Source organism: Paroedura picta, chromosome 6 (assembly GCF_049243985.1).
Source record: "Paroedura picta isolate Pp20150507F chromosome 6, Ppicta_v3.0, whole genome shotgun sequence".
Classification (NCBI taxonomy): Eukaryota; Metazoa; Chordata; class Lepidosauria; order Squamata; family Gekkonidae; genus Paroedura; species Paroedura picta.
In genome coordinates, this window is record NC_135374.1 from 128,224,094 (window position 1) to 128,512,451 (window position 288,358).

General features: G+C 47.0%; 2 protein-coding genes and 1 long non-coding RNA gene across 7 annotated transcripts in view; 2 read left to right on the plus strand and 1 right to left on the minus strand.

Moving 5' to 3' along the window:
* Positions 1–2,800: 2,800 nt before the first annotated feature.
* On the minus strand, positions 2,801–150,789 carry DIAPH3 (diaphanous related formin 3). 2 transcript variants are annotated; one of them, XM_077344123.1, is made up of 28 exons: positions 150,616–150,789; positions 143,987–144,019; positions 136,862–137,035; positions 135,961–136,065; positions 133,533–133,663; positions 128,868–128,942; positions 128,699–128,768; positions 123,967–124,103; positions 123,436–123,541; positions 117,776–117,886; positions 116,915–117,033; positions 116,331–116,447; positions 114,052–114,170; positions 110,619–110,683; positions 109,734–109,838; positions 107,166–107,486; positions 105,299–105,413; positions 103,897–103,986; positions 102,289–102,383; positions 100,909–101,010; positions 95,446–95,685; positions 92,382–92,511; positions 90,444–90,569; positions 86,242–86,405; positions 72,300–72,432; positions 65,062–65,157; positions 64,215–64,274; positions 2,801–6,601 (listed from the first exon to the last, which is right to left on the minus strand). In XM_077344123.1, the coding sequence occupies exons 1-28, from the start codon at positions 150,745–150,747 to the stop codon at positions 6,351–6,353; spliced, it is 3,522 nt and encodes a 1,173-aa protein (XP_077200238.1). In that variant the 5' UTR covers positions 150,748–150,789; the 3' UTR covers positions 2,801–6,350. The 2 variants fall into 2 exon arrangements, with proteins under 2 accessions (XP_077200238.1, XP_077200239.1); XM_077344124.1 differs by lacking the exons at positions 143,987–144,019; positions 150,616–150,789 and having other exon boundaries at positions 135,961–136,061; positions 136,862–137,036.
* A 633-nt stretch (positions 150,790–151,422) lies between these two features.
* On the plus strand, positions 151,423–169,982 carry LOC143840813 (uncharacterized). 2 transcript variants are annotated; one of them, XR_013232435.1, is made up of 3 exons: positions 151,423–151,932; positions 152,029–152,152; positions 168,563–169,982. It is a non-coding gene; the product is annotated as an uncharacterized LOC143840813 (long non-coding RNA). The 2 variants fall into 2 exon arrangements; XR_013232434.1 differs by lacking the exon at positions 168,563–169,982 and adding an exon at positions 158,537–158,755.
* A 7,829-nt stretch (positions 169,983–177,811) lies between these two features.
* Positions 177,812–288,358, plus strand: part of TDRD3 (tudor domain containing 3) — a 139,347-nt gene continuing 28,800 nt past the window's right edge. For all 3 annotated transcript variants that reach the window (XM_077344125.1, XM_077344126.1, XM_077344127.1), the window contains exons 1-12: positions 177,812–177,996; positions 225,524–225,608; positions 234,104–234,169; positions 244,410–244,570; positions 246,640–246,781; positions 253,393–253,464; positions 254,534–254,683; positions 255,462–255,599; positions 268,123–268,279; positions 273,876–274,001; positions 282,842–283,671; positions 286,170–286,295. In XM_077344125.1, the coding sequence (XP_077200240.1) occupies positions 177,956–177,996; positions 225,524–225,608; positions 234,104–234,169; positions 244,410–244,570; positions 246,640–246,781; positions 253,393–253,464; positions 254,534–254,683; positions 255,462–255,599; positions 268,123–268,279; positions 273,876–274,001; positions 282,842–283,671; positions 286,170–286,295 (2,094 nt within the window). In that variant the 5' untranslated portion in view covers positions 177,812–177,955. The remainder of the gene's footprint in view (positions 177,997–225,523; positions 225,609–234,103; positions 234,170–244,409; positions 244,571–246,639; positions 246,782–253,392; positions 253,465–254,533; positions 254,684–255,461; positions 255,600–268,122; positions 268,280–273,875; positions 274,002–282,841; positions 283,672–286,169; positions 286,296–288,358) is intronic.

Consider the following 288,358-nt stretch of genomic DNA (forward strand, 5'->3'; position numbering starts at 1 on the left):
AAGTAGGCCAGAATATCTAGTTGCAGCGCACGGGCTGGATTTGGCGGGCCAAGCATCCCCGATCATGGCAAATCCAGGTTAGGCACATCAAAGGGGAGAGGGCTGCACACATCCTTGGCCATGCAAGGTGAGGCTGGGCCAGGTCTGTCTTTTTGGTGGCCGTGCAGCTTGGCCAGACACCTCCTACTCAGGGCTGGCTGAGGCCTTTTTCCAAATCCCCTGCCCACTTTATACCAGAGGAGACTGGTTATTATCCACACCCTTCTGTATAACCCAAGTGGAAAATAATTAGCCCATGACCTAGAAAACAGTAAAACTGGGCATCAGACTTGTTACTTACTCTTCAGGCAGGCACAAGACAACAGGCAAGCACCCAGAAACTGCACAAAATGGACCATACTGTGCAAAATGATGTTCTCAGAAGAAAAAAAAAGATGAGCAAAATATATTTTAAAAGCCTCAAGAATTGGAAGCATTAGTTTTAGACCCAACCAGCAATGGCTTATTACAACAAAACTTTGGAAAGAAAGGATGAGAGAGATCCATCATGGCTATAAGGGTTATGGATCTTTCCCATGTTTCCCCCGTCTCTAGCTGTTCCTTCCCATCCGGGGCAGGGGCTGCATTGACTAATAACTGGAGGCTGCACTGAGGAAGGAATGAAATTGGGGGACATTTGTCATAACACCTTCACGTCTTTGAACAGCCCGGATTTCTTGGTTTTCACTGATATGAACTCAAAGCTTCCTTTAGGGAATCAGATGGTACATTCAAACCCAGCATGAGCAAAAAGATTTGGAACCTTGTTTAATTTAATTGGGTCTCATCCCTCTCCCCTTTTATCTCTTTTGAGCAGCCCGAAAAAAAACAATGCCACTAGATCTTCTCGTCTGCTTTCATGCACACCTGTGGCCAGCCCAAGTTCGGATCACCCGCCATCCTTTCCTTCGTGACCTTTAGAGATGCCAGAGGAAGCAATTTCCCCCGAGTCACTTCATCCTGCCCAAGATGCAATTTCAAGTCCCCCACGTGAAATCTGGCAGCCCATTTATCAGCGAGGCCTTCCTAGCATTGTTCCCAAGCCTTTAACGTTCTTTCCCATCTGATGTAACACATTCATAAATGGGGAAAGCTTTCCTTTCATAATGTATTTTATTGTGACATTTGCAGTAGGATAAACCTGTTTATTCCCCCCCCCCTCCCTCGTCTAAACTATTTTTGGAATGAAATGTTTTATCTGCACTAGTGGAGATTCCTGTTTTCGTAATTCTTAGGGCAAGCAGATCATTTCAGAGGGGAGCTGTGTCGCTCTGCATCTGGCTTTGAGTTCAACAGCATCTTAGAGATGGCTTCCCCAACAGCAGTTTCTTGATGACCCCAGAAGGGTTTCGCTGACTGGGTGAAATATATATATATTTTATTGGGTGAGATGTCAACTTGCCCCTCCCCCCTCAATGGCCAATGATGGGCCTGCAAGGGGTGGAGAGGGGCACTGGTCATAAAAATCCATGCCGGCTGAGGCTCATCACATGTGGTGGCAACTGGAGTCCAGAGAGGTAAGTATTCTCATTTGCACTTAACTGCATTGGGTGGGTGGCAGGGGGCAAGGGAGGGGTCGATGCCTGCCTCAGCTCTGTTCCCAGCCCAGCAGAATAGGCACAGTGACATGTGACTTCCGGGGGCATGGCAGGGAGATCTGGCCTGCTGACATCACTTCCAGGGTCTCCTTGAAGCCAGAAGAATGTTTCAGGAGTTTCTCAACAGTAAAACAGATGAGAAAGGCTGCCTTAGAGACTAGCAAAATTTTCAGGGTGTAAGATTTCATGCATCAGAGCTCCCTTCGTCAAATGCCACAAGAAGATTTTCAGGGAATAAGCTTCGACTCACAAAAGCTTATATCCTCTGAATATCTTGTTGGTCTCTAAGGTGCTACTGGCCTCAAATCCTTTGCAAATATATTATATACTTACTTTGTTCAAGGTATTATTGTCTTGAATACACATTATTCCCCTTCTACTAGTGGAAAACCCAACCCATTAACGTTTCTCCCTGAACATTTTTTTCCAGTTGATTATACAAAATATGTACTTTCTGGAAAAAATATTAGGCCCTTCGTGTTTTCCACCCTTACTATAAGGACATTGTATGTAGCCAAAGTCAATTACAAAGCATCATTAAAACAGTAGAACAGAAATGCAAATAAAACAATATTTCTCCAGTATTACATACATAAAGGTCAACATGGGCTACTGAGTCACAGTAAGGAAAAATTTTTTTGATGTGTCAAGGTGGCGACTCCTGTGCAAGTGCTTTGGCTTGAATCTTCCTGGCAGCCAAAGCAAAAAGTGGCACCCTGCATGGAGCAGAGGGGAATTTGCCCCTGGGCGTGGAGGACAGGAGGCAAGCCACAACGTCCTCCACTAGGATGAGTTCACACATACACAAAGGCCTTGGCATGTGGGTATTCGGGAATATCGCCTGAAACGTATGGCTGATGGCATCATTTCAAAACTGCCCTTACTGAATGCGCAAAACTTGTGTCTACAGGAAATCAAGATGGCCGACAAGTTCACCTCGTAATGCACATTGAGGCATCAGCAACAGAAAGGGGATGGAAGAAACCCCTGAGAGTATAATTTCCAGTGAAAAGATGACCTCTTTTTTCAAAAGAATAAAAATACAGAGAAGCAAAAGTCACCAGAGTTGCTTTCGAAAGCAAAGCGACACAGTGGGTTAATCCAAGAGCGCGATAAACATTGGCTTAAGCAGAGGGAACCTGGATCAGGAAGACAAAGCCTGCTACTGTTTGAAAATGTTTAATTCAATTACTTTAACAGGATAAATCCAAATTAAAAGAATTGTGTTGATTAAAAAAGCCATTGGGGGAGCAAAATATCTCTCACATTTATAGCTTACGCACACATCTAGTTCGTTAATTGTTTTTAGCTTGGCGACAGTAAGTGAAGAAAGTTATTTTGCAGCTGGTAAAAACAAATTTGTTTCTGTACTCCATTATCCATAAAAATTACACAATTAGATATGGCTGTTAGAACTAGGAAACATTACAATAGCTGAAGTTCATAAAAGCAAGATATTAAAACATTATAGAAGGGTTCTGTGCTTCTCCCAATGGTTACGTCTTACTTTGACAATATTGATCAGAAAGTCCTGCTGCAATCTTAGGAGAAATGGTAGCGAACCGACTTCCTCTGGCACAAACTGTTCTCTCCTTGCTTTTTAAGGACAAATGAGATTATAGGAAAGGTATAAGTGCAACCCTGAGTTGGGGTATTCCTGGTAAGGAAGAAAAGGCGCAATTTCCCCAGAAGGATCGGAGGCCTGAAGCTGCAGGGAGAAGCCCTCTCCCCTCAGAAGCACGCCTTTGTATAAAAACGATTTAATATTTTAGGTAAGAAATTCTGCCTTCCATCTGAATGCAAAGATACCGGAGACTTCTGTGAAGAACAGATCTTCCAACACAGCACAGCTGCAAGTTGGTGCTTCTTCAAGGGACAGAAGTCAGAAAGACTGAGGCCCTGATCTGCCCAAATACAACAAGCCTGAATGCTTAACTCTTGGTTGCTGTTAGATGAATACTGTGCCAAAGATGATATCTGTTGGTTGGGTTATAGCTATTTCCATAAATGTAAGAGTCACAAGGTGGGATCACACGGTCATAGACGTGAACTCTCTCCCATCCTTATCCATGGGTCCTCTATTTGTAAAACAGACTGGGGGGGGGGTGGAACTGGCTGTCCAAGTTGGAATAGGGCCAATCAGAGTGCAGCCAGCAACACTGGCTGCACCCTGATTGGCCCTGCCCCTACAGCTCCCACCCTCCCTCTCTGGATGCTAGCCATGTTCCTCTCAGACGCACCAGAGACAGAGACACACAGAGCCCTGCCGATCCAACACAAGCCCTCATTCCCTCAGAGAGAGACGAAGAGAGAGCTGTCCCAAGCTGCTGACCCTCCTAAGAAGGAGCCTAATTACCTGCTATGGCTCCTGCTGCCAGAGAGAGGCACAGAGAGAGCCGCCCCTGCTGCAACTGAGAGAGAGACAGAGAGAGCTGCTCCAAACTGCACACCAGTCCTGCTTCCCTCCTAAGAACGAGCTCTGATTACCTGCTAGGCCTCTTGCTGAGGCACACCGATATGCAGCAACAGGGAGAGGGAGAGAGACACATACAGAGAGAGATCTGCACCTTCCGGTGTCCCCTGGGTCCTTGCACACATTGCATTCCTGCTGGCAATGGCTTTCTCGCTAGTCTTCAATAAAAAAAGAAATTATTTTTGACATTATTGTTTCAACTGATTAGGTTACATAAGCAGGGCCCTCTCCTCCTCTTTCTCTGGTAGGTTCTTAATAAACAACACCTGACGCAGTGCTATTTATCTTGGTTTTCTCACCTCTGCTCAGCTGTCCTGTATGCCACTTGCAGGGCAAGAGGAAGTTTTGAGTCTATTGTAAAATGCATCATTGAACTTTCTGCAGGGAGTGGAGACTACAGTGTGGCCAGGTGGAGGCGGAAGACAGGAATGCAGATTTCATTCTAGCATGTTCAGCCGATAACTGAGTATTTCCGTGTTCCTTTTCCAAATCATAAGAAAAAAGGCCAGGAAGACATTTGACCCTTAAAGAATGTGCATACTTCTAGAAAGACATCTTTCCAGTCTTCTGGAGAAATCATCAAATTGAACCTATAAGTGGCACATATTAAAATTCAATAATCATTAATTCCAGAGGGACAGCTGCATTTGCCTGTTACTGCTCAAGCAGGCATGGACCTTTTTAATGCTAGTATATGCTTTCACAGAAGGAATCCTTGGAGGAACATTCCAATGAGGAACCTGAAAGTAGAAATTCACTACATAAAATGTTTCTCAGTATTTTGCTTTTATTTGTTCTCCAATAAGGTAGTGCACATTTTGAACAATTGGACCTGCACATTACCACAAAGTTTGCAGCCAGCCAAAAATTTCCACCCGCCCAACGGGGAAGGAGATTATCACTTATTGTGCCCTCTAACAACTGACTGCCAATGTCTCCCCCAAGCTATTCCTCAGAGGGGCGGGGGGGGGAGGTCTCATCTCCCATGAACATGGGCAGGAGAAGGGAACTAGCGTTTCCATGGATGGAATCTTTCAACATAAACTGTAGAAGTAACCAGAGCCATGGTAAAAAAAAATTAGGTTACGGATCCATTTGTCCAAATAATCTGCAAATATGGTACGAGTGGAATCTTATAGACGACAGTCCTACAAAATTGAAAGCAACATAATATTCTGTCTGTGATTAGCCTTAGCAGTGTGTGGCTAATAAATGAATTGCTATACATATACATCCACAGCCAAATAATTTTGAATCCACATGATAAGTTTACCGGACTCAAGGCACTGAGTGAGTTAGTCAATTCAAGTAATATTTTTCAGTGAAATTTCTATGTGCAAATAATTTAAGATCAGTCAAAGTATAACTGACTTGCTTTGGTATATGTTTGTGCTAAGAATACACAACAGCAAAACTGCTTTATATTACAAGTTTAAGCAGATGTTATACGTTAGATATATATTTGGTAATATAGGAGTAATTTCAGTATAGATATGTCCATTGGACAAGCAATTCTAATATACCTATAAAAGACATTCATTAAAGTACTGCATTGTATTGCACATTTTGTTAAAATTTCAAACTGTCAGCAACATACATAAAAATACACATATTTTGTGCCGGATTTCAAAAATCCGGGAAAGGCATAAAATTGCTTTATAAAGTACAGCACATAGTGAAGGAATCATGCTGGCTCCTTCAGTTCTGAGAACCAACAAAATGTATCTCTTTTCATTTAGATCATGGTTGAATTGCCTCCCATCCAGTAGCCCAGCCACATTACAGTTACACAAGGAACAATTTTATAGTTGGGCACACGACATGATGAATTTGTGCTTTGCTGAAAGTATAATACCAAATATACAACGCGTGTGCCTCATGAAAGGGCCCGTACAGTCTAAATATGTAACAGAAAATAATGTCTTATTCATGTTGGGTGATTCAAGCATTCAAAGGAAGCACCTGGTAAAGTCTTTAAAAGATGGTCTCATCTCAGAATCCAGGTGGAGAACAGGTATTTGAAAACTCCCCAGATATCTATATCTATCTAGCATATCAAGAAAGGCTCTTCCGACCTATCTTTCTGCCGGGATGCTTGCTTTCCATGGGCAGAGATTTTTGACACAGACAACCATTCCACCTGCATGTTGAAGAGCCATGGACTGGGGGGACCTGACCCACATTGCTCCTTTTCCCAAGTGCTTGAAAGAATTATTGGAGCATTTTCCTGGTGAAATCATTTACAGTGCTCGCAACCGGGCAAGCAGAGCTTCCACTTCAGGAAGTGCTTCTCGTCTGGAAGAACATCCAGAACGCTCCACTTCCTTCTCTCTGCTGCTTCCGCCATGACTGCTTTCCTTCTTCCCAATGGCCTTCCTCTTTTCTGAAGGTGAACTGGCTTCCGTCTCATGGTTATGCTCCTTGGCCAATCGATTCCTTGCCACCGGAGCGTTCATATTGTGGTGTGAATGTAACTTTTCTACCTGATGTTCTGTATGGAGGAAAATAGACAAGTTGTTAGCACTGTCTTCTGAGCCAGGCCCCTGATCCAACAGCAGAATTCTGCACGTCAAAGAAAAGAATGGAGAGGAAGATTGTGTGTTTATTGAGGCTTAAAAATGAAGAGGAACGAGAGATTGAAATGCCGCATTAAAAACTTGAAAAAGCAAACAGCGATACAAGAAACAAAGGCTTCTTGGTACATGGAACTAGCTGCATAGTCCTTGGCTCACATTTCTAAAAGCTGCAGCTGCAGAGTCCTAAAGCCAGCATTTCCTGCCAGCGGCTGAACCCCCACGACATCTAGCAACACTCATCCTACAGAATGGAATGAAGGGAAAAGGCAACAGTGAACACTGATTTCTTTTTCTTCATGTGACAGTTTCAGCCACAGGAGAATGGCAGTCTGTGACTAATAAAGATCTGTTTGATTGAAATCAGAACGGGGGAAAGATTTGAATTTGCTCACTCATGAAAGAGAGAAAAGTTGGTCCCACATTCACAGCACACAATTTGTGGCTAGTTGGTGACCCCCTCCCCCCAAAATAAACACCCTTGATAAGGATAACGTAGGGTATTCCTATGTTCAACAGGTGGGCCAGAAGAACATAAAAAGCCTTTTCAAATAGGTTTCACCTCAAAGTACTGTAAACCAGCATCAATTGAAATGGCAGCCATTTTGGCAAAGGGAACCCTGCAGGGCTTGGCCAATATCATTCAGGGTCATTCATGGCAATGCAAGGATCAAAACCTGGATTTTCACAATTGGTCACTGTTTATCAATCAAGACTTACCTCATAGGATGGGTCTATATATATATATATATATATATATATATATATATATATATATATATATATATATATATATATATATATATATATATATATATATATATATATATATATATATATATATATATATATATATATATATATATATATATATATACACACATACACACACACACACACACACACATACACCATACACACACATTCTGGATCCTGGTCTTGAATTGACTCTATAATTCTGGTAGTTACTACGTGAAACTGGATATTTTGGTAGCATAGAATATATCTTACTAAGTAGCTTTAGACAGGAAGAAATCTTAGGGTGGATTCAAGCAACTGGTACTTTAAAGAACGGTGTGGTACCTTTGCCTTCTGAAATCCAAGCACATTTAAGCCCTTTTCAACATGTGAAAACACAAATTAGTTCACCAACACCAATTAAATGGGTTTTTCCAATTCACTTCATCTGGAGGGAAGGTCCAATTCAAAATGATGTATATTGGGTGAGACTGTGCTGCTATTTTTGTTCCTTCCGTGTTTGAGCTCTTTGAAATAAGAACAAGTATTGCTATATAATTATCTAACAAGACCTGTAACCGTATTTTAGGCTGTTGGGGCTACTTAGCAATTAAAATAATGGTAAAGGCACTTCCTGCTGGAGGTCTAAATTCAATATTGGTTTCAATGGGTAATGCTATGACCACAGATATTGAGAAATATCTGAAGCATTTTTCAGGCTTTAAGAAACTCAAGAAGTGAGTTTTTCAAGTATTTAAAAGGGTGCCATATGGATTGTTCTCTCTTGCCCCAGAGGGACGGACAAGAACCAATGGGATGAAATTAATTCAAAATAAATTCCATCTAAACATCCGGAAGGAGTTCCTGACAGTCAGAGCAGTTTCTCAGTGGAACAGGCTTCCTCGGGAGGTGGTGGGTTCTCCACTTTTGGAAATTTTTAAACAGGCTAGATAGCCATGTGATAGAGAGACTGATTCTGTGAAGGCAAAGTGGTGGCAGGTTACAGTAGATTAGCAATTGGGATGTGAGTGTCCTGCATAGTGCAGGGGGTTGGACTAGATGACCCAGGAGGTCCCTTCCCACTCTGATTCTAGGATTCTAAGTGGCATGATAGTGCCGAATATTGTTGATAAGGATAACTATGTACATTCCCATGCCCATCATTGGCCATTTTGGGAGAGGTGGGTGGGTCAACATGACCATATATGGTCATATTATCCATGAAATGTTTATCAATTTTTTAAAATGTATATATATATATAGAAAATTAATTAAGTCTCATCCATTCAGGAAACCCTACCAGGGCTGTCAAGAAACCCCAGGGTCTCACAGAACCCTGGTTGAGAATGCCTGTTCTAAGAAACGGCTTACTGTCCTTTCCAGGATTTCAGCTGGGGAAGGAGCAACAGAAACCATCTGCTATTTACCCACCAAATAAACAGATTCAATTAAAAATGAAGAGTCTCAAGCAATTCAATTCAATTTTAAAAAATCAAAAATAACTCTTCCATCATCCCGGCTTTGAGCGATCGCTCAAATGAGCTCAAACTTTTTTTAAAAAGGCATATTCAATATTCATGTAACCTTGAACAGGGCTTGAAAATGGCTTCAGCAAACTTGACATGACATTTAGAGTTTTTTGGTTATTCACTGAAAGATGTTCCATCATCCCAATAGTAATGACTTTGGAGCCCAGGCAGTCACTCATGACAGTGTGTTTTATGTGAGTGCTGAAAATCCCTACCGAAAACAGCTTGTACATTAAAAGGCTGCTGCTGAAGATATTTACTGCACTGTCATTTCCTGACCAGGGGCTCACAATGATGGATGAGTTTTTTATACAGTTTCCTGGGCAATCTCAACGCATTTTAGAAGCATTATCACCTTTTGGCTGCTGGGAAGAAAATAAATACCCCCTTCTCTCTTCTCCGACATCAGAGGGACAATTGTTGCAAAAAAAAAAAAAAGGTTTTTTCCTAGTAACAGGGAAACAATTTTCACTTAACTGCATTTATTGTATGAGGAAATAGCACGGTGACCGAATAATCTCAATTAGACGCACAGGGTGGCGAGGGGCGGCCCTGCACTTTCTGCAGGAAGGGAGGAATAAAAACCTAACCAAACCAGATAACATGCCCAGTCTGAATTTACGTACGAAAGCCAATGCATGCAACTCACAATGAATGACATTTCTGAAGAGTCATGTTGCTCTGAAACAGGACAGCTGTATTAGAGGTAAATTTAGTCTTCCTAAAGCTAACAACTGCAGCCTTTCCCCAGACAAGTGTTTTCTCGCTCTCTGTCTCTCTCTGGCATGAAGAATTACTAAGCAGATTTTTGACACAAGGGCATTTTAACCCAACTATACCAGCAGCCTGACAGCAGTACCCAAATATATAACCCTCTCGCTACACAGGAAGGCTTCGATGTTCACAGAATGGCTTGAACCCTATGACGGAACGGAGACCTGTTTGTCTGCTCCAGCGGTGCAGTTTTTTAAGAAACCAAAAAGGGGATAGAATCCATCATGGGTATTCTGATATTACACTCTTGAGAAGATGAGAGTAATGAGTCCTTATATTGCATGAGGAGGACTGCTCCCTACAGCAGCTGACACAAGGGAGATAGAAATGCCCTTAAGGAAGACAGAAGAAAACCCCAATGAGTACAGAAGAGATTCTGAGACTGCAGAGAGGGCTTGTAATTTCTTGAGGAGCCCAATTTCAAAGCTTTATTCAATGGGACCTGTGAGTCGCCTGCAAGCTTTAGACTTCATTAAGCTATGAATGGAGTAGTCCATAGTAGTATGTCCTGCTCTTTCAACGATTAAAACTAAATATAACCGTTTTTGCAAATATGCAAGGCCAGTTGGGGTGATACAGTGACCTCATGCAAATGGCAGATTGTGAGGATCCTGCTTGGCTTCTTGGCCCACCAGGTGCACCAAACCTGCCTCTGATGCAGAATCATCCCATGTGGCACAAATAGGATCCATATATGGGAGTGCAATACTGTTAATGGTATTACATCACCAAGTCAGTATGGAGGGGGGCAGGAAGTGGGACCGCAGTCCTGGAGCAGCCTTACTCAACTTGTTTTTTTGTTGAGAAATCCCTGAAATATTCTTCGGGCTTCGAGAAACCCCCAAACTGGTGCAAGCATGCAGAATACGGTTGGGAAGCATAGCTGGGTAGATGCCCACCGGGGACCCCTTCCTACCCCTTCCAGGCATATCTCTGGCCATTTGGGCGGGGGGAGGTCAACATGACCATGGATGATCTTACCACACGTTATACCATCAAGAAACCCCATGATTTCACAAAGCCCTGGTTGAGAAAGCCAGGGTTAAAGTATCAGCCTAGGATCTGGGAGACCAGGTTTGAATCCCCCACTCTGCCATGAGAGCTAGATAGGTGATCTGGTCACGGTCCACAGGCAAACCTACTTATCTGGGTATGTTGTGAGGATAAAATGGAGAACAGGAGAGTGATGTTAGCCTCTTTCAGCCCTCATAGTGGGGGAAAGGCATGATATAAAAGAAGTCAGCAAACAACTGTCCCAAATCAGATAGGAAAGGCTGCTGGCACACAGAGTGCACGAGGAAACAAACTCAGTGGCTCGGGTCCTGTCACCGTGTTCCTCTCGCGTGGTCCCTGGGGTGGCTGTATTCTGCTGCGGTGCTTGCTTCCTTGGCTGCTTGCAGGCCTGCTTGGGAGGAGGCTTCTTGAAAAACCCTCCAGGGCTGCAGTGGAAAACAGCCTCTGCAAGGGCCGCAGAGACACACAAGGGGAATGATGTCCCAGGATCCAAGCCTGGAGCTATGGCTGGTGTGTCATTCAAACCATCCCACAGAAGAGGACTGAGAGGATCTGACCCATGAGAATCGTTTTTGAAACTTCATCTCGGCTTATAACTTTCAAATTTAGATTCCGATGGATACCTGTTGGTCTGAAGCAACAGAACACAGTTGGAGTTCAGCGGTTTGAGTTGAAGACCAACCAGCTTTCGTGTGCCCATGCACACAAAAGCTTATGCCCAGAATCAAACTTTGTTGGTTGTCCACGAGCCACTGGACTCAAGCTTTAAAATGTGTTATGGTGCACTGATTTCAACTGCCATGCCTATCTGTGCAAGGTGTCTCGGAAAGTCAGCTAATGACTCAAAAGGCATTTAGGGTTTTCTGTTTGTTTTCAGCGGATTCTGGTTTCTAACAAGAACATTTCAATAACTACAGACAGGCTCGAGTGACTGTTTGGAAGACAGTAGTGCCCCCCAAGCTTCACTAAATGGCCAACGGAGTGTAAAGGTCTGGTTCTTTCCGAACTCCCTCTGAATTTAAAGAGAGGCTTGCTACTGTATGGATAACACTGATGGTGCGAAGGATCAGGCCCCTTTTGGCTCTGGGAAAGCGCCGTATCTTCGACTCTGCTCACAGAACATTGAAAAAGAAATTATTTCAAGAACCACAGATTCATTGGACTACAAAGCCATCTGCCTGGTACAGTCTAATGCGGACCTCAGATTGATGCTCTCATGTTGTTTCCCAGTTGGAGGCAAATGGAGTATTTTGCTTAGCAGCTCTGACTCAGTTATATTTCTGCCAGACCCCTCAAAAGCTGAAAGAGATGCGTGCTGTTTTAACTGGTACTTTGTGAGGTCGGTGGAGGTGAGTGTGTTAAGGAGAAGCCTGACTAGCCCAGGGTCACCCAGCAGGCTTCATGCAGGAGTAGGGAGTAAACCCCAGTTCTCCAGATTAGAGTCTGCCGCTCTTCGCAACGACACCATGCCAGCATGCACACTGGCCCCATTTCTCTTGAGTAGGATGAGGTTGTCTTCCATTAAAGGTAAAGGTATCCCCTGTGCAAGCACCGGGTCATGTCTGACCCTTGGGGTGACGCCCTCCAGCGTTTTCATGGCAGACTCAATACAGGGTGGTTTGCCAGTGCCTTCCCCAGTCATGACCGTTTACCCCCCAGCAAGCAAGCTGGGTACTCATTTTACCAACCTTGGAAGGATGGAAGGCTGAGTCAACCTTGAGCCGGCTGCTGGGATCGAACTCCCAGCCTCATGGGCAGAGCTTTCAGACTGCATGACTGCTGCATTACCACTCTGCGCCACAAGAGGCTCTTGTCTTCCATTACTCTCACTCAAACTTACCCTACACAGCTGAAACACACTCTTCTGAGACCCTCAGAGTAGTGGTCCCCAACCTTTTTATCACTGGGGACCGGTCAATGCTTGACAATTTTACTGAGGCCCGGGGGAGGGGTAGTCTTTTGCCGAGGGACGTCGCTGCCGGTGCCTGAGCCCCTGCTCCACTTGCTTTCCTGCTGGTGCCCCTGACTTCCCGTTGCCCGCTGGGGGGCGCTGCCAGCAGTAGCTGTGCAGCGCCCGCCAAGGGGGAGCCCCAGCCATGGCAGCCACTGGAAAGCACCAAAGGTGAGCCAGTGGCAGAGTGGCAGAGCAGCCCCTGAGGGAGCAGCCAGGGAGGACAAGGAGGAGCTGCGGCCCGGTACCGACTGATCCACGGACCGGCACCGGTCCCCGGACCGGGGGTTGGGGACCACTACCTCAGAGGACATGAAAAAATGCACATCATTTGCTTTCCGCTTTTGTTAGCATTAATAAAAATAGTAGGACCAAATGAATCTTAAGTGGAAAACATGAAGTCCATCTCCTAAGCTACAGAAAGGTTTCCAGTAGAGAAGAATGGAAGAATCCTAGGATATGCTTTGTGCTTGAGGAAAATAACAGGCCTTTAAATCAGAAGTCCTAGCCTTGTGTCACATGTGGTCTCAGTAGCAAACTTGGATTTGCTGCCCCATAAATTGAAATAATCTTTAGGCCAAGTAAATATGTTGTTGTTGTTAGGTGCGAAGTCGTGTCCGACCCATCGCGACCCCATGGACAATGATCCTCCAGGCCTTCCTGTCCTCTACCATTCCCTGGAGTCCATTTAAGTTTGCACCTACTGCTTCAGTGACTCCATCCAGCCACCTCATTCTCTGTTGTCCCCTTCTTCTTTTGCCCTCGATCGCTCCCAGCATTAGGCTCTTCTCCAGGGAGTCCTTCCTTCTCATGAGGTGGCCAAAGTATTTGAGTTTCATCTTCAGGATCTGGCCTTCTAAAGAGCAGGCAGGGCTGATCTCATCTAGGACTGGCCGGTTTGTTCGCCTTGCAGTCCAAGGGACTCGCAAGGGTCTTCTCCAGCACCAGAGTTCAAAAAGTAGATATACCAATGGCTTTAGAAACATGGAGATTACTTGTTATTTAAAAGCCCTATTTCTGTATGTTTTATACATATTTTATGCCAATAAAAGGAGACCGACCGACTGACTGATAAAACATGCGAGATCAAGGATGCATCCTCTGTTTGGGTCTGGGAAAGGTATTTTTATTTGAGAATCTAATTTTTAGTGTTGAGTTGCAACAGTGACATTTCCTACATTGTCAAGTTGGTGTCAGCCACTGAGAGCCCCTCTTGCTCCCTGTGTCTCATTCAAAAATATCTTTTAATGTTTTTTTTATTTTTTTTTCTGCCTCTTCAATTTTGATTGCTGGAAATTGTGCTTGAAAGCCAGGTTCACTGCATAACTCAGAGCTGATTCACATTACCTTTCCCCCCTGACGGATATAATTACTCATGTCAAAAAGAGAGTGCTGAATGCAATCTGTGAGGTGAGCTCTTCCCTAGGCATGTGCATCAGGAGGGAGATGAAAGTGATCGCTTCCCCCCAAGCAGACAAAGACCTATTATGCACGGCCGCCACTACAGCGGGTGGGGGTCTGAAGGAAGATGCGGAGGAGGAAGCTGCACGGCAAGCCGTGTACAAACAGCATGGCGGCAACGCCCAAGCAGCCAGGGGCAATGGCCGAAGAGATGGCAACGCAGAGCAAACGGGATGGGAGCATAGTGCGGGGCTTTCCGGCCCCTGCCGGAAGCGCCTCACAGCCGGGCTGCCGAGGGTGCACGCATGCGCAGATGATGCGTAGGGCGGGTTTGCTCGGTGCGTCCAGGCCACTGGAAACGGAAGGGGGGCGAGCCAGCTGACGCAGAGGGCAAGGGAGGGCACAGCGGCCCACAGCAGTTGAGGGGCCAGAGACTGCAGGATGGAGCGCAGGGCAGCCGCGGTGGCAGCCGCCCTCCCCGATTATGCATGCTCTCTCTCCGGCGCTGCGTCTGGTTGCGCCCTGGCCTGGCGGCAGGCTTCGCTTTCTTCCGGGTTTCCCTAACATGGGTTTTTCGGCAGCCTGCGTCAAACCCGCGCTCGGCCTCTGCCGGGGGTGTGCATTATTGGCGATCTACGCCACTGTCATTCCAGCTCTGAGGCGGACCTTCCTCTACGTGCATAATGGGTCATAGAGAGAAACAGGTACTTCTGATGATTTGCACATTACTATTTACTTGTGTTTCCCACATTTTGATCTTAAGAAAGATGATTGTTTAAACCAGGGTTTAGTCAACCTGTGGTCCTCCAGATGTCCATGGACGACAATTCCCATGAACGTTTGCTGGCAGGGGCTCATGGGAATTGTAGTCCATGAACATCTGGAGGACCACAGGTTGACTACCGCTGCTTTAGACCACCTACATTCTTGTTGTGGTATCCAGATGATCGATCAGCTTTCATGTTAAGATCCACACAATGTAAGATGACAAGTTTTGGAACGGTAGTGAATTCCTAACATTGAAATCTTGCTCATCAGGGTTCAGCCTTACTGAATCTGGCACCTGGCATGTACAGGCATCTCCCAAGTCCTCAAAATGACATTCATGACAACTGTCCTGACCGGGATGGGCCAGGCTAGCCCGATCTCATCAGATCTCAGAATCTAAGCAGGCTTGGCCCTGATTAGTACTTGAATGGGAGGCCACCAGGGAAGTCCAGGGTCACTATACTGAGGCAGGCAATGGCAAGCCACTTACTCTGACTTGAATGCCCAAGACTAGCCCAATCTTGTCAGATCTCAAAAGTTAAGCAGAACCAGTCCTGTTAGTCCTTTGGATAGGAGACCATCATGGAAGTCCAGGGTCACCATGCAGAGCCAGGCAACAGCCAACCGCCTGTTTTCCTCTTGCCCTGAAAACTGTATTGGGTCACCAGGCATCGGCTGCCACTTGACAGGACTCCCCATCAGCACCACCACCACCACAATTACAACTGACCATGAACTCTGATGTCGAAATCTATGCTGTCTGTAGATCACTTGGGTCCAAAGGCCGCCGTCATTTCCTGGTAACTCAACTATATTTGATTCTCATAATTGCTCTGAGACCTCCTTGCTTTCTGTTGAGCCAATTTAGACCCTTGGTTTACTGAGGGAAATTCAAAGGATAACACAATATGAAAACTAGTGAAGAAAAAGTCACGATTGATGTAAATGAACACAAGACTCTGCTGAATCTGCAATTAATCTTCCAGTGCAACTTCTAAATATGACTAAAGGCCTTTTCGTATAAAAGCACCTATATCTATGAGTTACATAGTGCTATTTTAGCAACCCAGTCTCAAAATGACAAGAGCAGAATAATTGTAGTTTATAACACCCTAAAATCTTATGATGTGGACCAATGTGAAAGCACCTGGTATGATCACAATAGTAGCCCCTCCCCACCCCTACCTGTAATGGCTTTAGGGCCATTAATTTTCTTCTTTGCTCTCTGTGGGATGACAGGTTTAATCTCAATTAATTAAATATGTTCTTTTATGATGCTGCAATATTAATTTCACCTCAAAAAAACTCAATGTACGCTTTTGATGGCTCCCTCCTCTAGGCAGTTGATCTTTCAAGGAAGGTCAGCATAAGATAGTTGTAGCAACTGAAAGGATTTAATAATACACATTGAGTGATAGAAGATGCAAAAGGTATAATTTCCACCACCATGTCCTACATGGAACGAAGGGGACAATACAGCCAATTAGCAATGTGCCTTCGGAGAAAAAGAAAAGACACAGACCACACAGCGACACGCTCACATTAACTCAATTGTAAACGCTACGCACTTCAGTTTTGTATCAGAAAATAGGCACATTGTTCAATCTAGAATAGGGGTTCTTAACAGGGGGTCTGTGAACTTGGATGGCACAAAAAAAAAAGAAGAACATCTTTGTTTTCACTAGCCTCTAACTAGAATTTAGCATTCCCTTCAGTTATGAATGCAGGCAATAAACCACAGTCGTGTTAGCGGTACACGTGACCAGTTGCCGCAGACCTCTCAAAACATCGCTTACACATTCAACACTATTTTGAAATTACAGTCATTATTAGACCCGCCACTCATAGAATCATAGACTAAAATCATAGAACAGGGGTAGTCAAACTGCGGCCCCCCAGATGTCCATGGACTACAATTCTGGGAATTGTAGTCCATGGACATCTGGAGGGCCGCAGTTTGACTACCCCTGTCATAGAATAATACAGTTGGAAGGGACTTCATGGGTCCAAAAGCAAAGCAAAGTCCTTCGGGGCATCCAATCCACAACCCCAATCCTTCAAGCCTCGATTCCCTCAGAAATCCCCACCCTCCTGCAGGCCCTACCGGCCTTCCTTCGGCCGCCATACCTACAAGGCCTCCCTCAGTCTGTCCTCCGCAAAGGCACAACTCTGCACAAAACCATCATCCTAGGTGAAAGCAAAATACTAAACCAACCCGTAATCCATCCTCACGGACACAGAAGGACGCCTCTCGCTCTAGACAACCTTTCCGACTGTTCGCTGAACAAGGGAACAACCTTGTTTTGGGAGACAGGCTCTCCTGGTTTAGCGCTGTGTGGCGCTCCATCACACCTGACGCTTGGGTGTTCGATATCGTTGAAAATGGTTACTGTTTAAAGTTTCATGACTTGGCCCCCTTGTGCAATGGAGCTCAAGGGGTCAATAATTAAGTTCCCAGGGCTGGGCCCAGCACCTGACACTCTCATTCAAAAAGGAGTGGTCTCCCTTTCGGACCTCACTGTTTCCCCACTTGAGTTTTACTCAAAATGTTTTCTAGTTAATAAAGTTGATGCCGGCTCTTTCAGTTCCTTGAGGTCTCATGCAATATAAGAAAGTGGATTTTAAAGAACTTAAGAGAATTTAAGCTGTTTTTCTTTGGCAACACACCTGCTTTCCAAATGGCTTCTGCTTCCATTTCTTTCCCAGAGCTGAAGCGCAATGAAGTTTTTACTCAAATCTTCTGTTACCAACCCCTCAACTCCAATTTAGCAAGATCCCTTTAATCGTTTTCATTCTACTGGAAACAGGACCCTTAAGAAGGTGCAGCTTTAGAAGGACATTTCTGTCAAGTTCATCAGACCTCAGAAGCTAAACAGGGCTGGCCTAGGTTAGTATTTGGATGGGAGACCTCCAAGGAAAACTAGGAGCATGACACGAAGGCAAGCAATGGCAAACTATCTTCGAACATCTGTTGCTTGTCTGCTGGGCAATCCTACAATTGCAGGGTCCCCCTGGGTATACTAAACACGCATTGTACAAAAAAGAAACAGATGTGAGATATTTCACTTAAAACTGCGCCGACTATTTTGGGTACCACACACAACACGCTCAAGTGCTGCTAAGGACAAATGTATAAGATCTGCTGCAGGTACAATGCACAACGAGCAGAAGTGGTTTCCTCAGAAACCTCCCTCTGCCCTGCTCAACATTTGGGTTCAAGTCCTCCCTCTGAAATGAAGCTAATCAGCTAAGTGATTTTGAACTAGTCACTTGCTAGTTTTTCAGCCTGCCAACCAGATAGCATAAATATGAGAGGGGGGGGGGGAAGGTAAAGATCACCATGTCAAAGATGTCCTGAGTTCCTTGGAGCGATGGCCAAGTTTAAAGATAATTAGAATGATAACACTAAGAGGAACTAAGGAGAGCTCCAAGATGTTATCTTCACATTTGGGTCAGTGGGCAATGAAGTGGCAAATTAAGTTCCATGGCAGCGACTAAAAAGGAAATGAAACTGTCAAAAATTCAATGGCAAAAGGAATTGAAAATAAAATGAAAGTATCAGGATGCCTTGTAGAAATCTGCATTGTATCTGCATTTGGCATACTATTCTGGTTGTTCCACTACAAACTATTGAAGAAGAAGAAGGAGGAGGAGGAGGAGTTGGTTCTTATATGCTGCTTTTCTCAACCTGAAGGAGTCTCAAAGCGACTTACATTCGCCTTCCCTTTCCTCTCCCCACAACAGACACCCTGTGAGGTGGGTGAGGCTGAAAGAGCCCTGATATCACTGCTCCGTCAGAACAGTTTTATCAGTGCCGTGGCAAGCCCAAGGTCACCCATGTGGGGGAGTGCAGAATCGAACCCGGCATGCCGCACTCCTAACCACTACACCAATGTTGTCTGCACTCCTAACCACTACACCAAACTGAAGAAAAAGACAACCAGGGGTTGGAGAACATTCCCAATGAAGAAAGGCTAAACGAGACATTATTTTGAAAAAGAGAGATGGGGGGAGGGGTAATCATAGAAGTTTACAGAATTAGTCATAGTATGGAGAATCAGAACTTTTTCTGCATGCTGTGAAAATATGCCACGAAAAGAAGATGGTTCGAGTGGAATAAAGCAGCACAAAAAAGAAGAACCTATCCTAGGCTAAACCTCCCCATACCTTTGAGCCAAAGGCTGAGATACTTATTTTATAAAATAATAGGCTATATAGATGATCGAAAGATTTGATACTCATTACATATTAGATGGAAAGATAGTAGAACAATGGAATTTGATCACTGTATGTACTTAAAATAGAAATAGGAGGAAACAACCACTGAAGAAAATGCTACATTGAAAATTGTACAAATCTAGAGTTCGTTTTTTTTTCTTTGATTATTATTAAAGAAAAGGAGAGGAAATACAATATATGCATTTATTGTATATTATATAACTGTTTGTTATAGCCTAGGATAGGTTCTTCTGGGTATAGTGGTTAGGAGTACGGACTTCTAATCTGGTGAGCCGCGTTTGATTCCGCGCTCCCCCACATGCAGCCGGCTGGGTGACCTTGGGCTCGCCACAGCACTGATAAAACTGTTCTGCAGTGATATCAGGACTCTCTCAGCCTCACCCACCTCACAGGGTGTCTGTTGTGGGGAGAGGAAAGGGAAGGTGAATGTAAGCCGCTTTTTTTTTTTTTTTGGTTTGCCATCTCTTTTAACATACATATTCAGTTCCCATCACATATTATTCCTAATCTAGAAGTTTTTACCATTTTTCTTAGCCAAGTGATTGTTAATACACATGAGAGTATGATCTGTTATAAGAATACATTCTGTTATTATCTTAAATGATATTAGGTCAGTCTCCTTCATAAATTGGCCCTGACCCACGAGTTACTACTGCCGTCTTGTTAATGCCTATGAAGTATGGTTTGTCATCCTCTTTTAGCATACATATTGACATACATATTCGATTCCCATCGCATATTAATCCTGATCTAGGAGTTATTATCATCTTTCTTAGCAAAGTAGTTGTTGATACATATGAGAGTATAATCTGTTATAAGGATATATTCTATTATTGTCTTAGATGATATAAAGTCAGTTCCCTTCATATATTAGTCCTGTCCTAAAAGTTACTGCTGCTGTCTTTCCCACAGGAAGCCAGGAGAGTACTCCAACCCATCCTTCAGGTGGTCGCAGAAAATGAAATTGTGTTTTTTTCCATAGTAGAGTGTTTCTGATTGTCCTTCTGTCAGGGCCAAAGAAATCTCTTACTTGATTCTTGCTTGCGGTCGCCTTTGAGTAGGTTCTGAATACTTTATCAATCTGGATCTCTTCCTCTGGTCGCACAGGAATATCTCCTGATAGCTTCCTGGTTACTGTCGCTTTTGAATAGACTCTTTTTATTTTGCTGATCCAAATCATTTCCTGCTCTGAATAGACTTCCAGGTTTTCGGTGCTTTCCTTCCTTGAATCTGTTTTCCCAGGTTCTTCAAAGGTACTTTGGGTTTTTACATCTCTGGCTCTCTCTCCCTCCAGTTGATTAACTTCCAGACATTGAAGTTTCATTTGATTTATTGTTAGCTGAGCTACGTCATCAGCTGGTCTCTCCGGACCATGGGCTCCGTCCAAAAGCTCCCCCTTAGTCCCACGGATTTCCTTTTCCAGCTTATTGACTGCTTTCAGTATCTTTGAGTTTCCTTCGCATGGAAAAGCTGTGCCTTAGTTAATTCTTCCATAGTTCTAGGCAGTCACAAACTATAAACAGAAAGTCTCGTGAGGTCTGGCGGGAGCACGAGCAATCCCAAATTATCAGTTTGTCGATCTCCGTATCAAGTCAAATTCCCCCACTGAACTTTCACCAACAAATCTTCAAAGCTCTCTCTTTGTTTGGTTAGTGGGTATAATTAGCTGGGAGTCTCTCACTCGACGAAAGAGGGAATTCACTTGTGAATTGGTTGAGGGGGGGGGGGAGGGAAGAGCTTGTGGGAGAAGAAAGAGAAAAGCCAGAAAGCTTTCAATCCTTACTGTTGTAAACTTCAGCTTCTGTCAACGCTCCTGTCAATCTGGTAAAAGATGGTCTGGGAAGAATGTGAGGTCAGCTGGTCGTTTCAAGCTTGTAAAGTTGTTTGCGACAAGGGCGCCATCGTGACCTTGAGCACACGCCGCTATTAATCCGGGGAGTTCGGTCCCCCTACCTCCCCACGGATCTGTAGGACCCTCAGGATGCCGTTCCCGGTTCCTGGGGCGACCGGCGAGCAGATTTGCGTATCTGCTCAGGTCAGCCAGGTGCAGAAGCTCCTAACCCTCGGCATGGCTTAAGAGCTGAACAGAAGTCCAGCTTTTTATGGCGCCATCTTCAGTCGACCAATGTAAGCCACTTTGAGACTCCTTTGGGGAGAGAATGCAGCATATAAGAACAATGGGTCGAAGCCCGGGGTGGTGATACCATTGTCAAGGGATGTAAAGTGCTGAAATGGATAGGGGGATGGCCGTTTTGGAGGAAATGTGGCTCAGCCGTAGAACATCGTCTTGGCACGAAGAAGGCTCCAGTTCAGTCTCTGACACCATCAGATCAAGGATCAGGCAGTAGCTGATGGGAAATACTTCTAAGCTACTTCCATTCATTCTGAGTAAACCATGCTGACCTTACGAGACCAAAGGTCTAATTCAATATGTCTGTATGAAAAAGCATCTGGGGCACCTCAATCCCCCAGGTTGTACACCCCACCCTCAAAGCATTTTAAAATCCTTTAAATGACAGAAGTGTCCACAGGTGAGATCTCTTTGTTTGGCCCATATACGGTTTAAAAGGTGATTGGCCAAATTTAAAGCGTAGATCCATTGTCTATCAAGCCATGTTGATTAAACAGAACCGTTACATTCTGAAACTATGTTACATGTCTTGTCAAGCTTGACTTCTTTCTCTATAATGCTAGTAAAGGTCTTATGGATGTATGTGGGTAGGCAGGTATGAAGGTAGGTAGTTCAGAGGCTTCTGAATATGGGGGGGGGGGGGAATAGGAGGCAGCTTTGGCCTGTACTGTCCCCTGCTTGTGGGTTTCCAGAGCATCTGTATGGTCACTGTGGGAAACAGGATATTAGACAAGGTGACAACCAGTCCCTTCTTCTGTATATCTAAATTTAACCCTTTGTTACTCTTTTCTGTTTCGGATGTTAAAGCAAACATTTAAATTGGGTCCCCTTGCATGGGCAATAAGAAGGCTAAGAGCTATGTGGGAGAGCCCAGTCCAGGATTGGGGGGGGGACGATTGGCCCCTTGCCCCCGGACTGACCAGCGGAGGGTCCAATCAGCTGGCGCAAAGCACCAGCCGATTGGGCCCTCCGCTGGTCAACCCGCCTCCCTTTGGCTGCCAGCCGCCATTTCGCGTCTGGCCGCTGAGAAGGCAGTTAGGCAGCGGTCCACCCTATCCTGCCATGCAGCACAAGGAGCAGGGGGCCGGCTGCAGCCCGCGTACCAGATCCTTCGCCTTCCACCCCAAACCTACTTACCCCCCACACACCTCCCCACCACACTTTGCCACTGCCGCTTTGCTCCCACCCTCCACCGCCGCTTTCCCGCCCTGCCTTCGCCCCCGCGCACTCTTCACGGCCACTCCCCCATGCTCACTCACCTACGCTGCCGCTTTCCCACCCCGCCTTCTCCACCCCGCGCAATCTGCAAACACCCCATCCTCCCTCACCTCCGTTGCCGCTGGCCCACCCAGCCTTCTCCACCCACCGTGATCTTCAAAGCCCCCCATCGCCCCTTGCCACCGCCAGTGCTTGCCTGCCCCGCCTTCTCCACCCCCCTCAGTTTTCTCAGACCCCCCATCCCTGCTCACCTCTAACGCCACAGGCCTGCCCCGCCTTCACCCCCCGCGCTCTTCCCAGCCCCCCAGCCCCCCTCGCTGCCGCTTTCCGGAACCTACCCACCACTCTTTCCCACCCATCGTTACTGGCCCCTCCCCCCAATGGAACCTTCCCCCCTCCTCTCATCCCTGGCCCGGCACCTTTCACTGCATCTACCTACCTCCCGTCCTGCCTTCCTTCCTCCCAGCATTCCCTTGCTCCTCCCTCCCTTCCTCCTTCCTTCCTCAATTTCTCTCTCTCCTATCTGGCTCTTTCTCTCCCTCCCTCCCTCCCTTTCTTTTCTTTCTCTCTCTTCTGCCCCTCCATCCACCCACCCCGCTAGCTCCCACTGTATTTTGGTTAAAGCGGGTTTAATATCTAGTAAGCACCATAAAAAAGCAGTAACTGATGTGTGTAAAATGCCATCAAGTGGGAGCCAACCCATCGCCACCCCACAGGGTTCCAGATCAGTGATTAAGCAGAGGTAGTTTCCCATTACATTCCTCAGCAGAGTTTTCCTTGGTAGTCTCCCTTCAGAGTACCAACCCTGCTTAGCTTCTAAGAGTTGACTAGGCTCTTATCCCATGCTGCCTTCTCTCCCAGGAGGTAATAAAAGTATCTTAACCATTCTCTAATTTTCCAGCAAATTACAGCCTCCTCTTTTCAACAGTTAATATGATCATGTTCTGGGAACAAAAATCTTGCTCACCATGAACCATTAGCCACAGTCTCATTTCACATATGTGTTTTTTAAAAATTCAACGTGTCAGACTTGCAATTCTAAAAGCCTCTTTAGGTGCACACAAAGGCTTTATGCATGCATGTTGTATTTGAACCCCCCACCCCACCCCACCCCTTTCAAGCAGTTCAAGGCTGTTCCTGAGTGCAAAACCTTTTAAACTGGGACTAAGAAAAAAAATCCTTACGATTCCAAACAATCCTTTAAAAGGATAACCTTAAGGGGGGCTATGAATTAGTTGTTGGATTTATCTTGCATGCAGTCTTCTATGCTGCCATCTTCTATATGTATAGAAAGAAGGACCATACTTTCCATAATGTCATTTTTACACTGTTGGATTTTGCTCCCTGATATGACCTTTTCCTTAGATAACCAATGCACGTTTAATTTACCTTTCTCATTCCAAAGGTGAAATGAGAGATGGTTCAAGGAAGAGATGCAGTCAAAGTTAAAGCCCTACATGACTTGGAACTGGAGTAGCTGAAGAACCATATTCTTCCATATGTTCTTGTCTGGGAATTAAAATCCCGGGGAGAGACGCTTGTGACTGTCCCCTCGATCACCCATTGCATGGGTGCACAAGAGGGCCTTCTCAATGGCAGCTCCACAATCAGAACAACCTACCCCGGAAGGTGCGATCCAGGAGACAGTTTTATTCAAGACTTCATGTGGTTAAGTTTTCTAGCAGCCCTGAATTTGGATTTTAGATATTGGATTTCATGTTTTTAACATATTTAATATTATGAACTGTATCTATCTAAGCAAGAATGGTGACTAATAAATATATTTAAAATAAATAATTAAAAAAGCGTAACGATATAGCTGTTGAATACTGTAAGTTCTTAATAGTTCTAACTGATGAGGGGAAAAACCCTCTCTCTCTCTCTCTCTCTCTTGTCCATGTTGTCGAAGTTGGGGAAGAATGTGTTTGGCAGGAACCTGGGGAGATTCATCAGGAGAGCTTTAAACTAAAGCCACAAGGGGAAGGAGACGATCAACATAGGGAGTGTATGGAAGGAGAACGATCGGGGGCAGCCCAACTGGCAAGGCCAGCTCATAGGGAACCAAAAGTAAAAGGATTCAGATGTCTTTATACTAATGCCCAAAGCATGGGCAGTAAGAAGGAAGAGCTGGAGCTTCTCATGCTGATGGAAAGGTATGATCTAGTAGGCATCACAGAAACTTGGTGGAATGATTCTCATGACTGGAATGTAATAGTGGATGGATATGAACTGTTCAGAAAAAACAGAATAGATCGAAGAGGTGGAGGAGTTGCACTGTATGTGAGGAAAGGGTTTACCTGTCAGGAAATTCTAGTGAAGAAGAATATATCTACATAGGTAAGCATCTGGGTGAAAATAAGTGAGGGGAAAACAAACAGTGTGGTGGTTGGTGTCTGCTACCGACCGCCTTACCAACGAGAGGATGTGGATGCTTCACTTTGTGAGCAGCTTGGGAAAATATCCAAGCGGCAGGACCTTGTCATCATGGGTGACTTCAATTTCCCAGATGTGTGCTGGGAAACAAATTCTGCGAAGCGTCCTCAGTCATGCAACTTTCTGACCTGCCTGGCTGACAATTTCATTTATCAAATGGTAGATGAACCCACAAGAGGTTCAGCCATACTGGACTTAATACTGACCAACAGGCAAGAGTTGGTGGATGGGGTGAAGGAGGTGGGGACCCTAGGGAGAATTGACCATGTCCTCATAGAATTCCTTTTGAGATTGGGGGGGGGGGGCAAGGAAGCTTGTAGCCAGACGCGGATGTTGGATTTTCGTGGGGCAAACTTTAATAAACTCATGATGAGTGTCATACCATGAACGAAAATGCTGGAAGGGAAAGGAGCATATGATGGGTGGGCACTACTCAAACAAGAGCTATTGCATGCTCAATCCATGACTATCCCACAAAGACGAAAACACTGCAGGAGCTCTAAGAAGCCTATTTGGATGAACAAAGAACTTCAAGAGGAACTAAGAAAGAAAAGGAAAATGTTCAGGAAATGGAGGGAAGGACAGAGCTCTAAAGAAGAGTACCTACAGGTTACTAGGCACTGTAGGTCATTCATCAGAAAGGCCAAAGCTGAGAGTGAGCTACGATTGGCCAGGGAAGCCCATTGTAACAAGAAAAGCTTTTTCAGTTATGTGAGGAGCAAACGTAAAGTAAAGGAGGCAATAGGCCCACTGTTGAGTGCAGATGGACAAACTCTAACGAAGGATGCAGAGAAAGCACTGGATGATTTCAAATCCCCTGGACCGGATGAAATCCACCCGAGAGTGCTCAAAGAACTTTCCGGAGAACTTGCAGAACCCTTGTCCATCATCTTCGGGACCTCTTTAAGGACTGGAGATGTCCCAGAGGACTGGAAGAGAGCAAATGTTATTACGATCTTCAAAAAAGGGAGGAAGGATGACCCGGGAAACTAAAGACCAATGAGTCTGACCTCTGTTGTGGGGAAGATAATGGAGCAGATATTAAAGGGAGCAGATTGCAAACATCTGGAAGACAATTTGGTGATCCAAGGAAGTCAGCATGGATTTGTCTCCAACAGATCCTGTCAGACCAACCTGTTTTCCTTTTTTTGACCAAGTAACAGGTTTGCTGGATCGTGGAAATTCGGTTGATATCGTTTACTTGGATTTTAGTAAAGCTTTTGATAAGGTTCCCCATGATGTTCTGATGGATAAACTGAAGGACAGCAATTTGGATTTTCAGATAATTACTTGCCCATATCCACCCAGGAAGGGTAGGCTACAAAAACAAAGTTTATTATTTATTTATTGGAATACTGCAGTTGCTTCTAATAAGCGGCACCATCTGCAATTCTACAAACTCTAGGAAGTCAGACTTTGCTTGTTAGATAAAACTTTAGTGAAGGTCAGAGCTTTTTAACAAAAATGAAATTAGCTGAATAAAAATGCCCCTTATCTGAAAGAAAATTACTGTTCTAGCATAGGCAAGCAATTAAAAAGATAGGCACCACTACTTTCTTTAGTAATTTGTATGTGTGTATCTTTTTTTCCTTAAATCTCTCATTCTGTTCTTCAGCCAAACAGGAGAGGCACAAGTTTTCTTTTCAAAAAAAAAAGTAAACCTTATTTTAAATTATATAAGGGGCTTTGAACACTATATACAGGTGATTTTTCCATCTGTGATTAAAAGTCAATTCTGTTTTAATTGCCTTTAGGCTAATTGTCTTCTTTCTACTCAGATAAACTGTCCTTCTCAAGGATTCTAATTGCTTTTACAGCGACATGAAGAAATAACAGTTGCAAAAAATAAATAAATAAAAACCCAAGGCATCCGACCTGTCATTTGTCTAGAGCAGGGGCAGTCAAACTGCGGCCCTCCAGATGTCCATGGACTACAATTCCCATGAGCCCCTGCCAGCGAATGCTGGCAGGGGCTCATGGGAATTGTAGTCCATGGACATCTGGAGGGCCGCAGTTTGACTACCCCTGCTCTAGAGCCATGCTCAGCTTCAAGAAGTATTTACGTATTTGGTCGATTGTATATAGAATTCCATATTTACTATTACTCCTGCTAGAATAGGAAATTGCACTCAGGTGTCTTGTGTGTGTGTGTGTGTGTGTGTGTGTTTAAAGAACCCTGCCATTGGACGTAATTAGGGTCTTAAAATGTCAGGAATTATTTCTTGGAGACGGCGATGTATTCCTTCCTGACGCAACTTCTTCACGTTTCCTTTCCTTAAGACATGAAAGCGGGTGGGGAGCCCAGCTGTCTGCCATGTAGGCTTGCAACCGGTTCATTCATATTTATAATCCGCCTGTGCTGCTGATGTAATCACTTCAGACCTCACCATTATTTCAAACCAATCCATAAGGGGGGGGGGGAGAGCACAGGCTGCTGACAGGAGTTAATGTGGGTTTTAGTTTGCTTACAATTGCTTTCTAATCTAGTAAATGGCTGTGAAAATTGATGCAGTGTTCCAAGTGCCTTTATACACTACTACAGATGCAGATAAAGAGTTGTGCTGCAATAATCTCTGTAATACTAAATTGAATTTGACAAACTTCCCCATCCTCCCCCCCCCCCCACACACACACACACACACCGGGGTTTAATGTAAACAGGTGAAGCCTGCTGAATTTACATTGACTTTAACTGAAAGCACTCCACATTGATTGCGGCAAAGACTGGAAAATAATGCAACCAACGTTGTACAGTCTTAAAGAGCAAACGCTAAACGTAATATCATCCCTAGTACCTTTAGGAGGGGGAATTCCCTTAAAGGGAGGAACTCCCAAGGATATTATACACCCACTTCTTAAAAAGCAAGACCAAAACTAATTCACTGCAGTTATCCTGAAACAAGCCAAGAAATGTTGGTGCCTGAAGCAGAAAATCCAAATTGTGTGCTTCCCTTCAGTCATTAAATTGAAAAGTACCCCAACATTTAACATTCAAGAGGGATCTCCTACCCCTACTGGATGAAAAGGGCTGGCTTCAAGTAATAGTACCATCATTTTTTTACATGATGGTAAGCGAGTTACAGAAATCTATTTTGGAGGTGATCGTTGCATGGATCACTGTGGCCAAGTGTTCGGGAGACAGGTAGGGCGCTAATAGTCAAGCCTGGCGAAGACGGGAAAACGCCTGGCCAGCTACTCTCTTGACCTGCGTCTCCAAAGTCAGGGAGGCGTCAATGGTCACACCCAAATTCCTGGCCTGGGACGCGATGACAAGTTGCGCCCCTGCCAGGGTGGGTAGGCGCGCTTCCTGACCCTGCCCCCTGCCTCCCAGCCACAGGACCTCCGTCTTGGAGGGGTTGAGTCTCAGGCGACTCTGCTTGAACCATTTCGTCACTGCTTCCAAACATCTGGCAAATAGTTCCGGGGGGGAGTCCGGGTGGCTGTCCATGAGGAGATAGAGCTGGGTGTCATCAGCATACTGGTGACAATCCAGCCCAAAGCTCCGCACCAGAGGGGCATGAAGATGTTAAACAGTGTGGGGGAGAGGACCACGCCCTGAAGGACCCCACAAGGGAGTCTATAGGAGCGCAAGAACTCATCCCCCTCTGGGTCCGGTTCTGGAGAAAGGAGCGTATCCAGCACAAGACTGTGCTCCGTATGCCTGTGCCAGCGAGGTGGTGGATCAGCAGTTCATGATCCACGATGTCAAAAGCAGCCGGTAGGTCTAGAAGAACTAGCACTGCCTACCCGCCTCTATCCAGCTGGCAACGGAGGCCATCCAACAGGGCGACCAACACCGTTTCTACCCCGTGGCCAGGACGGAAGCCAGACTGATATGGATCGAGCGCCAAAGTTTCCTCCAAGAAAGCCAGGAGCTGGTCAGCCGCGGCCCTTTCAACGCCAAATGCGACACTGGATGGTAGCTGGTAGGGTCCCGCAGGTCAAGCGTTGATTTTTTTCAGGAGAGGTTGAACCACTGCCCCTTCAGCTGCTCAGGGAACTCCCCAGAATCCAGGGAGAGGTTGATGATGTCCCTGAGTTGGCCTCCTATCCTCTGGCCGCCTCCCTTGAAGAGCCGAGATGGACAGGGGTCAGTGGGGCAAGTGGTCGTCCTAACCGACCCTATCAACTTGTCCACTTCGGATATAGAGAGCCGCCTGAAGCCATCAAACGTCACCTCCAAAGGCGGCCAACAGGCCTCCAGTTCATTTACTGTATTAACTGTGGCGGGAAGGTTGCAGCGGAGTGCGGAGATTTTATCCGCAAAATAGCTTGCTAATTCCTCACAGCCGAGTTCCAATTGACTACTATTTTGGTGCCCCCCAAGGGCGGTGAGGGAGCGAACTACCATAAATAATTGGGCTGGGTGACAGCAAGGATGTGTGTGAATATTTCTGCAAGCCACTATATGTGTGGTCTTCAAGCCTCCATTTCATGGTCTGACGGAGCGCACTATGCACACCACTTGAATAAAACTTTATCAGTCTTAAAGGGGCCACTGGACTCAAACTTTGTCCCACAACGTCAAACCAGCATAGCTACCTACTTGAACCTTCTCTCTCACCAAACGCTTTATCACATAACTTCCACACACATTAGGAATGAATGGCCCGTAACCAGATGCTTACATATCATACAAAATAAGGGCAATTCTGTACATTAAAAAAAATGGCATAACGCTAAAAAATAATCACAGAATCCTAGAGTTGGAAGGGGCCATAGAGGCCATCTAGTCCAACCCCCTGCTCTACGCAGGATCAGCCCAGAGCATCCTAAAGCAATGTGCCTCTGGCCGTTCCTCTGCACTAAGCAAGAAGAAACCAAAACACCTTTTTTTGTAGACAAATGACTAGTTTTGAAGTGATTCCTAATCTTTTTCTTTCTATGTATCAGGAATATCAATCTTGTTAAGGGACTGGGGGCTCCTGCCCAGTCTCTGCTTTCTCATCTGCCAATACTCCAGCAGTATTTAACTAGGACCTGCACTGTTCATACTGCAAGGGATACACAAAAGGTTTCTAACTCGCTACAAATACTGGTCTGACATTCGAAGCAACAAGGACTTCTCAATTAGAGTGCAATCTTGGAACCTTCTTGATTCCTGAGGTATAATTAAGAAGAGTTGGTTCTTAGATGCCGCTTTTTCTCTCCCAGAAGGAATCTCAAAGTGGCTCACAATTTCCTTCCCTTTCCTCTCCCCACAACAGACTCCCTGTGAGGGAGGGGAGGCTGAGAGAGCCCTGAGATTACTGAAGAAGAGTTGGTTCTTAGATGCCGCTTTCTCTACCTGAAGGAGTCTCAGAGTGGTTTACATTCGCTTTCCCTTTCCTCTCCCCACAACAGACCCCCTGTGAGGTGGGTGAGGCTGAGGGAGCCCTGATATTCCTGCTTGGTCAGAACAGCTTTATCAGTGCTGTGACTAGCCCAAGGTCACCCAGCTGACTGCATGTGAGGGAGTGAGGAATCGAACCCAGCTCACCAGAATAGAAGCCACTGCTCCTAACCACTACGCCAAGCCCTGTCTACTCTTTTTCATATACACAGCTCTGTTTTCCTAAGATGGACAATTCCTAAACCAATAGTGAGATTGGGGAAAGGGCTTACTCAATACCCCACCAGTATATTTTGGCTCTAGGAATAGAGGGTGATTGATTGGAAATCAGTAATATCTGTTTGGATTCTAACTCAGCTTTAATTTCCTTGCTCATTTCTTCCTTCTGCCACAGGATAACTGCATTACCCATTTCCCTTTTGGTCATATTCTAGGAAACTGAATTAGACTAGAATTTAGGCCAAGCTGCTCAACAAAGCATCCCAAAGTTCCTTGAAAACTTTTCAGTGAGTGTTAATGCCAGGGGTAGATTTTTCTTTTTCTTTAAAAACAGGCTTTCCTGTTTAGATAGCATGATACAATATTCCTTGTGAACAATCACAATCAAGGTAAAAAAAAAAAAAAAAGTAAAAGTAATTGTTCCCTTCTGCGTGAGGCCAGCTGTAGAATGCCACAACCAAAGCCAGTCTGCTGACTTCGGCAGCAGTGGGCTTTCCTGCCTCCTAACTCTGTCTGAAGAGGGAAGGGCCAAAGGATGGGGCAGCTTTTATTTAGAAGCGAAGGTCTGTGTGCAAGTATGGTGTAGTGGTTAACGGCGGCAGCTTCTAATCTGGACAGCTGGTTTGATTCCCCACTCCTCCTCCGCATGCAGCCAACTGGCTAGTCACACTCTTGATAGTGCTGTTCTCACAGAGTAATTCTGTCAGAGCTTTCTGAGCCCCACCCTCTCTCATTGGGCTCCTGTTGTGGGGGGAGGAAGGGAAGGCTACTGTAAATTGCTTTGAAACTCCGATGAGTAAGGAAAAGCAGGGTCCAAAAACCAAATCTTCTGCTGTGTGTGTGCGTGTGCGTTTCCAATCTGCAGAGCCAATCAGAACTCTCCTGGCCAATCCAAGAACTCTGCTGGGCACAACCCACGCCTGACTCCACACATTTCCTGAAAATGCTGGGTGGGCAACCAAAAAGGCATCTGTTGGTGCCCTGGTGTTCAAGTACTATGTGTTGGGGACTCCTAGGTGTAAACTGCACGGAGCTTTTATTCCAACCCCAGATCGATTCAGTCCCTGCCCTCTACACGGAATGCGATTTCCGTTTGGATTTTGGGCGATTTAAATTTTCCTTCTGCAGCAAGAAGGATTGATCCGGAGTGACCATACCTTTATTGTGCGATATCTTAGAGTGCTTTTAATGCACAGTATCCGGATTGGGAAAGAAAGCTCCGTGGTAGAGAACCTCTGATAGGCTACACCTGGGCATGTGACACGCTTGCCTTAAAGGAGAAGCCCCTAATTTCCCTCAACTTCTGTCGGTCCTGGATTTTTCCTCCCTCCTCTGCCTTTTTCGATCCTCTCCCCCCCACCCCCCAAAGAAAAGAAAGAGGCTCCCTGCCTGGCTCCCCCCCCTTCAAGAAAAGAAAGAAAGAGGCTTGCCACGTGCAGAAGACTTTCCTGTTTCAATGGGGAGGGGGGGGGAGAGGAAGACCCGAGTTCAAAGCGATCTGAATTCAACAGGATTGACAATGAAATAAAGAAAGTAAGTGCAGACTCTGCCCTAGTTTATGGGAAGATTACTTGTAGGTCCTTTGAAAGGAAGTGGTACTAGTGGTACATGAATAGAAAGTAATGACATCTTTTCTGGAAACAAAAAGGTTTACCTAAAACATTTCAAACAGTGTTAAAAATAACATGCTAAACAATATTCCAAACATGTATTAATCTAAAAAATATATACCCAACCCTATTTAAATATTCTTGGTATGAATGTTAACAAGGTCACGAATACAACAAAACGAGCATTTTAAATACATCTGAAGTCTAATATGCATGAGTAAACACACCAAAAGCTTACTGATTCCAGAAGTTAAAGCAAATGTTTATTGCTGAACGTAACAACCATATGTTTAATATGTTAAACTCCAACTAAACAGAAGCAACCCACAATTCAAATGTGTTTAATCAATCTAATATGGAAAGCATCTTTAGCTATCCCATAGCAAAGCCAAGAATGACATGTACCCCATAGATATTTTGAAAAAGTTGGCAGGATTATCTGTGCCACAATGTCTTATCACTACATATTGTCCTCATAAAGGGAGTTATTTATCATCATCAGTTACAACATGCAAATATGGTATGTATATTGATGCAAAACCAGAACGGCTCAAACTGGCATGCAGTTGCAGTTTCCCAGCCACATTTTTCCTAATGAATTGCCCCTGTTGTTCTGCATCTCTCTGATTACAGTCAACAGCTTTCATTAGTCATTGCAAATAAGGCCACCTTATCCCTATGGCAAATAATTAGAATTTCATGTTCTAATCATGCAAGAAACTTCTGCACTTGCAGAAGAGGTCCTTTGACATCACTCAGCTCTTGATTTTGCCCGGAACAACATGGGGGAGGGGGGATTCAGCAGCACTTAGAAACATAGGACCATCGTTTTAGGAGACATAGAATCCTTGCCAGTCACAAGATCCTGCCAAGCAAAGGATCACATTCCTTCGATTTGAAATTTCTAAACCGATTGCCTCAGTGGTAAAACTAAGTGGACAAGAATGGGAGCACTGCTTTGTGATTCAAAAGGTAGTCACTTAAATTTCTAGAAGTACTGCTTGGAAATAAACAGTATCTATAAGACAAACACCAATGAGTTTAGGAAAACAGCGTTTGAATTGCACAGCTTTGGAATCAGCCACAGCTTCTAGAAACTAAGGAGTGTTGACCCAAGAAATCCTCTTTTCCATTCTATGACGGAGGGGTGCATAGGTAGCTCCTGACATTTACTGAAGTGCAAATGAAATTGCCAGCTTTCCAAGTGGCTTTTGGGGAATCTATTGTAGTATCTAGAAAAAGCTTGAAAATTGAAATATTTGCGGGTGGTGATTATCTCCATACTCTAAAAGTGTCGCTTGCAGATTTCTCTACTACAATCTGCTGCTAAGAACGAGCAGACTGCTTGTTTCTGCCCTCCCTCACATGATGAAGTGTTTTCAGCTGAGCAGCCCCCTTTTCTTTCGGGGGTTTTTCTCCGGCTGTCCCACATAGTCATTTGAATGCGTGTCAGGCAACGGAGGGGAGAGACAATTCCTTCCTTGGTTCTTGCTTTATCATGGCACGTGAAAGACTGATAGTAAATCAAAACTAACACACTTTTATTCCACTTTGAGGGGAAATGGTCAGGTAGGAATTAGGTTTAAGGTACTTATAAGGTGAACGGGAATGAGGTAATTATGTATACAAATAAACTCCAGATAAATTGTCATGAACAAATAGCTGTTTTTGTTATTCAGACAGGTACCGTATTTGCTGGTGTATAAGACGACCCCCCCCCCCAACATTTCCTCTCAAAATGTAGAGTTTGTCACCATTGTACGGCCGCAGCGCAACCGCAGCACCTCTGGCCCGCCCCTGCGTCTCCCTGTGATCGGCACTCGTGCACAAGTGCGCAAGTGAGAGCTCTGTGTAGACAAGGGGCGAGCCGGAGCACCGCTGCTTCCCGTCGAGCAGAACGGGCCGGTCACGCCGAAAAGGCTGGCCCCCCTGTCTTGCTGATGATGCTCGCCGCAGCCATGCTAATGACCCGCCACAGCCATGCTAATGACCCGCCACGGCCACGCTGGATACCGCGCGACACTGGATGGCATGTAGAATGAGGTGGGCGGGCATCGGGAGGCCACTATGGGCAGCTATGTCTAGCCCAACTGAAGGGCACCCGGCGTATAGGACGACCCCCCCACTTGGAGGCATGTTTTTCAGGGGGGAAAAGTAGTCTTATACGCCAGCAAATACGGTATTTCAAACTTGAGAGTAATTTCATAGCAGTCTCTGCTTACATAAAGAAACACAAGCTTCTTGGTCTCACAGACCCTAAAGTTGGTAAAGGAGGAACATTCACACAAGTTCCCGTTTCCTTCCTTATCCTCTAGCTAGGGATCCCTCACACTGTCTAGGAGCAATTTCCCTCAGTCTTGGTAGGGATGGGCTACACATCCCACTTTCCTAACTTCTTGATCCTCCCACAATCTGCTTTGTTATTTCACAGTTAACTCCCAACAAACACTCTCTACTGAAGAATCCCATTTGAACTCTCAGACACTCAAGGATCTCAGACTAGGTTACAGCATTAACTATTTACTGTCTGTCACAGATGGAAACTCTTCCTGTAGATCCTGTGAGAACCTCCTGTGGCGCAGAGTGGTAAAGCAGCAGACATGCAGTCTGAAAGCTCTGCCCATGAGGCTGGGAGTTCAATCCCAGCAACCGGCTCAAGGTCGACTCAGCCTTCCATCCTTCCGAGGTCGGTCAAATGAGTCCCCAGCTTGCTGGGAGGTAAACGGTCATGACTGGGGAAGGCACTGGCAAACCACCCCGTACTGAGTCTGCCATGAAAACGCTGGAGGGCGTCACCCCAAGGGTCAGGCATGACCCCGTGCTTGCACAGGGGATACTTTAACCTTTACCTAATGAACTGAAAATGCACACAATATTTGTAAGAACCAATGCATCCTTTTACATCTCATAAGTTCCGAGTTTGAACCTGAAATATTAAATTTTACCTTGTCTTTGAATGGGAGACCACAAAAAAGGTCAATGGCTGTTACACAGAGGCAGGCAATAGGCAAGCCACCTCTGCTTGTCTCTTGCCTTGTAAACTCAACGGGACTGCCATAAATCGGGTACAATATGACAGCACTTTTCATCACTCCAAAAATTCTGATCAGCACACCCATGCTATTTTCCTTATTGTCAGGGTCCGAGGGGTCCGCTCCTTTTCCGTGGTCCGCCACGATGTCAGCATTCGGGAGTGAGGGTAGGAACAGCCCTTAGGTCCAGGGTAGACGTCTCAGAACGGAGTCAACCGGGAATCCCGGTGTTCCTTGCACTACCCCGAACCCCACCTCCTCACTGACGCTGACCTGTCCCATTAAGTAGCTTTCCTCCCCGTCATCCCCTTAAAGAGCCCTCTTCGGCGTCTTGCCTCAGCTGCCTCGCTCTTGGGCGGTTCCTCGCCCGGCCGCGACCGCCCCGTGCTTCTTTGCGCTCCTCTGAAGGTAAGTACTGTTCCTCTCTTGGGATGCCTGCTGCTGAAGACTGTCTCTGGCTTGTCTCTGTAGTCTTAGGTTGAGCCCCAGGTGACCCACTTCTCGGTGGTGGGTCCCCGGGTAGGAGCGGGGAAGACGGGGAAACCCCGACACTTATAGTAGCCCTATGAGAGGTATGGTTGGCCCAAACTTTATAGCTAAGGAGAAATTTTAACCCCATCAAAATCTGACACACCAATGACTACACCACACTCCAATGGTAGGTGTGTAACATGTCATGCAGAGGATCAGAAAAGCTCCTTTTCTTAAGAATTCAGTCCGAGCATTAATAGAGAAATAATTTTAAGCATAAATGCAAGTTAGGTACTAGATGGGCTATGACAGTTACCAGATACGCATACATTGTAATCTTATGGTACCAGCCATACATTTATCTCATCTCCTTAGAATAAAACAGGTGTCTCTTCTTAGGCCAATATTATCAAATGCCAGACCCAGAAATAAAAATTATACATGGCTGAACTTGTAATTAAACACGATCAGTCATTACCAACATATAGATTTCAAACAGTCTGGTTTAGTTTTTAATTTGAAAAGTTATCTACTACATTTTTCCCTTTACAGAACTCAGGGCAACTGACAGTTATAATAGAGCCCTGGAGCTCTTTTGCAGCTTCTGACTGGATAATTGTAAATTGCATATCTGGCTTATTATGTCTACACATGCATTCACTTACAAAGAATAATAGATACTAACTTCAAACTTTATCTACCCTCATTTGGAAAGGAAGCTGGGCACAGTAGCTACGACAAACCAAGGGCAAATTATGCATCAATGAATGGTCCCCCATCAAAGACGTGTTGGTGAAAAGGGTCATCAAGTTACATCTGTTGGGTTTTCTAGGCAAGAGACGTTCAGAGGCTGCTTGCCATTGCCTGCCTCTGCACAGCAACCCTGGACTTCCTCAGTGGCCTTCCTTCCAATCAGGGCCACCCTTAGCTCAGCTTCCAAGATACAACCAACATCAGGCTTGTCTGGACTATTCAGGTTAAGACCATCAACAAAAGATTCCTGGATATAGCAAGCTGATGTCCCACAGAGAAAACTGTGAGAATCTTCTGCATGATCTCTGTGGTGGAAACGTTTTGTAAGGAGAACTTACTGGTCTGTATAGCCTGGAGATGACATCTTCGAGTATTTAAAGGCCTGCCATGTAGAGGATGGAGAAGAGTTGTTCTCTCTTGCTCCAGAGTAACGGACCAGAACCAATGGGATGAAAGTCATTCAAAAGAAATTCCGTCTAAACATCTGGAGGAAGTTCCTAACAGAACGGTTTCTCAGTTGAACAGGCTTCCTCGGGAGGTGGTGGGTTCTCAATCTTTGGACATTTTAAAGCTGAGGCTGGATAGCCATCTGACGGAGAGGCTGATTCTGTGAAGGCTCAAGGGGGTGGCAGGTTTGCGTGGACGAGCGATAGGGTTGTGAGAGTCCTGCATAGTGCAGGGGGTTGGACTGGATGACCCAGGAGATCCCTTTCAATCCTATTATTCTGTGATTCTACGATCTGCAGGAGCCTCTTATCTGCAGACTAAGATGAGACACAAGCCTCCCCCCTCCTACCATGACTGTTAAGAATCCGCCCAACCCCTGGGTCTCAGTACGAGTTGAGCTAAGGCTCTTTGTAGTCCCACCTTCCTTTAATGTTATTGTTATTGTTAATTTGTTAATGTTATTGTTGTTACCACCTTACTGTTACCAGAATGATGTTACCTGTACCATTTTGTTGTTTCATGTAAACTGTCCTGAGCCTTCAGGGAGGGCGGTATATAAATACAAGAAATACAATAAATAAATAAAGTTTAATAATTTGATGAAAATGTGGCTTGTTTCTTCCCCCAAGGGGCAGCTGCTCTGGATGGAACCATGGGCAAACGTGGCCACTCAAAGGACTTTTTGTTTACCTTAAGGCCAACCAACTCCCCCCGCCCCTTTCTGATAATGGAACAATAAGAGGGTTTTTTTTAAAGACATAAGGCTGATTCTGTGAAGGCTCAAGGGGGTGGCAGGTTACAGCAGATGAGCGATTGGGATGTGAGTGTCCTGCATAGTGCAGCGGGTTGGACTAGATGACCCAGGAGGTCCCTTCCAACTCTAGGATTCTAAGTTCTCATCTCCCTTCTTGGGATCATATAAGCCATGTCAAATCAACATAGTTAAAAGTGACAAGTTTGTAATGCTTACAAATCCAGATGTCATTATGAACATTTAGAAGAGATTAATATTAGGTGGCACCCAGACTGCACTCTTATATTAAGAAAACATCCGTACAAAGGCTAAATTGTGCTCCTCACTAAACAGCAAGCCAAAAAGAACACACAGTTCACATAATGGACATCCAGGAGAAATGTGCTGGGACGTGGGGAATGCTAAGTCATATAACAGAATTAGAGATCAATGTATTCATCCTGGATCGACCCTTTCAGAGCTGACCTGGGGGAGCAAAGGGCTACTTGAGTATTTGAAACCACACTGATTGTTCCCAACAAGGCCCCTTGCAGGAAATGGCAACTCCCCAATGACGTATCATCCATGAAATTTAAATTCCAATTTTATTAGAGCACATATTAGCGGCAGCACCTGAAACGATAGTTAGAGATAGCTACGATGGGACGTACTATTTTTACAGCAAGACTCCGTTGACTGCTCACACTCAATTTGAATTTGTTCAGGATGTTATAAAACCAACTAGTGTAAAAGGAGGATGCAATAAATGTGACCTTTACTGGAAATAAATCTTAATCTGTTACTGCTAGGTGGAGAAAGCTTCACTGGAGGCCTGGTCTTACATGCCGGAAAAGTATTCCCTCCGCTAAGTATTCATTTTACGGAAATGACATTTAAACATTGGCCTGAAAAAGAGGAAAAGTCTAAAGAGTCATTGCCATTGCATGTCTCTCATGCTCCTTTAATGCAAACCATGATGCATTATCATCCTGTCTTTGCTCCCTTCTTTGTACGCATGCTCTTAGGCACCCACATCCCGCTACAGAATGAGCAGTAAGCAAGAGGAAGATCAACCACATCTGCATCAGATTGGCAAATGCTCTCTGGACCATGCAGAGGGCCCTAACCCCGGGAATGCAGCTGCAGGAACCAAGCACCTTGCTCTAGGCCAGTGGCCAGCTTGCTCTAGGCCAGCTGGCGCCCCTGACTTTCCGCCACTCACTGGGGGGCACTCCCAGCAGCAGCTGCGCAGTGCCACACCAAGGGGGAGCCCCAGCCATGGCGGCCGCTGGAGAGCACCAAAGGTGAGCCGGCGGCAGAGTGGCAGGGCAGGCCCCAAGGCAGCAGCCGGGGAGGAGGACGAGGAGCCGCCGCAGCCTGGTACCGACTGATCCATGGACTGGGACCGGTCCCCGGACCAAGTGTTGGGGACCACTGCTCTAGGCCACTGGGCAGCTGTTCCCAGGAGAGCGACATTGAGCAATGCTGCTGAACCTCAGTGCCATCTCAGCAGGTAGCCAGGGAAAGGTGTTCCAGGTAGTAACAACGCAGAAGAAAAGTGATGCAAAGGGCTAGAAGAGTTTTGCCTGTTGACACCAGACTGGCTTTTCAGTTTCACAAAGTTATTGCAAGCATACAACCCACAGACTACTCAAGAACGAAAGAGAGTGGCACTTTCTCATCTCTGCCTTTTTCCCCTTCAACAGCCAGATGTACACCAGCATCCTATTATATTCTCCATTAATATCTTCAGCCAGTGCTGTGTAGATCAGGTGTCTCCCAAGATGCCATAACCAAGAATTTATCACCGGTCGACCAAAAGCCAAGTTCCTAGGGTGTGCTTTCTTCTATTTTTGGTCTTCTCTCTTTCATGTTAGACTCGGTCCTTCTCAAACTGAAGCAAAGTGCTGGTCTTTTGAGCAAAGAACAACTTAATTGATGGATTCTCTTGTCACATGAAGAACGTCAAAAAGTACATGGAAGATTCAAGTTAAAGTACTTAATATTCTAATAAATTTCAATATCTTTGTTCAGCAGAATATCCTAAAATACTTTGTTAAATCTTAATCTTAGTGTTAAATCACTAAGATTAATATACAGTTCAAATAAAAATCCTTTCTATATAGCTATGATATTCCAACCTACAACTAAGAAAATACTGACAAAACAGCCATATTTTATAATCTTTTTTCTAAATGGGCAGATATATGAACAGGGCACTTAAAAGAACCTTCCTAAGGGGAATTCTCAGTATTTCAGTCCCCAGGCCCATGTTGTAGCCATAATGCAGCAAAGTCAGTCACTAAACAGAGGAGGTTTCTTTCATTTAGATAACTATCACTTCTCTTTAAATAGCACATACTTTTCTTTCATTTCTTGGATGCTAAGCTATTTCTAACTGAAATTTAAATGTCTTCTAAAGCAGTGGTCCCTAACCCCCGGTCCGGGGACCGGTTCCGGTCTGTGGATCATTCGGTACTGGGCCGCAGCTCCTCCTCGTTCTCCTCCCCAGCTGGGGGGCTGCCCTGCCACTCTGCCGCCGGCTCACCTTTGGTGGTCTCCAGCGGCCGCCATGGCTGGGGCTCCCTCTCAGCATGGCACTGCGCAGCTGCTGCTGGCAGCACCCCCCAGCGGGAAGCGGGAAGTCAGGGGCACCCTCAGGAAAGCAAGTGGAGCAGGGGCTCAGGCGGTGGCAGCGATGTCCCTCGGCAAAAGACTACCCCCCCCCCCCGGGCCTCAGTAAAACTGTCAAGCATTGACCAGTCCCCAGTGATAAAAGATTGGGGACCACTGTTCTAAAGTACTCATACTTGCATATTCATTTATATATAATAATGCAAAAAAGCAAGTGAAAGATATGTATATTTTCCCCCTTTTACCCCCATTAACAGTGTATTGCTTATGATGTACCAGTGAGAAAAGCAGAAGTACAGGCAAATCTCCCTGGACTGTTAAAGCACTCATCACTGAAAAGGCTTTCATAAACTTTGGGTAACCACTGGGGAAAATTTAGGAGGGAGGGAGGGAGGGAGGGAGGGAGGGAGGGAGGGAGGGAGGGAGAGAGAGAGAGAGAGAGAGAGAGAGAGAGAGAGAGAGAGAGAGAGAGAGAGAGAGAGAGAGAGAGACTCTTTTCTGTGCCACAGCCATTTAGAAATAATAAGAGACCCTGGTTTATCTTGAAGCAAAGGTATAAAGGCAGCCCCAACCATCTGAATCCATTTGTTTCCCGCTGCTCCTTAGAAAATTTTGTATCTTAAATATCTGAAACCAGTTTCTTGAAGTGAAGAATTTAATGAACAAAAGGAGAAAACGTTCTGCGACATGGCCGTGAAGCATAAATGGTTGTCCTTGTGTGTGTGCATCCGACTTTGGGCTGATCCTGCGTTGAGCAGGAGGTTGGACTCGATGGCCCCTTCCAACTCCATGATTCTATGACTTACGGCAACCCCAGTAAGGGGCTGTCAAGGCAAGTGAGCAGCAGAGGTGGTCTGCAGAGTTTTCCACAGTGGTCTTCCTTCCGAGAACCAACCAACCCTGTTTAACGAAAGATCTGACGAAACTGATCTAGCATATACCGCCTGCCTTCCCTTCTGCCCTTGAACCTAAATAAAAACCAAGGTAATTTTTGGAATGCAAATACTACTTAAAGCATTTTGCCAAGTTAATCTTCCACAAAAGGTAGTCCCATTCCATATAAAGTACGTAAAGGCTGTGAGATCAGTTGAAATAACTTACAACCATTAGAAAGGAAGATGAATGCAAAGAAAGATTGGCCAGATGTTATAAACTGAATGCAGATTCGGTAGAAGAAAGTATCTAAACTGTGCTTCGAGATGTCTCTCCAGCATTTATCTCCTTGCCCACTAGTAATTTGGATATTAAATACCATAGGAGAAGTGGAATCTATCAGTTCCGCAGGGCCTGCAAAATGGAGCTCTTCTGGTTGAGGCCGGGACCAGGAACAATGGAGGCGAACGCTCTGCTATCTTGCGATTTCCTTACTTATGATGATGACTGACTGGGGATAGGGGAGGAATGAATCATAGAGTTGGAAGGGGCCATACAGGCCATCTAGTCCAACCCCCTGCTCAACGCAGGATTAGCCCTAAGCATCCTAAAGCATCCAAGAAAAGTGTGCATCCAACCTTTGCTTGAAGACTGCCAGTGAGGGAGAGCTCACCACCTCCTTAGGCAGCCTATTCCACTGCTGAACTACTCTGACTGTGAAAAATTCTTTCCTGATATCTAGCCTATATCGTTGTACTCATAGTTTAAACCCATTACTGCACGTTCTTTCCAACAGCATGTTGCTGGAGGGAAGAATGGGATTATGCTGCTTCTTGTGTTTTATGTTATTAGGGGGGGTTGATTAGTCTGATTGGAGTTTTTATTCTGTTTTACATGACCCACCATGAAGAGTGGCGGGATATAAATTGAAATAATAAATATTTTATCTTCATAAGTCTGCTTTTTATATCTCTCCTTCATAATACACAAATCGCTTATCTAGCATGTCAAACAAAACAAAAAAAGTACAAAAGTTGTTCTTTGGCTATATAACCTGTTTCTAAGCTACAACAATCAAATAGCAAAAGTTGTTCAATGACTGAACTTCCATTCTTGGTGGTTCTGAGGCAGGACAGACTTTGCCGTCTGCGCTGGGGCCTCCTGTCGCACAGTCAGGTAACATCAATGTCTAACAGGCTTTCACTTCACTTCCCAGGCTGTGCTTGGAGCTTGAAACAAGTTCTCTAGAAACTTAACTTACAAGTGATAGCAGGAATGCAAACAGACTAGTCCTACTGCCCAACATCTGGGCTTTCAAGGACAGGAAACCGGGGAAACGTGGATAGTTTATGCTTGAGATGGGCACCAAGTCCATACCTATCGTGTTCTAATCTGTATCCAAACCAGGGCAATTTCATTTAATTCCTATAAGGCAGGCTCTCTCAACCAGGGTATTCATGACACCCTGGGGTTTCTTGACGGCCCTGGAAGGGTTTCCTGAAGGGGTAGGAATTAATTTTTAATATATATATTTTAAATTTGTTAAACATTTACCAGGTGACATGGTCATGTCGACCTGCCCCCCCCCCAAATGGATAATGATGGGCCTAGAGAGGGTGAGAAGGGGAGGGGCCCTGGGGGGGGTGTACAGCTGTACTTCCTGACCCTATTCTGCACAATTGCACCACTTCTGGGGTTTCCTGAACCCTGAAGAATGTTTCAGGGGTTTCTCAGCAGTATAAAGGTTAGAAGATTGCTATAAGGCCTTTCTCTTGTTCAATTTTATTGTTTACTGCTCCATAGCATTTGTCATTACACTTTCTGCTTGGATTCCTCCTTCCTCCCCCCCCCCAATTGTTTTTTCCCAATGGTAATCCCCAAGCGGAAAAGAAAAAGTAACAACTATTGTTGACATGTCTGCAGAGAAGCATGTATAAACAGAAAAATATGTTAATGTGCAGTTGTCTATATACCATATGTTCAAATGATGATAAGGCAGTAAAATAAAGTCCTCAATCCACTGGATTATATAAGGTAGGCATTTCTCTCTCCAGTATCTGTAAACTGCGTTCCGCAGTATAAATAAAAGGCTAAGGGGTGTGGGGGTGGGCTTAGTCTAGGATTGGGAAGGCCAACAATTGGCCCCTTGGCCCAGGACTGACAAGCGGAGGGGCCAATCAGAAGGCGCAAAGCGCCTTCTGATTGGCCCCTTGGCTTGTCAGTCTGGGGCCAAGGGGCCAATCCGGAGGTGCGCGAAGCCAGGGGCCAAGGGGCCAATCCGATTGGCCCTCACCAGGACAGACCAGAGTTCCATCCAGTCAGGAGGCGCAAAGCACCTCACGACCCGCCCACCCAGCCCAGCCTTGGGCAATCTGGAGACATGGCTGCCAGTCTGCTCCTGACCACCGCAGGGAGAGGAGGTCAGTGGGGCTGCCAAGGGGGATGAGAACAGAGGCTGTGCCAGCCCTTTTCGCCCCAAGGCTGCCCTAACTGTCATGTCCAACTGCAAATGGCCTCAGAACCCTGACAGAGCTGGCCGGAGGCTGCAGAGTGCGCTCCCTCCCCTCCCTCCCTTCAGGCCTGCTGCGAAGGAGCCTCTGACAGGCCCTGACTGAGGGGAGGGAGGCGTTTCCAAGAGCAATGCAGGGGAGCCTGAGGGCATTCCTTTTGAGGGGGGGGGACTTTCCCCTTCTGCCAAACAGATGCCTGACAGGGAGGCCACAGAAAAGCCCCTTCTCAATTAAAATATTGCTGTATCGGCCAAGATGCTGGAGGGAAGAAACAGCCAAGCAACTGCAGATTTCAGACCTACCACACAGGGTTGTTGTGCAGGTAAAACTGGAAGCTGTTGCAGAGGTTCTTTTGCCTCCTATTTCATCTGTACAACAACCCTGTGCAGTAGGCCTCAAGTGATTCAACTTCACAACAACCTGCGTGAGAGACCTTAAATGTTTCTTCTCCACAACCCTGTCCAAACTCCAAAGGAGCCCCTTCTGCCCGGGCAGCTGATCTTTATACTCTGCAGATGAGCTGTAATTCCAGGAGCCCTCCAGGCCCCACCTGGAGGTTGGCTACCCCTGGGTTGGAGATATTCTTGGAGGTTTGGAGGAGGACCTTAAAATCATACAATGCCTGAGAGTCCGGCCTCCAAAGTAGCTGTTTTTGCCTGCAGAGCTGATCATTATAATCTAGACATGAGCAGCAATCTAGAGAGGATGGTAGAAGCTCACAGTCTGTCGTTGAGGTGGGGTGGTTGTGGGTGTGTCCTTCCTGGGCTGTGGGCTTTGGCCAGCCCTTAGAAGGGCAGACATCACCAGCCAAGCAACCAAGTGGATTCTGGAGCCATGTGCATTCCTTTTGAAGGGGTGCAAAAGTGTGTAATGCCCCCACAGCTACCTAGCATCCCCCGACATAGTTTAGGTCAAGAAAACATTGCAGAGAGGATGTAAGGTTGCCAGATTGGTGTAGATTCATCTTCTGGAATTCCACACTACCTAGGTGTGCATAAACCTAAGGTCAAGACTGCTGTGCACAGAGGGACCTCCTCTTCCAAGTGAGGCTCTCTACCCCACCACCCTCACGGAGAGTCTGCTATGGGGAGAGGAAGGGAAGGCAATTGGAAAAGGCTTTGAGACACCTGAAGCCTGCTGGGTCACTGCGGCCTATTCCCAGTTCTCTCAGACTCTCACATCCCTCACAGGTTGTCTATTGTGGGGAGACAAAGGGAAAAGGTGTTTGTAAACCACTTCCGAGACTCCTTTGGGTAGTAAACAGCACGGTACAAAAATCCAGCTCTTCTTTTAAGGAGCAGCCGTGAAAGAAGCATTTGTCCACATAATATTTTATCAACAGTAAAAAAAGTGGCGACAGAAGAAGCAGGGTAGACACCTGTGTACTGTGCCTACCCCATGTGTATTAGGGCAGAGGGGCATTTCGGTGAATGTGGCCTAATTCACACAAGAAGGGAAATGACGCAGAACTGGGAGGAATTGGTTCCCATGTAATTTCACCCTAAGAAGAGTCTCCAGTCTGATTTCCCCTTCACATATCTGAGGACATGGCTCTGGAAAGCTCATCTGTAACCACTATGCCACAATTCCCAAAGGTCAGTCCTGTCCCACACTCAACGAACATTCCAAGCCACAGGTTCTTGACACCCATCTCTCCACACCCATGCCCTGATTTGCCACCACGCCACCACAACCTCCCACACAACACACACATTCAACCCCATGCCCTTACAGACTGGACAACTCCTCCCCTTCTTCTTCCCACCACCAAGCTCTAGCGCCCTATTCTTGGATACAACAGGCTTTGCTTCTAGTTCTAATATAAGTCTTTTAATAACACTATGGGGACCGGGGTTCATTTCCCCTGATAGTTTAAAAGTATAGTAACATCCTCAAAGTTCTATAGATATTCTAATGCGAAATTGATATTACTCCTTTCTATAAGACTGAATAACAGGACACACCCAAAGCATTAAACAGATGCATCTTATAAATTAAAATTCCAGCAATTAGGCACTTTACTTAGTAGCCTTTACCTATATATCTGAGCTGTCCTGTCCCCTCACCACTATGATCTATTGACCTTCCCTCCCGCCGCCGCCACCAATAATATCTGATGTCGAAGGGCAGACTGACAGTGAAAGGAAATATAGCAAAAATTATGGCAAACCACAGAAGCATTTGCTGGATGGATCCAGAGGGAAGAGCTTGGCGGGGAAATTAGAACAAGGGTGCATGCAGAGAAGCAAAGGGGCTGGAACGTCTAGTGAAGTCCCCACCACACTGCTGCTTTGGCTCTCCTTTCAATGATGTGTGATTCCATTCTAATAGTCTGTATCCATAGCAAACCCAACGCAGTAGAAAACAGCAGGAGTCACTGCTGAGACATCTTCAGTCTTTAAGATGCTCCTGGATTCTTGCTTTTTCTACAGCAACAGATAGCCTCACACTATTACTCATCTTGATCTATCTCCAATGCATAAGGGAGTAAAAACATTATATTTGAAATGAAGCCGACAGACATTATGCAGACGGACAGTATACACACACGTTACTTTCTCAGATCAAAGAAGCTTTAAATATTACATTCAGATGTCATGAAAATTTCACCACTTTGCAATATGCATGTGACAAATCTGGCTACGGTGCACAAAAACTTGTACTTCTTAGTCTTTAAGGTGTCCTGTGGGTCTCACTATCTCACATCAGGTACACAAAGTCCCCTCTAAAGCTCTGCACATGTAATTAGAAAGAAATAATTATGGGGACAGCAGATTTAAGCGAGGCACTTCATTTTAAATCTACACATATATTGCACGGCCAAACTACATGATATTCCTTAAATTGTGCCCTTAACAGACGATAAGACAGCTAGTACATATTCACAAGCACTGCATTTTTCATGTGCCACTTGTTGGGGAACATGGCAGCTTCAGGGACTCTAGACATCCATTCCTCTTGGATATGTGGCAAATGTATCAAGTGTTATCAATTCAGAGAAACTGGACCACTTCAGAATCAGAGGTACAAAGAATCAGCATGGGCTGGCAGGCAAATATTCTTCCTTGCAACTCAAAAACCATCAAGAGAAAGCAAACCACAGTGACTTGCCCAATTTCAGGGGCCTGCCAGGGTGTCCTGGGGCCCTCTTTTCAGCCCTGTTCACAACAAAGAAGAGCACCGCATGTCTGACCTCCCCCCTCCCCTCTCCTGAAAATTACCCCTCTAGGGAGGAGGGTCCAAAAGAATCTTTCTCCATATCTTGCTGGCATTGCACAGGTGGAACACGTTTGAACAGGGAACTGCTCCGTCATGCTGCTTCAGCATTCTCAAACACTACAGGACCACATGAGCCCAGAACATCCCCAGCAGTGATACTGGGAGAGGAGGAATCAGCTGGAGGATTATGGATCTCTTGCTGACTAGTTGGAAGGGTTTCTATATCAGAGTGCTTTACATATACTGTGTGTGTGTGTGTGTACGTATTTATATACCTCTCTGTCTCTCTGTATCTGTACACTGCTGTCTGGACCTCTCTTTCTAGATACCAGAACATCCTTTTGTTCATTAACAGTTCCTAAGTGCACAGAGCCAGGTGTATAATAAAACAACTGCCAGAAATAGAGGACAGAGTGATAAATGATTCTCTATATTCACATGACTGGTTGCCGGTCAGGCAGGCTACTCACCATATGAACTGCCTTGCAATTCTTGGGGCCATTCCGCACGACTTAAATGTAGCAGAATTCTTACCTTTGGTAAACGCTACTAATTCAACATTCCGCATGATGTCGTACACAATCTGCAACACTCCCGCAAAAATCGGTAAAAGTGGATTCCCCCTAAAAAAACCGCTACACTTCTGAGCACAAGCTGCAACACAAGCACAAGCAAAAGACGTGTGCGTTCTCAATGTAGCGGTAGAAAGAATGTCCCTCCCCCGTTCTCGGCCCCGAACTTCCGGAGAAGTGATCGCCATTTTTTCCCCTTAGACCGGGGAAAGCAGCGAACGAGCGAGGCTTCTCCGGCTAAAGTTCCTCCACAGAAGTGCTCAAGAGTAAAACAAAGCTCCCTACTGCAAGTGTCTTTAAAGTTCCCAAGCACAATAGAGCCCCCTGCTCTGCACTGCCTGTAATTTCGGCCACAAATCGCGCCCATGGGGGGGAGTTGTTTTTTTACTTGAAGAGCGTGTAAACAATTAAGCGCCAACTCCTACGCCAGCAAAAAAGGTCTTTCTGAGACAATGAATGAACACATATTAGTTGCTACGAATGAACACATATTTGTTTCTACTGGTGTTTTCGGCTTTTTAAATAACAGTTCTTAAAGGGAAAGGGGCTTTTCGAGAGCAAAAACACAACAGTTCATTGGCTGTTCTGTTTGATTGACGGCCAGGGGCGGGAAGAAGCGTGGAAAAATATTGCTTCCTTTGTTGCGATTCCAGCGAGACCGGAAACATGTGGGGAATGAATACAACGCTACTGGGACTTCTATATTCCACTAGAAATTCCACTATTAAATATAGCGTTTCTGCATACTGCAAACATTCAGCAAAATTGGTCCTTGTGCGGAAAGCCCCTTGTATTTTCAGGCAGTTTATTTTTTCCCTATTATTTAGCTGGTATGCATATTTGTCACAGACCTAGGGAGAAGATTCTCCTAAGTCGTTTATGAAGTCCTTGGGCAGCATCCAGTCATTAAGCTCCGACCCCCAGGCACACATGCAGCCTGAAGCCTGTACCTAAAAGTACGTAAAGACCCTGAAACGAGGGGAAACATTTGCACGTGCGGTCGCTGGATGGAATTAACCGTGCCCCAAACTTGAAGATCAAGGATCGAAAAAGGAACCCTCAAAGGCTTAACTACTGCAAAGGTAGGGCTGAGACAGAACACTATCGAGAGGCAGCAGTCGTCATGAACAGGGTCGCAGAATGTACCGGTCTGATGACGGGCTAATCCCCTAGGGCCAATTGTCCTAGCGATCTCCATGTCTCCTAGTGCTGTCAAAGCGATCTCCATATAATCAGATCTCTGACAACAGAATTTAAACAGATCCGCTGCTCTCCAGCATCGGCTGCCTGCTTGTCAAGTCCGGCTGCATCCCTGGCCACGTGGCAGCACCACGGGCAGCGTGAAACGTTATTCAGAGCTGAGCATCCCGTTGCCTTCCCTGTCGATGCTTTTGGGGCTACTCAGCAGTGGTCAGCCGGCAGCTCTACTGTCTACTCGGTAAATGGGCTAACTCAAGGAAGGCACAGAAGATCGCAACAAATGGCTCCGATTAGCATTCACCCGGCTCCTGCAGGAGAGTTCCATTGCTATGGCAACTGGAGTTGCCCAGGCGACACAGGGCTTCAGCTGTGCGCCACACAATCACCGCTAAACAGAAGGGCCCTGATTTTGGCCCAAGCATCTGCCCACTGGCGCTTCAGGATGGTTGCTTCATTTTTGCAAGATTAATTAAGAAATTGTCTCATTATTTCCCAAACGCCCGGCATTTTGCAGCACAGCTAACTAAAATATATATATGTATATTTGAAATGGCTCTATTTTGCCTTTCCTTTATGTGACAATTAAGACACACAGACACACACCGCTGGAACGCAGCCAGAAAGCCAAACAGGAGTTTCTTCCAAATATGCTAATTTTCTTTTTTACAGGTGGCTAATGTTTTTATAGGAAACGGCGAAGAAGGGGGTAAAAAGGTTTGCCCTGAAGCAACACAGCTTGCTCACCAGTAGCTTCTAAACGGGTGGGCTGTAGCAGGCTGGGGGGACCAAGATAATAGAACATAATCCGATTAACCCAGGACATATAAATGATTGATTGGAAATTAATTTGGGTTTAGTGAAAATAGTTTAAGCAGAAACAAAGGGGGTAAAACGATTTGCACCTGATTAGCCTCCTGCCCCTGATCCATCAAGTAACCTCGTCAATGAAACGCAACTTGTGTTTCGCTGCTGTTGCTCTCTGGACACCAGGCTACTAAGGAAATCTTATGCTTCAAGCAGCTTCTATAGGCCACGACTCCTCAAGGTGGCGCCTGGTTCCAGTTCCAGGTGGGACTTTTGTCCACCATGGCTTTGGACTGACCACTGGAGATCTGATGGGCTGTGAGGTTTTACAGTCGCTTGGACCACACAGCAGAAAGCTCTTCACTGCATGACTGAAGAGAACTTGGATGTGTGTGCAAGAAAATACTTTAAAGAACTAGGGGAAAAGCCTGTTGTACCCAGGAATATAAAAGGTGCTAACACACATGCCTGCCCTGTGGCTCTCCTGGGTGCTTGACCCTGGATCTTGAGATCTAGCATGTTGGAGGTGATTAAACAGTAGGAGACTCTAATCTCAAGAGCCCAGATTGATCCCCCACTCCTCCTCCATGTGCAACCAGCTGGGTTGCCAACCTCTAGGTGGGGGCCTGGAGATCTTCAGGAATAACAACTGATCTCCAAGCACCAGTTCTTCTGGAGAAGACAGCTGGGAGGGAAGGAGGGAGGGAGAGTAGAGGCCACGCTGGGTCCCATGGGGCTGGTGGGCAACCTCTACTCCTTCTCCCACCCACCTCCACCCAGACTCTTGGGACCCCACCTCCAAGTGTCAAGGAACATTCCTAACCCAGGGGTCACCAACCTCCAGGTGCAGCCTGCAGACCTCCTGGGAGTTCATCTGCAGACTATAGAGATCAGCTTCCAAGGGGGAAATTGCTGTTTTGTAGGGAGAATTTTGCTATGTCTCCAGACAATAGAGATCAGTCTCCCTGGAGAAAAAGGGATGCTTGGGAGGGGGGCGGGACTCTGCAGCTTTGTGCCTCACAGAGGTCTAGGGATGCCAGCTTCCAGGAGGGAGCTGGACATCCCCCAGAAGGACAGCTCTTCATCAGACTGCAGAGGTCAGTTTCCCTGGAGAAAAGTGCTGCTGGAGAGGGGGGACTGTGGCCTTGTGCCCAACAGAGGTTCAGGGATGCCAGCCTCCTGGCGGGAGCGGGGAGTCCCCCAGGACAGCTCTTCAGGAGGACAGTTCCTCAGGAGAAAAGGGCTGCTTGGTGGGGGGGGGGGGCTCTGTGGCCTTGTGCTCCACAGGTTCCGGGAAGCCAGACCCTAGGGGCGATCCCCCAGAAAGACAGCTCTTCAGACTGTAAAGATAAGTTCCCCTGGAGAAAAGGGCTGCCTGGGAGGGGGACTGCAGCCTTGTGCTCCACAGAGGTCCAGGGATGCCAGCCTCCAGTGGGGACCTGGGCAACCCCCAGAAGGACTGCTCTTTATCAGACCGCAGAGGTCAGTTCCCTGCCCCCAAGAAAAGGGCTGCTTGGGATGGGGGGGGGGCTACGGCCATGTGCCCCACAAAGGTCCAGGAATGCCAGCCTCCAAGGAGGACATGGGCATCCCCCAGAATGACAACTCTTCATCAGACTGCAGAGATCAGTTCCCCTGGAGAAATGGGCTGGTTGAGAGCAGCTCACTGAGGCAGGCTGTGCTTCCTCCCCCTGCCCCCCCTCCCAGCCTTCCAGGGCCGAGCTGGGTACATCTCTTCTGCCACTGCTGCTGTTGCTTCTCCTCTCCGTCCATGCGGCCGGCTCAGCTTCCTCCCAGCATGTTCCAACAGCAGCAAAAAGTTGGGGCCGGTGATCTGATTCCTTATCCGCCCTTCCTGGCCTCTTTTAGGGCTGGCCAGATTCCATTGCTACCAGTGCTGCCTCGTCTTGGACCAGTTCCCTCCCAATAGGGGCTCAGCTACAGGGGAGGGCCATTCCTAGCCAAGGGCCAATCAGGTAGCGAGTGACCCGTCGTTTCCGAAAATATATGGTTTACTGATATGTTCATTTTTAAAGGCAACTTGTTAGATTCAGCTTCTGCCTGAACTTTTGAAGAGTTGCTTTTTGAGTTAGAATCATAGAGTTGGAAGGGGCCATACAGGCCATCTAGTCCAACCCCCTGCTCAACGCAGGATCAGCCCTAAGCATCCTAAAGCATCCAAGAAAAGTGTGTATCCAACCTTTGCTTGAAGACTACCAGTGAGGGGGAGCTCACCACCTCCTTAGGCAGCCTATTCTACGGCTGAACTACTCTGACTGTGAAAAACTTTTTCCTGATATCTAGCCTATATCGTTGTACTTGTAGTTTAAACCCATTACTGCGTGTCCTTCCCTCTGCAGTCAATGGAAACAGCATCCTGCCCTCCTCCAAGTGACAACCTTTCAAATACTTAAAGAGGGCTATCATGTCCCCTCTCAACCTCCTTTTCTCCAGGATGAACATTCCCAAGTCCCTCAACCGATCTTCATAGGGCTTGGTCCCTTGGCCCCAGATCATCCTCGTTGCTCTCCTCTGTAAAGTTGATTAAAGTCACTGAAGAGTTACGCTTTACAATTGCCCCCCCTTGTGACAGCCATTTGCAATTGGCTCCACCTCTTATAACAGCGATTTGGTGGCTGCACGCACCATACAGTCAGAATTCCAATATGCCTTCACGGTCAAAAAGGTTGGGGACCCTTGCTATAGACAATAAAACTAGGATATAAAACCACAGCTTAAAGGTCAGACTGCAATTTCCAAGTGATCTCCTCTAGGACAGCGACAGTGATGGTGAAACAGAGCTGAACATGGAGACAAAGAAGCCAGGAAAAGCAAATGAAGGATGCTCAAGCACATGCTTAGCAACAGTCTTTTCAGACGGTCACTCTTTACATTATGAAGCTGCAAAGTTTACCAGAAACAAACAAGTTATTTGTAAGATGTATCATACAATAGTCATCAAGACACACTATATACATTTTACAAATTCACTTTAGAGGGCCAGCATACCTGTCATCCTTTTCAAGCTATTGGCTTTAATTAAATCACTTGCATATTTCTATTTGTGACAATTCTAGGTGTTCTACCACGGCAGCTTCTAGCAGTCCTAGTAGGTAATCTTCTGCGTTCTTTCTAAAGGCTTTAAGTCTTAACAGTTTATAGATGTCTTTTACCATGGCCAGCCAATTCTGCTTTTTTGTGTTTCTCTACGTTGGCATAAACTAATCTTAATGTCATGTAGCTGTTAGGCCAGCCTTTCTCAACTTTTTTAGCATTGAGAAACTCCTGAAATATACTTCAGGTTTTGTGAAACCTCAGAAGAGGCATAATCGTGCAGAATATGGTTGGGAAGCAGAGCTGTGTATACACCTATCTGGGGCCCCTCCCCTTTCACAATCTCCAGGCCCATCATTGGCCATTTTGGGAGCGGTAGTTGGGACTATGTGACCATATATGGTAACATATCACTGATAAATGTCTAGGTGACCCTGGAGGTTCCCTCCAACTCTATGATTCGATGAAACACCAGTTCTCATCAGCAGAACAATGGAAAATCTAACCTCAGAGCTGCTGCTGAGTGAAACTGAACTGCAGCCACGCCAGGGCTCTTCATCTTTTCCAGATGCAGAACCAGCCTTTCCCCCCAGGTGATGGAGGGGTGACGCTGAAGTGCATTCAGGTGGCTGGATGAAAAGCATCTCAAATTATGACCTCGCCAGAAGCCTGAGCACCTGAAGACGAAAGGAGCGGAGGACAGATACCACAAGCGGAGCGACAGCAGGGTTTTGGAAATGAAGAAAATGCAGAGGCCACTCCTCTCTGCACAAAACTCTGCCTTGCCATCTCTGGCACAGAACACCCTGACCACTCCGAAGAGTCATTCAAGAGCAGGGAGCGCGGCTTCCCATCCCAGTCAATTTGACAGCTTCCGCAACATCAAATTAATCACTTGGCACATGTCTGACATCTCAAAATATAAAGTCCTTGCAGTACAATCCTGAGCAGGTCTACTCTGACTCCTACTTAGGCCTATTTTTTAAAATTATTTATTTATTTGTATTTATTCCCGCCACTCTGGCTCATGGCGGTTTACAGTAAAAGCAAAATACAGTACAATAAAATGACAATGAATCTCAAGAATATCTTGATGGCGAGAAAAATCTTTAAAAAAAAACCCACCCCTCCCCTGATCAATCCCCAATGGACTCCATTATCCTTTGGTGGGGTTTACTCCTACAGAAGGGTTCTTAGGATTGCACGGCTGGTCTTCTTCAAGTCAAACTGGAAATACATCCAAAGTGAAAGAAAAGAGAGAACAATGCCTCAGCCTATTGTACTTATTGCTCAGAGGTGGGAAAAGATCAAAATAGAAAAAAAGAAAGAAATATTTTTGCTGCAAAGGAGAGACAACATCTTATTTGGACAGAAGGTGCCATACAGTTAAAATAAAGCTAGCAGGGTATATCAAGATATGAAGTTAAACTTTGTAAACTTGAGAGTGCTGAACTATTCAACAGTATGTTATTATACACAGTAAACAAGGCAAAGGTATCCCCTGTGCAAGCACCGGGTCATGTCTGACCCTTGGGGTGACGCCCTCCAGCATTTTCATGGCAGACTCAATATGGGGTGGTTTGCCAGTGCCTTCCCCAATCATTACCATTTACCCCCCAGCAAGCTGGGTACTCATTTTACCGACCTCAGAAGGATGGAAGGCTGAGTCAACCATGAGCCGGCTGTGGGGATTGAACTCCCAGCCTCATGGGCAGAGCTTTCAGACTGCATGTCTGCTGCCTTACCATTCTGTGCTACAAGAGGCTCTATTATACACAGTAAAGCATGTTAATTACAGACCTTTGAAAATATGTCCATGTCTACAGTTGTCTGTACAGGAATTATTACTTGACGTGTTACATAAATGCCTTCATGCTACATATTCCTCTCTTAAGACCAAAAATCCCCCCCAAACTTGGAGCATTTTCAGTATGTTTTTTTTTTTCAGAAGAAGAAATGCCCCTCCCCACTTTCTACCTCCCCCCACCATTTTAGTCCCTTGGCCTTAAAATGGGACCGGAATGAGCGGGGTGAAGACCACTGGGCCATCCAATTTCGTCAAGTACCGTGACCATTCTGGCACGCAAAGCCAAGTAAACCTGCCACAGAAGGTGCTGACAAAATGAGGCAGGAGGGGAGAGGAGGACATTAGATGAGGTTACAAAATGTTCTAGATTAAGTCCCCAAATGTGGTCACGGGAGATTATTTATATGAGATATAATCCACCCAGAGTGCCTAAAGACAGGGCGGAGTCTAAATCTCAGAGTAAATTAAATAAATAAATAAAATTTCCTGCCCCAACTAGCTTGTCTTGTTCAGGTCATTAAACCCCAGTACAAATGCCAAATCTTACACTGATTATGAAGCTCCTTAAGGAACTTGTAATGAGAGCTCTTTCGCGCATTATGTAGCAATAAGCTCAGAGGTGCTATCGAGATTACACTCAGAGCAACAGTCAGCAACAGGCTCTGACTCGCGTTCCCATATCACACATGTTCCTGAGAACCTGTTCGTATTCACATACAATATTTTTGCGTGGGTGCCTAAAACAAATGTGACAAGGCAGTGAAGCAGCAACCCAAGAATATTCTTCTGAGAGTTTTCCGAATTTGGACTCAGTGCTCACTTTGCAACATGGCTGGGCAAGCAGGCATGCTTTCAGAGAGAATGCAAACATTTCAACTAGAAGAAAAAACATTTGAAGCACCTGTACCTTAATATATACAAGAAACTACTGTAACTGTGTAAGCCATGACAACAATTTTCTAAACAAATTTAGGATGAACAGCAGGGAAAAAAACCTGTCCTAGTTTTAAGACAGATCTATCTATTGAAACAATCTGAACAGCCCTTTGTCGGGAATACTTTTAGAGCAACCAGTAAATTAGAACTGGACATTGTGACCCCCATGCATTTTGGACAACTTTCCACTCAGATTATTCAGTTACAATACTTGCAGGCTAAAAACAATTGCTCAGCTCAGCATTCATAATATATCCCATTCGGCATTCATCTAATGGTGAGAAATTTAGCAGGCAGCCATCTTGGATATAGTAACGCCAGCTAAGTTTCTGTTTCTCACAAGTTGGTGTGCAATGCCGGCGGAGTCTTCTCTGTCTCTTAACAAGGCACCCTGGGCATACTTTGCAGTTCAGCGGTAAAAGAGTCCACTAGTTGTTTGGAGAAGCATTTAGCTATAATGTTGTAGATCTTGCCCCTAGCTTTGGACTCCACTGGGCAAAGTTCAAAGCCTTTCCCCAGCGTAGGGAGGTTTCCTGAAGCCTAAGTGGCTCATCCATTACAGTAAGAGTCACTCAAGCTGCAGGAAGGATGGTTGGAGGATGTTTAGATTTACTTCATTAACAGATGAACAGTGGATTTTCTGGCCCTTTCCGCACGACTTAAATGTAGCAGAAGTCTTACTTTTGGTAAACGCTATTAAATCGACATTCCGCACGACGTCGTACACCATCTGCAACACTCCCGCAAAAATCGCTTAGTTGTAGCACTTTTCAGGAAATCGGGAAAAGTGGATTCCCCCTGAGAAAACCGCTACACTTCTGAGCAGAAGCTGCAACACATCAGCAAAAGACGTGTGCGTTCTCAATGTAGCGGTAGAAAGAATGTCCCTCCCCCGCTCTCGGCCCCGAACTTCCGGAGAAGTGATCGCCATTTTCCCCCCCTTAGACGGAGGAAAGCAACAAACGAGCGAAGCTTCTCCAGCTAAAGTCCCTCCACAGAAGTGATTAAGAGTAAAACAAAGCTCCCTACTGCAAGTGTCTTTAAAGTTCCCAAGCACAATACAGCCCCCTGCTCGACACTGCCCGTAATTTTGGCCACAAATTGAGCCCATGGGGGGGGGGGGTTTACTTGAGGATCGTGTAAACGATTAAGCGCCAGCTCCAATGTCAGCAGAAAAGGTCTTTTTGAAACAATGATTGAACAAATATTCGTTGCGACTGGTGTGTTTGTGTTTTTCAAACACAGTTCTTAAAGGGAAAGGGGCTTTTCGGAAGCACAAACACAACAATCCATTGGCTGTTCTGTTGGATTGACGGCCAGGGGCGGGAAGAAGCGTGGAAAAATATCACTTCCTTTGTTGAGATTCCAGTGAGACCGTAAACATGTGGGGAATGAATACAACACTACTGGGACTTCAATATTCCACTAGAATTAAACGTATGCGGAATGACGAACTTTCACTATTAAATATAGCATTTCTGCATACTGCAAACATTCAGTAAAATTGGTCCTTGTGCGGAAAGCCCCTCTGTGTATTTACCAACACCTTATTTCAGTGGGCAAATACTTCCAGGTGTGGCAAATAAACACACATACACACCACCACCACCACCTTTATTTAAGATCTAACAAAGTTCCCATGGGTTGCTTAAGAACTAATCATTCTAACTAAGAATTACCAGTGAGACCTTTACAGAGACCTTCAACTCTTAAAGAAGACCAGTACACAGAAAGCACAGTTTGGTGTAGTGGTTAGGAGTGCGGACTTCTAATCTGGCATGCCAGGTTCGATTCTGCGCTCCCCCACATGCAACCAGCTGGGTGACATTGGGCTCGCCACAGCACTGATAAAACTGTTCTGACCGAGCAGTGATATCAGGGCTCTCTCAGCCTCACCCATCTCACAGGGTGTCTGTTGTGGGGAGAGGAATGAGAAGGTGACTGTAAGCCGCTTTGAGCCTCCTTCGGGTAGGGAAAAGCGGCATATAAGAACCAACTCTTCTTCTTTTCTTCAGACAAACCTCTGCATTTCTGGTGGGTCTGGCCTCAGAGGGAGGTGGCATGAGTATTGGTGCTCTGGACTTGAAGGTGCCCATGGAGGCAGCAGAGCAGGAGACATAGCAATGTGTTCCAAAGGAGTAGCACCCTATGTTGCCAGGACACATACCAATGGAGACCATGCTGGAGAGTGGCCTCTAGGAAAAGGGGTGCATGAGGTAGAATGTCCACTGACCTCACTAATAGTCTTCAGAACCAGTTCTTTCAAAGCTGCCTCTTTCGATTCCAAATGAGTTGGATCCATCAATGCCAAAGGTTGGCTCTTGTGCTTAGATTTCAATCTGTGTTTCTTTGGCAGTGGTTCTGATGAGGACCCGGCTGGAGCCCATTCTGGTGCCATAGAACATCAACAGTTCGTATCTCACCTTGGAACCAACTGAACTGAAATCACCAAATATGGCTTGGTTTGGGGGCTGAAAAAACACAATATCTTATTGCGGCAGGTGTTTAGCTGCTGGGTTAACAGTGGACAAAGCCTTGTATAAGGTGGCCTTAAGGTGAGAGGCATGCTCTGCACTGGCCTTTGAGGTAAATTGCTGGCCGATATTACATACCACTACATTACGGTTTCCCCCAAGGCACATTACACAGACAGAGTCCTTGTCTGTATGAGTCATCTTTGTCTAGCAAGAGGAACACTTTTTGAATAAAGTTGTCCTATTTTATTTTTTGATAAAAGACAGGAGTTAACTAGGCACATTCTTTTCAAGATGGCGGCAAAGGGAGAGCTGAGGGAGAGTGGCTTTTCCTGGAACATGTGACCATTAGGCAGGAAAAGCAGGTTCTGGATGGGAGGGAGCCCTCCTGCTCAGTTACTAAGCTAGCCAGAAATCTTCTAGCAGCTGGCCGGTGCTCGTGCACAGTCCCACGTGTGCCTACACAGAAAAACAACTGCTTCTGAAGGTTACCCACTCAAATGTATGGCGTGCATTCCTATCAGCAAGAACCACACTCTGAAATTAATCATCCTGCTTCAAGTCCTCATCAGAAGGATCCCTAAACAAAGTGATGTCATTTTAAACACAAACTCTCTGAAATAAGTATGGAAGTATGAAAACATATATACAATTTGGACCATTTCCTCTGTGGGACAAAGGTACAAGTCTACAAAACAGATTTCTTTCCCCCCACATCCCTAGTCAAAAGACAACAACAACTGGTGGCAAGAGAAGGGTCATGTGTGTGTGTGAAATGTCAGGAGTCAGCACTTCTCAAGGCAAGAGACTCCGGAAGTGGTTTGCCATTGCCTGCCACTGCACCCTGGACTCCCTTGGTAGTCCTCTATCGGGGCCCACTCTGACGAGCTTCGTAGATCTGAAGAAATCAGGCTGGCCTGGGACAACCAGGGCAGGGCAGGGCAGGGCAGGGCAGGGAGGGGTCATAAGTGCAAATGAAATAGGCTTACAAACAACAACATACTAACATGACTATCCAAGTCTGAATATTCAACTCTGTTTCTCCAAATGTTCCCTTCAGTTCTACTAAAGAAACCAGTTTCTTCCTCCATTTGGAATGCAGATGTTTAGCACCCCCTCTTCGTTAAGTGGAAACTAATCCCTATAGGCATCTTGTAGTGTCTCAATAACATTTGGGTCTAGCTACACTGGAGCATTTGTGATGCTGACAGGAGAGACTGTCACTTGGTCCAGAGCAAGTCAGCAAAAATCCATGATTGTTCCAACACAGACCTTTCCTGCCCAACCAGACATCACCCAAACAAAGTGCTATAAATGTGTTTAAATTCATACCTTACTTGGATTCTCCCTTGAGTAATTATTTGGCTATCTTCCTGCTATAATTAATAATGAAAATGAACTAGCTCAACTGGTTACAAATGTTGATTGCATCTGCAGACTGTCCCTCTTCATTTCTATTCTATGAACACTTTGCTAAAAGAAAAGATTTCCCTGGACACGTGAAGTCAAGTCAGTCAAAAGTAGCACCTCAGGGACAGGGACCCCCAGAGCAGTATGACAAAAAGTGACACGGCAGACCACTTTGCTTGAAATGGAGGCCTCATTCTCGGCCGAAGTAACTGAAGCAAGCCCCTGATGCTGCGGCACCATTGCTAGGGCTAAGCTTGTTCCCCATCTGTCTGACCCAGGGCAACCATGGTCTCTGCTACCCCTCCTCTGGTAAAGAAAACAGATGTCCATTCCTACCACCATCTCATAAAACTAGGCTGCGAGAGTTTAGCTCAATCATTTCTCGTTGCAGCAAACCAGTAGAGTACAACATGACAGTCTGAACCACAGAATCACAGAGTTGGAAGGGGCCATACAGGCCATCTAGTCCAACCCCCTGCTCAACGCAGGATCAGCCCTAAGCATCCTAAAGTCTGAGTCCAGTCTTTATTGTAACAAGACCCTCTTGGGTTCCAAACAAGGTAATGTTCTGGGAATCAGTATAAATCCAGGAAATAAGATCCCTCAAAGTGAAGAAGGCTGTTAACCACTCATGACACAACCTTGCTGATCCAATGTTGAAGGGGCCAAAAGAAGTACATTGAAGCCCAGTTTTAAACTCCTGCCAGAAGGAATATGCTGGTGAACAGCTACACAGGTGGGCCAGTTTGTTTCTGAATTCAATTCAAGGTGCTAGTTATGACCTTTCAGGCCCTCCACAACCTGGGACCCACACATTTGAAGGGAGATCTCTTTCCCCATGGCCCTGTGCACCAACCAAGGACATTAGGCAGCCATCTGTTGGGCAGCTACTTAGGGTTGCTGCCCAACAGCTTGGAGTCTGGGCCTTTTCCATTGTGGCTCCGGCTCTGTGCGACAGCCTCTCTGAAGCGGCAAAGGCCTCTTCCCCTCCTTGGAGATCTCCAGGAGATGCTGCCAGGCCTGCTCATTGGCCAGACCTTTTGAGAAGGTTTGAATGGCAGGGATTGAAGGTCGAGAGGGGCAGAGGAGAGATCCGGTGTTTGCAATTTTATTTTTGGTTTTAACTGAAACTGTTATTAACTGTTATTGTGAGTTGCCTTGAACAACAAGGAAAGGCACGATATGTTTTAATAAATAATACATTCCTAAATAAAATAAATGAATCTTGCATCTGTAACATTTAAACCACAAATTAAGAGGCTAAAAAAGCATCCCGCTGACAGCTGAACAGTCGTTTTTGTACAAACGTCCAGCGGTGGCGCCTCGGTTGCGGTTCTTGCCTTACCTAATGTAGCGCCTAAGCGATTAGAGACACGAACATTGTATGGTTTTAATTGAAGTTTATTTGCAAATAAAATATCATTCCACCTAATCAGAGGGGGAAAGGTGCGCCTCAAACAAGCAAGCACCTAGAATGCGCCACCTTAAAGAGGCCACTGCTGCCACGCATGGAAGAAAGGGAAATGGGGTTAACTCAGTGGAGAGTAATTGGCTGTGTCCCGTTTTCAGTCATTGCCTAGCCAACAGAAAAGCCGCTCCACTTAGAGCAGGGTGTAAGCCTGGAGACTGATTAGTTAGGAAGCGATTGCTAAAGTAAGAGCACTATCGGTCCCAGGAGCGTTCTCTCTCCACCGATTCCTCTGCCCTGAGAGACTCTGCTAGAAATCCCTTAATGCACTATGCCCTTCATTTAATTTTGCTACTAGACATTTGAGAACGTTTAAGAATGCTACTTTTCAAACAGTTGCTTGATGGATTACACTAGCGATCCCCAGCCTGTGGGCTGTGGACCACATGTGGTCCTTCGACTAATTGGAGGTGGGTCGCAAAGGACGCCTTCTCCCCCCCGGCTCTTTACTTCATCCCCTCCCCCCCGGCCCTTTACAACACACTTTGGGTGTCCTTGTCTCCCATCACTCCCAGATGGGACTATCTCGTTGCAGAGAAACAAGCTCAGGGTTCCCATTGATTCGTCATTGTCATGAGTTAAAATTTCCATGAAAATAAAATGTTCCTTATGTTCATTGTTGTGGCGTGTCTGTATCTTATTTTGAAGGTATGTTTAAACATGACCATAGCGACCAGAGAGCGTTAGGGCAGTGGCTGAGAGTAGAGGAGTAAACCACCCCCCCCCCACACACAGGGCCTCAGTAAAATTGTCAAGCGTTGAGTGGTCCCCGGTGATAAAAAGGTTGGGGACCACTGGATTACACTGGATTATATATTCATTCATTCATTCATTCATTCATTCATTCATTCATTCATTCATTCCCTCCATGCCAGGAGCAGGCAGAGGTTTCCACCTACAGCACAGCTGGGCAACGGGGTGTTCGAGACGAGGCCTCGGCTCTCTTTATTTAACGCCGAACAACCCGAAATGCTGCTCCGGATTATTATGCCACTTAAGTCCTCTTTATGCTAGCTATAAATATTTGATATGCCTATTAAGGCTCATGACAAAACTCTATCAGCTTAAAGGCGACACAATTAGTTTGGAGTTGATCTCACACGGTTCGCATCAGAGGCACTGTGAAGGTTACCATAAAAGCAATATTAACATGACATTGTTTCCCAGCTTTTTTCCCCCTTTTCCTGGCTGCACAATTACAATTACTGCTCATATATTATTCTGTGTTTATGTACCCAAATAATTTTTTTTAAAAGTGATGGCAATTAATATGCTTATCAACCAGCATCCCAACAGCTCAGGAGAAGAGGTCTGTACATTTACACAACATACCACACTGCTTCTTATGTGCAAGCTCCAGTTAAACATTACTTTAGCTTCCTTGTTTTATTGTGGGATTCATTTTTTCTTTTGACTTAAATTCATTACCTGTTCTGTTTTAAAAGCATCGGCTCATTGTGCCCAGGAACTAAACAGTGGAACATGGACACCCCCTGGTGTCAGGAGTCGAGAAAACGGCTCTCATTACGAAAGCAGGAAACCATATTTTGGGGAAACAGCACTCTTCTACCAGTATGGGCCTCTATCCACACCTTTCATGTTCCCTCACCCTATTTTTTTCAGTGCTACTGAGAGAGTTAATCGGCCATGGCCAACAAACTACAAAAGTCTGTGTACTAATTGTATTGTTCATTAATAAATGTAATGTAAACTGCCCTGAGCCTTTGGGGAAGGTAGTAAGTAAGTAAGTAAGTAAGTAAGTAATAAGTAAGTAAACAAACAAACAAAATATTCTTGTTGCAAGGTATACTGCATTGTCTACGTAGCCAGATTTACACAGACCTTTCAATTTCTGTAGTCACTGGGCAGGCACTGACAAATGGGGGCTAGGAGAGGAGGGGGAGTTAGATAGTTTGGTATTACTTTTATTTATTTATTATTATATTTCTATCCCACCACCTCTAGAAAGATGAAAGTGATCTACTTCAATCAAACCAACAGGCAAGCTGCTGAATCTGGCCACTGTGACACTCTGACCGTTAAGGGACTGCGAAGAACCAGAACCCAAGGTCAGCCCAGGGGTCACAGCTCCTCCTCCTGATCCCCCCCTTCCACATGGCTCCCCTACCTTTCCAAGCAACCTCCTCCTCTGCGTTCCCTTTTCCCTCCTTTTCACCTCTGACATTCCCATTCTTATCCCTGAGGCTCCATACTCCACCCCTTCTCTGAGCACGGTTCCTCTTAACCCCTTCCTTGCCTTGCCTGCCCCACCCGAGGTCTTTTAGGGCTGGCCAGACTCCATTGCTACCAGTGCTGCCTCGTCTTGGACCAGCCGTTGACTTACTGCTGCCCCCCCCCCCCCCGTGCCCTCACCTGCTAGGACAATCATACTGCTGCTGCGATGCTTAGTATGCTGACTCTCCTCTGCAGCCACAAATGTATGGACTTAGATGCCAGAAGGTGTCCACAAGCTATCTATCGCTGCCACCCAGACAGTGAAATGGAACAGATAACTGACAGAGACATCTTTGCCTTTTAGGGAACTTTTGGAAGAAGCCATCCAACAGCTATTCTCAGTGGAATGCAGGATTAAAGGCTACATTTTGAGGATGGCTGAACAATTCCAGACCACACGACCAAAAAGTAATGCATAAAACAAGTCCACCTTTAACCTGTTCATAAACAGCAGAAGTCGATGATGTATAACCTTAGAGATCTTTTTTTTTTTTTTTTTTTTGCTAATCAATCCAAGTATCCATCAATGGCTTACTCCAAATGTCTGACAGAAGCAGTTTTGGTTCATATTTCTTCTAGAATGCTATTTCAGCATTCCTGACACTATGGCTTGGCTCTTAGGATGGTGTAGGATATTTTCTGCCAGGGAGCACGCGCCCCCTTCCCACTAAAATCTGCATTTGCGAAAGATCAATAACTTTCAATGGGGCCTGATGCTAATGGAAAACTCAGCAGAAAGGGAGACGTGAACCACTGCACGTGGAACTCCTTCCTAATCAATGGTTAAGTGTTCATCAAACCAGCTAAGGAAGGAGAAGGAAATATTGCCTGGACTTTGATCTTATTCGTGTTTCTTAGCACTTCTTTCCGGCTGCTGGGGAGGCCATCCTCCAAGGCAGAGCTCGCTTCCTCGGCTGAAAGCACGTCCAAATGCGGAAAGGCTCCTTCAAAAACGCTGGCCTTGTGCAAGTGGAAGCCCTAGCAGCAGCAGAGGCAAATGCCGAGGAGACAGCCTTAAACACTGTCGTAAGATCCCAGGTGTAGCAGTTTACAATAACAACACCTTTACTGGTGTCGGTTACGCTCTGCTCTAGCCATCTGCTTTCACGTTATCGAGTGTTACTGTGCCAAATGCGTGAAATGGGGGCTCCCGTTTCTCTATAGTTTAGCCTTAACTATCAGACACATCGTTTAGCTTTTTGTGAATTAAAACACAGCACTGAATAAGAGTGTAGCATTTTGCAATTAAGTTAAAAGTATTGCTAGTTTAATGCAGAGCTTCATTTTTGTGTCAAGAGCGAACTTCTTCCGGACACGGGATTTCATTCATCAAAAGTTCGTTTTAGGGACAGTGAAAGGGCAGGAAGGGGGTAAAGAGCAAAAGAAAAGGCCTTCGGATGCAAACAGGGCTCAGCTCTCTGACAAGTCAGTTTCAGCGCTTTATTACAATATTCCAAACGCCTCAAAAGGAGGGAGGATCACAGAAGTCTTACGGAGGTACATATCAAGCGGAATTAGAAATAAGAGCAATTTATGAATTACCATGGTTACAAGCTTTCAGAACAGGCCTCTGGTAGGATGGGCTCAGATTCTGTATCGTATCTGTGGGTAAGAAGATAAACATACATGCCGTTAACTTTTATACACAAGTATATTTCCAAGAGATCATTCAAGATTAAATATCTGGAAGGAGAACTGCATTTACTATATGGTCACGGTATTTCTTGTTGAACAGGTACTATAAGGCAGCCTTTTTGAATCTTTTGACCCTAAAATATGTTTCAGGCTTCAAGTGACCCCAAAATTGATGCCAGCTGGCCATGCCTCCCTGCTGCAGCCCTGGAAAAGGGCCTGACTCACTTCCCCTGCCTTTAAGGGTGGCACTACTGTTGAAATTCCTAGCAACCCGCATAATGGCCACTGCAGGGACCATTCATATCTATACAGCACTGCTTCTAGTATTTGGGACAGTTCAGATTTTTTCCCTACAAACCTGAGCATTAGATCTGACTTGCAGAAAGATCTATCTTGTCAATTCCTAGCTACAGTTTCTGGATTTAAGTATCCACAGGTAGGGAAGGGTCCGTGGCTCAGGGGTAGAGTCCCAGGTTCAGCCCCCAGCCTCTCAGGGTAAAGGAACTGGTAATGGGTGATATGGAAGACCCCTGTCTGAGATCCTGGACAACAATTTATTATTTTATTTATTTATTTATTATATTTATTATAGATTATATTATATGACCAATCTACATAGATACTGAATCTGATTGGAATGATGGTCGGATTCAGTGTAAGCCGGCTTTGTGTTCACAGAATCTTGTTGAGAATTATTTTCATCCCTGTGCCATAACTCTATGCAAAGCAAGCGCTATTGTGGGAAGATATTTACCTTTAGGCCGGGTTGTCCTTTTCCTCCTATCTCGGAAAGCAGCGCCTGACTGCAAGGCCTCCAATAAGCTATCCATCACTCCTGTCTCCTCGCCCTCTGCAGAAAAGCAAATACAGGGGATTCCTTCAGCTCTCGGGGTTACCATAGCAATGCCAAAATATTTACAAGGCTAGAAAAAAAGGTTCTGGCATTTAAAAGCCAGCAATTCCAAATTCAGATAAGTCCGTAACTCAATCTTAAACCATATCTCTAAGAAGGCATTCCTTTTAGTGTTGCAATGGTGTCTAGAAAGTCAAACAAAGCTCGTTCTATTCATGTCATACTGCTGCACCCGAAGGTGAGACAGAACAGTGACTTTAAAGGTAAAGCAAGGCCATTCAGTTCTCCCTCTCTCTGAATCCTGCAAGAAGTTCTGATCATCGTGAGCCTCACGTCACTTGCAGAAGCACTTACATTTAGGGACCACATCTTCAGGGGTCACGATCTGCACTAAGCACATTGGGTTGGGTCGAGCCAGCTCTCCAGATGGTAGAAAATTTATTTTTCCACCATCTGGAGAAATGGGTGGAGAAATGAATAGGGTGGAGTTATCTCCTTTTATCATCAGAAAAGGTTATCTAGGAGCTCATAGAATCTCGATGGGCAAACACCCAGTGGAATAGGGCAGGGGTAATCAACCTGTGGTCCTCCAGATGTCCATGGACTACAATTCCCATGAGCCCCTGCCAGCAAATGCTGGCAGGGGCTCATGGGAATTGTAGTCCATGGACATCAGGAGGACCACAGGTTGACTACCCCTGGAATAGGGGATATAATACAAACAGTTGGGTGAGATTGAGCAGAAATCCTACCAGGATCCACCCCTTAAGTTTTGAGATCCTGCTTGCTTGAATGAACCACACCCCCACTCCCAATTTCAATATGGTGCCCCCAGTGCCTACTCATGGAGACAGATTTGCCGCTGACCAATTGAATTATTTATTAAGACGCCTCAACCAAAGCCTGGTACAGGGAGAGCGGAAGACATCTTAGAGCCTGTTGATGCTGACTTTCAAACCAGATTGCTGTTCTATTTGTTTTAACTGAATTTGAAAAATTTTTAAATCCAAATTAATTGTATTAATTATTTGTATGTTGAGTAAAATGTTGTACTGCACCCTGAGCTGGCTTGCTGGGAGGGTGGTTGAAAAATCAAATAAATAAAAATTTTAAACCATTATATTTCAAAAGAACAAAATCCTGCATTCCACATCAAAATAGTCATATGATAATTAGATTCAATACAGCCCACGTTGCCATTAAGCTAGCCAGAATAATTTTTAAATTCTCCAGAGCTTCTTAAAGCAATTATGACCACATGCTACACCAATACAATATAACTGTATTATAATTTATTTTTCTCATGCATACTAGGAGTTAAAACAAACATATGGTTTTCCCAAGAGTTATTGTTTTTTTTTGTTAACTTTCAAAGGTTTTGCTCAGAGATACCCCCAAAGCATCCATAAATTATGATAACCATCATTCTGACTGTTCACCACAAAATCCCTGTCGTGCCCAAGGGATAAGCCTTCTGAATAATAAATAAGTACCCCTTTGGTATGTAAAATGGCTTCAATTATGGATTGAGACAGAAACTTGAACTTGATTTTTCCTCCTGCAGGTTAGAGGCAGAAGTTATTTTTCTATGATGCCCCTTGGCTGAGGATTATACAGTTAATACACACCCAGGCTTTCTAAAGTTAATCAAAATACTTTGTTTCAGATCAGTTGGTTCAACAATCAGTGCCACTTCCTTTGTGGTACATTTTCTGCTTGGAGCTACCTTTACACCTGCACATTTTGGGTGAACCACAAATGACAAGTTAAAGACTTGGAGCAGGGGGTGCCTGAACTGTGGCGCTCCAGAGGTCCATGGACTACAATTCCCACGAGCCCCTGAGAGCTACAGTTTTGCTACCCTTGGCTTAAAGACACAACGTTATTTTCTCTGGGAAGCCCTACAACAGCAAAATAGAAATTGCCGCACCCACTTGGGGCACTCTTTGGGATATTTCAGCGTGTTCCTGAATCACAGCCAGGTCACTCATATTTAGAATTTTGATAACTGCAATTACGCATGGCATGCCTTGTTCTAAGGACAGCCTGAGTTGAAGCACTACTATGTTCTACCGAAGTCAGCATGAGAATCACCCTGCCCACAACAGTGCCGGTCTGAGAAGGGAGCAAAACAAGGCAGTACTTTAACACAGGGGTAGTCAAGCTGTGGTCCTCCAGATGTTCATGGACTACAATTCCCAGGAGCCCCTGCCAGCAAACGCTGGCAGGGGCTCCTGGGAATTGTAGTCCATGAACATCTGGAGGACCACAGCTTGACTACCTTGCTTTAACAGGCTTGACGATAGAATCTATCATCTTTTTTTTTGCCAGTCAGTACCTGCACCAATGCTGACATGACCCCAAGTAATTTTGATCATTGATACTTTGGAAAATGGCTACTGGTCAAGCCTCTCTACTTAATAAGAGGCAATTTTACGTGCCTGACATGTTGGTGAGCTTTTATCTCATGTGTGCAAGGAGTTCAACCTCATCAAAAAAGGAAATTTTTAGTGGGGAATTTATTTATTTATTAATTTATTATATTTATATACCGCCCTCCCCGGGGGGCGGTTTACATAAGAACCAACAACAATACATAAAACAATCTATAAACATGTGAATAACTTTACAGTAATAACTAATGGTTGTAACCGTATAACAATGTAACAGTATAAATAATATAGACAATGCTTCCTCTTCTCATGGAGAGCTGGTGAGTCGATATAAAGTTAGATGGTGCCTTATGGAACTGAAAGGCTGAGCACACGCACACACCTAACTAGAGAAAAAGGACAGTTAAATAGTTCAGCCATTAAACTTTAAAGGGTATGAAGAAATTCTTCCCACACCAGCCAACAGAGAATATGGTACTGAGGGGAGAATGATTCATATTACTATGATCTTCTAATGATGAGAACAAAAGCTGACTGGATATAAATTTCCTTTTCTTCCTGTAGTGATAGGAAATCATTCTACATAGTGGTCCATCCAAGAGAAGATCTAATCCTTTTCTAGACTCCACTAAAAACGAGGGGCCTCAGTGCCTGAGCACTCTTTTAAGACCCTGCCCTTCCCTTACCCCAAAGCAGATTCAGGTGGGTCCAGAGTATCTATGGTCTAATGCAGGTGTTCTCAACCAGGGCTTTGTGAAGCCATTGGGTTTCACAAGGGCTCTGGAACGGTTTCCCAAATTGGTGGCAGTTGATTCATTTTTGATATATTTTTTAAATTTGTTAACCGTTTTTTTTATTTTTCACATTTATATACCGCCCTCCCCGAAGGCTCAGGGCCGTTTACATAGAACTGAGAACTATACAAGAAACCATACATATAAATAACAATAACATTAATATTATTAACTGATAATAATAGGGTAACGGTGTAACACCTTAAAACTGCCCGCGGTGCCGCGGACTAAATAAAACAGTAAGGGCATGTGGGGAGGAGTTAGGGCGGGACCTGTCCGGGATAAAAACTCGGAGAGGGCCAATCAGGAGCCGCAAAGTGGCTCCTGATTGGGCCCCTCCGACTGCCACTCACGGGCCAAGTGGTCAATAGGGAGGCGCGCAAAGCGCGCCTCCCTTTTGGCCACTTGGCCCGTCTCCAGGACAGCCCGCCGCTAACTCAACACTCCACCCGAACCGCCATCCTTGCCGAATGACGGCCGGGAAGGAGCCTTGCCCCACGGCCATGAGCTCTAGGGAAAAAACTTCCCCTCTGCCCACCGCATGTCCTGGCCCCGACAACAAAGCTACAGCTGCAAACTAAGCCCTTCGCGCCCCCACCCCGACCGTCCATGGCCACCTGCCACAGCCCCCGTCCTTCCCACCCTGCTCAACAACACACATCCCCGCCCGCTGACGACCACGCACTTCAATGTCCACCGCCTAACCCGGCAGCCCCCACCCCCGCCTTGACCTGTCCGTCCCTGACCGGCCCAGCCTCCGCCCTTCCCACACGGATCCCCAAAGTCCTTCCCTGTCACGCAATTCCCACTCACATGCCCCACTTACACATCCTGGCTTTGCTGCCTCGCCCCGGTCTTCACTGCTGCCGCGGCCACGCCACACCTTCCGAGCCCGCTTCCCCGCTTCACTCCTTCCCCCAGACTTCGCTGCCGACAACCCCCCCATCCAACATGGCGCCGCTGCCAAAGACGACGCCAGTGAGCCGATCTCTGGCCCGCGCTGCGCCGACGCCTCCAGCGACGCCCAAAAATGGCGGTGCTCAACAGGAGCCCGCTGCACCGCTGCTCCGCCTTCGCCGCAACGCCGAGCCCTCGCTGGCCGCCCACAGCCGCTTGCCTTCTCGCTGGCCACCTCGCCTCCTCAACGCCGCCGCTCCCTGCCACTCGGTGAGTCTGAATCCCCGAAACGCGCCCCCACAGCCGCGGCCACCACCACACCAGCCCATGCCATCACAAAACCGCCCGCTACCATGTACTCCCACACCTAGCGCCTGCTGCATTTACACCACAGCTGGCTTAATTCCTAGTTAAACAATAATAATACAAACAGGTCCAGAAATCTTGATGGATTTTGGGGGGGGGGGGGTTAATGGGTGATATGACCATGTATGGTCATGTTGATGTGCCCCCCCCCAAATGGCCAATGATAGTCCTGGATGGGCTGAGAAGGGGAGGGGCCATGGGTGGGTGTGTATACAGCCATGCTTCCTAACCATATTCTGCATGATTGCACCACTTCTTGGGTTTCTTGAATCCTGAAGAATGTTTCTGGGATTTCTTAATGGTAAAAAAGCTAAGGCTGGTCTAAAGTCTTTGCAAAGAGTAGACTCATAAACAGAGAGGAGCCTTACAAATATCTTGTAGAGGGGCCTTCTCCAAATATGCAGCCTGACTGGGGAGGGCCAAGATAACCTAAGGAGGAGTAGGCCAAAGGTACATTCTCACTAAACCAGCAAGATACGACGCAAGAGGACACTCCTAAGCGCTTTATCAACAGCTTAGGAAAAATAAAAGGTGGGTTTGTATGCGGTATAATGGGCTTGGGACGCTCTATATAGAGCTTGAGTGCCCTATGAGCCTCTGAAGAGCATCGCTTTCTCTCCCTCACAATAGCACAAGAACTAAAGAAAGGGAGCGTGAGCCCTTGAACTCTATGGATTTACAAGTGATCGGGAATACGAAAGGGGTTGCTAGAAAAATGCAGAAGTCTCTCTGCTGAGAGAGCTTCTAACTGGCACACTGAACTGGGAAATAACTGTAATGACAAGAATGTCTTTGGAGTGATTATGTGGGGGGAGGCTGTGCTCAAGAGGGAACAGGTAGCCAAGATCGGCCTTGAAGGGCTACATTTAGGCTCCAGAACAGAACTCTTTTTGTGGGGCAAGATATGATGTTCAGAGGAGCTACCAATTCAGCAACCTCCTTTGAGAGCCAGAGAACCCCCAAGGCCTATTTATTCTAGATGTCAGGACAGACACGAGGACTTCATAAGGTGGGGCGCCCTCCACCCGCTATGGCAGGGCAGGGGGACACCTGCCATGGACTCCGTAGGTTGGGGCCGGGCAGGCCGAAAGGCCTGGCGCTGGCAATTATGCACAGCGCTGGCCCGCCCCTGCCCCTGCAGGTGCCCGCAGTATCCAGGAAGCTGCAGAGGTTCCTGCGTTTCCATAACGTGGGCCTTCTGTGGCCCTGGGCCGGGCCATGCCCACACTGGGGGTGGGGGCTTGCATAATTGGGGATTTTCCCCGATGCCCTGCTGCCACCAGTGCGGGCATTCTAGCCCGTGCATAATGAGTCAATAAAAAGCGACCTAACCTACCCCACAAGCCTGTTGTAAGGATAAAATGCAATAGAAGAAAATGATGCAAGCTGCTTTGGATCCTCACTGGGGAGAAAGCTGGGGTATAAAGGAAGTAAATAAATAAGTAAGAAGCCCTTCCACTGCAGATGGGGGTAGATGTCCCTGTGGCTGCCAGGGCTGTCTTCCAAATCGCTTTCAGACAGAATGCCCTTTCACGTCTCTCACCTTTGGTGTAAACAGATTACTGGCTTGCTAATGCCATGTCCTTCACACAAAGTAGGCACAGTATGTGGCCCTCAGAAAATGTCACTTTTACCTCACACTGTATCTTGAAATGCAGCTTACTGAGCCCTGATGGCAACAGTAAAGAGACATGGGCTCACGCATCTTTCCCTACAAGGAAAGCTTCCAGAAACCTCCTCAGCTGCCAACACCTGGTATTTTATTTTATTTATTTATCATACTTCTATACCGCCCTCCCCGGATGCTCAGGTATGAAACACTCAAGTATCTTGAGTAACAACTCCAATGGAAGGTGCTCTTCCCTGAGACAGACAAGTCTGTTGCCTTTTTGTGAGAGCAAAATGGAGGTGAGAAGAACAATATTCGCCACCCAGAGTTTCTCAAAGGAGAAGCAGGATATAAACCTAATAAATAAACAGGAGCTTGGGGTGGTGAGCCTTTTTCTTCTCCCCTCCTCTGTTTTATCCTCACAAGTTCTGCTGGGAGAGAATGGTGAGGCTGAAATAATTCTGGGAATTTCACAGCACAACGGGGATCTGTACCAGGGTCTCCCAGATCCTATTCTAACATGTCATCCACTACTCCATGCTGTCATTGTGGTGTATTCTGGAAGATGTGATTCAGAGGAGAAGATTTGGAGCTCAAGGTCTCTACAAGATAGCAGAAGGATTTTATTAGTGGGATTCAAAGCATAGCGTGAGCAATGGACTTGTATCACTCAGCAGCACCACAGTGCCATGATAGCAAGCAAGAGGCAAAATACAGCACAGCAGGTGAGTCTTTTAGTAGTGGCGAGGGAAAGGACTGGAACAGAAGAATCACCTTCCCCAGCAAATTAAAGTTGCACAGTTGGGAATAAGCAAAAGTGCCAATTCAAAAATCCAAGTTAGAGAAATTTTAACAGGAACGTGTGAAGCACATTCCCCACCCTCCCTGCCGCTCTGATAGCAGGGGTGGGAATAATAAGAACTTCCGCCATGTTGGGATTGTTTTAAAGTCTTTTAATGGGTATTTTAATGGGGATAGGACTGTTGTGACCCACCACGAGCCTACGGGGAGTGGCGGGAAATAAATCTAATCAATAATAACAATAACAATAATAAGTACCTTGGTTTCTTTCCACATTACCTGTATTCATTTCTAGGTGTTTTGTCTTCTGTTGCCTTTCTAGCTTCTCTTTTTCTGCTTTTTCCTTCGCAATTTTAGCACGTCGCTGCTTTTCTTCGGCTTCTCTTCTCTTCGTATTCTCCTTTGCGGCTTGCTAACAAATGCACATTAAGTTCAATAAGCATCATAATATTTATGTAAGCCTAAAAAAACTACAGGTATAACAAACTGACATAGGGAAATAACTTGAATTTATTACCTGGTATACAAAGCTATGCTTTGTGAATTCTAAACACCTGGTATTTGAGGTGTTTTGAGTATTGCACACATGTCAGTTTAGCTGTGTGCATGGCATAAAAACCATCACTCCGTGACTTCCTCATCAGCTGTCAAAGAAGAGCGATGCCAACTCTTCAGCTGACTGTTTCAGGTGGGTAGCTGTGTTAGTCTGAAGCAACAGAACAAAGTTTGAGTCCAGGCAGGCACCTTTAAGACCAACCAAGTTTTATTCTGGGTAGAAGCTTATGTGTGCATGCACACTTCTTCAGAAACACTGAAATGTAATTCACCAACCATTACACATTTATTTGTTTATTTTATTACATTTGTATACCACCCTCCCCTGAGGATCAGGGTGGTTTACACGGAACATGAAATAACTGTACATCAAAATCACATTTACATATAGAAACAAATAACAACTATGGGAATGAGAATAGTAACAATGATACAACAATTTAACTGAATGATAATCAAACAGGGCCATGGTTGTCCAATCAGATGCATGGGATTCCTGGGAGGGAGGTTCAGGGGGCCCAGTAGGTGTTGTTGGTTCCAGTCAACCTCAGCCAAGTGCCTGGCAGAGGAGCTCCCTTTTGTTTTAATTCTATTACAGCCCTGATCTCTTCCGAGATCTCACTCCACCAGGTGAGGCCCGGGACAGAGAAGGCTCTGGCCCTGGTTGAGGTCAAGCGGGCTTCTTTGGGGCCAGGGATCACTAACTAGTTTGAAGTGCCGGAGTGTAAAGCTCTTTGAGGGGTATAGAGGCAGAAAGGTGGTCCCTCAGGCAAACTGGGCCCTGACCGCATATGGCCTTAAAGGTGACTACCAGAACTTTCAATCTGACCTGGAATTTGACTGAGAGCCACTGCGGTTGTTGTAGGATGGACTGGATGTGAGACTTCCATGGTGTTGCTGTGAGGATCTTGGCCGCTGCATTTTGGACCAGCTGTAGTTTCTGGATCAAGGCTAAGGGCAGGCCTGCATAGAGCGACTTGCAGAAGTCCAGTCTGGAGGTGACTGTTGCTTGGATCACTGTGGCCAAGTAGGGCACTAGTAGTTCAGCTTGGTGAAGGTGGCAGAGTGCCAGCCATGTTACTCTCATGACCTGAGCCTCCATTGAGAAGGAAGCATCCAGGATCACACCTAGGTTCCTCGCGGAGTGAGCCCCTGAGAGCTGCACACCATCCAGGTTGGGCATGCGTGCTTCCTTGCATGGACCTTTCCTGCCTGACTACAGGACCCCTATCTTTAAAGGGCTGAGCTTCAGATGACTCTGCTTGAGCCATTTTGTCACTGCTTCCAGGCAGCTGGCTAATGGACATGCAAGTCAGCTGGGGACTCTGGGGGAGAGTCAGGGCACTCATCCATCAGGAGGTGTCATCTGGAAATTGATGACATCCCAGCCCAAACCTCTACACCAGTCGGGCAAGAGGGTGCATGAAGATATTAAATAGGATTGGAGAGGACCACTCTTCATGGGACTCTGCATAAGAGTTGTCGACAGTTTGATGATCTCTCTCTTATTGCTAATCTCTGTCCGTGACCCTGGGGGAAGCAGATCAGCCATTGAAGGGCTGTCCCTTGTATTCTGGAGTCGGCGAGGCAGCAAGCTAGGAGCTCGTGGTCGACTGGGTCAAATGCTGCTGAGAGATCGAAACACTGGCTTACCTGAAGGTTCCTTCACTTTAGTGGACCGAAGTCCTCCACACTGCTCCTTGCAGAGTAATTCAAATTAGCAAGCCTTCTGGGATCGTGGTAGGCTGACCCCTCCAGGCCTGGAATAGCCAAGCTCCAACCAATAATGTTCTTATCCAACTAACTTGAATCATTTAACTTCTTTAATTGTTGAAAAGGTAAAGGAGCCACTTGTGGCGCAGAGTGGTAAGCAACAGAAATGCTGTCTGAAGCTGTCCGTCCATGAGGTTGGGAGTTCGATCCCAGCAGCCGGCTCGAGGTTGACTCAGCCTTCCCTCCTTCCGAGGTCGGTAAAATGAGTACCCAGCTTGCTCGGGGGTAAACGGTAATGACTGGGGAAGGCACTGGCAAACCACCCCGTATTGAGTCTGCCATGAAAACACCAGAGGGCGTCACCCCAAGGGTCAGACATGACTCGGTGCTTGCACAGGGGATACCTTTACCTTTAATTATTGAACTTAAACATGAACAGCAATATTAACATGAAAACCCGAAGGGGAAAAAAACCATGAAAACCAACTTTTCATAACATATCTGCTTTTCACCAGTTTTGCAACACAACCTATTGAGGAGGATAAATATATTGGAGGACTTCGCCCCACTGAAGAGAAGAAACTTTCCGGTAGGCCAATGTTTCGTTCTCCTTCATTGGGGGAAGTCCTCCACACTGGTTATGTAACCAAGCTAAATAGGGTGGGCTTATGTATATACGTCTTACAGATTCAACCTGCCACCTGTTTCAAGACTCGTCTGCCAAAGGTTACCAATTCCTCCTCCTGAGCCTCAATTTTGTAATGCCTCACAAAAGTAGTAAAGGAGGACCATTTAGCTGGCCTACAAATCTCCTCACTCGAGGCTCTGGTTCTAAAGGCTGCCGAGGTGGCTGCGGCTCTGGTTGAGTGCGCCGTGATATTCTTTGGACAACTCAACCCTTGTGAATCATAAGCCTGCTTGAGACACAGTCTTATCCAATTGCTCACTGTAGACTTGATACCTTATTACCTATGTTTGTTGTGCCGTAAGCCACAAATAAGGCCTCCGTTAATCTAAAGGCCTGAGTCCTTTTGATATAACATCTCAGTGCCCTTCTGACATCTAATTTGTGCCAATTCTTTTCTGTCTCCCCTGAAGGGTTTGGAATGAATGACGGAATTGGTTCAAATGAAAACCTGAATTGACTTTTGGCACAAAGGAAGGATCTGTACGTAACAAAACAGACCGTTTACGGAAAATACACAGATCTTTGGCAATTGATAGGGCACCCAGTTCAGACACCCTTCTTGCTGTTGTAACCGCAATCAAAAAGGCCACTTTCCAAGACAAGTACTTTAATTCTATCAATTTTAGGGGTTCAAATGGATGTCTCGTAAACGCCTGAAGCACTCTTGAGAGGTTCCATGTCAGAAACCTGTTGGACAGGTGTGGCTAATTGAGCCGCCCCTTTGAGATATTTTCTGATCAGTTTATTGTTTGCAAGGCCTTTTAGACCTTTGAACTCCAACACCGCAGCTAAGGCTGACACCTGACGACTCAGCATATTAGCCTTAACCCTTTATTTCTACCATCACGTATGAACGCCAAGATATCTTTATAAGACGGCTTCATAGGGTCCAAATTGCAGTTCCGTGCCCATTTTTTAAAAGCCAGCCAGGTATAATTATATATTCTCCTGGTTGCTGGACGCCTAGCATGAAACATTACATCCGCAATCTCTTTGGCCATGCCAGAATCTACTAGCGCTTCCCTACCAAATTCCATGCCGTCATTTTTAACCACTGAGGATTTGGGTGCCAAAGTGGGATCCAGAGTCACTGGCAAGGTCCATGGGTTCTCTACTGATAGTTGTATTAAGTCCAAGATCCACGGTCTCCTCGGCCACCAGGGTGACAATAGTATTACAGTTGCCCAATCCTCTCTGATTTTGTTCAACACTTTGTTCAACAGTCGAGTTGGGGGAAACACATAGAGAAGTCCCTTCGGCCGGTTCTGGAGAAGAGCATCTATGCCTTCTGACTCTTTTTCTGGAAACCTGGACATGAATCTGTTCACTTTCTTGTTTTTTTGCTATGCCAAACAGATCCATTATTGGATTTCCAAAGCAAAGGATGATCTGCTGGAACACTTGATTGTTGATTGACCACTCTGTCAGATCCACATCCATGCGGCTCAGCCAATCCGCCATCACATTCTGGGTGCCTTGAAGATGCTGGGCATTCACTCCTTGGACATGGCTTTCTGCCCACCGGCATACCATCACCGGCTTCTTGTGTAACATCAACGCTCTTGTGCCCCCTTGTCGGTTCACATGTTCCTTGGCTGTCACGTTGTCTATTTTGATTAGGACATACTGGTCCTGGAGTAGATCCTGAAAAGCTACCAGCGCCAATCTGATGGCCCTTAACTCCAACAGATTTATGCTGTAGGTGGACTCTGTTTTTGTCCACTTTCCCTGGACCATCTGGTTTCTGCAGTGTGCTCCCCAACCTCTGAGGCTCGCAACTGTGGTCACAATGATTGGCACTGGCTGGATAAATTTCACTCCCTTGGTCAGGTTTGCCTTCGAGCGCCACCAGTTTAAATCCTTTTTCAGTCTCTCTGAGATGAAGATCACTTTGTGTCTTTTCTTGATGATCTGACGTTGAAATGGCAGTAATGTCCATTGTAGTGGTCTGAGGTGTAACCTTGCCCAGGGAACTGTTTCTATGGTTGCTATCAAGAGGCCTAGCAGTTGTGCCAAGAGCATCAAGTCCACTTTTTTTCTCTTGCAAACCTTTGAGACCATATCCTTCACCTTCCTCACCCTGTCTGAAGTCAGGAATACTCTGGCTTGTTTGGTGTTGATCAGAGTGCATAAGTGAATCAGCTCTCTGGATGGTGTCAGATTGCTTTTCTGAAAGTTGATCAAGAACCCATGTTCTTGAAGTGTGCGTACTGTAACCTCTACACTCTTCTGGGTTTCCCTGAGGCTCTCCCCCCTCAGCAAAATGTCGTCCAAATACAGATAAATGTGAACAGCTCTTTGTCGAAGAACTGCAACCAAAGTCACCATAACCTTGGTAATAACTCTTGGAGAGGAAGAGAGGCCAAAGGGTAATGCCTTGTATTGGTAGTGCTTGTTCCTGAAGGCAAATCTGAGGAATTGTCTGGAAGTTTGATGTATTGGAATGTGTAGGTAGGCTTCTTTCACGTCTAAAGAAGCCATGAAGTAGTTGACCTGAAGTGCCTGTAGAATGGAACAAAGGGACTCCATTCTGAACTTCTGTTTTCTGACAAATAGGTTTAGTTCCTTTAAGTTCATTATTGCCCTCCATTCTCCTGACTTCTTGGGCACAATGAACTGTATAGAATATATGCCCTTGCCCCTCTGAGACGTTGGAAATTCCTCTATCGCCCCAATGTCCAGTAAATGTTGAATAGCTTCCTGCACTAAAGCTTTCATTTCCTCTTTCGGTATAGGGGATGACACAAATTTGTGGGGAGGTGTCCGAACAAACTGTATCTCGTAGCCGTGCTCCACAACTGACAGGACCCACTTGTCCGAAGTGGACTGCTGCCATGCAGGAAGAAAATTCTGGAGACCGCCTCCTATTCTGGCGTCATGCTGTAGATTTTTTGGATGCTGTATTTCCATCCCTTTGTTTGTTGGATTGATACTGGGGTCTCTGGTATCTAGACTGGTATGGGAAGGAACGTCTTCCTCTGAAACTATCTCTCTGGGTACTTTGAGACTTGTACGAACGAAAGGACTGATAGGATTTCTTTTTAAATGCCTTATCCTTCTGAGAAGTCGATGGCATCTCTTTTTTCTTCTCTTTAGTCTCTACTAAGACTTTGTCTAGTGCACCTTCCCCCAAAAGAAGTCTGCCTGAAAACTTTTCCGTTGCCAGATTAGATTTTGATAGGGTATCCACTTTCCAGTGTTTAAGCCAGAGATTACACCTGGCTACTATATTGGACCCCTGTGCCCTGGCTGAGAACTGCAATGCATCTTGTGAGGCATCTGCAGCAAACTGGCAGGCTCTTTTGATTTTTAATAGAGCCCTTCATAACCTTAGGGGGTCTGGCTCTGGATCTTGCAACAAGTCATCAGTCCAGACTACTGCTGCTCTGGCAAAATTAGAAAGAACTGCATCTGATAGCTAAGGAGTCGGCTTCATGAGCTTTCTTTAACACAGTCTCATTTTTTCTGTCTACAGGATTCTTTAGGATGTTATCTCCATCTTTGGTTAGTACTGCTCCTGATAACATAGCCACTACAGGAGCATTGACCAGTGGTATTTTTAGATCCTGCATGGTTTCATCTGGAAGCATAGAAAATCTTTTGGCTACAGAATGCAAGGATATCCCACTACCAGGAATTGCCCATTCAGAGCTCATGACATCTAAAAAGTCATCAGGAAATGGGCATACTGTCAGCTTATTGGGGGCTTCTTGAAACCTCTTGCATCCAAGTTAGCTGATCTCCTGGTTTTTCCTGAAGCAGAACTGGTCATAGTCTCCTCCTCATAATTGAGACTTTTAGTGACCTTTTTCAAAAGTCTTTGAAAATGTTCTGCTTGAAAAAGTCTGGAGGAGACTTCTTTGCAGTCAAAATCTGTCCCTGACCATTCCCTATCTTCCTTGTCTGAAGCCACTGTAACTGATGTAGCTGCTGACCGAAGATCCTCCCTTTCTGCTTCTGAATGTTGAAAGGTATGTCTGTCCCTTGTGTGAACTCTCTTTGGTCTCCTGCTAGAGGAAGAGGCTGCTCTCCTAGATTTTGAAGAGGATCTTTTTCTCTTTCTGGATCCCCTGCTCCCTCTAGTGGAAGAGGAATCCGTATCTTTACTTGGGAATGGGGAGGAACTGAACTCCCTCTCTCTATTTTGGGAGGGTGGGAGGGACAGCTGGGAGCACGTGGAGAGAGCTGCTGGGGAGAGCTGCTGCTGCTGACCAGGTGAGGCTATTGTGGTGCTGAGTGAGGTGATTGCTGGGAGGATTAAAAAGGGCTGCTCCTCGCCAGAGGCGTGAGCTAAAGGGCGAGAGACAAAGGGATTGGCCTGTGGCTCTTAGCCTGGGATTCTTGGAGGAAAGGATTAGGGCCTTGGAAGAGATTATTATTATTCTGACAGAAATTAAGAAAGGGGAGGAGTTCATAGACAGGAGCTGTGCAACTCTGAATAAAGAAGATACAACCAGTCCTGAAGAGGATAAGGAGATTGACCTCATTACGGAGCCTCTGCAGACAGTTCGGAAGAAGACTCAACGGCGTAGAGTGAGACGGTTCTCGGGGCCTTTGGAGCTACAGAATAGATTTCAGGCCCTTGCAGAGGAGGTACAAGTGTCAACGAGGGAAGGGGTCACAAAACAAAGTCTAAGACAAAGTGAAGAGGCCACGGGGATAGAAGAAAATGGGGTTGAGAAAAAAAAAGGAGAGTACTGGTAATTGGAGACTCCCTACTAAGAGGAATGGATCGTCATGTGGCTGGGCCCAACCTCCTAACCCGAGAGGTGCGTTGCTTGCCAGGGGCGAAAATTAAAGACATTTCAAACGGCTGCCCAAACTCCTCAAATCTATGGATTGCTATCCATTTGTGATGCTCCATGTGGGAATGAAAGACATGTCCATGAATACAATTGCTTCTATTTAAAAAGCCTATCAAGATCTAGGGAGGACGCTCAAGCAAATGGGGGCACAAGTGGTATTTTCTTCAATGTTGCCTGTCAAGGGAAGAGGAATGCGCCAGGAGAGGAAGATAATGGAGCTGAACCAGTGGCTGCGTAGTTGGTAACGGCAGGAGGAATTTGGTTTCTGGGACCATGAGATACGCTTTCTTGAAGACCTATTAGCACCTGCTGGACTGTGCATGTGTATTATGTGTGGAATGATTCTCATGACTGGAATGTAATAGTGGATGGATATGAACTGTTCAGAAAAAACAGAATAGATCGAAGAGGTGGAGGAGTGGCACTGTATGTGAGGAAAGGGTTTACCTGTCAGGAAATTCTAGTGAAGGAGAATATATCTACATTGGAAATCATCTGGGTGAAAATAAGCGAGGGGAAAACAAACAGTGTAGTGGTTGGTGTCTGTTATCGACTGCCTGACCAACGAGAGGATGTGGATACTGCACATTGTGAACAGCTTGGGAAAATATCCAAGCGGCAGGACCTTGTAATCATGGGTGACTTAAATTTCCCAGATGTGTGCTGGAAAACAAACTCTGCGAAGCATCCTCAGTCATGCAACTTTCTGACCTGCCTGACTGACAATTTCATTTGTCAAATGGTAGATGAACCCACAAGAGGTTCAGCCATGCTGGATTTAATACTGACTAACAGGCAAGAGTTGGTGGATGGGGTGAAGGAGGTGGGGACCCTAGGGGGAAGTGACCAAGTTCTCATAGAATTCCATTTGAGATGGGGGGGGGGGGCAAGGAAGTTTGTAGCCAGACACGGATGTTGGATTTTCGAAGGGCAAACTTTAATAAACTCAGAGACATGATGAGTGTCATACCATGGACGAGATTGCTGGAAGGGAAGGGAGCATGTGGTGGGCACTATTCATCAAACAAACTATTGCATGCTCAATCCATGACTATCCCAGAAAGACGTAAACACTGCAGGAGCTCTAAGAAGCCTATTTGGATGAACAGAGAACTTCAAGAGGAACTAAGAAAGAAAAGGGAAATGTTCAGGAAATGGAGGGAAGGACAGAGCTCTAAAGAAGAGTACCTACAGGTTACTAGGCAATGTAGATCAATCATCAGAAAGGCCAAAGGTGAGAGTGAGCTAAGATTGGCCAGGGAAGCCCACTGTAACAAGAAAAGATTTGTCAGTTATGTGAGGAGCAAACGTAAAGTAAAGGAGGCAATAGGCCCACTGTTGAGTGCAGATGGACAAACTCCAACGGAGGATGCAGAGAAAGCAGAAAGGCTCAGCGCCTATTTTACATCTTTTTTTCCCCACAGGTCAAAGAGTTTAGGCACATCTAGAGATGGCAGTAGCCAAGGGATAGTGTCTGGGTGGCAGGTTGACATGGACAGAGAGAGGTTGTCGAGAGGCATTTAGCTGCACTGGATGAGTTCAAATCCCCTGGGCAGGATGAAATGCACCCAGGAGCGCTCAAAGAACTTTCTGGAGAACTTGCAGAACCCTTGTCCATGATCTTCGGGACCGCTTTAAGGACTGGAGAGGTCCCGGACGACTGGAAGAGAGCAAACGTTATTCCAATCTTCAAAAAAGGAAGGATGGCCTGGGAAACTACAGACCAGTGAGTCTGACCTCTGCTGTGGGTAAGAAAACATCTGGAGGACAATTTGGTGATCCAAGGAAGTCAGCATGGATTTGTCTCCAACAGGTTCTGTCAGACCAACCTGGTTTCCTTTTTTGACCAAGTAACAGGTTTGCTAGATCCTGGAATTTCGGTTGATGTTGTTTACTTAGATTTTAGTAAAGCTTTTGATAAGGTTCCCCATGATGTTCTGATGGATAAATTGAAGGACTGCATCTGGACTTTCAGATAGTTAGGTAGATAGGGAATTGGTTACCGAATCGCACTCAAAGAGTTGTTGTCAATGATGTTTCATCAGACTGGAAGGAGGTGAGTAGCGGGGTACCTCAGGGCTCAGGGCTCTTTCTGGTACTTTTTAACATATTAATTAATGATCTAGATGAGGGGGTGGAGGGACTACTCATCAAGTTTGCAGATGACACCAAATTGGGAAGCCTAGCAAATACTCCGGAAGATAGAGACAGAGTTCAACGAGATCTGAACACAATGGAAAAATGGGCAAAGCAGAACAAGATGCAATTTAATAAAGGTAAGTGTAAAGTTTTGCATCTGGGTCAGAAAAATGAAAAATATGCCTACTGGTTGGGGGATACACTTCTAGGTAACACTGGGGTACTTATGGATTGTAAGCTAAACATGAGCAGGCAGTGTGATGCAGCGGTAAAAAAGGCAAATGCCATTTTGGGCTGTATCAACAGGGGCATTACATCAAAATCACAAGATGTCATAGTCCCATTGTATTCGGCACTGGTCCCTAACCCGCGGGCCGCAGCCTGGGGCCGGGCCGCGAAGGCCATGGGTCCGGGCTGCGGCTCCCTCTCCCCGCAGTAAAAAACTTCCCAGGCCGCAAGCTTGCGGCCCGGGAAGCTTCTTACAGCGGGATAGGGGGGAGAGGGAATCAGGGCTGCGGCCAGGCCGCGCATGCGCTACCGAAATCGCGCATGTGCGGCACTTTTGCGCATGCGTGAAAGTGCCGTGCATGTGCGGTTGTGGCCGCGCATGTATGCATTTGCGCGGGCGCGCATGCATGGCATGTGCAGACGGGCAGTTGCCCTGCCGGTCCCCAGCCTCAAAAAGGTTGGGGACCACTGGTATACGGCACTGGTCAGACCATACCTGGAGTACAGTGTACAGTTCTGGAGGCTTCAGTTCAAGAAGGACGTAGATAAAATTGAAAGGGTACAGAGGAGAGCGGTGAGGATGATCTGGGGCCAAGGGACCAAGATAGGTTGAGGGAAATGGAATGTTCAGCCTGGGGAAAAGGAGGTTGAGAGGGGACATGACAGCCGTCTTTAAGTATGTGAAAGGTTGTCACTTGGAGGAGAGCAGGATGCAGTTCCCGTTGGCTGCAGAGGAGAGGACGCGCAGTAATGGGTTTAAACTACAAGTACAACGATATAGGCTAGATAGCAGGAAAAGATTTTTCACAGTCAGAGTAGTTCAGCAGTGGAATAGGCTGCCTAAGGAGGTGGTGAGCCCCCCCTCACTGGAAGTCTTCAAGCAATGGTTGGATGCACACTTTTCTTGGATGCTTTAGGATGCTCTGGGCTGATCCTGCGTTGAGCAGGGGGTTGGACTAGATGCCTGTATGCCCCTTCCAACTCTATGATTCTGTGACTTTTCTTGCACCCTGGCTGCAATCTGGGCTTGTGGAGGAGCAGCTAATGACAGTGGAATCCACAAAGTCTGCCATTGTTCTCTCCCCCCTCCCCCCACTCTGCCAGTGAGGGTGCTAAAATGGCAGGGGGAAACAGCGTGCTGGTGATATCTGCAGTCACCATATTTTCTGCTCTATCAAGGGAGGTTTGTAGAAAGAGGGGCCCCACTGCCCCAACTCCCAGCCCAGCCACACTTCCTGTTACAAACACATTACAAGCCTGCTCTTGTAATCTCTCAGTGCTGGTCCCGGGTACAGCTGTATTCTACCTGGGGGCGTCGCATCTTTCAGGCAAAGGAGACACAGTTGCCTCCTACCGGGTGATTTCTTCCCCTCCCCGCTCAGCCAGAACGGGGGTGAGGGAATTCTCCGCCTGCAAGCCTGAAGCTGGAGCTGGCAAAGATGAAAGCTGCTTCCCTAAATTCAGCATAGACGACCGTTTCTGGGCATTTGCAGCCTCTTTCACCTCCAATTAATTTGATCCTGTTTTCCTCTTAGTGTAAGTATTTTGCATATTCTGTTTGCTTTTTGTTTTGCAGATCAAGGAGCTCAGCTTCTAAGATCCTGCTCGGAGATTGCAGGGCAACAGGACTGGAGGCGTCCAGCCTACCACGATCCCAGAAGGCTTGCTAATTTGCATTACCCTGCAAGGCGCAGTAGGAGGTGTGACCTAACCGGTGTGAAGGACTTCCCCTACTGAAGGAGAACTAGTAGTACCAGCAGCACCAACCTGCCTCAGTCCAGCTGGCAATAGAGGTCATCCATCACAGCAACTAGCACTGTCTGTACCCCACTGGCCATGCTGGAAACCTGACTGAGATGGGTCTAGGCCTAAATCTTCTTCCAGGAATGCCAAAATTTGGTCTGCGACAGCCCTTTCCACCATTTTCTCCAGAAAAGCTACGTGCGAGATAGGTCGATAGTTGTCGAGCTCTCATGGGTCCAGAAATGTTTTTTTTCAGTAACGGGAATACTTTTTTTCTTTTAGTCCCTCCAGGAACTCTCCCGTTGTGAGAAAAAGGTTCATCATTTCCCGGAGGGAGCTCTTATTCTTACATCTCGTGTTTTTAGAAGCAACAGTGGGCACGGATCTAGTGGGCATGTGGTTGGTCTCGCTGCCTGTAAGCATCCTGTCTACTTCAGAAGAAGAAGAAGAAGAGTTGGTTCTTATATGCCGCTTTTCCCTACCCGAAGGAGGCTCAAAGCGGCTTACAGTCGCCTTCCCATTCCTCTCCCCACAACAGACACCCTGTGAGGGAAGGGAGGCTGAGAGAGCCCTGAGATTACTGAAAAAGAAGAAGAGTTGGTTCTTATATGCCGCTTTTCCCTACCCGAAGGAGGCTCAAAGCGGCTTCCATTCGCCTTCCCTTCCTTTCCCCACAACAGACACCCTGTGAGGTGGGTGAGGCTGAGAGAGCCCTGATATCACTGCCCGGTCAGAACAGTTTTATCAGTGCCGTGGCAAGCCCAAGGTCACCCAGCTGGTTGCATGTGGGGGAGCGCAGAATCGAACCCGGCATGCCAGATTAGAAGTCCGCACTCCTAACCACTACACCAAACTGGCTCTTCAGTCAGCATGAGTCCTGAAGTTACTCAGTGTTCTCTCCAAAAATTGCCAAGGGGCCAAAAGTTCATTTTCTGTGTCTATGGTTGCAGGGAGGTTGCAGCGAAGTGTCGAGATTTTGTCTGCAAAATTATTCGCAAATGCCTCACAACTGATATACAATTGGTGATTATTTTGTTGTTCTTCCTCTAGGGCAGTGAGCAACAGAACTATCCTAAAAAATTGTGCTTGGAATGAGTTAACAGACGTGATGATACTCGAGTAGAAGTTAGAGAGGTGATGGGAGGCATTGGGTCCTGTAGAGCATTCAGGAATCTAATTGGATCCATAAGTCTCTACGGGACAGCTAAAATTTCCTCAGCACCAAATGAGGAAGGGGTGGTAGCGTTAACCGAGCCTTCAGAGCATAGTGGTCTGATCATGGCATGGCACTTGCCGTGACCCAGATCCACGTTCAATCCCATGCCGAAAATAAGATCCAGGATGTGGTCTGCTTGATGAGTAGGACAAACAACAAACTGTGAGATTCCTAATGTCACCATGGCTGATACCAAGTCCAGCCCATTCCTAGAGGATGGCAGCTCAACATGGACATTAAATTCCCCCCAGAACTAATAATCTAGGGAACTGTAGTGTCCAGGCCACTACCACTAGTAGGGCTGGCTAGGTGTGCAGTATACCAGCCAGATGCCCACACTCTCGATTGATTCTGTGATTGATGGCATGGGAAGATCCCTGAAGGAAAAATCCTCTTGGATTAGGATTGCCACCCCCTCTCCCCTCTGAGATTGATGGAGGATGGAAAACCTGGCAGGGACTAGTTCTTTAAGGACAACTGTTTCGCCCTCCCTGACCCAGGTTTCAGTCACGCACACCAAGTCCACTCTGCAAAGTAAGTTTACAGGGTACTGGTTTTGTTGTTTATGGACCTGGCATTGCACAGCATTAGTATCACAAGCGGGTTGTTCACCTTTGCCTCCACACAGGTAGAGGGTGAGGAGGGTATTGCCAGGAAGAACCAATTAAGATTCAAAATGCATAAGTAACTGAGCATTAAATATAGCTAAGACTGGATGAAGGCGATTTGTAAGATCTATGAATGGCAGCAAATTAACATACAGCATGGATTACAACAAATGCAAGAAATGAGTGATGCTAGGATATATAGCAAGTTCTCCCCCACCGAACATATATAGTCAAGTAAAACTTATCCAGATCTAAGCCCCAGTGTATCTTATTTTCTGAAATGAATTTATTTCACCATTTTTGATAGATTGTCAAGACCAATTGCCCACCTACCTACCTCCTCTGGGGGCTACAGGGATAGCATTAACCCTTTACTTCCCTGTCACTGCAGCTCCCATCCATGTTCCCCTTCTCTCACAGTGCTTTGGGTTCAGCTTTAGACTCATATACCAATGCACTACCATTCTTAAGAAAACAATGCTATTAAAACTGAACTAGGAAAAAATAAGCATGCATAGTACTTTACCATGAATGCTGTCCTGAAATTGTTCACATCAGTTAGAAATTCTTCCACTGAAACCTTCTTCATATCAATGGCATAATATCCCATAACATCCCGATAGAGTTTTTCCATGGTATCATGCATCCTAGATAGCTTCTGGAATTGTTCCTTCGCTTGACTTGCAAAGGTGTGTGAAGTTAGTTAAGGTTATGAAAGTCATATAATCTTAGAACATTAACAGAGACTAACCCTTTAAGCAGCCTTCTTATACTTATAAGGCAGGGGTAGTCAACCTGTGGTCCTCCAGCCGCAAATGCTGGCATGGTCTCATGGGAATTGTAGTCCATGAACATCTGGAGGACCACAGGTTAACTACCCCTGATATAAGAGATAGGAAACCAAACACAACCATGACATCATGTGTTTTCTCTGACTAATGCATTAGTGAGAGCCTAGCCAGCATTTTTCAGATGGTTTTGCCGGTTCTTCCTAAATTGCTAAGGAATTAACAGTTTCCTTTAGCCAACTGAAGACCTATTTGAGTGCTTTATTGGGACCTTTAACGTCGTCAGAAATGAACTGCAAAATCATTTTTAGACCAACTACCCAAAGTAGCTTGGTCTACAAAACTGACATTGTCAAGCAAATCAGTTTTTTAGACAAATGTGCTAATCACTTCTTTCAAATACAATGTTTCTCCTTCCTGCAACAGCTGCTTTAACTACTTTCATTTCCTAATGCACACAGAGTTGGACTTTGGTGTTTACATTCACTATTTCTATATAAATAAAACATGTGTATGTATGCAGGGTATTCAAATACTATACAAGAATTTCTACTACAATTTTTAGTTTTATTTGCCCAGATGTGTAATAGCATGAAAGTTGATAGTGTGGATTGTAAAAACCAAAGCCACTGACATCATCATTACTTGCAAATACTTGACATTCAACATTAGTTTAATTGAGAAATTAGATTCTGAAAGAAGCAAATAGGAGAGAGAGAGAAATTGAAGGAAGGAAGGAAGGAAGGAAGGAAGGAAGGAAGGAAGGAAGGAAGGAAGGAAGGAAGGAAGGAAGGAAGGAAGGAAGGAAGGAAGGACAAAGGGAATGCTGGCAGGAAGAAAGGCAGGGAGGTGGCATGAAAGGGGACGGGGCAGGGGTGGGAGGAAGAGTGGGGGGGAAGGTGCCGTTGGGGGAGGGCCCAGTAGCAATCGGTGGGTAAGGTTGGGGGGGGTTGAGAAGGGTGGGTGGGTAAGCGGGGATGGGGGGGTGGCTTGGAAGATCGCATGGGGTGAGAAGGCGGTGCTGGGAAGTGGTGGCAGAGGTGAGCGGGGATGGGGGGCAGCTGGGAAGATTGCATGTGGGGGGAAAGGAGGGAAGGCGAAGGTCCCCCATCCCCATCCCGGACCCAGCCCTCCCACACAGGCCTTAGCTTTTTATTTTTACTGCTCCCTTCTAGAAAAAGAAGGCTAAGAAACCTAAGTGTAAGTAAAGAATGCGATCAACCATTGTGCGCATTTACCATTTTGAATATAGTATTCAGAGCTTAAGTAATTCCAGATGATTTTAATAATGTTACCTATATTATGATCCCAGAGCAAAAACAAAAGAGATTTTCATTATTGCTAAGGCATCCAATTTTTAACTTGTTATTTCCAGGTCAATTTCCGCTCTCAAACTTTACATTCTTCCCATCATGGCTGCATCAATGAACGGAGTGTTCAAATCTCTAGTTTCTTCTAAGCCACTTAACTATTAAACAATCCCACAAGAACCTCACTGCATTGAGAGTCACGTGAACCACTGACACGCAGCAAACTACAAGAAGCTCTCTCTCAAATGAGAGGTTGCCTGCCAAAGCACACGCACCGTATTCATATCTGTGTTTTAAAATAAACGGGACGCTAATAGATTTATTAGAAAGCTTTGGGTTGTGATGTGTAGCAGCGGGATAGAATAGCCGTGTCGTCTATGGAGCATGATTGCGCACAGGATGAAAAAAGTGCCCTCCCAGAGCCCTGTCCTCGTTGACTTGGCTTTCCTGCCGACTGCTTTTTATGAGCTGCACGTCTTTCAAGACATCCGTCCCCTTCCGCCTCGCCTTTCAAAGGAAGTGCCAGAACCGGCTCCAGACTCTTCACACTGGGCCGGATTCCCTAACCTTTGCATCAAGTCTCCTTTGCTCTGCAATTCATCGCAGCCCCCGTTTTCCTGGAAGTCGGCTTCCTCCATTAGCAACCACCCCGCTATTAGCAGGCACCACCCATGAATGCCTCCGTTCCTCAACGATTCTCTGCCTACAGGGACAATTAACAGGAGGCAGCCAACTAGTGTACGTTAACAGTGTTTAAAGATCAAGACGTCTGTGGAAGGAGATGCAGTGGATTATCCTCATATGGCGGAATCATTTAGTGACATTCCCGATGCTCTGCAAATAAGAGGGGATTCTGCTGGCACGTAACACCAAGCGCTGTCTGCACAGCATCTCCTCAAGGCCTATGCAACATGGCACTACTCCCAGTTGGAAGATTAAGAGGAACCCAGTTTTTATACTATGTTCCCATGGAAGGAAAAAGATGCTCCGTTTAGAACCTTCCGGTTCCCTTTTCTAATGCAGCAGGCCGACTGCTAATTCCCACTCATTGCAGCACACGTGGCATCGGCCTTACCAGAAACTGCTCGAAGCCCAAAGGGCAGAAATACACATGGAACTGGGCACTGATATCAATGGGATTCGACTGGAATCTCTCTGCACTGGATCGTGTCTGAGGTGCCAGTCAACTATATGGTGTGTCTGTGTGGAGACGACTCTGGCCACCCTAACAGAAGATCTCAAGAAGAAGCTGGATCCAGGCAGGCTGGCACGGCTGCTCCTGTTAGATCCGACAGTGGCCTTCAACAAAGTCGACCATGAACTCCTGGCCCACTGCCTAGCTCAGTGGCCCCAACCTTTTTATCACTGGAGGCTGGTCAACGCTTGACAATTTTACTGAGGCCCGGGGGGGGGGGGGGTAGCCTTTTGACAAGGAACATTGCCACCGCCTGAGCCCCTACTCCACTTGCTTTCCTGCTGGCATCCCTGACTTCCCACCGCCCGTTGGGGGGGGGGGCGCTGCCAGGAGCAGCTGCACACTGCCACGCCGAGGGCTAGCCATGGCAGCTGCCGGAGAGCACCAAGGGTGAGCCGGTGGCAGAGTAGCCCCCAAGGCAGCAGCTGGGGAGGAGGACGAGGAGGAGCTGCGACCCAGTACCGACGGATACACGGACCAGTACCGGTCCCCAACCGCGGGTCGGGGACCACTGCCCTAGCTGACACAGGGGTTAGAGACACAGCCTTGAAATGGCTAGAGTCCTTTCTTTAGTCAGGGACAGAGGGTGGCAGTAGGGAGAACTGTGTTCCAACGTAGGGCTATTAATTGTGGGGTCCCACAGGGAGCCATACTTTCCCTGATTCTATTTAATAATCTATTTTCACTCCCTGGCCCAGCTGATTCAGGGGTTTGGGCTGGACCGTTGCCAATATGCTGATAACACCCAGCTAGGTCTGTTAATGGACGACTATGCAGCTACACCTCCAGACAATATTAACCATTTTCTGCTTTCTCTAGCAAACTACAGGGCAGATAGAGAACTATTTCAGACCATAGCATGTGGGTTTGAAATTGTTCTGTAGCTGGAGAAGGAAAACCGAGCTGGAATCAGCAGTTGTGACACAAAGCAGTCACTGGAAGAGACAATGGATTCCACATACACACACATCCAACATCTAACGGAATCAACTGCAGTGAGGAGGAGAAGAAGGTCTCTGAAACATATGGAGTAGTTCATCGGCAGATTCTTTGTTTTGATGCCTGACTTCAGCGGCAAAACAATTTGAAGGATTTTGCTAAGAGAAGGTCTTTGATTTCTTAACCATTTCCCACCTGACTGGAAATGGCGATCTTCCACCAGCCGGCATTTCCAAACATTTCACGGAATTCTGCTTATATGTTCAATCAGAAAATGACAGTGTTACAGGAGATAGCGTACAGCTAATTTTAGATAAGACATTATAGGAAATCCCCCCCCCATTAAGCCATATTAGATTTAGTCATTTAAGGTGGAAGATTAAAATTGTCAAAAGTGCTTGCCATACACTGAACACAGATTATGCAAATACATCTGGAAATATTAAGAAAACCTAAAACAAAGCGACACATAGAATACTGAGCTGTCAAAAGGATATGGACATCTTTGTCACAAATTTGTCATGAATATTCTCGGGAGGGGGAAAGGTCTCCAAATCCTTCTCGAGTTGCCTAAGCTGCCTTTCCATCTGCTTTAAGCTCTTCTCCAAGCTTTCTGCTGAAACTAAACACAGCAGGAGTTACCTGAAACTTTCACAGCAAGTGGAGAGTGTCGCTGTGCACAGAAAGGATTGACTAAGCTTGTGCTCTAAAAAGCCTTTTATTAGGTAAAGCACTTTTATAGGCACCAGAACCCTGACTCTAGAAGTAGATTGCGACTTCTAGCACAAGCTGTGACTAGATAATGAGTGTAGCGCAAGGTTTTGGAAGGGAGTATCGTCCAGGCAACGGTGACAAAGCATGCACATGGAGTTCACACAACGAAAATATTTCTGGACATAATTAATGCAAACGGGTTAAGGAGGCAGGAAATAGTCTTCAACTCTGCATCTCCAAAAGGCATCAAGAAGTCTTCCATATTGATAATTTTTAAAGTGGCTGAAACAGTTCAAAAAAGTAAAAGTTTCCACCCAGAGCAAATCAATCTAGAGCAGGGGTAGTCAACCTGTGGTTCGCTGGCAGGAGCTCATGGGAATTGTAGTCCATGGACATCACAGGTTGATTACCCCTGATTTAGAGGAGACAAGCATGCCAAGAGGGATGGAAAATGAGCCATGAGAAGAAAGTGACCCCATATGAACCAATAAGCTCCAGCCAAGAGGACAAGAGGAACACATTTAACAGTCACTGAGTCTCAATGCTGCACGGCACAGAGCATCAGATCTGGGGAACACTGAATTTGTCAATGAAGATGTACTAGAGGGAGGGGGGGTTATGTAAAACTCTGAAGGGTTCATAAGGAGCTGTGCAGATCAGGCTCTTATTCCCCACCCCAAAAAAGTTGAATGTGGAGAGTGTTTGTTTTGCAGATTTGCTAGTTGCTGCTCAGCCCGGGGGGAGGGGGGGTCTTGCAGTGACTTACAACACTTGGACAACATTGCATCACAACCCTTAAGCAGCATTGCGATAAATCAATTCAAAACAAAAATCAGATATTAAGACACATAACTCAGCATCATCCCACTTGCAAACCAGGCCAGAAGATCTGGATAACTCCTAAAGGCATACCTGAACCACTCGGCCCTGAGAGCCCTGCAAAAAGAGGCAATGTCCTGCCGGGCACAGGGGTTGTCAGAGAATGCATTCAACAGAACAGGAGCCATAACTGAGAAGATGCACCCTTAGTTCTGTTGCTCTTTCAGCAGGCCAATGGGATCACGCCGTTTCTAGTAAGGTCTATAAACCAGGATTCCTTCTGCCCAAAGCATGTTTGGCAACAGACCAGGCATGACCACCCCAAGACTCTAGAGCAGGGGTAGTCAAACTGCGGCCCTCCAGATGTCCATGGACCACAATTCCCAGCGAATGCTGGCAGGGGCTTCTGGGAACTGTAGTCCATGGACATCTGGAGGGCCGCAGTTTGACTACCCCTGCTCTAGAACAACCTCCGAGAACAGGTTGGGGGCTCCAACTGCCCTTGGCTCTCCAGCAAAGCTGCAAAAGCAGAGCTATTGCAAATAGCTTTGGGGCAGTCTGAGTCTAGGCAGAGGGGAAACCCCTGCTGGTGGGGGGTGTTTCTATCAAACGGTTTATGTCTACCACCATAAAGGCTGTCGGCTCTAGGTTGGGAGCTCTGCACTGATTTGGAGGGCGGATCATGGAAGGATCATGCTGTAGAGTCCACCAACCAAGACAGCTATTTTCTCCAATGGAACTCCTCTTCATTGTCTGCAGATTAAATGGAGCATCGGAAGAGCTCCAGGTGCCGCTAGGTTAGCAACCCTAGCTGTTACCCACCACGTGTGTGAGATGCCTGAGAGAAAGGCGGGCATTTAAATAGCTCAAATAAAAAAAATAAGCCCATTGGAATACAAACCTCTGCTTGCTTTATCTACATGTTGCAAATCTTCAACAAACCTCAGGACAGCAGGGTATTTTTCTTCACATGTTTCAACCAGAAAATGAAGCAATGTAGTTTTCTGATCAATGGATTTAGTGTCCTTTAGCTTGAAAGAAAAGAAAAGAAAATAATCAGAAGCTTCAGTAGATTTTAACACATCTACTGATATGACAGAGAAAGGGGGCTATGGCAGAGAAAGCTTTCGTGGCCCTGGTTGAGGTCCAACGTGCTTCTTTGGGGCTAGGGACCCTCACCCAGTTGGTGGTAGCACAGTGTAGAGCTCTTTTGGGGTATAGGCAGGGAGGTAGCCTCTCTGGTAGACTGGGCCCAGACCATATATGGCCTTTAAGGTTATTACCAAAACCTTAAGACTGATCCAGAATTCAACCGGATATTGCTATCCTCTGACTGCAACCCCGGAGAAAGCAGATCAGCCATGTGAAGGCTGTCCCCTGTATCCTGATGTCGGTGAGATGCCTCACTGTGTCAAATGCTGCTGACAGATCTAATAGTACAAGCAGCGCCGACCCGCCTTGCTCCAGCTGGCAGAGGAGGTTGTCCATCAGGGCGACTAGCAACTAGCGCTTCTACCCCATGGCCAGGCCAGAAACCTCCAGGTGGGGCCGGGAGAGCGCCTGGGATTACAGCTCACCTGCAGAGTATAAAGATCAGATCCCCAGGCAGAAAGGGCTACTTTGGACAGGGTTGTGATAGAGAAGACACACTTAAGGCCTCCCACACAGGTTGTTGTTGAACTGACTTGAGGCCTACCACACAGGGTTGTTGTACAGATGAAACAGGAGACAAAAGAACCAATTTCGTCTCCAGAATAACGCTGTGCAGTGGCCTCAATTCTGCAGTGAGTTGCAAAGAAGAAAGACACATGGCTTGGCTGTGTCTAACCCCCGGCCAGAGCAGTATTTTAAGTGAGAAGGGGCTTTTCTGTGGCCTCCCTGTCAGCCCACTGTTTGGCAGAAGGGGAAAGTTTCCCACCCACAAAAGGAATGCTCACAGACTCCCCTGCGTTGCTCTCTGAAGGAGAATGCCTCCCTCCCCTCAGCCAGGGCCTGTCAGAGGCTCCTTCGCAGCAGGCCTGAAGGGAGGGAGGGGAGGGGGAGCACTCTCCAGCCTCCTGCCAGCTCTGTCAGGGTTTTCAGTCAATTTGCAGTTGGACATGGCAGTTAGGGCAGCCTTGGGGCGAAAAGGGCAGGTGCGGCCTGTCCTAGCCTCCGTTCTCACTCCCCTTGGCAGCCCTGCTGACCTCCTCTCCCTGCGGTGGTCAGGAGCAGACTGGCTGCGATTTGCCTCTGGCTGGGCTGACTGGATGGAACTTTGGTGCGTCCTGGTGAGGGTCCAATCGGAAGGCGCTTCACGCCTTCCGATTGGCCCCTCCGCTTGTCAGTCCGGGGCCAAGAGGCCAATTGTTGCCCCCCCCCCATCCCGGACTGAGCCCACCCCAACACCCCTTACTGTTTTATTAAGAGGGAACAGATTCTTTGATTCTAAATGCAACATTCCGTCAGTTGAATGGTTAATAGTTTTTTGGGTTTTCTTAATCAATCTATGTTACTACATGGCAGAATGCAAAGGTAGTCTAATATGGATGAGGCACTACTTAAATGCACTATCAACTGATGGCTAATATCAAGGATTGCCCAAATCTGCACACCCAGGAAGCCAGTGGATAACATTACCCTGCGCACGTAGCTCTGCTTGAGGGTATTCCGCATGAAACACCTGGAGCCGATTGGCCCTTGAGCATCTGTGCCCGGGATTTCTAATATAATGCCCTTTTCAGATTTCTGACATCCTATAGTACACTGAACGCATGAATCAGCCTTATGAGTCAGACCTTCAGTGCATCAAAGTCAGTACTGAGTACTCAGACTGAAAGCAGCTCTTCAAAGTCAGATCCTTTAGCTGGAGATGCCAGGAACTGAATTGGGGCTTCCGGAATGCCAAGCAGGGGCTCTACCACTGACCTGCTGACACTTCCGCGTTGCTTTTCTGAGAACTCTAAATACAGCGTAAATCCCATACAAATAGTATCATGCACCTTGAAGCTCAGTGTAAAAAGCAGATTATAAATATAGTAGAATAATAAATAAGCGTAGTCAGAAATTGGCTGCAATCATGCAGTTTTAATCCACTTTAGCAACTGTCTACAACGGGATAGTTAAAAATTTATGTTGAGATTTTAACACTGCCATTCTCCAGAGGGCTCAAGGTGGCTTTTTAAAATGTTTTTGCCATTTCACCCAGTAAAATCCAGTTGCAAAGTGCAGAGAGAGCGAGCATTGTTCAGCATGTGTGAAAGCGCCTTAAGCGTGACTTTTTGACAAGTAGCTACTCGGGTCATTTGCTTGAGCGAGAAGAAATGTGGCGCTGGATCCAATTCATTCACACCATAGATCAGTGGTCCCCAACCTTTTTCAGGCTGGGGACCGGCGGCAGCAGGGAGGCCGATTGCCCGGCCGCACATGCCGCGTACACATGGGCGAAAAGGCGCACATGTGCGGCCCAAAAATGTGCATGTACGTATGTGCACAAGTGCCACGCATGCACATTTTCGGCCCTGCTTCCCCCTCCCCCCCTCGCACAGTAAGAAGCTTGCTGGGAAGTTTCTTACTGCGGGGGGGGGGGGGGCAGGGAGAGGGAGCCGCGGCCCAGTGGTTGGGGACCACCGCCATAGATGATTCCAGTGCAGCCTCCGCCACCCTTTGTGACAGCCTACTTATTCTGGCTGCTTAACTTAAAAGATACAAACAGAAGCTTTAAAATGGAATATATAAGGATCTCAAAACAGCGTATACTGTTCACCTGATACAAAGTGTTTACTTTGCTGAGCTCCATGGCAAATTAATGGCTTTTCTCAGTGAGAGGGAAAGAATGAATAGATCGTGTTGCTCATATTGTTGGGGAGGTTAAGAGTCGAACGGGAATGAGTAATTTAAATAGCGTGGTGACTAAAAAAGAAAGAACCAACAGTGGCTGCAAATGAAGTATCCTACAGCTTAACCGAGATACAAAGACGACTCACTTTGCATAAGGAGCTGAGGTCAAACCCGAAGGTCTGTGCATTCCGTGATCCGGCATTCATGTAGTTCCCCATGAGCAGCACCAGTTCCAGGAGGTGGCAGAAGCTTTTGCTCCTCCTTAGCTCTTCGCAGGCAGCACTGACAGCCACGATGTCCGGCCTGATGTTGCTCACCTGCTCCTCAAACTGAAGCTTAAAGAGAATCGCACTCAGGCGGGGCTGCAGCCGCTTCACACCGCTCATCTGACCATGGGGGGGGGGGGGAGAGGAAAAAAAGGTCTCGTCAAACTTGGGGGGTTTTGCCATCAAGTTGCAACTGATGATCATTATTTATTTATTTATTTATTTTTATTTCCTTGGATTCTTATACTGCCCATCCTTTGCAGCTCTGGGCAGTTTACATGCAATACTACATAAATTTACATGGAACATTATAACAATCCATAACATTATATAATTTTCAATAGAACATCACAATCTAACAGTAACCATTACAACACAACAAGAATAACAACAATGCTGGGGAGATCAAATTGTTCAGTCATGGCAGGGTGTCTGAGGGGGGAACCAGCAGGTGTTCCGAGTCGGTCGGCCTCAAGCGAACGCCTGGTGGAGGAGCTCCCTCTTGCAGGCCCTGCGGAACTGGGGGAGTTCAGGCAGGGCTCTGATTTCCCAGGGAGCTCCTTCCACCAGGTGGGGGCCTGGACCGAGAAGGCTCTGGCCCTTGTTGAGGCCCGACGCCCTTCTCTGGGGCCAGGGATCCGCAGCCAGTTGGAGGTGGTGGAGCGTAAGACTCTTTTGGGGGTATAGGCAGGGAGGCGGTCTCTCAAGTACACTGGGCCCAAACCGCGTATGGCCTTAAAGGTGATTACCAAAACCTTAAAACTGAATCCAGAATTCAACTGGGAGCCAGCCAAGTTGTTTGAATACCGGCCAGATGTGGGATCTCCATGAAGTTTTAGTGAGAATCCTGGCCACAGCATTCTGCACCAGTTGTAGTTTCCAGATCAAGGATAACGGTAGGCCTGCATAGAGCGACTTGCAAAAGTTCAATCTAGAGGTGACTGTCGCATTGATCACTGTTGCTAGATGCTCTGGGTCCAGGTAGGGCACAAGTAGCTTGACTTAGCAGAGATGGTAAAATGCCAGCCACGCTACCTTTGTGACTTGGGCTTCCATTGTAAGGGAAGCATGCAGGATCATGTCCAGCTTCCTGGCAGAGTGCATTGCTGAGAGCTTCACACTGTCCAGGGTGGGCAGATGCGTTTCCATGGTCCCTTCCTACCCAACCTCTATCTTTGCAGGGTTGAGCTTCAGACGATTTTGCTTGATCCATTTTTTCACTGCTTCCATATATCTGGCTAAGGGTTCTGGGGGAGAGTCAGGGCCGTCATCCATTAGGAGGAAGAACTGGTGTCATCTGCATATTGGAGGCAACCCAGCCCAAACCTCCGCACCAGCTGAGCCAGAGGGCGCATAAAGATGTTAAATAAGATAGGAGGGAGGACTGCTCCTTGTGGGACTCCACATGTGAGCTGGTGCCGGTTAGATACTCTCTCTCCTATCACTAACCTCTGTCCATGACCCCGGAGGAAGGAAATCAGCCATTTAAGGACTGTTCCCCATATCCCGGCGTCGGCTAGGCGGTGAGCTAGGAACTCAGGATCTACTGCAGTGGTCCCCAACCCCCGGTCCGGTGACTGGTCCCGGTCCGTGGATCAGTCGGTATCGGTCCGCGACTCCTCCTTGTCCTCCTCCCTAGCTGCTGCCTCGGGGGCTGCCCTGCCACTCTGCTGCTGGCTCACCTTTGGTGCACTCCGGCAGCCGCCATGGCTGGGGCACCCCCTCGGCATGGCAGTGCGCAGCTGCTGCTGGCAGCGCCCCCCAGTGGGCGGTGGGAAGTCAGGGGAGCTAGCGGGAAAGCAAGCGAAGCAGGGGCTCAAGTGGTGGTGACGTCCCTCGGCAAAAGACTGCCCCTTCCCAGGCCTCACTAAAATTGTCAAGTGTTGACTGGTCCCTGGTGATAAAAAGGTTGGGGACCACTGATCTACTGTGTCAAACGCTGCTGACAGGTCTAATAGTATGAGCAGCGCTGCCCCGCCTCGGTTTAGCTGGCGTGGGAAGTTGTCCGTCAGGGTGACTAGCGCTGTCTCTAACCCATGTCCAGGCCGGAAGCCCGACTGAAATGGGTCAAGGGATGAAGTTTCCTCCAGGGATGCTGATATTTGGTCTGCAGCAGTCCTTTCAACCAACTTGCCCAGAAATGCTAGATGCGAAACAGGGCGATAATTGTCAGGGTCTTGCAGAACCAGAGATGGTTTTTTGAGCAACGGGCATACCACTCCCTCTTTTAATCCTTCCCGGAATTCTCCTGTTAAGACGGAGAGGTTGATTATTTCTCGGAGGGGGGCTCCTATTCTTAAGTCTATTATTTTTAGGAGCCACGATGGACATGGGTCTAGTGGGCAAATGGTTGGCCTCGTTGTTGCTAGCATCCTGTCCACTTCATTTATCGAGAGTCGTCTGAAGTGACTCATTGTTCTCTCCAAAAACACAGCCAAGGGGCCTCCAGTTCACTTACTGTGTCCAAATTTGTTACCCGTCATTCCCAAGCAGACTCATGGTGGGTAACAATATTTAAAACCCCATTAAAATGGACAAAAGTAACAAAACAATAGAACCAGCAGACCACAACATGGTGGAAAACCCCTATCTCTAGAGGGAGGAGAAAGGAGAGGCAAGAAATAATAGTTCCAGTTTGACATCAGGGGGCCACATTGATCTTCACTCACTGCCCCATTGATCTTCCCTCAACCGTAGACCTAGCAGAAGAGCTTTACAGATACTGCGGAACACAGAAAATGAATGCCCCGACCCCACTCCAGGCTAAAGGGACTCTCCTGTCTGTTACTTGGGGCTTCCTACAGCTGGCAAACCCATGTAGTCAGTTCCCCTAACAAACTGGCTATATCATAGAATCATAGAATAATAGAGTTGGAAGAAGCCTCATTAGTCATCTAGTCCAACCCCCTGCACTATGCAGGACACTCACATCCCAATCGCTCAGCTACTGTAACCTGCCACCCCTTTGCCTTCACAGAATAAACCTCTCTGTCAGATGACTATCTAGCCTCTGTTTAAAAATATCCAAAGATGGAGAACCCACCACCTCCCGAGGAAGCCTGTTCCACTGAGAAACCGCTCTAACTGTCAGGAACTTCTTCCGGATGTTTAGATGGAATTTCTTTTGAATTAATTTCATCCCATTTGTTCTGGTTTGTCCCTCTTGGGCAAGAGAGAACAATTCTGCTCGATCCTCTATATGGCACCCTTTTAAATACTTGAAGACAGTTATCAGATCCCCTCTCAGTTGTCTCCTCTCTAGGCTAAATAGACCAAGCTCCCCCATACGTTTCTTCATACGTCTTGGTCTCCAAACCCCTCATCATCTTTGTTGCCCTCCTCTGGACACATTCTAGTTTGTCAACATCTCTCTTCAATTGGGATGACCAGAACTGAACACAGTACTCCAAGTGAGGCCAAGCAGAGTAAAGCGGAACCATCACCTCCTGTGATCTGGATACGATACTCCGTTGGATACAGCCCAAAATACCATTTGCCTTTTAAGCTACTGAGTCTTACTGTTGACTCATGTTCAATGTATGGTCTACTAAGACTCCTAGATCCTTTTCGCACATGCTACTGCCGAGACAAGTCTCCCCCATCTTATATTGGTGTACTTCATTTTTCCTACCTAAATGCAGAACTTTACATTTGTCCCTATTGAACTTCATTTTATTCAGTTTAGCCCACTTCTCGAGCCTATCAAGATCATCCTGCATTCTGTTGCTGTCTTCAGTTGTGTTTGCCACCCCTCCCAGTCTAGTATCGTCTGCAAATTTAATAAATATCCCCTCTAAACCCTCATCCAAATCATTTATAAATATGTTGAACAACAGAGGCCCCAGGACAGATGCTTGGGGAACTCCACTTGTCACTCTTTTCTAAGAAGATGCTGAACCATTCATCTCACCGACATCAGGATACAGGGGACAGCCCTCACATGGCTGATCTGCTTTCTCCGGGGTTGCAGTCAGAGGATAGCAATAGGAGCAAGAGTATGTAACCTATACCAGCTCACATATCATCTCTCCAGTCCTATTTAACATCTTCATGCACTGTCCTGCTCAGCTGGTGTGGAGGTTTGGGCTGGGATGCCATCAATACGCAAATGACAGCCAGCTGTTCCTCCTGATGGATGGCCACCCTGATCCCCCCCCCCCCCCGAATCCGTAGCCTGGAAGCGGTGATGAGGTAGCTCAAGCAGAGTTGACTGAAACTCAACCTTTCAAAGATGGAAGTCCTGTGGCTGAGCAGGAAGGGTCCCAGAACATCCAGCCACAGTGATCCAGGCAACGGTTACCTCTAGACTAGACTTCTGCAACTTTTTCTATGCAGGCCTTCCCTTAACCTTGATCCGGAAACTGCAACTGGTCCAGAATGCCGTGGCCAGGATTCTCACAGGCACATCTGGCTAGCGCGCCAACAACTCCACTGGCTCCCGGTTGAATTCTGGATCAGTCTTAAGGTTTTGGTAATAACCTTAAAGGCCATATATGGTCTGGGCCCAGTCTAACTGAGAGACTACCTCCCTGCCTATACCCCAAAAGAGCTCTACACTGTGCTACCACCAACTGGGTGAAGGTCCCTAGCCCCAAAGAAGCACACTGGACCTCAACCAGGGCCGCAAGAACTGTCTCTGTCATAGCCCCCCACAGTCTATACGTACAACTACATAAATGTTTTCTCTTTCCCACGATTGAAAATTCCAAAAGCACATGGTCACTGCTACCAAGTGTGCCCACTACTTCCACCTCATTTACCAGTTCTTCCCTATTGATGAGAATTAAATCTAAAATACCTCAATGTTCTTCTGTCGGTTGGGGGCCTTTCTGGATTTGTCTTGTGAAATTTCTACCAGCTGGCCCAATAGTGTGAGTCTTCAAAGATGGCTTCAGAGGGTAACTGCACTGGTCTATAGTAGAACTGGTTGTATTTGAATCTAGCAGTATCTAAGATACCAACTAGATTCTCACCTTTTGAGACTCCAAGCAGACTTGATTATAGCTCTTCTGCAAACCTAACTGTTCAGTCTCTACTACAAACCAGCTGTGACAGATCACAAACCTTTCAAATGATCTGTTAAAGGGGGGTGGGAAGAGGAGAGCAAAACCCAGCACCTTTCTAGGTCACCAAATCCCCTTTCAAATTAGAAGGCAGCTATGATCGGGGATATCCTGCCTATGGATAAAAGATTCTGAGATCTACCTTCTGCCATGAAAGGAATTATTCATTTCTGACTACCTTTCCTAGATGGGGAAGAAAACTCAAAACCTCTTTGGGATTTAACCGAGCGAAGCAGAAGTAGCCACAACACAGATCTAAGTCAACTGCAGCACTACTCACCACAACTGCAAACTGCTCCGGCTCTGACAAGTTATCATAGTCACTCTTCCACTTGGGCAATTCACCCAGTTGTTTTTGTTCAGGAAGATACTTAATTAAATTCTGCATGAAATAAAAATACAAAATAAATGAATGCTTCAGAGAGCCTTCGCTCGATCAGTGTGCCAAGGATTTCCTACGGAAACTCACAACAGAGAGAAGGCACTGAGGATACACCAGCAAGCCTAGCAAAGAGCAGACAAAACCCTACATGCTGATCTGTATTACTGAACACTAAGCATCGGCACATGTTCTGGAGGCCACAAAAATGCATCAAAGTCCTAAGACTGACATGGGGATGAGCTCTATGCACAAACGAAAGAAGTCTTTAAGAAGAACATTCACCATCAAACCCCATATGGGTTTCAGCCTGGAGAAAAGGAGGTTGAGAGGGGACATGATAGCCCTCTTTAAGTATTTGAAAGGTTGTCACTTGGAGGAGGGCAGGATGCTGTTTCTGCTGGCTGCAGAGGAGAGGACACGCAGTAATGGGTTTAAACTACAAGTACAACGATATAGGCTAGATATCAGGAAAAAAACTTTCACAGTCAGAGTAGTTCAGCAGTGGAATAGGCTGCCTAAGGAGGTGGTGAGCTCCCCCTCACTGGCAGTCTTCAAGCAAAGGTTGGATACACACTTTTCTTGGATGCTTTAGGATGCTTTGGGCTGATCCTGCGTTGCGCAGGGGGGTGGGCTAGATGGCCTGTATGGCCCCTTCCAACTCTATGGTTCTATGATTCTAAGACAGCAGTCACCAATCTACATATGCTTGGCAGAATCAGAACCCTGAATCAGTGAGCAGGAACCCTTTGCTCCTGGATTCTGGCTCTTTTCTACAGCTTTTAGTTTCAGTAATACCACATTCATTTGTGTTGTCTGCCCCCAGAAACTGGGTGCTGGCAGGCACAGGCATATGAAAAATCCATGTCATACAGACCAAATATGTGCTTGGAAGACAGAAGAAGAGTTGGTTCTTATATGCCACTTTTCTCTACCCAAAGGATGCTCAAAGCGGCTTACAGTCGCCTTCCCATTCCTCTCCCCACAACAGACACCCTGTGGGGTGGGTGAGGCTGAGAGAGCCCTGATATCACTGCCCGGTCAGAACAGTTTTATCAGTGCCATGGAGAGCCCAAGGTCACCCAGCTGGCTGCATGTGGGGGAGCGCAGAATCGAACCCGGCATGTCAGATTAGAAGTCCGCACTCCTAGCCACTACCCCAAACTAGCTCTGGATCAAAGATTTACTGCAAATACAATTGACAATTATGATGCCTGCTGGGGAACCTGCAGGATCCATAGATTTCTTTGTCATACAAGCACGTTTGGCACTTCACAATACCTGGAGCATGGACTCGGAGAGTTGGATTTCATCTACTTCCAGGATCATCGTTTTGATGTCTTCATAAGGCACCCGGAAAGAACCGAGAAAAATAGCTAAAGAAAAATATCACCATGTGAAACTGGAGAAGAGTTATGACTTTGTTTTTGCGGCACTAAAAAGAGCACAAAATATCCCAGCAGCAGTCCTTGCCCAAATCCACAGAAAGCGTTACACAGCCCTACCTGCACAGAAGCTTAGGCCTGTCCCCAGCCTCAACAAGGTGGTAAAAACTAGCTGGGCTAGAGGAAGAAGACAGAGAAGGTGACGGGAATGTTCAGGCCAAATGCCGTCTATCTGATATGTAGATGAGGCACAGCAGAAGTGTCTATTTACAATACTTCCTCTCTACAGCCTTCTCCTCCAGTAGTACATGCTTATCCACCCAAGAGCAGGACCAGCATATTATGGAAGTCTAAAAATGCTGGCTGTCTGAAGATCGAACTGACTACTGTCAGAGACCAACAAAAATACTACCAGGAGAGCTTAGGAAAGGGAGCACACCGAAGCAAGAAAGGGAAAGAAAAACAGTGGTATGGTTCACTAAATCCTCATTCAGGATAGCAGATAGTGAAGAGAGCCATGAAGGAAAGGGAAACACTCACACACACACACACACACACACATTTGGAAGGATCTGCTGATATGTAGTTGTATTTTTGTTTTAGTGTGTGCATTTTTAAGTTACATTTTTACTTCCCAAACCTTGAGGCAATGCTGAAAGTCTGAAGGGTGGCCTCACAGCTCCTCTTAATCCTCTACTGCAGTGGCCCCCAACCTTTTTATCACTGGGGACCGGTCAACGCTTGACAATTTTACTGAGGCCCGGGGGGGAGGGGTAGTCTTTTGCCGAGGGACGTTGCCAGTGCCTGAGCTCCTGCTCCACTTGCTTTCCTGCCAGCACCCCTGACTTCCCGCTGCCTGCTGGGGGGGCGTTGCCAGCAGCAGCTGCACAGTGGCACACCAAGGGGGAGCCCCAGCCATGGCGGCTGCCGAAGAGCACCAAAGGTGAGCCGGCTGCAGAGTGGCAGGGCAGCCCCCGACGCAGCAGCTGGGGAGGAGGACGAGGAGGAGCCACGGCCCGGTACCGACTGATCAACGGATCGGGACCAGTCCCTGGACTGGGCGTTGGGGTTCACTGCTCTAGTGTTCACAGAAATTAATTACTTGTGCAGTATTATATGACTGACACAGCCTGGTTCTTCCGCCAGGCATATGGTTGAGGCCAACTAGGTTCCTCGCTCCCAGGGAGAAAGAGACTGACCCATTCTGAACGGGGAATGGGTTCAAATTTTATTGTCTGCCGTCGTGTTATACTATATCATTGTTCTAATATGTTTTAATGGGTTATTTTAGGGGATTTTACAATATTTTGTTGATGTTGTAAACCGCCGTAAGACATTGGAGAGCGGTGGCATATAAATAAATTAATTAACTAACTAATTAATTGGTGGAGGGCAACATTCTTTTAAAGAAACACTGACCATTGTTCAAAGGCAAAAGTTGTGCTCTGATTATTGGAAACAAAAGTACAATAAAATATTTCCACATGCAGGACAATTTACTTACAAAGGTTTTGGGCAGTTTTTGGATCCAGAATTTTGAGTTCTTTGATGCGTTTTTTAATACATTTCTCTTCAAGATCTTCATCTTTCTTTACTGTTAAGGAAAGTTTTCTTTTTTAAAAAACGGATTGATGACAGACCTCATGCAATTGTTCACTAAAAGGTAAGCAGGAAAGGGGCTGTTGAAGATATGCTTGGCCTGCAGAAGGACCGAGGCTCAACCCCCCCATCATCTCCTGCCAAAAGGATTCGGAGGGATCCTTTGGACTCCGCCTGAAAGCCTGGAGATCTGCAGCCAGTCTGAGCAGGCCCCGTTGGCCTTGAGGGGCCCATTGTCTGATTCAGTCCAAGGCAGCTTCATGAGTTCAGAATACGGTTGTGCACTTCAGCTTAGTTCAGCCGCATGGGTGATCACCGAAGCCTGAAATGGCACGCGGGAGGCCAGTGGCTAAGAGGGGGGGGGGGTGGCACGCGAGCCAGTAGCTGCACGCAGGTGCAGAACTCAACTGCAAAAGCAGTAGGTAACTGGAGACCACCATTTTGTCTAGCAAGGTTAAGGTTTCACTACATCCGCTTCTGCTGCTCTAAGTCGACCTATTTCATTCCGAGTTGTTTGTTGACTGTCATAAATCATTCATTCATACCTGCTGGAGGTTAATTTCCTTCGAGTCCAAAAACTGAGGAGCCAGACTCATTTTTACCCGCCCATATCATCTTAGCTCTGTGCTTCAAGGAACCTGGGGTCGCAGCTGAAGAAATCCTGAGTCCTTGCATGCTGTCCTGAGGCCTCCTTCCAATTCCATTCATTCTATTAGCAATGTTTCCATGCCACACATTTCTAAAGCAGCTCTAAGGCAGGCCAAAGCCTGATCCAACTCATTTTCCACAGCAGCACACGGCTAAGAATGACCAGTGCTTCACTGACACGGAAGCACTTCCTTCCCAAACCATACGTTGATCAGCGAGCGCCAACCGGTTGGTAATCCCAGGCACCAAAGCGGCCCATCGGTTCTCCAGCTGGCCGGTTGAGCCCTGACCCGAGGCCCCTGGAATGACGGCCACCTGAGGTCAGGGCCCTGGTGAAGCTAGCACAGTCTCACAGGGCCTGCCAAGCCTAGGGTTGAGGCCAAGGCGGTTTAACACCATACGAGTCTCCCTCCTCTCCTTCCTCTGCTGCCACGCACTACCAGTTCTGGAAGATGTCTGGGGAGGTGGGGGAGGCTTTGTTGGTTGCAGCTAATTAACTATTAATATAAGCATTTTTATCCTGTTTTAATTGTATTGATTCTTTTAGCCTATTGTTGTGAACCACTCAAGCCTGATTGCAGAGAGGAACAGTATACAGACTGACTTGATAATGATGATAATGATGATGATGAGAGCTTTAACATAGAAAAATTGCACACCTCTCTTCTGACAACAAAATGTGAGCTCCAGTTTGTTGAGCAGATCAGCAGATTCATATTTGCGATCATTTGCTGTTAACCAAAAACAGTTCTCGCTCATGTCGTGCGGTATAATCTGCAAATAATATTAATGAATTACACAGATGTTTATAAAACTCTTGCCTATAAAAACTGAATTGTTATTGATTATCTTATTAACAAGCTTCCTGTTACAAAAAAAGCCTGCTATTGCCTCATTAATACACAAATAAACATAGTTGCTTTACACTCTTGGTTTATCAGAATCAGTACCCATCTACTCAAACCAGCAGGGGCTCCCCACCACCTTTGGCAGAGGTCTTTCACATAACTTCCTACTTGGTCCTCTTAACTGGAGAGGCCAGGGACTGAACCCAGAGCCCGCATGCCAAGCAGGGGCTCTTCTATGGAGACACAGCCCCTCTGCAATTTTGCTTGAAAGATACTCTGCAGTGACCAACATTTGGAGCAGCAAGCTTTCCAAATGACAGTGGGGGTGGGGAAAGAATAACCAGGTCCAGTTTGGGTGGGATGCTAGGCCCCCTCCTCCAGTTTGACTTGAGCCAGCTCCTGTGGAGGACTCCTTCCTTCATCTTTTAATCCCCAGGGGTGAGGCAAATCAGGAGGTGGTGAGGAAACTGTCTGCGTCTCTATTAGGCCAACATGGAAGACAAACCACCAAAACCTCCGCCTCCGGCTACTGAGAATAATCCTGACAATCCACTCCTAAGTATTTTTGCTTATTGTGAGAACATGGGGGGGGGGGGGGGACTCCAGCAGCCAGAGCAACCGTGCAGGAAAATATTGAAGCCTAGAAAAAGGGCATAGAAGCAGCATCTGTCCACTTAGACGGGTGGGGTGCACTTCCCCCCCCCCTCTCTCTGACACACACAAATACATCACTTATGGGTACCCTTGATGGGATGCAAAGGCAGGCAAAAATCTTTACGTAAACCAGCCATTCAGCCCCTGTTGCAGTGGGCACGGGTGGGTTCACAAGCGACCTCCGCACTGGGAGCAGAGCTGAGCAAGGCTGAATCCTTCAGGTTCGAGCCAGGCGCCTTCACTGTTCCCCCCGTTCCCACCTCTATGCATGAGCCGAGAGTGCTCTACCAAGCGGTCATGTGCCAGTCCCTCACCTGGACTAATATCCCTCCCCAGGGAACAGTCTGAAGGAACATCGCTGGCAGGGCAATGTTCCATGAGACGCAGCGCCCACCTGGCCTTTTTCATCAGGACTAAATTAGCTGCCCAGAATGGGAGGCACATGGGCAAACAAGGCTATCAGACTGTCAGTGATTGAGGCCATTTGCTTAGCAACAGTTGTTTTTTTTTTAAAGCTTAATTTGGGCAATCCAAAAAGGAACTAAGGGACATTCTGAGTCAATGAGCAATCATATTCTTAATGAAAAGCTTTAAAAAAATTAACTGTTAAATTTCGGAACACCCAACTACAGTTGAACTTGAATGGGACAAAAGGATGCATTCAGTGCTAAGGAGGTGCTGACAGGAAACAATCGACTCTATGGGAATGGGGAAACCTGGCCATGAGGGGGAGGCCCAGTGACTCGGCAGTAGCACCCAGCAGGGACTCCACTGACAGCCTCCTGCAGCTCAGCAGTGCTTGTGCTCCTGCATAGCGCCAGCCTAGTAACCACCAGGGGTCTGTGGCCTCATAACATCTTCCAGAGAGGAAATTGAGATCCCAGCGTCACTTGCCACTCTCTCTGCTCACGAGCATTTACTTCACTTGCCGCCTGCAGTTTAGTCAGTGCCAAGGGCCCAGAATTATTTCCTTTAGATTTATACAGAAAGCTTTGTGTCAGCGGTTCCCCCACTCTCGGATTACCTTTGACCAGTTGAGCCTTTTCATAGTGACCTCGGGTTTAAACTGCTTTTTTGGTTTCAGTCCAAATGGCAGCACGTGAGAACTCTGCCCTCCCGGTGGTGGGGGGGGAGGAGGAACGGCACCCCCCAAAGGAGGCGGTTTTCCTGCACCTGGAGTAAAGGACAGGGGCAATGGGGGAGGTGGGGGTGGGGGTGGAGGGGGCACAGTGCCAGGAAGAGGTGTTGAAGACTGCACTGAGTGACCCAGGGTATCAGCTGAACCTTCTTGTCCTTCCAAGGTAGGCAGGAGACAGGATTCTAGACCTCCGGTGGTAGAGCCATTCTGGAAAGAAACCAAATGTTCAGATTTTATTAACGCAACCAAAAAAAGAAGAGCAAATCTGACATCTGCAATAATAGAACAAAGTTTGAGTCGAGTGGCATTTTTAAGACAAACCTAGTTTCATTCTGTGTACAAACTTCCTTGTTCATGAACCCATCATCAGGTACACATTGTCTTATATCAGCTTAAACCTAGCATTAAACTTGGTCTTAAAGGTGCCACTGGACTCAAACGTTTTTCTATTTCATCATGCCTACTCATATGAATCTATCTGTGTGAATAAATCACACTAACAGGTCTACACAACTGTTTTGAAAAATTTCTCAACATCATACAGAAACATGCAAGTACCAGCAAAAAAATTGCATGCTGATAGACTGATTTAGGACCTCAGACAGTTGACACGTCTGCTACAGCATTTACTGCCATTAAATATCCAATGTTGTTTTGCACAACTGTGATATTATCACAGACAAGAATGTTAAAAGCCTCTCCAGCTACATGTTGATTTGGCCATCATGGCTGGACACGCATGCCAGACACCACATGAGATACTTTCACAAAGCGTAGGATGATAAATTTATAAACACAAATACAGAAGCAGCCACAATTGAGTCTATGAGACAGTAATACTTTTATATATCTAAGATAATCAGGTTCATGAAAGGAAGATTTGTAAATTTTAAATAATACATGTTGAATAGCTACTGAACTCACAAAATTAAATGTTTCTTTGAAGTAACACTAAGTTACCTATTATCTAGTTACATCTCATCAAAATCATGTCAACTAGCAGAGAAGCCCGTTATATCTCTGAATCCAAAGGGTTCTAGGCCACCCCCCCACCTGCCCCGGGCAAGCCAGCTAAGGCCTTGGATACCCTGGAGAGGCCTTGGCGGGCCTTTTTGGGGCGGGGGGGGGAATACTGGGGGACAGTCCGCTCCTCCCACCGGCCTGGCAGCAATACCAAGGCCTGGCAAGGCCGCGGCTTGAGCTGTTTGGGGCGGCAGGAGCACTGGCAGGGGCTCCCTCCCCCCATCCGCCCACAGTCCCAGGCCCACCGGCCCTCCCTCCCAGCTCCTGCTTACCAGGTTAGAACATCTTCCAAATGGAAGAAGTTGGAGGGGGATGCGACCAGGGGCAGGGCATCCTTCGTGATTGACCGCTCGTTGGACAGATGGCCAATCAGGAATGGAGGAGCCAGGACTGCCAACCTGATTGGTGGTTAGGTGGTGAGTCCCAGCTCCTCCCAGCACCCCTTGCCGGCTTTATTTATGGTTACAGATAAGAGATGTGGATCTGCTCTCAGTTACCTAGCTGTGGCACATCACAATGAATTTCTTCATGTTTCACTAGAAACGCAGAAGAACAATCTACAATTGTCTAATGCACTTTAGTTGACTATCTGAAATCAGGTAAACAGCCATATATCATAAGCCTTATAAAAACATGAAAAAATATAATTTTTGCTTTACATCACAAAAACGAATGAATAGAGGCACTATTCATAATACTTGTTTATAGGAGGCTTTAATGGCTTTCTAACAGCACTTTAAACTTTGAAATTGGCCACTCAGTTCTCAAGGTTTACCTCAAATTGTAAAAGGTAGGAAAAATTGGCTTTGGCCATCTTTATGACATCTTAAAATCTTAAGCCAAATATCGGAATATTTTATTGTCTCAAAACATGATGCATAGATGTACACCTTTCAGAAAAAATAGAGAAGTTTTGCCCCTTACCTGAAGAATTATCTAAACTAGCGATCCCCAACCTGTGGGCTTCGGACCACATGTGGTCCTTCGACTAATTGGAGGTGGGCCCCGAAGGACGCCTCCCCCCCCCCCCCGGCCCTTTACAACACACTTCGGGTGTCCTTGTCTCCCATCACTCCCAGATGGGAACTATCTCGTTTCAGAGAAACAAGCTCAGGGTTCCCATTGATTGGTCATTGTCATGAGTTAAAATTTCCATGAAAATAAAATGTTCCTTATGTTCATTGTTGTGGCGCGTCTGTATCTTATTTTGAAGGGATGTTTAAACATTACCATAGCGATCAGAGAGCGTTAGGGCAGTGGTTGAGAGTAGAGGAATAAACTACCCCCCCCACCGGGCCTCAGTAAAAGGCGTTGAGTGGTCCCCGGTGATAAAAAGGCTGGGGACCACTGATCTAAACCCAACCCAAAGGTCAGCACGCTCTCCAAGGGGCTTTAGGATGGTATTGTTAACTAAAAAAATTCTCCCTTTACCTGGCATTTATAAGCTCTTAGTTCAGCCTCAAACCGACCCATTTTTTCTTCAGCTTTCTGAAGCTGTGACTTTGTATCTTGATGAGCTACAAATTCATTTTCAAACTAGAAGAAAAGCAAGCATACAAACATCAAACACTGCTATGCATCCTTGTTTTTTTTTAATCAAAGGTGGCAGCATAAATCCTAATTGCTTGTTTCACTGCTCAAACATTTAATTTCTTAAAAGTTATAAGAACACCATTGTGCAATCAAGCATTACTACAGCAACACAAAATTCAGGAAAAATATGACCAAAGGGAATTAAAGTTGTAATAATAGACAATGAGGCTAAATAAGAATATTTTTATAATAAAGTAAGTACCAGTGTATTTTTTAAAAATAAAGCTGGGGATGCCCAATGTGAAGCCGTGCACCAGAACAGGTCTAGACAAGGTGTGGCCTACGGTGTTCGTTGACAGAGCCAATTTGCTTTACGGCTGCGGATCCATCAAGCTGAGCCATGGGACCACGAGTGCAGTCCGTGCTGCCAGTTTGGCACAAAAATGCAGATCACACAGAATGGTTTGAATCACACAAAGGGGGAACAATTAAAATAAGATTCTGTGAAATATGATGGGTATCTGCCAAAGGGAGCTTTGACTTTTGAAAGCTCATAACTCGAAAACTTCCAATGAAGATAGATTCAGGTGGGCAGCTGTGTTGGTCTGAAGCAGGAGAACAAAGTTTAAGTCTAGCAGCACTTTAAAGTTCAGGTTTTCTCATATGTGAGCTTTTGTATGCATGCACATACATGCATGCATGCGCACGCAAGCTGACACCTTGCATATTACAGAAAGCTACATATTTTTAAAGTTACACCAGTAAACTACTCAGATTGCTTACCTTTTTTGAGAAGTCCAAAGCCCTTTCTTCAAGTTCTTCAATTTTCTGCTGATCTATACAAACAGCTAGAAGAAACAGAATTTTCAAAAGCATGGCTGAGTTAAGATGGAAGCCAACCAATCTCCAGTCACATCACATAAAGCTGATTCCACAAGAGATGCGCCAGAGGCCTAACTGTGGCTCCATTTCCACTTTTCCTTCTCTCCTTATGCCAGGAATCCCAACAGAGAGCAATGGCCCCAACTGATACTTTTCCTGCCAGGTGTAGTATTTGCCCAACAGGACCTCTCATTGGCCAGTGGAGATCAGCTGGTTCATGCAGCTGCTGCCACAATGCAAGGTGAGCCACCCCAAGAAAGACTGCCATAGGGAACAATGGAGGTGAATAACACAGGAATCCTGAAAAAACCCAGATGCAAATATTAAGAAGAAGAAGAAGAGTTGGTACTTATATGCCGCTTTTCCCTACCCGAAGGAGGCTCAAAGCGGCTTACAGTCGCCTTCCCATTCCTCTCCCCACAACAGACACCCTGTGGGGTGAGTGAGGCTGAGAGAGCCCTGATATCACTGCCCGGTCAGAACAGTTTTATCAGTGCCGTGGCGAGCCCAAGGTCACCCAGCTGGTTGCATGTGGGGGAGTGCAGAATCGAACCCGGCATGCCAGATTAGAAGTCCGCACTCCTAACCACTACACCAAACTGGCTCTCTTAAGCTGGTAGCTGGAACCCAGATAATCATGAAAGCTGGTATTTTTTAGTTCCCTAATATCCAATTCAAAAGAAAACATTTTTGCTCTTTCCTTTTTTGAGGCGAGAAATTACAATAACTTATGTTCCTACCTACCAGGATTTCTCTTACTGTGCAGACATGCAGGGTCTCTCTCACCAGCCGTTCAGTACTGTTACTGGTAATGCCACAGGTTACAAAATGGCTGGGCTCATGAGATGAGCTTATGTAAAGGTCAGCTTTTTTGCTGTGACAATGACAACCAGAGTTACATCTGCATGCATGCCACAAATGTGTTTCTGTTAGATTCAAATGGCATACCTTGCTATATGCTTACTGATTAACTGAAAAGCTTTTATAATAATTGTAATTTGTCTTGAGAATCTCCTTTGTTTATATACCATGACATATGTCATAGTGTAACTAAAATTACAAAGAACCTTAGAGTTAGGTTGTGTAGTAGCAATAATTAGAACATCTAGTTATTAAACTTGGAGTTCTGAAAAAATGAGTCTCGCTCCTTAATTTCTACAGCTGGAGCAATTGCATCAAGGCCTGACATTCTTGATGAGATGAGCTCAGTAAAGTTAAACAGCCAAAAAGGCAAAGGTGGTTTTCTAATGAGACAAATGGCTTTGCAAGCAGCAGAGCATGATGAGAAGAATGTGATGGACACAGGAGGGAATTTTTGTGCTGGGTTATTAGCCGGGCTGACCGACAAGTGGATATTAGATTTTGATAACTGGGTAAACAAGAAAGAGTCGGGTCACTTCTCCCAAGGAAGGGAGGAGCTGCCTTTCATCAAAGAAGAACAAAAAGCACCAAAGAGCTTTGAATTGCCTAAAACTAAGACTGCTTTCTGGGTTTTTTTTACCACTGTTGTATATTTATGGATTTCTAATGAACAGACATATGCCATTTTTATACGTGTATTTTTATATGGTTGTGAATAGAGATTCACCTGTGATATCCTATAACTTGTATAAATTAAATACTCTTAAAATTGTATGTATTCCTTACTGGGTCAGTGTTGAACCCCTAAATTAGGGCCCAGATTCTCAAAAGCTCAGTATCAAAGCAGTATTTGGTTTCACTGATAAAAGCACAAAGCTCTTGGTGGAGTTGATCTTCTCAAATCAAGAGCATTTGATGGAAAGAATGCAAAATGTTTCCTTGTATGACAAAGTGGGCAATCAGTTTTTTTCTGGAGGGCTAAACACACAGACCTGGCCTGACATTACCTCTTAGCCAAATTATTCAGTGATTTGCTGCCTCCAAACATGGAGATTTACTTTAATCCACTGATGAACCCCTTTTCCACAAACCTGTCTAATCTCTTTTAAAGTTGTATATAGTTGATGCAATCTAGTAACGGTGAATTTCACAAGTAATTAAATTTAATAGCATTCATTGCCAGAGTGTGCGGTGATAGCTACAAGCATAGATAGCTTTCAAGGGGGTTCTGTGACAGATTCATAAAGTAGAAACCCAGCTTTGTACTTAACTGTATATCTCCCATTAGTGTCTGTGGGACTGTTAATTCATGAAATGCTAATGAATTTATTCAGTTAGTAGATCAGACAGGAGATTGGGGTGGGGGAGAGAACTGAGATTCGTAGGGTCATTTTCAAAATACCAGTAAACCGCTCCTGTGGAGAGGTATAAATAAAGCGCTAAGGGGTAAAGGGGAAGAGAGAGGGCTGGCCGAATCCAAGATAAAAACTTGGAGGGCCCAATCAGGAGCCACGAAGAAGAAGAAGAAGAGTTGGTTCTTATATGCTGCTTTTCTCTACCCGAAGGAGGCTCAAAGGGGCTTACAGTCGCCTTCCTATTCCTCTCCCCACAACAGACACCCTGTGGGGTGGGTGAGGCTGAGAGAGCCCTGCTATCACTGCCTGGTCAGAACAGTTTTATCAGTGCCGTGGCGAGCCCAAGGTCACCCAGCTGGCTGCATGTGGGGGAGTGCAGAATCGAACCCGGCATGCCAGATTAGAAGTCCGCACTCCTAACCACTACACCAAACTGGCTCTCGAAGCGAAGCGGTTCCTGATTGGGCCCTCTGAGTGACACTCGAGGGCCAATTGGCTGGTTGGCCCGTCCTCGGCTGGGCCAGCCGGGGAGTGGCCGCGCCAAGGAAGCCGCCTTCCCTGCGGATAAGTCCTCCAGCTGGCTTACCCTGGCTTACCCTCACCTTCGGGAAAGGAGCAGGGATGCCATGTCAAAGACACTGCGTCCCTGTTCCTTTCCTGCCCGGGGTCCTTCACGCGGGGAAAAGGAGACGAGGCAGCCCTGCTCCTTTCCCCCCGAACAGGCAGCTGGCTTGCGCTGGGAGGGGGGCCGTGGGAAAGGAGCCTCCAGCCACGGGACCGCCATGCCCCGGGAAGCCTTCGCCCGGCAAAGGCTTCACTGGGGAGGAGGCCTAGCGCCCATTTTATTTTAAAATAAAATAGGCTTTCCCCCTAGTTAATTCATATTACACTACCTATAATTCTAAGGTGTCTTTCAGAACCTTGGCAATCACTTGCATCATACAGGGAGACAGAAGCAGCTGTGGTTTGTTTTTGCATACAAAACTGATGATAAACACAGGACTGCTACTGTGCAGTATAGCCAATAGCCCCCAGGGTTCAACTGCAGTAAAGGTACTCAGGTAAAAGGCAACAGAAAGATGCAGAAGTCTGGATGATGAAAGGAAAAGAAAACCTACCCATCAGATGGCTGAAGTCTACATCCAGTCTTTTGCGATAACTAAAATCTGGATCTAGGCCACTTCGATGGAGAACTATCTGTGAAATGCACTCTTCAATTAATTTGAAATACAGGGGTCTACAGACACAAAGGAGAAACATAATTTATATATAGGCAGATCAAGGTGAGTAGTCTTGCTAGTCGGTCAACAGCAGTAGAAAAGAGCAGGAATGCAGCAGCCCCTTAAAGATGAGCAATGTTTGTGCCAGCGTGTGAGCTTCCATGAGTCACTACACATTTCTTCTGAACAAGTGAGCAGTGATTTATGAAAACTCACATCCTGCCACAAATTTTTGTTTGTCTTTAAGGTGTTACTAGACTCTGGCATCATGTAAGGATTTACGAGATAATAGTTCAGAACTAACTGCCATCTTTATCCGGCAAGTTATTTTCGTATGGTACACGATGAGTTCATACGAGACTGAATCAAATGCTTCACGCACTTTTAGGAAACTGTCCCGCCCCACCTGTACTTTGGAGGCTCTGCCTCATTCGCCCACTGTCTTCCCAAGCTCCAGAGCTCACAAGAGGTCTCACATTTGGGAGCTGAGAGGTTTTGGCATCCCTTTCCTCTACACCAGGGGTAGTCAACCTGTGGTCCTCCAGATGTCCATGGACTACAATTCCCATGAGCAAATGCTGGCAGGGGCTCATGGGAATTGTAGTCCATGAACATCTGGAGGACCACAGGTTGACTACCCCTGCTCTACACCACACAGGGTGCCTTGCCTCAACTTCTGAGTTGTGGGGAGCACTGTCGCTTCACATACTGGGGCAGTCTTGTGTTTCAGGAAACTCCTTGTCCAGGCAGAAACAGAACAGAAAACTCTAACACAAAACTGATACGTCTGGTCTTGGCATTATCCTTTCTCACATGGGCACACATGCTGATACTAGCCAAGATTTGATTAACCACCATTTGAAACCTGCTTCCACGCATGGTTAAGACTAAACCTTTGCTAGTGCTGACAACACCATCAGCTATTGGGGGGGGGGGGGGGATTCACACAGTGTAACCGTGCAGTACTGTGGCCAGTTTCCAGTTGCTTGATTGCTCTACTCAGCTTTGCTCAGCTTTTTTTACCATTGAGAACTCCAACAAATATTATTCAGATTTCAAGAAACCCTGGTTGTGGTATGACCATGCAGAATCTGGATGGGAAGCAGAGCTGTGCACACACCCACTCAGAGCCCCTCCAGGCCCATCACTGGCCATTTTGAAAGGGGGGGTGACATGGCCATATATGGTCATATCACCCAATACATTTTCAACAAACCTAAAATACATATTAAAAACTGCGTGTGGCTCCCGGGCAGGCATGGGCTAAGTGCTGGAGGGTGGGCAGGCAGCTAGGAGGCTTGGGGATGCATCGCCAAGGGGCCCTCTTCCCTACCCCCCCCTTGTGGTAGCCAGACACTCTCCCCCACACTGGCCAGGCCAGAGATCTCAGTCCGCACAGCCTCTCCAAGCACACGGCTCGTAGGCAGGTGTGAGCTACATGCTGGAGGGTGGGCAGGAGGCTTCAGGGCATGGTGCCCAGAGGGCCCCCTTCGTCTCCCCTCATGGCGACCAGCCCCCAGAGGGCTGCAAGGCTGGCAATCCTCCACCCCACCCTGCCTCCCTCCCCATAAGCTTGCTTGTGCTGGCTGGCCAACCTCCTGGAGGCTGGCCAGGGCCCAGCCGAGCTGTGCAGCCGCTCCCAGCATGCAGCTTAGAGGCGGGCGCAGGCCACATGTTAAACGGAATCTAAACCGGCATTGGCAAAGCTTCAGGGATAGCATTGGCGGGGCCCTCCTGTTCCCTGCACCCCCTCACAGGTGGCAGCATTGCCACCACTGACAGCAGTCCCAACCCCCCCCCCCATCACCCGCTCACTGGCAGCCTCACCGCCCATGGTCAGGCCAGTAGAGTGGGGAGGCAGTTCTTCCTGGTGGAAGTAGTTGGAGGGCGATGCAGCCGGGGGCAGGACAGCCCACCTGATTGGTCGTTCATTGGACAGATGTCCGATCAGTTAGGTGATGAGTCTCTAGCCCTCCCACTACGTAAGACATGTTTTATATATGTTACCGATTGCAAATTAATTAATTCCCACCCATTTGGGAAACCCTTCCAGCGCCCTCAGGAAACCTCAGGGTTGAGACAAACTGTGGCTCTATAAATATCCATGGACTACAATTCCCATGAGCCCCTGCCAGCACACGCAGTCGACTGTGGGAGTTACTACCAGGTTCCCTTACCGTACATTATAATCATTTCGAATCAGCAAAAGATGCTGGAGTATTGACAGAAAGTAGCCTTCCGCCTTCGTATCCTTAACTGTGTTCCACACCATGTTGTAAGCGTCATTTGGTTCAGTAATCAAGTTAAGGGAGAAAACTGAAATTCTTAAATTAAGCAAAAGCAAATTCAAATCTTTAGTACCTGATGCCATGGAGGTATTTTAGAGCAAGTTAATGACAGTCACTACAACTCACATAACTGGCCAAAATTGCCCTCTTTTTTTCAGAAACGAAGAGAACAATGGGACAGGCCCAAACAGAGTCCCAAATTGAGTAGTTAGATGATAGCAGACTTCTACTGTCAGAGGATGTCTTACTCATCAGAGACTCCGTTTGGATCTAGGCCATATACACCCCATTAACTTTCATTTTGGTTTTAATGGAAAGACCAGCATGCCCTCTATTTTCAATGACATGAGGAAAGAATCACTTGAGGCAGGAAGTGCAGCAGCATTTCAGAATCATAGAGATGCGGCCCCCCCTATTTATGCTTCAGATTCTGGACCAAATTTTTTGGTCAATGTCTTCTTTCACAAGGATATTCTAGCTCTCCTCGGATATCATCTAAACGATGCGAGAATTCAATCATGTCTTCCTCTTTGTGTTCAACAAACACTTTGAGCTGGATATCTAAAGCATCATTCTTTATGCATTTCAATTGCTAGAGTGAAAGGAAAAAACAAACAGAAAAACAATTAACTGAATACTGAAATGTGGTGTTTTGATCAAAGAGATATTCAAATACACAAAAGACTATTTTCAAACCACAGAAGAGTTGGACTACATAACATAAAGGTGGTTCTTAAATTGTTCTTTATTTCATTTTTAGCTACATGTTTCCATTCTTTATTAAATCATTTTGAATCAGCATGTTTGGTGTAGTGGTTAGAAATGCGGACTTCTAATCTGGCGAGCTGGGTTCGATTCTGCACTCCCCCACAAGCAGCCAGCTGGGTGACCTTGGGCTCTCCATGGCACTGATAAAACTGTTCTGAGCAGTGATATCAGGGCTCTCTCAGCCACACCCACCCCACAGGGTGTCTGTTGTGGGGAGAGGAATGGGAAGGCGACTGGAAGCCGCTTTGAGCCTCCTTCGGGTAGGGAAAAGCGGTATATAAGAACCAACTCTTCTTCTTCTTCAGTAATCTCTGGGCTCTCTCAGCCTCACCCACCCCGCAGGGTGCCTGTTGTGGGGAGAGGAAAGGGAAGGCGACTGGAAGCCGCTTTGGGCCTCCTTCGGATAGAGAAAAGCGGCATATAAGAACCAACTCTTCTCCTTCTAAATTTACATTGTCTTTTTCTTTATAAATAATTCTACACTGGGCTTTATACAACTTCCTGTCATCTTACATACGTCTTCCAATTTAAATATTAATGCACATGCATCGCACAGGGCAACTTACAGATAATCGTTCTCTCAATCCACAGCGCATAAATTCATTTCTAATGTGAAGTCTGAAGTCCAAATCCTCAGGTGATGTAACAAGGGCATTGATGAACTGCATGCAGGCTACCTGCAAAACATTGAACCAGCAGCATTTAGCTTTCAGTATTTACTTGTGCGGGAGTCATATTTAAATGTGTTTTAATTCAAACCTTGACAATTTTTTCTTCAGCTCTAGCTTAGCCACACTCATCTATAACAAACACAATATTTTCGTTGTCGTATGAGCTACTTCAAGCAAATCTCTGCAGAGAGGGCAGAGGCATTTCCCGGGAGTCATTTCAGAACAAATTTTTACATCATCCTTTAACTGCAGAAGTATAAAAAAGGGCTACTAGGATCTTGGTGTCAACTGTTCCAGCCACAAGTTCTATGCACAGGGAGATCCTGCATTGAGTTTCATATCGTAGAATTCCCCATCAGCTGTATGAAAGTGTATGAAACCACCTGGAATTTTCCCTCTGCTGTTTGTGTGAGACCAGAGTCTCCTCACTTGAATATTTCTGAACCCACTGCCCTAGTTCAGGTCCTGATATTCTGTCCCTTATGTGCATAGCATGCACGAGTTTAGAAGTAATGCTTTGATAACAGAAAACAGCAAGAGTCCTGTAACACCTTAAAGATGAACTACATTTGTGGCAGGGTATGAGCTTTTGTGAGTCACTGCTCAATTATTTCTTATATATTGTGAAACATTTCATGAATAGGTAGTTCAATAGTTAAAATTATTTATTATTATTGAAATTCTATACCACCCCTCCCCATAATAGACTCAGAGCAGTTTACATTAGTAAAGCCACATATACAATATATCCTTAACACTATTTTGCTCCCTTATATATTTGGGAAACAGCCTCCCGGGAGGAGACTGTCCGGGGCCCTGTCCGTCCCGGTCCACCCTGATTGGCCCTCCCCCTCCAGCTCCCTCCCTCCCTCCTTGCCTGCTAGAAGCCTTTTGGCTGCGCCCTCTATTGTCGTCCACAAGGAGACAGGCAGCAAACAGGCCTTTGCGGCCCGCAGGTATGCTCCTGCTGGGAGGGAGCGGGGGGGAGGGGAGTTTGCAGCCTCCCTGCGGGCCGCAAAGCCCTGTCACTGGTGCCGCCACTGGGGAGGGGGCTTTCCGCTCCCGGGAGCCTGCTTTACAGGCCAACGGGAGCCGCAGCCACCCTCTCACGCCCTCCTGCCTGCCGCCCCTTTCAAAGCCCATTTTTTAAATGGGCTTTGATACTAGTAATAATAATAAAAGACAGTATCAATCCCTTTCTTCCTTTGGTATTTGCAGTGTAGAGGGAAATGGCAATGGGGTTTGTGAAGTCTTCACCACCACCAGGTCGACAATGTTTTTAGGTTCTTGGTGATTAAGTCTTAGAATGTAAATGTTATTAATAAAGTATATGTATGTATGTATTTTTAATATGTTTCAAACTGCCGCTAGCCCTTTGGGAGAGAGGCTGTTTCAAAATCTAATAATAATGCCAGATAAATGTATATTGCACTTCGGACTGAGATGTGTAATTCTGGCAGGGTTAGAGACACAGAGATGCCCTGACCTTGGCTAGGATGAGCTTTTGACAACTTCAAGGGCTTCTCCAGTGTCCCCAAAGCCTTTTCCGTCTACCTTCCGAATCACCCTGTTCATAGTTCTTCCCGCAGGGAGGAGGCTGCAGCCATTTCCAGGCAGTCCACATTGGGCATAAATAGCAGGCAGCAAAAAAGATGAAGAAGAGGTGCAGCACGGCTTCAGACAGGCACCTGCCGTTTCTCCCAGGCATCTATTAAGTTCACAAGCAAGTAACGGCATTTTCCTAGGGTTTCAAAAAGGAAAATCTCCAGGAGGTCATTTCAAAAATAAGGGTGGGCAGGCTTCACTCAAGCTTCAACTCCAGCTTGAACTCAAACCCTGCCACTTGGGACCTGCTAGGGAGGTCAGCTCTGTCGAGCCATCAGATGCTCGCAGGGCCAGGTGGCCTGGGTTGGGTCAGTTTCCCAGGCAGACCCCTCCCTGGTTAGGGACACCAGAGATAAGGAGACCTGGGTTGCTGCTTGAAACTGGGGTATGTCCTGTGGTGCCACTGGTCATTGAGGGAACGCAGTCAGCGGACTACTGGGAGGCTCCTATCCCCTGCCATGCCAACACTCCCAATAAATGGTTGAATAAAGCTGTGACCTTGATTTGCCAACTTAAAAAGATGTTTATGATCTTCTTTGAGCCAACTGCTCTCCTGCAAGTCAATGCTACTTTTTAAATTCTGTTTTGCCATTTGGTTTTGCAAACTAAAGTAAATTGGAGACAGTGTAAAAATGATTGCAGGTGTGTCCAGAAAAGTGTGTCACTGGCCTCATCAGTAGAGTTGCCAACCTCCAGGTAGCAACTGTAGATCTCCCACTATTACAATAAAATCAGAGTCCAGTAGCACCTTTAAGACCCGCAAAGATTTATTCAAGGCGTAAGCTTTCGAGGGCAAGCACTCTTCCTCAGACTAAGAACTCCCTACATGACAGTGGGAATATACAGCAAAAATTAATTCTGTTAAATTAGCAAACTATGTCACACATCCAAATAGAGCCATATGATAATTCTTAGCCAAAACAGCCAGTCAGTGCCCTGGAATTCAGTTGTAGTTTACAAAAACATAGGAGAAATGAAACTGTCTATATCAGTGATCAAAGGCTCCTGCTGCTGGCCCCATCTGTCTCCATACAAGTTGAAACATTCCTGCAGGGGAATTGCTGACAACTATCTCCTCCCAAGACCAGGGAGTTAAACTCAAAATACCACTGCATGACCATCACCTTACAGTCACCTTATCACAAATAAAATAAATTGTGAGGAATATGGATACACAAGTTAAACAAGGTTAGCATGAATATTGAGATAAAAAAACTTATGTCGCTGTTGAGTCCAGGGCACGTCATAGTTTTGAGTGTTGCAATAACTTGCATTTCTCCAATCTCCCTTTCTAGCCTGTTCTTGACGTTCCTTCGCAATAAAACAGCTACTTTCAGGTCCGTTACTGAATGCCCTGGAAGGTTGAAGCGTTCCCCCCTACAGCAGTGGTCCCCAACCTTTTTATCACTGGGGACCAGTCAACACTTGCCAATATTACTGAGGCCCGGGGGGGGGGGGTAGTCTTTTGCCGTAATAAATCATCTGCTACAGCTTCAAGGAAAAAAAACTGCTTTCCTTTTGGGAACTCTCCTGCTGTGCTATGCTATGGCAGACACGCACACATCAAGAGCTCTCTAAGTGGGTTGTTGTTTTTCTCCTAAAGCATGCGAAGAACTGAAGCACTTGAACTTTCAAGTCCAAGACAAATATCAGATCCATTTATCTGTAGGGGCAAAATAGACGAGGCAGTCTCCTTGGAGAAGGAAATATTTACAAACGTAAGTGGGAGAGCATGGAAGGGCTAGCCTTAATTACCAAACCCTGTTGGATGGAGAAAACAGAGTTGCTTACCGGTTCCGGTAACTGTTGTTCATTGACGTCTTGTGTGCAGGCACACAATGGGACTGCGCACGCGCAGGCCTGCTGCTCGGAACTTCCCTAGATAAAGTCTCCAAAGAGGGCGCTCCGCACCGCTACCACGCATGCGCCGGGTTTCCCGCGCACCGATCATGAGGACACGGGGCGGAGCGCCCACCCTCCTCAGTTCTCTGCCGCTGCTCTTCGGAACGAATCCGATAAACTCTCAGACTCAGCAGGGCAGGCGGGAGGGAATGTGTGCCTGCACACAAGGCATCCATGAGGACTTGGTATTGCATGTCAAAAATCCTCCCAGGAGGCTTCGCATTGAGCTTCCGAGAAGTATGGAGTTCTCAACCTGGTCAAGCCCCTAAACTGCTAACCCCCTGCTTCACACTAGGAGCCTCAAAAGTGCCAGCGTTTCCCAGATACAGCATTTACTTCTGCTCTGCCACCCTCTGTTTAAGGGCCTAGTTCAGGGGTAGTCAAACTGCAGCCCTCCAGATGTCCATGGACTACAATTCCCAGGAGCCCCCTGCCAGAGAATGCTGGCAGGGGGCTCCTGGGAATTGTAGTCCATGGACATCTGGAGGGCCGCAGTTTGACTACCCCTGGCCTAGTTCAACCTTTCTCAACTTTTTATCATTGAGAAACCCTGAAACGCTCCTCAAGCCTCCAGAGACCACAGAAGTGGCAGGATCAGGCAGAACATACCATATATACTTGAATATAAGCTGAGGCACCTAATTTTACCACAAAAAACTGGGAAAAATTGACTCAAGCCGTGGGTGGGAAATGCAGCAGCTACTGGTAAATTTACATTAATTGAGGCATCAGTAGGTTAAATGTTTCAAAGAAACACAGTAAACTAGCTCTGTAGGTGCAACAGAGGGTCAACAAGAACAATATGGTATCAACAATACCTTTAAAAGTGCAAAAACCTTAGCTCAAGGAAAAGGAAAAAAAGATCAGAGTCCCTCGGTCAAAGCTGCCAGAGTAAACTCAGATTGTAATACATTTGGCAGAATGATTTGCAACCATTGGCTGGCTGGCATTCCACAGCCACAGCAGGCTGTTATTTCAATTACCGTATATACCCGCGTATAAGCCACAATTGGCTTCTTCAGGGTGAAAAAATGTGCTGAAAAACTTGGCTTATACGCGAGTATATGCGGTAGTTGGGAAGCACAGCTGTGTACATGCCCACACAGAGGCCCTCCCCTTCCTTCCCCCCCCAGGCCTATCACTGGCCATTTTGGGAGGGAGGAGTTAATCAATATGACTATATGGTCATATCACCCGATAAAGGTTTAACAAATTTTTAAAACATATTTAAAATTAATTCCCACCCATTCAGGAAACCCTTCCAGGGGGTGTCATGAAACCCTGGTTGAGAAAGCCTGGCCTGGTGAGTCAATTTAGAGCCTTATTTTACATTAAAAATGTATACTAGGCTGAATTAAACCAACACTGAAGTCAAGCAATGATTCTGCCACAAATCTGATTAGCCTTTATGGTGCTCCTGAACACCTGCTGTTTCCTACTGCTACAGAAAGCCTAACATGGCCATCTGGATCTCAGTACTGTTTTATCAATACAGGCTTAGATCTTACAGCTGTGTTCTGCCTGTACTTTATTCCTGCCACTAGCACTTCTGTTTGCGCAGGACCACTGGATTTCAATGCAGACAAAGCAAAAGGTCCAAGCCCTTAGAAAAAAACATACAGTATTTGCTGGTGTATAAGACTACTTTTCCCCCCTGAAAAACATGCCTCCAAGTGGGGGGGGGGGTCGTCCTATACGCCGGGTGCACTTCAGTTGGGATAGACAGAGCTGCCCATAGTGGTCCATAGTACTGTAATGTAATGTAACAAACTCTATATTTTGAGTGGAAATGTTGGGAGGGTCGTCTTATACGCCGGCAAATACGGTAAATTGCTATCATAGCTGAAGTGAACTGGTATCAGCATATGAAGGTTTTAGCATAACAGGACAGTCCTTTTCCAGCAGCATAATGGCATCTGTGCTTCTCTGCCAAGCCACCTATGTTTGGAACCAAGCAGATCCCACTGTTGACTCCTTCTCATGCAAGTCCAATGAAAAGTGCTACATTTGTTCGACATGAAAGTGCCACAAAGAACGCGATCATTTACTTGCAAGTGGACTGAATTCCCTTGAAGGCCTTCCACAATGGGACAGAATCTGTCAATGCTTCTTTCTTCTGTGGCTGCAGCCAAAGCTTCCAAAATTTTTTCAAGGCTGTCATTAAAAAAAAAAAAAGAAAAAAAAGAGGGGGGTGGAGAGTGACACAAATTGTTTTAACAGACAATGGGTGCAGGAAGCTTTTTGGCAAGCTCTTTCAAAAACCAGCCTATATTCACAAACTGCTAGGCTGCAGTTGCCTTGACACAAAGAATGCGATTCTGAATCTGGCAACCAGCTAATATGGATGTTTTTCGTACAGTCCATGTTGTTCTCATCGTTCCACAGATGTTTGCAAAACAGATCTGTTGCCTGTGGAAAACCCATCCTTTTCAGAACCAGAGCTTCAAAAGCAGAGCTAGCCTCACAGTTTGGATATATGACTTTTTTCAGACACACAGCTATGCCTGGTTACAACTCATGCTGCAGAAGTATTCTTTTTAATGTTTGTGAATGGGCTAGCAGTACAGTACTGTACTTACATGTTTTCCTCGCCAACAATGCATATTGCAGAAAGAAGCTTAACCACATCAGTCATCATACTGGTTCGTTTGGGATCAATGGCCTTCACCAGTAGCAGAAGACTTCTCTGCTCCCCCATTATTCTTTCCAAACCATACTGAAGAGGAAAAAAAGAAATTGTTTAGTGGGAAGCAGGAGTTTCAGTCAATCAAAATGCAGTTTGAGCACGTCCAGGCCTGTGAGGCCTACTGATCTGCTAACTTTCATAGAATCAGAGAGTTGGAAGGGGCCATACAGGACATCTAGTCCAACCCCCTGCTCAACGCAGGATCAGCCCAAAGCATCCTAAAGCATTTAACTTTCTGTAAAGCAAAGCTACACTCTTCTGAGAGGCTGCACACAGCAACAGCAATGCAATGAACGCAATGACAGCACTATCACAAAAGCAGTTCACAAACCACATGTGCAAAGTTATCAGCCGCTGACCAAGATGGCCACAAGCAGTGTCTTTCTTTCCTCTGCTGGATTGTTTCCTATCAAACATCCATCCACACCCACAACTGACAACGTTCATCAGACATGTTTCATCCTCCGCTAAGTAAATCAGCAATTACTGGAAGGCATACCCCAAATGTTTTGGCCATTTCAATCCTGGCAAGTAGCAACTCGGACAACTAGCGTTTCTGGGGAAGGTAGTGGAATGGGCCGCAATGGACCAGCTCCTAGCGTTCTTGGAATAAATTTCGGCACTTGACCCATATCAGTCTGGCTTTCGCCCTGGCCACAGGGTGGAGACGGTGCTGGTCGCCTCGCTGGATGATCTACAGCGCCAGCTGGATCAAGCCAGACCTGCTGTGCTTGTTCCATTAGATCTGTCGACCGCGTTTGACACGGACGACCCTAAACTGCTGGCCTACCGCCTCGCCTGGATGGGGATAAGGGGCACAGCTCTTAGCTGGATACGCTTCTTCCTCCATAATTGGACTCAGAGGGTGGAATTTGGGGAGCAGTTATCAGGCCCTTATTGGCTCCCTTTTGGGGTCCCTCAGGGCTCGGTACTCTCCCCCACGTTATTTAAAATCTTTATGCGCCCTCTAGCCCGGCTGGTAAGGAGCTTTGGGTTGGGTTTCCATCAGTACTCTGATGACACCCAGCTCTATCTCCTAATAGATGGCCGCCTAGACTCCCCCCCCCCAGATCCATTTGCCAGATGTTTGAAAGCGGTCCCTGAATGGCTCGAGCAAGTCATCTGAAACTCAACCCCACCAAGACAGAGGTCCTGTGGTTGGGTCATAGGGGATCAGGAGAGGAAGCATGTTTACCCTCCCTGGCAGGGACGCAACTTAAGATCGTGCCCCAAGCCAGGAATTAGGGGGTGGCCATTGATGGCTCCTTAACACTCGAGGCTCATGTCAAGAAAGTAACCAGCCAGGCTTTTTCCACCTTTGCCAAGCTCGGCTACTAGCGCCCTGTAATCCTAACATCTGGCCACGGTGATCCATGCGACAGTCACCTCCAGAATAGATCTCTGTAACTTGCTCTACGCTGGCCTGCCCTTATGCTTGATCCAGAAGCTTCATCTGGTGCAGAATGCAGCTGCTAGGGTCCTCACAGGTACATCTTTGGAGGGCCCATATCCAGCCTGTGCTGAGGCAGCTGCGTTGGATGCCAGTTATTTTCCAGATCCGGTTCAAGGTTTTGGTTTTGACCTTTAAGGCTTTACACAGTTTGGGCCCGGTGTATCTGAGGGAACGCCTGTTGCCCTATGCCCCCTGCAGGGTCTTACGCTCTGCGAGTATAAATCTATTGGCTGTTCCCGGCCCCAGAGAAGCGCACCTGGCCTCGATCAAGGCCAGGGCCTTTTCAGTCCTGGTCCAAATCTGGTGGAATGAGCTCCCGGAGGAGCTGCAGACTCTGTGGGAGCTTTCAGCGTTCCATAGGGCCTGTAAAACGGAGCTCTCCCTCCAGGTCATTGGATGGGGCTGAGCCGCGCAAGGACAATCTGGCCCCCCTTATAGCAGCAGAACCAAAGACTAATTAGCACCCTCTTCCGCACCCACTTAGGATGGGGTATTGAGGGGTGGTTTATTTAGTTAAAGCTAAAGTTTCTTTGCCGCATATTAACTTTGTGTCTTTAATTGTGCGTACTGTTGTTTTGTGGGTTTTAAAGTATAGTTTTACTGGGGTTTTTATCTGCCATAACTTGAGGCTCCGCAGAGAGGAGAGTAACAAATTTAAATAATAATAATAACAACAACAACATTGCATTTCTTTCTATTTAATTGGCTTTGGCTTCAAATACATGTACATGTTCCACGAAGATGGGAAGAGTGGGGTTTAAAACTTCAGGAAAGTTAGACAATATTTTTTCCTTACTCCCTCTCCACTATGTTTACCAATGAAACCCTGTCTTTTTCATATAATAGGAATAAATTGAAACAAAGTAAAAATAAGTTATAAAGCATTCTTGAGTAGAAGGCAGAGAATGTGTACATCCTTACAATTTCTTACTTCTTATACCCTGGTCTGTGACCATATAAATAAATGAAATGAATATGTGCATTTCTTTAAAAATATTGTTTGTTTAAAGCCATAGAGGCTAATTTTCTAAACTGCTCAAAACCCGAATCTCTTATTTATGGCTAATGCTCTTCACATTCCAGTCGAGTCCCCCAAGCGCAGTTAAGATAGGACAGCAATTTCACAGCAGAAAAAGACAAAGGATAAATACAACATGGACATGCAGAATAGATCATGTAAACAAACGAAAGAACATGTGACTACAGGATCTTGGTGATATTAACTGTATGATCGAGAACAGCCTCCATGTCTGGATAAAGAATACTTCATTTTGTTCACTAGTGTTAATTATTTCTATTTTCATATTTTTTGTGCATTTCCCAAGACAGAGCTGTGCTCGGGATTCTTTACGGCTGCTGTACCTCCAATAGTTGGCATATCTAATTATTCTTTTTGGTATTTTTACATCTTGGATTGGCCGAATGCATAATCATGACTGCCAAGCTTATTTGGGAATCAGAGTTAAACAGTGACTTTTGGTTCAAGTGTTTGACAATTGGTGTACTGAATAATTGTTAGGGACACTGATATACTAGCTTTATTAGTTTGCTTTTCTTGTATTGTTAGTCTTTTTATGGAGACACTGATTGGTTCAAGGTCAGCCAAGCAGTGGGACAAGGGTAATCTTATCACCCTTTCTTTTTACCCTTTATGCAGAAGTAATTATGCAGAAGCTTAATCTGGAAGAATCTACAATCAGGAGTCAAAACTGGAGGTAATAACATCAATAATCTCCGCTATGCAGATGATACAACACTCCTTGCTGAATCAGAGCGTGATCTGAAGACCCTGATAAAGAGACTCAAAGAAGAAAGTGAAAAGATAGGACTATACCTAAATATCAAAAAGACCAAGATCATGACAACTACTGGCAGTAGCACTAAAGTCACGATTGACAACGAGAACATTGAATTTATTGATGATTTCATCTTTCTTGGCTCTATGATCAATCAAAGTAACGGGATTCAGCCGTGAAATCAAAGGGCAAATAATACTGGGCCGGAACGGAATGTTAGGCATGAACCTTAATACAAAGTGCCAGCTAGTCAACACCATTGGTCTTCCCCATAACAATCTATGGATGTGAAAGCTGGACCCTGAAGAAGGTAGATGCTTTTCAATTATGGTGTTGGAGACGAATGCTGCGAATACCATGGACAGCCAAAGTTACCAACAAGATAGTTTTAGAGAGGAGCAAACCAACTATGTCATTAGAAGGGAAGATATTACGGCTAAAGTGCACTTACTTTGATCATGCAATCAAACTCGCTAGAAAAATCATTAATGCTCGGCATAAACGTAAAGGTAAAGGTATCCCCCTGTGCAAGCACCGAGTCATGGCAGGCTCAATACGGGGTGGTTTGCCAGTGCCTTCCCCAGTCATTACCGTTTACCCCACAGCAAGCTGGGTACTCATTTTACTAACCTCGGAAGGATGGAAGGCTGAGTCAACCTTGAGCCGGCTGCTGGGATTGAACTCCCAGCCTCATGGTCAGAGCTTCAGATAGCATGTTGCTGCCTTACCACTCTGCGCCACAAGAGGCTCTAATGCCCGGCATGGTCAGTGGCAAGGAAACGTGGTTGGCCAAAGGATCTGCTGGCTTGACAGAATCAAACCTGATACAGGGATGACCATGAACCAACTAAAAGAACCAGTCAGAGACAGGGGCTCAAGACGAAGAATTGCCAAGGTTCAGACACAACTGAACGGCTGACATTATCATCACCGTTAGTTTTTATTATATTATTGATGTCTATTATTATTAACATGTCTTGGATCCTAAACAGGTTACAGAAAAGCAGGATTTAAGTAAATTGCCATGTTTTCTAGGATACAACACACATTCATTACAGGTAGTTCTTGGACGTAAGACACATATATGACAGAAATGTGATGCAGATAATATTAGCAGAATAATTTCTCTGGTCATTAATAATGATGCATAATTTGATCATGTATGGCAGTAATTCACACCATTTGAGCTACAAAAATACAACAGATTTGGCCAAGTGCTAACTAAATCAGCCATTCTATATTCGCGTACATCCATGGATGTGTCACTGCAATTCCTAGAGATGTTTACTCAAAAGTAATTTCATTAATTTTGCTTTAGTTACTTAAAAGTAGACAGAACGGCAACTTTAATCACTAACATAAATTAAATTACTGACCTTGTTATTCATAAAAGCTTTCATGCACTGCACAATCTTATGCTGTACTTTCTTCAAAATATTATCCTGTCTGAATGAAATAAATAAAAGACGTGAAATAAATGTAAAACGTAAATGCAAGTTATTGCTCTCATATAGAAGTTAGAAGACTTTCCACAGAAATACATACTGTTTAGCTTCAACTAGCCTTTCCAAGACATCTAATAATAATCCAAGTCCTTCATCACCGAAATTCTCAACCCAACTGCAATGAAACAAAGGTAAGAAACAATATACATTAGCAAACTATTACAAGAAAAAGTTAGAAGTGTGCATGTGGGAGATACTCTGTATATCTAGATCCGTATATACTTGCATATAAGCGAGTTTTCCAGCACAGTTTTTAGCACTTAAAAGACTTCCTCGGCTTATATGTGGGCAATGGATTAACAGTCTGCCCCCAGCCAGCCAATCGCAGCATTGCATTTGCTACCTGAGTTCTTTGCAAGTGATCTAGTTGCCTCCAGTTAACCTTTGTCTTCTGCAAAGATCTTAAAAACTAAGCTCTTTGCAAGTGAGCTAATTGCTCCCAGATAACCATTGCATTCTGCAAATATCTTGAAATATCTTGAAAGCTTACTCTGGCAGCTTGTCAATGACCGTTTATGCACTGGAGGTTTCATGCTGGGCTGCAGGCTGGAGTTTTAGTCGTGGCAGGTTGCCCCACCTCTTCCTGCACCCACATGGGGGAGCGTTTGGCCCAGTGCACCTCATCTGCTCCCGATTTGTGCTCCTGCATGAGAGCTGGGGCAGTGAAGTGACCAGTGCATAAACGGTCAATGGTTTGACTGAGGGATTCTGATATTTTTCCCCCTTCTTTTCTTAATCACTCCTTCCAAACTATTCTTTTGGTTTCTGTGGGTGGGGTGGGTTTTGGGGTGCTTTGGGACTTACTGTTTTTTCAGTGTTTGTTTTATCTGAGGGGCAACATTGTTTGCGTTTTCTTCTTGGGGTTGTGTTTCTTTTAAAAGGTGATTTTTACAATTCTTTCTTTCAGCTTTGTTTTACAGTTCTTTATTTCAGTTTTTTGTTCTGGGGTGCACTGTAGCCCCCAGTTTGGTAGCTGTTTTACTTCTTGTAGTAGGTTGCCAACTTTGGGTACTATTGTTCTGCTCTGGTTTGCTGGCCTGGGGGAGGGGGCACTGTTTGGTTCTCCTGCCAAAGCTGTTCTCACAGAGCAGTTCTGTCAGTGCTCTCTCAGGGTGTCTGGGATCAAGAGAGGAAGGGAAGGCAATTGTAAGCCGCTTTGAGACTCCTTTGGTTAGTGAAAAGCGGGGTACAAAAACCAGCAGCTATTCATCCTCTTGACTTTTCTGTATTTGTTGGGAGGGAGGCTGGATGGGAAGGCCTGTGATGATTAAGCATGGATTAAGCGCTTAGGCCACCCTGTAAATTTACCAGTAGCCTGCTGCATTTCCCACCCTCGGCTTATATGCAAGTCAATAAATTTGCCAAGATCATATGGTAAAATTAAGTGCCTCGGCTTATGTGCAAGGATATACAGGAATGCTTAATGTTCCTTACAATAATTTAACAGAGCAAACTTAAACCCATTTTCCTGGGAAGAAGCCCCATTATATAGACCCAAGTAGGATTCTACGTAGACCTTCTTAGGATTGTTTTCAAATTCGTTTTCTCAAAAATATCATGAATGTCACCATATTGTTCTCCATACAGGTTTAAACTTTGTATTTTACTTTTACTCTTGAGTATTGGGTATTTACAAACTTTCAGTTTTAAAAGTAAGTTATCAAAACTGTAAATATTTGAAAAGTTCTTCTAAAGAACAACTAGGTCAATGATCTGTGTGTACACCTATAAATACATTTATAGTTCATTTGAGATTTCTAAATTGATTCCTCTCTGCCAATTAACTTTATCAGGAGTGTCTTCAGAATTTTAAAATGTTTTGTACATCAGATCTTCCTCAGAGAAAGTTGTCAACTGGTTAAATATACTATCATTGTTGAAAGAGATGTCACTTGAACATCTGGAAGGAAAGGAACATAAAACCAATACTCTTCTGCACAAATTAATTTCACATATCTGCACAGCAACAACTGTGCCTAGTTTAATTAAAAATCACCCCCAATAAATCAGATGTGAACTCAAAATCAGAATGCATTTTACAAATTCATCTTGTCCCCTACCAGAATATTAATTACAGTAAAATGCAAGCAATTATGAGCTGTGTTGCTTTCACCATTCTAAATAATTTGATATCATCCGTATTTGCTCACCCCCAATTCCAGATCATTCAGGACCAAATTAAATGGCACCATCCCTACTGCCAGTACTTCTGGGACCCCACAGCTCAACGTTTTCCAATGCAAATACAGTGACACATGAAGCTGCCTTCTACTGAATCAGAGCCTTGGTCAATCAAGGTCAAAATTGTCCACTCATACTGGCAAGCAGCTCTCCAGAGTCTCAAGTGGAAGTCTTTCATATCACCTCCTGCCTGACCCTTTTACCTGGAGAAGCCAGGGATTGAACCTGGAACCGACAGCATGCCAAACCGATGCTCTACCACTGTCCCGTATTCCATGATTTCTTGTTGTTGTTAGGTGCGAAGACCTGTCCGACCCATCACGACCCCATGGACAATGATCCGCCATTCCCCGGAATGGACTCCTCTACCATTCCCCGGAGTCCATTTAAGTTCGCACCGCCTGTTTCAGTGTCTCCATCCAGAAACCTCATCCTCTGTCGTCCCCTTCTTCTTTTGCCCTCAATCACTCCCAGCATTAGGCTCACTCCAGGGAGTCCTTCCTTCTCATGAGGTGGCCAAAGTATTTGAGTTTCATCTTCAGGATCTGGCCTTCTAAGGAGCAGTCAGGGCTGATCTCCTCTAGGACTGACCGGTTTGTTTGCCTTGCAGTCCAAGGGACTCGCAAGAGTCTTCTCCAGCACCAGAGTTCAAAAGCCTTAATTCTTTGACGTTCAGACTTCCTTATGGTCCAACTTTCACAGCCATACATTGCAACCGGGAAGACCATAGCCTTGACTATAGGCACTTTTGTTGGCAGGGCGATGTCTCTCCTTTTTAGGATGCTGTCTAGATTTGCCATAGCTTTCCTCCCCAGGAGCAAGCGTCTTTTAATTTCTTTGCTGCAGTCCCCATCTGCAGTGATCTTGGAGCCCAGGAAAATAAAATCTGTCACTACCTCCATTTCTTCCCCATCTATTTGCCAGGATTTGAGAGGGCCGGATGCCATGATCTTCATTTTCTTGATGTTGAGTTTCAAGCCAACTTTTGCACTCTCCTCCTTCACCTGCATCAACAGGCTCCTTAGTTCCTCTTCACTTTCTGCCATTAGAGTGGTATCATCTGCATATATGAGGTTGCTGATATTTCTCTTAATCCCTCAAGCCTTTAACTGAACTTCTACCCCATTCCTGTTGCGCACTATTATCCTGGCCTATTTTCTCACTTCCTGAGGCTTCTACAGGATATTTTCATTACTTGCTTTTATTTGGTCTATGTCTATGATCGTTTAATGCTGCTGACTATGTCAATCAACTACCGGTTTTAACTTTTATAACTGGATGCTTTTGCGACTGGAGAGAGGAAAGACAATTCTGGGAAGTCTGTTATGTTAATGCATTGTTTTATGTTTATATACAAGGCCACAGAAGGCCGGCAGAAGGCCACAAAGCCCACCCCCGCCATCCCAAGCCTTCTGCCGGGCCCTGGGGCAGCCTCACCTGTCCCTGGGCCCGGCAGAAGGCTGCGAAGTCCCCTTTCAGGCCAGCTACCTTGCTCTGTCCCTGCCTTCCCTCCCAGCATTCCCCTTGTCCTTCCCTTCCTCCCAGCATTCCCCTTGTCCTTCCCTTTCTTCCTTCCTCCCTCTCTCCCATCTGCCTTTCTCGCTATCTGTTTCTCTCCCTCTTCTTCTGCCTCTATCTTCCTCCCTTTCTTTCTGTCTTTCTCTCTGTCTCTCTCTCTTTCTCCCTTTCCTCCTTCCTTTCCTCCTTCCCTCCACCCACCCACCATGCTAGGGCCTGCTGTATTTTGGCCACAGTGGGCTTAATATCTAGTCTTCTAAATAAATAAAATATATAATCCTCAGAAAACCGAACACACACACATACTCACTGGCGTAGCTCTAATTTCTAACCCATCTTTGACCTTGGCCCAAGGGGGTTTACAAGGTTGTACTGGAAATGCATGATTGGTTCAGAGTCACATAAGAAATGTTTGTGGCTGATTGGATTTCAGCCTCCGTCCCACTCCAACACCACAGCCACTACACCACACTGCTGGCACTAAACACAGAGATTCCCTCTTAAATAATCGACTCCCGTTTTGCAAAGAATGATGCTCCCAGCACTGTGCACAATGGATGATATGGATGCAAACATCCCAGAAGAAAAAGTTTATGAAACCCGCAAACTCTTCAACTTGCACATTTGTACGTAGACATCTCCATATAACACACTACGGCTCATTTTAAACCTGTTGATTTAATTGAAGCCTAATTTTAGTGCAAGAGACCTTTTGGTAACATTGTAATGATATGGAGATTAATTTAGTACCAAATGAATGAGCAACACAGATAAAAGACACCGGCAGCATAATAATTCACATTTCAAAACAAAACCTCTTTAAGCAGCCATAAAAACGTTCAAAATACAATCAATCATCTTTTTTTATCACTGTAACTATCCTCCTGCTTAGATTTTCTTAAAGACATTTGAAAGCAGGTGATTGTATTTGTACCACATCTATTTGAGGAGCAAATGGAAATTCGCTGCATTGTTTTAAAAACCAAGTTTGAAATTGTTCCATTACCTGACAGGGTTACTGGTCAATGACACACGAAGCGATTCTAAAAGACCAACAATCCTGTCATCGGCTACTCCAGATTTTAGTTCACCAATGAAATCCTGCGGAGTGATCTGTTTACTGCTCTTGAGACTTCCCTGAAAAAGTAACATTGGACTTGCTGTGAAAGTTGCTTCTCATTATTTTCAAATAAACATGGCTAAATCAGTAAAGATGCAAAATAAGCACATGCACGTGTCATCCAGCTGACTTTATTTCACACAGGAACAATTCACAAGGTTCTCAGTCCAGTGTTACTTATAGAACAAAAGAGAACAAACACTGTTCTAGAAGCAGACCTATGGCACAAGGTAATAGGAAAGCTGCATCAAGCGGATCCAGACGCTGCAACAAAGTACAACACACAGGAGCTCACACAAGAACTATTGCGGGGCTTGTGAGGACTCCACCTCCACAATTACGCATTTATGAATCACAGGCATGAATGAATGAGCTGCCACTCAACAAGAACCTATCGTGTCTACATTCTGATGCACTAACACATGTTGAGAAGCCAAAATAAAATGTCATAGAACATGACTTTTCGGTCCTGGCCCCCACCTGGTGGAAGGAGCTCCCTGAGGTGATCAGAGCCCTGCCCGAACTCCCCCAGTTCCGCAGGGCCTGAAAACGGAGCTCCTCCGTCAGGCGTTCGTTTGAGGCCGACCATCTGCTGGGGCCCCCGTCAGACGCCCTTCCATGACTGAACAAATTTGATCTCCCGAGTGTTGTTGCTATTTATATTGTGTTATAAATTGTTACTTGGTTGTTGTGATGTTGTATTGAAACTTGTATGTTACAGATTAGATCAGGGGTAGTCAAACTGCGGCCCTCCAGATGTCCACGGACTACAATTTCCAGGAGCCCCCTGCCAGCAAACGCTGGCAGGGGGCTCCTGGGAATTATAGTCCATGGACATCTGGAGGGCTGCAGTTTGACTACCCCTGGATTAGATTATTATAATGTTCCATGTAAAATTACATAATGTTCCATGTAAACCACCAAGAGCTGTAAAGATTAGGCGGTATAAAAATTCAAATAAATAAATAAAATAAATAAATAAATGACAAAACCTGTCACACATCAGGAAATTATTTCTCTAAAGACAAAATAGGTTTGATTTAAAAGCAGTTCAATATTTATCTTGAATACGGTTTAAATTTTGAGTTAGCCAAGATCTTCCTTGAAACATAAACCAGCTGACACTGAAATCTGAAAGTACACTTGAAATCCTATGCTCTTTAAATGAGTCCCTCTCTAACATACTGGGATTCCTATCCATTGCAGGCTATAGTAGGAGAGAAGAGAGGGCGAAATCATGCCTCCATGCCCAGCTTCTTTTCACATCCCTTTTGCCAGGTCTGCTCCTGACAAACTGCCCATCAGCTCGTCACTACTCAATTCTGCTTGTCATACCAAACCGGATAGGCTTGCTTTTGACAGCCAAATTCTCTGTTTAATTGTTTTCAATTCTGGCATGAATCGTCGTTGAGCAAAATGTATTTGGTCTGCTGGAGAGAAACATGCATTTTGCTATCTCCATAGCAATAATCATATCCTCTGCTGAAGCAGAGATGCCTTATGCAGAGCTATTTGTTGGGATCGGGATGCCATGTAGGGCAGTGGTCCCCAACCTTTTTATCCCCGGGGACCACTCAATGCCTTTTACTGAGGCCCGGTGGGGGGGGGGGTAGTTTACTCCTCTACTCTCAACCACTGCCCTAACGCTCTCTGATCGATATGGTAATGTTTAAACATCCCTTCACAATAAGATACAGACACGCCACAACAATGAACATAAGGAACATTTTATTTTCATGGAAATTTTAACTCATGACAATGACAAATCAATGGGAACCCTGAGCTTGTTTCTCTGCAACGAGATGGTCCCATCTGGGAGTGATGGGAGACAAGGACACCCAAAGTGTGTTGTAAAAGGCCGGGGGGGGGGGGATGAAGTAAAGGGGCGGGGGGGAGGGGTCCTTCGCGGCTCACCTCCAATTAGTCGAAGGACCACATGTGGTCTGCGGCCCAAAGGCTGGGGATCGCTAATGTAGGGGAAGGGGGATTGGAATCAACCGCTCTGAGAGCAGCAGCCCGCAGCCTTTCCCGGTCACTCTGGTTCTTTCAGTGCTCAGAGGCCCTGCGTTTAGTTCAAGGGCCAGAGCAACACTGCATTTTCACGTCGCTGAGCTACAATCAGGCCACTGCCCAATTCAGCAAGAACACAAGCGTATTTCTTGGGTTCCCTTCACGTGTGCAGACAGCAGCACAGGAGTCATTTCTACATGGCACATCCTCACAATGCTTTGGGGGCACACTTGGGAATAATCTAGCTCCCAAAGATGCAGCAGCTGGATCCTTTCCAGAGAAAACGAAGGGGAACGGCACTTACCGCTTTAGAAGCAGTACTGATATATTGCATCACCATCTCCTTTTTGGTGTTGAAGTCCTTCTCTCTCAGGGGAGTCTTTCGATCTTCATTTAAATTCATATCTTCCTAAGAAAAAAAGGAAAGCCAAGTTAGCAGAGCTCAGAAATGTCATCCCCTGGTCTAATTAAGAATTAAGCTACTTCCCATTTTACGCCACTTCAAAGCCATCAATAGCAAGATGATGTCTTATTTCTTCAAATGGCATCCTTTTATTTTTCACCATGGCCTTTAACTAGAACATTTAGCACAAAACCACCGTCAGTGTTGTTGTAGAACAACTAATTCAAGGGAACAAAACACTGGACCTACCAGAATGTTTAGGTCACACCTCCTCTCATTCCAGGCAGGGCTATGCACATTTTTTTGTATGCCTTTCCCAGACTCTTGTTTGACCCCTTGAACAAGAAAGGTGGGGGGAATCCAGGTCAAGCAGACATAATGCCTGAAACTGGCAGAAGGGGGTTATATGCGACCTGGGTCCCACTTAGTTGTGGAACCTCTTCGTTGCTTATGCCCCCCGCAGGGCTGTTTGCTGTGTGGGTATGAACCTCCTTGGTTGTCCCGGGCCCCCTGGACATCCGCCTGGCCTTAACCAGGGATTGGGAGATTTGAATTCTCTTTAGGAAGTGATCGCCATCTGTTTAATTGTGATAAGGAGGGTATGGAATTCACTGCATTCTATCTTGAACCGCTGCGAGAACGTCGGAGAGCGGCAGTATAAAAATTGAAAATAAAAATACATAAATAAACATTTCACTGGCATGATGTCACAGCGAGGGAACCATGAAAACTGAGACTCAGCTTCATCCTACTGATTCAGACAGCATTGCAGCAACACATAACATCCAACCCCATCCTTTACCATCATTTTTTCAAAAAGCGCTAAAATCTCTCTATCAGACAATGGAGTAGGGCTGAGGTCTTCTCCATCTGCACTTAGGGGCCAATCACTGGTTGAGGGATGAGACTGCTTCATATGTGGTAGTGGAAGTCTGTCTTTTTTGCCTGGAATTCGTATGCTAGCAAATCGGTCCATCTGTTAAAAGCAAAACAAAACACAATAATCACATTTCAGAAATGTATGTTATTCACATCAACAGAACACTTGTATTATTTTAATCTATAAGCATGTTAACCAGAACAAGTGGCTATTTACAGAACTACAAAAATTATGACAGTATGGTTCAGCCATACTAGACTTAATACTGACCAACAAGCAAGAGTTGGTGGATGAGGTGAAGGAGGTGGGGACCCTAGGGGGAAGTGACCACGTACTCACAGAATTCCTTTTGAGATAGGGAGGCAAGGAAGCTTGTAGCCAGACGCGGATGTTGGATTTTTGTAGGGCAAACTTTAATAAACTCAGAGACATGATGAGTGTCATACCATGGACGAGAATGCTGGAAGGGAAGGGAGCATGTGAAGGGTGAGCGCTACTCAAACAAGAGCTATTGCATACTCAATCAATGACTATCCCAGAAAGACGAAAACACTGCAGGAGCTCTAAGAAGCCTATTTGGATGAACAGAGAACTTCAAGAGGAACTATGAAAGAAAAGGGAAATGTTCAGGAAATGGAGAGTAGGACAGAGCTCTAAAGAAGAGTACCAACAGGTTACTAGACACTGTAGATAAATCATCAGAAAGGCCAAAGCTGAGAGTGAGCTAAGATTGGCCAGGGAAGCCCACTGTAACAAGAAAAGATTTTTCAATTATGTGAGGAGTAAACATAAAGTAAAGGAGGCAATAGGCCCACTGTTGGGTGCAGATAGACAATCTCTAACCGAGGATACAGAGAAAGCAGAAAGGATCAGTGACTATTTTACATCTGTTTTTTCCCACAGGTCAAAGGGTTTAGGCACATCTAGAGATGGCAGTAGCCAAGGGATAGTGTCTGGGTGGCAGGTTAACATGGACAGAGAAGTTGTCGAGAGGCATTTAGCTGCACTGGATGAGTTCAAATCCCCTGGCCCAGATGAAATGCACCCAAGAGTACTCAAAGAACTTGCCGGGGAACATACAGAACCCTTGTCCATCATCTTCGGGACCTCTTTAAGGACTGGAGATGTCTCGGGAGATTGGAAGAGAGCAAATGTTATTCCGACCTTCAAAAAAGGGAGGAAGGATGACCCGGAAAACTACAGACCATTGAGTCTGACCTCTGTTGTGGGGAAGATAAAGGAGCAGATATTAAAGGGAGCAATCTGCAAACATCTGCAGGACAATTTGGTGATCCAAGGAAGTCGGCATGGATTTGTCTCCAACAGGTCCTGTCAGACCAACCTTGTTTCCTTTTTCGACCAAGTGACAGGTTTGCTGGCTCGTGGAAATTCGGTTGATGTCGTTTACTTGGATTTTAGTAAAGCTTTTGATAAGGTTCCCCATGATGTTCTGATGGATAAATTGAAGGACTGCAATCTGGATTTTCAGATAGTTAGGTGGATAGGAAATTGTTGTCAATGGTGTTTCATCAGACTGGAGGAGGGTGAGTAGCGGGGTACCTCAGGGCTCAGTCCGGTACTTTTTAACATATTTATTAATGATCTAGATGAGGGGGTGGAGGGACTACTCATCAAGTTTGCAGATGACACCAAATTGGGAGGACTGGCAAATACTCTGGAAGATAGTGACAGAGTTCCATGAGATCTGAACACAATGGAAAAATGGGCAAATGAGAACAAGATGCAATTTAATAAAGACAAGTGTAAAGTTCGGCATCTGGGTCAGAAAAATGAAAAGCATGCCTACTGGATGGGGGATACGCTTCTAGGTAACACTGTGTGTGAACGAGACCTTGGGGTACTTGTGGACTGTAAGCTAAACATGAGCAGGCAGTGTGATGCAGCGGTAAAAAAGGCAAATGCCATTTTGGGCTGTATCAACAGAGGCATAACATCAAAATCACAAGATGTCATAGTCCCATTGTATATGGCACTGGTCAGATCACACCTGGAGTACTGTGTGCAGTTCTGGAGGCCTCACTTCAAGAAGGACGTAGATAAAATTGAAAGGGTACAGAGGAGAGCGAGGAAGATGATCTGGGGCCAAGGGACCAAGCCCTATGAAGATAGGTTGAGGGACTTGGGAATGTTCAGCCTGGAGAAAAGGAGGTTGAGATGGGACATGACAGCCCTCTTTAAGTATTTGAAAGGTTGTCACTTGGAGGAGGGCAGGGTGCTGTTTCTGTTGGCTGCAGAGGAGAGGACATGCAGTGATGGGTTTAAACTACAAGTACAACTCCTTTAGCCATCAGTTCTTCAACTCTTCCATAGAAGCCAAAGGGTCACTTTCTACCTGCATAGATGGTATTATTTCACATTACACTGTCCCAGATGATTTACTAGCAGAATTAGGAAAAAAACAAAGACCTAAGAGAATGGGTTTTCTCCCAGGACGCAAAAATCGACAGATCTTTAATTGTGCAGTCCAGGTGTGCTCCATGGTTTAAGACCTTTAAAAAAGATCACAGCAGAGTCCCGTATCTGGGTAATATAAATGTGAGCAAGCTAAGAGTAGCGTTTTCAGCTCTGAGATTTCAGACAATGCCCTCTTCTGTTCTGACAGGGAGATATGCTCAAATTCCTCTGTTACAACGTCTCTGTATTTGTGGGAACCCGGTAGTTGAAGATTTGCCACACTATCTACTGGAATGCCCACTGTATACAGTTCCAAGGAGGAAGTTTTTAAATAAAATCATTCCAGGGGCATTTTCTTCAGCTCATGATAGATAGATTAGGGTATTTGCTCTCCTGTACGGACCCATTTGTGTCACAAAGGGTTGCCACCTTTGCTTTGGCCGCAAGAAAGATTCAAGCTGGCCTTGCAGCAAATACTGCGGGCTAATGAGCAGAAGGTATGGGTTAATGTATGTAATTTTTACTCTGTGTTTGTTTTTAACAATTGTATTGTATCTGACCTTGCAATGGCCTATGGCCTAGTGCAATAAAGTTTGACTTGACTACAAGTACGATGATATAGGCTAGATATCGGGGGGGGGGGGGAATTCACAGTCAGAGTAGTTCAGCAGTGGAATAGGCTGCCTAAGGAGGTGGTGAGCTCCCCCTCACTGGCAGTCTTCAAGCAAAGGTTGGATGCACACTTTTCTTGGATGCTTTAGGATGCTTTGAGCTGCTTTTGTATTGTAAGTTGAGGCTGCTTTTGTGCACAGTGGCGCTTCTGTGCACTGAACTGAAACAGCTTCCTCTGCTTTTTTAACTGCAAACAAAGCGGGAGTGAGCAAGCGAGCGGAAGGCAGAGCAAGGAGTAGCGTTCCCTGCGCGCCAAGCTTTCAGGCCCCAGCACCGGGCTGGCCGCGTTTGCTCTCTTCCTGAATGGGGGCGGCTTAAAAACACCAGAAACCGCGAAAGGGAAGGGGAGCAGAGGCTGGCACCTCCCCCCCCCCCCAGCATCCTCCTCCTTCTCCACTGGCTCACCCGGCCGACCCTTCGGGAGCTCTCTCTCTCTCTCTCTCTCCTGCTTCAGAGTCTTATGTGGGAGGGAAGGCCTGTCGCTGCTGCGGCAAGGTCGGGCATGCACGCAGGCCCAGCGATTTCCGAGCCAGGAGTTCACAAGACAGCAGCAGCGTTGATGAGCCCAGTGGGAGGGGGGGGGGCGCCGCCACCACCTCAGCGTCCCTTAATTCTGGTCACCTTAAACTATGGGCACTGGGAGGCCACTATGGGCAACTATATCTATCCCAACTGAAGTGCACCCGGTGTATAGGACGACCCCCCCCTTGGACGCATATTTTTCAGGGGGGGAAAGTCATCTTATACGCCGGCAAATTCGGTAATGCAAATGAGCGCTTAGCCTCAGAAGGTGTTGAACTTTAAGGAGCCACAGAAGTCAATGGTGCTGTAAAAGCTGGCAGTTTTCTTCAATGTTGTAGTAAATTCTTCTAAAACAAAAACTTAAACTGAGCATTACAGTACCCCTTTTTAGCAGAACACACACATGATATGTACAAGCTCAAATACCACACAGACATGTATTTTTTGCTGTACATAAGCTAGATTTGGCCCCATTTCACCATGTGTGGAAGATTTCTTTTAGCAGAACATGCACTTGCTAGAGATTGTTTGCACTTGCTCTAAAAATTATATTTTCTGGCACTTAAGGATTTGACAGGGCAACCAAATCAAACGAATCATCTCATTAATTTAGATACAATTGAAGATAATATACAGTGGAGATGGTCTCATTCTTCATCATTTAATGAGTTATTTGTCTTATGGTAACACTAGAATCTAAGCCCATTTTATATAGAAATAAAATGGGCGCTAGAAGGGCTCTCTCTTGCCTCCCCCGCAACTCGTGAAGAGTTGTGTGTGGGCATGAAGAAGGGCATTGGCATAGGTGTTGGCGCAGTGGGGCTGGGGTGGCACTGACCTGTGCGAAGAGAGCTGGGAAGAAAGTAGCGAGAAGGAGGCGAGGAGGGAGATCGAGCGGCCATTTCGCACAGCGCAGGCGATGAAGGCCAGGTGGACGCTGGGCATGGGGGGGCGGCGGCTTCTCCATGGGCACGGCGAGGTCTGTGGGCGCTCGGCAGCAGGCTCGCAGGCTCTGGCTGTCGAGTTCTTTTGGGAAGGGCAGTCCTTAGAGTGGGGCGGGGCATCGTGGGCCAGCGGCGATGTGAGCGGCAGAAGGGCGATCTCGTTGGGCGTGGCTGCGGGCGGCGGCAACAGCAAGTGGCGCGCAGGCTTGCGCTGGGCTCCGGAGCGGCAGCGGCGACGCAGGAGTCCATGTCGAGTGAGCAGAGCGGCAGTCATTTGGCAGGCAGGGAGTCCCCGGAATCCGCGCTTCGCGCGACTGCCGGGGGTTCCCTGGGGCGGAAAGGGGGGTTGCCTCAGGCGGCGGTCTGACGCTGCGCGAGGCGCTTCGCGGCTCCCGCAGCGTCAGACCGGCAAGGAGGGAACCCCCAGCAGCCGCGCTTCGCGCGACTGCTGGGGGTTCCCTCGGGCGGCGGGCTGACGCTGCGGGAGGCGCTTCGCGCCTCCCGCAGCGTCAGACCGGGAGAAACTGCGAGCCGCGCTGCGCGCGGCTCGCAGTTGCTCAGCCTGGGAATCGGAGAGACCAATCGGCAGGCGCTTCGCGCCTGCCGATTGGTCCCTCCGATTGTCTGTCGTGAGGAAGGGTCCAACCCGGACCCTTCCTCATCACGGACAAAGCCCACCTCTAGGGGGCTTAACGAATTATATAGTCCGTGGCGCCTGTGGCGCCACGGGCTGTTTAAAGATAGTTAACATAAGACACAGTCCAGGAATTCTTACTGTTAGAGGAAACACTGCAGTGGAATTGGCTATTACTGGAGGCCAGCAGATGGTTTCCGCAGGCTAGCGTTCCCAGCCACAACTTGTGGGCAGAGTATGACAGCTTTTATTAGGATTTTCTTCAGTGGAAAGATCTGTGCATTCCAATCAGCAGTTGACAGAGATGAATTGTCTTGCTTTTATATTTCAAGTCAAATAAAGTGGGAATTTCCAGGTAGTATATGAAACATTGTTCTGTAGGATCAACTTGTAATCTAATTCAGTTTGACAAGCCTACTTTTGCCACTGTTGCTTGTCAGTGAGTAGAATCATAGAATCATAGAGTTGGAAGGGGCCATACAGGCCATCTAGTCCAACCCCCTGCTGAACGCAGGATCAGCCCAAAGCATTCTAAAGCGTCCAAGAAAAGTGTGTATCCAGCCTTTGCTTGAAGACTGCCAGAGTACCTAGCTTATTCCCCCTCAGCAGTATTTTGTTGTTTAAAAACTCTTTCTTTTCAATTATACTACGAGTGAAAAAAATGTACAATTTGTTCTTTAAAAACTAATTCTCCCCTCCCAAAAAATATTCAGAACAAACAGATGGTTTCAGTGTTGCATTAAGCACACACTCTGCCCATGCAAAAGTCCATGGATCCCCCCAGCACCCATTTTGAGAAACCTTGAACCAGAAAAATTACTGCAGCAATCTTCCCCAGGAGGCACAGCAGCACAGGGCACCTTTCCCATCAGTAATAACGGCATTAAGACAACAAAATTTGAGTCCAATGGCATCTTTAAGACCAACAAAGATTTATTCAAGGCACTAGCCTCCGAGCCCTCTGCAGGGAAAATGCAGCAGGCCCTAGCGGCAGGGAGGGGTGGGGAGTCTACAGAAGCGGCATGGAGTTGTTGGCGAGCATGGTCAGGTCGCGGGCAGGTGGTGATGTACCTGCTAGTTGGTGGCGGGCAGGAGGTCAGAGGAGATGGCATGAGTCCGTGTGCGGGCCAGCACGAGGCTGTGGGGATGTAGGCGGGCAGGGGCGTGTTGGTGGCAGTTTCCGGAATGGCATGGCCGCGGCCAGCAACAGCATCTTCTGGTGAGCGGGTGCAGTGCTGGTGGTGGCGGAAGGCGGCTGGTGCCAGAGCCACACCACCCATCCATCTGCGCAGCAGGCAGCCTGGCCCAAGGCAGCCGGGTCCAGCTGGGGGCGCAAGCCCTGGAAGTGCTGTCCTCACCATTCAGGAACCATCTGGCGGCAAGACTGGGCAAGCAGCTTGCGCACGGTTCGCAGAGGCAGGCCCTCTAGGAGCCAGCTCAATACGGATGCACAGGCCAGACCGTGGGTTCCTGTCCCGGACAGCACCGCCCCAATGGCACTTGCTCAAATATTAGAGGAACCTGTGGTAAGGATGAGCTTTCATATGCATGCACATTTCCTCAGACTAAGGAATAAATCTTTCTTGGTCTTAAAGGTGCCATTGGACTCAAATTCTGTTGTGTGGCTTCAGACCAACATGGCTACCCACTTGGATCTTAGTGGCATTGAGAGTCACTGATCACTGGTATACTCACTTTATTTCCATTAAGAGCCACATTTGCACAACAGATGACAACATTGTTTTCCAAAACTATTCTCCCCCCCCCCCCATGATGCTGCTGTTATAGAAGCCAGGGCAAATAGGAGGAGGAGGAGGAGGAGGAGGAGGAGTAATAATAATAATGATCGAATGATCTTACCACATCATCTGTCAGCGTCTTAATGTGCAAGTGCTGTAAAAGAAACAGCCCATTATTATCTCACATGAAATAGCCTTGAAGATCCACTGGTAAACTGACATACTTTCAAAGCTGTACTGCAGTTTTCGCTCTTTCCCCTGCTGGTTTTCTTGGAAATGAGACATTCAAGTGAACGTCTAGAAGTCAACTACGGTACTTGCAAATAAAATTAGAGTTAACCAGCATGATCTCCAGTTGGCCCTAAAGGTCTCAACTGAGGGCAGCCAAAGTCCAGTGATCTACCACTAAGCTCAAGGCTAAAATTAAATCTCAGGAGCTCATCCAGTTTCAAAGTTTACTCCATCCTATTATAAGATGTTGCATTGGGCAAAGACACAGAGGTTACTGTATATACTCATATAAGCCGAGCTTTCCTGTACAGTTTTTAGCACTAAAAGGCCCTCTTCAGGCCCCTGCTCCCAGCCAGCCAATCGTAGCATTGCTTTTTGAAGCTGAGCTTTTTGCAAGTGTGCTAGTTGCTCCCAGCCAACCATTGCCTTCTGCAAAGATCTTGAAAACTGGCAGCTTGTAGGACATCAATGGTTTGACTGAGGTTTGACTCCCCCCCCCCTTCTTTTCCTAATGACTTCTTCCAAACTATTCTTTTGGTTTCTGTGGGTAGGGTGGGTTTTGAGGGTGCTTTGGGATTTACTGTTTCTTTTTCTTTCTACTTTTATCTGAGGGGCAGCAGTGTTTTCCCTTTCTTCTTGGGGTTGTGTTTCTTTTAAAACTTCACTTTTAAAGTTCATTTTTAAAGTTCTTTCTTTCAGTTTTCAGTTTTACAGTTGTTTATTTCAGTGTTTTGTTCTGGGGGGGCACTGTAGCCTCCAGTTTGGTAGCTGTTGTATTTGTTCTACTAGGTTGCCAACTTTGGGTACTATTGTTCTGTTCTAGTTTGCTGGCCTGGGGGCACTGTTTGGTTCTCCTGCGAGAGCTGTTCTTACAGAGTAGTTCTGTCTGTGCTCTCTCAGGGTGTTTGGTATCAAGTGAGAAAGGGAAGGCAAAAACCAGCAGCTATTCATCCTCTTGACTTTTCGGGGGGGGGGGGGCTGTATGGGAAAGCCTGTGATGATGAAGCATGGATTAAGCGCTTAGACCACCCTGTAAATTTACCAGTAGCCCACTGCATTTCCCACCCTTGGCTTATACGCGAGTCAATAAGTTTGCCCAGATTTTGTGGTGAAATTAGATGCCTCAGCTTATATGCGAGTATATATGGTATGTGATTGGCAAATATATTTATGGTCAGTGTCACTACAGAGCCAAAAGTATTCTGATACCCTAATGCGGGAGTATACAGAATTTCATTCCCTTTTACTCTGGATTCAACTTGAGGTGCTTGAGATGAACTAAAAAAAAAGTGGGCCACAATTCCTAATCCAAAAACGTGCATGAAATCCAAAACATTATACATGAGCAAAATGGCTAAAATTTTCATTCATCAACTATACAGCTCCACTACAAATAGGGAATACCTGTTCGGTTCAACCTATAATACCTATGCTGTGACTTGAAAAGAAGTTATGATGGAAGCATATAGTCTCTTGTTGTGCACTGTTATCATGCAACCCAGGAGTCTTGCTTTTAAGAAGTCACCAACACATGGTCTCAGCTGCTCACCTTTAAGCCCTCCTAAGCCACATGGAGCCATCTCATCTAATTCTAAATTTATTTAACAGCTGTAAGAAAATACGCATCTCATTCTCATGCCAGATGCAGAAGCCACAAGTGGCCACTGCTTGTAGCCTGTGTGCTGTGAGATGCCTCCTTACCCGCTAGGTAGGAAGCAGGTGCCTTGGGTCAAATCCAGTGCTGAATTTAAGAAGTTAATATGACCCTTGACTTAAACAAAAATCCCAACTTGGTGTTTTTAAAACTGTTTAAAAAACAACACCAGAGAACGAAGCGCTGATACAAAGGTGTCATTCAAGCCACGTAGCACATGAAATATATTGTGCTTCTGTCCAAAGTGGAAGACGGTTTTTTACAACATCTGCTTCAGTAATCATTCCTCTAACAATGGCTAATTAGGTTTTTAGTAGTATAATTAAACACACGCATAATTAACAGCTGAGGATTTTCCAGACAATCCAAGTTGATAGTAGTTAACATGGAAATTCAACCTCACTAGATAGCAGTGTTGTCTTTCCCCCCCACACCCGCCAAAAACAGTGAAATTAAGGGTAAAGTTAGGCAAAACATTTAGATATCTGGGACTGGACGCCAAAGGGGCATATTTAACTGGCAAATAGCAGCCACTAAGGGATCTCTAAACCAGGGGTAGTCAACTTGTGGTCCTCCAGATGTTCAGGGACTACAATTCCCAAGAGACCCAGCCAGCAAATGCTGGCAGGGGCTCATGGGAATTGTAGTCCATGGACATCTGGAGGACCACAGGTTGACTACCCCTGCTCTAAACCATCACTCTCCCCCTCTCCACCATTTTCTCAACTTTAAATAGCCCCCTGGAGTCATTTACCTCATTGGGGGTACAACATATATTTTTATGTTTCTCCCACACAAGACATCAGTTCTGGGAAGAAATATCATCCAAGACACGGCACAGGAGAAATCACCTATGTTGTGAACCGCCCTGAGCCGCAAGAGAGGGCAGTATAAAAATGTAATTACCGTATTTGCTGGCGTATAAGACGACTGGGCGTATAAGACGACCCCCCCCAACATTTCCACTCAAAATATAGAGTTTGTTACATTACATTACAGTATTATGGGCCATTGTGGGCAGCTCTGTCTATCCCAACTGAAGTGCACCCGGCGTATAGGACGACCCCCCCACTTGGAGGCATGTTTTTCAGGGGGGAAAAGTAGTCTTATACACCAGCAAATACTGTAATTAATAAATAAACTATTGTCCTAATGCCAAAACGCCAATACAAAGGGAGGGAGTGTCAAAAACTACTCCTTTTCCCTCCAAAATACAAAGCTTTGGTGAGATTCTTACTTTATAGAAGAATCCCTGACAAGAAAGACAAATTGAAAGATTATTCTCAAATACGCAAAACAGGGAGGGGATAAAAATCTTCATTTCAGCAAGACTATTCCCCAGGAAAATAAACAGCCTTATACACCACTATGCTGTCCGCCAGTAAGATGGGTTTTTCAGATGGAATGAAATGGTCAAAATTAATAAAGTGAAGCTTAAATGTTATCATTCAGCAAATTCAAAGAAATTAAAACTATATATACTGGAACAACACTTTTCTATAAAAAGTGAATTATGTACTGATAACATTCTTTAAATTTAAAAACAAACCCAAAGGATCTGAGCAGTGTTCACACAATAAACTTCTGTAACCCCACAGGACTGCAAACAGTATGTAGTTGAAGCATTTGCTGCAGTGGGAAAATAAATAAATACAGGGCTTTCTTTTCAGTGTTATTTGTTAAGTACAAGTAGAAATAAAGTTTGCCTTCCCTGATCCCTCCTGGGGAGTTGCGGGGGTTAAAATCAAATAAATTTAAAAATACGTTAAATCATATTACGCTCTGCTTAGGACATCAGAAAATTTTCAAATCCATAGTTTCAGATAACTGAACCTCACTGGCCTGATTCATGACCAAGCCAGATATAATGTTGGCTGCCGACACTAGAGACACAAAGCCCAGAAAGGAACCTCTGCGAAGCCACTGGGACCGAGCTGCATAACTGAATCTCCAGCAGCCAAGCCCTACAGCTTCCTTCCTGCCTCCCCACTCCCCATCTCCCTCCCCCCTTCTGGGCTGACACATTGCGATTTCAAGGAGAAATCCCAAATCAAATCAAAGTGCAGCCGGGAGTCCCGGGTATCTCACAAGAGGAAGGCTCCTTCTGTGTAGCACCCAGACCTCCCAGTGGAATTGGAAAAGATGTGCTGCTTTCAATGGCAGCCACACTGCCCCTGCTTTCCTGGTAGGGATTATTTTTGCCAGGCTGGAGGATTACCTTTCCCCAGACTTGTGGCACAGGGGGGAGATACAGAATGCCACACAGAAATTTCTAGGCATCGTGGCAGCTGGAATTTCTCTGCCACTGCTAGCATTAACATCTCACTGCCATGTTTTCTACCAACTGCAGCTTCCAAATGGAAATCCAAGCAGCCCCATATAAAGCATCCTGCTGGAATCTAACCTTGGTATGAGCAAAAGGACCCCATTCCCAAAGCAGCATAAAAGCGACCGTCGGCACATAATATGTTGCAGGAATGACTGCTTTGAAAAACTTCCGTTCAGAGACTTTGTGCAGAAGCTGGGCCGACAAGCCACAAAAGGGGATACAAGTTCTGAGGTCAACTCCATGGGCTTCAAGAATGGGGGGAAAAATGCTTTCAGTGTTTTGAAAAGCAGTGCCGTCTCAAATCCAAATCTCTCCTTACATACTCGTTCAAGGGGCTGACTGACCTAAATAGCTTTCCGTTCCATGATCTGGCAGTGGTGCAGGTTAGGATGTAAGCAAGAATGAGACCGAATGCCACAGAACCACCCCCCATGAGATCAGGGGTCACTTGGAAGAGAGAGGTGACATTTTGGGGCACCGGGCATCAATAAGGACACCAGTACAAGTTATGTCACAATCCTGGTGGAAGCGCTGCATTGCCTCCTGGTAGCAACCAGCCAGGTCTCAAAAGGGAAGCCCCCCCTCAGTCAGCCCTGACACTAGCTTAGAGCAGTGGTCCCCGACCTTTCTGAGGTTGGGGACCGGCAGGGCATCGGGGCGCGGCCCGCGGGGGCCACGCCCACGCATCGGCCGCGCCCGCGAGCTGCACCCGCGTGCCGCACCCACGCAATGGGCCGCGGCCGGCCCTGATTCCCTCTCCCCGCCCTAAGAAGCTTCCCGGCCTGGGAAGTTTTTCACTGCGGGGGGGGGGGGAGAGGGAGCCGCGGCCCGGCACCATGGCCTTTACGGCCCGCCACCGGGCCACAGCCCGCAGGTTGGGGACCACTGGCTTAGAGGATATGACCCGCATTCTCCCTGCCATCAACAATGGCACGCACCATGGATCTTGGGAGTGGCCAAGCAGGTATCTCGAAAACTTTAACATGCCCTCCCTACCAGGGAGAAGCAACAAATTGTGTGTGGGGGGGGAGCATGTGCTAGATGGATGATGTCGGAGTTAGATCACTGGATGAAGAACTAGCACAGCCATTCTGGACCTCTGCCCATCACTGCTTACCAAACTATAAACCACTGTGCCGAACGAGCAGTGATGCAGGGGGGAAAATCTTCCCATGCTCCAGTTTTTCTTGTTCAAATTTCTACCTCACGTATGTAAACATAGTCTGTTTTTCTACACTTGCCAAGGAAGAAGAAGAAGAGTTGGTTCTTATACGACGCTTTTCTCTCCCCAAAGGAGGCTCAAAGCGGCTTACAGTCGCCTTCCCTTTCCACTCCCCACAACAGACACCCTGTGAGGGAGGTGAGGCTGAGAGAGCCCTGAGATTACTGAAGAAGAAGAGTTGGTTCTTATATGCCGCTTCTCTACCCAAAGGAGTTTCAAAGCGACTTCCAGTCGCCTTCCCTTTCCTCTCCCCACAACAGACACCCTGTGGGGTGGGTGAGGCTGAGAGAGCCCTGAGATTCCTGCTCAGTCAGAACAGTTTTATCAGTGCCGTGGCGAGCCCAAGGTCACCCAGCTGGCTGCATGTGGGGGAGTTCAGAATCGAACCTGGCTTGCCAGATTAGAAGTCCGCACTCCTAACCATGACACCAAACTGGCTCTCTTGGGTTGTCACACTGCAAAGGGATCGTGAGAGATGAGCTAAGTGTCGGATACAAAGAATGAACACACTCCCAGGGGCTCCAGGTGATACGCTTGCTTTCTTGTGCTAAATTTGTTTTTAGCTCTGAATGGGAACATTTCCCCCCCCAAATCTGATTTTCCCAGCCAACTCCCATCACCAAGTCCAAGTAACCACTTGGCAAACCAATCCATCTGCCTGTTCCATGGAACTCAACAGTGTCCTGGGGAAGATTTGGGGAAGTTTCGGGGATCTGTACTCCACCCCCCCCCCTTCCAACACAACACACACCCAAAAACTGCCCCCAACTCACAAGGAGATTTTGGGCCAGGCCCCCTCTCAGCTTCATGTACCCCCCATGACTGTCCTGAGGACAATACGGATGTATTGAGGAAAGGCATGCTTTATTAAATAAATAAATACGTGCTTCATTTCACTGTATATCAAAGCTTGGGAATGAGGTTGAGCCCCTTTTTCTTGGGGGGGGGAGAGGAGAAAAACGCCCCTCCCAGTCTGAGAATTCAAGAGAAAAGTCCCCTGCAAGGCTCACTGCACACGAATCGGAGGTGGGGTTGCCAACCCCCGGCTGGAGCCTCCCAGGAGCCACTCGTCGGGACCAGGGCTGGCCAAGCGGTGGCTCTCCAGATGTCCACGGACTACAATTACCATGAGCCCCATGGACTACAATTACCATGAGCCTCCCCACCCGCACTCCAGCGACCTGCCTGCCAAGCGGGCCCATCCCCGGCGGCTACCCCGGGATCGGGAGGCGAGTTCGAGTCCCCGCCTCGCCTACCTCGCGGGGCTGTTGTGAGGCTGACTGACAGGACCGGGATTCGCTCGCCGATACTCACAAACTTGGGCTTCTTGGCCCCTCCGCCGTGCCCGCTTGGGGCTTCGCCGCCGCCGCCGCCGCTGCCTCCGTGTCCGGCCACCAGGGCCTTCCTCCGCCGGGCCTGGCCCTCCCGCGCCCGCTCCCGCTCCATGGCGGCCCCGCGACCGTTGGGCCGAGCGTCCAAATCCTCCCGCCACGGCAGCCCCGCCCACGCCGCCCGCCAATCCGGGCCCTGAGCCGCCGAGCGCTCCGCCCCCTCCCCCTCATTGGGCAGCCCGTCCGTCCGTCTCGAGAAACCGCGGGCGGGAATCGAACAAGGGGGCGGCGGCTGCTGGGCGCCTTCTGCCGCGTGCCTGGCCGCGCCCCCTGCAGGCAAGCACGCGCCCTGCCGCGAAGCGGGGCCCCCGGGAGGGGATGCAAACCGGATTCTGCCCCGGATTAGGGGCGGGGGACGGGGGACGGGGGACGGGGAGCTACTGGCGCCGAAGCGATGTTTCCCCAGGACAAGCGAAACAAAGCGGGAAAGGGCACGCTGAAGCGCAAGCGCAGGGAGGCAGCATTTCGGAGTTGGCCGCGCAGGGCAAAGGAAGGGTTCGGTTGTTCCGCTTCCCATAAATAAAACTGTTCATTTGTTTCAGGCTGTGAAAAACAGACGAACAGAGTCCAGTGGCCCCTTGAGGACCAAAGAAGTGTTGGTCTTCTAGGGGCCACCGGATTCTAAATCAGTTCTGCCTCAAGCCAACAGGGCAACCCGCTTGAATGGAGAACAAGCAGTCGTGAGATTGGGGCTGCTGGGGGCGAGGGGGGGGGGCCAAGCTGGCCACAATCTCCTGGGAGGGCCAGCTTCGGCTTGGGAAGGCCTGGCACCTCTGACTCATTTGCAAGCCTTTCTCGTGTGGCTTGATCCTAAACCCATCTTAACCATTGGCCTATACGGAAAATTAAAAGGGCCATGCAGGTGACCCTGTCCGAGGGGTGTCCGGATTGGGCGGGCTGCGATACCCACACACCATGCAGGCCCTCTGGTCAGGAGACCACGCGCCCAGGTCGACCCTCCAAAACAGCCCTTTTTTCCCAGAGGAAAACGGATCTCTAGTTAGGAGATGAGCTGTAATCCCAGGGGAACCCCAGGTCCTTTGAGGCGATGTTTTTGTCACCTCAAAACATATACAAAATGGCTGCACTTATGCTTTATGATTCACCTCTTTTCTGAACAGAAATTAAATTCACCTGCTCCAGAGCTGTGGCTGAAGTGACCAGGGGAACCACAGGAGACCTTGGGGGCTGGACCGGAGGTGACCATGCAACTGACCCTGTGCTTGTCTTGCAACCAGAAGTATAAACACTTTGCCTTTGGGATCACTGCTTTTCCTGCAGGCAGCCCATTCCTCAGCTGATGAATAAAAAGGTTTCTTACCCTTTTATTAAATAGGAGTGTTCGGGACACCAAGTTATGGAACCTGTTTGGCTAAAACTTCAGTCAACGCTCCCTCCTGTCTACATTATATTTCAACTACTGACCGAGGACTGTGATGGAGCAAGGGAGATCACGCCAGGTAATTGCATTTGCCTTATTTGTGTAATATTCTGCAGGAGCTCACATAACCCTCTTATCAACTATTTTGCGGTTCGCTACCCAGAAGTGTGATGTCTTTTATGTTGTTTTCCTCTCTCCCGTTTCCTAACTCCATCGGCTTGTCCAGACACAAAAGAAGAAGAGTTGGTTCTTCTATGCCGCTTTTCTCTACCCAAAGAAGGCTCAAAGCAGCTTACAGTCGCCTTCCCTTTCATCTCCCCACAACAGACACCCTGTGAGGTGGGTGAGGCTGAGAGAGCCCTGATATTCCTGCTCAGTCAGAACAGCTTTCGGTCAGCGCAGTGGGGAGCCCAAGGTCACCTAGCTGGTTGCATGTGAGGGAAGTGCAGAATCGAACCTGGCTTGCCAGATTAGAAGTCCGCACTCCTAACCACTACCCCAAACTGGCTTTCCCGTTCTGTGTCTGGAAAGGGGCACGGACAACCATTGCTTCTCTCTTTGCACTTCACACTCCCTAGAGGGTGGATGATGTTTTCTTGTTGATCCAGATCCATTTGTGCAGTTGTTTAGCGGGATTCTTTCAAAATTATTATGAAGAGAAGGTTTGTTTGGTTTTTTTATCCCCTTCTTTGAAATAGCTTCTCTTCCGTTCGCACCATATATATCTCAAACACGCAGGGGGAAGATGAAGCCGCATTTGTGAGAACTTCTGTGCAGTATCTCCGTGTGTGAAATACTTCTTCTTGGGCAGAATGCAAGCCAAGAATTGGCTGACCTGGTGATTGCTCAGAATTACAAACAAAATGTTTCTCAGAAGCATTACCAAAGCGATTGCCCCAGGCATGTTCAGCTTCATGTAATGTCAGGCAAAACTATAATACGCAAAGCTGTGTCTAAACGAACTGAAAGTAAAATTGATGTTTGGCACCGGCTCTTAAACTCAAGAGGAGATGGAACTTCTTAACTCTGTTCTTTAAATTCGTGTGTTGGTTTACCCAGAAATGCTTCATGCTGGCATCCTTGAGGCCTACATACAACCTCAGACCTCACTGTGCTGGCAGTCTATGTTGATTTGGTATAAACCAAGGACTGATAATATCACAAGAGTCATACTGTACATCCACACAAATTTTTGGAGATTTGAGGGGTGGAGTGGAGGGACATTAGCATAGTCATGTTATACTATTCCCTCTCTAAAGCATCCATTTTCTCCAGGGGAATAGCTCAACACAGTGGGATGGTACGTGAATCCCTCCAGGCCAGGCTGGATTCTGGAGCTTTTGGTGAGGGGAGCACTTGGGCATGAAATTGGGGTCACTGGGGGTGTACAGGCAGTTGTGAGTTCCTGCATTGTGCAGTGGGTTGGACTAGATGACCCTGGAGGTACCTTCCAACTCTATGGTTCTATGATTCAACCTCTGGTCTGGAGATCAGTCGTAATTCCAGGAAATCCTCAAGCCCTACCTGGATAGAAACTCTAGCCTCTGGGTACAGCCTGGGAATCTCCTGGAATTACAGCTCATCTCCCAAAGGAGGAGTTGTTTTTTATATTTATCAGGAGTCTCAAAGCAGCTTCCAATCGCCTTCCCTTCCCTCTCCCCACAACAGACACCCTGTGAGGGAGGAGAGGGTGAGAGAGCCCTGATATTACTGAAGAAGAAGAAGAGCTGGTTCTTATATGTCACTTTTCCCTCCCTGAAGGAGTCTCAAAGCAGCTTCCAATCGCCTTCCCTTTCCTCTCCCCTCAACAGACACTCTGTGAGGGAGGTGAGGCCGAGAGAGGCCTCACATTCCTGAAGAAGAAGAAGAGTTGGTTCTTATATGCCACCTTTCTCTACCCGAAGGAGTCTCAAAGCGGCTTACAGTCGCCTTCCCTTTCCTCTTCCCACAACAGACACCCTGTGAGGGAGGGGAGGATGAGAGAGCCCTGAGATTACTGAAGAAGAAGAGTTAGAATCATAGAATCATAGAATCATAGAGTTGGAAGGGGCCATACAGGCCATCTAGTCCAACCCCCTGCTCAACGCAGGATCAGCCCAAAGCATCCTAAAGCATCCAAGAAAAGTGTGTATCCAACCTTTGCTTGAAGACTGCCAGTGAGGGGGAGCTCACCACCTCCTTAGGCAGCCTATTCCACTGCTGAACTACTCTGACTGAGAAAAACTTTTTCCTGATATCTAGCCTATATCGTTGTACTTGAAGTTTAAACCCATTACTGCGTGTCCTTTCCTCTGCAGCCAGCAGAAACAGCATCCTGCCCTCCTCCAAGTGACAACCTTTCAAATACTTAAAGAGGGCTATCATGTCCCCTCTCAACCTCCTTTTCTCCAGGCTGAACATTCCCAAGTCCCTCAACCTATCTTCATAGGGCTTGGTCCCTTGGCCCCAGATCATCTTCGTCGCTCTCCTCTGTACCCTTTCAATTTTATCGATGTCCTTCTTGAAGTGAGGCCTCCAGAACTGCACACAGTACTCCAGGTGTGGTCTGACCAGTGCCGTATACAATGGGACTATGACATCTTGTGATTTTGATGTGATGGCTCTGTTGATACAGCCCAAAATGGCATTTGCCTTTTTTACCGCTGCATCACACTGCCTGCTCATGTTTAGTTTACAATCCACAAGTACCCCAAGGTCTCGTTCACACACAGTGCTACCTAGAAGCGTATCCCCCATCCAGTAGGCATGCTTTTCATTTTTCTGACCCAGATGCAGAACTTTACACTTATCTTTATTAAATTGCATCTTGTTCTCATTTGCCCATTTTTCCATTGTGTTCAGATCTCGTTGAACTCTGTCTCTATCTTCCGGAGTATTTGCCAGTCCTCCCAATTTGGTGTCATCTGCAAACTTGATGAGTAGTCCCTCCACCCCCTCATCTAGATCATTAATAAATATGTTAAAAAGTACCGGGCCGAGCACCGAACCCTGAGGTACCCCGCTACTCACCTCTCTCCAGTCTGATGAAACACCATTGACAACAACTCTTTGAGTGCGGTTCTCTAACCAATTCCCTATCCACCTAACGATCTGAAAATCCAGATTGCAGTCCTTCAATTTATCCATCAGAACATCATGGGGAACCTTGTCAAAAGCTTTACTAAAATCCAAGTAAATGACATCAACCAAATTTCCCCGATCCAGCAAACCTGTTACTTGGTCAAAAAAGGAAACTAGGTTGGTCTGGCAGGACCTGTGGGAGACAAATCCATGCTGACTTCCTTGGATCACCAAATTGTCCTCCAGATGTTTGCAGATCGCTCCCTTTAATATCTGCTCCATTATCTTCCCCACAACAGAGGTCAGACTCACTGGTCTGTAGTTTCCCGGGTCATCCTTCCTCCCTTTTTTGAAGATCGGAATAACGTTTGCTCTTTTCCAGTCCTCCGGGACATCTCCAGTCCTTAAAGAGGTTCCGAAGATGATGGACAAGGGCTGTGCAAGTTCTCTGGAAAGTTCTTTGAGTACTCTCGGGTGCATTTCATCCGGACCAGGGGATTTGAACTCATCCAGTGCAGCTAAATGCCTCTCGACCACCTCTCTATCCATGTTAACCTGCCACCCAGACACTATCCTTTGGCTACAGCCATCTCTAGATGTGCCTAAACACTTTGACCTGTGGGAAAAAACAGATGTAAAATAGGCACTAAGCCTTTCTGCTTTCTCTGCATCTTTCGTTAGAGTTTGTCCATCCGCACCCAACAGCGGGCCTATTGCCTCCTTTACTTTACGTTTGCTCCTCACGTAACTGAAAAATCTTTTCTTGTTACAGTGGGCTTCCTTGGCCAATCTTAGTTCACTCTCAGCTTTGGCCTTTGGTTCTTATATGCCGCTTTTCTCTACCAGTAGGAGTCTCAAAGCGGCTTCCAGTCGCCTTCCCTTTCCTCTCCCCACAACAGACACCCTGTGAGGGAGGGGAGGCTGAGAGAGCCCTGAGATTACTGAAGAAGAAGAGTTGGTTCTTATATGCCGCTTTTCTCTACCAGTAGGAGTCTCAAAGCGGCTTACAGTCGCCTTCCCTGTCCTTTCCCCACAACAGACACCCTGTGAGGGAGTGGAGGATGAGAGAGCCCTGATATTCCTGAAGAAGAAGAAGAAGAGTTGGTTCTTAGATGCCGCTTTTCTCTACCTGAAGGAGTCTGGAAGAGGCTTCCAATAGCTTTCCCTTTCCTCATAACAGACAGCCTGACACTTTATGCACAGCGGCAGCTACGTCGGGCTATGGCGGGGGCAGGGGGATGCCATAGTTTGAGGCCAGGCAGGCTGAAAGGCCCAGCGCTGGCAATTATGCACAGCACCTGCCTGCCCCAGCCCCTGCAGGCCATGCCCACGCTGCCGGTGGCGGCTTTCATAATCGGGATTTTCCCCGCTGCCAGCACAGACATTCTGGCCCGTGCATAATGGGTCCCTGTGAGGTGGGTGAGGCTGAGACAGCCCTGATATTACTGTTCGGTCAGAACAACTTTATCAGTGCTGTGGCGAGCCCAAGGTCACCCAGCTGGCTGCATGTGGAGGAGAAGGAGGGAATCAGAAGAAGAAGAGCTGGTTCTTATATGCCGCGTTTCTCTACCTGAAGGATTCTCAAAGTGGCTTACAGTCGCCTTCCCTTTCCTCTCCCCACAACAGACACCCCGTGAGGGAGGGGAGGCTGAGAGAGCCCTGAGATTACTCCCCTATAAGAACAGCTCTATCAGGGCAGTGACGAGCCCAAGGTCACCCAGCTGTCTACATGTGGGAGAGGAGCAAGCCCAGCTTGCCAGATTAGAAGCCGCCACTCTTAACCGCTATACTCCAGACTACAGAGCTTGGCTCCTCTGAAGCAAAAGGATGTCTGAAGCAAAAGGTCTACTCCAGGGGTAGTCAAACTGCGGCCCTCCAGATGTCCATGGACTACAATTCCCAGCGAATGCTGGCAGGTGCTCTTGGGAACTGTAGTCTGGAGGGCCACAGTTTGACTACCCCTGGTCTACTCTATGGCATTGCACCCCATTCAGTAGGCTCCGTCTCCAAATCTCCTAGAGTTTCTCCACCTGGAACTGGCAACCCTGCCCCCTATTTCCCACCAATAGCTAGGGGGGTACTGTCGACCCCATGGCTGGAAATTAGCCAGCCTAATACACATTCACAGCCTGATGCTAGTACCAGAAAGGACAATATGGCTCATAGGACCCTTTGTGACTCAGCATTTTGAAAGAAAACTTTCCCACCACCATTGCATCTGCACGGTGCAGGCCAGGGAAGTTCTTCTGGTCTGCAGGAGGTGGTGGAGGCAGCTGTAACTGTTTTATAAAACAAATAATATATTTTTAATAGCCTGCCCTTCCCCAAGATCTCAGAGCGGGCAACAATATTTTTAAAACAAACAATGCAATAAAACATAACATTAAAATTCATAATCGATCTCTTAAATCAGTGGTCCCTAACCTTTTTATTACCGGGGACCAGTCAACGCTTGACAATTTTACTAAGGCCCGGGGGGGGGGGGGAGTATTTTGCCGAGGGACGTCACTGCCGCCACCAGAGCCCCTGCTCCACTTGCTTTCCCACTGGCGCCCCTGACTTCCCACCACCCACTGGGGGGCGCTGCCAGCAGCAGCTGTGCAGTGCCACGCTGAGGGGAAGCCCCAGCCACGGCGGCTGCTGGAGAGCACCAAAGGTGAGCCGGCAGTGGAGTGTCAGGGCAGCCCCCGAGGCAGCAGCCGGGGAGGAGGACAAGGAGGAGCCGTGGCCTGGTACCGAATGATCCACAGACCGGGACAGGTCCCCAGACCGGGGGTTGGGGACCACTGTCTTAAATGATACAAAGTATAAAATTTCAAACACTTTGCAGATCTCTCATTTTTCCAGACATTTTTATCCTACCTTTCCTACAAAGAGTCCAGGGTGGTACATGGGGAATGCTAGGAGGTGAGCTGTAGGGTAACCAGGGGGAACGTAATATCACTTCTGACACTCTAGGAATTTCCCTTCCTAGATTAACTTTTGCTTATATATTCCTACTGTTATGATGGTCAGTTCTTAGTCTGACAAAGAGTGCTTGCACTCGAAAGCTGACGCCTTGAATAAATCTTTGCACCTCACTAAGGTGTCTCCCCGCCACAAACCTCACCCCCCCCCCATCTCCATGAATTTCCCGGCCTAGAGTTGACAGCCCTAGACTAAGAAGGCACCAACTTCGGTTACCCCAGAGTCATAAGACTCATTGCCGGGAGTCTCACAAGGGAAGAGGCTGGTGGGGTTGATAAGGACCACATGGGACTGATTGGTTGTGCTCAGTAATCTGTGGAGGCTCAGAATGCAAGTTGTTGTGGAATTGGGGGGGGGGTGTTGATGACCTTTTGCTGTTGCTCTGATGGGCCTCTGGAAGGCTGAGGAGACTAGTTATAATTAATTGATTTCACAGGGAGCACAAAGAACACACCCTTGAGTTTGGTGGGCTCCTGTTAAAATTATCCCGAAGGCATTACAACGTTTGGTGACCTTCTCGGAGAGGCGGAATCCAAGCGCTGCCTGGCAGCATGACGAAGGCCCCCTTGAGAACAATACGGATTGAACGGGAGCCAGTTGCTGGAACTGATCAGTTGAGGCTAAAGAGATGAACGAACGGCTGAAGTTACCTCTTTATAAGCCTGCATTCTCTAATAGTAAAATTAAAGCTGCCGCAGTCTTACCTTTTAATAAATATAGGAAGGTGCATCACATTGGCTCATTTAGCCTAAAACTGTCTACTCAGATTGGCAGCGACTCTCCAAGGACCCTGGGAGAGAAGGTTCCCCCCCCAAGATCTTTTCCACAGGAGATTCTATTGGTGGGTCTTCCCTGCCCTGCCCCTTCATATTGGCACTGTTGATTAGCCGGTCAGTATCTCATTTGCCTTTAATTGTGAAATCCCCATAAAAGTCCTGATCCAGCATCCTGCTTCTCAAAGAGGCAACTGATAAAACCGTTCTGACCGAGCAGTGATATCAGGGCTCTCTCAGCCTCACCCACTTCACAGGGTGCCTGTTGTGGGGAGAGGAATGGGAAGGCGACTGTAAGCCGCTTTGAGCCTCCTTCGGGTAGGGAAAAGCGGCATATAAGAACCAACTCCTCTTCTTCTTCTAGATCATGCAACCAACACCTGTTCAGGGTCCCTGGCCCCAGAGACTGGCCTCAACCACAGCCAGAGCTTTTTCGGCATTGGCCCCAGCCCGGGGGAATGCTCTGCCTAGTGAAATCACGGTCTTGCAGGACCTTGAACATTTCTGCAGGGCCTGTAAGGCACAGCTGTTCTGCCAGGCCTGTGGCTGAGACCCTAGAGTAGTGGAAGGTCAGTTCTCTAGCTGGCCTCCCTGCCATCAGGTTAATTTCCATCTGAGAAATAAATTCTCTCATATATTCCTCTCTGTTTCAACAAGGATGTTCACTCAGGCACAATCGGTTAATTCTTCTTTTAGTTCCGAGAGACAGTGAGAGTAATTCTAAATTTTAATCTGTGTATTTTAAATTTTTTGTTGAATTTTAAAATGCCTGCATTTTTTCATATTCTGTGACTTGCCCCATGCCGTTTAGAGAAGGGCAGGACCAAAATATGATATTACATTAAACCTGTGAGGGGCAAAGTGCTCAATGCATGGGCGAAGAGGTGCATTTCTTTTCAAGGCATGGTGCTTTGAGATGGCCCTGCTAGCCACTGTTGGACAGAGCATGCTGAACCAGAGAGATCTCCATCTGATACAACCAGGCCCTTCTTAGATTCTTAAAATCCAGCTTCTCCTTCCCCCACCCTTTTTAGGGAGTGTGATGGACAGGAAGTTGACAGGAGGGAGAAAACAGCCACTCAACTGAGTCTATGAGAATGCTGGTGAGGCACACACAAGGGCAGGCCAGATGACGACACTCTTGGCCGGTAAGCCAAGCCCAGATCACATACCAAGTAGCAGAGCTAGAGTCCAGTCCGGGTCTTGGCACTAGCTGTGGCAGACAAATTCCAAAGGAGAGCCAAAGGGGAAGTCAAGAAGCAAGCCCAGGTCAACAACCAGAGGAGCAGAATCAGAACCAAACAAAGTCCAAATACCAAAATCTCAATCCAAGAAGCTATGTCAGAGGTCATAAATCCAGGAAGCAAAGGCAGGTCAGGAACCACAGTCAAGGTGACAGGTGAGCTTGTGCAGAGGTTGCACCCACACTGAAAGCCCTCTCTGCCTTGATTAAGTGCAGCTTGAACTAAGGAGTTAAGTGGCTGCACTTGGGAGCTCAGTTCTCATCCATTGAGGCAGCCCCAGCTGGGCCTCATCTGGCTTGACAACATGCTCTGAGCCAGGCAAGTCGCCTCTGCTATGCTGTCTCTTGCACTCTGGGCTGAGAAGGAGTGTTGCCTTTGGCTGAGGTGTGCTGGCAGCCATAGAGGGCATGGGGTCTACCTGGCTGTGCATCCCTAACAGGGCTTTTCTCCTCCAGCAGCATCTTGGCTTTAAAGGTGATAACCAAAACCGTAAGCCTGATCCGGAATTCAACCGGGAGCCAGCACAGCTGCTGGAGGATGGGCTGGATGTGGGACCTCCGAGGTGTTGCTGTGAGGACCCTGGCAGCTGCGTTCTGGACCAATTGCAGTTTCCGGATCAAGGATAAGGGCAGACCAGCGTAAAGCAAGTTACAGAAGTCCAGCCTAGAGGTGACCATCACGTGGCCAGGTGTTCCGGGGCCAAGGAGGGCACTAGTAATTTGGCTTGGCAAAGGTGGTAAAATGCCAGCCATGCTACTGTCGTGATCTGAGCCTTCATTTGAGAGGGAAGCATCAAGTATCACTCCCAGGTTCCTGGCGGAGTGGGCCACAGTTACCTGCACTCCATCCAGATTGGGTAGGGACGCTTCCTCGCTTGGGCCTTTCCTGCCCAGCCATAGGACCTCCATCTTGGAAGGGTTGAGCTTCAGATGACTCTGCTTGAGCCACCCCGTCACCGCTGGCTAATGCTTCTGGGGGAGAGTCAGGGCGGCCATCCATCAGGAGGAAGAGCTGAGTGTCATCCGCATATTGGTGGCAACCCAGCCCAAACCTCCGCAACAGTTGGGCAAGAGGGGGCATAAATATGTTAAATAGAGTTGGAGAGAGAATTGCCCCTTGGGGGACTCCACGAGCCAGTTGGTGACGGCTTGATGAGCTCTCTCCTAATGCTACCCTCTCTCTGTGATTCTGAAGAAAGGAGATCAGCCACTGGAGGGCAGTCCCTCTGATCCCGGCATCGGCAAGGTGGTGAGCTAAAAGCTCTTGATCTACTGTGTCGAACACTGCTGAGAGATCTAATAATATAAGCTGCCGCAGGTCCAGCTGGCGACTCAGGTCGTCCATCAGGGTAACTAGCACTGTCTCTACCCCATGGCCAGGCCGGAAAACAGACTGGGATGGGTCTAGGACCGAAGCTTCTTCCAAGTATGCTGACAGTTGGTCCAAGACCGCTTTTTCAAGCAATTTCCCCAGAAATGCTAAGTGCAATGGGTGAGGGCCCAGTCGGAAGGTGCAAAGCCCAATTGGTGGGGGGAGGGGGCCGGGGAGGGCTTCCCCTGACCCGTGGAGCGCACCCGCTGCCTCCCTGGGGCACTGGGTGTGCTTGGCGCCGGGGGGGGGGGGACTTTCAAAGCCCGTTCTTACAAACAGGCTTTGAAACCTAGTACTTTATAATTCACCTGTTTTTTGAACAGAAACCAAATTCAGGGGAGAGAGTCACAGTCTGGATTTCTACTGAGAGTCAAGAAATGCTTATCAGTACAGCCGAGAACGCTAAAGAACATGAACCATTTGCTTCATGGCTGGCCATTGTATTCAGGGCTAGTGATACAACGAACATAGATTCGAATGTATCTCACTAACCAGAGAACAAAGGGTCACAGTTATAACATAGTGTTTTCATGCCAAGTAACTGAGCGGAAGGCGTTTTAAGCATTTGCATGATAAAAACAACACCCTCCATTACCATTTCACGCCCCCTCCGCACACCCTAGACTGGCTCCGGGGCTGTGGCTGACGTGGCCAGGGGCCCCGCAGGAGACCGTGCCACGGACCCTGTGCTTGTCTGGTAGCCAGGAGTATCAATGCTTTGTTTTAGAGGGCCTTCTAGCGCTCTGCCTTTTGGACCCCTGCTTTTCCTGCAGGCAGCCTCTTCCTCAGCTGATGAATAAACAGATCTTTTGCTTTCTTACCCTTTGTGTTTTCTTTAACTGGTCTCTTGATAGCCTTGGACGGGTTTTCTGAATGCGTATGAGTTAATTAATTTCAATATATTTTTAAAATTTGTTACACATTTATCAGGTGATATGACCGTATATGGTCATGTTGATCCACCCCCCCTCCCCCCATGGCCAATGATGTGCCTGGAAGGGGAGGGGAGGGGAGGGGTGCCAGGTGGGCGTGTCCACAGCTCTGCCTCCCACCCATATTCTGCATGATGGTGCCACTTCTGGGGTTTCTCGAAACCTGAAAAATGTTTTAGGCATTTCTCCACAGCAGGAGCTGTCAGCGTTCCACGGGGCCTGCAAAACTGAGCTCTTCTATGGTTGACCCCGGGGGGGGGGGGTTGGTGTTAAACAACAATTATTGTGAACTTGACCTTTTCCTTGGGTAGGGGTTAGGGGGAGTTGGACGTATTCCGCCATATATCTGTTTCTGTGTTTTTGCGGTCCGTTTTAATGGGGTTTTAATGGGATTTTTATCAGTTGTTGTGATGTGCCACAAACTGGCGGGAAATGCATATAATAACAATAACAAGAATAGTTGCATCCCTTTTCTCCAGGGGAACTGATCTCTTAGTCTGGAGATGAGCTGTAATTGTGGAGGATCTCCAGGTCCCCCCTGGAGGCTGGCATCACTAGACAAAGAAGGCTTAGAAAAGAGGCTTCAGTTGCGGGTTACCTGTCGTTTTCTCATTGTTGGCCTCCCAGGCTGATGCTTTCTTTCTCGGTCAGCGGCTTGATTCTCCGACCTTGAGCCCCCATGAGAGCCATTGACTTGGAAGGCACGTTTCAGGCTGTCTCCAGCTAAGTTGAAAAGAAGACGCAGAGCTTTGCTGGGCCCACATTATACAGCCTCACTTGTTCAAGAATTTATTGTGTTAATATCTCAAATGTCTAACAGCTTATTATTAACGGCTCAGAATACCCATTTGCGATGTGGGGTGCCTTTCTGATGCTTTCGGATGGTGGTGGAATTCCTCCCCCCTCTGCTAAAGAACCACTCAATCTCCGAAGAAGGGGGTTTAATTTTCTTCAGGAGAAGTAGGTACCTGACTGGGGCTGTATTCTGCATTCGTCTCGCTTGTCAGAAATGCTTTTCAGACTCGTAATTGTTAGCTGATGGCTAGAAATGCCACGGGAGCTGCGGAAGAAGCGAATGCATTGGGGTGGCTCGGATTTCAATACGAAGTTCAACCCCCACCCCCGACTCCCCGTATCACAATGGGCACGTTATGGCAAGCCCTTTGCTAGTTCTTGAGAACCACTCCAGGAGGGAGGCTTGGTGCTCAGGATGTCGGACTGGGCTCTGGGACACCTCCTTTGGAATCACTACTCTGCCGTGACCTTAGCTGGGTGACCTTGAGCCAGTGGCACTCTCTCAGCCTGAACTACCCTGCAGAGTGGAGGGCAGAATACATGGGAGAAGACAATACTGTCAGCTGCTCCTTCAGCCCCCACTGGGGAGAAAGGTGGGATGTAAAAGAAGTAAATAAGGAAGTTTTAAATGAATGTCAGGCTTTACCCCATGTGCCATGGCTGACAGTGAAACCTGAAGCAGAGACACTGCCTGTCTGAGTCTATTGAAGTCAATGGGTTCAGAAGAAGAGATGTTTTTTATACCCCGCTGTTCACTGCCCGAAGGCATTCCACAGCAGCTTACAAATACCTTTCCACTTCTGCTCCCCACAACAGACACCCTGTGAGCCAGGTGGGGCTGAGAGAGAGCCAAGAAAACTCCTCGGTGAGAACAGCCCTAAGAGAACATTGATGAGCCGAAGGTCACCCAGCTGGCTGCATGTCGAGGAGTGGGGAATCAAACCTGACTCTCCAGATTAGAGTCCATCACTTTTCACTATGCCATGCCAGCTCTCACTCAGTTTAGCCTTCGAGACCAGGCTAAATAAGGATGTAACTAGGTTTTGGATGGGTCAGAAAGTAAGCTCAATTCGAGAATTGTTATTAAATAATACCCGTGACCCAGTTTGAGGCTGAGGAACAGAGCACAGTACCTTCATGGGACATTATTGCCGAGAGACCCTAAAGTCCAAGGGAGATAAAGGGCAAAGCTAAGCACGTTGTTTGGAGACACATGATAAGATTTCCTACAGGGGGAAAGTAAATGGGTGTGGAGGGAGTGTTCTCAAGTCAAAAATGGAAATTGCAAGTCAAGATCTTGAAGGGCGAAAAATTGCTGTAAGGGAGGTTTTGGAAAATACAAGGTTGTTGTAGTTGTTGTTAGGTGTGAAGTCGTGTCTGACCCATTGCGACCCCATGGATAATTATTCTTCAGGCCCATCCTGTCATCTACCATTCCCCGGAGTCCATTCAGTTCGCACTGACTGCTTCAGTGACTCCATCCAGCCACCTCATTCTCTGTCGTCCCCTTCTTCTTTTGCCCTCGATCGCTCCCAGCATTAGGCTCTTCTCCAGGGAGTCCTTCCTTCTCATGAGGTGGCCAAAGTATTTGAGTTTCATCTTCAGGATCTGGCCTTCTAAGGAGCAGTCTGGGCTGATCTCCTCTAGGACTGACCGGTTTGTTCGCCTTGCAGTCCAAGGGACTCGCAAGAGTCTTCTCCAGCACCAGAGTTCAAAAGCCTCAATTCTTTGACGCTCGGGCCTTTCTTATGGTCCAACTTTCACAGCCATACATTGCAACTGGGAAGACCATAGCCTTGACTATACGCACTTTTGTTGGCAGGGTGATGTCTCTGCTTTTTAGGATGCTGTCTAGATTTGCCATAGCTTTCCTCCCTAGGAGCAAGCGTCTTTTAATTTCTTTGCTGCAGTCCCCATCTGCAGTGATCTTGGAGCCCAGGAAAATAAAATCTGTCACTATCTCAATTTCTTCCCCATCTATATGCCAGGAATTGAGAGGGACGGATGCCATGATCTTCGTTTTCTTGATGTCGAGTTTCAAGCCAACTTTTGCACTCTCCTCCTTCACCCGCATCAACAGGCTCTTTAGTTCCTCTTCATTTTATGCCATTAGAGTGGTATCATCTGCATATCTGAGGTTGTTGATATTTCTTCCTGCAATCTTGATTCCAATTTGTGTCTCATCTAACACTGCCTTTCTCATGATGTGCTCCGCATACAAGTTAAATAGGGAAGGTGACAGTATACAGCCTTGCCGAACTCCTTTCTCAATTTTGAACCAATCAGTGATTCCATGCCCGGTTCTCACTGTTGCTTCTTGACCTGCATATAGGATTCTCAAGAGACAGATAAGATGCTCTGGTATTCCCATCACTTTAAGAACTTGACACAATTTGTTGTGCTCCACACAATCAAAGGCTTTACCATAGTCAATGAAGCAGATGTTAATCAAGCAGAAGTAGATGTTTTTCTGGAACTAAAAAGGCGAATGCCATCCTGGGCTGTATCAACAGGGGCATCACATCAAAATCACAAGATGTCATAGTCCCATTGTATACGGCACTGGTCAGACCACACCTGGAGTACTGTGTGCAGTTCTGGAGACCTCACTTCAAGAACGACGTAGATAAAATTGAAAGGGTACAGAGGAGAGTGAAGAAGATGATCTGGGGCCAAAGGACCAAGCCCTATGAAGATAGGTTGAGGGACTGGGGAATGTTCAGCCTGGAGAAAAGGAGGTTGAGAGGGGACATGATAGCCCTCTTTAAGTATTTGAAAGGTTGTCACTTGGAGGAGGGCAGGATGCTGTTTCTGCTGGCTGCAGAGGAAAGGACACGCAGTAATGGGTTTAAACTTCAAGTACAATGATATAGGCTAGATATCAGGGAAAAAAATTTCACAGTCAGAGTAGTTCAGCAGTGGAATAGGCTGCCTCAGGAGGTGGTGAGTGCCCCCTCATTGGCAGTCTTCAAGCAAAGGTTGGATACACACTTTTCTTGGATGCTTTAGGATGCTTAGGGCTGATCCTGCGTTGAGCAGGGGGTTGGACTAGATGGCCTGTATGGCCCCTTCCAACTCTATTATTCTGTGATTCTGTGACTACCCCCTTGTGGTTATCAGGGATGTTAAGCTCGCTCTTGTATAGTTCTTCTGTATACTTCTGCCACCTTTTAAAATCTCTTCTGCTTCTTTTGGTCATTTTGGTTCTTATAGTGTTCCCCGACCGCCGGCCCCAGCGGGAGGCTCCGGCGCTGGCACACCAGCGGGCGCACTTTTCTCCCCCCCCCCCGCCGCAGCACAGTGATTGCTGTGCCAGGAGTGATCAGGGGCTTCACCACTGCCGGGGGGGGGGGGGAGGCATGGCAGTTCCATACCTGCACGTTTGTGCCCGGCCAGCAAGCACCGCTCTCTCTCTCTCTCTCCCCCCTGGTCCCTGGTCCCTGGGCCTCCCTCTCCCCCACCCTGATCCCCCGCCTGATAAAATTTGGGGACCACTGCTTTATCATACCCGTCTTTTCATGAAACGATCTCTTCATATGTCCAGTTTTCTTGAAGAGATCTCTGGTCCTCCCCATTCTATTGTTTTCTTCTATTTGTTTGCACTGTTCATTTAAGAAGGCATTCTTATCTCTTCTAGCTATTCTCTGGAATTCTGCATTCAGTTGGGTGTATCTTTCTCTTTCTCCCTTGCCTTTCACTTCCCTTCTCTCCTTAGCTACTTGTAAAGCTTCCTCAGACAGCCATTTTGATTTCTTGCATTTCTTTTTCTTTGGGATGATTTTAGTTGCTACCTCTTGTACAGTGTTGCAAACCTCTGCCCATAGTTCTTCAGGCACTCTGTCTATCAGATCTAATTCCTTAAATCTATTTGTCACCTCTACTGTGTATTCAGAGCCTCTTGTAGCACAGAGTGGTAAGGCAGCTGTCTGCAAGCTCTGCCCATGAGGCTGGGAGTTCGATCCCAGCAGCCGGCTCAAGGTTGACTCAGCCTTCCATCCTCCCGAGGTCGGTAAAATGAGCACCCAGCTTGCTGGGGGGTAAACGGTAATGACTGGGGAAGGCACTGGCAAACCACCCCGTATTGAGTCTGCCATGAAAACGCTGGAGGGCGTCACCCCAAGGGTCAGACATGACCCGGTTCTTGCACAAGGGGGGATACCTTTACCTTTTATATTGCTTAGTTCTGAGGGAACTGTGACTGGCCCAAGGTGTCCCAGTAGGCAGCAATCAAACCTACTTCTCCAGATTAGAGTCATGTTCTTAACCATTTCACTCTGCTGGCTCTCACAAGGCATATGTAATGAGACCCCCCACAATACGGCATACTGCAAAATGCATTATTGGAACGATGAGGGTTAAGAGGTCGGAACGGAAGGGGTTGTATAAAACAGGGGTAGCCAACCTGTGGTCCTCCAGATGTTCATGAACTACAATTCCCATGAGCCCCTTTAACCACAATTCCCATGAGCGTTTGCTGGCGGGGGCTCATGGGAATTGGAGTCCATGAACATCTGGAGGACCACAGGTTGACTACCCCTGGTGTAAAACACAAACCGTGATTTGCTTAGTTTTTTTTTTAACTACGTGCAGATAGTTAGCTAACTGATATGCATTCACAGTCTTCAATAATGCTCGTGCTGAGTTCGTGCCCAGTTGGGTAGGGAGCCAGCCAGGCACTGAACCTCGGCAGCAAGTGAACAAAAACTCAGTTGTTCTGTCGGCTCTGAAATAAATGATAAAAGTTATAAACTGATTTGCATAACAGGAGATTAGAAAATCATCCCTTTATCCTTATTAATGTATTTGCCCTTACTAATTATAAATATTCAAATCATTCCTGGGGGTGGGGGGGGGTACCTTTACACACATTTTAAAATTTTCTTGGAAATCAACTGCATGTTAAATTCGGCTCGGAGAGGTTATTTGCATAATGGGAAAAAAGGGATAAATTGTTTCTGTTTAATAATATCTACTTTTTTGAGTGATTAGCTAAAACCAGGGAAGAACTTTCCATTCATTTCTAGAACTTTAAAAACTGGAAGTCTTCTTTTCTGTATGGGGCGGGGGGAGGGTTTGAAATACTATTAGTAAGTATAGAGGACCTTGTTATGGTGCCTGCCAAGTGTCTTTAGAAAGTGGGTGGGGGATATACTTCTAATTGGCCACTGGAAATCTGATTAGCTATACCAGTTTTTTAAAAGTGTTTCTGTGGTAACAACAGTTGCCACCGCAGAACAGGGATCTTTAGAAGAAGAAGAAGAAATGTCATTTGTATGCCCGACTTTTGTCTATCCGGAGGAGTTTCCAAGTGGCCTCCAATCACCTTCCCTTCCTCTCCTCACAACAGGCACCCTGTGAGGGAGGAGAAGCTGACCGAGCCTTTGACAAGACTGCTCTGTGAGAACAGCTGTATCGAGGCAGTGACTAGCCCAAGTTCCCCCAGCTGGCTGCATGTGGAGGAGCGGGGAATCAAACTCAGCCCTGCAGATCAGAAGCCTCCACCCCTATTTGTTTGTTTGTTTATTTATTTATTTATTGTTTAAATGTATTGCCCGCCTGTCCTCGAGGTGGGTTACAATATCTTAACCATGACCCTATGCTGGCCCTCTGTGAGAATTAAGGCCTGCTGTGCCTGGCTCCCCGCCCCCTCCAGCAGCCATTGTGTGGCACGCATCTTGTGTGAAACAGCAAATTTGGCAGAAGACACTCAGTTGTTTAGGTGAGCACCCAGGAGGACTGTGAGGTGTTCCAGCAGGATTTCCCGAGGTAGGGCAAGGGGGCATCATCACGGCAAATGAGGTTCAACAGGGGCAAGGGCAAAGGGAGGCGCACTGGAGCCAAAAATTCCTAACTATAAATATACGGTGATGAGGTCTGAATGGGAGGTTGCTAACCAGGAGCAAGATCCTGGGAGATAAGTCTCCCTGAAAATGTCAACTTGGCATGCGACGACTGCAGTCAAAAAGGCAAAGGGGCTCATTAGGAGGAGAACTGAAAACAAATCAACCAGACTCGTGCCCCTGTGTATGGGCCAGCCTCCTCTCAAACACTGTGTTCAGTTCTACACCTAAAAAATATACCATAGCATTGGTAAAAGTGAAGAAAAGTGCAACTAGAGCAATTCCAAGGATAGAACACCTTCCCTACGAAGAAAGGTGAAAGAGGGTAGGGCTCTTTTTCTTGAAGAAACAACGACTGAAGAAGAAAATCGACATTTTGCCTGAGATGCAGACTGTTTCTGCACAAGCGATATCATTTGGATTTGCATGTGTAAAGAGTCGACTTTTTTCCTGTTTCCACATTAAACTTTTCTTTTTCAGGCACAGTCTCAAATTTCCCCCTCAATTGTGCTGCAGCAAAGGAATCCCCAGAAAACCTGATTACATATTTTTTTCAAGCAAGGTCTAATGGGGTCTAATTCAGGGCTGCCCAATGCACAAATGCATGCAATCAGATTTTTCCCACCATTTTGAGTCATTTGGAAATGCCCCTTTCCTCAGCATTGTCTTCTCTCCCCCTCAGTTCTTTCTCACAATACAAGGATTCCTGGACATTCAAATTAATGAGCTGTAGGCATCAAACAGATCAAATGAAGTACTTCTTCACCCCAAGCGTCATTAACACATGGAATTCACTGTCACAAGTACTGGTGGCAGTTATAAGCAGAAACACTTTCAAGAGGGAACTGGAGCAGCATCCAGAGCAGAGGTCCATCAGTGGCTCTTAGCCACAAGGTATTGATGGAGCACTCTGTCCGGGGCAATGAGACTCCGTCTTCTTGGTGCTTGGGGGGCAACAGTGGGAGGACCTCTGGAGTTCTTGGCTCGCTGGTGGACCTCCTGATGGCCCCTAGGTTTGCGCCACTGTGTAACACAGAGTGTTGGACTGGATGGGCCATTGGTCTGATCCAATATGGCTTCTCTTATGTCCTTATGTTCTCTTGGAGAACGGCTCAGAGAACGGCAGCTGATGGAATGGCAGCTGATCTCTAGATTACAAACATCTATATCCCTGGAGAAAATAGAATTATACCCTGCTGGGATCCTGAAATCTGCAGGAATTACCCAACCCACCATTGGCATCACCCTACATCAGTGGTCCCCAACCCCCGGTCCAGAGACTGGTACCGCTCCATGGATCAGTCGGTACCGGGCCGTGGCTCCTCCTCGTCCTCCTCCCCACGTGCTGCCTCGGGGGCTGGCCTGCCACTCTGCCACCGGCTCACCTTTGGTGCTCTACAGTAGCCGTCTTGGCTGGGGCTGCCCCTCAGTGTGGCACTGCACAGCTGCTGCTGGCAGCGCCCCCCAGCAGGCGGCGGGAAGTCAGGGGTGCTGGTGGGAAAGCAAGTGGAGCAGGGTTGCAGGCGGCGGCAACATCCCTCGGCAAAAGGCTACCCCTGCCCCCTGGGCCTCAGTAAAATTTTCAAGCTTTGACCAGTCCCCGGTGATAAAAAGGTTGGGGGCCACTGCCCTACATGATCGCTAGATATTGCCTTTGTCCAAGGACGAGAATCCCTTAGTTCCAGATGCTGGGAGCAAAAAACAGCTGCCAACTAGTGTTTTCACGCCCCTGTTTATGAGCCCTGCAAGGCTGGACTCGATGGATTTCCAGAAACCTTGACTGAAAGGTGGGCTATAAGTCTCAGGAGTAAATAAAAGTTTTCAATGCAATTTTTATAACTGGCCTTTGCTGTTAAAAAAAAAAAAATCCTCTTCACAATCTCTGTTTGCTCCGTACTCCCCTTTGCAAATGAGTGACTGTAATGAATGGAATTCACTGTCAGTGTGTTTCCAAAGAAGACCCCCCCTCCCCTCCCCTCCCCCCCCTGAATATGCAGAGAGGCATAAAATGAAACTTCCATAGTCTACAATTCATGTAATAACACCGCTTATGACAGATGGATGTTGCTGTTACGCTGGGAAATTGCTGCATAAATATACAAGGAAAGTGCAGGATTTAGACATAAATCCCTGTCACATTCAGATTTCAAGATGTGCTATAAATGGCTAATGCAAGAATAATTTTCTTCTCTCTTGCATCAAGCCCTAGTACGTAAACTTGGCTTCCGATTTAACAAATGCTACAATGTTTTTTACAACCCTTGTCTGTTTTCGTTCAGCAAAGTAAAAGAGGAATCAAAATTAATTTTAACGTTGCAAAGCAGGTACATGGTGGCTGCCTCTCTCACCCTCCTCACACCTTTCCCCCAAGGAACTCCGAGCAGCCGGCATGGTTCCCCCACTGTTTACGTTCCCAACGACTGCGCAAGGCAGACTCGGCCAATGGGGAATGGCTAGCCCCAGGTCACCCAGTGAGTCTGGCAGCTGAACCGGGGCCCCAGGGCTCGTAGCCAGTCTAGCTACTCCATCACAGTGGCTGGACCAATGGTTCTCAACATTCCCCCAACCATAACATTATGCAAGTGTTCTTTCACTGACTAATGATTGTGTATAAATTGGTTATAAATGGTATATAAATGGGCGGGTGCCCTCAGGAGGAGGAGCAAGTGGTAGGCTCCTCCCCCCCCGCCCAAGCTGCTCATCCTGCCGTGACCCCTGTGAAAGGGTCATTTGACCCCAAAGGGGTCCCGACCCCCAGATTGAGAACAACCGGGTTAGACTCTATAAATCAGAAGCATTTAGTGCAGGCTTTCTCAACCAGGGTTTCCTGAAGTGAATGAAGCTTGCTTCTCTCTGTGCTTTTTCTCTCTTGAGCAGGGTAGATTATATTCAATTTTAAAGCTCAAATAGAAACTTTTCTGTGCACTTCAACAGGCCCAAAGTTTGCCAATGTACACATTCCATTGCTTTCAGATTTTAAGATGCTGTGTAGCTTTTGAACTTGCACAGAAATTTTCCTTGAGATCAGCTAATTGAAGGAAAGCATGGTTTTCCAGAGACCACATTCTGACCTTTCGGCCCTGCTCCTGCCTGGGGGTGCCCAACAGCAAAGAGCAGAGAAATAATTTGGCAAATCTCTACACTGAAGCCCTGGGGTCTCTTGGCGGCCTTGGAAGGGTTTCCCGAATGGGTGGGAGTAAATTCATTTTTCATATATTTTGTAACAACTGTTAAACATTTCTCAGGTGATATGACTATATACGGTCATATCGATCCACTCCCCCCTCCCAAAATGGTCATGGTCATGATAGGCCTTGAGGGGGTGGGAAGGGGAAGGGTCGTAGGTGGGCATGTACACATCCATGTTTCCCAACCGTATTCTGCATGATTGTGCCACTTCTGCGGTTTCCCAAAGTCTGAGGAATGTTTCAGGGGTTTCTGAATGGCAAAAAGGTTAAGAAAGGCAGGTATATATTTTACTTTGGCCTGATCTGTTTTCTTAATTCATTTATTTTTATTTGGACCTTCTTGGTTAAAAAACTTTTTACGATTGGAAAATGCTGTAGTAACATTTCATTAATTAATTGACTGCACTGACGACACAGCTAAACAGAACTTGAATGGAAGAAGGGGGTTTAACAGTTTTTAATGTTTAATGTTTATGTTTTGATATTAGCTATATGATTGTTTTTCCATTAATGTCTGCACAGAAGGGTAGTATATAAATTAAGCAAATAACAAATAAGTCATAAATTTGAATGCCTCAACCAGGCATTTGGTTGAGGCCAGGCTGGTGATTCCCCATGGTGAGTTACCATCTGTGACTCCCATCCATCTTACTTTTACATCTTGTTTTTTACATTCTGTTTTACGATCAGGCACCTGGCTCCCATCTTTTGGATACCAGTATTGGCCCTGGGGGACGACCAACAAGGCTGAGTATTAAGGGTTTTTTTTAGAAGGCTGGAGACTAGGACTATGATGCCATCTGTTTGTTGTTTGTTGTATGGGCATTTTAGGGATTATACTGTTTTATTGTAAATCGCTGCGAGACGGTATTCCCAAGAGCAGTTGTATATAAATTAAATAAATAAACAAACAAACAAACAAATGAGTCATCCCTCCTTGCAAGAGCGCTTGGGGTGGCTCACAATGTATAAAATCACATTTAAACATAATAAAGCAATTTAAAAAATTAACATCTCTTTTTATTCTGCAACCCGCTTTGTCTTGTCCAATTGCCCTTCTCCGTATTGATGGGTTTCATAGGCTTGGGGGGGGGGGATCAGTGTGGGGACAGACACCAGGGAAACAGAACATGGAATGGGAAATGTAGTTTTCATTCCACAAAATTTCTCTCTCTTTCTCTTTTTTTTGCATGTCTTTGGCCTATCGTGGTCTGAGTGTCAGAAAAGGGAAAAGATAAACAACTAAGGAGGAGCAATGAAAATGGGGACCATATTTTTGACAAATTAAACTGCAAAAATGAGCTCAAAGGCGGCCCTGGAGTCCCTTGGGATGCACAGATGCCAGTAAAGCTCTCTGTCACAGTGGGGGGGGGGGGGGGGCGGGAGAACGGGACAGCAGTTGGTGCCGGTATAAATATAAGGCAACTTTAAATGTGCAAACTGTCTGCCAGATTGTAAAAATGTTAATGTAAGATCAGCCTCTCGCAATATTGTGTTTATGTCGTGGTACAAGTTGCTGTTAAGTAGAAAAACTGACATCTGTTAGACAACGGAAAGAGAAACACTTGGCAAACACGGGGTGTCATTTCTTGGGAAATTAGCTTTAATACAACCCAAGCATCAAACAAGATTTACAACGCTCCCATCTCTCGCTCTTTTAAAAAAAATTTAATTGCTTTGCATTTTTGAGTAAATACATAAATAAAACACATATTTTTACATCTAAATGGCTGCCTTATAAGAATGAAATATCCATATGTACACCCAGACAATATAAGCGATAAAAGAGAAAATAAAAATGATATTGTGGCTGTGAATCAAGGCAGTGTGCGGTGAGCTTTTGGTGTTAACCGGCTGCAAATGCGTGTTCCCCTATTCGACACAAGCATTAAAGGTACGGAGCCAGTGCTATAGCAACAAGCTTCCCAGCTAAGCAAATCCGTTTAAGATCACGGTGGGTTTTTTCCTCCCTTTGGAGCTCTCTTAGGCCATGTTGACAGTCGAAAGGCAAGCCATAGCAGACATCTAGATTTGTATTTAGGGTTGTCTTGAGAAATTAGTGAAGATCTGAGGGGGAAGCCTGGAAGGAGAACTCTGCAGGAAAGGGAAATCACTCCAGGACTTCTGCTTCTTATTGAGTCTATAGTATACCATTTCCCTCATAGCCTTGCCCCACTAACAACCGAGGATGGCTACCAATCTTCATGGCAAGGAAACGTCAGGGCTAAAATCACACTCTTGGGGTTCTCTCCTGAGTTCCTACTGAGTATAGGATATGATCAGCCCAAAGAAGTTGTTAAGCAGAGAGTGACTGACATAGAACGCCAACAGGACCTAGCTAATCACCCATCTTTCATTATCAGGGAACCCAATAGATACTCATCTTTCCCTATGACATATCTGGCCAAGCTTGAAGTACCTAGTCATAGGAGGGCCTTCACTTTGGCACGCTGTGATGCCTTCCCTTCGGCAGTATTAGAAGGAAGATATAGGAAAATACCCTATATCGAAAGGAAATGCACCTGTGGCTCTGGACATGTAGAAACCATGGGACATGTTCTCTTTCAATGTCGATTCTATAATAAGATTCGAACTAGTCTAATTCTTCCACTGCTAGGCAGATTCCCAGGACATTTAGGATAATTTTACATATCTCTGTTGCTCACAGATATAGATAATGATGCAACCTATAGAGTTGCCAAGTTCTGAGCAGCAGTGATGAAAATTCGTAATAGAATGGCCTGTTTCAAGTGAACTGGACAGCTGTGTTTATCTACCTTATTATTGTTCTATTTTGTATTGTTATGTTTTAAGATGTTTTAATTCCTGGTTTTAATGGATGTTTTTGTATCATCTTGTGCTGGGCTATGACCGTAATGAAACTAACTGAATATACTCTGAGCAAAAGTAGTTTGCAACCTTATTGACAAAGGGCACAGTGACTACCGAAGACAGGCTGAGTAGTGCAATGCCGACAAACTGGACATGATTGATTCATCCCGGTCCTTGCTTCCAGTAACATTTGTGGAGCCACTCAAAGGCCGCCCAAAATTGACGGAGTAGCTAGATATGCCTGTGGAGAGAGCTGAACTCAGCTGCTATTTGGAATGAGTTTATGCTTGCTTCACAGATAACTAATGGGGCATTTATCCATGTAACCCGCACTCTTAGGAGGCATTTCAAGAGGCACCAAACAGAGCCATAGAGGAACTGTTGACATATTTTCCAGGCTTTGAGGAAGTGACGTCATCTGGCCACACACCCCTGACACACCCCCTGGCAGTGAGAGGAGCCTCAGCTGGCAAAGTCCAGGGCCCCTCCCGTCCTCACCCTATCCAGGCCTGTCATTGGCCACATTGGGTGGGGTAGGTTGAACGGCCCGAACAAGGGGAGATTTATTTGAAATTAAACCTTTTTCTTTCTTCTTCCTTCGGAGCTGGAAACTGCGTGCACAGGGTTGGAGGGCTCTCCCCAGCCACCATTTTGAAAATCCCCATGCAGCAGTACCACTGAGGGGTCTCCGTATGCCACTGCAGTGCCACGGTTTGGAAGCCCTGGCCAAGTTCCCCACAAATCGCAGCATAACTTTGCTCACTGTGTTGCCTCTTTCCTAATGCCCTCAGTCTATGGCTTTATTTATTATATTTATATACTGCCCTCCCCTAAGAATCATGGCGGTTTACATACAACAGGGAGCAATACAGATAACTCAGTAGTTGTAACAAAAATAATACAATAGACAGAAGATTCAAGAGCCTCTTGTAGCGCAGTGGTAAGCGGCAGAAGTGCTGTCTGAAGCTGTCTGTCCGTGAGGTTGGGAGTTCGATCATAGCGGCCGGCTCAAGGTTGATTTCCATCCTTCCGAGGTCGGTAAAATGAGTACCCAGGATGCTGGGGGGGTAAAACGGTAATGACTGGGAAAGGCACTGGCAAGGCCACTCCATATTGAGTCTGCCATGAAAATGCTGGAGGGCGTCACCCCAGGGGTCAGACATGACTCGGTGCTTGCACAGGGGATTGTTGTTGTTATGTGCGAAGTCGTGTCCGACCCATCGCGACCCCATGGACAATGATCCTCCAGGCCTTCCTGTCCTCTACCATTCCCCAGAGTCCATTTATGTTTGCACCTACTGCCTCAGTGACTCCATCCAGCCACCTCATTCTCTCTCGTCCCCTTCTTCTTTTGCCCTTAGTCGCTCCCAGCATTAGGCTCTTCTCCAGGGAGTCCTTCCTTCTCATGAGGTGGCCAAAGTATTTGAGTTTCATCTTCAGGATCTGGCCTTCTAAGGAGCAGTCAGGGCTGATCTCCTCTAGGACTGACCGGTTTGTTCGCCTTGCAGTCCAAGGGACTCACAAGAGTCTTCTCCAGCACCAGAGTTCAAAAGCCTCAATTCTTTTGACGCTCGGCCTTCCTTATGGTCCAACTTTCACAGCCATACATTGCAACCGGGAAGACCATAGCCTTGACTAGATGCACTTTTGTTGGCAGGGTGATGTCTCTGCTTTTTAGGATGCTGTCTAGATTTGCCATAGCTTTCCTCCCCAGGAGCAAGCGTCTTTTAATTTCTTTGCTGCAGTCCCCATCTGCAGTGATTTGGAGCCCAGGAAAATAAAATCTTTCACTATCTCCATTTCTTCCCCATCTATTTGCCAGGAGGGGATACCTTTACCTTTGACAACAGACAATATAATAGAACAGTAGCACTATCGCATACTGATGGCCCTGTGGGTTGGACGAATCGGCAGTGGTTCCCATAGGGTTGCTCTGGGGCTAATGGGAATTCCCTCTGGGAGCTCGTTCCACCAGGTGGGGGCCAGGATGAAGAAAGCTCTGGCCCTAGGGTGCTAGTAGTCTGGCTTGGTAACAGTGGTAAAATGCCTGCCAGGGTAGTGCCATGATCTGAGCCTCAATAGAGAGGGAGGCATCGAGAATCACACCCAGGTTCCTGGTGGATTGGGCCACTGATAGCTGCACTCCGTCCAGGTGGTTAGGCGCACTTCCTCGCTAAGGACCCTTCCTGCCCAGCCACAGAACCGCCATCTTTGAAGGGTTGAGCTTGAGCCATCTTGGCCCCGCTTCCAGACATGTGGGGGGAGAACAATGGAGGTCGTCCATCGGGAGGAAGAGCTGGATCTCATCAGAATACTGGTGACAACCTAGCCCAAACTTCCACACCAGGTGAGCAAGAGGGTGTATAAAGTTATTAAACAGGCTTGGAGAGAGAACACCTCCGCAGTTTGGCCAGCCCTGTTGTGTCCTGTTCTCCCTAAGGGGCTTGCCCTGCCCGGTGCCTCTTCGGACTAGACTGCTGCACAGAGCGCTGCACGGGGCGGCCCAGGCCGAGGCGAGGTGACGCAATGGGGCGCGAGAAGGGAGGCGGGCCCATCGCCACTGCCTCGCCTCCCGCGCACGAGCGTGAAGCTGCCTTGCTTGCAGGATCCCCCCGACGAAGCGGGCAGCGGCTTTGCGCATGCTCGGCCGAGCGAGCTTGCAGTTCCCTCCTCCGCCCACCGGCGGCGGGAGAGCGAGCGGAAGGTGCGCCGAATCTATGGTCGTCGTCACTTCCTGTCGCGTGCGAGGGCCCGGAGGGAAGAGGCGGGGCCGAGGCCTCCCTGCGCCGCCCGCCTGTCCGGGGCCCTCCCCTGCACCCGTGTGTGGCGCTTCCCACGTCGCGGGCCTGACCCGTGTCCGGCGCGGGGCGCGGCGGAGCGATGGCCGAGGGAGCCGGGCCGGCGTTGGGCGAGGCGGGCTGGTGAGCGAGGCCGGGCCGGGCGGGCCGGGGGGGAGGCCGACCGGGGTCTCTGCGGGACGCGTGTCTGTCTCCGTGCGCGCGTACACACGTTGCGGCCGCGCGGTGCCCGGTTGGCGGGGGGCGGGGCCCTGGGCACGTGGGCCCGTTTTGGGATGGGGGGGTGGGATGGGGGGGGTGGGGCTCCTTCCAGGGGGCCGGAGGGGGCCGCAGCCCGGGGAAGGGCCTCAGGGGCTCAGGCAGGCCCTGGACGGGGCTCCCGGCTGAAGGGGCAGGCGTGGGGGGGGGGGCGGCCTGACTCCGCAGGAGAGCCGCCCTCGAGGGGCCCAGGGTTGCGGGGGGAAGCTTTGCGGGCCCCTCCCTGGCCCCGGCCTCTTCAGGGGAAAGGACCGGCGGGGGGCGGCGGTGGAGGAGAAGACCCCCGCGACCCCTTGGTGGAGTAGCTGCTTGGCACGTGGGAGGTCCCAGGTGCCACCTCTGCCAGGCAGTGGGAAAGGCCTTGGCTCAGTGGGGAGAGCCTGTGCTGGACATCCCAGGTTGCATCATCCCCACCGAAGAGACCTCAGTGGCTCCACATCTGCTCGGCATGCCGGAGCTCCCAGGTTCCATGTCCAGTTAGAACGGCCAGGTACTAAGTGCGGTGAAGGACCTCAGCCTGAGACGCCAGAGAGCGGCTGTCAGACGGAGTAGACGGCACCGATTTTGATGGGCAGAGTATGATCCGGAATAAGGCAGCTCGAGGCCGTTGGAAGGGCCAGGTGGCAGTTGGTGGGAAAGGCAAGTGCTGGAGATCTGTTGCCAGCCGGAGTAGACAGTATTGGCAGGGATAGACCAAGCGTAAGGCTGAATAGGAGGCAGCTTCATGTGTGCCCTACTTGGCATGCAGAAGGCCCTGGGCTCAATACCCCAAATCTCCAGTTAAAAGGATCAGGTAGTGGATAGATCAACTCCTGGGGCTGCTGTGGTGGGCGGACTCTGTGCTATTGTAACCCATTGAGGAATATCCCCAAGTCCCCAGGAATTCCCCAGGAGCTGGTAGTCCTAAAATACAGGAAAGTCACACCCATGCATTGCACTAACCCTAGGGGAGAAAGAGGGCTTGGATAAATGGGGCAAGTTGCACATTTAGGAGTCGACAGGTTGCAGTAACACAAGGATTAAGCTGTGCACCTGAAAATATACTTCATCTGTCCCCTGCCTTTAATGTGTACTATGGGCTAACTGGTTCAACTTTCTGTGTGTGTGACAAAGAGAGAGAGAGAAAACTTGGTCTCTTCCCTAAGGACGGTTACATCCCAATTATTCCACAGTGGGTGGGGACAACGACAAAATGACAAAATAACATTCACCGTGTGTGCTGTGAGGAGCAGCTCTGTTTTGCTGAGAGTAACAAGCAGAAGTCAGACTTCAACTGTAGAGAAAAGGAGCACAAATTACTGTCCTAGACATGTGGTGGGCATGAGGAGAAGATAAGCTTTTTCAGAGTTCCTCAGCATCATTATTTCCTTGAAAGTAGAGTTCCCTTTGCACAGTGTGTTACAGGTTATGTGTCAGCTTTCCCCTCTGGCTGCATCGGCCTGGAATAGCTGATTTGGATGCTGCCACGCACAACCCTAGTTTGGACCTGCCTTTTAAAGCTCAGGTGTCCTGCTTGTTAGATTCAAGTACCCACCTAGAAGAAGCACCTTAATTAAGGTTTGCTTGTAGACTTTTGAAGGGGAATTTTTGCTTCCCACGAGCCCTTATTGGTGACAATTTTCACATGAAGGCACTTTGAAAGCACTTCAGGAGCCCTCCCTTGGTGCACATTTTGCTCTGTGTTGAAGGACTGGTGTTAGGTCTCATGTCTTCAGGGTCCTCCTAGTGCAAATGCAGGTGTGGGGAACTGTGGGGAGGCTTCCTGGATTTATGGCCCCTTGTAGTTAATACTGGTTAGTTATACAATTCGGTTGTTCTCGGTGCATCTTTTCAGTAATTCCATGGAGACAGATCAAGATGGGTGGCCTTGTTAGTCTGTCTGTAGCAGTAGGGAAAACAGCAAGAGTCCAGTAGGGTCAGCCACCTGCTCCTGCCCTGATTTGCTTGACCAAGGTCCCAGAAGTCTCCATGGGGACTTGTCCTAAAGTTGCCTTGCTCATCCCCCTGCCTTTCTGTTCCCATACTCTGAGCCATCTGGCTCCCTATCATGTTATCTTGGCTGTTTCCTTCCTGCCCGGAGGTGTCATCTGTAAACTGTACTACTCCTTGATGGTAAGAAATTTGAGATTTGTGTACAGGAGGGGAAAAAAAATCTGCCTCTTTAATTCTTCTAAGTTTTCCTTTGCTTTTGTCTTTGGCAACATAGAAGTCTTGTGATGCCATTTGCTACCTCTTGCATAAAGTACTAAGCTTCTAGCCTGAACTTTGAGTTTGCCTTCTTGCCAGGGGTTTGCCACAGAACATGACAAGTAGCACCATAAAGACTAACAAAATTTCGGGCAGGGTGTGGGCATGAGTCACTGATCACTTCTTCATATACTTCAGAAAGCTCCTTCCCTGCCACAGATTTTATTAGTGTTTAAACTGCTACTGAGATCAGTAAGCAGTGTCCATGCTGTGGAGCAGGTTGAGGGAGAATGGGCTTCGTGGCTCAGGACCAGTGGGTTGCTCGAATAAAGAGTTCTTGTGAGTTTGGAAGCTTGCCCAGTATTACGTGTCACTGGGTTGATCCTAACAGAAGGTGCTACATGGATTGCATTGCTGGCCTTGTAGGTCAATCTGGCTAGTTGGCTTCTTGCTGGGATCCCTCTATGCTGGGATTTCATTGCTGATACTTCCAGAGCTGCTTGTTCATAAGTAAAGATACTTTGTTAGTCAGAACTGAATGTGGCTCCTAATGTTAATTAATCTTTACAGACTCTCTAGTGGGAAATTAAAATGATTGATACTACTTTGGGGATCTTCTTATGAATGTATAAATGCTGACCACACGTGAAGCTGCCTTCTACTGAATTAGAGCATTGGTCCATTAAGGTCAGTATTAGATACACAGTCTGGCAGCAGCTCTCCAGGGTCTCAGGCAGAGGCCTTTCCCATCACCTGCTACCCAATCCTTTTAACTGGAGTTGTTGAGCCTGGGGCCCTCTGCATCCCGCAGAAGCAAGATGTAGATAAACTGGAGTGAGTCCAGAGAAGGGCAACGGAAATGATGAGGGGTTTGGAGGCCAAGATATATGATGAACGGTTGAGGGAGCTTGGTCTGTTTAGCCTGGAAAGAAGACAACTTTGGGTCATTGTAGTAGGCAGGTAGTTGTTGTGAATTTTCTGCATTCTGCAGGGGTTTGGACTAGATGACCCTCAAGGACCCTTCCATCTCTGATTCTATGATCTGCCTCTTCCCTTAAGGCTTCTGAATCTTGACTGTTAAAGTTTTCTCTTGGTCACATGTTCTTTGAGGCTGGTCTCAGTTGTTAGGTATATGGGGATATTCTTAACAGGGTTTGGCACAGGGGAAAGGAGGTATGGGGGCTGTATGGGGGTTACCCACCCTTGGCTTTTAGAAGAATGGGATGCAAATCATTTTCATCATCGTTTTATTTGCCAACATTTGCTGTGTTTGTAGTAAAGAATTGTCTGTCTGTTCCAGATTCGAAAATGTCATGATATTTTTCAAGGCCAATGAAGTGTAGTGGTTAGTGTCAGGCAAGGATGTGGGAGACCCAGATTTGAATCTCCACTCTGCTGTGGAAGTTTGCAGGGTGACCGTGAATCAGCTGAATCTTTTCTGCCTAGCCTTCCTTGCAGGGTGGTTGTTAACATGAAGCAAAGAAGGGAAAAATACTCTTGTAAGTGAGCGGTCCCCAACCTTTTCCTGGTTGAGGACTGCTTCCGGGGTTGGGGGAGAGCCGGTGGCCCAGGCACTGCGCATGCGTGGAGCTGCCACACATGCGCGGGCCGTGGACCGGGGGTTGACGACCCCCATTGTAAGTCACTTTATGGCCCCATTTAGAAACACAGAAGAGTATAGGTGTATAAATAAAAATGTGATGTTCAAATATGGAAGCTTGGTTTTTATGTTTACTGACTTTATAGGAAACTGTATAGTAACAGGAATGTTTCAAAATATTGTGTGTTTATCTTTGAGGCTGCCTGGTTCACTAGTATGTTAACCTATCCAGTTGTAGAAAACAAAGTCACTTGAAGTTAAGGAAACAAATGGAACTTGTTGAAAAATCAGTAGGTCTTAACATGTAGGTCTTAACATGTAGGTCTTAAATCAGTAGGTCTTAACAATTTTTTCCAGGTCAGCTGAGTGTGGGTTTGCTAGGAAATTTTCAATCAATCAATCAAATAATTTTATTGGCATAAGCTATAAAAATATTTAAATAGGTATTAAGATAAAATTCCAATTTAATTAAATACAAAATACTTATGAGGGCTAAGTGACTCATTCATTGATCTTGATAGCATCAAATTGCTGCCCCACACACACCTTTTCGATGGCGCTGCCCCGTGGCCCAGCACCGCACGCCATGGAGCCTCCGCCTCTACAGAGGCCTTCCTGCTTGCGGAGCCATGCCACCCTCTGGCTGCCCGCCGGCGAACCAGGACCTCCCAACGGTCCTCACCGCCACACTCCCTTGCTGTGCGGCAAGGATGTCCTGCAAGTGCCCAGCTGCCGCCCTCTCTGCCGGCCACCAACCCTCTGCATGCCCGCCGCCACTCGCATGCAGCGGCCTGGCCGCCGATGACCTCTCTGCTAAGGCAACCCTCACCTCCAGTACATCCCCCCCCCTTAGCCCGCTCTCCCTGCCGCTGTCCACTAGCGCCCATTGCATTCCTGAATGCAATGGGCTTTTCTGCTAATATAACAATAAGTTAACGTTCAGGAAATTAAGCTGTCAGGATGTGCTCTGAAATGAAAGCCAAAGCTTTATAGTGTCCAGCCACGGACGACTAGCAATTCCGAGTAGACTGGGTTTGAGACAAAGAGTCATATTATATGCCACACGTCTGGGTATTCCAAGTGGATGGCAAAGGATGGTGAACTGGAGAGACTATTGGAGAGGCTATTAAAGCCCCAAATGGAGATGCCATAGAAAAGAAATGCAAGGCGCTTGGCGGAGTATAATCTTTTTCAGGCTGCAGACCAGTGGAGGGGAGGGCAATCTGGGCGCTGCGCATGCGTGGCAGCACATGTGCATGTGCGGCAGGTCTGCACATGCACGTTTGCGCCATGCGTTTGCGCTGGCGGCCGCACTTCCCTCTCCCCCCCTCCCGCAGAAAGAAGCTTGCCGGGCCGCAAGCAAATCGGCTGCTTTGGTGGCCGATTTGCTTGCGGCCTGGGAAGTTCCTCACTGCGGGGAGAGGGAGCCGCAGCCCGGTGGTTGGGGGCCACTGCTCTAAGAGCATTTCTGCCTATTGCGGTGGACCGCAGCCAGATTTGCCAGCCAGATCATGTGGACTTTCTTAGTGGTCCCCCATCCAAGTGCTAACTTGGGCACGACACTATTTAGTTTCTGAGATCTGAAGAGGTTGGGCTAGCCTGGGCTATCAGGGTCATGATGACATGTACACTGTGTGACAATAATCACCAATGCCAGAGATCATCATGGTCGTTTTTGGCAGGTGGATGAGGCCAGTACAGTTCTGCTCAAAATACTGTTCAAGTCTGTTCAGTGAGGCTTATCACCGATTGATTGCATTTATAGAACTGCCCCTCTTGGCACAGCAGCCTCATGGTGGGGTACAACAATTTAGAACAATAAGACAATCGATAATTGATTTTTGGATTACTCCTGGGAAAGTGTTCTAAAAATTGCACTGCAGGTGAACTTCCACAAAATAGGTGAATTTGTGGACTTCTGAGCTGGGGATGTAATGAAATGGCACCCTTCAAACTTTTCTTTTCGAGTATTGGCCCCTTAAACTCACGAAGCTGCCTTATGCTGAATGAGTCTACTCAGACTTGCAACATCTCTCCAGCATCTCAGGTAGAGGCCTTTCATGTCACTTGCCACCTGGTGCAGGTGCTGGGGATTGCCAAGCAGGTATTCTTGTACTGAATCGCTTTACCCTCTGAGCTTGCTGTTCTTCATTGTTCTCTGGCTCCAAATGAGAAGGATGGTCCTGCTAATCCTTTGAGACTAGACGAGTGGGCAGAATAGGATTTGAACCTGGATCTGATGGAGCCTAGTGACACTCTGACAGCTAAGCCACCCTGTGACTCTTAATGTCAAACTTAACCATGCATCTAATATTTAGGAACAGTGCTTGGATAATTTGTTTTAGGTGGGTCATGAAATATAGTATTCACAAATACTCTGAATATCCAAAGTAGTTGTATGTGTGACATTTATAAAGGTGAGAATAATTAAAGAAAACTATAAATACACCTTTTAGAAGCAACGCCAAAAAATGTTGTGCTTATCATCATGGGGGATTGGAATGCTAAAGTAGGAAGCCAAAAGATAACCGGGATAACAGGCAAGCTTGGCCTTGGAGTACAAAATGAAGCAGGGCACAGGCTGGTAGAATTTTGTCAAGAGAATACAATGGTCATAGCAAACACTCTTTTCCAACAACCCAAGAGACAACTCTACATATGGACAACACCAGACGGTCGACACAGAAATCAGATTGACTATGTGCTCTGCAGCCAAAGATGGAGAAGTTCTATACAGTCAGTAAAAAGAAGACCAGGAGCTGATTGTGGTTCAGATCATCAGCTTCTTATTGCAAAATTTAGGCTTAAATTGAAGAAAGTAGGAAAAAGCACAAGACCACTAAGGTATGAACTAAATCACATCCCTGACGAATACACAGTAGAGGTGACAAATAGATTTAAGGAATTAGATCTGATAGACAGAGTGCCTGAAGAACTATGGACGGAGGTTCGCAACATTGTCCAAGAGGTAGCAACTAAAACTATCCCAAAGAAAAAGAAATGCAAGAAAGCAAAATGGCAGTCTGAGGAAACTTTACAAATAGTTGAGGAGAGAAGGAAAGTGAAAGGCAAAGGAGAAAGAGAAAGATACACCCAATTGAATGCAGAATTCCAGAGAAAAGCTAGAAGAGATAAGAATGCCTTCTTAAATGAACAGTGCAAACAAATAGAAGAAAACAATAGAACAGGGAGGACCAGAGATCTCTTCAAGAAAATTTGAGATATTAAGAGAACGTTTCATGCAAAGATGGGTATGATAAAGGACCAAAATGGTAGGGACCTCACAGAAGCAGAAGACATTTTAAAAAGGTGGCAAAATTATACAGAGGAACTATGCAAGAGCAAGCTTAACATCCCTGACAACCACGATGGGATAGTCACTGACCTGGAGCCAGATATCTTGGAATGTGAAGTCAAGAGTGAGCTTAACATCTTTAGGAAGTCTTGGCAACAATAAAGCCAGTGGAGGTGACAGCATTCCAGTTGAACTATTCAAAATCTTAAAAGACGGTGCAGTAAAAGTGCTACACTCAATGTGCCAGCAAATTTGGAAAACTCAACAGTGGCCACAGGATTGGAAAAGGTCAAATTGCCAACATACGCTGGATCATGGAGAAAGCTAGGGAGTTCCAAAAAAAATCTACTTCTCCTTCAGTGGGGCTGAAGTCATCCAGGCTGGTTAGGTCACGCCTCTGTTCGCTCAGGTAGGGCAATTGAAATGCAGATTTTTGCAATAGCCCCCCTGGTAACCAGGAGCCTGACTCTCCAGTCTGAACTGCCCTACTGCTTAGGTAGGAGACCCGAGCCCTACTCTAGATCTCAAACAAAGAAAGAAAACAAAGATTTTTATAAATACTAGGTTAAAGCCATCAGAGCAGCAGCAGCCCTATCCAATTTAAATAGAGACATAGTCATCTGGATAGATGATATGCTCAAGTCACCCGAGTTTTCAACTCTGACGGCAAAACAGGCCATAACAAAGATCAAGCGAGCGGCAGAATTTGCAGCGGACACTTCTCAGGACGCAATACAATTCTCTGACAGAGCTCAAGCACACAATGTGACAGTGCGTAGAAACATGTGGCTTAAGTACTGGAGGGTGGACCACATCTCCAAGAACACATTGTCAGCATCAAAATTCTCTGGCCGATTACTCTTCGGGGAGTCAAACCTGGACAAAGTCTTGGTGGAAACAAAAGAAAAGAAGAAAGCCAGACTCATCATCCAGACTCATCATCCAACAGGCGCGACCGGGACAACAGATTCAAACGGCACTCTTTTAGCCCATATCAACAACCTGCGAGATCCAGGGATTCAAGGGACTTCAAAACATTTCGATCCTATAAGTTCTGCCCAAAGTTCAACCAACGCCAGAACCAAACCTTCAGAGAGGAAAAGGGACAGCAGACAAAGAAATATTCCACCTGACTTCCTGGTGGGGGGCTGGCTCCACTTCTTTAAGGAGGAGTGGAGCCACTCCACCTCTGACAAATAGGTTCTGGGCATTGTGTCAGAGGGTTACCGGATAGAACTCACATCAAAACCTCCAGATCACTTTGTGTGGTTTCCTAGTCCAGTGGTCTCCGGCCCCCAGTCCGGGGACTGGTCTGTAGATCAGTTGGTACTGGGCCGCGGCTCCTCCTCCTCCCTGGCTGCTGCCTCGGGGGCTGCCCTGCCACTCTGCCGCTGGCTCACCTTTGGTGCTCTCCAGCGGCCACCATGGCTGGGGCTCCCTTGAGATGTTCCAGCGGGCAGCTGGAAGTCAGGGGCGCCGGCGGGAAAGCAAGTGGAGCAGGGGCTCAGGCAGCAGTGGCATCCTTCCACAAAAGACTACCCCCCCCCCGGGCCTCAGTAAAATTGTGATTAAAAAGTTGTGGACCACTGCCCTAGTCCAAAACAAAACACAAGAAAAAAGCTGCTAACACTAGCCATCCAGCACCTCTTGGACATCACCACCATTATGATGGTACCTCTGGAGCAAGAATTCTGGGGAGTGTATTCTGTTCTATTTGTAGTACCAAAGAAGTCAGGGGACTGGCGAGCAGTCTTCAACCTCCGGGGACTCAACCAATGGGTAAGAAAGCAAAAATTCCGGATGGAATCACTGTGCCACATCTTGCAAATTCTGCAGCGAGGAGATTAACTCACATCCTTGGATCTACAAGAGGCATATCTACGCATTCCAATCCACCCAGACTTCAGGAAATATCTATGGTTCTATCACCAAGGAAGGCACTGCCAATACACGGCACTCCCATTCGCCCTCTCATCCGCACCCAGGCTATTCACCAAGGTCATGGTTACCCTGGTGGCGAAACTACACCAGGAGGGGACCCACATTTATCCGTTTTTAGACGACTTGCTCCTGAGAGGCAGCGATTCACAGCAGGCAAAGTTCAACTTGAGACACATGGTAAAATTACTTCAACGTCATGGTTTCCTCATCAATGAGAAGAGCCACATGACCCCAACAATGGATATAGATCATCTAGGAGCAATAATATGCACTCACCGGGAAACAGTTTCCCTACCACAGAAAAAGAAACCAATAAGCAATATCATGAGCAGGCGGTCGACAGACCTCATGCGCTTAGCGACAATACTTGCACTCACGATATCAACCATGGGCTAGGTTCCACTCATGCCCGCTACAATGGCTCCTACTGCCCTTCCAACGCCACATAGCTAGACGCAGGAACAAACAAATAAGAATACCCAGTGGGGTGTAGAAGGACCTTCAATGGTGGACAAAGACACAGCACCTAAAAAGGGGCACACTATTCTCACTGCCCCTGCAGATTATCATCACTACAAATGCCAGACAGAGGGGCTGGAGGGGGGGCACACTGCAAAAACCAGACAGCCCAAGGCCTCTGGTTTCAAATGGAGAAATCGCACAGTATCAACTAGCTAGAACTTCGCGCGGTTCACAAAGCTTTCCACAGCTTCAGTCACCTGATAACATGTCTTGATTTGGACAGACAACATGACAACCAAAGCACATATCAGCCAGGGAGGCATATGATCACATCGACTATACTCGGAAGCGAGTATGCTCCTGACATGGAATCACTGATTGGTTCAAAATCGCTGTATACTGTCGCCTTGCCTTTTAATTTGTATGCGGAGCACATCATGAGAAAGGCGCGGTTAGATGAGTCACAAATTGGGATCAAGATTGCAGGGAGAAATATCCACCTCAGATATGCAGATGATACCACTCTAATGGCAGAAAGTGAAGAGGAACTAAAGAGCCTGTTGATGTGGGAGAAGGAGGAGAGTGCAAAATTTGGCTTGAAACTCAACATCAAGAAAACAAAGATCACTTCCTGGCAAATAGATGGGGAAGAAATGGAGGTAGTGTCAGATTTTATTTTCCTGGGCTCCAAGATCACTGCGGATGGGGACTGCAGCAAAGAAATTAAAAGCTTGCTCCTGGGGAGGAAAGCTATGGCAAATCTAGACAGCATCCTAAAAAGCAGAGACATCACCCTGCCAACTAAAGTGCGTCTAGTCAAGGCTATGGTATTCCCAGTTGCAATGTATGCCTGTGAAAGTTGGACCATAAGGAAGGCCGAGCGTCAAAGAATTGAGGCTTTTGAACTCTGGTGCTGGAGAAGACTCTTGCGAGTCCCTTGGACTGCAAGGCGAACAAACCGGTCAGTCCTAGAGGAGATCAGCCCTGACTGCTCCTTAGAAGGCCAGATCCTGAAGATGAAACTCAAATACTTTGGCCACCTCATGAGAAGGAAGGACTCCCTGGAGAAGAGCCTGATGCTGGGAGCGATTGAGGGCAAAAGAAGAAGGGGATGACAGAGAGTGAGGTGGCTGAATGGAGTCACTGAAGTACTTGGTGTGAACTTAAATGGACTCCGGGGAATGGTAGAGGACAGGAAGGCCTGGAGGATCATTGTCCGTGAAGTCGCAATGGGTCGGATAGGACTTCGCACCTAACAACAAAAATAAATACATCAGGCTAGTCTAGTCTTAATGTCTCAGATGTTAAGCTGGGTCTTTCCTGGTTAGTACTTGGATGGGAAACCACCAAGGAAGTCCAGGTGTCAGGATCAGTCCCCTGCTCTCTGCCATGATCGAGCCAGGCTGACTAGAGAGACTCCATCTTTGTATGTGCGTCACCTGAACATCCTATCATGAACAGTCTTGTGAACTGAAGGGTGTTGCTCCTCCTATTGGGTCAGTCCACCTCATGCTGGTTCCTATTTTCTTACTGCTTTCAGCTTTTTCAAGTACTGTTATCTTTTCCAGCTAGAGGATTCAGGTCTAGCAGCACCTTAGAGACCAACGTGAGTTTTGGGAATAAGCTTTAGAACAGGGAGAGTCAAACTGTGGCTCTCCAGATGGCCATGGATTACAGTTCCTATGAGCCCCTGTCAGCACGGGCTCATGGAAATTGTAGCCTGTAGACCGCAAGAGAACCGTAGTTTGGCCACCCCTGCTAGAGTCAAAGTTCCCTTCATCATTTCCAGCAAGTCTTGGCTTCTCGCGATGTGACCTAAAAGTGGTATTATCAGGAAACAGACAACATAAATAATCTAAACAAAATAAATACTCTTTATTGCGTATACACACAAACCAAGAAAGAGTAATAAAATGATCACAAGAGGTTAATAACACAAATCTTTTCACAAACTTAAAGCAGGAGAGTGTTTTTTTAGTGCTCAAATCCTGATCTGTGGTCAATCTAATATTATGGTTTGTCTAACAAAGTAAAACTATCTTTATTTTCAGAGTGTGAAAAAATGAGATGTTAGATTAGCAGAATGGATGTGGGTGATTTATATGTCCAGATTGTATTTTGTTAGAAACTTTGCAATAATCAAAACATTACAAATATCAGAACACAGCTTTAATTATACTGTTTATTTATTGGTGAGATATTTGACACATGCTACCACATATATCTGTTTTATTTCTGTAAGCATTATAGGGTTCCTAATGCATATAAAGAGCCTCTTGTGGCGCAGAGTGGTAAGGCAGCAGAAATGCTGTCTGAAGCTGTCTGCCCATGAGGCTGGGGGTTCAATCCCAGCAGCCGGCTCAAGGTTGACTCAGCCTTCCACCCTTCCGAGGTCGGTAAAATGAGTCCCCAGCTTGCGGCTGGGGGGTAAATGGTCATGACTGGGGAAGGCACTGGCAAACCACCCTGTATGGAGTCTGCCATGAAAACGCTGGAGGGCGTCACCCCAAGGGTCAGACATGACTCGGTGCTTGCACAGGGGATACCTTTACCTTTAACGCATATACAGAAGTAAATGTTCAGGTTTTTATGCTGTGTTTTCCCCCAACAAATATGGTATATCAAGTAGGGTGCCTTTACATGCTACAGTTGCTTAGTCTCATTGCCGGTCTCCAAGGGGGTGTAGTTGCAGGAACTGAATCTCTGGTGGCACATTTCCCACACAGGTGGTTCTGCAGCTGATGCAAAGAAGAGTCCAGTGGGCTTTGTAAGGCCTAAAAGGGCTCTTTCAACTCAAGTGTATTGAGTGACTAGTTCAAAGACAAAAACTTATTATTTGCCAATATATATTGTCATTATACTTCTCACAGATAAATTCTGTTCTGTCTGTATTTAAAAACACCCTGAATGGTTAATTGTACCTGACTTTAACATTTGAGATTGCAGAACACTGCATTGTGCTTGGGTGCAGCTTTGATTTCCACTGTAGTGTTGCCGTAGCATGAGATTTTTCATTTTATTTATTTTCTAATTTTTAGACCACCAGTCCCGGAGTCAACTGGCTCATGGCGGTTTACATAAAAACTAAAATCCCATAAAACAGTAAAAATACCCATACAAAAACCCAAGATGGCGGTAAAATCACAGCAACAGGATAGCCCACTACACTCCCACCCCACCCGGACCCTAATATCCAATGGTCACCAATACTTCAAGAGGCATCTTCAAGGTATGTCCCAGTAGGCTTTTACAATCCTGTGTAGGTAGGGAGCAGTTCTTCTTAACCTGGACCTCAACTTAACGCCTGGCGGAAGAGCTCTGTCTTGCAGGCCCTGCAGAGTGTAGAAAACTCCGTCAGGGCCCTTAGCTCTTCCAGGAGCTCATTCCACCAGGTTGGGGCCCAGACAAAAAGGCCCTGGCCCTGGTCAAGGTTGGGTACACTTCCCGGGGGCTGGGGACAACCAGCAGATTCCTGCCCTATGCTGTTTAATATCTGTATGCAACCTTTAGCCCAGTTGGTCCAGGGTTATGGGCTGGGTTGTCACCAATATACTGATGACAGCCAGCTCTATCTCCTAATGGATGGCTGCCTGGACTCCCCCCTCGCCCCCCCGGGAAATATTCACCAGTTGTTTGGAAGCAGTGGCTGGATTGCTCAAGCAAAGCTGTCAGAAACTCAACCCCTCCAAGACGGAGGTCTTAAGCTGGGTAGAAGAGGGAAGGATCAGGATGTGCGTCTTCCATGCCTGGATGGGGTGCAATTAATATCTGCACTGTCCAACAGAAATTTGGGAGTGATCTTTGATGCCTCCCTTTCCATGGAGGCTCAGGTCACTATTGTAGCCCGAACGGCATTTTTCCATCTCCACCAAGTACAGTGCCCTACTTGTCTTCAGAACACCTGGCCACAGTGATCCATGCAATGGTTACTTCCAGGTTAGACTTCTGTAACTCGCTCTATGTGGGCCTACCCGTGGCTCTGATCCAGAAATTATAGCTGGTACGAAATGCGGCTGCGTGGGTCCTCACTGGGACATCCTGGGGGGCCCACATCCAGCTGGTGTTGAACCATCTTCATTGGTTACCAGTCTGTTACTGGATCAAGTTCAAGGGATTGGTTCTGACCTTTAAGGTTATATGGGGCTGATTATCTGCTTACGCCCCCCTTCAGGGCACTTCGTTCTGTGGGTATGAATCTGCTGGCTGTCCTGGGCCCCCAGGACATTTGCCTGGCCTCGACCTGGGCCAGGGCTGGCCCCCCACCTGGTGGAATGAGCTCCCAGAAGAGCTATCAGCCCTGTTGGAGTTGTCAGCTTTCCACAGGGACTGTAAGATGGAGGTCTCCCACCAGGTGTATGGTTGAGTACAGGTTGGAGTCCCGGTGTTTCAAACGGGGGATCTCTTAGTGTTAGTGTTAGTTAGTTCAGCCCTCGCTCCTAATGAGATAGCTCATTTGCCCACGTGTTGAACAGGGGGTAGGAGTTTAGAACTTTGATGGTATCACCATCTTTTAAATGTTGAAATGTTAATTTGTTAAGGGCTTTTTAGGGATTTATTTATTTTATATTATCGTAAACCGCCATGAAACTATTTGAGATTGGCAGTATAGACATTCAAATATAGAAATTCAAAAATAAGGAGACAAGCAGTCCTGCAGGTATGTGGGGCCCAGGCTGCAGATGGCCTTAAAGGTAAGAACCAGAAACTTGAACCTGATCCGGAAGCCGATCAGCAACCAATGCAGCTGCGTCAGCATAGGCTGAATGTGGGTCCTCCAAGATGACCTTGTGAGGCCCTTAAAAGCTGCATTTTGCACCAACTGTAATTTCTGGGTCAGAGACGAGGGCCTGCATAGAGTGAGTTACAGAAGTCTAGTCTGGAAGTGACTGTTGTATGGATCACTGTGTCCAGGTGTTCTGAGGACAGGTAGGGTGCTGGTAGCTGAGCCTGGCATAGATGGAGCCTGGTAGCTGAGCCTGGCGTAGCCCCTTGTACTACTTTTGTCATCTGAGCCTCCACAGATAGGAAGACATCAAAGATCACCCACAAATTCATGGCTGCACCCCATCCAGGCAGGGGAGATGCGCTTCCTGGTCCTGCCTCCTACTACCCAGCTAAAGGACCTCTTTCTTGGAGGGGTTGAGTTTCAGGCAACTCTTCCTGAGGCATCCAGACACTGCTTCCAAACAACTGGTAAATTTTTCCAGGGGGAAGTCTGGCTAGCCACCCATCAGGAGATAGAGCTGGGTGTCATCTGCATACTGATGACAACCAAGTCCAAAGCCCCAGACCCAGATGTTTAAAAGTGTGGGGAAGGCTATTGCCTCCTGCGGCACACACAAGGGAGTACAAAGGGGGCAGCCAGTGTTCTCCCACTGCAACCCTCTGTGTCCCGTTTTGGAGAAAGGAGATCAGCCATTACCATTTTCAAGTACTCAGAGTGCTTGCGGGGGGGGGGGGGGGCATATTTTTTGGAAGGTGCAGCAGGGTTGGGTTAAAATTCCATCAAGCAGTGGTTCTTAACCTGGGAATTGCGACCCCTATGGGAGTCAGTCACACCTTTTCCCATGGGTTGCCGCCATTGTTGCGCCACCGCTGGTGGGTGGGAGCTCGGTTGGAAGGGGAGGCAAGCCCCAGCCTAGGCACCATAGGTGGGGGTCCACCTCCATGAGGAGGCAGGGAAGAGGGCCTGAAGAGAGGGGGACCCACAATGCGAGGCCTTGTCGCCGGCTAACCACCTCCATGTGGCCCGCGTCCACTTCCAAGCCTTGCGCTCGGGTGGCTGCGGAGTCAGGCAGGAAGAGGAACAGCCAGGCCTCGCCTGCACCACCTTTAAGCCTCCCACTCGGATGGCTGTGGGCTCTGGCTGTGGACGGGCGGGGAGAATGCCCAGGCCTCATCCACACTGCTTTCAGGTCTCCTACCAGCAGGTAGGAGGGACACCACTGGGCAGAAGGGGGGATCAGCCCCAGCATGCCTACGTCACTTTGCCTTGCCTTGCTTTCCCTTGCCATGCCATGCCATGCCATGCCGCAACCACCTTTGGGTCACCACTGCTGGTGGACCCAAAGGGGTCGCAGCATTGGGAACGTTGAGAACCATTGCGATAGAGGCTCTAAGGGCAGGGAGGGGAGCCTTCTAGAAACTGAAGAAGCCAAGGTGGGAGGATGTCTGGACATGGAACCACTTTGGTGGAGCGTGGGGGGCAGGTGGGTTAAATTATTTATTGAAAGGGTGGCTTGAGGGACAGATAAGTAAAACATGATATAAAGATGGTGGCCTGGGTATTTAGAATGGGGAGGCAATCGGGGGGGGGGGGAATGGATGAGGCGATTTGCATCACTATCCTTAACAGAGTTATACCCTTCCAACCCATAGATTTAAAGAGATTTAGCAGGTTGTAATTTGACTTTGGATGGAGCTGTAAATATAGACTAAAAATCTAAACTTGCATCTAGAGAATCCATAACCAAAGAACCAGGATATGGAGAGGTTGAGCAAAAAAAAAAAAGGAGAACCCCTTATTCTATAAAAAAGAAAGGGGGAGGGGGGACAAGAACAGGCCTTGAAGGTATCCCGCAGGCCTACTTAAAGGACCAGAACAAAGCAGACCTAAAAACAATTATCTCCTAGATTCAAAATATGCCATAGCATAGTGGAAATAAAAGTAGCTCAAAATCACAATAGAGCAATACTGCACACCAGACCATTAAGGGTTTGCTTCTTTTAAAAATTTATTTATTTTTTATTTTTGGATATAAAAGTAAACGAAGAAAAAACAGAATAGATGAAAATGATCAGTTACATTACACACACCCCCCCCCCCGAGATACTACCGTGCTCCTGGTCTAGTTTTATTTGGCAAGATAATCCATATAAAAGTACCATTATTCTTGATGTACTTCTGGAGGCTTTCTGTTGACAATGCAGGCAAGTTTCACCATTTTTGAGAGTTCAGCCAATTTGTCAACCCATAACGATAAAGCTGGTATTTCTGATAATTTCCACTTTTTAGCCAACACCAGTCTTGCTGCTGTCATTGCATTAAAAAAAAAGGTTTTTGCTTGCGGTGGCAAGTTCTCTGGACAGAAGTTTAACAACATATATTCTGGTCTCATTGGCAACTTAGTATTAAACATTTCTTCTAATAAACCATCCAGAATTTTCTTATTTTCCCACATCTCTACCACATGAAAAAAGAGCCCGCCTTTTAATTACACATCCAACATGCGTTATTATAGCCCTTGGCTATATTGCTTAGAGCCTTTTGTGGCACAGGGTGGTAAGGCAGCAGAAATGCTGTCTGAAGCTGTCTGCCCATGAGGCTGGGAGTTCGATCCCAGCAGCCGGCTCAAAGTCGACTCAGCCTTCCATCCTTCCGAGGTCAGTAAAATGAATACCCAGGTGGCTGCTGGGGGGTAAATGGTAATGACTGGGGAAGGCACTGGCAAACCACCTCGTATTGAGTCTGCCATGAAAACGCTAGAGGGCGTCACCCCAAGGGTCAGACATGACCCAGTGCTTGCACAGGGGATACCTTTACCTTTTATATTGCTTAGGTGTGATATACCATCTATAGAACATCTTATACCAGTTTTCTCTTAAGATTTGACTGTTTGTTAATTTGGGGATTTTAACCCATATACATTCCCAGTCCTCCATTGTAATATTAGTCTCAATATTCTGCATCCATGTAATCATACATATCAGTTTCAGTTTCAGTTTCATATTTCAACAACAATTTATACATGTGACCTTGCAGATGACCTTGCAAATGTTGAAACCGTCACTTGGAATTTTCTAGAAGCAAGAGTTACTTTGTCAAAAGCTGTGAGGGACTTAGCCTGAAACAGACAAAATCGTACAAAAAATACTGAAATACCAGTGGGCAGCTGGTCCCCGTGCTCATATTCTTCAGGGAATGTGATCAACTCAGAGAAATCTTTATGAAGTGTTTCAAACTAGTAGATTCCATCTATCTTGTAAATTAGTTATTTGATTGGGTTTATATGGTTTAATCCCCCGTCACAGGATTTTGTTGGCATGGCTAAGACAGTCACTGCATAGGAAGTGGCTGATTCAGAAAAGGTTACAGCAATCCCCCCCTTTTTCTTTTCCCTAGAATCTTTTCAAGAATATCCTGTAAGTGTTGCCATAAATTCAAATGTTATGTTTGTTAAAAGTTCAGATCTCTGTGCGTCTTCAGTTGTTCAAATCTGTATTTATGAAGAACCTCCCTTGGGCTGACAAAACTGTCAAAATGACACCAGGGACGTAATTCTAGAGACGTCGTGTTGTCATGTCCCCGCTGCCACCTCCTGTCTCTCAAAAGTTGCCACAGCAATCAGGGCCTGCAGCTGAGCCAGCTCTGGCAGAAGAGAGAGGGGCCTCTGAATATGCAGAAGGAGAAAGCAGCACAAGTCAGCCAGGCTTTTCCCAAGAGGCATCTTTGGTGCATCCGCAGAAGCATTCCAGCTCTGACAACTCGCCTGAATGACGCAGACAAAGCAGAAGGGTGGTATTTGCTGAACGCCGAAGGAGCAAGAGACTGCAGGCACGCTGTCAAAGTATATGGGACCTAGCTGGGATAGCTCCTGGGGAGGATGAGTGAGTCTTCCCCCAGGTGCAGCCAATTAGCTGAGCTGCTTTTAGGAGAGACAGCAGCAGCTCTTTGGCGTGGGTGCAGTTATGCAGACGCCCTCCTTTCCGGCTTGGATTTCTTGGTCTGCGAACTTCTAACTCCTATCGGCTTCCCTGACTCCTGGCAAACGGCTTTTGACTACACACCTGATAATTGGACTGGCTTTGTTGAATATATGCTTATCTGGACTCTGACTTTGGCTTTCCCTCGACTACTCTTTGCCTCGCCCTTAATTCTGCTTGCCTTGATTCCTAACGACTTGGACTGGACTTTGACTTTGCTCTGGTGTGGACTCCGGCTAGGCTCTGCAGCCCAGGAACCTCCTGCCCCTGGGTGTGGCCAGCTAGGACAGCATACCTGTGCTGATTTAGAGAAATGGTGTGCCATTTCCAATCATTCATACTTATCACATTCAAAATCGGGCAGATTTTCCCCAGTTGCTCCATCCCTCTGTGTTTCTAGTGAGATTCTCTCCCCACCTCCCTATCTGACTTCAGATCTTTACCATGAACATGTGCAGCTGCCTTATACTGAATCAGACCCTTGGTCCATCAAAGTCAGTATTATCCACTCAGGCTGCAGTGGTTCTCCTTGGCCTCAGGTCTTTCACATCACCTCCTGCCCGATCTTTTATCTGGAAACTGCATGACTGTTAAGCATCTGCAGTATGGACGTCACTTTACCTTACTAGTCTCCCCCCTTCTCCCCAAACAAAGCTTTCAGAAAAAAAGTGATATTAGGTTGTATCCTGCCAGCTTTTTACTCTGGTGTAAAAGTGAGGAGGGGCCCACGTGGTGATCACTATTCCATTTGCTCTGCTTAATTTTTGCAACAGCTTTGCTTTAGGGGGCCACCAACTTACAGCAGCCTGATCCATAGCCATTCAACCACTTCTTGCATTTTCATGCAAAGCTTTTAAGTAACCAGAAGAGTGAAAAATAAAAGAGGATTCCATATTCTTCTTCTTCTTCTTTTAGACACACTGTAGTTGTATCATCTATAAAACACTCAGAGGAGATTTACCTGTTGACTGATGGAGAGGAAGGGTAAGCTGCTTTGAGACTCCTTCAGGTAGTAAAACTTTTCTCCAAAAACTGATAGTTTCTTAGGATTGTCCCTATGTGACTGGGAATCTCCCTTCTTCTTATAACATTTGCTCTCTTTTTGTGTTGTCAAAATGCAGTCAGTGGAGACCCTGTAGTCGTTAAGTGTGGTGGCCTTTAATTTGAGAGCCGGGTTTACTTCCACCTTTCCTCCAGCCCATGTAGCCAGCTGGGTGACCTTGGGCCACTTAGAGTCTTGTTAGAGCAGTTCTGTCAGAGCTCCCTCAGCCCCACCTACCTTGCAGGGTGCTTGTTTTGGGGAGAGGAAGAGACTCCTTCAGGTAGTAAAAAGGGGGGGGGGACAAAAACTGACTCTTCTTTTTCAAGACAAGAAGCATTCAGAGGTGGCTTGCCGTCTCCTGGCTCTCTAGTGGTCTCCCACCCTAGGGCTGTCCCCACACAGCTTACAGACTCTGATGAGGTCGGGACAGCTGGGGCTATGCAGGGTAGGGCAAAACATTTACGTACTGATTGCTTATTTCGATGTCAGATTTGTTCAGCAGAACAACTGGTTTTAAGGTCCGTAAATGGTGTGTTATTCTTAGCAATCTAATAGGGTGTGCTGAAGAGAGCATCCAGCTGTTTGAGGGGTTTTCCCTCCATCTTTTTTCTTCATGCTCTGTGCGAACAGAGTGCGTGTAGGATTTGATAGGGCACTTGCAGCAGCAGCCATGTTTTCTGTGTCTAAGGGATTTGCTGTGGCATTTAAATGCTCCCTGCTTGAATGACTGCATGCAACCCAGGAAGGTTTTGTCACAGATTGAAGAACACAAAGCCTGCATGTGTAGTTTTGTATCACCGTGCTTAGGAGTTGTGCAACAGCTGGTGGTATAAAGGCCTGTTGAATTGCGGCCCTCTTACGACAAGCCCACATTTTCATTTCTTTGGTGGTCTTCCATCCAAGTACCGGGCACGTCTGATCCTGCTTTGCTTCTTGTGGTGGCCCCATAAGACTCTCAATGCACAAGACGCTCAGAGGTGTTTTGTCGTTGGTTCTCTCTGCATGGACTTCCTTGGTGGTCTTCTCAGTTCCTGAGATCTGACAGGATCGAACTCACCTGGGCCATCCTGGCCAGCACATGCCACAGCGAGGTGGGCTGAACATTCGTTTATCAGCAAGTTCTGAAGCTGCCTTTGATGGATGCCTGGCTTGCTTGAGATGTAGCTTGGCAACTTCTGTGAACTATATTTAAAGAATCGCTTTCAGAAGATGTCAAAGCGTTCTTGTTTATGCTTGTCTCAATCATTTTCTTTCAACAGCCTGTTTAGACAATTTCTGTTCCATGAAATGTTGCTGTTCCAAGTTTTGGGCAGATAATGGAATGTTCAGGTCGGCGTTTGTGTGCTGCGGTTGTTCTCCAACTTTTATGTGGTTTCAGAAGTTCAGGAAAGCTGCGCATTAAGTAGGTGTCATTATCTGTAGCGCAGCTGCTTCCTTTGCCGCATGAGGCAGAGATTGGGACGATACCCAGAGCAGCAGAGGAACCGTAACGGTGAATTTCCTTTATCGGAATATAGCGTGTCCCATCAAAGCCTTGGCAGAAGATCTCAAAGTAGGAAAAGCAGACCTGCCTGAGGCGTTCTAGTATTTATAGTTGTTCGACGCCTTGTGACTTCTCCAAAGTATCGTGAACAGTAAAAGTGAGGTAAAATGTATTCACAAGTAAATAGTTTGCTCAGGGAATTCTAATATTTTCAAGTGCACCGTTGGCCTCAGCTCTGTTTCTTCCTTTCCCCCTTTTCCTACACTATCTTTATTCTTTGCTCCTGGTCATTTTTCCATGCCCAAATCCAGAAGTGCCTCACCTAAGAAAATTGCAGTAAATTTTTATTTGAAATCCCCTCCCAGGTTTTCCCATGGCTCAGTGAGTTGAATGTCAAAGTGAGTACTTCACATTCTGTCACACTAGACAATGTTAAGGAAATAGCACCCAAATAAGATTTTGCCAGTTCTCATAACTGCTTTACTAAGAAGAAAGTTGCCCTGACCTGGATGGCCCAGGCTAGCTGGATTTTACTAGATGCTAGAAGCTAAGCCCCCTTCAAGGATCGCTGCCATGTTGTGGCAAGGGGGCTTACGTAGCTCAGTGAAGCTATGAGCTATGCCGTGCAGGGCCACCCAAGACGGACAGGTCATAGCTGAGAGCTCTGACAAAAGGTGATCCACTGGAGAAGGAAATGGCAAACCACTCCAGTATCTTTGCCATGAAAACTCTATGGACAGTTCCAATAGGCATAACGATATGACGCCGGAAGATGAGCCCCTCAGGTCGGAAGGTGTCCAATATGCTACTGGGGATGAGCAGACGGCTAGTACGAGTAGGGCCAGACTGAATGAAGCGGCTGGGCCAAAGCCGAAAGGACACTCAGTTGTGGAAGTAACTGGTGGCGAAAAGACAGTCCGATGCTGTAAAGATGGGGAAGAAATGGAGGTAGTGTTAGATTTTATTTTCCTGGTCTCCAAGATCACTGCGGATGGGGACTGCAGCAAAGAAATTAAAAGACGCTTGCTCCTGGGGAGGAAAGCTATGGCAAATCTAGACAGCATCCTAAAAAGCAGAGACATCACCCTGCCAACAAAAGTGCGTTTAGTCAAGGCTATGGTCTTCCCAGGTGCAACATATGGCTGCGAAAGTTGGACCATAAGGAAGGCTGAGCATCAAAGAATTGAGGCTTTTGAACTCTGGTGCTGGAGAAGACTCTTGCGAGTCCCTTGGACTGCAAGGCGAACAAACCGGTCAGTCCTAGAGGAGATCAGCCCTGACTGCTCCTTAGAAGGCCAGATCCTGAAGATGAAACTCAAATACTTTGGCCACCTCATGAGAAGGAAGGACTCCCTGGAGAAGAACCTAATGCTGGGAGTGATTGAGGGCAAAAGAAGGGGACAACAGAGAATGAGGTGGCTGGATGGAGTCACTGAAGCAGTAGGTGCAAATTTAAATGGACTCCGGGGAATGGTAGAGGACAGGAAGGCCTGGAGGATCATTGTCCATGGGGTCGCGATGGGTTGGACACGACTTTGCACCTAACAACAAGAAGCTAAGCAGGGTCAGTCCTGGTTCATACTTGGATGGGTGATCACAAACGAATCCAGGCAGCTACACAGAGGCAAGCTTTGAGTGGACAGTGATGCTCTGTCTCCTTGGTGCTTGGGGGGCAATATTAAGAGGGCTTCTTGAGTTCTGACTTTTCTGGTGGCCCTCCTGATGGCACCTGGAGTTTGGCCACTGTACGATACAGAGTGTTGGATTAGATGGGCCATTAGCCTGATCCAACATGGGTTCTCTTCTGTTCTTAATGTCTCTAACCCTGACCTGGATATTCCAGGTTACCCTGATTTTGCCAGATGTCCGAAGTAAAGCAGAATTGGCTCTGGTTTGTCCTTGCTTAGGAGACCACCAATTAAGTCCAGGGTTGTTAGACAGGAGCTTCCGATGGCAAATCACCTCTGAGTGTCTGTAGCCTGGAGAAACCCATGGAGTCACCAAGGTTGACCCCCAAGGAGAGAGTCAATGTTTTACTTGGAGACACTGAATAGTGAGGACACCCCATCTCCTCAAATCCAAGGGACTTTATAAGTAACTGGTGACTTTGTAAGTGACTAGTCCGTGTTGCTCTACGTAGCACCATCAGTCAGTATATATACTTTTTTTTAAAGGGGGGCTGATCCGTGCCTCAAGAAGGTTGCCATTGTAAAATTCAAATTGGTATCTGGCACAGGTGACAGAGAAGGCATCGCATGTGTGTTCTGTGCTGCTGTACCAGGCATCAGTGCAGGTGAGGGAGAAAGGGCAGAGCAGTCTGGAGGAGCTGAAGGAAGACGTGGCTGAGTAGGGTGAAGCTTGAGGACTGCTGGTCACAGCCAGACATGAGAGCATGGAGCCTTGCAGCCACGTTTTCTTTACCTTTTCTGCTGAAGCTTGTAAGCCGTGACTTCTTTGGGTAGCGGCCAGCTGAAGCTTTCCTGACTGAAAGGGAGGGCCGAATATCTTTAAATAGGACAGGGTCCTATTAAATAAAAGAGTAAGGCCACCTGGGGAGGAGTTAGGGCGGGCCCTGTCCAGGATAAAAACTCAGAGTGCCCAATCAGGAGCCGCGAAGCGGCTCCTGATTGGGCCTTCTGAGTGTCCATCCAGGGCCAAGCAGCCAATGGGGAGGCGCGCAAAGTGCCTTCCTATTGGCCCCTCACCAGGACAGACCAAAATTCCATTCACCCAGCCCAGTCTGGCTGCCAGTCTGCTCCTGACCACCAAAGGGAGAGGAGGTTAGTAGGGCTGCCAAGGGGGATGAGAACAGAGGCTGTGCCAGCCCTTTTCGCCCCAAGGCTGCCCTAACTGTCATGTCCAACTGCAAATGGCCTCAGAACCCTGACAGAGCTGGCCGGAGGCTGCAGAGTGCGCTCCCTCCCTCCCTCCCTTCAGGCCTGCTGCGAAGGAGCCTCTGACAGCCCCTGACTGAGGGGAGGGAGGCCTTTCCAAGAGCAACGCAGGGGAGCCTGAGGGCATTCCTTTGGGGGGGGGGGGCTTTCCCCTTCTGCCAAACAGTTGCCTGACAGGGAGGCCACAGAAAAGCCCCTTCTCACTTAAAATATTGCTCTGGCTGGGGATTAGACACAGCCAAGCTATGTGTCTTTCTTCTTTGCAACTCTCTGCAGATTTGAGGACACTGCACAGCGTTATTCTGCAGAGGAAGTTGGCTCTTTTGTCTCCTGTTTCATCTGCACAACAACCCTGTGCAGTAGGCCTCAAGTCTTTCAATTCAACAACAACCTGTGTGGGAAGCGTTAAATGTTTCTTCTCTACCACAACCCTGTCCAAAATAGCCCTTTCTGCCTGGGGAGCTGATTTTTATACTCTGCAGGTGAGCTGTAATTCCAGGAGCTCTCCAGGCCACACCTGTAGGTTGGCTACCCCTGGGTTGGAAATATTCCTGGAGGTTTGGAGGTGGGACTTCAAAATCGTACAATGCCTCAGAGTCCAGCCTTCAAATGAGCCATTTTTGCCTGCAGTTGGTAGGGAGTGGTACAGGGGTGTCCGTCCTGGCCTATGGATTATGGCCAGCTCTTACCAGCAACTGTTTGTATTCTGGGGCGCAGACAGGCAGACCAGCATCAGTCCTGTGAGTCTGGAAAGTGCAGGAAGATCTAAATAAATATGTACAGCCTGAAACTAAATAGAGAACAAGTAAATGTCTGGAGACACATCGTCACTGAAATAGTAATTGGCAAATAACCTTGGCCTGGCAAATAAAAAAAACAGTATTAAAAACCTTACAAAGGTCAAGACTGCTGTGCACAGACAGTCTTCCTCTTAGGGTTGCCAGCTTCCCTGTGAGGCTCGCTACCCCACCTCCCTCATGGGGAGTCTGCTATGGGGAGAGAAGGGGAAGACGATTGGAAAATGCTTTGAGACACCTGAGGCCTGCTGGGTCACTGCGGCCCATTCCCAGTTCTCTCAGATCTCTCACAACCCTACATACCTCACAGGTTGACTATTGTGGAGAGACAAATGGAAAAGGTGTTTGTAAACCGCTTTGAGACTCCTTTGGGTAGTAAGCAATAGGGTACAAACATCCGTTCTTCTAAGGAGCAACCATGAAAGAAGCATGTGGGCACATAACATTTTACCAACAGTGAAAATATGGGAGACAGAAGGAACAGGGTGGACACCTGTGTACTGTGACTACCCTATGTGTATTAGGGCAGAGGGGCATTTCGGTTAATGTGGCCTCATTCACACAAGAAGGGAAATGACGCAGAACTGGGGGGAATTGGTTGCCATGTAATCTTCCCCTAAGAAGAGTCTGATTTTCCCTTCACATATCTGAGGACATGGCTCTGGAAAGCTCATCTGTAACCACTATGCCACAATTCCCAAAGGTCAGTTCTCTCCCACAATCAACGAACGTTCCACACCACAGGTTCTTGACACCCATATCTCCACACCCATGGCCTCATTTGCCACCATGCCACCACAACCTCCCACACAACACACATGACAACCCCATGCCCTTACAGACTGGACAACTCCTCCCCTTCCTCTTCCCACTGCCAAGCTCTAGCGCCCGTTGTATTCTTGGAGACATCGGGGTTTGCCCCTAGTAAATAGAATAAATGAACTAATTCTTTAAACACCATTTCAGCTCCCCTTTCCTTCTTGATAAAAAGAAGTAAGAGTGTGACAGCCATTATAAAATTCTTGTCAATTTGTAATTGCTTGTGATCTGCTCTGTTCCACGGTAGTGGCAGAACGGATCCTCTTGGCTGTTGTGGCTGCAGCTCTCTGTCTGCATCTTGCATCAGCTGCATGCCCACAGGCCTATAAACCTTTATTTCTGGCTGATTGTGTGGGACAGCAGTCGAGTCAGGCAGCATCTGCACTCTGATACCTTAAAGAAATACACCCTCAGTGTTCCTTTTTCCATGTGTACCATTATATATTTTTGTTCCCATTCATCACCTTGGTTTTAAATTATGAGCCAACGGGAAGGCTCTTGAGTAGAGCTGTGCGATGTAAATCTGTCGTGCAGTGGTTTAGTGTTTGCAGCGAATGCTGATTACTGGACAGTCAAGGTTAGCTAGGAAATGTAGGTGACGCGCTGGCTGCCGTCCCTGGGACTGTGGAAGCTGAGATACTGTGCTCTGCTAGACAGAAGCAGCCTTTGAATTCAGCTGCCTAAAGAGAACTGAGCTTTGAGTTTTTTGGCAGCAGGCTGGAGGCTGCTGTTGGCTTTTCAAATCAAAGGTTGCTCACGAATGAAGCGTGGATGCATGCAGACTCACAGCCTAGTTCCTATGTTCGTAAAGAAAAAGAGCTTTGAAAAAGACCCACATACTCAATCCTTATTGGGAAATTTAAGTAATTATAGAGTAGTGTTTGGCCAGTCACAGAAGCGTAATACTGAGTGCAGCAAATCAGTCTCCCAAGAAGTAGAGGCAGAAGAGTTGGTTTTTATACCCCACTTTTCACTACCTGAAGGAGTCTCAAAGGGGCTTACAATCACCCTCCCTTCCTCTCCCCACTCTGTGAAGGAGGAAAACTGTGAGTAGCCTAAGGTCACCCAACTGGCTGCATGTGGAGAAGGAGTGGGGTATCAGGCCTGGGTCTCCAGATTACAGGCCATTGCTCTTCACTGCTACACCACACTGTCTCTCTGTATTGCGAAAAGAGGTAAACATACACTTATTCAAGTAGATCTACTTCACATTCAAGTTGCAGTCAAAATGAGAGAGGGAAGCCTCCTTTCCCTTTTACAAGTGGCCAGCTTGTCTGGCATTTTGTGTGACAGGATGAGATCTGCAAGAGCCTCTTGTGGCGCAGGGTGGTAAGGCAGCAGAAATGCTATCTGAAGCTGTCTGCCCATGAGGCTGGGAGTTCAATCCGGGGTTGAACCAAAGAGAAATGTTAAAGATATTATGAGAGTAGTACTAGATATCCTTGAATATTATGAGAAACATTGCGAAAAGAAGGTGGATTTAATTTTTGTTGAGGCTGAAAAAGCATTTGACAATATTTCTTGGTATTTTATGATGCAAGTTTGTGAAAAGATGCAGATGGGGGAACATTTTTTGAAGAGTATAAGATCAATTTATTTAGATCAAAAGGCAAGAATTATAGTAAATAGTGATTTATCAGAAGAATTTAGAATATATAGAGGGATGAGGCAAGGGTGTCCACTCTCACCCCTACTTTTTATATTAGTTCTTGAGGTATTATGTAATAAAGTAAGATCTGAACAAGGGATTAAGGGCACTAAAATTGGTCAGCAGGAATATAAATTGAGAGCATTTGCTGATGACGTGGTCTTCTTCTTAGAGGATCCTCTAAACAATATGAATTAAATGTTGGAAGTTTTTGGTCAGGTAGCAGGATTTAAGATGAATAAAAGTAAAACGAAATTATTGATTAAAAATATGAAGCATGAAGAAGTGGTACAGGAGATGAGTGGTTTGAGATGTGAAAAAAGGTAAAATATTTGGGTATCTGGTTGACTAATCAAAATATAACACTATTCCGTAATAATTATGAGAAAGTATGGGAGGATATTAAGAAAGATCTAATTTTATGGAATAAACTTAACCTCTCTTTGTTAGGAAGGATTTCAGCTATAAAAATGAATGTGTTGCCAAGGATGATGTATTTATTTTAATCAATCCCGATTATAATTAAGAAAATTGTTTTTTTTAAATGGCAGAAAGATATTCAAAATTTTGTTTGGGCAGGGAAAAGACCAAGAATTAGTTTTAGAATCTTATCAGATTCAAAGGAAAGAGGTGGGCTATCTCTTCCAAACCTATATCTATATCATGAGGCTGTTAAATTAGTTTGGATTAAAGAATGGGTGACATTGCAGGATACCAGACTATTAGATCTTGAGGGTTTTGATAGACGATTTGGATGGCATGCTTACATGTGGCATGATAAAGAGAGGATACATAAAAGTTTTAAGAATCATTTTGCAAGAAGAGCCTTACTGCAGACATGGAATAGATATAAAGTTAGGTTAGAGAGGTGTACCCCACTTTGGATTTCTCCTAAAGAGATAGTTAAAAGACCAGAAAAGAATATGAGAGATCAGTGGATTAGATACAGAGATATTTTGACTAACTCAAAAGAAGGCACTAAAATGCTGAGGTGGGAAGAAATGTCTGAGGCAGTGGATGGATGGTTTCAGTACCACCAGCTATATGAATTTTTAAGAGAGACAAAGCAACGGGCTTTAGTTTTAAGAAATCCAGATTTGAGATAGAGATAATAGACAAGGATGAGAAACTTATATCAAAGGCTTATAAAATGCTATTAGAGTGGGACACTGAAACGGAAAGTGTTAAATTAGTCATGGTTAAGTGGGCCAAGGATCTAGGCTATCCAATAGATATGGAGACTTGGGAACATTTATGGAAGACACAAATTAAGTTCTCAGATAAGTTATGATTTGAGGGGAAATTTTTATAAAATGTACTTTAGGTGGCACTTAACTCCGTCAAAATTGGCAAAATGGTCTCAGGATACTGACAAGAGATGTTGGAAATGTAAGATAAATGAAGGCTACTTTTTCCATATGTGGTGGAGCTGCCCAGGGATGGTTAAATTTTGGAACAAAATATATGTAGAACTTAAGAAAATGCTGGGTGTTAACTTCAAAAAGAAACCAGAACTATTTCTATTAGGTATAACGAGAGATGAAATACCTAAAGAACTGAATATATTGTCATTGTCTGCTTTAACAGCAGCCAGAATGGTGGTAGCAAAAGTTTGGGAAACAAAGGAGACCCATCGCTGGAGGATTGGGAAATGAAATTATTGGACTTTTCAAAAATGGCTAGACACACAGCATTGTTCAAGGACACAGACTTAGAAAAGTATAAAAATCAATGGAGACCATCTTGGAATTATATGGGGAAAACATATAAATTTGGAGTGGGAATCCTCAGTTGAGATTTAAATAGGAGGTTTATTTGCATTTGTCTCAGTATACAAACATTATACAATATGTTGCATAAAGTGTTACTGGAAGTTTAATCATGTTATATTGGAAGACTACAAGATTTATGTTATTGTGGAAATGTATTATTAATAAAGTTACTAATAAAATTTAAAAATATTAAAAAAAAAAATCCCAGCAGCCGGCTCAAGGTTGACTCAGCCTTCCATCCTTCCGAGGTTGGTAAAATGAGTACCCAGCTTGCTGGGGGGTAAACGGTAATGACTGGGGAAGGCACTGGCAAACCACCCCGTATTGAATCTGCCATGAAAACGCTGGAGGGCGTCACCCCAAGGGTCAGACATGACCCGGTGCTTGCACAGGGGATACCTTTACCTTTACCTTTATGATATCTTCAGGGACATGTGTTTCCCTGAAAGGTCATGTGAAGTAACAGTGAGGACAAAGGGAGAGAGAAGGGGTCGGATGGAAGCTCCCAGGCTAAAACCGGCATCCCATTCAAGGAGAAAACACTCATCTACCCAAAATATTCAGCCATACTTAACTGCTCTCTCTAATAGTCCAATAATCTAAATTGTCTTTGTTTATTTAAGACAGCGGTCCCCAACCGTCTAGTAGTCGGGGACCGCCTCCGAGGGTTGGAGAGAGCCGGCGGCCTGGCCGCTCGCAAACACGCACGCGCAGTTGTCGCACATGCGCGTTTTCGCCACTAGGTGACGCTCACGTGTATGCGCAGAGCTGCTGCGCGTGCGTGTTTTCGCCAGCAGGGGGCGCAAACACACATGCGCGGCAGCTCCGCGCGTGCGCATTTGTGTTGCTGGCGTGCCGGCGGCCGTGCCTGCTTCTTCCCCCCCTCTCGCTGCGGGGGGGGGGAGGAAGGCGCGGCCACTGGTGGCCCGGTACCATGGCCTTTGCAGCCCGGTACCAGGCTGCGGACCGGGGGTTGAGGACCCCTGATTTAAGAGACACCCTTATATTGCTTTTGAAACTGGGGCCACGTTGTAAAGTTTGTGCTTGTGCTATAGGTATCTGTCCAAAGGAAAGTAAAAAATCTTGCTCTGTGTGTATAGATATGTTTGTGTGTGTTTGTATTATGTACCTGCACATTCAGTTGACTTCCCTGATCTGTCAGGCGTCCACCGAATACCAACTGTTAGTTTTTGTAAGAGGGCTCAGAGCATTTTTAGACTTTTTGTGTGGATTTCTGAAGTTTTAACTTCTTGTATGAAAGAGTATGAGGGGGAACAGTTTCTCCACAGTGCTGGGTGTGATTTGTCTCCTCCCCTCACTACAGTGTCCTGCAGGGAGTTGTTCTGTTTGATTGTTATTGTTATTTAAAATCTAAATGACTGAAGCTTGTTTTCTTAAATGTCTCCCCTTTTCCCTTTGTGTCCCATATCCTTGCGTTTTTTCTAATGTCTTTTACTGATAACCGGCTGGTTTAGACTGGTAGAGAAGTGAAAAATGGAGCAGATTAAAAAAAAAAAGTATAGGGAAGGTTTTCCTTTTTAAAAAGAATTAAATTCCTGATACTGTACTGTCTGTGATTGGTGGAAGAGTATATCCAGACTTGAAATGGCTGAAGTCTAACTTCTGTTTTTCTTGCCTGTTCGAGTCCTTCCTTGCATTATATATTTTTTACAGAGTAAATAGGGACAAATGTAAAGTTCTGCATTTAGGTAGGAAAAACAAAAACAAAATACACCAATATAAGATGGGGGAGACTTGTCTTGGCAGTAGCATGTGCGAAAAGGATCTAGGTGTCTTAATAGAACACACATTGAACATGAGTCAGCAGTGTGACTCAGTGGCTAAGAAGGCAAATGGGATTTTGGCCTGTATCAAACGGAGTATCATGTCCAGATCACGGGAGGTGATGGTACCGCTTTACTCTGCTCTGGTTCTGCCTCACTAGGAGTACTGTGTTCAGTTTTGGGCACCACAGTTGAAGAGAGATGTTGACAAACATGTCCAGAGGAGGGCAACAAAGATGATGAGGGGTTTGGAGACCAAGACATATGAAGAAAGGTTGGGGGAGCTTGGTCTGTTTAGCCTAGAGAGGAGACGACTCAGAGGGGATCTGATAATCATCTTCAAGTATTTAAAATGGTGCCATGTGAAAGATGGAGCAGAATTGTTCTCTCTTGCTCCAGAGGGACAGACCAGAATGAATGGCATGAAATTAATTCAAAAGAAATTCCAACTAAACATCCAGAAGAAGTTCCTGACAGCTAGAGCGGTTTCTCAGTGGAACAGGCTTCCTCGGGAGGTGGTGGGTTCTCCATCTTTGGAGATTTTTAAATAGAGGCTAGATAGCCATCTGACAGAGAGGCTGATTCTGTGAAGGCTTAAGGGGGTGGCAGGTTACAGCAGATGAGCGATTGGGATGTGAGTGTCCTGCATAGTGCAGGGGGTTGGACTAGATGACCCATGAGGATCCTTCCAACTTTATGATTCTACTAGATATTAAGCCTGCTGTGGCCAAAATACAGCGGGCCCTAGCATGATGGGTGGGTGGAGGGATGGGGCAAAGGAAGGAGGAAAAGGAGAAAGAGAGACAGAAAGACAGAAATAAAGGGAGGAAGATAGAGACAGAAGAAGAGGGAGAGAAACAGGTAGCCAGAAAGAGGCAGATGGAAGAGAGGGAGGAAGGGAAGGACAAAGGGAATGCTGGGAGGAAGGGAGGAATAGAGGAAGGTAGGTGGCCTTGGGACCTTCTGCTGAGGCCAGGGGCAGTCTCGGCTGCCCCAGGGCCCAGCAGAAGGCTCGGGAAGGCGGCGGCAGGCTTTGAGGCCTACTGCCGGGCCGAGGAGCAGTCTCGGCTGCCCCAGAGCCCGGCAGAAGGCTCGGGACAGCGGGAGTGGGCTTTGTGGCCTTCTGGCGGGGCCAAGGGCAGGCGAGCCTGCCCCAGGGCCCGGCAGAAGGCTCCATGGGCGAGGGGAAGCTGGCTGGAGGACTTACCGCTGGGGAAGCCTTCTTCTTCTGAGCGGTGACTCTCCGGCCGGGCCAGGCGAGGCTGGGCCAACCACCCATTGGCTGCTTGGCCCACGAGTGACACTCGGAGGGCCCAATCAGGAGCCGCTTCGCGGCTCCTGATTGGGCCCTCCGAGTTTTTATCACGGACAGGGCCCTTACACCAGCCCTTACTCCTTTATTCCTCCCGCTCCTCCGGAGCAGGGGGGAGGTTTAAAGATGATTCAATGAGTGTGCTGATGCTGCTTTGTGCAGGGGGTTGGACTAGATGGCCCTCCTAACTCTATGATTCTATGCACAAATAATAAATTGTATATACCTGTCCTCATCCTGGCCATTGGAGCTGTGCGGTGGCCATAGCTCTTGTCTCCGTGCGTTGAAAAATAAATAAGCCCACTCTTCACTGGAAGAATGAAGAACCTTGATATATTTCCCTTTCTGCTTCTGAAATATGTTTCCCCTTCTGCTTCTGAAAGGTGGGGGAATGCTCAGCTGGCCCCTCGGGATGTTCTCCTGACCTCGACCAGGGCCAGGGCCTTTTTGGTCCTGGCCCCAACCTGGTGGAATGGGCTCCCGGAAGAGCTAAGGGCCCCGCCAGAGCTTTCTGCAGGGCCTCAACTTTCTGCAGGGCCTGCAAGACAGATCTCTTCCGCCCCAGACATATGGTTGAGGCCAGGGCTTGGCCCCGTTAGTCAATCTATTGATCAGTCCCCCACTGTCATTAGTAAGAGAGCAAGAACATTGGCCCTGGCTGACTGAGGGGGCGAGTTGTTAGGTGTTTTTCTTTCTCCTGCCATTTTATGGTTTAATAATTAAGGGTAATTATGTGGTTTTTACTCCGTTTTATTATTTTACTGTGTAAACCGCCATGAGCCCAATTGGGAATGGTGGCATACAAATTCAGTACCTAAATAAATAAAACATTATGAAACAGGGCAGCGGGGAGCAGCTAGAATCTCATGCATCCCCTGCAACATATGAATTGACGCGAGGGTTGTGCGCGGCAGCGTCCAAATCGGCCATTCCAGGCTGACACAGCAAGCGCCCGGGAGGGGAGGCATAGGAGCGGGTGCGCAATTCTCTGAGCACACTCAGGCGCGGAGCTCTGTACCTGTGTGTGTGTGCCATTCGATGCACTGGTGGCCGTGCTTCCCCCTCCCCACGGCGCAGAGTGCGTTGGCCTGGAACGGCCAATTTGGCCGCCGCCGCACACAACCCTAATTGATGCAATCTTTGCCCAAGGTTCATGAGTGAGTCTGGGTATGTACAGCACATCCGTCAATGTGCTGTAAGATTTTGCAACTTTGGGATGAATTGTACTGCTTAGGGAAAAGATTCAAGTGGGTAGCCTTGTTGGTCTGAAATAGTGTCCAATGGCACCTTTAAGACCAACAAAGATTTATTCAAGGTGTGAGCTTTTGAAAGCTTATGCCTTGAATAAATCTTTGCTGGTCTTAAAGGTGCTGTTGGACTCTATTTGTGCTGTGCTTAGGGAAAAGATGCTGGAAAGAAAACATGTAGGTTGGATCCCCAACATTAGCGATCCCCAACCTGTGGGCTTCGGACCACATGTGGTCCCTCGACTAATTGGAGTTGGGCCCTGAAGGACGCCTCCTCCCCCAGCCCTTTACTTCATCCCCCCCCCCCCGGCTCTTTACAACCCACTTCGAGTGTCATTGTCTCCCATCACTCCCAGATGGGACTATCTCGTTGCTTGCCCATCTAATCCAACACTCTGTATCATACAGTGGCCAAAGTCCCCATTTGCTTGACGTTTCGTATTGCTGAATACTCTAGATTACCGATCCCCAACCTGTGGGCAACGGACCACATGTGGTCCATCAACTAACTGGAGGTGGGCCACAAAGGACGCCTTCTCCCCCCCCCCCCCGGCCCTTTACTTCACCCCCCCCCCGGCCCTACAACACACTTCGGATGTCCTTGTCTCCCCTCACTCCCAGATGGGACTCTCTTGTTGCAGAGAAACAAGCTCAGGGTTCCCATTGATTTATCATTGTCAGGAGTTAAAATTTCCATGAAAATAAAATGTTCCTTATGTTCATTGTTGTGGCGTGTCTGTATCTTATTTTGAAGGGATGTTTAAACATTACCATAACGATCAGAGAGCGTTAGGGCAGCGGTTGAGAGTAGAGGAGTAAACTACCCCCCCCCCAACCGGGCCTCAGTAAAAGGCGTTGAGTGGTCCCCGGTGATAAAAAGGTTGGGGACCACTGGACTAGATGACCCTCCCAACTCTATGATTCTGTGCACAAATAATATGTGGTTGGCTCCACCTTCTGCAGCAGCCATTTTGTGGATGTCTCCACTTCCTGTGGCAGAGAAAAGTCCAGAGGCACCCACAGACTCAAAACGTTTGGGACCCCTTGGCATAAAGTGTAAAATAAAAAATTAAAAAATAGTAAATACAACTTATTTACATATTTTCTTGGATCTACCAGCTTACCAGAAGTAGATTGTTCCTCATATTTCTTTTTTGTTGCGCCCCCCAAAGTTATACTGGTAATGGAAGGTTCTGCATGGAGAAAAAAATATAGAATTGAAAGATGTAGTAAGAAGTGAAATAATTGACATGGCTGAGAGGAAAAGGAAGGCGACTGTAAGCCGCTTCGGGTAGGGAAAAGTGGCATCTAAGAACCACCTCTTCTTCTTCTTCTTCTTCTTCTTCTTCTTCTTCTTCTTCTTCTTCTTCTTCTTCTTCTTCTTCTTCTTCTTCTTCTTCTTCTTCTTCTTCTTCTTCTTCTTCTTCTTCTTCTTCTACTTTTTCTTCTCCTCCTCCTCCTCCTCCTCCTCCCCCCGGCCCCTTTATGTGATTCAACTTCAGCGTGCTTAAGGGGAAAGCGAAAGTTATGTGGACAAGGCAGCATTTTGGCTTGCCTTTCCTTCCAGGGCTGCCACTCCGCAACTGCTCCAGCATGACTTATCTGCTCTGCATTTGATAGGCAGCGCTGACAATTTATATTCCTGGCACCTTCTGAAGGCCTGATGAGAGAATTGTTCACTGGCCTGTTTTATCACATGCCTGCAAGGCAATATGGAGTTCATTTTCTGCATAAAATCTAGAAATGGAGATTGATTGGAGAACAATGTATTGATACAAAGACTTATGTCCCTCCTTTCTCTATTTGACTGGTGATTAGGCAGCCTTGAAATGCTGCTGCAGAAATGTTACGGCAGTCGGCAATGGTGATTTTTAAAGGGTATATCATTTTAAATAGTGCAGATTAGTTTCTAGTTCTATTAAAAGTTGGGGGCATCCTTGGCTTTTTCGTTTTTTTCTGACATGTGGGACTTAATTGCTGGTTCATATTAGTAGTTATCTGAAGACTTAGGAAAGCTCTGGGAAAACTTTTGTTAAGAAGGGACTTCTCTCCTCATAAAGGTAAAGGTATCCCCTGTGCAAGCACCGGGTCATGTCTGACCCTTGGGGTGACGCCCTCTAGCGCCCTCCAGTGCTTTTCCCAGTCATTACCATTTACCCCCCGGCAAGCTGGGTATTCATTTTACTGACCTCGGAAGGATGGAAGACTGAATTAACTTTGAGCCAGCTGCTGGGATTGAACTACCAGCCTCATGGGCAGAGCTTTCAGACTGCATGCCTGCTGCCTTACCACTCTGGGCCACAAGAGGCTCTTTCTCTCCTCATACATGTCCCTTATTCAAGTTAGGTTGGTTGCCTTCTTAACTGGGTGATGGTGATGAAGTCTTCACTCCGAAGCACTCCTCCCCTTCTGACGATAAAATTGTAGGACAGTGGTAGCTAGCTTATGCTGACTTCTCATGGGGATTTTAAGGAAAGAGATATTTGGAGTTGATTTGCCATTGCGTACCTCTGTACAGCACCCATGAACTTCCTTGGTGGTCTCCCATCCAAGTACTAACCAGAGCTGATCCGTTTGCGCTTCTGAGATCTGGCAAAATCAGGATATGCTGAGCTGTCCAGGTCTGGGCATAGGGTCGTATTTATCTCTTAGATTTGTCAATGACTTTGCTTGGTGTCGCCACTGGCACCAGCTTACTTGTGCTGAATGCTGCATAGTATGACTGTTGCTCACCTGGGATGGAAGAGAGAACAGGTTGTGGGAGCACAGGTTGTGTTTTCATCAGTCCTTCCTGTAAGTGGCCGAGGCCTAGGAAGAGAGAGAAAAACTATGCAAGTAAATGACTGGCTATGTCAGTGGTGTCCACGGGAACAATTTGGATTTCTGGATCATGGTCAACGATGTCAATATGAGGGGCTATTATCAGGAGATGGTGTGCACCTCACAAGGGACGGAAAAAGTATTTTTGGGAAAATCCTTGCACACCTGGTGAAGAGGGCTTTAAACTAGACACAAAGGGGGAGCAAGACATAAATTCAGAACTTGGTGTGATGGCAAGCTCTGAACATGAGAAGATATCAAAAAATGAAAAGCATGCCTACTGGATGGGGGATACGCTTCTAGGTAACACTGTGTGTGAACGAGACCTTGGGGTACTTGTGGATTGTAAACTAAACATGAGCAGGCAGTGTGATGCAGCGGTAAAAAAGGCAAATGCCATTTTGGGCTGTATCAAGAAGAAGAGAAGAAGAAGAGTTGGTTCTTATATGCCGCTTTTCCCTACCCGAAGGAGGCTCAAAGCGGCTTACAGTCGCTTTCCCATTCCTCTCCCCACAACAGACACCCTGTGGGGTAGGTGAGGCTGAGAGAGCCCTGACATCACTGCCCGGTGAGAACAGTTTTATCAGTGCCGTGGCAAGCCCAAGGTCACCCAGCTGGTTGCATGTGGGGGAGCGCAGAATCGAACCCAGCATGCCAGATTAGAAGTCCGCACTCCTAACCACTACACCAAACTGGCTCTCAACAGGGGCATCTCATCAGAATCACAAGATGTCATAGTCCCATTGTATACGGCACTGGTCAGACCACACCTCGAGTACTGTGTGCAGTTCTGGAGGCCTCACTTCAAGAAGGACGTAGATAAAATTGAAAGGGTACAGAGGAGAGTGACGAGGATGATCTGGGGCCAAGGGACCAAGCCCTATGAAGATAAGTTGAGGGACTTGGGAATGTTCAGCCTGGAGAAAAGGTTGTCACTTAGAGGAGGGCAGGATGCTGTTCCCATTGGCTGCAGAGGAAAGGACACGCAGTAATGGGTTTAAACTACAACGATATAGGCTAGATATCAGGGGGGGGGGGAAATTCACAGTCAGAGTAGTTCAGCAGTGGAATAGGCTGCCTAAGGAGGTGGTGTCTGCTATAGACTACCAAGCCAGTCAGAGGACTTGAATGAGATACTGCTAGACCAAATTACACAATTTTCAAAAACGGGGAAACAGTGGTCATGGGTGACTTCAGTTACCCAGATATCTGTTGGAAGACCAACTCTGCTAAAAATGCAAATTCCATTAAATTCTTGTCTTGCCGATAGCTTCATTTCCCAGAAAGTAGAGAGGGGAACCAGGGGCTCTACTATTTTAGACTTGATTCTCATAGCAGTGACTATGTGCTTTTGGAATTTTCCATCGTGGGAAAGAGAAAACCTTTACGTAGTCGTACATATAGACTGGACTTCAGGAAAGCTGATTTTCACAGACATAGAGTTCCATGGTCAGAAAGATTTAAAGAGACGGGAATCCAAGAGGGCTATGAGTTTCTTAAAAGTGAAATACTGAAGGCTCAATCACAAACCATTCCCTTGAGAAGAATAGAGGGAAGGAGCCTAAGGAAGCCAAGGTGGCTCCATAAGCAGTTGTCAAAAGATTTAAGGAATAAAAAAGAGTCATTTAGGAAATGGAAGGAAGGCCTTATTACCAAGGATGAGTATAAACAAGTAACCAATAATTGTAGGGGGACTGTTAGAAAAACTAAAGCTCAATATGAGCTTAGGCTAGCAAGAAATGCTAAACATGACAAAAAAGGCTTCTTTAGTTATATTTCAAGCAAGAAAAAGAATAGGGACACCATAGGATAACTGCGGGGACAAGAAAGTGAAATGATAAGAGATGATGAAGAGAGGGATGAACTACTTAACTCCTATTTCTCCTTGGTGTTCTCTTGTGAGGGAAATAGTGATCAATCTGGCAAAAATGTAACAACACGGGGGACGGGAATAGTGGCATAGGATCACTGTTGGAACAGTCCACAAACACCTAGTTTCTTTAAATGAAACAAAGTCTTCTGGGCCAGATGAATTGCATCTAAGAGAACTACAAGAACTTGCAGATGTCATCTCTGAACCTCTGTCCATTCTTTTTGACACTTCTTGGAGAACAGATGAGGTGCCAGATGTTTGGAGGCGGGCAAAAGTTGTCCCCATCTTCAAGAAAGGGAAAAAGGAGGATCCGGGTAGTTATCGACCCGTCAGCTTGATATCTGTAGCTGGCAAAACTTTGGAACAAATAACCAAACACTCGGTCCTTGAGCAGCTGGAAGTGAGAGCTGTGATTTCTAAGACTCAGCAGGGGTTTCGCAAGAACAAGTCATGTCAGACCAACCTTATCTCTTTTTTCGAGAAAGTGACTACCTTGCTGGATCAGGGGAATGCCGTGGACATAGTTTATCTGGATTTCAGTAAAGCTTTTGATAAGGTTCCACATTATATTCTTGTTCACAAGTTGGTAAAATGCGGTATGGATCCTTTCTGTCAGGTGGATCAAGAACTGGTTGACAAATTGTACCCAGAGGGTACTTCTTAATGGTTCAACATCTTCTTGGAAAAGAGTGACAAGTGGAGTACCCCAAGGATCTGTCCTGGGGCCTGTGTTGTTCAGCATATTTCTAAATGATTTGGATGAAGGATTAGAGGGGATACTTAATAAATTTACAGATGATACTGAACTGGGAGGGGTAGTAAACACAACTGAAGACAGCAACAGAGTGCAGGATGATCTTGATAGACTCGAGAAGTGGGCTAAACTGAATAAAATGAAATTGAATAGGGACAAATGTAAAGTTCTGCATTTAGGTAGGAAAAACCAAATGCACCAATATAAGATGGGGCAGACATGTCTTGGCAGCAGCATGTTCGAAAAGGATCTAGGAGTCTTAGTAGACCATACATTGAACATGAGTCAGCAGTGTTAGTGGCTAAAAAGGCAAATGGGAAACCCGTGGCAGCGGCTGCCCTGCCCTCTCAATCCCCCCTCCCACTCTCCCCAACCCGCCATCCTCCTCCGTCCCCGGTACCGCCGCCACGCTGCGCTCTACCTCTTTCCCCAGCGAGGACGGCCTGCCACACTCACTGGGTGCAAGGCCCACCCCGGAGCTTCGCTTGGATGCCACGCGCGTCCAGCCCCACACACAAGTCGCCCACGGGCCCACGCGGAGCCACCCCAGGTAATTCCGCTCCGGGGGAGTGGTCCGAGCGCCGCGGGACGCTGCCCGGCCCATGCCGAGCCCGCTCCAAGGGCCGTGGGACTCAGGGGTCAGGGGCTTCGGGCGGGCCCCCCCCAGGAGGGCGGCAAGGGCCACACGGCCATGTACAATACCCATTGTATTTCCTCATACAATGGGCTTTAGATCTAGTAATACATAATTCAGTTATGTGAGCCACGAAGAGCTTTGGTTGGAATACAGTTGACCTAACTGCAAAAGTATGATACATGGTTAGGTCTGGAGTCTCAGGATTTGGTTGCTCGGGTTTTGGCAACAGGTAAAGAAGTTATCAGAGTTAGGCACATCACAGCTAGAACCGCAGTCAGAAAGAGACCAGCTGCTCCCTGAATCTCATAGAAGATGTATTTGTGGGACACTCAACACAAAGGGTTTCAGAAGATGATGAGTGTCCAGGACCTTTCTACTTGCAAGAAGATAAGAGTATTTGCTCAAAGCAGTTGTTCCTTCTCCTGCCACAAATCCTGTTTTTTATCTGAGTCCGTGTGCCATCCCTGATAGCAGGATATACCTCTTCCTTGTAGCTGTTGTTACTATTCTTATTGTCCTTAGGCACGTTGTTTCATCCCTTGACCTTCCCCAAGGAAGTGAGGGGGCTGACAGGTGGCAGCCTGGAGCAGAAACCTGGTATAAGCTGGGGCGGTTGAAGGATGGCTGAACAGGACGGGTGCTGGTGGTGAAGAGCTGTTGGCCACAGCACCACTACATTAGGTGCAATCACTCTCCTTCTCTTTGATTAGTGGGCTCACTGGGGCACCTTCACTATGTTCCTCCCCATTGCTGTTGTCCCCGTCCTCTTTGCTCCCACCCATTGCCTCCCCATTGCAGCACTGCATGATGTCAGCTGCCCCCCAGCTCTCTTCCATATAAGCATAGTAAGCTGTGAATTCCCAAGAGCTCTTACGAGATTTTGGGAACCAGAAGAGTTGCCTTGATAACCATCCTGAGTGTCTGTACCTCTTGGCAGTTTGCTTGAGACTTGACGCCCGCCTCTTGAGGTGCATGCTGCTTCCCTGGAGCCCAGCTGCCTTGACTCAGGTGGAGCCAAATCCAGCAATGCTTGCTGAAATGTGAGTGATGTAAGCCACGCTACTTGTCTTGTTGGACCACATTGGCTGTGTTGCTAGACCAGATATGCAGGCTGACTGTGCATATGGGCCTGCACTAGTGCATTAGGAATCTAGCCCTTGATAACCCAGGAATTGTAGGCAGCAGCTGCTTCATCTGCTTTTTATTGCTCATTTCCATCTTCTTCTCAAAATCGTGGAATGACTGCTAGAAGCTGTGGTAACTTCTTAACTTCTTCCTCTTCCTGCATATTTGACTGCAAGTTGTTGTTGCATGTAAGTGGATGGGGATTGAATTTACATTTGTGTTGGCATGTGAGAATCTGTATTGTTCCAGAGTTGCTCACTGGATTGTGGCCAGAAGCCGGATGAGACATTTTTGGAAAGTAAAATGGGGAGGAAACTCTCTCTCGATATCCAAGTTTTCTCTGTATGAGTCCCTACATGAATTGTGCGCTCTGCTTCTCTCTGATAGGGTTAATAGTTCTTCCTCTTGGTTCTTCCTGGTTATGGGATTGATTCTTTTGAAAATCCTTCCAGAAGATGTTCTGAAGGCACATAGTCTGATTTGTTTTAGAAAGGAATACAAGGCCAGTTTCTTGCTTTCACTGATGAACAGGGTTTTTTTCCTTTATCTGCTCCCGTTATCTTATTTGTCTCCAGAAAATGCTAAACCATGAAGCCACCACTATCCCAAGAAATGAAGTCCTCTCCTGAATCTTACTTTATTGCCCAATATTGTTGGTCAATGTCTGTGAAAAGCATAGTGTGGTATGCATGCATTTGGGTGGCCTGTTGAAATCAGAATCACAGAGTTGGAAGATACCTCAAAGGGCTATCTAGTCCAGGCTCCCCCCCACACACACACACCTTTGGGGGGACTTAAAACTCACACACTTCTGGCAGGTGCGCATCCAATCTACTCCTTAAAACTTCCAACGAAGGAGACTCCATCACTCTCCGAGGCAGCATATTCCATCTACAAACATCCCTCACCACCAGAAAATGCTTTCTAATATTATAACATTGTAGATCAGTATTATAGCAGTCAGTCGTAGAATCATACCAAGGTCTCTCTGCTTTCGAGTTATTTAAACTTTTTGTTCTGTTTTGTTCTGAGGAAGCAGAACAAAATTTGTGACCAGTGGCACCTTTAAAACCAACAAAGCTTTTGCACACCAAATACCTTTTGCCTTGCATAAAACATTGTTTGTCTTAAGGGTGTCAGTGGACTCAAACTTGGTTAATATGGTGAACTTAGTGATATACTAGATGAGGGGGAGCCTGGACAAGATAGCCCTTGAGAAAATCAATTGAAAACAGGTTGTGAAGATTTCTGGTCATTTAGCGAAAACACTTAATAAAATTGGTGTTAGATGCAGAACCAGCTGTGAAAATTATCTTTGGAAATGGTCCCCCAGTTTTAAAGCAAGAAATTATTTTTTTTAGAGAGCAAGAACCTGGGATGTAGCAACAGTTCCACCCAGTGGCAATTCTGTAGTTGTACAATTTAGCATTTCCGAGGTTCTGTTAAATAGGTGCTACAGCGCTGGCCAATTGCACCTTGCTCTCAGATTGCACAGAAGCATAATGCTGCACTCTGTTCATGACATAGCAACATATTCTTGATAACATTCAACGCTTGCATCACATGGCTCAAAATGGTTTCTAGTTTGCAGGCTTGTGGAACATTGTTATTCAGTTTCAAAAGCCATATTTACATTTAAGGGTATTTCACTGTCTTGTTAATCAAAAGGGAGGGGCAGTGGCTCCGTGGTAGAACATCTGCTTTGCATGTAGAAAGTCCAAGGCTCAGTCCCTGGCATCTCCGGTGGGAAAGATCAGATAAGAGATGTGAAAGACCTCTGCCTGAGATCCTGTAGAGCAGGAGTCTTCAACCCCCAGTCTGCGGCCCGGTACCAGGCCGCCAGCGGCCGCGCCTGCCTTCCCCCCCCCGCAGCGAGAGGGGGGGAAGTGGCAGGCCCGACCGCTGGCACGCCAGTGACGCAAACGCGCGCGCGGTGCCGCCTCGCATGCGTGTTTGCGCCCCCTGCTGGTGAAAACGTGCACGTGCGGCTGTTCTGCGCATGCGCGTTAGGACCACCTAGTGGCGAAAATGTGCATGCGCATACTGCAGCCTTATACAGATGAGTCCATCAAGGTCAGTACTGCCTACTGACACTGGCAGGGACTCTACAGCAGGGGTAGTCAACCTGTGGTCCTCCAGATGTTCATGGACTACAATTCCCATGAGCCCCTGCCAGCATTTGCTGCCAGCATTTGCTGGGAATTGTAGTTCATGAACATCTGGAGGACTACAGGTTGACTACCCCTGCTGTAGAGTCCCTGCCAGTGTCAGTAGGCAGTACTGACCTTGATGGACTCATCTGTATAAGGCTGCAGTATGTGTCCAGGTGTTCAAAACTACTTTGGCAGATTAATATTTTATTTTTATTTATTTATTTAGATTTTTATACCGTCCTTCCCTACAGCTCTGGGGGTTTACATGAAACATTGAAGAACATTTGCATAGAACAATATCAATATAACAAATAACAATAACATCTCAATTAGAACAGCATCCCAACAAACCCCTTACAGGAGGTTGGCTAAAGACAACTTGTGATTTCTTCGAAAATGACTTGAGTGGAAATTGGAATGACAGCTGTGCGTAAACGCCTGGTAGAGCCTCAAGTTCTGTATCTGGCCACTAATGCAAATGGCAAATTAAAATCCATGTTGAATTTCAAGTGGGAGAAGAAAAATTGACACTTGGTTTATCATTTTGGTTGTAGGCTGGTTATTAAAAGGCGCTTAAGGGATAGCGAGACATGTGGAATAAATTTCCAGAAGCTATGAAACCATGGGGTGGGAAATGCCTCTTTTCTTCCCAGTCCTCTAGAAAAGTTGTTAAACATATATACGGTAATTACTTGCTTATCAAACCTAAACTTTTAAACTGAATTAACATAAAATGAATCTTTTATTACTTGGTGCTGAAAGTTGTACTACTTGATATATTCATGACACTTAAAAGTATAAATTCTTTTATTTAAAAAAACAAGTAAAATTGTACCATGGATCATTAGCATACCCAGTTCTAGGGAGCGGACACTTCAATCTGCTGTATACCATGTTTTGGACTTAGGGGCACCGTACCACAATGGCTTGAATCCTATTTGAGGGTTGGCTCTTAGAAGATAGCCTTGGGGGGTTCCTGATCTGCCTTTGGCTGTTGACTTATGTCGTTCTGCAGGAGTCAGCTTTCTCATCCAGGCTATATCTGTAAGAAGCTACAGGGAAAGGCTGTTGGGCAGTAGAGGCTGTAATATCACCAATATGTGGATTGTGGGGTTGTGTGCAGCCATTCCAGCCCGAAGCAGCCAGCGCTGTGGGAGGGACGGTGCCGGCATGCCAGTTGGCGCACAGAGGCAGGCAGGTGCAGAACTCTGCTGCAGCGCTGGCTGCTTCGGGCTGGCATGGCTGCTTTGTTTCTTCTTCCTCTTCCTCCTCCTCTTCCTCCGAATGGAGGGAATGTTAGTTAGGGCAGTGGTCCCCAACCCCCAGTCCGAGGACCGGTACCGGTTCGTGGATCAGTTGGTACCAGGCCACGGCTCCTCCTCGTCCTCCTCCCCGGCTGCTGCCTCGGGGGCTGCCCTGCCACTCTGCCACCGGCTCACCTTTGGTGCTCTCCTGCGGCCGCCATGGTTGGGGCTCCCCCCTTGGCATGGCACTGCGCTGATGTTGCTGGCAGTACTCCTAGTGGGCCCCCGTAGGAAAGCAAGCGGAGCAGGGGCTCAGGCGGAGACATTCCTTGGCAAAAGACTACCCCCCCCCCCCCCCACCCCAGGCCTCAGTAAAATTGTCAAGTGTTGACTGGTCCCCGGTGATAAAAAGGTTGGGGACCACTGAGTTAGGGGATAGTAGGCTTGGAAGTGGTGAAGGAGGCGGCCACTATGTAACTCCAATATTTATATCCACTTTCAATGCACTTCCACTATCGTTTGCAAGCAAATTGTGCCTTTTCACACAGTAGAACCCAGTTGAAAAGTGCATTGTAAATGGGTTGAAGGTGCATTAGTCTGTCTGTGTAAAAGTTCCTTATTCGGTCTGCATGTAATTGTAGAATCGTTGCTTTCATGCCGTATCAATACACAGAGTGTCGGTGTGAGTTTCTCCTTGATAGTTTCAGTCATGAAGAATTAGGTTTACATATATGTGCAAAAGTTCTTTACTCCTAAGCTTAGTTGCCACGTACTTGCAGGCAGTCCCAGTTAGCTGCCGTGAATTGGAGATCCGGCTCTTCTAGGATCAATACATTCCAGCCTAGTTTACTGACCCAGCTCATATGCTCTTGATAGCTTAAATTCCAAGTGTAGATGCCAACACAAACAAGGAGTTTTACTTAATGAAAATGAAATTATAACAAGGTGGCAACAAACAGAAACATATGTGTTGGCTGTGTACAGCATCAAGGGCTTCAGTAAACACCGCGTCAGATGTATGTGTAAAACGGTGCCCAAGTTAAAGAAAAATCCTTTGCGCATAATGAAAAGTTTGGAGTTGCTATGCTGAATATTCATAGAGAAGTGCAAAGAAATTGTTTTCAACAGGTAGACTTACTGAACGGGCAGCTTTAAAAGAGCAACTGTTGGGGTAGGAGGAGGGGGAGAAGGAAGACAAGAGGTTTACATGGAATGTAGAGGAGGAGAGAGTTGATTTTTAATACCTCGCTTTTTACTACCCAAAGTGGCTTTCAGTCGCCTCTGTTTCTCCCCCTACATGTGAGGGAGGCTGAGAGAGCTCTGAGAGAACTGTGACTGGCCCATGGTCACCCTGTTGGCTGCATATGGAAGAGTAGACACCCTGTGAGGTAGGTGGTGAACAGCTCTAACAGGATTGTGGCTCTTCCAAGGTCACCCAGATGGCTGTATGTGGAGGAGTGGGGAATCAAACCCAGCTCTCCAGATTAGGGGCTGCCACTCTTAACAACTGCATCAAGCTGGCATAATGAAAGTAGGCATTTTTCGGGTTTGGGTACATTAAACTCAGAAAAGATTGCCATTTCCTAGTATTCCTGAATTCCAGTACTGGTATAGTATTTGGATTTGGTAAATATGCGGGCATGTCCAATTTATCTTGTTCCATTATAGCCTATGGCAGGGGTAGTCAAACTGCGGCCCTCCAGATGTCCATGGACCACAATTCCCAGAAGCCCCTGCCAGCGAATGCTGGCAGGGGCTTCTGGGAATTGTGGTCCATGGACATCTGGAGGGCCGCAGTTTGACTACCCCTGGCCTATGGGAACCATTATAGTTGATGGTCCCCATAATGAAGAATCGTTCTGGGAGAATCTGGGGCTCTGGGAAGGAGCTGCTGTTTGAGGTAAAGGTAAAGGTAAAGGTATCCCCTGTGCAAGCACCGAGTCATGTCTGACCCTTGGGGTGACGCCCTCTAGCGTTTTCATGGCAGACTCAATACGGGGTGGTTTGCCAGTGCCTTCCCCAGTCATTACCGTTTACCCCCCAGCAAGCTGGGTACTCATTTTACCGACCTCGGAAGGATGGAAGGCTGAGTCAACCTTGAGCCGGCTGCTGGGATTGAACTCCCAGCCTCATGGGCAAAGCTTTCAGACGGCTGCCTTACCACTCTGCGCCACAAGAGGCTCTACTGTTTGAGGTAGAGGCACCAAATTTGCAGCATGGCTGTGAGTGCCCCTCCTCAAAAAATCCCCCAAGTTTGAAAAAGAGTCAGCCAGAGTGGCCAAATTCTATGGGCACCCAAATAAGGTGCTCCCATCCTCCATTGTTTCCGATGGAGGAAAAAACATTTAAACTTCAAAGAGAACGTGATTCCTTTAAACTTTAATTACCATTTGCAAGTTTGTGGCATAGTGGACTCCAAAGCCATTTGAAGATCTTGCATTCCCTTGTTCAAGCTGAAAGTTCACTCAGCTGTGGCTATCTGGCAGTCCCAAGTATTTTCAGTTTTTTCTGGCCTATGGCATTTTGGATATCCAAAAATTATTAAAATCGGTATCCGGCTGATTGAATATCTGAAAAATACCAGGTAATTATTTTTCAGGCATTTTTTTTTGGCTCAGATTAGTGGAAAGCACACCTCTAAATGAAAGTTCAAAATCATTCCAAGTCACGTGGGCTTTGTTTTACACCTCTTGGTGTGCTCTGCCAGACTTGTTTTGACACATTTAGAATGTGCGTGGCTTGATATACAGTTCTGAGCGTGCGTGATTTTTTGGCAGGGCAGAAACGCTATTTGTCCTGCCACGGAATAGGGCTTTGCAAAGCAGTTTTGGTATTTAAAGCAACTGCTTGGAAAGGCTGCTGCTTCTTCTGTTGCCCTTGTGGATGGCTGAGATGGGGTGGGGTGGGGATAAAGCTGAACAAACGTGGTTATGTTTTGACGGCTTGGGGCTCAGAGGAGCTGCTGGATAGCATTGCCTTAGGCCTGAAGGTGTTGTTCCTTTTGTGCATCCCCAGTTGGGCAAGTATGAGTTTGTTTTTGTAGCCGTGCAAACGTGTGTCTGCTCTGCCTGTGGAGCCAGCCATAAGTATCAGTAACTTGAACACGTTTATGACAGCACATGCTCACATGAGAAATTGCCTTGTACTGAATAAGAACTTAGTCAGATAGAGCAGCTGTCCCCAACCCCCGATCCATGGACCCATCCCGGTCCGTGGATCAGTCGGTACCAGGCCGCAGCTCCTCCTCGTCCTCCTCCCCGGCTGCTGCCTCGGGGGCTGCCCTGCCACTCTGCCGCCGTCTCACCTTTGGTGCTCTCCAGCGGCCTCCATGGCTGGGGCTCCCCCTCGGCTTGGCACTGCACACTGCTGCTGGCAGCACCCCCCAGTGGGGGGCGGGAAGTCAGGGGTGCCAGTGGGAAAGCAAGCGAAAAACTCTGGGGGCCACTGCAGTAAGCTACATGTCACCAGAAGTGACCTCATCCCTTGTATTAACAGGCAGTCTTTAGGAGGACTGAGAGGGCGAGTAACATGAGGCAGTTTAAGGCATTCATACTTCACCCCCTCCCAGGGACAGAAACCACGAGATAACTCATTCATGCCCTGGAGGGGGAACAATGGAAGCAACCGGTTCCCTAGCTTGCGGCTGAGTCCAGGAGGGAAATGCCGTGGACCCCCTCTGGAGCTCCTGTGGACCCCTTGGGATCTGTGTACCCCTGGTCAGGAATCCCTGCTTTAGAGGTTGGATGAAGGTTTGGTTATGGCTTTTTGTTGCACTAAACATCCATGTTTTCTTTTGATAGGTATCTATCGGATGAAGGGATTGAGGCATGCACCAACTCATCTGACAACATCAACATAAATGATATTATCCTGATTGCACTTAATGTAGGTAACAGCTGGGAAAATCCAGGAATAGTTTTAAAAATTAATTCTAACCGATGGTGGCGGGGGTTGGTTTATATCAGTGGTCCCCAACCTTTATTAGGCTGGGGACCGGCAGGGCATTGGGCCGCGCCCGCAGGGACCGCGCAGGCCACGCCCACACTTCCTGCCGCGCCCGCGAGCCGCGCCCGGCAGCGCCCGTGGGCCGCACCCGCGGATCGGGCCGTGCCCGGCCGCGCCTGCGGACCGCGCCCGCTGATCGGGCCGCGCCCACGAGCCGCGCCCGGCCGCGCCCGCGGGCCGCACCCGTGGATCGGGCCGCACCCGCGGGCCGCACGGGCGCGGCCCGGCCCTGATTCCCTCTCCCCGCCCTCCCGCAGTAAGTAGCTTCCCGGGCTGCAAGCTTGCGGCCTGGGAAGTTTTTTACTGCGGGGGGGAGGGGCGGGGAGAGGGAGCCGCGGCCCGGCGCCATGGCCTTTGCGGCCCGGCGCCGGGCCGCGGCCCGCAGGTTGGGGACCACTGGTTTATATGATAAAATATTGTATATGATGACTTTCAAACTCCCATTATTTTAAATTGTTATTAGAAAATAAGCTGTAACAAGCCAGAAGAGAAGTGGTCCATAATGAAAAGTGGAGTATTAGTTTCTCTATTCATTTAAAGAGGGCACCTGGGGGAAGTCCCTTGTAAATTCGACTTCGTTCCTTCTACGCCTGCATTCACACCTGTCCAACTGGCCGCTTGTCATTTCCTCAGAAAGCGCTTTCCTGGGGGCACCTTTGAGGGGGCTGTAACCCTTCACACTTGGAGGGCAGGTAGAGGAGAGCCAGATGGAGATCCCCAGCACGTTTGGTGTCTTTAGCACACTGGTGTGGGTGTGCGTATGGGGAGGAGGACACTTCTGCATCACAAACTGAGCCAGTTTGTTTGGCAGCTAAACGTTCATGAGGGTTTGTGGCTTGTATACCACAAACTGAACCACATATTCCCAGTTTGTGCCCATCTCTAATTATTTGTCACCTTGCTTTTATGGCCACAGTGATGACACAGACTGATATGGGAAGGTCAGCTTTCTTAAAGGACAGAAATATTTGTCAAGTTGAAAGACCAAACAGGATCATGGAAATTGGCTTCTGCAGAGAGAAATTCTGCAAAGATAGTGTTGCAAAGTAGATTTATATACGATTATGAATTAACATTTTTAAAGTGTTTTTTGGACACTTCTGTGCCTTATTTGTTTTTGTTTTTGATTTTGTATAATAGAAGACTAGTCATGCCCAGAATCTGGATACATTTTGTGATGGTACTGTCATGGCTGTTTTATTCAGAGATGTCAAGCGCACAGGAAACTCACAACAAAACTTATCCAAAAGAAAAATAGTTTTATTGATTAGCACTACACGCAATGGACTGAAAAGTCAAATCTGACTAGAAGCCAGATTTGCCTCAGCTTATCAATACATTTCTCCCGCCCAAAACTTGACAGTTCCCAAGGGGGGGAGGTGAGTGAGAAAAGACATATGTGAAACCAAAACAGGATTCCAAACTCCCATCCTTGAAAGAGGTAACAAACAGCCCTTTCTGCCCATAACAAGATAAGGTTAACATAACATCACTATTCTATTTTATTGCTTACAAACTACAAGGCCGGGACTAGCAGGCGCCGGGCCCCATCTAGTAATATAACTGACATGGAGGAACTCAGGCTAATTTATGACAGAGATTCTACAATCCTGACATCCCTCCGCATTAAAACTAACTTCACTCCCCCACCTAGCCGGCATCAACCGGGCGAGGACAATCAGGAAATGCTCGATGGAAAGCCCGGAGAAGACGGGGTGCCTTCACATTCCCAGCCTCAACCCACTCTTTATCCCCAGAAGGGAAATCCTTCCAATCGACCAAATATTGAAGGCGACCCTTATGCAAGCGAGAGTCTAAGATTTGGTTGACTTCATAGTGGGTGTCCTTATCGATGTAAATTGGAACAGGCATAGATGGAGGAGGGTGCCACTCGTCCGGGGCTGGAGCTCTTCGCAGCAGGCTGGAATGAAAAACCGGATGCACATTCCTATAAGTTTTTGGTAGAGCTAGCTCCACAGTCACAGCATTTATCAATTTCACCACTTTAAATGGTCCCACAAACTTTGGACCAAGTTTCCTGGATTTCTGCTGGCACCTTAAGTTCTTGGTAGACAGGTAGGCTAAATCACCCACTTTCCAATCAGGGGCAGGTACCCTCTTCTTGTCAGCTTGAGCCTTATAGGCATCTTTGGCTTCCTTGAGGCTAGCAACGATTTCTGGCCAGCCCGTACTGATGGAGGCTGCCCATTTGTTTATGTCAGGGACCTCTGCGGAGCTAAGTCCCCAAGTGGGGGCTGACACTAAATCAGTTCCATACACCACCTTGAAGGGCGATACCCCAGTTGAGGAGTGGACCCCATTGTTATAGGCGAATTCAGCCAGTGGCAATAAAGAAACCCAATCATCCTGCTGGTGGTTGATAAAACAGCGTAAATACTGCTCCAGGATTTGGTTTACTCTCTCGGTCTGGCCATTTGACTCCGGGTGATAGCCCGAGGTGAGGGCTTGCTCCACACCCAATAGTTTAAGAAGCTCCCTCCAAAACTTGGAAACGAACTGGGGGCCCCGATCCGTCAGGACACGTGTCGGGATCCCGTGCAGACGTACCACGTGTTTAATAAAAAGAGAGGCCAGCTTTGGTGCTGAGGGCACGCCCGTACAGGGGATGAAATGAGCCTGTTTGGAAAAAGCATCCACTACAACCCATATGACAGTGTTCCCTTGGCTGGGGGGAAGGTCTGTAATAAAGTCCATAGTTACATCAGTCCATGGACGTGAGGGGGTGGGCTGCGGCTGCAAAAGTCCCTTCCTCTTGCCCCCAATTGGCTTTGAGGCAATACAAATGGGGCACCCCTGCACATATTTCTCCACATCTTTACGCAAGGATGGCCACCAGTACTGTCTCCTGACCAGGTGCAGAGTTTTCACAAAACCAAAATGTCCAGCGGTTTTGGCATCGTGGCAAAGTTTCAAAACCTTCCCCCGGGCCGCGGCAGGCACAAAGAGTCTTTCGCCTTTGAAAAAGAGCCCCCCCTTCTCAGACAAATCAGGGCGGAGGGAACAAAACTCTGGGTCAGTTGACAAGTCCTTTTGGACCCAGCCCCCTGGGATGGGCGTAACAGTCTTTGTGTGGCTGCGCGTCACAGCGGCCATCCCCAGTTGGGCGGGAGTAAAGACGGTATCTACCAATGGGTCTCGTTTGCTGTTGTACTGAGGCAGGCGCGATAGTGCATCAGCCAAAAAATTCAGTTTGCCAGGAAGATGCTTTAGGGAGAAGTTGAAACGAGCGAAAAACTCCGCCCATCTCATTTGTTTGGCTGAAAGCGAGCGGGGCTGTTTGAGTGCCTGAAGGTTTTTATGATCTGTCCAGACTACAAACGGGATTGTGGACCCCTCCAGCCAATGCCGCCACGTGGAAAGGGCCAATTTCACTGCAGCCGCCTCTTTTTCCCAAATTGCCCAATTTCTTTCTGCCGCTGAAAATTTCTTTGATAAATAGGCCAGGGGGTGCAATTTCCCGTCCCCCCCCTCTTGGAGGATCACGGCCCCCATTGCTACGTCCGAGGAATCTACTTGCACTGTAAATTGCTTAGAGGGGTCGGCATGGGCCAACACCGGTTCAGACGTGAATAACAGCTTTAGTTTGTCAAACGCCTCCTGACAGGAGGGAGTCCAAGGGAGAGGCGCCCCAGGTCGGCTTGCCGTCTTCCCCCCTTTGGTTTTTAACAAGTCAGTGAGGGGCAGCGCAACCTTGGCAAAGTTGGGGATGAAGGTCCTGTAAAAATTAGCGAATCCTAAGAAACTTTGTAATTGCCTCCTGGTGCGGGGAGGCTCCCATGCCAGCAAATCACGCACTTTGCCAGGGTCCATTTCGATCCCAGCCTGGGAGACCCGGAAACCCAAGAACTCCACTGCCTCGCGGTGGAACTCACATTTTGACAGTTTAGCAAACAACTGGTGCTTCCGCAAGCGGCGGAGCACTTCGCGGACCAGCTTAGTATGACTCTCAACATTCTCTGAATACACAAGAATATCATCAATGTAAACCAACACCCCTTGGTACAATAAATCATGCATAATTTCATTTATCATATTCATGAACACGCCCGGAGCGCCGGCGAGGCCGAACGGCATTACGGTGTATTCAAACTGCCCCAGGGGCGTATTAAAAGCTGTTAAATATTCATGCCCAATAGTTTAAGAAGCTCCCTCCAAAACTTGGAAACGAACTGGGGGCCCCGATCCGTCAGGACACGTGTCGGGATCCCGTGCAGACGTACCACGTGTTTAATAAAAAGAGAGGCCAGCTTTGGTGCTGAGGGCACGCCCGTACAGGGGATGAAATGAGCCTGTTTGGAAAAAGCATCCACTACAACCCATATGACAGTGTTCCCTTGGCTGGGGGGAAGGTCTGTAATAAAGTCCATAGTTACATCAGTCCATGGACGTGAGGGGGTGGGCTGCGGCTGCAAAAGTCCCTTCCTCTTGCCCCCAATTGGCTTTGAGGCAATACAAATGGGGCACCCCTGCACATATTTCTCCACATCTTTACGCAAGGATGGCCACCAGTACTGTCTCCTGACCAGGTGCAGAGTTTTCACAAAACCAAAATGTCCAGCGGTTTTGGCATCGTGGCAAAGTTTCAAAACCTTCCCCCGGGCCGCGGCAGGCACACTGTCATATGGGTTGTAGTGGATGCTTTTTCCAAACAGGCTCATTTCATCCCCTGTACGGGCGTGCCCTCAGCACCAAAGCTGGCCTCTCTTTTTATTAAACACGTGGTACGTCTGCACGGGATCCCGACACGTGTCCTGACGGATCGGGGCCCCCAGTTCGTTTCCAAGTTTTGGAGGGAGCTTCTTAAACTATTGGGTGTGGAGCAAGCCCTCACCTCGGGCTATCACCCGGAGTCAAATGGCCAGACCGAGAGAGTAAACCAAATCCTGGAGCAGTATTTACGCTGTTTTATCAACCACCAGCAGGATGATTGGGTTTCTTTATTGCCACTGGCTGAATTCGCCTATAACAATGGGGTCCACTCCTCAACTGGGGTATCGCCCTTCAAGGTGGTGTATGGAACTGATTTAGTGTCAGCCCCCACTTGGGGACTTAGCTCCGCAGAGGTCCCTGACATAAACAAATGGGCAGCCTCCATCAGTACGGGCTGGCCAGAAATCGTTGCTAGCCTCAAGGAAGCCAAAGATGCCTATAAGGCTCAAGCTGACAAGAAGAGGGTACCTGCCCCTGATTGGAAAGTGGGTGATTTAGCCTACCTGTCTACCAAGAACTTAAGGTGCCAGCAGAAATCCAGGAAACTTGGTCCAAAGTTTGTGGGACCATTTAAAGTGGTGAAATTGATAAATGCTGTGACTGTGGAGCTAGCTCTACCAAAAACTTATAGGAATGTGCATCCGGTTTTTCATTCCAGCCTGCTGCGAAGAGCTCCAGCCCCGGACGAGTGGCACCCTCCTCCATCTATGCCTGTTCCAATTTACATCGATAAGGACACCCACTATGAAGTCAACCAAATCTTAGACTCTCGCTTGCATAAGGGTCGCCTTCAATATTTGGTCGATTGGAAGGATTTCCCTTCTGGGGATAAAGAGTGGGTTGAGGCTGGGAATGTGAAGGCACCCCGTCTTCTCTCTCCCTCTGCGCCCTTGCGCGTGCTTCCGCCTCGGCTTCGATCTCTAGCTGAGCCCGGGCTCTGGCCAGCGCCTCAGCCGCCTCTGCCGTTGCTTGCGCGGCCGCCATGCCGTGCTCCTGCAGTGCAAACCCACCGCTCTCTCTCCGTGCACTGGTATCGTGTGCACCCCCACCGAGCACGTCCTTTAGCAGGCGTTGTGTTCGGCGTCTCTCCTCCGGATCCAGCCGACCCGAGAGGTCCTGCAGCCAGTTAGTCACCCTGTCCAGCTTGTACTGCAAGTCCTGTGTCTCACCCACAGGCTCCAGCGCGTAGCTAGGCAGTCCCAGGTGCTCCGGCCAACGTTCATCCCCAGTAGGGCGGTCGTATTTTGACAACCGCCTGCGCTGGGTGATGTGACGTTCCAAAAATTCCTCGGGTCCCGGGGTTGCCCCCGAGACAGCCCGCATCATGGCCGAGCTGTGCGGCCCCGCACCAGCGCCTTCGGCCTGGGAGAGGTCCCAATCCAGGCCCTCTCCCTGATCAGAAAAAGTATGTCCCTCGCCCTGCATTTTGCAGGTGAAAGGAGTTGTGAGATTTGACTTGATGTCAAGCGCACAGGAAACTCACAACAAAACTTATCCAAAAGAAAAATAGTTTTATTGATTAGCACTACACGCAATGGACTGAAAAGTCAAATCTGACTAGAAGCCAGATTTGCCTCAGCTTATCAATACATTTCTCCCGCCCAAAACTTGACAGTTCCCAAGGGGGGGAGGTGAGTGAGAAAAGACATATGTGAAACCAAAACAGGATTCCAAACTCCCATCCTTGAAAGAGGTAACAAACAGCCCTTTCTGCCCATAACAAGATAAGGTTAACATAACATCACTATTCTATTTTATTGCTTACAAACTACAAGGCCGGGACTAGCAGGCGCCGGGCCCCATCTAGTAATATAACTGACATGGAGGAACTCAGGCTAATTTATGACAGAGATTCTACAATCCTGACATCAGATGCCAATGGAAAATGTACTTCTGCCACAATGTTGTTAAAAACAGACAGTAGTGAAATGTAATGTCCCACAGTGATTGCCGGGTCCTTGGGTGCCTGTTGAAAGGAAGGGATGCTGCCTGTTGCCTGTCAGCAGCTTGCCTCTCCCAGCGGAGGCTTCTTGGGGTCGGAGAACCTTTGCAGCTCAGTGCCCTGATGGTGGGACACGCAACTCTCCCTCTCTCACATTCTCACTGACTCTGTGCTTTCACCCCGGTCCCTACTTAGCACCTTCTACTTATCCCTCTCTCAAAAGTCTGTCAATCACCGACTTCCCTCTTTCCAGCTGATGAGGGCATGGTGCTTGCTCAACAAACACTCCCGCCAGTCTGAACTCTCTCTGGCATTCTGGGCATCTCCTTTCCTCAAATGCAGCTGCATCCCGGGTTTCAATCACCCTTTCCCCTCCCGCCCTCTTGGTGTTGTTCCCCCCGCCGGCTTCTGTCTTACTTCTGTTAAGGCATTGTGCTATCTCTGGTGGTGAGCACTTTGACTCCCCAGGAGGGGCTTTGGGGGATCCCATCATCTCACAGCCTACTTCTCACAGTGGGTTTGGGTTTCGAGTGAGTCAGGTGGGTAGAGCCCTCTCAGTAATCTCTTTTTCCCCTTAAAAAACAAACAAACAAACAAACTGAGCTCTGGATGGAACAGCCTCCCTCTGGATAGGAGGACATCTGTCTTGGGTGGTTCTCACCACTTGCTAGGGGGGCAAGATCAAATTTCTCATGAGTCCACATCTGATCCCAAAATTGAAACAAATACCAAAATTACTGTGCAAGCTTATCCATGGCTGGAGGTTAGCTTCTTGGTTCTTGTTTTCATTTCAAAGATTTCTTGAAGCAAAAACCGACATATTTATCTAGACAAAGCTTGAGGGACAGGACTGGTCTTCTGTGTTGTCAGGCAATAATGATTCATAGGAGTAGGCAGTTCTTGGGCTGACAGCTTGAAGTCATTCTCAGGCTTCCTTGGCAGACAGCTGGTATGCAAATATATTTTTTGCTTTTATCTGCCCTGACAGTGGTGTTCTGACCGAGTAGTCCTGTCAGAGCTCTCTCAGCTCCACCTCCCTCACAGGGTCTCTGTTGTGAGGAAAAGAAGGGAAAGCAATTGTAAGCTGCTTTTGAGATTCCCTCAGGTAGAGAAAAGCGGGGTATAAAAAACAGTTCTTCTTCTACATGCATTGGGTTTTGTTTCATGAAATCTTTCTTCTCAACAATACTGTGGATGCGTACTCTGCCTCGTTTATGTCCTAGTCCAGAATAAACAAGAGTGACATCTCTGGAGTCAGATCTGCTGTTGTATATTTAGGACAACAGTATAGTAGTGTGGAACCAAATGAGAGCAATAAAATTGCACCAAAACTTCTAGAGCTCACCCCCCACATACCTCTGAAAGTGAAAGAGAGCCTGCAGACTGTCTCATTTTGGGAAGCAGCTACTTGTAGACTTGAAGACAAACCCCTCTTTTGTGTTAAGTCTTCAGCATTATTAGATGAGCTTTACCAAAATGTTATTAAATTGTGGAGAATGTTTTTAAGTTGTGTAAGTATTGGACCTGTTTTAAATGCTGCAAGGAAAACAGGGGCTTGATCCAACCTGCTTGATTGCTAGCACATACACTTATTAGTGGGGCTCACTGTGAAAAAGCAGGAGACTTCATTATTTCAAAATTACAACCCTTCCGCCCCACCAAGGAAGTCAGTACTCAAATGTACCTTTTTTTAAAACTTCAGACAGATTTAAGAGCCATTGGCAAGAAATTCCTTCCAAGTGACATCAACGGTGGAAAAGTGGAAAAGGTAAGAATATTGTTTGCTGCTTTGTCTTACAGCTCCCCCATTTCTCCCAGTTGGGCATTAAAGCCTCATCATTATTATCATAATTAATTATTTCATTATATTCCAGAATGCAGCCAGTTGGCTGGCTCAGGGCGGTAACTGATATATGCACAGATGCATATATAATAGATACACTTAAGTTTAAAATTATTTAAAAGCTGCCTCCTGTTTACAGTTTAAAATTTTACTGCTGGGGAGCTAGTCGCTGCTTGGAGGGTTTCGTTGGTTGGAGTGGTTCCCAGGCAGGAAGGCCAGCATCTTCTTGATGCTATTTCCTGGGCTCAACCATAGACCTGGCAGAACAACGTCATCTTCCAGGCCCTGCAGAACTGCTTAAAGTTCCTCAGGACCCTGATCTTGTCGCACCAGTTTTACCTCTTTGGGACCAGGGATCCTGAACATGTTTTGATGCTCCATCTCAATCCATTTGCACCGGTAAGGTGCAAATTGCTGTGACTGGTAAAGATGGTAAAATGTCTTGTGGGCAGCATTTGTGATCTGGGCCTCCATAGATAAGGAGGCATCCAAAATCACACCCAGGCTCTTTTGTTTTGTTTGTTTTGTTGGCTTGGCTTGGCTTGGCTTGGCTTGGCTTGGCTTGGCTTGGCTTGGCTTGGCTTGGCTTGGCTTGGCTTGGCTTGGCTTGGCTTGGCTTGGCTTGGCTTGGCTTGGCTTGGCTTGGCTTGGCTTGGCTTGGCTTGGCTTGGCTTGGCTTGGCTTGGCTTGGCTTGGCTTGGCTTGGCTTGGCTTGGCTTGGCTTGGCTTGGCTTGGCTTGGCTTGCTTGTGTGACACAGTGTATTGATGTAACAGAATTGATTTTTGCTATATATTCTGTGTCATGTAAGGAGTTCATAGTCTGGAAGAAGCTCACACCCTGAATAAATCTTTGTTGGTCTTAAGGATGCTACTGGACTCTGATTTTATTGTGCTATTTCAGACCAACATGGCTACCCATTTGAATCTACCCAGGCTCTTGACTGTGGTCAAAGGTGTCAAGAGGCAGGAGCTGTACTACTTCTCTCCCCTTCCCCCCAACATGCCAACCCAGCCAGAGGTCCTCCAACTTAGCTGGATTTAACTTCAGCTGACTCTGCTTGAGCCAGTCCACCATGACCTCCAGACACTTGGCCAAAGAATCTGGGGGTCACTCATCAACAGGAATAGTGTACTGGTGACAACCCAACCCCAAACTCCAAACCAGTTGGGTGAGGAGCCATAAACAGATGGGGAGAGCATAGTTCCCTATAAAACCACGCATACCAGGACCTGCCACTGGGCGGGTTCTCTCCCCTAGCACCACCCTCTGTCTCCAACCTTGGAGAAAAGTACATTGAATGGCTGTACCTTGAACCCCTACATTGGCTAGGCGTTGGGCTAGCAGCCCATGGTCAACTCTGTCGAATGCTGCTGTCAAGTCTAGCAAGAAGAGCAGTGCTGACCCACCTAGATACATCTCTCTCCAGAGATTGTAAGGGCAACCAGAGCCATCTTTCCCCCATGGGCAGTTTGGGATGTGGACTGGACTGGATCAAGAGCATGTGTTTTGTGCAGGAAGTTCTGTAGCTGTCCTACGACTGCATAATAAATCTCCTTATTCAGGAATGACAAGTGAAAAATCAGGCTGTGGTTGGCTGGGGTCAGCCCCAATTTTTTCAAAGGGGGGCTAATCATGGCCTCCTTTAATCTTTCCAGGAAAGTCCCTGACCTTGAGTTGGTCACACACATCTATCCAACCCATTAGATAAAGAAGAAGAAGAGTTGGTTCTTCGAGCAGTAATATCAGAGCTCTCTCAGCCTCACCCACCCCACAGGGTGTCTGTTGTGGGGAGAGGAAAGGGAAGGCGACTGTAAGCCGCTTTGAGCCTCATTCGGGTAGGGAAAAGCGGCATATAAGAACCAACTCTTCTTCTTCTTCTTCATATGCCGCTTTTCTTTACCCGAAGGAGGCTCAAAGGGGCTTACAGTCGCCTTCCCTTTCCTCTCCCCACAACAGACACCCTGTGAGGTGGGTGAGACTGAGAATAATAGAATCATAGAGTTGGAAGGGGCCATACAGGCCATCTTGTCCAACCCCCTGCTCAACGTAGGACCAGGCCAAAGCACCCTAAAGCATCCAGGAAAAGTGTGTATCCAACCTTTGCTTGAAGACTGCCAGTGAGGGGGAGCTCACCACCTCCCTAGGCAGCCTATTCCACTGCTGAACTACTCTGACTGTGAAAATTGTTTTCCTGATATCTAGCCTATATTGTTGTACTTGTAGTTTAAACCCATTACTGCGTGTCCTTTCCTCTGCAGCCAACAGAAACAGCATCCTGCCCTCCTCCAAGTGACAACCTTTCAAATACTTAAAGAGAGCTATCATGTCCCTGCTCAACCTCCTTTTCTCCAGGCTGAACATTCCCAAGTCCCTCAACCTATCTTTATAGGGCTTGGTCCCTTGGCCCCAGATCATCTTGGCCCCAGAGAGAGCCCTAATATCACTGCTCGGTCAGAACAGTTTATCAGCGCCTTAGCCCAAAGTCACCCAGCTGGCTGCGTGTGGGGGAGTGCAGAATTGGGCGTTCCAGATTAGAAGTCCGCACTCCTAACTACTACACCAAACTTGCTAGAATAGTTGTGAGGATAAAATGGAGAAGAGACATAAACTATCTCAGGTCCCCATAATGGAGGGTGGTGAGATATGCATGGAGTTTTCAGCCCTGGCCCGGCCTGGTGGAAGGCTCTGCCAGATGACGTCAGGGTCCTGTGGGAACATGCAAGCCAGAGCTGTTCTGCCAGGCCTATGGTTCAGGCCAAAGTTAACTTTGAGAAGACGCTGGCTTCTCTGTCCGAAAGTCCACCCCTGGGCAACATCTGAAGCGCTCTGTGTGGCTCTCCCCGGCAGAAATCCACCTCAGTATTTTATAGGAGGCCGCCATAAGTTTTCCAACTGGACGAGTTGAATTTTAAAGTGTATTTTAGTGATTTACTTGTATTTAATTTCTCTTGTAAGATGCCCTGAGCCCTTTTGGAGAATGGTGGGGTAGAAGTCAAATAATTACGTAAAATTAACAAAACAACCAAGGAACAATGCAGGACTTGGAATGACTGAATATGTCTCCATTGCTTCAATACTTCGCCCTCATCTTTATTCTTTGGGGGGACATATTTTATCCTGTGATGTTTAGAAAGTGAATTGGTAGATTCCCCCCCCCCCCCAAATTGGCATGAAAAGGGTGCTGGACAGATTGGCCAAATACAGCAATAAAGAATCCTTAATAATCCGTCAAACAAGCTACTTCAGTGTGGGAGTGCCTGAAGGCCGCTCAATGGAAGAGCTAGGCTTAAGCTCAGTTGCACTGTAGAGACCAACAAGGTCGAGAGCCCAGGCCCCCTTTGTCAGCTAACTTTAAATAAATGTCAGCCTATGCCGAGGCAAGGTCTCCTCAGTCAGCGGGGCAAGCGGGAGGACCGTCAACAGTCACTGCCTCCAAGTGCCGCTTGGTCGGCTGTTCGTATCTTCCTTGTTTCCAGAACTTGGCTGCCTGACAAAGTGCTACAGCGACTTGTGGTTTCCTGCTTTAGCAGCAAGACCTATTGCAGAGCCAATGCGGGGCTATTATAGTGATTGATTGATTGATTGATTGATTGATTGATTAGTTTATTAATCGGCCATCGGCCATTTCCAGCAAATGGACTGTACAGTACAAAAGTCAGTGGAAATTAAGACATCAAACTGATAAAATCCCAGGGAGTGATAAAAGTAATAAAAAGTTACACAGATAAAAGGAACCATAATGATTAGGGTTTTAATCCTATTAATGTTATAGTGATTTCACCATATTGTTCTGGTATCGCTGTATGTGCTGCCAAAGAATATTATAGTGATTCACCAACTGGCAGTGGGGCTTCTGCGGTCCGAAACAATGACAAATATGCAGGGAGTTTAAGTGACATTAAAGTCACATTTGTGCACAGCATAGACCTTAGACCAGGGGTAGTCAAACTGCGGCCCTCCAGATGTCCATGGACTACAATTCCCAGGAGCCCTTGCCAGCATTCGCGAATGCTGGCAAGGGCTCCTGGGAATTGTAGTCCATGGACATCTGGAGGGCCACAGTTTGACTACCCCTGCCTTAGACCCAACGGCCAGTGAGTCTTATATAGATTTGAATGCACAAATCTTGATCAGTCAGGGATGTGTCAGTGATTCCTTTTTTCTTTTCCCTATACGTTATCGTTATGCCGAACAAGAACACCAGATACAGAGTTCTCACAGAGCTGAATAAGATATCGATTGTCTGCTGAGCCCACAAACACGTATAATATCCGGCCCCCCCTTTGCACAAAGGAGTTGGTTGGATAACAGTAGAATCCTTATTCAGGGATCTTAGAAAATGCCTTACAATCTTCAGCCACAAGATGGCTGTGTGTGATTACTTTGGAAACACAATACTCCTCGTCTGTGCTCTGTAATGCAGTCTATAACTCCAAATAGGATTAAAACATCTCATCTGCAGAAACTATTGTTGTTGTTACAGTTAGAAAAGAAACCTGATGCACTTCCAAGTGTTTATACCATTTTAGACTCAATGGCTCGATGCCATTAGCCCATTTCTATAGAATCTACTGTTGGATTATTTTGCCTGAAGTGCTGTCACCGGCTAATGCTGGCCATCTTGTGCTGCCGTCATTTTTAACAAACGATTATAAAAATAAAATGGGGAGATTTTTTTTTTAGTGAGACGTTACTGTGTGTGATCTGGATCAAATGATCCTTTTTGGTTTTAGGGTGGGGGGTAGCCAAATTGTGACTCTCTAGATGCCGTGGCCTACAGTTACCAGCACTGGCAGGGGCTCATGGTAATTGTAGTTCATGGATATCCAAAGAGCCACAGTTTGCCCCCCCTCCCCTCCCGTTTTAGAGCAAAATTTAAGTCCAGAAGTATCTTACCAACCAGTGGAATTTTCGAGGGTATGATAGTTGGCATGTTGAGTTTTGAGTCGCCAATACTTTTATACCTTTGAACGTTTTGTTGGTGTCTCAGGTACTACTGGATATGACCTTTGTTCTTCTGGCGGTGGTGGAAAGTGCTGTCCAGTCCCAGCTGAATTATGGCTGCCCCATAGAGGGGGCTGGCCATCCCTGGCCTTCCTTGGTGGTCGCCCAACTCTAGTTCCCGAGATCTGATGGGATCAAGCTAAACTGGGCGCTCCAAAGTGAGGGCAGTTTTTCTGCTTCAGGCTGCTGTGGCTGCCCCCTGGAGTGATTTCAGGTTTTAGACTCTGAAGTCATTGCATGATGGTGGTGGGGATGTGTATTGCATGGGTCTGGTGCACATTCCAAAGCGGCAGTGGTGAAAAAGGTGTGTGCACTGACATTCTGCTGTTGAATAATAAAAGGCTGTCAGTATAATGACACACAGAAAACAGATGTATCAGGACAGTGGCTCTATTTGCAATAAACAAACATTCTTGGATGACTCAGTAATGAGGAAGAAGAAGGGGCAAACTCAAGCTAAAGAAGGAGACGGTGGCTGGGGCCAAACTCCCTTGTACAGTAGTAGATAGCATCAAAGAAGCACCCAAGAAAAGTGTGTATCCAGCCTTTGCTTGAAGACTTCCAGTGAGGGGGAGCTCACCACCTCCTTAGGCAGCCTATTCCACTGCTGAACTACTCTGACTGGGAAAATGTTTTCCTGATATCTAGCCTATATCGTTGTACTTGAAGTTTAAACCCATTACTGCGTGTCCTCTCCTCTGCAGCCAACAGGAACAGCATCCTGCCCTCCTCCAAGTGACAACCTTTCAAATACCAAATTGGCTCTCAATAAAGAGGGCTATCATGTCTCCTCTCAACCTTTTCTCCAGGCTGAACATTCCTCGTCTGCATTTCATGAGGAGGTTTAGGGTAAATCCCTGTTTTCTCATAAGCTCTCCCAGCGGTTTGTCAAGGGATTAACAAATCTGTTTCCAACTTCTCCTAAAATTACCCCTCAGTGGTCCCTTTCATTGGTTCTGGCTGCTCTGATGCACCCTCCCTTTGAGCCTTTGGGGACTGTCCCTTTGAGTCTACTCTCCAGGAAGACGGTGTTCTTACTTGCCATTACGTCAGCAAAGCGAGTGAGTGAGGTTGGTGGACTTAGGGTAGACCCACCCTTTCTGAAACTTTTTCCTGCCAAGGTCATATTATGTCCTGACCTGCAGTTTCTCCCCAAGGTTGCTTCTAGTTTTCACCTGGCGCAACTTATCACCTTGCCCAGTTTCTTTCCCAATCCAGCTTCCAATTCTGAGAGGTCCCTTCATACATTAGATGTCAGGAGGGCCTTGTTATATTATTTAGACAGGACGAAAGGCTTTAGGAAATCACAAGCTTTATTTGTCTGCTATTGGGGACCCAATTAGGGCAATGAGGCCTCTGCCAATACATTGGCTAGGTGGATGGTCTCGGCCATTAAATTTGCCTACTTGGCTGCAAACACCCCTTGCCCTCTTGACTTGCAGGCCCACTCCCTGCAGGCCATGGGTTCTTCAGCTGCTTTCCACCGGAGGGTTCCTATGGTAGACATCTATTGAGCAGCTACCTGGGCAAGGGAAGAAACATTCGTGAAGCATTATACCATCGACCTCCAAGACAAGAGAGATTCCGAATTTGGCAGAGCGGTCTTGCAGTCCTTGTTTTCATAAGGGCTCATCCCACCATCCTTCAGGCAAAAGCTCGTGAAGGTCCCAATGTAGGGCTGCACATCAAGACCGACAATGAAAATGGGGTTGCACTTACTTGTAAGACCCATTATGCACGGGGGTTTTAGCGCACATTCGGGGTGGAATGGCGGCGACTAAAATCACGGATAACGCACGGAGCCGGCTGCAACCGGCTGCAGCTTCGGTGCATGCCGCCGAAAAAGCCGCGTCAGTGAAACGCGGAAGAAAGCGCAGCTTCCGGGTGAGCGGGGCGCAACCAGAAGCAGCGCCCGGATCGGCGCGTGCATAATCGGTTACTCTGGGTTTTGCCGCCGTCGCGCCCCGCCCCGTGTATAACCGGTATGCGTCGCGTCTTCCCCCTCCGCTTTTTCGATGTGACCCAAATTCGCCGTTTCGGCGGCCGTGCATAATGGGCCAAACAGACACACATTCCTACCCACCGTCCCCGCTATCAGCCGTGTCTTGTGGGGTTCCGGCCTGGGCTCACGGCGGCAGGTTGGAACTGAGGCATGAGGGGGTGCTCCGTTGGGGTCACGTGTGCGTTCTGGCGGGAAAATGCACGCACGCGCACCATGTCGGAACAGTAGCGTCCCCTAACTGGGCTAAAGCTTGAAAAGCATGTTCCGCGGCAGGCCTGTGATTGCACAGTCCCAATATGTGTCTGCACACAAGACCTCAATGAACAACGCTTACAGGTAAGGGCAACCCCGTTTTGTGTTGCCCCAAACTGAACACAGGACCCGCACCTCGCGCAATCTGGAAACTATACTTCTTTTGATACAGCCCAAAATCCCATTTGCCTTCTTAGGCCACCAAGTCACACTGCCCAACACACTGCCGGTCTGTGTACTTGCCAGATCTTTGTCTTTGAACAGTTTTTAACAGTTTTGAGACACTTCCAGGATTTTGAAACCAGTTTGCTATGTAAGGTGAGACACTACAGTTCAAGGAACAAGCCCAGAGTACCTGACTATTTGTATAGGAACTGGGTGTCATGATAAGGTCTCAGGCCATTGGGGACTCCTCAGGAACAGAGATGAGCAGTGAGACCATGGCAGAATCCCAGCAGGGTGAGATGGAAGGGCAGGCTGCTCAAGATTCAGGAGCTCCACAGCCTTGCAACCCATCTGACCACCCATCCTGGGACCAGATTCTCAGGCTCTGTGTCTCAACTGCTAACTAAAAGGCACAGCACATGGTTGGTCAGTGGCCACCAGCTGAAGGTAGATGAGTCTTCAGGACGCTAGCTAGCACCTGCATGAAGAACTTATTTAAAGGCTGTTGGGATGACTTATAGACATGGACACAATCATACATTGTTCTTGCTGCCACTCAACTTGCTTGACTCCTGAAACTTCTGACTGTGGGCTGGACCGTGATGACCCTGGAGATCCCTTCCAACTCTATGATTCTATGAAGGAGGAGGAGGAGGAGGGGGAGTCCTGATATTACTGCTCGGTCAGAACAGCTTTATCAGTGAAGAAGAGTTGGTTCTTATATGCTGCTTTTCTCTACCCAAAGGAGGCTCAAAGCGGCTTACCTTCCCTTTCCTCTCCCCACAACAGACACCCTGTGGGGTGGGTGTGGCTGAGAGAGTGCTGATATCACTGCTCGGTCAGAACAGCTTTATCAGTGCCGTGAGGAGCCCAAGGTCACCCAGCTGGTTGCATGTGGAGGATTGCAGAATCGAACCCAGCACACCAGATTAGATGTCCGCACTGCTAACCACTACACCAAAGTGGCTCTTTTCTTGGATTGCCCCCTGCCTAATTGCTTGGGACTCCTGGCTTTTGACGTGGCCTTCTCTGACCCTGCTTACCTTCTCACCAGCTCTGCTCTGATCAGCCAGCCATGATGACAGCCTGAGCCAATACACTGGGCAAAATTGCCCAGCACAGAAATCAACCATAGTCCTCCACTGCAGTGGTCTGGGGACCAGTATCAGTCTGTAGATCCGTCGGTACCAGGCTGCGGCTCCTCCGCGTCTTCCTCCCCGGCTACTACCTGGGGGGCTGCCCTGCCACTCTTCTGCCGGCTCAACTTTAGTGCTCTCCGGCGGCCGCCATGGCTGGGGCTCCCCCTTGGCGTGGCACTGTGGGAAAGCAAGTGGAGCAGGGGCTCAGGCGGCAGCAACATCCCTCGGCAAAAGACTACCCCCCTCCCCGCCTGGGCCTCAGTAAAATAGTCAAGCGTTGACCAGTCCCTGGTGATTAAAAGGTTGCGTCCACTGCTCTACTGGGAGTAGGGAAGAGCAGCAAAGTTTGGATTCACAAACTGAATTCAAACCATGTTTGGCAGTGTTGTGAAGGGCATGGAAAACCCTTACAGCATATATCCAGCTTACATTTTGAACCTCATCTGCTGGTGCACTTCCGTGGGCCAACTGCGCTCTTTGGCAAACTCCTCACTCCTGACTGCCTGCCAACAGTTGGTTCACGGGCTTTCTCTGCGGCAGGAGCTGGTCCTAAGAGTGACTTTGCTTTCTGCACCCAGGAAGGGGCATGTGAAGCAGTCTTATATCACAGTGTAAAGACCTCTTGGCCATTCTGGGTGTGTTATCTTCATCTTGTGTACTGTTATTTATCTAGATTTGTTAGATTGTGTACCCGATGCTGCTTTTGTTGTCTGCCTTGAGTCTTAAGGAGATGGAATAGGATATGAATACCTGCTGTCGTTTTCTTGGAGTTTCCTGGTCTGCTGCTGTATCTTTGGGACTGGTAATCTGTGCTTGGTTGTGGCAACTATTTGGGGACCAGGTTGTCTATAACTGTTTGGAATGGTGCTAGTACCCCTTCTGCTTTCCCTTTTAGACTCCTTAAGAACATAAGAGAAGCCAAGTTGGGTCAGGCCAGTGACCCATCCAGTCCAACACTGTGTCACACAATGGCCAAACCCCAGGTGCCATCAGGAAGTCCCCCAGTGGGGCCAGAACTCCAGAAGCCCTCTCTTTGGTGGCCCCTCATGCACCAAGACTACAAGAGCATCCCTGCCCCAGACAAAGTGTTCCATCTATACTTTGTGGTGAATAGCCACTCATGAACCTCTGCTCCATATGTTTATCCTTGTGAGTAAAGGACTCCATCAGCAAAAGGGTTGTAAGGATGCATTGGTGAGGTTGTTTTGATAGAAGGCATCAAATCCCTCTTTTATTTGCAGGCGGTGTGGCTATACTTGGATACAGAAGGCTGTATCTCACATTCCCAAAGTAAAACCGATGCTTTGAAAGTGGCTAGGCTGTGGTAGTTGCCAAAGGCTGAAACATGTTATTGCTTTCCAATACCAGATGTTCATGGTCCTGCCAAGACCCGAGTAAGGAGGGTGCCATAGCTTTGCTAGACAAAGTGGTTGTTCTGATTACGAAAAACTGAGTTGCAACTAAAAGGGTGTCTTTTTAATAAAATGCATAAATAAATGCTTGCTTGCCAGGACCAACATTTGTGACTACAGCAAAAAAAAAAAAAAAAGGGTATAAAATCAAATTATAATTAAAGACCATTTTGTGCTTCCTCTTTGCAGCTAGAAGGTCCCTGTGTCCTGCAGATCCAAAAAGTTCGCAATATTGCTGCACCAAAGGATAATGAGGAATCTCAGGCTGCCCCCAGAATGCTGCGCTTGCAGATGACAGATGGGCACACAAGCTGCACGGCAATAGAATATAATTACATGTCAAAAATAAGGTAAATAATTCTGATTCTGGCATTTGGATGCTTTGTACATCACGAGTCTCATCCTTGCAAACAAATAGAGGAAACAGGTGTGAGTTAAAGCTCTTAAGAAACAAATGACATTCCCCCCCCTGCATTTCATCTTCTTGAAATGTTTTTGCAGGAATACATGAAAAAAACACCTTATAGAATCACAGAATCATAGAGTTGGAAGGGGCCATACAGGCCATCTAGTCCAACCCCCTGCTCAACGCAGGATCAGCCCAAAACATCCTAAAGCATCCAAGAAAAGTGTGTATCCAACCTCTGCTTAAAGACTGCCAGTGAGGGGGAGCTCACCACCTCCTTAGGCAGCCTATTCCACTGCTGAACTATTCGGACTGTGAAAATTTTTTTCCTGATATCTAGCCTATATCGTTGTAGTTTAAACCCATTACTGCGTGTCCTCTCCTCTGCAGCCAACGGAAACAGCATCCTGCCCTCCTCCAAGTGACAACCTTTCAAATACTTAAAGAGGGCTATCATGTCCCCTCTCAACCTCCTTTTCTCCAGGCTGAACATTCCCAAGTCCCTCAACCTATCTTCACAGGGCTTGGTCCCTTGGCCCCAGATCATCCTCATCCTTCCCATCATGTAGCACCTCTGGGTTCCTTTTCACAGAAAATGCAGGAATGTTTTAGTAGAATTTTATAGTATTCTAATTAAATAGAGAGTTTTGGGGTATGTCCTAACTATATCTTGAGCTGCTTTTCAGTTAACTGTGTAATGTTTTTACAATGCATTTTTAATGGTCTGACATTCCATACTGAAAACCCACCTGGTGGGTTGAGAGAGTTCTTCATGTGAAGTCAGTCTGGGCCCCATTAATGAGATTCTGCAGAGAGGCTGCAAGAAAAGGAATTGCCACTAGCTAATAACTAATCTAACTAATAAGCTCATAAGAGAATAGATGAACATAAAACCAATCTCTAGAACAAAAAAACAAGTTGGACTCAAAGTCAGAAATAGGATAGTGCTGCTATCATTCATCATGGAAATGTTTCCATTGGTTTTGCCTTCAGAGGAAGATCTTCTAGTGTTGGAAACTTGGACTCCTAGTGCAACAGTGGGCATTGCATGCGTGACCCACTGGCGTTCATGACCCTGGAGTTCAGGGCCCCTTCACAGTCCCTCCTCCCCAGGGCCACTGTGGTCCTGACCAGAACCGCTGCTAAAAGGAGTTCCCTGTGGGAACTCAACGGCTACAAAATTGTGATGCCTCCCCAGGATTGGACCATTTGACTTCTCTGAATCATGATGATTTGGGGGAATATCTGGAAACTGGAAACTGTTTTGTATGGAATTGATGGTTTCAGTTTGATAGATGAGAATAATGGCTAGTGTCTGCTGACATAAGTGAAGCTTCATCCACACTGCATGCTTACAACGACGTTCTGTGTCTACAGATGTTTGGCATGGAATAATGGATGCCCTTGATTAAAAGTGCACAGCAAAACATGTTTTCAAGGTCTGTGACAAGCAGCATAGAAATGGATTTTTGCACTTCTGCTTCCCTAAAGCCTTGGTGGACCACGTGTCACTTAATGCCTGTTGTCTGTGCTTTGAAATTCAGATAGATCCCGTTGTGTTATTCCAATGAGTTCTTTATGGTGATCTCTAGCACAGCTTGTTACAGCTGCAAAAAGTTATTCAGTCTGCAGTGGGTAATAAATGAGAGCCAGTTTGGTATAGTGGTTAGGAGTGCGGACTTTTAATCTGGCATGCCAGGTTCGATTCTGCGCTCCCCCACATGCAGCCAGCTGGGTAACCTTGGGCTCTCCATGGCACTGATAAAACTGTTCTGACCGGGCAGTGATATCAGGGCCCCAACCCTCCTCCTCCTCCTCCTCCTCCTCCTCCTCCTCCTCCACCTCCTTCTTCTTCTTCTTCTTCTTCTTCTCCTTATCTCCTCCTCCTCCTCCTCCTCCTCTCCCCCCCCCGAGTGCATGCAAGATAAAGCAGCATAAGTGGAACAAGACAGTTTGTTATTTTGCCCTATTGATCTGACCACAAACTAACAGACTCCCCATTTCTGCTTTCAGTATGAACACTCCTCCCGGGACAAAAATTAAACTGTTGGGAGTCGTGGAAGTGAAAAACGGCTTCCTCCTCTTGGATGACAGCAACACGGTGATCCTTGGAGGTGAAGTGGAACATCTTATAGAAAAATGGGAGTTGCAAAGGGTGAGGTAACCTGCTCTCCACCTCCCCCCCCCCCCCCACGCCTTTAGCTGAATGTGAATTAAGTTGCCAGTTGCTTGTTGGGTGGCTTAAGATGATGATGGCAGCACTGCGATTAGGCTGAGTCAGCACAATTAGCTGTGCTGTATTGTAATGACTCGCAGTAAGTTCCAGTAAATGCTCTCCTGTGGGATAGGTAGTATATATGAACCCTGAGAAAACCTCCTTTTCCTGCCCATGGATATAAACTGTCACTTCTGAAACTGTAATTTCCTCTGGGGCTTGTGCAATAGGCGGCTTAAGTTCACTGGAAACCCTTTCTTCTTCTTCCCACGGAGCTTCAGGGAAGAATTGGGAAGAGAATTCATTCTGTACTGGTTAACTGTAGGATACTGGACATGAACAGTGTTAGCGGTGCATGAAGAGCCATAAAAATGGCAGGTGACAGCTTGTTTAACTCCTTCCTGATCCCTTAGATAGGAATGAACTCCAGGCTTTAGGTCAGGCTTTCTCAGCCAGGGTTTTCTGAAACCCCGGAGTTTCTTGATGGCCATGGAAGGGTTACGGAAGTTAAATTTATTATTATTATTATTATTATTATTATTATTATTATTATTATTATTATTATTATTATTATTATTATTATTATTATTATTATTATTATTATTATTTCAATTTATTTCCCGCCACTCCCAAATGGGTTGTTGTTGTTGTTGTTGTTAAGTGGAAAGTCGAGTCCGACCCATCGCGACCCCACAGACAATGATCCAGGCCTTCCTGTCTTCTACCATTCCCCGGAGTCCATTCAAGTTCGCACCGATTGCTTCAGTGACTCCATCCAGCCACCTCATTCTCTGTCGTCCCCTTCTTCTTTTGCCCTCAATCGCTCATAGCATTAGGTTCTTCTCCAGGGAGTCCTCCCTTCTCATGAGGTGGCCAAAGTATTTGAGTTTCATCTTCAGGATCTGGCCTTCTAAGGAGCAGTCAGGGCTGATCTCCTCTAGGACTGACCGGTTTGTTCGCCTTGCAGTCCAAGGGACTCGCAAGAGTCTTCTCCAGCACCAGAGTTCAAAAGCCTCAATTCTTTGACGCTCAGCCTTCCTTATGGTCCAACTTTCACAGCCATACATTGCAACTGGGAAGACCATAGCCTTGACTAAACGTACTTTTGTTGGCAGGGTGATGTCTCTGCTTTTTAGGATGCTGTCTAGATTTGCCATAGCTTTCCTCCCCAGGAGCAAGCGTCTTTTAATTTCTTTGCTGCAGTCCCCATCCGCAGTGATCTTGGAGCCCAGGAACATAAAATCTGTCACTACATTTCTTCCTCATCTATTTGCCAGGAACTGAGAGGGCCGGATGCCATGATCTTTGTTTTCTTGATGTTGAGTTTCAAGCCAACTTTTGCACTCTCCTTCTTCACCCGCATTAACAGGCTCTTTAGTTCCGCTTCACTTTCTGCCATTAGAGTGGTATCATCTGCATATCTGAGGTTGTTGATATTTCTCCCTGCAGTCTTGATCCCAATTTGTGACTCATCTAACCCTGCCTTTCTCATGATGTGCTCCGCATACAAGATAAATAGGCAAGGCAACAGTATACAGCCTTGCTGAACTCCTTTCTCAATTTTGAACCAATCAGTGATTCCATGCCCGGTTCTCACTGTTGCTTCTTTACCTGCATATAGGTTTCTCAAGATACAAATAGGATGCTCTGGTATTCCCATTTCTTTAAGAACTAGCCACAATTTGTTGTGCTCCACACAATCAAAGGCTTTAGCATAGTCCATGAAGCAGAAGTAGATGTTCTTTTGGAACTCCCTAGCTTTCTCCATGATCCAGCGTATTTTGGCAATTTGATCTCTAGTTCCTCTGCCTCTTCGAAATCCTGCTTGTACTTCTGGAAGTTCACGGTCCACATATTGCTGGAGCCTAGCTTGTAGGCTTTTGAGCATAACTTTTCTAGCATGAGAAATGAGTGCAATGGTGCGGTAGTTTGAACATTCTTTGGCATTGCCCTTCTTTGGGATTGGAATGTAAACTAACCTGTGGCCATTGTTGAGTTTTCCAAATTTGCTGGAATATTGAGTGTAGCACTTTTACTGCATCGTCTTTTAAGATTTTGAATAGTTCAACTGGAAATCTATTCTGGAGGTGACCGTTGCATGGATCACAGTGGCCAGGTGTTCGGGGGACAGGTAGGGCGCTAGTAGTTGGTCTTGACTAATATGGAAAAACACCTGGCCGGCAACTTTCTTGACCTATAAAAATACATATACGAGCCTCCTGGAGGGGCGGTATATAAATATAATAAATGTATGTATGTGTATGTGTATATGTAAAAATTATTAAACATTTATCAGGTGATATGACTACATATGGTCATGTCAAACAGCCCCAATGGCCAATGATGGCCCCGGGAGGGGCTGGGAAAGGTAGGGGCCCCGGGCGTGTGTGTATGCAGCTATGCTTCCCAACTGTATTTTGTATGATCGCGTCACTTCTGGAGTTTCATGAAGCATGAAGGAAGTTTCTGAACAGTAAAAAAGTTTTAAAAGGCTGCTTTAGGTAGACATCTTGGTATGGAGTGACAGGTCCCGTATGTAGAGACGAGGCTGAAAAGTTGTTTAAGGAAGTGATTTTGGGGTTGTTTGTGAGGGGATGTTGTAGAACATAAGAGACAAAAGTGGTCGAGAGAATTTGTTACTTTATGGAAGTAATCAGCCATGAATACATAGACTTACACAACACTGTATTGAGGGTTAATATATTATAGTAACCAAGACTGAATTCTCATATCAAAGATTTCAACTTTTTGGGGGGTAAGGACATTTTTATGTTTCCTCACCAGATTCCTGCTGGAGGCAACCAGTAGGACCAGATTCACTTAGGTTAGCCCAGCCTTGCTCAACCTTTTTACTGTGGAGGAGCCCCTGAAATTTTTTTCCAGACTTTAAGGACCCCCAGAAGTGATGTCAGCTGGTCCACCCCCCCCCCCCGGTCACACCTTGAGAAGTGACACCACTGTCCACATCTTTAGTCCTTCTTTTGCTCCCTCCCTCCTGCCTTTACTTCAACTATGGGGATCCACCTCATGTAGGAGCTGTGAAGACATCCTGTACCACGCCAGGGTCATGTTGTGGTGACCCCCAACCATAAAATTATGCAAGTATTCTTTCACAGAAATTAAACCAAAACTGAACAATGTTTTGAAGATCCATTGTTCACGATTGTATATAAAAAATCTTCCCCGGGGTTTCTCACTCTTTTCTGCTGCTCCAGACGGATGAACGCTCTATCTCGATCTACCCCGCAAGGCTGTTGTGTGGATGGCACACCCCCGGCCAAGCTGCTTGCCCTGCTGCAACCCCTATGAAAAGGTTGTTCAACCCCCAAAGGGGTCCCAACCCCCAGGTTGAGAATCAGTGCTATAAGGGGATAGATACATACCATTTTTTACAGATTTTCTCTGAAAAGCCGAACTTATTGTCAAGTTAAAACCTTTAGAGAAAATATTGACCCATTTCTGCTCATCTCAGATTTCTTCAAACAATTTTGTAATAGTATGGTATAAACCGTACTTGTAGAAAATTTGTGTGAAATTATTGTTGTTTCAAATTCATTGAGAGGTCTTGGCAAAAGTTATTTCTTTTTATTTAAGGAACCTAAGTACTTTGTAATTTGAAAATATCTAAAAGGTGTAAACTGTCATTTATTTTCTTCTGTTTGATCTGTGTATGTAATTAGATGTCTTCCTTTTATCTAAGAACTATATTTATCTTGATCTCTTAACTTATATGTGAGCCAAGATTAATTACCAGTGTTTCTATTGTCATAACTGCTGTTAATAATGCAATTTAAAAATTTGTTTGGGAATAATTTATGTCTAATCGGATCCCAGATTTGAAGAATATTATTTATAATAATAATAATATTATATTAGTTATAGTATTTTTCCTGTATTTCTTTTCAATCCATAGCCCTTTATCTAGTGCAGCCTTGCTCAACTTTTTTTTACTATTGAGAAACTCCTGAACATTCTTCAGGCTTTGAGAAACACCAGAAATGGCACAATGAGGCAGAATATGGTCAGGAAGCATAGCAGTGTACATTCCTACCCAGGACCACTTCCCTTCCCAACCCCTTCAGGCCCATCCTTGGCCATTTCAGGAAGGGGGGGGGTCATATCACCCAATAAACGATTTACAAATTATAAAATTACTAGTCAGAAAGCCCGCTGCAGCTGTCAATGCAGTGGGTGCTAGCGCGGTAGTGGGTGGTTTTGGGGGGGGAGGCGGCGTGCGGGAGGAGAGGCCGGCTCCATGAGGTGCGGACCACCCCAGCGCACAGAAGGCAAGGCTCTCGAGGTTTGGCCCTGGCAGGCCAGGAAGCCCGTCTGCCTCTCCCCCCGCCAAGTGCAGAAGGGAAGCTTCTCAAGGCTTGGCTCCGGCATGCCAGGCAGCCCCCTCGCGTCCCCCACCCCGCCGAGCACAGAAGTCATACGAGTGTGCTGGAGGCAAGCCTTGAGACTCAGCTTGGTGTCTACTGGTTAGGAGTGCGGACTTCTAATCTGGTAAGCCAGGTTTGATTCTCCACACTTCCCTCACATGCAACCAGCTGGGTGACCTTGGGCTCCCCACAGCACTGATAAAGCTGATCTGACCGAGCAGGAATATCAGGGCTCATTCAGCCTCCCCTCCCTCGCAGGGTGCCTGTTGTGGAGAGAGGAAAGGGAAGATGAATGTAAGCCGCTTTGAGCCTCCTTCGGGTAGTGAAAAGCAGCATCTAAGAACCATTTCTTCTTCTTCTTCTTCAGTAATCTCAGGGCTCTCTCAGCCTCCCTTCCCTCCCTCACAGGGTGCGTGTTGTTGTAAGAGGAAAGAGAAGGGGACTGTAAGCCGTTCTGAGACTCCTTCGGGTAGAGAAAAGTGGCATATAAGCAAAAGCTCTTCTTCCCTGTGGCGGCAGGCAGGCCCATCAGCCACCCCCCCCCCCCAGACCAAGGCCTCTGATGCTGACCTCCATCCCCAGCGAGGTCCAGCAGCCAGATGGCAGCCACAGGCTTCGCTGGGTTTGTGGCGGAAACGCCTGAGGGTGGCTGGCCAGTCAGAATATTATTGGACAACATTGTGCATCCTTAAGTCTTCTCATTTCTGGGGTTCCCCCCCCCCATCAGTTCTGTCCCCACATAGCTTTGATGTATTCTCCTAATTTCTGCATGTATTCCGTGCCTTCAGTTTCCATTTCTGTTCATTTGTTTTTCCCTTAGTTTTTTTCCCCTGGCTATTTTGAGGCCACTTTGATGTTCTGGAAGCTGATTTCGAGTTGACTTTTTCCTAGTATAGAAAGTTTCTTTTGGTTTTTTTCTATCCTGCTCACTCCCACCTGTCTCCAGCCCCTTTTCAATGATTGGACTGTTGCCATCATTAAACCACTCCCCCCCCGATACTGATTTCAGTTTTTATTTTTAAAAGCTCTAAAATATCAATATAACATTGCAATATTGTAATGACTAGCAGAAAAAACCCTTGTATAAAAAATACAACGGGCTCTACTACCCCCCCCCCTTCACTCACCCAGGTCAGCTCCATCAAGACCTCGCAAGGCTGTAGCAGAGCAGCTTAAGGCTGGGAAGGGGAAGCCCCGGCAGAGCAGAAGTTGGCCCTCCCTCCCCGGAGAAAAGGGCTGCTTTGGGAGCAGGAACTGTGACGTACCCCACAGAGGTCCAGGGATGCCAGGCTCCGGGGGGGTCCCCCAGAAGGACAGCTCTTTATCAGACTGCAGAGATCAGTTCCTCTGGAGGAAAGGGCAACTTGTGTGTGGGGGGGGGGGGACTGCAACCTGTGCCCCACAGAGGTCCAGGGATGCCAGGCTCCGGGGGGGTCCCCCAGAAGGACAGCTCTTTATCAGACTGCAGAGATCAGTTCCTCTGGAGGAAAGGGCAACGGGGGGGGGGGGAGAGACTGCCACCTGTGCCCCAGAGAGGTCCAGGGATGCCAGGCTCCGGGGGGAAACTGACCCCACAATTGTAAAAATGCACAGAGAGAATAGACATATGCAAAAACTTTAGCCCGCACCAATTCCGCTGCTTCTTGATTGACTCCTAAGAAAATTAGGAGTAACTCCACTGTTCAGAAAGGTCTTTGCTGAACTCGACTAAAAGTGTACTTTTAAAGTCATAGAAGTCTGCTTTTTTTTTCCTATTGTAGACAAAAACCTGCCTGTCTGAGGGAACATGATGCCGTTTCTCTTCCCTTCCTTCTGGAGCTCAGTCATTTTGCATCTCTGCACTTTTCAGCTAGTCCAGCCTTTCCTTGGTGTGGAATTTTGGCTTGCTTTGGGTATATGTAATAGGAATGCAATAGACAGCAGAGCGGTGCCTATCCATGTCGAAGGTGCCCTATTCCTCTGAAAGAAGGAAAGAGAACAAACTAGGAGAAGCGTGCTCAGCTCTCACAGGCTGCCCATCACTGTCGGTTGGTCTGTACGTTGGTAGATGAAGACAGTGATGGCAAAAAGATGTCTCACTCCTGATCTCCTGCTGTGGGATTTAGGCAACTTCCTTTTGATCCCCCACCTTCCAGCACCAACTAATGAATGCATGGCTTCATTTGACAGAGCTTGTCAAAACACAATCGAAGCAACATCGGAACAGAAGGTGGACCACCTCCTTTCGTGCCTTTTGGACAGGTATAATATGTTTGTTTGTTTGTTTGTTTGTTTGTTTGTTTGTTTTGGGGGGGATAAAGTACTCTTTTTAAACCTTGTTAGTTGTTCATGAGATTTGGAATGTGCCCTAGGATGTGAACTTCAGTTCAGAGTTTCAGTGAGCTATAGATATGCTGCAATTAAATGCAACTGGGTATTTAAAACATGTTTTATGCTGTCTTTCCGCCCAAACGGGGTCTCCAAGTCATCAGTGTAAGAACATCAAAAATACATTTGAACAGTTAAAAGTACATTTAAAATAATTCAATAAAAACACATAAACAACATCATTTCTTTAATATTCTACTCAAAATGCTTCTTCAGGCAGTGGCAACTATGCAATTTGACCCTTAATCCTAGCAGGCATAGATATTTCAGTACCCCTGTCTTGCCAATTTGCATTCAAGTGAAGGTTTTCCAGCCTCCCAGCAGCTCGTTTGTGTGGGGAACCCCGCTTGAGGCTTGGATCCTATGGGAAAGCTCACAGAAGGGGGCATTTCTGGGGAGTCAGCCTTCTTTATGTTCCCATCTGTCATGTTAGAATCTGGAACATAAGAGAATCCATGTTGGATCGGTCCAACACTCTGTGTCACATAGCGGCCAAAACTCAGATGCCATCAGGAGGTCCTGATTGCAGTGGGTGTTTGTGCCTCAGGAGGCTGTCCTGGGATCCCCAGGCCTTTCCCAGCCTGTGGGCCCCTTGGGAACTCTGACACAGGGTGGTGAGCACGATAACAAAAAGGCTGCTGCAGGAGGCAAAGCCAGCCCTGAAATGTCCGGGAGCGAGTCTATGCCCGACTCTGATAGGCACACTTCAGCATGTCAGGCAAAAGTTCTCTTTAACAGGTTGCCTTGTAAAATTGTTAAAAATATTTTTACACATGTTTTTTTTTGGGGGGGGGCAATTTAGAAATAAATTTATGTGACATACACAAGCCATGGCTTAATGCAGGCACCCAGTTATGCTGCTTGTCAACTGGAAGCAAATGCACAACATGCAGAGGAAATGTGTGCTGGCCTTGCCAATTTTGGTTGCTTTTCCTATTGCCAGAGATGCGCATCTCAACAGCAAGTGGACAGTCGGGAGCTGGACCGGAGAAAAACCTTGCAGGCGGCAAGTGTGGCTAAGCCTGTCGGAGACAACGATGAGTTCGAAAAACAGCGGACAGCGGCTATCGCGGAGGTGGCCAAAAGCAAAGAGGTGAGAGCCAAGGCTGCAGCTCCAGCAGTTCCCTCTCTGTTTGCATAAAACAGAATCGGAGTAGTTTGCACTCTTGTGGCAGAGACTCAATTTCTGTTTTCTTGTGTTCACTGTAGCTGGTTAGCATATGGAGTCAGCACTCAGCTTCCTGCCTAGGATCTTGCACGGATGGACTCAGAGGAGGGGAAAGGCGATTTAGCAGCTGCTGATGATGGAAGAACTCATTCCAAGACTCTAGAGAGCTGCTGCCAGTCAGAGTAGACAATACTGAGCTTGATGGACCAGTGGTCTGATTCAGAACAAGGCAGCGAAATGTGTTCAAGTGTGTTCAAATGTGTTAAAACTTTAGGATGGTTAAGGCTGATCCTGCATTGAGCCGGGGGTTGGACTAGATGGCCTGTATGGCCCCTTCCAACTCTATGATTCTATGATTCTATGGTTATTTAGGGAGGACTTTGGCTCACTTAGAGAGCATCTGCTTGGCATGCAGAAGGTCCCAGGTTCAATCCTCAACATCTCTACTTAAAAGGACCAGGTTGCAGGTGATGCGTAAGACCTCTTCCTAAGACCGTGGACAGCTGCTGCCCGTCTGAGTAGACAGTGCGGACCTTAATGGACCAGTATACGGCTCCCGGTGTTCGCATGGAACCATTTTGAGCAGGAACAGGAAAGGACAGAATTTACTCTTGGAATCAACCTTGTCAAAACGAGTACTGGACATGGTCATGAGTTGTTCAGCTTAACAGAAATCTGTTATTGTTTTTTTCCTTGTCCGCAGACGAAGACATTTGGCGGCGGTGGAGGCAGTTCTAGAAGCAATCTCAGCGTGAGCACCGGAGGGAACCGGACCAGGGAAGTCTTCCAAAAAGAGAGGACGAGATCAGAAGGGAAGAACGAAGGTGTCTATCGAGAACTGGTAAGGCTCAGGATTTAAATATCAGTGTTAGGAATATGAGGGGCTGGCAACCTTTTGGGAACTTATGGGCATATTTGGAATTCTGATGTGGCGTTGGTGGTGGGCGCAGCCACAAAATGGCTGCCGCAGCTTAACTTCAGTAACAAAGTGCAGATCCTTGAGCTGTGGTGGGAGCGGCTGCCAAAGCAACATTTTAAAAGTCTAGACCTCATCAAATCTCGAGTATTTAATCAGGAATCTTCTTGGGCAAAAGCCCTACCTGGCCCACTAAAAACACTTTCTGGATGTCAGAAGAGGTGTAGTGGGTACTTTGACAACCAGGCGCACCACATTGAGGATCCACGATGTATCTGCGCCAGAGGCAGCCAAACTGTGGCTCTCCAAATGTCAATCTTTAACCGCTCCTGTGGTTAAATAAAGCCCTAAGGGCTATTGGGGAGGAGTTAGGGCGGGCATTGTCTGTGATAAAAACTCGGAGGGGCGAATCAGGAGCCGCAAAGCGGCTCCTGAATCGCCCCTCCCAAGTGCCACTCAAGGGCCAAGCGGCCAATGGGGAGGCGTGCAAAGCACCTTCCCATTGGCCCCTCACCAGGACAGAGCAAAATTCCATTCACCCAGCCCAGTCTGGCTGCCAGTCTGCTCCTCACCACCGCAGGGAGAGGAGGTCAGTAGGGCTGCCAAGGGGGATGAGAACAGAGGCTGCGCCAGCCCTTTTCACCCCAAGGCTGTCCTAACTGTCATGTCCAACTGCAAATTGCCTCAGAACCCTGACAGAGCTGGCAGGAGGTCCCCCCTTCTCCCTTCTGCGAAGCAGCCTCTGACAGGCCCTGACTGAGGGGAGGGAGGCATTTTCCTTCAGAGAGCAACGCAGGGGAGCCTGAAGACCTTCCTTTTGAGGGGGGGGGACTTTCCTCTTCTGCCAAACAGTTGCCTGACAGGGAGGCCACAGAAAAGTCCCTTCTCACTTAAAATACTGCTCTGCCCAGAGGTTAGACACAGTCAAGCCATGTGTCTTTCTTCTTTGCAACTCTCTGCAGATTTGAGGCCACTGCACAGCATTATTCTGCAGAAGAAACTGGTTCTTTTGTCTCCTGTTTCATCTGCACTTCAACCCTGTGCAGTAGGCCTCAAGTCTTTCAATTCAACAACAACCTGTGTGGTAGGCCTTAAATGTTTCTTCTCTACCACAACCCTGTCCAAAGTAGCCCTTTCTGCCTGGGGAGCTGATCTTTATACTCTGCAGGTGAGCTGTAATTCCAGGAACTCTCCAGGCCCCACCTGGAGGTTGGCTACCCATGGGATGGAAATATTCCTAGAGGTTTGGAGGTGGGACTTCAAAATCATACAATGCCTCTGAGTCCAGCCTTCAAAGGAGCCATTTTTGCCTGCAGTTGGTAGGGAGGGGTACAGGGGTGTCCGTCCTGGCCTATGGATTATGGCCAGCTCTTACCAGCAACTGCTTGTATTCTGGGGCGCAGACAGGCAGACCAGCATCAGTCCTGTGAGTCTGGAAAGTGCAGGAAGATCTAAATAAATATTTACAGCCTGAAACTGTAAATAGAGAACAAGTAAATGTCTGGAGACACATGGTAACTGAAATGACTTATTGGCCTGGCAAATAAAAAAACAGTATAAAAAAACCTTACTAAGGTCAAGACTGCTGTGCACAGAGAGTCTTCCTCTTAGGGTTGCCAGCTTCCCTGTGACGCTCGCTACCCCACATCCCTCATGGGGAGTCTGCTATGGGGAGAGAAAGGGAAGACCATTGGAAAATGCTTTGAGACAACTGAGGCCTGCTAGGTCACTGCAGCCCATACCCAGTTCTCTCAGATCTCTCACAACCCCACATACCTCACAGGTTGACTATTGTGGAGAGACGAATGGAAAAGGTGTTTGTAAACTGCTTTGGGACGCCTTTGGGTAGTAAGCAATAGGGTACAAAAATCCGTTCTTCTAAGGAGCAACCATGAAAGAAGCATGTGGGCACATAACATTTTACCAACAGTGAAAACATGGAAGACAGAAGGAACAGGGTGGACACCTGTGTACTGTGACTACCCCAAGTGTATTAGGGCAGAAGGGCATTTCGGTGAATGTGGCCTAATTCACACAAGAAGGGAAATGACGCAGAACTGGGAGGAATTGGTTGCCATGTAATCTTCCCCTAAGAAGAGTCTCCAGTCTGATTTTCCCTTCACATATCTGAGGACATGGCTCTGGAAAGCTCATCTGTAACCACTATGCCACAATTCCCAAAGGTCAGTCTTCTCCCACACTCAACGAATATTCCACACCACAGGTTCTTGACACCCATCTCTCCACACCCATGCCCTCATTTGCCACCATGCCACCACAACCTTCCACACAACACACACATTCAACCCCATGCCCTTACAGACTGGACAACTCCTCCTCTTCCCATTGCCAAGCTCTAGCGCCCATTGTATTCTTGGAGACAACGGGCTTTGCCCCTAGTGAACTGTAATTCTCATGAACCCTCGGCATCACGTGCAGGTGCTCATGGGTTGTATGGACATCTGGAGAGCCACAGTTTGGCCAAGCCTGATCTATGCCAAAAGATGCTCTTATCTTTGGACTTTTCAACAATCTCTCATGCTGGAGATGTGTACTACGCAGAGTGATAGCACCTATCAGCTTCTTTCTCCCGTTTTCAACTGTGAGTTAGTATAGGCTTTCTCAGCCAGGATTTCGTGAAACCCTGGGGTTTCTTGATGGCTCTGGAAGTGTTTTCTGAATTGGTGGGAGTTACTTTTTATATGGTTTTTAAATGTGTTAAATATTTATCAGGTGATACGACCATAATATAGAATCACAGAATCATAGAGTTGGAAGGGGCCAGACAGGCCATCTAGTCCAACCCCCTGCTCAACGCAGGATCAGCCCAAAGCATCCAAAATATGGTCATGTTGACCCCCCAAATGGCCAAGGATGGGCCTTAAGCGGGTGGGAAGGGGAGGAGCCCCAGGTGGATCCCAACCATATTCTGCAACATCATCCCACTTCTGGGATTTCTCGAAGCCTGAAGAATGTTTTAGGGGTTTCTCAACAGTAAAAAAGTTGAGAAAGGCTGAGTTAGTCATTCACAAGCTATGTGCACACATGCAGTGGGAAAACATGCTGACCATGCTTCAGTAGGTACAAATAAACTCACCTCTGAAATATTTGTGTATGAACTGTGCAGCAATGACCTTTGGCAGAGCATTTAACATCTTTGAGACAAGGGAGGGAGGAACTATGAGTCTCGCGATCAGAAAGAATTGGGAGTCAGAACTGGGTGGATTGCACATAGTTCGAAAAGTAGACATTTTAACAGGCAAATATGCTGATGTGTAAATGCAGGTGTCCTCGTGCCTCCCACAGTACTTTGACCCTTCGTAATTTCATCTTGCTTTTAGTGTTCAGGAGTTAATTTGGTCATGTTCAGCCTGCTGGAAAGCAGTGAGCTAAATTCCTCTCTTTTCCCTGCCATCCCAAATTGAAGGTTTTCAACACTTGTAACCACTGCAGGATTTCCTAATGGATATTATCATCAATTCAAAAGAAATTGAATTTCGTTTGAAGTTCCTGACAGAGCGGTTTCTCAGTGGAACAGGCTTCCTCGGGAGGTGCTGGGTTCTCCATCTTTGGAGATTTTTAAACAGAGGCTGGAGAGCCATCTGACGGAGAGGCTGATTCTGGGAAGACTCAAGGGGGTGGCAGGTGACAGTGGGTGAGCGAGAGGGTTGTGAGTGTCCTGCACAGTGCAAGGGGTTGGACTAGATGACCCAGGAGGCCCCTTCCAACTGTATGATTCTATGTAACCAGTGCCAGGAGGCAACATCGGGAGAAGGACAGGCCTCTAAGCCCTGTTGTTGAACCTCCAACCAGAGGAACTGGTTGGCCACTGAAAGGCTGGACGAGAGAGCACTGGTCTGATCCAGCAGGGCTCTTCTGTCCTTATCCTCCCCATCCTGGATAGGCCAGGCAAGCCCAATCCCATGAGCTCTCAGAATCCAAGGAAGGTTGGCCCTGGCTAGCATTTGGAAGGGGCAACCTTCAAGGACTACCTGGGTTGTGATGTGGGGGGGGGGGGCAATGGCAGACCACCTTTGAACATCTCTTGCCTGGCAACCCATAAGTCTTGGATCTCCTGGCTGTACTACACACATGCCACATCATAATGAATAAATAATAATGCCCTTATCCCCTTGCCAGCACAAATTGTGCTGCTTGCTTTTCTGATCTGGGCCCTCCAGTGGGGGACACATATCTATGTCTGCCTTGGCATTGCTTGTTTCTCCTGCTCATGATTTTGTACTATGGAAGGGAAGCATAATGTATTGAGTTGGATGTGCCACGTGCTGCCCACCCCCCTACACCCCAGTACTGGTTGTTTGCATTAGCTGTAAAAAGGACATGGATAGATTATAGCTAGGTTTGGGAAAGCCTTATCATCTTAGAAACCAAGACGATTTCTGGAGTCTAAGCTTTTGAGAGTCAATGGTCCCATGACAGAAGCAATAAAAAAATCTCCTATTTAAAGGAACGGGTTCATAACTCTCATACCTATGGAACCGCCTCTCCTGATACAATCTCCTTGGCTTCCTTTGCTCATTCTCTAGGGGCCTCCTGCAAGTGCCAGGCCCCAGGACAGGACCCAGCCATCAGCAGGGAAGGGCCTCTTCAGTTGTGCCCCCCACCCCTTTTTAGTTTCCACAGGGCATGCAAAGCCAACTGGTTTAGGCTGGCCTTTGCAAGGTAACCACATGTTTGGACTGGTTTTTATCAGTGATATGATAGCCACTAATTTTAATAGTTTTATATTTTAATGTTGGTATTTTATATTTGTTTTGTATGTTGTTTCTCCTTCAGTGGGGCAGAAGTCATGCAGCTGGTTAGGTCATGCCTCTGTTTGCTCAGGTAGGGCAAATTGAAATGCAAATTAAATTGCTGAGCCCACCGCTCAGAGCTCCACTCTTCGGCTACACCGAAGAATTTTCAACTAGAAGGAGATTTAAAAGGGATTTTTCCCAGGGCAACACAGTTGCCTGTTCTCTACCTGATTTCCTTACTGGCAAGAAACTTTCACGCTCCAATGGAGTCAGGCACAGCTAGAAACCCAGCAGTGAAGGGGCAGCCAGCTTCCAGCTGCTAAGCAGCGGGAATAAAAACTCGGTGGAGAAGCTCCAGAGGAACGGATTGGAGCTCCAGTCCCTCAATCCACCACCAAGCTCGCGGCTCCTGTGCCTGAGAAGAGATCCAGCCCTCATTGACCATTTACGCACTGGAGGTTTCATGCTGGGCTGCAGGCTGGAGATTTAGTTGTGGCAGGTGGCCCCACCTCTTCCTGCACCCACACGAGGGAGCATTTGGCCTGGTGTGCCTCATCCGCCCCGATTTGTGCTCCTGCACGGGAGCTGGGGCAGTGAAGTTCCCAGTGCATAAACGGTCATTCTAAGGCAACCCAGAAGACCAAGAGAACGGAAAAGAAGACCGGCCACAGCAAGAAGGGTCAAGCTGCACTGTGAGACGATGGCTCCCCCTCCACTGCAGTAGCAGAGCAGCCAGCCAAGCAACAAAAGGGCACAGATGAGCCCCTCCCCATTGGTGGCATAGAGCGCTCCCCAGCTGCTCTCAGGGCAACAACGCCTGGGAAAGACACGAACCAGAGCACTGCGGGAGCCTTCAGAGGCCAGTGTGCACCAGCGCTTGGCAGCGATCCCGGCCCTCGTCCACCTCCATCGGCCAGCTCCCAAATACGTGACTGGCTGGCCCCAGAGTTCTGGGGCCGCGTGGAGAACCCCCGGACCGGACATGGCTGGGCTGGTGGGGACAAGATGGCAGTGCCCATGTGGCTGTACAACATGGCGGCCAATTGTCGTGAGGGCCCCGGCAGGGGCCCTGAGCCTGAAGACCCTGAGGGATAGGATACCTGGTGGCCTACACACCCCACATTTAGACTTACAGGCTATACGAGCCAATACCCTGCCACCTCCAGTTACCACCAGCACGTGGGACCCTGGGAGGACATGGACGGCTAGGAAGAAGAGTTCTTCCTTGAGTTCCTCCAATGGAAGAGGCTCAGGGCCCTGAAGGCCAGACCTCCCTACCCTACTAGGGAATATCTGGAGGCACATGAGCCCCTGGACACTTCTGCTACCTGCAATGGGGTTTTCAGGATGGAGAAAATGTGCTCAAGTACTCCGTTGACAGAAAGAATGAAAGTGCTCTGAAGAAGGCTTATGAATATTTCTCACTGGCCATACCTGCGTCCGCCGCGCTTTCCAACTTTTTTAGAGCCATCGTGATCTGGGCAGATGATCTCCACCAAAGCGCAGATCTGTATTCCCCTTCCGTGAAGCAAGCCGTTGCAAACGTCAAACGGGCAGCTGAGTTCACGGCCGACTCATCCCCAGAAGCCGTTCAATTCAGTGCCAGGGCTCAGGCAGCTGGCAGCACGATCTGAAGAAATATCTGGCTGAAACACTGGAAAGTGGATTCAGCCTAAAAGCACACTCTCCACCATGAAGTTCTCTGGCCACATGCTCTTTACTGAATCCAACTTGGAAAAGGTCTTGGTAGAGAGCAAGGAAAAGAAGAGAGCCAGGCCATCCTCTTCCAGCTCTGCCAGGGACAGAGACAACAGGTTCCAGAATCAGAATCACAGAATCCTAGAGTGGGAAGGGGCCATACAGGCCATCTAGTCCAACCCCCTCCTCCACGCAGGATCAGCCCAAAGCATCCTAATGCATCCAAGAAAAGTGTGTATCCAACCTTTGCTTGAAGACTGCCAGTGAGGGGGAGCTCACCACCTCCTTAGGCAGCCTATTCCACTGCTGAACTGATTCCGTCGGTGGCAGCCCTTTCGCACCTTCTGCAGTTCCAGCCGCGGAAGGGACACTAGAGATGTCAGACTACTCCAGTCTTCTAAATACAGACAACGCTTCTCTCCCAGACAAAGACATTCCTTCTGGCAAGACAAAGGGCCACAGGCCAGAATACCATACATCTGACTACGCCATGGGCGGCCGGCTCCATTTTTTCAGGGAAGCTTGGAACTGGTCCCCTTCGGACTACTGGGTCCTCTCTGTGGTCTCCAAGTGTTACCGAATATAACTTACCTCCTGACCACTCAGGACTTTCGCATCTTCCCCAATTCCCAAATCTCACCGCAGGCACCTGAGGGCCGAGGCCATTCGCCACATAATACACATCAGGGTGGTAAAGAAAGTCCCTCTAGAACAGTGATTCACTGGCATGTGCTTTAGGATGCTTTGGGCTGATCCTGCTTTGAGCAGGGGGTTGGACTTGATGGCCTGTATGGCCCCTTCCAACTCTATGATTCTACTCAGTGCTTTTCATTGTCCCCTAAAAAACCCAGAGACTGGTGAGCCATCTTAAACCTAAAGGGCCTCAAGATGTGGGTGAAGAAGCGACACTTTTGGATGGAGTCCCTGCGCCACGTACTACAAATACTACAGATTGCAGACTTGTTGACTTCCCTTGACCTCTAGAAAGCATACCTCCATGTGCGTATAAACAAGGACTCTCGGCAATTCCTTTGCTTTGCATACAAAGCACGCCATTTTCAATACACAGCAATACTCTTCAGTTCCCTGCATTTTCACCAAGGCCCTGGTGGCCCTGGTAGCTTGTCTCAGACTCCCTGGAATCCATGTCTACCCATATTTACACGAACTGCTTCTCCAGGCCAACAACAAACCAACAGCACCCTAGGGCACCCAGCACACGGTTTCTGTTCTCGAAGAGCATGGTTTTCTGCTAAACAGAGATAAAAGTTAGTTGACTCCCTCACTGGACATGACCCACCTCCCGAGCCAGAATTTGTACACAGTTGGGCCAGGTTTTTCTCCCAAGTGACAGACAGCAGAAGATCACCACTCTGGTGCGACATCTAAACCATTAGCATGATGATTTTGACGATGGACATGGTTTCCTTGGCACGTTTCCACATGTGTCCATTTCAGTGGCTGCTTCTTCCATACCCACATGACATCACTCACAAGGTGACACAAACTGATCCGCATTCCAGCACACATAGCCAAGGCTATATTTTGGTGGACGCACCTCTTGCATCTGGGCAGGGACATCCCATTCACACAGCCTATCCAGATCGTTGTCACAACCTACGCCAGCCTGCACAGCTGGGGAACCCACTGAGGAGCCACCAAGACATCAGTTATGTGAGGAGCAAACGCAAAGTAAAGGAGGCAATAGGCCCATTGTTGGGTGCAGATGGACAAACTCTAATGGAGGATGCAGAGAAAGCAGAAAGGCTCAGCGCCTATTTTACATCAGTTTTTTCCCACGAGTTAAAGGGTTTAGGCACATCTAGAGTTGGCAGTAGACAAGAGATAGCGTCTGGGTGGCAGGTTGACATGGACAGAGAGGTTGTCGAGAGGCATTTGGATGAGTTCAAATCCCCTGGTCCGGATGAAATGCACCCGAGAGTGCTTAAAGATCTTTCCAGAAACTTGCACAACCCTTGTCCATCATTTTTGGGACCTCTTTAAGGACTGGAGATGTCCTGGAGGACTGGAAGAGACCAAACGTGATTCCGATCTTCAAAAAAGGGAGGAAGGATGACCTCATTGCCCGTCACTGGCCCAGATGCCCATGCTTTTCCAAACTGATCCAGATGTCAGAAACACAGCTGTGGCACCTGCCCTCCCGCGCCGATCTCCTACTCCAGGGGCCCATATGACACCCATACCCTGACCGGCTGCAACTGACGGCCTGGAAATTGAACAGGGCGCTCTACAACGGCTAGCATTCCCTCCTACGGCTAGCATTCCCTCCTATGGCTAGCATTCCCTCCTATGGCTAGCATTCCTTCCTAGGGCAACAGACATCATGCTACAGGCTAGAAGGCCATTGACGAGGCGCATCTACAACCGCACCTGGAAGACATTTCATTTTTGGGCCATCAAGTTGCACGTCGACCCCCACCTGGATCTTACCTGTTGTCCTCAGGGCACTCACAAAGCAACCCTTTGAACCCATAAGATGGACAGAGCTAAAATTTCTAACGTGGAAGGTTGTCTTTCTCGTCGCTATTATTTCGGCAAGGTGGGTCTCAGTGGCCCTATACAGTAGAAAGGAGTTACATACCTTCACAAAGGAAGTGGTTATCCAGAGCACAGACACCAGCTTCATTCCCAAGATCAATTCTCGTTTTCACATAGACCAGCCGGTAGTACTGCCTTCCTCCTGCCGCAGACCACGTCGCCTGGGCAAATGGGTCTGGCACAGATTGGACGTCCGCAGAGCTCTCTGGACCTATCTACGAAGAACAGCTCCCTTCTTGTGTTTGGACGCCCTGTTCATCTCCCATGGGTGCCAAAACATCGACAAGAAGGCTTCATCTGCGACAGTGGCCTTCTCAGTCAGACAGTACATTGTCAGGGCCTACGAAACCCAAGGGAAAGTTGCCCCAGCAAGATTACTGCACATTCTACAAGAGCGGCAGCCCCACCTGTGGCCTTTTCCAACAGGGCCCCTGCAGCTGAAATCTGTAGAGCCGCGACATGGTAATTATTCTCTACTTTTCACGTTGATAAGATTGCCTCAGACGAGGCTTCCTGGGTACTACAACACGTGGCCCAAACTAGCCAGGCTCTTCCGACCCCAGAGTGAGCTTTGGTGCAGCTAACCATTTGGATGACTTTGGCCCCACTGAAGGAGAATGAAACAGTGGCCCTCACCTGAGGGTTTCTTCTCTTCAGTGGGGTGAAATCCGCTTCACACCCAAGTGGGGTAAGACGGCAGGTCTCAGGTGAAGACGTAGGAATGGATATGAGACCATGCATTTCGCAGCAGGGCTTGACCATGACTGGAGAAGGCACTCAATAGTCACTCAGGGAGGCCCAGCAGTTTAATTTGCCTTTCAATTTGCCTGGCCTCAGCGAGCAGAGGGGTGACCGAACCCCCTGGATGACTTCACCCCACTGAAGAGAAGAAACGCTCAGGTGAGGGCCACTGTTTCATTTTACCTTACTGGTTTCAATGTTGCAAGTCACCGCAAGGCCCTTTGGGTGAGTGGTGATTAAATAAATCTAATGAGTAACAATAAGTTCGGGGAGTACTACTGCATCCTGGCCTACCAGGGGGATATCTGGGGGTCTCTAGCACATAGTGCTTTTAACCAGTGTTGGCTGCTGGCCAGCTGTGGCTGTCCCTTTGGATATAGTGTCCCATGCTCTGATGACATGTGCTAGCTTAGATGTTTCAGGACTTACTCAGAATTGCCTTACCTTGATTAATTCAGGGCTTGGTTACTTGCCTACCTTTTAAAAGTCCATTTATCCTGACTGGCATAGTCTAGGTCAGCCCCTGTGAGCTAAGCAGGGCTAGTGTTTCAGTGGGAGACCTCCACAGAATATCTCGGTTGCTAGGCAGAGAGGCAGTGGCAGACCACCTTGGAATGGCTCTTGTCTTAAAAACCCAACAGGGTTGCCTTAAACCAGCTGTGATGACAGAAACAACAACAAAACATCTGGGCAGCTAGAACTAACACGGGAGGTGCCTGGCTTGGCTCACCTTTGCTCTACCTGGCATACCTTGCCTGCCTCAGAATTAGGCTTTCCGTAAGGCAGGCTCAGCTCTGGTATCCAGAAGTTTGAGCTACAGTCGGATCTTATTGGAAAGTCATATCTGATGCTGTATAACAAGCACTCTAAAGTTGTGCCTGAAGCAAAACTCTCTCTCTCTCTCTCTCTCTTGCTCAAAATACCTAAAATAGCTGCACGCTCTGTTTCCACGTTGGCCGTGCTGGCTTGTGCATTGGTGCATGTCATGTTGGATGTGTTGTGCAGGCGGAGTAGGCTGGCTCCCTTGTTTCCAACAAGAATGCCATTTCAGGTTCTCTGCTTTGCTGCTTTCACATCTAGTTTGAGCCTGGTGGGTTGCGTTCCAGTCTTAGGCTGGAGGGATCTACAGGCGATGCTTGCTTCGGCTCCTGAGCCTCCTACATTAGCGATCCCCAACCTGTGGGCCGCAGACCACATGTGGTCCGTCGACTAATTGGAGGTAGGCCACGAAGGACGCCTTCTCCCCTCCCCCCCCCCGGGCCCTTTACTTCATCCCCCCCCCCCCCCCCGGCCCTTTACAACACACTTTGGGTGTCACTCCCAGATGGGACTATCTCGTTGCAGAGAAACAAGCTCAGGGTTCCCATTGATTTGTCATGAGTTAAAATTTCCATGAAAATAAAATGTTCCTTATGTTCATCATTGTGGCGTGTCTGTATCTTATTTTGAAGGGATGTTTAAACATTACCATAGCGATCAGAGAGCGTTAGGGCAGTGGTTGAGAGTAGAGGAGTAAACTACCCCCCCCACCAGGCCTCAGTAAAATTGTCAAGCGTTGAGTGGTCCCCGGTGATAAAAAGGTTGGGGACCACTGTCCTAGATGACTAAGAACACGGTGTGCGTAACCCAGATGATTCTCCAGTAAGAACTTGCAGCTGCACCCTGTTCAGGGAGGTCAGTTTTAACATTCCTAAAACATTGATTTAGGTTATAATCCTGTCCTGTATTTGAAATGCCATTCCTTGGACAGGAGTACAGATGTGATAACTTTTCTTAGGTTCTTAATGTTTGCAAAAATATTGTGCTGTGTTCTTCTCATTAAAAATTCTGTATGGAGTTCCACAGTCAAGAGGAGAAGATAAATTTTAGCATGGAATGATGAGATCTGCCCTAACCAAGGTATTCTTATCAGATCTCAGAGACGCAAAGCACTTTGGAGCAGTCTTTTTTCTTAGTCTCTTCTGCCACACAGGGTTATAGAGGATGGGCAGAACCTGGACTCTGCTGGGAGTTTCTTGACGTGTGTGACACAGAAATGGGAGCAGTGATACAGCTCATACGGAAGCCTTTGGGAATTTGTCTCTTCCTTTTCCCTCATTTGCTCCCCCTACCATCCCCGGATCATTCCTAGATGGAGACCAGGCACTGCTTTGGCCACTCCACTACCGTAAATCTCCCCAGGTAAATCTCCCAGGGAATCTTTCAGATTAAATAACCAGGCACTACAATGCGTTTAAACCTTTAGGTGTTTGTTCATTTAGATCATGATGTCCTGCTTTCTTTCTCACCGGTAGTGTTGTCAACTTCCACATGGCACCTGGACGTCTCCTACTTTTGCCATTGATCTCCAGACTACAGAGATCAATTCCCCTGGATCAGAAACTCCTTCCGCCCTCCTTAGTTAGGCAGGATGGTTACAAGCCCAAAGCCACCTGCTGTCTTCCTTGGGGACAGCTGGGGGGAGAGAGGGAAACACTGAAAGATGCCTTAAATCTTTTGCCTTGGGTTACCTCTCTTTGCATGTTTCAGTCATGCCTATGAAGCTGTTACTTTAATGAGAATGACTCATAGTTCCACAAGAGACTCTTCCTTACGGTGGTGAACGAAATCTATTAAAGCGTTAATATGGTCCACTTTTTAAAGCCAACCCTTTCCATAGTGCCCTCTGGTTGACTCCTCTTTGTGTCTTGCAGGTGGATGAGAAGGCTCTCAAGCACATCACAGAAATGGGCTTCAGTAAGGAAGCAGCAAGGCAGGCACTCATGGATAACAGCAACAATCTTGAAGCTTCATTGAACTTCCTCCTGAACAGCAGCAAACAGATGAATGTGCAAGGGCCACCAATTCGAGGTACAGCCAGTCATTTAAGCTTATTGTTTAAAAGAAGCGGTTGCACCTGGAACCAGCGTCTCTCAAAATCTACAGCTGTTTTGCCTGTCTGTGAATGGATGTCTGTGGTCCTCTCTGTGTACAGAAAAATCGTTTGGATTTGTATGCCAGCATGTTTGGGAAGCCTCTTGAATGCTGCTAAAGATGTAAAATTTTCAGAAAGATTGAAGCCGGGAGGGGAGCGATGGAAATTTGGGGAAGTGAATCTGCCTCCATCCACCAAGATAGTTTCAGAAGGCGGCTATGTTGGTCTTCGGCAGAAGAGATAGATTTAATTCAGCAGCACCTTGAAGCCAAAAGAAGACCAGTCAAACCAACAATGACAAAGAAGAAAAGGAATTGACAACAACTGTCCAATTCAGAAAATCCCACACTAGTCTCAGGGTTGAAAAGTCTTTGTTTATATGGTTCAGCTATTGGGGCTTTGTCAGGATGAGGTCCGGTGCCTTTCCTCTTGGTTTCAATGACTTTTCCTCATTGACAAAACTCCTGAAATTGTAAAATTATAATACATATATATGGTATCCGGCCCTCTCAATTCATGGCAAATAGATGGGGAAGAAATAGAGATAGTGACAGATTTTATTTTCCTGGGCTCCAAGATCACTGCAGATGGGGACTGCAGCAAAGAAATTAAAAGACGCTTGCTCCTGGGGAGGAAAGCTATGGCAAATCTAGACAGCATCCTAAAAAGCAGAGACATCACCCTGCCAACAAAAGTGCATCTAGTCAAGGCTATGGTATTCCCATTTGCAATGTATGGCTGCGAAAGTTGGACCATAAGGAAGGTCGAACGTCAAAGAATTGAGGCTTTTGAACTCTGGTGCTGGAGAAGACTCTTGCGAGTCCCTTGGACTGCAAGGCGAACAAACCGGTCAGTCCTAGAGGAGATCAGCCCTGCCTGCTCCTTAGAAGGCCAGATCCTGAAGATGAAACTCAAATGCTTTGGCCACCTCATGAGAAGGAAGGACTCCCTGGAGAAGAGCCTAATGCTGGGAGCGATCGAGGGCAAAAGAAGAAGGGGACGACAGAGAATGAGGTGGCTGGATGGAGTCACTGAAGCAGTCGGTGTGAACTTAAATGGACTCCGGGGAATGGTAGAGGACAGGAAGGCCTGGAGGATCATTGTCCATGGGGTCGCGATGGGTCGGACACGACTTCACACATAACAACAATATATATATATATATAAACACAAACAATAGAATCTATAGGACAAGCACATAAATCCATTACTATGTATTCTTGTAATAAAGAATAACACATACCTTCAGGTATCTAAATGGCAAATAGTTCAGCTTTACCTGGGAGACTATTATGTTTTTTCTTAGAATGAGTCCTGAGGGACAAGTAGAATAGAAACCCATTTAAAACAATTGCCATCCACTATGTTCAAGGGGGTGGCAGGTGACAGTGGGTGAGCGATAGGGCTGTGAGTGCCCTGCATAGTGCAGGGGGTTGGACTAGATGACCCAGGAGGGCCCTTCCAATTCTGTGAGTCTAGTGATTACGCTGACTCAGCAATTTTCACAAGTACTTTAAACAGCAAGTGCATAGGCTTAAAGGGAAAATACTATCGGTGTTATAACAAACATGATATATCCCGTGATGAGTTAAGCCCTCCCCCCCACCTTAGAGGCCAACAAGATTTTTGGATTATCATAGACTATCACAGAATCGTAGAGTGGGAACAGGCCATCCAGGCCATCTAGTCCCACCCCCTGGTCAATGCAGGATCAGCCTAAAACAGCCAGGAGAAGGATCTGCCCAGCCACTGTTTGAAGACCACCAGTGAGGGGGATCTCCCTACCTCCTGAGGCAGCCAATTACCCTGCTGAACTAGACTCCTAGAATCCTAGAGTGGGAAGGGGCCATGCAGGCCATCCAGTCCCACCCCCTGCTCAGTGCAGGATCAGCCCCAAGCATCCAGGAGAAGGATCTGCCCAGCCACTGTTTGAAGACCACCAGTGAGGGGGATCTCCCTACCTCCTGAGGCAGCCCATCCCACTGCTGAACTAGACTCCTAGAATCCTAGAGTGGGAAGGGGCCAGGCAGACCATCTAGTCCCCCGATCAAGGCAGGATCAGTCTGGAGCATCCAGGATAAGTATTTGTCCAGCTGCTGCTTAAAGACTGCCAGTGAGGGGGGAGCTCAACACCTCCTAAGGCAGCCCATTCCACAGCTGCACTCCTCTCGACTGAAAAATTTTCTTCTGCTATCTAGCCAGTCTCATTCTCCACATAGTTTAAGCCCATTACTGCGGGTCCTATCATCTTCTGGCCAACTGCAGCTCTTTGGATAAGCTGTTCTGAGTCAAAGCCTTGTATCTGAGGAAGGGAGTTATGTCTCTTGAAAGCCCACCATGTCCTGATGGCCTCAAATGTGGCTGTTCCTCTATCCAGGCTATGCTTTGTGGGTTTTGAGACTGGCAGCTTGCCAAATGGTTGACACCAGGGGTAGTCAAACTGCGGCCCTCCAGATGTTCATGGACTACAATTCCCATGAGCCCCCTGCCAGCAAACGCTGGCAGGGGGCTCCTGGGAATTGTAGTCCATGAACATCTGGAGGGCCGCGGTTTGACTACCCCTGGTTGACACAATCAAAGCCCAGGTCTTTTCAAGCAAACTGCAGAATCTGAACGCTCGGTCAAACCATGCTGACAGCTTTGCTTAGCGTGGGGCAGGTGGGCTTTGGATGCAACATGGACCCTTGCATTTATTTGAGAGTGTGTACGCTGCCTGTCCGGAGACTTGCTCAAGGAAGCTCACAAAGGGAAAACAGTACCATAAAACTATAACAGTACTGGTGTAGTTTTAGGCCAGTACTTCTCTACCTTTTTGAGCCTACAGGGACTATTGGAACTCTAACACAGTGAGGGAGGCACAGCTATACAATAGCTGCTGCAGGAGGCAGAGCCAGCCACAAAATGGCTGCCCAAAGAGGTGGAGTCAGCCATAAAAATTAGATAATGTGTGACTCTGACATATTTTAAAAATATTTTCTTGTTTACATACAGCCGTGCACTGCAGATCCTTGTGCTGTGGTGGTGATTGCTATTGAAATAAAATGTTTAAAATATGCACCACCAATCCAAAATTCTGCTAAGCAAAATTCCCACCCATTTTCCAAGACCCTCAAAGGACACCAAAATGGTGCTTGCAGGCACCCTGTCATTCCGGGGCATTGTGTTGGGGACCCCTACTCTTAATCCAGGACTGGCCAAACTGTGGCTCTACAGTTAGCCATGGACTATGATTCCCATAAGCCCCCGCCATCATGCTTGTAGGGACTCATGGGAGTTTTAGTCCATGGACATCTGGAGAGCAGCAGTTTGGCCAGCCCTGCCTCAGTCTAAGGCCGTTCTGAATTCATCTTCTTCAACCTTCTTCTCAGTGCAAGAAATCCAGAGTTCAGAGTATTGTCCAGAAATTGCTACCTAGCCTCGAATTGAGTATGCCCAGTGGGGAGAAGAGCCTTCTCATCCTGCTGCTATTTGGCTGTGTTGGACAGCTGTTACCCTTTGATAGATTCTTCTAATGGTCATTCAAAATGGACCCTCCTCTAATTTAAGTCTTCTAGGCCAGCGTTAGAATCATAGAGTTGGAAGGGGGCATACAGGCCATCTAGTCCAACCCCCTGCTCAACGCAGGATCAGCCCTAAGCATTCTAAAGCATCCAAGAAAAGTGTGTATCCAACCTTTGCTTGAAGACTTCCAGTGAGGGGGAGCTCATCACCTCCTTAGGCAGCCTATTCCACTGCTGAACTACTCTGACCGTGAAATTTTTTTCCCTGATATCTAGCCTATATTGTTGTACTTGAAGTTTAAACCCATTACTGCGCGTCCTTTCCTCTGCAGCCAACGGAAACAGCATCCTGCCCTCTTCCAAATGACAACATTTCAAATACTTAAAGAGGGCTATCATGTCCCCTCTCAACCTCCTTTTCTCCAGGCTGAACATTCCCCAGTCCCTCAACCTATCTTCATAGGGCTTGGTCCCTTGGCCCCAGATCATCCTCGTCACTCTCCTCTGTACCCTTTCAATTTCAAGTTCTGCAGCTTGTGGCTATGAAGCCAAATTAAGGTCAATATGGAACCAAATAAATGGCTTTAAAAAAAAAAAAACTCTCGGAAGTTAAGGTATATTGAAGGGGCAAATCACATGTTCAAACAACCAGCATATGAAAGGGCTGGCACTGAAAGATTTTAGTGGGGCTGAAAACTTCTGATACAACTACAAAACTGACCGTAGTTCCTTCAAGGGTCAGCGTTGTCTGCTCAGATGTGGCTGAGGGTCTCCGGCTGAGGATTGAACCTGGCACCTTCCGCATGCCAAGCAGGAGTTCTGTTGCTGAGCCAGGACCACTTCACTTAAATAATTTAAAGAAAGGGAATTGATAGTGCTGAACTGTTGGCCTGTGAGCCAAGCGCAAACCACACCCATTCATGTCAGGGCGTTAGAAGAACCCTGCAGACACTCCCAGACATATTTATTTACAAGCGACACCTTGTGTGTGCTCTCCTTGATAAGTCTTTCAACCATCAGACTTCAGAAGCTGGGGTTTTGTACCCCACTTTTTACTACCAGAAGGAGTCTCAGTGGCTTACAATTACCTACTTTTCCTCTCCCCACAACAGTCACCTTATGTAGGAGATGAGGCTGAGAGAGCTCTGAGAGAACTGTGACTGGCCCAAGGTCACCCAATGGGCTGCATGAGGAAGAATGGGGAATCCAACCCAGTTCTCCAGATTAGAGGCTGCAGCTTTTAACTACTATCCCAAGCTGGATGTCTACAGAAACTGAACTGTTGGCTAATAAGCCAAGCGTGAACCAGATAGGTTCATGTGAGTGAGTTTAAGGAATCACACAGAGTGCTCCCAGATATATAGATTTACAGTGAGTCCTTAATCTGCATGGTCATCATCAGTAATGTTGTATTGGTGAAATTACGAACGTGGGCTTCCTTCCACTGGCTCTCTGTTGATCTTTAGTTCTGCATTTTGATATAGATGATTAAAAAGTTGCTGAGCCCTGCTCCAGTCCTTGTCTTGCTCTCTGGAGCAGCAGCATATAAGTCCTTGCTTCTCTCCCCCCCCCCCCCCGACAGTCCCGTTTGCCTGTCTTCCTAAGACCTGTGTTCCATACTCTTGGCCATCTTTATTGCCTTCCTCTGAACCCATTCCAGTTGAGCTGTGGTGCACTAGTAACAACTTTAATCAATTAAAAATGGGTTTCTGAGAGCAACACAATAGTCTTTTTTTAATAGTTGGTTTTCATGGCTAACTATCGGTGTGTTTATGATTACGGTAAGGCAGTGTTTCACACCAGGATGAAATGCTTTAGTATTGATGTCATTGACAATACTCAGTGGAAGAATCCTCCCAGCAACTGAGTTCTGGGTGTATTTTTTCCCCTTGAATAACGGGGCCCCTAATTGCATTTCTTGTCTTCTCCTGGATAAAAAAACGTAGTGATTGCGATAACATTTCAAGTCACCTCATTGCCTCAAATGGTTGTATTTGTCCATGTCTCCTTTGTTCATGTGGCTGATCTCCAGGGAAAGGGAAAGGCAGAGGCCGGATCCGACCGGAAGATGAAGAAGAGATGGGGAATGCCCGGCCTTCAGCTCCAAGCACATTGTTTGATTTCCTGGAGTCCAAAATGGGCACTCTCACAGTAGAAGGTATGTAAATGCCTGGGGGACCAGCTTGGGTCTGAAAGCTGATTGGTTTTGTCAGGGAGCGGAAGGGATCTAGTCGATTAAGTCATCCAACTTTGGCAGCATTGTTATGGCCTGTGACGGACTGATCCTTGTATGTAAGCCTCGCCATGCATGCCGGTCCCAGACCTTGGTGCCAGCGGTCATAGCCTGGGGCTCATGATTTGGTCGACATTGTGAGACAGTACAAAGGAATGGCAACTTTGAATAGGGATAGTTTTGATCTGTATTGAACAGGCAACATGCAGAAAGAAGAAGTAAGAAAAGTGTAGGTGCAAAAGCCTTAAATACATTTGAGATTGGGGAATGTACTAAAAACAGTAAACTATACAAATTGGGGATTAAGCTGTCATTGAGCAATTTAAACCAATTCCTAGTGTCAGCTATCCTGCAGACTAGATCAGCCATTCTCAACCTTTCTTTGACCATGGCCCTTTTAGGAGCTCTTCTCAGGCTTCAGACCCTCCTGCAGTAGGCTGGCCACTTGCACAATGAGCTAGACTAACAGAGGCCTAAGCCAGCCTAGCTCAACTTTTTTACCATTGAGAAGACCCTGAAACATTCTTCTGGCTTCCAGAAACCCCAGAAGTAGCATGATGGTGCAGTGTATGGTTGGGAAGCAAAGCTGTGGACACACCCACCTGGGGCCCCTCTCCTTCCCACCCCCATATGTAGGGCCATCAAGACATCTGGGTTTCACAAAACCCTGATTGAGAAAGCCTGGCTTATGCAAGAGAGACATTCAACCAAGGGAAGCGCGTGCGTTCATATTTTTTCTTGAGTGCATTAAGGTTTCAGACAGTGGTCTTTTCACATCATTAGTAACTGGTCCTTTCAACTGGAGCTGTCAAAAATTGAACCTGGGAACTTTTGTATTACTCTGAGTGGGACCTTCTCTATAATTGCAATAATTCCCTGGCTTGGTAAAGTCCTTGCATTATAACTGAGCGCCTTCTGAGAGAGACTGGCCAAGTACCAGTGAGAGCAATGCAGAACCCAAATTGGGGGCTTGATCCAGACTATGCTGAGTACTTTTTCTGTGGAATAGAACATTTCTGTGGCTCCTCCCACTGCCACCTTCTGAGCACCCCAAAATGGTGGCCCTGGGTAACAGGGAACACTTAGGAATGGCATGAAAAGCAAATTGGGCTTGGAACAGGAGAAAGAAATTGGTGAAAAGTACCCCATCAGAAGAATTTGGTCTACATCCAGCTTCATATTCTGATCCATAACTTTGGTATTTGGTATAGCGACTTCTGCTGTGTGCTGGTTTTTATTGAATGTTTGTTATGCTTTTTCAGCAGAAAAGCATTTCATAAATTAAGGTGCTGGTACTGACCTTTTAAGGTCATACGCGGTCAGGGCTGAGCATTTCCGAGGGACTGCTTGACTGACTATGTCCCTCAAAGGACATTGTGATTGTCCAGCTTGAACAAATTAGCGAACCCTGGCCCAAAAGAAGTAGGTCTGGCCTCAACCAGGGCCAGGGCATTTTGGCCCTGGCCCCGGCCTGGTGGAATGAGCTCCTGGGGGAGCTGAGGGCCCTGATGGAACTGAGTGAGTTCTGCAGGGTCTGTAAGACAGAGCCGTTCTGCCAGGCATTTGGTGGTGGCCAATGAACATCTGGATGGCTTGGTTAACATCATCTGGGCTCCCTCTAGACAGATACTCCCCTCTGAAAATCGGGATGCTCGGAGGTTTGCCTACACAATTGGCATGATTGTTTTTATGGTGATTTTTAATTAATTGTTTTTATGTGTTATGTTTTATGTAACAACTAGATATTAAGCCCGCTGCACCCAAAATACAGCGGGCGCTAGCGGGGTGGATGGCTGGGCGGGAGGGAGGGAGGGAGAGAGAGAACGAACGAACGAACGAACGAACGAACCGAGACCTCTCGCACAGCCCGTGGCTCCTGATTAGCTACTTGGCCCCAGAGTGAGTGACACTTGGAGGGCCCGAGTTTTTATCACGGACTCGCCCCGCCCCTTTCTCCGCCCATACTGGCCTTACGGCTTTATTTCTACCACTCCACAGGAGAGGTTTACAGATGGTTAGGATGGTAAGGATAACAATGTTGGAAACCGCTGTGAGCTTGCATTGATAGCAGGTGTGGGGTATAAACTGAAAAATAAAATAAATAAAAAAATTATGTTAATAATTTTAAAAATCAAGAACAGATGTTTGTAGTGATTACTATTTCCATTTTCCTTCATGATCCGCAAGGCTACTTTATTTATGGATAACAGGGGTCCTCAATATTTTGCCCGCCATTGGCCTGGGGTTGGTGAACACTGCCACAAAATATCAGCCACAGGAAGTGGAGCGTGCCACGAATGGCTTTCCTTTAGTCACCCAGTGAAGATCCTTGTTCTGTGGTGGCAGTTGCAGTGAAATCCACATTTTAAATATTTAAATCTCCCTTGGGCTGTCAGGAGCTTTGCTAGATGAGAGCTGCACCTGGTTCCACCCACTTTTAAACAATGCTTGGCAGGCTCCCAGAAAAGGGTTGGTGGATTCTGTGGTATCCATGCCTCACATTGTAGACTTCAATCAACTGAGAATATTTCTGTGGTATCTCTTCTGGGTTCTACTTGGATCAGCGGGGACGCAATGATGCTTTACCAGGACAGATTGTCCTGCTTGGAATTAGAGAGCATGTGCAAGATGTTTATTGCATTCTGCATAAAATGGGACTTGTTATTGCATTTATGACCTGTTTGTGAATGTCTATATGAATATGAGATCCTAAATACATGGGAGTTTACCAGATTTCAAACTCTGAGACAGTGGGTAACAGTAAACGGTGGGATGAAACGGGGTAGACTCCTTGAGCTTCTTGGGAGTGGGGGAGAATATGTGTAGGTACTATAGTCCTTTACACTTCTTGTTTCTCATTGGGTGAGCTCTTAATAGTGCTTGAAGGAGTCTTATTGTTTTTAAGATAAGTGATCCCCTGTAAACATTCTTACAATGAATGGAAATGGGATTTGTAGGTAGGCATGCACTTTCCTATGGGTAGCAGCTGTTTTGTTCTCAGGTAGATAGTTGGACTGTTTATTGAATTGTATTGGAGGTGAGCACTGGAAATATGTAGTAGTCAGGGTCTCTTGATTCAGGTCAGCCTTTCAACTTTTTACCATTGAGTAACCCTTGAAAAATTCTTCAGGCTTTGAGGAACCCCCCAAGTGCCATAATCATGCGCAATATGGTTGGAAACATAGCTGTTATACACACCCATCAGGGGACCCCTTCCCTTCCCTTCCCACCCAATCCAGGCCTATCATGGGCCATTTTGGGAGGGGGCTGGGGCGGGTTGACCATATGTGGTCATATCACCTGATAAGTGTTTAACAAATAGTAATAAAGTGCTAAGGGCAAGTTGGGAGGAGAAAGAGGCGGGTGCTGTCTGAGATAAAAACTCAGAGGGGCGAATCAGGAGCCACGAAGAGGCTCCTGATTCGCCACTCCGAGTGGCACTCGGGGGCCAAGTGACCAATTGGGTCCCCATTGGTTATTTGGCCCATCTTCGGCTCTGCGCTCCGGCGAGGCACACGTCCTCGCCTCTGCGCTCCTGCTCCAACAAGGCCTTCGCCGGGGGGAAAGGAGCAGGGCTGCCACGTCGAAGACACAGCAGCCCTGCTTCTTTCCTCCCGCCGAGGCACCCAACTTGCCCGGGGTGCTGGAGGCGGCAGCCAATGACGCCGCCACCCGGGGAGGGGCACCTTGCACCCTTCCCAAGATGAACTCCACGCCCGGATGACCGAGGTAAGTGCCCGGCCACCGCAAACCAACCCCCCCACCTACCGCTGCAGTCTTCCGCCCCCCAACCCACCCCCCGCGCCGTGCCACCGAGACGCACCCACTCTGCCGCGGCCGCCCTGCTGCCCCACGCATGCAGCTACCTTCGCTGGAACGCCTGCCTGCCCGCCTGCCGCCGCCTTCTCCCGCCACCTCGCCCATCCGCTGCTCCGTTGGGGGCCGCGTCCAGCCTTCCAGGGCCGCCGCCCACACCTTCGACTGCGCCCTGCTGCGCATGTGTGCAGGGGGGGGCGCACTTCCTTCCGCGGGCTCCTGATCCCGCCCCTTTTTACAAATGGGCTTTCCCCCTAGTTTAAAAATAATTCCCACCCATTTGGGAAACCTTTCCAGGGCCATCAAGAAACCCCAGGGTTTTAAGAACTCCTTATTCAGGTGGTTTCTCAAACCAGAGTTACTAATTCAGATTTTGCATGTTTGATTCAGTCAGTTTTTTGATTCTGGAAAGTCAGTGGTCTTGTATAACGCCATTCCTACCTTGTCAGACTTTATAGCAGTGATTTTGGACTTGGAAATCTCTCAACCTCCAAATAAACATTGATTTTATTAGCCATCATGTTTCCAATCCGGTGAATTTTTGTGCCTTCCTTTAGAGGGGAAGGTCAGTTCAGCATGATGATTTCATGCTTCCAGATTTGTATCATCAGCCTAAATAAAAGGTTGACAGCTTAAAAGGGAAATGCTTGTCATCTTAAAACTGCCAGGTGGAAAACAAAAGCATTCTCATGTACCATTTCATGAAGAGTCAGAAACGTTTTCCAAACCATAATAGCTCAAGGGAGGGTTGACTGTGCAACCAAACAGGTCATCACTCAAAAAAACCAAATTACGTATTAATAGGAGGATGCCATCGAAAGCTAGGTTGACACCTTTTTCAGTTCTTGCTTTATGGAACGCATTTCATTGTGCTTAGAGTCAGTAACCTTATATATAGGAGAGAGCTGTGTTTAGTGTTCAAGAAAGCCAAGAAATCCCCAGTTCAATAGTCGTCTCCACCATCAGGTAGGGCAAGGGCAGCATCTTCGGTATAAATATTGATGTTTTTCAAGGGATTGTAGTCTCACAGTAATGCTTCTGTGCATATAATATTTTGAACTCGGCTATGTTTTCTTTTTGTCTCACTGGAACCATGTCTGGAGCTCTTACTTCCTGTCTGATCTTTTGCTATACAACTGTGGGGTTCTCCTTTTTGAGATTCTGCATTTCCGTGGAATGTCTAACCTTTTATGCAGAAGGAGACTGGGAATCTGACAACAATGTCTGGTGAAAACTCTACTCAGATTGGGTGGGCGGTTTGCAAAGATTTTTTTGAAGTTCCCTGTGGATAATCCTGAGTGTCTTGTCAACTCTGTGATGTTACCACAAAATCCTCTTTTTGTTTTGATTGATATTTCAACGTCTCAAGCAGCCCTCTGAACAGAGTTTGCATACCACCCAATTGACAAGTCACTTGATCACAGTTGAGCATTCATCAACTATTTCATGTCATTGAGGCCTAGTTGGCTCTTTCCTTTTTTTTAGTTACTGCGTTCTCTGTTCTTCTAGTGAAGGAGCTGCTTGTTCATGCGCACAGGATTCTGGGGCAGGCACAGTAACACAGCAACGCTACAGGCCGCCAGCTATATCAGCCGGCACATATTGTGTATGTAAAGTGTAGTCAAATTGCAGTGGCCCCATCAAAAGGCTCTCAAGGCAAGAGAGAAGCAGGGGTGGTTTGCCATTGCTTTCCTTGGAAGAATCTTCTTTGAAGGTCTCCCTTCCAAGTAGCCACCCTGCTTAGCTTCTGAGACAGCTTCTGTCAAGGTAGGGGCATACCATACTGCCTTTCTTCCCTGTATTGTCATTGGCAGAAAACTAATCTGATTTTTACCCTCTCATTCCCATCAGTAGGACTCATGTCTTTAAGGCTTCATTTTGGCTGGAGAGTCCTAGTAGGAGAAGTATCATCCAGAGCAGTGGTCCCCAACCTTTTTATCACTGGGGACCACTCAACACTTGACAATTTTACTGAGGCTTGGTGGGGGGGGGGTAGTTTACTCCTCTGCTCTCAACCACTGCCCTAACGCTCTCTGATCGCTTTGGTAATGTTTAAACATCCCTTCAAATAAGATACAGACACGCCACAACAATGAACATAAGGAACATTTTATTTTCATGGAAATTGTAACTCATGACAATGACAAGTCAATGGGAACCCTGAGCTTGTTTCTCTGCAACGAGATAGTCCCCTGTGCGCCTGCCAGATCGTGGATGAAGTAAAGGGCCGGGGGGGGGGGGGAGAAGGCATCCTTCGCAGCCCACCTCCAGTTAGTCAACGGACCACATGTGGTCCGCAGCCCACAGGTTGGGGATCACTAAACCAGAGAACTGGAATGATGGCTGATCTCAGTTGAGCTATACTTTTCTATTTGTAGGGACTAAAAGAGATGAAGCATCATATGTTCATGGCAGAATACTGAGTGGAAGCATGGTAGGAGATCAGGTGGCTTGTTAATGATGTGTTTCACCAACCAGTGTGATACCTGCTTTAAAGCATTTGTCTGAGGCAGCCACCCAGCAGGGACATGCCTGCATTAGTGGGGAACAGACTTTCAGTGATGCAGAGAAAAGGGATACTTAAGATGGTAACAACCTCGTGCCTTCCTAAAATGGGCTCGTTTTTACTGCTTGTGAGATGCCTGTTTACCGTGTGTGTGTGTGTGTGTGTGTGTGTGTGTGTGTGTGCAGGCAAGTCATTTCCTACATTAATTGCCTCCAAAATGTCCTAGCATCAACAGCCTTGCTCTGCTCTTGCAAACTGAGAGCTGTAACTATCTTTGTTGATTCATTTTATTACGTGGATCTTTCAAATAAATAGCATTGGAGAATATTTAAATACTTGTCGAGTTAGTGGTCAGTTCAGTGCATCATAGAATCATAGAATTGTAGAGTTGGAAGGGGCCATACAGGCCATCTAGTACACCCCCCTGCTCAACGCAGGATTAGCCCTAAGCATCCTAAAGCATCCAAGAAAAGTGTGTATCCAGCCTTTGCTTGAAGACTTCCAGTGAGGGGGAGCTCACCACCTCCTTAGGCAGCCTATTCCACTGCTGAACTACTCTGGCTGTGAAATTTTTTTTTCCTGGTATCTAGCCTATATCGTTGTACTTAAAGTTTAAACCCATTACTGCGCGTCCTTTCCTCTGCAGCCAATGGGAACAGCACCCTGCCCTCCTCCAAGTGACAACCTTTCAAATACTTAAAGAGGCTAAAATGTCCCCTCTCAACCTCCTTTTCTCCAGACTGAACATTCCCAAGTCCCTCAACCTATCCTCATAGGGCTTGGTTCCTTGGCCCCAGATAATCTTCGTCGCTCTCCTCTGTACCCTTTCAATTTTATCTACGTCCTTCTTGAAGTGAGGCCTCCAGAACTGCACACAGTACTCCAGGTGTGGTCTGACCAGTGCCGTATACAATGGGACTATGACATCTTGTGATTCTGATGTGATGCCCCTGTTGATACAGCCCAAAATGGCATTTGCCTTTTTTACCGCTGCATCACACTGCCTGCTCATGTTTAGTTTACAATCCACAAGTACCCCAAGGTCTTGTTCACACACAGTTACCTAGAAGAGTATCCCCCATCCAGTAGGCATGCTTTTCATTTTTCTGACCCAGATGCAGAACTTTACACTTATCTTTATTAAATTGCATCTTGTTCTCATTTGCCCATTTTTCCATTGTGTTCAGATCTCGTTAAACTCTGTTTCTATCTTCCAAGAGCCTCTTGTGGCGCAGAGTGGTAAGGCAGCCGTCTGAAAGCTTTGCCCATAAGGCTGGGAGTTCAATCCCAGCAGCCGGCTCAAGGTTGACTCAGCCTTCCATCCTTCCGAGGTCGGTAAAATGAGTACCCAGCTTGCTGGGGGGTAAACGGTCATGACTGGGGAAGGCACTGGCAAACCACCCCGTATTGAGTCTGCCATGAAAACGCTAGAGGGCGTCACCCCAAGGGTCAGACATGACTCGGTGCTTGCACAGGGGATACCTTTACCTTTACCTATCTTCCGGAGTATTTGCCAGTCCTCCCAATTTGGTGTCATCTGCAAATGAGTAGTCCCTCTACCCCTTCATCTAAATCATTAATAAATGTGTTAAAAAGTACCGGGCCGAGCCCCGACCCCTGAGGTACCCGACTACTCACCTCCCTCCAGTCTGATGAAACACCATTGACAACAACTCTTTGAGTGCGGTTCTCTAACCAATTCCCTATCCACTTAACTATCTGAAAATCCAGATTGCACTCCTTCAACTTATCCATCAGAACATCATGGGGAACCTTATCAAAAGCTTTACTAAAATCCAAGTAAACCACATCAACCAAATTTCCACGATCCAGCAAACTTGTTACTTGGTCAAAAAAGGAAACCAGGTTGGTCTGACAGGACCTGTTGGGGACAAATCCATGCTGACTTCCTTGGATCACCAAATTGTCCTCCAGATGTTTGCAGATCGCTCCCTTTAATATCTGCTCCATTATCTTCCCCACAACAGAGGTCAGACTCACTGGTCTGTAGTTTCCCGGGTCATCCTTCCTCCCTTTTTTGAAGATCGGAATAACATCCTTGCCTTGCTGAGCATCCTTGCTGAGCCTTTTATGAAGTGTATAACTTTGGTTTTAATTGTATCCCAGTTGTACCTGTGAAAATATTCCAGTTACTGCTCAATATGGAATCTGAGTCGTTTTTTAAACATCTGGTATAAACATATTTTGTACGGACAGTTGATTGCCTTCCTCGGTGGCTTGGATCTTTGCAAATGACAGTTTTGTACCAGTTGTGAACAGGGACACAACTTTAACCACTGCATGTTATTTCGAAGCCAGATGGACAACCTCATTCCGTTTTCCTAATTAAATGCCTCAAGTGCTTAAACTACCCTCGTTTGATACAAATTAGTTGTGCCGCTAATTGGCTCGTGTTTTTGTTTTGTTTTGTTTTGTTTTCTAGAACCGAAGTTGCAGACATCATTGCATCCGGGACAACACAGAGCAGCGAACACTGAGCAAAATGGCATTAGAAGTTACAACCATCAGAGACATGCTCCTCGCAATGACAGACAGCCAAGGAATGAGAAGCCCCCTCGTTTTCAGAGAGAGAGCCAGATTTTGAGGCACATTGGGGAAGGGAGTGGGATGTTGAGAGCCAAAGCTTCTGAAAGACAGAATTCCTTGTGCCCTGACCAGTGGACTGAAGACAGAAATAAGTGTGATGGGCTTTATCCTCGGAAGGATCTTGTGTACCCTACAGCCATCTACCCCGGTGACTTTCATTTCAAGCGGAGGGACAACCTGTTGCAAAACAGACAAGGAAAAACGGGGTCATTCATGGAAATGAAAGACAACTCCGATGTTCAAGAGGCAACTGAAAACAACAACCAGAAACCTGGAAGTCGGGAAAGTCAGATGCATCCGCCGGAGAGTTTCCATGATAGGAAAACTCTAATGCTAGCCAACGAAACTTTGGCCACCTTGAAAAATGAGCAGCACTTTGGTATGAATGTGGAGTATCAAAATCCTGTTAGAACTGATCGTTTTAGCTCTATCCCAAATGGCGATCTGGAACATTTTCAGAAAGGAAGGAGGGTTGGACCTATTAAATTACCTACACCCAATATGGCTACATCATTTGATGTAAAAATGTATTACGATGCTGGTCCTAAGAAGAGATCTGGGCCCATTAAGCCAGAAAAAATGTTGGAACCATGTAATTCGGGGGAGTATGGAAAAGGTTGGCAGCCAGGGGATGAATGCTTCGCCCTGTACTGGGAAGATAACAAGGTATGTCCTGTTCAAAACAAAAAGTAATATAGAGGATGGTTTATTTGGTGGATGAACTGTCGTTCAGTGTGGGTATTGGGAAAACTGACATTCTCTGACAAACGAATTGCTCCTCAGTTTGATGCTTCCATATCCTGCCTTGAAAGATTAGGAACTGGATGTGTCCATCTAACAAGTTTTTAATCTCTATAATGCTGCATGTCCAGGAATAGACCTTTTTAAAATGTAATTTGGCTGATTAGGTGTGTGTGTCAGGGGAGAGTTGCTAAATGGTTCAGTTGGTTAGCTCGGAGGAAAATGTGTAGCCACTTGGTCTCCTCTATAGACAGAACGAGGCTGCAAACATTTGAGCTGATCCTGTGTCATTCATTCAGTGGTGTAGTAGTTCGTGTTGGTTGAATGTGTGAGTAGCACAGGACTCTGCTGTGGAATTGCACTGGGCACCCGTTGGCCAGTAACACTTGCTTAACCTCATCTGACTTACAAGGTTATGAAAAGAGAGCAGAGGAGGGGAGACCCATATAAGCAACTTTGGCTTCCCGTTAGGGAGGAAAGGGAGTATAAATCCTTACCACAGTTCCTCTAAATATTAGCGAAACGGCAATATGGCCGGCGCTGTCCGGTACACAGGAACCTGTCTGGGACATAGCGACCTGCTGTCTGGCTGGTGGCTTCTGCCCACGGGGCCAATCCGGCCGCGCCCAGTGAAGCTGGGGGCAACCAGATTGGCCCGGCCCCTAGAACAACGGCCTCCATCACGCAGCCATGAGCCGCGCACCTAGCCTTGCCAGCAGACGCTCCCTCGCCACCGAGGTCACTGCTCCTGTGCTGCCGGGCCTTCCTCCACAGACCACTCTCTGCCTCAGCAGCTGCGTCAGCCGAAGAGCCTCCCCAGGGAGGGGCCGCCTGGCCAGCCTGCCCACCCACATGCTGCCTTGTCGCTGACTGCGCCGCAGCTCTGCCAACTGCCCGATGACCATGCCGCTACTCCTCTCCGAAGCCCTCCCCCACCATGCGCTGCATCACCCGCCAGCCATGCCAATGACAGCCCCTCCACGGAGACCGCCTGCCTGCACGGTACCTCATCGCCTGGGCCGCCCGCCCCCCCCCCAAACGGCCTTCCACATTGGCCTGCCTTGGTGCGAGCCTGCCCGCCACTGAGATTCACCCACCCAATATCGCGGCCAGCCAGTCGCTCCCCCATCTGCCCGACCGACTCTGTGCCACCAGTCCAGCACCGAGAACCACCTGCCCACCTTTGCGGCCAGCTAGTCACTCCCAGCACTGAGAACCACCTGCCCAGCTGCATCTGCACTGCCACCCCACCGCCGAGAACTACCTGCCCACCATCATGCCCAGCCAGTTGCCCCCCGGCTGTCTGCCTGCCTGGCCGCGTAATGGCTGGGTGGCTTTCGGCAGTGGCCGGGCGGAGTGGAGCTGGCCAGGTAGCTGGAGGCAGTCGGCCAGCTGCACGAGGCTCGCACCGTGGACGGCCCACATCCGAGGTCCTTTAGGGGAGGTGCGGTGGCCCCAGCGGCAGGCTACTGCCTGGCCGGGCAGCGGCCGACCCTCGCCAATCCAGGGACACCGTCAAGGGCCTGGATGCAATGGCCTTTCCTCCTAGAAACTGAATCAATATTATATTGACCTAAAAAACCACAACTGTGTATTTCAGTAGTGAAGGAAATGTGAGATGCTTGAGAGAACATGATCAAATCTCTTGAATCCATTTTCATCTGAAATACAGTAAAAGAAGAAGATGGTTCTTATATGCTGCTTTTCTCTACCCGAAGGAGTCTCAAAGCGGCCTACATTCGCCTTCCCATTCCTCTCCCCACAACAGAGACCCTGTGAGGGAGGGGAGGCTGAGAGAGCCCTGATAATACTGAAGAAGAAGAAGAGCTGGTTCTTATAGGCCGCTTTTCTCTACCTGAAGGAGTCTCCAAGCGCCTTACAGTCGCCTTCCCTTTCCTCCCCCCACAACAGACACCCTGTGAGGGAGGGGAGGCTGAGAGAGCCCTGAGATTCCTGTTTGGTCAGAACAGCACTATTAGGTTGGCTCAAGGTTGACTCAGCCTTTCATCCTTCCGAGATCGGTAAAATGAGGACCCAGCTTGCTGGGGGTTCAACAGTAATGACTGGGGACGGCACTGGCAAACCACACCGTATTGAGTCTGCCATGAAAACGCCAGAGGGCGTCACCCCAAGGGTCAGACATGACTCGGTGCTTGCACAGGGGATACCTTTACCTTTACCTTAGGCTCATGTCATTAAAAATGATTGCTGATGATTCTGTTGATAAAAACTTCTTTTGTAAATTGGATATAAGATATTTTAGAAGAGTACATGTTGGCTCCCTAACATGATCTGTTTATTTCCTCCTGGAGTGTGAGGAATCCTAATTCTGTTTCACAGTGCATGCATTCTGTGTCAGTAGCGTGGTGTTGTTTGCCTGCAGTTACGAGGCACAAACCCCTAAAAGGTATTGTTTCTTCCAGTTTTATCGGGCAAAAATTGAAGCTCTTCATTCCTCTGGGATGACCGCCGTTGTTAAGTTCTGTGATTACGGGAACTATGAAGAGGTGTTACTAAGCAACATCAGACCCATTCAAGCTGACACCTGGGTACGTGATAATAAATTGTATACAAAGAGATAAAGTACATAGTTCTTGCGAACAATGAAGCCATAAACAGATGACTGGTAATCCCGCAAAGGGTTCTGAAGTAAAAGCCTGAAGAAAAGAATTCTAGAACTGATTTAAGACCTTCTGAATCACATATCCATCTCTAACAATGCCTTAAAAGATGCACGGGGGTCTTACACTCATGTAATTTAAAAAAATGTACAATTGTTTGGGCACTATATCCCTGGGTTGTTAGCCAAGTAATGTTGATATGAGAAACTGATGGCATACTTTTTAAATTTACCCTGTTGTAGCAAATTAAGGATTCAAGTTGACTGCTTCCATATGGCTTTGTTTACATTTTAGAGTATAATGAATTCATAAGATTTAAATCCCAAAGGTTTTTTTTTAAATCTCTGTATGTACAGCTAAAAAATGTTTCTACAGTTGTTTTACCTGTGATTGCTTTAAAAATGCTATATTGCCTAGGTTTGAGAATAATCAAAGACCTAAAGTGCTTCATAGGAATATTTCATGGCAAAGCGCAGTGATCTGTTTGGGTCTAGAGCAGGGGTAGTCAACCTGTGGTCCTCCAGATGCTGGCAGGGGCTCACGGGAATTGTAGTCCCTGAACATCTGGAGGACCACAGGTTGACTACCCCTGCTCTAGAGAATGGCTGCAGAACAGGTTTTGTAATCAGCTTCATCAAACTTTCACTTGATTTTAATGGGGCCGTCTACAAAATCAGGTGTTTCATCTAGCCCTGTACTTAAGAGTGAACATTCTAATTGGCTTTTTTATCTTTTAACATTAACCTCAGAACTATTTTGCATGCCTCTTGACAGGGCAGTAGAAAAAAATGGTTTTTTTAATCTCTCATTTTTCTCTACTATTTTATGACTTATTACCACAGTCTGAGTAGCAATTACCAGAACCCCTGCTTATGTGCTTCTCTGTTATATATGGGGTCAAGAAGGCACATATCCTGTAGGTTTCTGTTCGTGTGAATGTACCCTGGTCCCAACATACTATGCTAGCTTGATCACAAAGCAGAAGAAAAAATTCTCCTGTCTATCCACTTGCTGGTTTAGGGGGATACACTTAATCTGGAGAACGACAAACACAGAATGACTGTAATAGAACTTTTTTTTGACACGGTTCCTAGTAGCAGTATGGAGACCCTGAATGTCATGAAATCAGAGAATTTGTGGAGGGAAATAATTAGCCCATCAGTCATGGTAATAGCAGGCGTACAGTAATAATGCACAAAACTAGAAGCCCCCCCCCTCTCCCAATACAATACATCACTAAAAGAGTGGGGGGCAGGGAGAGGCTAAAGAGGTTAGAGTAAGAAACTAAAAGCTCTTTGGGAAAATTTCAGAGTTTACGGATGGGCTAGGGGCGTATTATAATTATTTACCTCAGAGAGCTAGAATTTTCCATGGAATTTCCAACCAGCCTATATTTGCTTGTTGTGAATGAGGCCCCTTTATTTGAGAATGCTTATGTATCCCTACATCTCTTTTGGCAGGAATAATATTGCAGCAGGATCATTTTGTGCCTAAAAGGACCTTGATTAATGGTTGTGAAGGTCCGGATGAATTGCTCAAGGGCTAGGTAAACTGAGCAGTGTGTTTCCCTCTGAAAGCTCCTTTTGCTTCCATTGAGTGTGGTGATGAGATAATAGTGAATTATTCCTGACCTTGCCCCATCTCTGCTGGCTGTCAGCCTCTGTCCTGTGGGTGATCCAGAACCGTTTGTCTGGGCCTTGTTTCACAGGCGGAGAAGAAATCGTCTGGATAGCTTATCTTCCCAGGCGTGGGGCAAACAACATGAGAGGGGGAGTTTGTAGAGCAGGTACCTGTAGCCTTGCCTCCACCAGTGCATTTCAAATCAGCACCTGGTCATTCTAGAGCCCAGACTGATCTGGGGCTTGGCACAGGTCTCGCCACAGTGTTGCTTGAAGCCTCTCATGTGCTCCTCACTGTCAATAGAGGGGAATAGTGGTGCATGCTCCCAACTGGGCTTGAGGATGCAGCACATGCTCTCTGCAGCATCCAAG

Coding starts and splice junctions, on each gene's coding strand:
- DIAPH3 (XM_077344123.1), bottom strand. CDS start 150,747: ATGGAGCGGGAGCGGGCGCGGGAGGGCCAGGCCCGGCGGAGGAAGGCC. Junction 123,542..123,966: donor ATTGTTGGCGAGGAAAACAT/GTAAGTACAGTA, acceptor TTTTAATGACAG/CCTTGAAAAAATTTTGGAAG. Junction 101,011..102,288: donor TCTCCGAGTCCATGCTCCAG/GTATTGTGAAGT, acceptor TATTTCATGCAG/AATTTAATTAAGTATCTTCC.